We start from the raw sequence: 288,358 nt of genomic DNA on the forward strand, positions 1-288,358 counted from the left end.
TGGTACTCGACAAATGTGAGTCACAAAACGGGCAAAAGTAGGTGTAATTATTATTGCAGCAATCAAGACACCTAATTAAACCGTGTGTGTTAGAGTAAGAGCTCGTTCAATGTACATACACTCAATAAACTGCCGAGAGGTAAAAACATAACACGAAAAAAGGTAAAACCGTGGTAATGGTAAAAAAAAAACATTATGCACAGCAGTAACAGTTTTTAAAACGAAATTCCTAGAAGCTTTGCAAAAAACATATAGACGGTTTCGGTGTTTGTAAACAAACTAGCTCGCGCCGAACGTCTTACTCCGGTAGACTTCCGGTGTGGCACTTCCGGCAGTGCTTTTTCAATGGTTCCAGCGGTGTTTTTTTGGCGTGTTCGAGTTTGCGTGAGCAAACTTTATTTAACCAGCAGATTGAGGCGTAGGCCCTAAGCCGCACCAGGGGCGGTGGAGAGACCCTGTCTCTCAGCCGCCTCCCGTGCTCGCTGGATGGCCCGTATTTGATCGGCCCGATCTGAGCTGATCAGCGTGGCTCTCTACCGCGCCCCAAGCTGTTCTGGAGAGACTGCATTGGCGTCCGGTATCTGTGTGCATTCCCATAAAATATGCTATATGGTGGCGTGTCTCATGCTACATAGCTTACACGAATCATCTGGGTATAGTTCGGGTAGATGCGATTTCGGTGCTTCAGGTTGAAAAATGTTCTAGTTTCAAGTAGCCTCCAGTCAACCTCCTGAGATCTGTCTAATGTGGAGCTAGGTGGTGGAAATCTGCACCCCGACTTTTGGTAGAATTGGATAATGTCGCACAATCTAAACATTCTGTCCCTCTTCCACCACTCCTCTCCTCCCGGTACCTCATGTGAAGCTCCATCACGAGTGCGGTAAGTGAGACCTCGCGCTACGCAGTGACCTTCCTCGTTGAGGTTGGGAATAGGGGACGCACACGGGGTGTGGGCTGGGAACCATATAATATATCTTCCTTCGAACTCCTCCAATGATATGAGATTTGCCTTGCGGAGGAGTATGTTAGTTGCGTCGGGAGATATTCTTCCTCGTGCATAGTTACAGATTGCCGACTGTGAGTCGCTGATGACATACCTACACTTTGGGGAAATTATGGCCTGTGCTGCTCTGTTATTTCTGGTGCATTCCTCAGGATGTATTTGGAGCAACGTCTAGTGGCTACATAAAGTGGCTCGACGTTGCGCACGGCAGGCACAGGCGCGTCCACTGCTGCAGGTAACGCGGCGACTCGTGTGGCCGATGGGCGCCGCGCAAAATATCCGTTGTGGCGTTCTGATGGGCGTGCCCCCCTGCTGCGTTTTACCTCTGATAGTGGTCGTGCCTATACAAACAGAAAATGCATAACTGCAGAAGAAGTTTGCCAGTTGGTTCTGCGTGTCGACAATGTGGATGCGCTATGAAGATGCGGACCGGAAATTGACCATGCACACCGGTCTTTTCCCTGTCCACGTCTTCAAAGCGTACTCACATCGTCGATGTGCAGGAGAAAAGTGAAGTTCTTCAATTCAGCTATTCGACTAGAACTGAAAACCTTCCTCCTGTTGAACCCTGAATGCATTTGTATTTTCGTCTAAGCACACAACCTCTGGATAAAACGTTTATCTCTGCACCTGTGTCACATCGAGCACTTTTTAAAGAGATCAGCGGTGATTGGAATCGCTCGCAATTCGAAGTGTTAGTTTGAATGAGAAATTATAAAATTTACTAATGTGATGATGTAAACTGCGGCTGCAGTGTCACGTGAACTATTATGTTTTACTCACGAGTAAGCTATTCATGAACCAAACTTTCAAGTTGAGCCTACCTAAACCGGCAGTTCATGTTCACACCGAAAAGATAAATGAGCTTGAATAAGGTGATATTCATTAGCGACAGAAAGACAGGCGATGAGTCATTTACTCGCACAGATGAGAGCCCACACGCCGATATCGCTTTTAAAAAAATCAAATGCAACGACAACGAAAGGTGGACACCTCGACGTACATTGTGCGGTGATGTTAAGCGCAGCTACTTTGTGCCCCGTGTTGTTTCGAACAGCACGCATAATTTATATAGCTCAAACTATTAAATAAACACCTTTGCGGTGGATTTTCAGTGTTAACTTTCACGTTTTGCTGCCTATTTCAGGCGTCAGTACACTTATCTGCCACGGGTGAAAGACGACAGTGACTGATGTGTTCCCGGTAACGGGGGCCTTCGACTAGTCTAACACCTGAATATCGCCTCTGTGCCATAAGTCTGCGCTGAGCCTTACATTGCCTTTGATAAAACGGGCAGAACAAACTTACATGCTCTTGGTGGGAATCCAGTTTTCTCGGTGATCGCTGTAATGCAGGCACACTCTATATATCGTCATCGGTCAGAAAACAGAACGTTTTGACTAGCATATAAAATTAATTCAGGCATGTAGACTGCATCCTGGCTTGACAAAGCTGCGCTCGAGTTGCCTGCACTTCATCGAAATAGTTTTATCCGTATAAAACATCGGAAGACAAGCAGCCGTGGCCAGCAACAAACGCTAAAACCATGCAAAAACAAGCTAAACCGAAAGTTTCCAGGGATGGTTTCCCGGTGAACGCACATTGTTGCCTGAGACCGGCATGCTCTGGCGAAACCGTCTACATAACAATTAAAGGTGTAAAACAAACACTGATGTTAATTTGAGATAAAACTCTGAACAGCAATTTTGAAGTTTTTTGTGTTACGCTTGTGAATGTTGCATGTAAGTTATTCCAATCCCTTGTTGTTTGGGGGAACATGAATATGAAAAGTCAAAGGCGTTACTGTGTGGAATGTTTATCTTCTGCCGATGGTCTACGCGCGATGAAATGTATGGTGGTGGCTGAATGAAAATAGAATGTAAATATAGGTTGTGGTAGTAGATTGTATGAAAAAGACAGGGTCGAGACAGTTTTCTGCGGTGTGATAGCAGTGGAAAGTGTAGGACGTCTTTCATGTTCGTAACACTGGCAGCTCTTTGGTAGTCGTTGAGAATGAAACAGACGGAGCGATTTTGTACTTTTTCTAGTAGTTTTATATGGTTCTTATATCCGGTGTCCCATACTGACGATGCATATTCAAGCTTTAGTCGAATTAAAATGGTGTACACTAGTAGTTTTAGTTATTATGGAGCTTGAGAAAACTTCCGGCGAAAGTATCCTAATGTGCCAGTGGCCTTGGTAGCTGTGATGAATATGAGTTTTCCATGATAAGTTGTTAGTAATGTGAACACCTAAGTATTTGTATGATGTTACGCATTACAGTGGAATGTTATTCAGTGCGTAAGTAGGCGAGGTCATTGCAGTACGGGATATTCTTATACTTTTACATTTTTTTATGTTTAATTCCATCTGCCATAATTGACACCACTTAGTTATGTTATTAAGATCTTCCTGGATTAGTGAAATGTCTGCGGCATCAGTTATTGTTCTATACACGACGCAGTCATCTGCAAACAGACATGCATGTATTTTTGAGCATTCATGATTAGGCAAGTCATTAGTATAAATTAGAAATAGTAATGACCCAAGCACAGACCCTTGCGGGAACCGAAATCAGTAGGAACAAATGAGGAGTTAGCATCGTTAGCAGTGACAAATTGAACACGTGATGTCAGAAAGGCACGAATCCAATTAATTATAGCCGAGTCGATGTTTAGAATGCTTAGTTTATGAAGAAGCTGTGCATGGTTCACTTTGTTGAATGCTTTAGAAAAATTAAGAAATATACAATCTGTTGAAAAACCGCGATCAAGGTTTGCATGGAGGAAACTAGTGAAGGCGATGAGTTAGGTGTCACAGGAAAATTGTTTGCAAAATCCGTGCTGCATAGCCGTAAAGAAGTTGTTGTTTTCGAGAAAATTAACCAGATGTGTGTAAATTATGTGTTCCATTACTTTGCAAGGCACTGATGTAAGAGAAAGAAGTCTATAATTACGTGGGTCATAGGATGGTCCTGACTTGTGAATAGGGATTACTCTACCAGTTTTCAAGTCATATGGTAAAGTGCTATAGTTGTACGATTGTGAGTAGATGTGTTCTAGTATGAGTGAACAGTATTCGGCAGCGTTTTTCAAAAAGATAGAATTGATTTCATCTAACCCACATGATGCTTTAGATTTTAGTTTGTGAATGATGGCTTTGATACGGGTGGAGTTGAAAACTATGGGATTCATTAAATTGTAGAAAGTAGGACTTATCTTGGGCATCGGACCAAGAATGCGAGGAGATGAGAATGACAAGGCAAAAGTTTCATTTAGCAGAGTAGAACACAAATGGTCAGGTACAGGGTCCCCAGAACTTGTGAGCAATGATATCCTATTTTTATGTGTATTTCCCCGGATAGTCTCCCAAAAACGTTTTGGGTTAGCCTTTAGTAAGTTTGGAAGCGTGCGATTCAGGAAAGAGAATTTGGCTGATTTTAGGGCTCTGAGATATGAACTTGCAGCGTTTTTGTATGCTTGCCAATGTGACGGTGTTGCGTAAAGCTTTGCTGTGTGGAATACGCGTTTTTTGATTATAGGATAGTCGATTCAAATGTGTGTTATACCATGGTGATTTATTGTTAGCGTAGACAGTACGAAGGGGAACGTATTTGGTGATTAGCTCAGTGATTTTATTTTTAAAAAAGAGCCAATTGGTTTCGACGGAGCGTTCTAGATAAGTTTCTAAAAAGTGTCCAGAAACAAGAAGAGGTCATGTTTGATGGCTTCATAATTTGCTTTTTTATATTCTCGAAAGTTTGTCTGCTGTTGCTTTATCTTTTGATTAGGTGTTGTAACCGTGAAAAGCAAGATGTCGTGATCACTCAGCCCGGGCATGTTTGTTACTGTAGAAATATCAGTTGATGACGTTAGAACGAGATCCAGGAGTGAAGATGTATTTTGTGTTTCACGTGTTGGAAGTTTGACTACCTGTGATAAGCCAAAGTCTGAGCCAAGCGAAACGAACAGATCGGCTTGGGTTGTAACCTGTGTAACCCGTTGCGCTGTAAAATATTTTACAATGAACCTGCACATATGGGCTGTGTTATTTACGAAATTACCATTCCTGCGCATTAATTCAGTACTATATAGTAATCCTTTATAGTAAATGTAGTGGGGTGTAGAAATAGCAAATTAAAAACAAAATGAACATGTTTCAGAAAAGTCAATCGCACCAATTTAATCATATTTCTAATTTTTGCACCGAGTTGAACCAAACCATGAAATTTGCTGAAATTCTACCACACTGTGCCAAAATGCCCGACCAGTCTACAAAATTCCTCAGTTGTGCCAATTTCAGTGATAAATGGAGTCCATGTTGGCCACTTGCAGTTTTCGTCACCAATGAATCTAATTCACGCAATTAGGCGTGCAGACCCTGACCCTAAACCAGGGTGAAAGTTGTATACTCATTAGGTGAGGGCACCAGCATACAAGATTAAGTAGCGCTGCATGCTCGTCAGTCCGCCAACCTCAGCGGGTACCCATTTTTGGGACCCATGCCTTCAAGCCAAAAATGTGCGGCTAGAGCCACCAATCTTGTCTGGCATCTCGATGTTTTGGGGGTTGGGTGCGGGAGGCGAGCATTCTTAGAGTACATGGCTCTGGCCGGCCCGTGCCTTCTTACACCGTTGGCACGTGTCCGTCCGGGCAAACGTGTTTCGCCCGTACCGGAGTCCAAATTGCTCTTGCTTGTAACTGTCGGAAGGCGGTCGCTTCCTTGCGACGATAAGATTACCAGCGCAGACCTCGAGACTCAACGGGCCGTCGTCCAGCTCGTCCTCGAGCTCCTAGACCGGCAGAAACCCGAAACGTCGTGTCCTTCTGGTCTCTGTGTTGTGGTTTTGTTCTCGCGCTATAACTATCGTCGTCTTGCTCGCGGAACAATGGATTAGGGTGGATGCAAGGTGTAGGACGAAGATACGGAGCATCACAACGAAGGCAAGATCCCACAGAGACAAGATTCAGCACGTGCCACGTTGCCCTTGGAGCGCGAGGCGGCCAGTGCTCGCCTCGGGGCTTGTGCTACGGCCCCCGCCTCCGTAGGGCAAGCGGGCACGCAAGAGTCTCCATCCATATCCCCTCCCCTGTTTTGCCGGATCGAACCAATAAAGTTGTTCTCTCTCTCTCTACAGCCACCAACTCTTTGCGGGTAATACAAGTTTCCTATTCGGCAAGTACTGCTATACCATGCTCGGAATTAAAACTGGAAGTGTATGTCGCGTTTGCTTGCGAACTAACTTGACCATTGTTTCCTCTACCTTTTATCAAATAAAGGAGTTGATCTGCTGCGAACACAGGCCTTGCCGGCCACCACATTGGTTGCCGTAGCAACGGCAACTAAAAGTTGCCTCGTCCCGCTTATAGATATTCTGTGCTGTCTTCGAGCCAAATGGTAAAATACACCAAAAGTGACCCGAGAACTTGCGCCTTAAAACTAACCCCATCGTGAAAGAAAAAGAAAATACGGGGGGGGGGGGGTGCATTTTCAAATTTTTTGGCCTTGTTTTATTCCCTGCAGAACGCTGCTTAAACGGGCCCTGTAACACTTATAGAGCATGGTCGGGAAATGCTGCTGATCGGTAGTCCAGTCTCCCGAGAATACGCGAGCCAAATATTGTAGCGCAGCACGTGCCTGGAAGTCGCAATAAATTGTCAAAATCAGTGAAAAATTGCTTTCTCTTCTCTCGACGAATGACGCTACAAGCTCAAAAGTCACTCGTCAGTCATTGGCTGTTTTGAACATGACGTGCTCGGTCGTTTCCGGGGTCGCTGCGGGAGACTGCGATTTTTCCACGAACCTGTGTGTGATTGCACTGAAAAGCCACGTATTTGAAGACTTCAATGAATATTTTCATAGTGTATTTTCTCCTTATAGTGCTTCCCCACCAAACACAAATACTGACCATGCTGTGAATGTGAATATTATTTTTTATTCTGGTGTCGTTGCTTTGTTATTGAACTCCAAGACTAAAACTTCTTGCAAACTCGACAATATCCCCAACATATTTTTGCGTTGCTTTGCAGAGTCCTTGCAGAGACACGAAAAATGACTTAGTCATCATTTTTCAGGTCTCTTTGTTGTCAGTGGAATTGCCAGAGGACTGGAAGTCGGCACGTATCGTTCCTATATTCAAGAAAGGCGACTGTCTAGTATTACAAAATCACAGACTGATCTCCTTAACATCATCATGCTGTAAGCTTATCGAACACATAATAGCTCACAAACTAAATGAATTCTTTGAAGAAAACTCAGTTTTAACAAATCATCAACACGGGTTTGGAAAAGGATTTTCTACTACAACACAATTGGTTACTATCGTTCACACCTTTGCAGCTTGTCCTGATGCTAACAGCCAAACCAATGCTTGAGTTTGAGTTTATTTAACCATGTGACAAGTGCACGAAAATACACTGTATACATGGTTTAGTGCGAAGGGAAAAAAGCTGCATTCCACAGCTTGACTGGCCCCTTCACCCAGAAAAAAATCTGAACTACAAAATCACAAAAATATAAAAATTACAGGCAGCAGAAAGCGACAATACAAAAAGAAACACGCATGTGGCCCATGACAGCAAATAATAGAATGATAACTCTGAAATACATACAAAAATATTCATTACAAAGCAATGTATGAAAGAATAAAAACTGAATAACCATTACAGAAATCACCCAACATTCATTTACAACACAATCAGCACATCCAATTTAACATTTCAGTTTTAGACAATATACGCAGATTATCAGTTGTTAGTTTCCATTTCATCACACTTGGAAGGCAGTAACGTAGTGTTTCAAATCCATAGTTTGTGCGAATGTAATATTCTTAGGCTTAGAGTAAAGCATTTGGCACAGTTGCACGTCATAAACTAAGTATAAAGGTTCAGTTAATTGGTTTAGCAGAATTATTATCTCCTCGATCTCTGCTTATCTGCGCAACTGCAACCAATAGGTTCAGGTTGGACTATCTGGCTGACTTCCGGTGACATATGGTGTTCTCTAGGGGAGCGTTATTGGCCCCTATTGTTCTTTGTCTACGTAAATGACATTGCCAATATAATTAGCACCCCTGTAAGAATTCATCTATTTGTCGACGATTGTCTTTTGTTTAGAGAAGTAACCTGCATTAGTGACCAATGCGACCTAAATACAAACTTGGGCAAGTTGTTAAAATGATACAAACAATATGGAATGCTTCTTAATGCAAATAAATGTGTATCTCCCTCTATTGCTCAAAAAAGTCTCCTTAGACTACCCATACAATTTAGCTGAAGCTCTTTTGTGAAAAGTGGCCTGCTATAAATACTTAGGTTTAATGTTAACGGGTATTTTATCCTGGTATCGACACATAAATAACATCTGTTCTGCTGCATTCCGGAAATTATGCTTTCTTCGCCAGAAGCTCAAGACTGCCCAGCCTAGTGTTAAATTCCTCTTCTTTAATTAGGCCAGAACTTCAGTACTCCTCCATAGTTAGTGATGCTCACACAAAAATTAATTCAAAGACTCGAAAGAATTCAAAGAAAAGCAGTACAAGTTATTTATTATGAAGTTAAGTCAATCAACTCCCCCACTGCATTACTAATTGCAAATGGTATTCAATTATCAGAAGTTTGGAGGACAAAAAGTCAACTAGAGATTCTTTCCACTATAGTAAATCATACACTCTCCTTAAACAACCCAGCATACGTTTCCCTCTTGTTAAAGGGAACTCCGGTGCATTTTCGACCATACTGAGATAATGCTGCTTTCGAATAATATTGACAGTCCTGTAAAAGCTAGGGCGGTTCATTTTGCTCAGGCACTCGACAAAATTTTCAATTAGGCAATCAATGGACAGTCAAAACCAAAACCGGAATGGCGATAGTTATAGCGCGAGAACAAAACGACGACACAGAGACAAGAAGGACACGAAAGACCTTCTTGTCTCTGTGTAGTCGTTTCATTCTCACGCTATAACTATCGTCATGCCATACCAACTAGCCCAAGCTGCCACACTTCTACGAAACCGGGAGCTGCTCCGTCGTTCGTGGTGGATATCAGAAAACGTCACGAGATCCGCTACACCCCGCCACGGCTGGCCAGGGTGTAAATAGCGCGAAAAAGCAAGTTAGCGATGTCATCAAGCTGTGCCAGCTCGTCTGATTCGCCAGTGTAAGTTAAACGATGATCGCAGCAACTAAATGAGCGCGGAAGCATCGCTTTTTAATTTCGACCCGCTGCCGCGTGAAGCATATGACATGCCTAGAATAGATTTCCTCGTTGCTCAATATTGGAAGACCCGACGTCAACGACGAATAACGCGCTGTATGCAGCTGACAAAACGGAACAGTTTATTTATTTATTAGAATACCCTCAGGGCCCGTAGGGCATTACAGAGGGGGTGGGTACAACATATATAACACACAAGAAAAAAAAAAGACAAAATAAAGAAACAAGTGTCAGATGCGCAAGTCAGGAAGGCAACATAAGTCAACTAAAAATGTATAAGAATTCAAGCACATACAAGACAAAGATAGATAATGGAAACTGCGTATAGTTACAAGCATTGCTGAGAAATTGCAGTCTTGAATAACAAAGGGTCTGTTAATGTTACAACAGTTCTTGCGTTGTCGTTGTCCAGAAGAAAGCGCGCGCTGCATCCGTCTGCTGGAAAAGGCGGAATTTTTGAGAAAAAAAAAAAGTATTCCCTTACGTCACATACACAGGGTGGCACGCGTTTACAAGTGTGATTCTAAAATCAGCTACCAATTTAAATTTTTTTCCCAAGGACTCGAGGCCGTCACCTAGGCCGGGGTGCTTGTAGCCCCACCCCGCTCAATGACGCCGGACATGTTCAATAAAGTTTTTACTCACTCACTCACTCTAGAAAGCTAAATGACTTAAGGTTGTACAATTTGGCACCTGTCACCATGGTACCGACGAGAACATATGTTCAAAGTTTTATTGAAATCGGTGAATACCCAGGTAGGTAGGTAATCAACTTTATTGATTCACGAAGGAATCATTTGAGGGGGGTGGGGTGGTAGGGGAAGTGGAATCAGGAGGACGACGAGCCCTCGGGCCGCTCTAGGTGGCCGGACACTGCTGTGCTTCGGCGACCCTTCTGGCCCAGCTCGCTGTCCGAAGCTGTAAACCCGGTTGCGAGCTGGCAACTCGGCACCACTATCCTCATTCTTTAACGCTAAACGCTGTTCACACTTTTCGCTGCTCCTTTTTTCCACAAACAATAGCTGATTGAAATAAACTAACGGAAGCTTTGCCCCGATGCCCGTAATCATTTGTTCAAATAATGTTCTTTTATGACTTCCTTATAATTGCATTCTTGCCAAGTTGTTCAATTGCTCTTTTAGGGGCGAAGCTCCTTAAAGCGGCACCCGTTCGTCCCTCATAGTTGTAGTCGTAGTGTGTAACCAGTGTTACATTTTGACCTGCAAGGTGGTGCCGGTGGGAGATTTCTCCTGTGCTTTGTTGAACAATACAAAGTTCGCAGCGTGCGCGTTAACTAAAACCCGAATGCTCCTGTCCCTCATTCCCCATTAGCAGCCATTGGCATGTACATTGAGCACTATCTGACAGGAAAAGGTTGCTACGTTACACTCGCTGGCTGTAACCTCCTTAGTTTTAGAAAGGTTTAGCGAGCGTTGAGACGCAGTGCCATGAATACAATGAACTAGTATATGCCATGACATCGAGGTGGTTAAAGCTGAGAAGTAGATACGAAGCGCAAGCCGTAAGAAAGCAAAAGCTGAATTCTCCTGTCTCACATTTTCCATTAGCGTGGTATGTACATCGAGCCCTATCTGACAGGAAAATGTTGCTACGTTATACTCGCTGAGCGTAATTCCTCCTTGATTGTAGAAAGGTTTAGCGAGCGTTGGGCCGCAGTGCCATGAATACAGTGAACTAGTATATACCATGAACTCGAGGTGGTTAAAGGTGGGAAGTAGACCCGAAGCGCAAGCCGTAAGAAAGTGTGCGTGTGCCACCTCTCGTTTAGTCCTTGGAATGTCCGCTGGATGGCGGTGCTTATATATGGGGAATATATGATGAAAAGATGCGAGATGGTGGTACTTGGAGTGTTGAATAGATGGACGAACGGATACACAGACAGATGCATGGATGGACGCATGAAGGGACGCAGGGGCGGATGCATGGACGAACGCAGGGACGGACACATGAACAGACGCACGCACGGACGGGCGGATGGACGCATGGACGGTCACACAGACGGACGCATGGACGGACGGAAGCAAGAACGAATGGACGGACGAATGCTTCGCCCCACTCTCCATCATTCACTCCGTGGATATGCTGCCAATTTTTTTTAAAGTCGTAACCCTCCACAAGCAAAAACATTAGGTAAAAAAGACTTTGCAACCTAGTTTTCTGGTATTTAGTGCGTATCGTGTGTAATATATCGCTTACCCTGCTTGGAATTTTGTCCGCAGTATTTTATAAATAAATAAATAAATAAAGGTGCTCAAGGTCACGAGGCGCGCGTGACCTATTTTCTTTCCTCGTGCAATCCGTGCCTGCTTAGCTTCCAGCGCTTTCGTCGGGACAAGAGAAGAGGGAATACTTAAGGGTGGCATTCAGAACGCCGAAAATCAAAAGGCCGAACTATAGGGACGCCGAAATTTAAAACGCCTGAAAGATTGATGTTCCGTACTACGCCGAATAATTCCCATTCAGAGGCATGAAAATTCCCTATTTCGGGGATTTTCACCTGCAAGCACAGACGAAATTTCCAGCAAAATTCTCTGCTCAACAGTACTAATTTCCACCCGCATCCACTCACACACATACTCTAATTACACGTGTCTCACGTACTGGTGACTTTTGAAGGCACGAATAGCCCATCCACTGCCGCACAGTAAAAACATGACTTTATTAATTAATATACTGTTACTACACTGCACATTGTGAGCTTCAAGTCTAACACTACTAGCGAACTAGAAATCATTCCGCGTAAACATCAGAAACAAATATCAAAGGTCATGCTTGCGTGGTGCATGCATCTGAACCATTTACAGCAGATTGAGGCGTTCTGTGACCGATAACTATCGGTCATCATAGGAGCACTTAACCATTCCTGGAATTCCCTGCAATATCATGAATATTCCCTTTTTTTCGTTTGGTTCGAAATTACAGGCGAAAATTCCCCCCCCCCCCCAGAAAAAGGAAAATTCTCTGCACGGAACATCCCTGACCAGAAAATCAAAACGCCGAAAATACGAAAAGTCAAAAATTTGAAATTCCGAAGCATCAAAATGCTAAAACATCAAAATTCCGACGACACTCAGCTATAGTGGAAGGTAATGCACAATCGCAAGGTAAAGGTTCCACCGGCTTTGTTCGATATGCATATGCATTCACCCTCGTTTCCAATAGCCATGTTCTCTTCAAATATGGTTCAGCCATCTGAAACTCGCGGCCATCTATGGTTGTTCGGGACTCACCCTCTAGGGCGAGCTCCTGCATGGCTCATGAGGGCAGTCCGCTTTCATTTTACTTCTCAGAATATGGCGCAAGGCTTCATCACTTGGAAGGTGTTGCCTTGAAGGCGCTGGTACATATGCCGTGACTTGCTGCACAAACTTCACGGGCGCCTTGCCCGAGGCCACCGCCAGAGCTTTGATCCGCTTTTGAATGCGAAAAACTGTCTCTCTAGAGACATCCGAAGCATGATTAGCGTGGACCACCTTTTTTTTTTTCTGTTCGACTTTGCAAGTACCTTGTCCATCAAGGCCGGTAATCATTCTATAGCATCACACTTGCATACCTGCCAACTTTTCTGATTTTCTCTCCTTTCTTCCTCATTCCCCTCTCTCCCGTGTAGGGTAGCAAACTCGGCTTAGTCTTGTCAACCTCCCCACCTTTCTGATATATTTTCTTCTCTCTCTCTCGTAAAATGTACGAATTTCGATCGCAAGTACAATATACATGTCTTGTCTGAAATTTCCGGAAAATATTTCATTTCCGGTAAAGAAAAACGAAATTAGTAAAGTAGCGTGGTCTCCGCGATTGGCTACGGAGCATTGCCGTAGCTGGTCGTGGAGGCCACAAAAACGGCGCTGTGCTATATTCCGCAACGAGTAAAGAACTATATGTATTAGTGTTATCATCATCACATACTTGCGAAGCCTCCCGCATTGTCCGGGAGACCCACGGATTGCGACCGTTTCTTCCGTGTGTAGTGTTGCCATGGAAATCTGAAAATCGAAATGCGTGTGCGAGATCTGGCTGCATTGACGGAAACGCTAGCCAGTCCGTTCCAAGCTTTTACAGTAGCGTCTCTTACAGTAGAGTCTCAGTGATGCGAAACCGCGACAGATACGATTTCGTGAAATTCCTCAGCCAAATTTGTGTGTCCATTGGGCCAAAATTCGAATGTTCTGAATACTTCTTTCTAATCGCGGCGTGTAATATGAACTTTAGTACCGAAACCGTCGAACGAAGGCCGATCGAGAGCAGCGGGCTCGAAGCTTCGGAAGTACGCGTGCGACCAGGGCACGCAACAGTACGTGTGATTGTCGTTGCCACAACCGCTGTATACGAAACCGCGGTCGTTCGACACGATCATGTATGGCGACGACGTTACTGACAGAACTTCCGAAGTGTGCGCGCGGCCACCAGTCAAAGCAATGCTGCTTTCTGCAAACTCTGTGGAATAAAACTCCCAAGCATTTCCCCGAGGGTGAACATGGTTAAGTGCGAATACACGGGTTGATGCTATGAGGGGTATTTATCAATTCGCACTGTTATATTTATTAATCACACTGTGGTGCCTTTATGGTGTAATGGTTCCTGGGAATCGCAATTTGATCACACGGGGGAGTTTACGTTAACTCACCGGCGAATGCCAACGGATTTTAACTTTACCCCCCCTCACGACCCGCTCTCGACGGGAGACTGAGAGAGAAGGCGGGCGCGCGAGAGAGAGGGGTGCGCGCGCAGCTGCAGCGAGCGAAGGGGAAGGGGGTATAAGGCGCGTTACTGACACCGATATCAGCGTCGCGTCCGTGGCTTATTCGGTAGAGCGTCGCGCTGCGGCCCGCCAAGTCCTCTTTCTTTTAAAGATAGAGAGAAGACTGCGGACGCCGCCGACGGCGGTGGATGGTTTGGGGTCGCTTATGAAGTGTATTCACACTTTAAAAAAAAGTTTTCTCAGCTCACAATAAACCGATTAAAAAAAATAATGGCAAAATGTTCCTCATCGGACACCCAACAACTTCCTTGGTCTAACTAAAATTTGGTATGGGGCCTTGTGAGTGGCCCTTTAAGGTTTTCTATTTGATGTATACTCAACGTCTCTTTTATCCTTTTCTCACTCGCGCAACGACCGCTCCTTAGCAATCAGTCAACCTTAGCGCTCAGTCAACCCAAATGAGCATGCGCGTTTATTCCTTTTCAAGCGGAGCTTCTCCCTCCCTTCCTCCGCCGCCACTTCGGTGCGGACGGCCCAAACTCGCACAATAACAGCTCGGGATCGAAACGAAGACATCGTGTAGGTACCGGCAGTTTGTGTTTTTTTTTCTGCTCCTCGCAATGCTGTCCTTGCATACGAAGTGTCATACTAATGCTATCTTAATATGTATGTACAACATAAATTGTCTTGCGATGTGTGCGAGAATTGACCGTCGGTATAGCCCTGACATCCAGGAGACGGCTAGTGCGACAGTTAAGTTCGGAGATGCATTGGTGTCATAACCCGCATTGCACCTGATTTTTAGGCGGCTGTTGCTCTTTCGTGAAAACTTCGTTTAGTTCTGTTTATTTTGGGGGAGTTGTCTTTGGGGGAGCATCCCGTTTACAAACTCGCCGCTTTGTTGTTTGTTCAGTTTTTGTTCGTTCACTAAGTTATAGGAAGAACGGTTAATTTAACCACCTGTAGTACAAGCCTGCAAAACCGGGTTGACTGGCTGATCACGGGAGAGGTCTTTGCCCTGCAGTGGATGTAATCAGACTGCTACTGCTGCTGCTGCTGATGATGATGAGGATTATCATCTGATTACTGATGACGATTATGATGAGTACATGCCTGCATAGCAGAGAACGTGTTAGTAATAATAAATGTTGGCTAATAACTGTTCACTGAGTTATCTTCGTTTAGAACACGTCACTTACGTGCACAATAAAAAAAAGAAAAGCTTAAGGAAAGAGAGAACGAAAACCGACAAAAAAATAAACTGATCCTCGCAAACACTTGGGCAGCTCACAGATATCGTGAGCCTGTGTTTTAAAGAAGTCTATATTCTTTACTCCTTTTAATGTGCGCTGTGATGCGATTTCTTTTTCACTTAGTTTGCAAAAGTTGTGAGACAGAAAGAATTGATGCGTACTCGCCTATAGCACGACTGTAAGGCCAATCCGGTGTGGCTATTTGACCGTGCACATCATATCACACGAGCGCCGCAAAGGCAATGTGAATGCTCAGTTCGGGCTTTCAGAGTTATGAGGCATACGGGTGGACATTTGACTTTTGTTCCACATGCCGGCTTCACATGCTCACGGTCACGTTCACACTCGTTCACGTTCACACGTTCACACGGTAGCGCCTACGCGACATATATGGCTCTCAGCGGACGCCTGGCTCTTGTGACGGGCGGTGCCAGCGGGATTGGCAAAGCAGTTTGTCAGACCCTGGCAAGTGAAGGGGCCATCGTGGTCGTCGCCGACAAGCAGCTCGAGCAAGCAACCAAAGTGGCCGAGTCTTTGTCAGGTTGGCTTATTGCTGAATCAAACTTTGATGTGTAGTATTTTCTGGCATATTATGACTAATCCTGGCAGCTCGATCCTTTGATCTCGTTGGCGTCTCGCCACAGGACACCTATATACTACCATTGGTGTCGCTGAAGACGACGATAGTGGCGATAACAATGAGATTGCAGATGTCACGGAAACGGAGGGTGGGCAGAGTACTTCGAGCACACCTATATGAACTTTGCATTAGAAGCAGCCGCTTGACATAATGTGAGGTTGATCAGCCCATGCTACAAATTCAAGAGATTGTAGCGCTCCCCTTATTGCAATGCACGGGTAATTCTACATTATGAAATAAAAAAAAATATTTAGATTTCGCTTTTGAGCCTGATTGTAACGCGAACAGAAAATTGGGGGCTACTTTGAGCGGTAAAATATTTGTGTTGAAATCATGAAATGTTCGTCTGCTTTTGAAAGGTCTGCGTATCTGGATGTTGCTCAAATGTGCGGCACAGAAACGAGGTTTCTATTCACAGAAATTGTCAGAACACGTTTGACCACCTCCAGAGGAGCTGCCGGAATTATCTAACGATGCTGACTGTGGCAGCGTTTCATGGTACCGTAATTCGAACAGAAGCGGGATGGCACTGTTTCGACGAATGAGAAGTTTGACAAAAACCTCATATTTTAGCCGGGCATGTTGCTCAATGTGGTCACCTTAAGGAAAGGTGACTGCATACATTTATGCTTCAGGAGTGGTGGGGTTCGCACTGTTGATCCGCACAACTATCATGTTTCTTGTTGTTTTTGTACTTTTAATCACCACGGAATGTCAATCAAGTAAAGCGTCTATACGCACCATGTGTTAGGAAACTTTATCTGCAATGTTTTCCGCACAAAAAGACCATTTTTCTGGCATGTGGATGGAAGGGCTGTAAACTTGGAACACGGTGAGACGATCTCGGTGCCCTCGATAACATATATGCTTTGATTAAAAATAAGCAGGTGCTTTATGGCCTGCCGTTGGACAACAATTAAGCTGACAGCGACCCGTGCATGCGCAATCGCAGTAACACGACTTCTCAAAATGTCAGGAGCCTGGACATGGGCCACAGTCGATCGGCAGACATGTATGGTTGGAGCGCTATCACAAAGATGCAATCATACTTCTCGTAGTACGTGTAATTCTACAGGAAACCGTGCCACTTCCTGCACACCTGTACACAAAAGTAAAGACGGGATAAGTGTCAGTGGGAACGCAAGTACAAGAACAGTGTATCCGAAGGAAATTTTATTTTATTTCACCTGCTGTCGTCATCAACAACAACAAGAACAACGAAGGAACGAAAATATATCATGCGTAATCTCTATTTGGAGTTGTGTAAGCGTAAACTTGTTTTCTACGAAACTCCGCCACCGTCCTTAGAGCGTTGTTGTTGGACGTTGCTGGAACGACATCTTTATTCTTCTCCTTTTTTTTTCTAGCTTTAGCTGGCGTCGGGAACCACCCAATGGAAAGCAAAACCCGCGAACTCCGAAACTCTTGCTTTACTTCAAATTTTGTAATTTCGCAATTTTCCTGATGCCCACTATCCTTACGTCGGTTTAACATGTTGTCTTAAAGAGGGATTTTACTGCAGAGTCAGGTGAAGTCTCAACCAAGCCTTCATATAAAGTAGTGGCTAAGGTACTCGGCTGCTGACCCGCAGGTCGTGGATCGAATCCCGGCTGCAGCGGCTGCATTTCCGATGGAGGCGAAAATGTTGTAGGCCCGTGTGCTCAGATTTGGGTGCACGTTAAAGAACCCCAGGTGGTCGAAATTCGTGGAGCCCTCCACTACGGCGTCTCTCATAATCATATGGTGGTTTTGGGACGTTAAACCCCGCATATATCAATTCATATAAAGTGTTCTCCTCTAACATTTTTTTATAACACCGGTAAAGCGCATTCATGTGGCCCCTGTATGTTCAACAAACGCGGATGTTTAGCGCAGTGGGTATCACACTCGATGTCTGAGCATGGGCCTTAAAAGCTCAACACCGCGAAGAACGTATACTCTATACCGATTCGCCTAACGTAAAACAGTGTGTGATGGACGGGCACACACTGATGATGATATGTGGTGTTTAACGTCCCAAAACCACCGTTTCATTATAAGAGACGCCGTAGTGGAGGGCTCCGGAAATTTAGCCACCTGGAGTTCTTTAACGTGCACCCAAATCTGAGCACACGGGCCTACAGCATTTTCGCCTCCATCGAAAATGCAGCCGCCGCAGCTGAAATTCGATCCCGCGAGGCGGACACGCACTGTTCTCGTTGAATACGCTTATAGACACGCGTACGCGTTTAAGAACTGAAGCTTGGGGCGAGTTCGCAAGGATATATGGTGTTAACAGTGCATCGGCGATGATGAGGTGACGTGAGAAGAGGAAAAAAAACGCTGCAAACTCATTTGAAAGCAAAGTATGACTTGTACGAGAGAAAATAAAGTCTTGAACACATTTGGTTCGAGCAGCGAATGACTATAGGTTATGTTTCTGGCGGTGATTAGATGTTTATTGTAGAAACGGCACTTTGCATTCATTTGCGCGTTCACTTTCAGGTTAGCAGTCAGATTTGGGTGCACGTTAAGGAACTCCAGGTGGTCGAAATTTCCGGAGCCTTCCACTACGGCGTCTCTCATAATCATACGGGAGTTTTGGGACGTTAAACACCACATATCAATCATTCAATCAATTTCAGGTTAGTGTTATAAATATAACGCAACAATCGCGAACGCTGTTGTGCAGGAGGCGCCAAACACCATGCCATTTACATGGACGTGGGTGACTCCTCTTCCGTGGAGCAACTGTTCAGCAGCATGAGAAGCACGTCGGCTCTGCCTCTCTCTATCGTAGTCAACTCGGCTGGCATTTACACCCGGACATCACTGGTGGGCACCAGTGACGAAATGTTCGACGAGACTATAAGGGTGAACCTTCGGGTAAGTGGGCGTATGAAGTCGAGCCAGTGTATCTACTAGCACGGGCTCAACATGGCTAAAACAATGGGACGCGAGCGCCTTGCTAGTTTTTTTTTCTTGAAACCTTGAAAAGTTACCACCCATGGGTGGTAACGTCTAGGGTAGTTACAGTCACTAAATGCTAGAAGGAACAGCAAATGTTGTAACTGTTACCACCCTCGCCGTTACTAACTGCGCTTACCACCAGGGATGTAACATATGTGACAAACCATTACTACCCCAAAGTTAGCAAGTACTACTACCTTTTTTCTAAGAGTGTACTAGCACGGGCTCAACATGGCTAAAACAATGGGACGCGAGGGACATTGCTGATTGGCTCGACCGTCCTTGTCAGTCAGCGACACTGTAAATTAAAGAAAAAAAGTGTCGGAGTGAAAGACATGATAAGGAGCTAAGACATGAATATTTAAAGTCCAAGTTGTGTTCATAAGCGTCTTTCATAGTTATTTTTCTGCGCTGGACGAAAATTTTACAGGTTTGTAGTCTCGAACCTCTAGAAAATTTCGCACTTGATTGGTATCACGCCTGCCAAAGCGGTCGATGGTGATGGCGACTCGTGCTCCTGATATCCCGTCTAAGTACGTCTCAAAATTGTGTGAACAATTTTTTCGACCTCGTATTAGATCGACAGTTCTATACATCCTGGTACAAATCAAGAAAACGGCTCGCTCCGTGAATATAACCTTTAAGCTCAACTATGCCAATGTCTCTCAGCTGGGTGAGCACTGCAGAAAATTGTTCTCGAATTATCGCGAGATGGCGCGAAGTTTTCGTCTATAATAGAGATACTGTATATGCTACCGTTAACTCGAGTCTATGGTAGTCATAAAGCGAGATTCGATAAAGAAGAAGAACAATGAACATGCTGTGGGGGAGCCAAGGAAACGATGGAACATGTTCTGATTGAATTTGGCGATTTCCACCCAGGTGAACGTGTGGGTACAAGCCTACATGAAGCTTTGGGTTTAAGTGATAACCACGGAAAGCTGAACACGTCCGTGATAGAAGCAAGCTTTAAGAGGCGGTTAGAGTATTGGTGGCAGAAAAGTAGAGATAGAGCACAGAATTAGTGGGAAAATGGGGTCATTCTGCCTGAAGAGGCAGAGAAATGGACCATGTATTTATATTTTTTTTGTCATAATAAGACTAATTTAATCGATGTAGATAAGGTGTTAGACCAAAATAAAATGAAAGCTTTTTTTTTCTTGCGACCTTGGTGGCACACATGTCTCCGCCCCGTTATAAAGGGACGCTCATAGCATCCATCTATTCATCCATCCATGATATAGTTACTGTACATGCTACCTTTAGGCAGTATATATAGTAGCATAAACAGTAACTGGATATATTTCAAATACAGTTAGTGCACACTGTTACAGTAAGGGCCTGTACTTCATGTACAGCATGTACAGTTACTGTATATGCTAAATAAAGGTAGCGCATGCAGTAATCCTTGTAATGAGCTATCTGTTCCATCCGGTCACAGGTAGCGTAACCATGGATCAGTTTTGATAATCGATTGCGTTTACAAGATTAGATTATGCTAACACACTCAGTATAGGGCTAGTTCGTTCTGTATGGCGGCGATGTGCAGGTGTATTGCTGTGTGTCTCACCTCACTTCTGTCTGATCTGAGGTAAAAGACACAAAGTCGAGGAAGGACGCGAAGAGAGTCACGTGCAGACAGGGCGCCACTTCCAGCACGTTTATTAAAAAAAAAAAAACATGGTGCTCTATTTTATGGACACAGTGTTTTCACGTGTTATTGATGCGCAGTCGCATTCAGATATCGCAGCTCTTTCTGCGATAAAGATACGGAGGCCACACTCACGCGAAGATAACCTAATTCAATAATCTTTTTTACTCAATCATTTATTTATTCCAGTTATCTCGCCTCTTGACAATCACAGCTCGGGTGCTGAAATCCGGTGCACATATGAAATCTCGGGTGACCCTTCCCTATATACCATTACAAACATTGTTTCAGTGCTGTCAAAGTCTGTCGTGATAATTTTGTGGGCCGTGTTTCGCAGCAGAAGTTTAGCTACTAACATGGTGATCAAAACAATGTGATTTAACAAAAAAAGACAAGAAACGCCATGACATGCTGACACCCCGCGCGGCCGCAGCAGCCACGGGGGCTGTGGGGCCTGTTCACTGTCGGTGGGGGGAACGACATTTCAGATGTCGTTTTCTCGACGGTTCCCCGACGCATCGCGGTCAGTCTTCGGTTTCGAAGCGTTCGTTGCGGTAAATGGAAATGCCAAGCTACTTGTGCGCTGACGGCTGTCATTGCATGCGAGATCGCCGGTCTTGACACAGTACCGTCGCATACATTTCCCAGAGGTTGCAAGCCGTGTATAGATACGTGCTGCCCAGCCATTACGCCAATCCTAGACATATATTAAAAAAATGGTCTTCATTGGATAGCTGAGCTCAGAACACTTTGACGCTTCATTTGGCTGCGTCTGATGAAAATAAAAAAAAAGAAGATAAGCAAAAGCATGAGACGATAACGCTATCTAGCTTTAAGGCGGGCAAATCAGGCTTGCTTTCAATTATTCCGTGCTCTCCATCGTGACGAAGTCAACCTAGCTATTTCGATTAGTTAATCTTGTAAATTACTTGCGGTAGCATGGATGTGCGAGTAGCTGAAGTATGCAAAGATCAATGAAACGGCTGACAAATTACACACATGCGGTTCAACGTCGAGTGCAAAGAACGGACTGCGCAGAGGTCGAACGCCGACCGCATAGGTATACACACAAAACGACAAACCACGATATGGCTCGATTCAGCTGTATTAACTGTCTTTCTGCCTTGACAAAGCTTATAAAACGACGTACTTTGCATCCTCCGTAGCATTAATTTATCTGCTGCGGCATTTGCACATTGGACCATGCATGTTCCTGATCCGGACGGCACGTCTATGGCCTCCTGCTCCTCTTCCTCGCTGGGCACAGGAGCTCGTAGCAGTGTCAAGTTGATTGATTGATTTGATTGATATGTGGGGTTTAACGTCCCAAAACCACCATATGATTATTAGAGACGCCGTAGTGGAGGGCTCTAGAAATTTCGACCACCTGGAGTTCTTTAACGTGCACCCAAATCTGAGCACACGGGCCTACAACATTTCCGCCTCCATCGGAAATGCAGCCGCCGCAGCCGGGATTCGAGCCCGCGACCTGTAGGTCAGCAGCCGAGTACCTTAGCCACTAGACCACCGCGGCGAAGTCTAGTCAAGTTGAATTAGTTTGGGTCATAAGAGGTGAATTTATAACTATCACGACATCAGTGCATACAGTGCACATGTAGTTATGTAGAGGCGCGCACGCTTCTAAAGGCTGCGGATGGCCGGCTGTCGAAAGAAAGAGTCATGCTATCGCGGCTTTCAATTCGTGTGAGCCAAGTGACTTGGCGCACGCTCACAAAAAAAAAAAAAACATGTAGAAAATAAGATTACCCACTGAGAAGTTCGATAAGTGACGACTATTTTTCGATCGGTGTAATGGTAGACCTAAAACTCAGTTTTATAGCACTTTCGCAATATTCCCAAATTTTGGTTCACAATCCCTTTAAGCACTGCTCAGTTAGGCCCACGCACTTTTTGTTACATGTATGACAAAGGTGTGTGTGTTTGTGTGTTTGTTCCTTTGTGCGTGTGTGTGTGCTTAAAAACATGCCCAGTTGTTCACCCTAGTGTGTGCGTGTTCAAAGCACATCCACATCGTCATCATGAATTTTTTGTCGTGTACTTTCCATTCAGTAACTGTGCGTTGTGCAGCCGTCTTGGAGAGAAAGGCATTCTGGCTTAAGCTAGCTCAAAAGCGCTTCTACTTCTATACGCAGGGAACTTTCTTGGTGACCCGTGCAGCCGCCCGCGAGATGACGCGCTCAGAGAATCTCCTGCCCGAAGGTGGCGCGACCATCGTGAACATCTCCAGCATCGGAGCCAAGACTGGTTGGCCCCTGGCCGCTGCTTACTGCGCTGCCAAAGCCAGCGTGGTGGCCCTGACCAAGTCTGCGGCTCAGGAACTGGCGGTTCACGGCATCCGATGCAATGCCCTGCTTCCCGGACTCACGAGGACGCCCATGACAGATCCATTGCCAGAGGAAAGCAAGGAAGAGGCTCGGTCATTGACTCCGCTTAAGAGATTCGCGAAGCCTAGCGAAACCGCAGAAGCCGTGAAGTTTCTTTGTTCACCCACCGCCAGCTCATTCGTTACTGGAGCTGCAATGGAAGTCACCGGAGGATTCCTGATGTAATGCGCCAGCCGGGGCAAACCCAGTGGTGGATTCAAGGGGGGGGGGGGGGGGTTAGGGGCGATCGCCCCCCTCAAAGCCTGTGTGACCACCCTCCCCCTCTCACTTCAGTGCTTGTTGTCCAGCTTCTATCAGCAATTAGGACAAATGAGTGAAACCACTGTGAGCATTCATCAAGAGTATTTAAGCTATGAAGCGGTTTTTATGCTAGTAAAAACAAAAAGTCATGACCACGCCCCCCTCTCCAATGTTACTTGAGGCGACCCCCCCCCCCCCCTAAAGTGAGTGGCTGTATCCTCCCCTGGACAAACAATCCTACTGTGTTAGATGTCTACGACAAAGAAGTTTTGACTGCATTGTTGCTGTCTTCTCTGTCAGATAATAGCACGATGCCAAATGCTTGGAGCCTATATTCTTCATTCAAGAATTCCCGCGAGAAATCTGAATTCGTGGTGTCGTCAGCTAATCATAACTCGAATTCTCCTTGGTGGGATGACGATTGCTCGAGAGACTATAGACGCAGGAAGGCAGCATGGAAAAAAAAGCTTTTGTACAATCAGTGCCCTCAAAATAGGAAAGACAGGTTCGTTGCAGGTGTTTTTAAACGTACGGTTGCCAAGTCAAAAGATGATTACGAAAGGCGGAAATTAGATTATCTTTTTAAATCTAAGAATAAGAAAGCGTTGTTTAGATTCCTACGTAAAAATAAAATGATTCCGCAATCAATAAATGCAGAGTCTATCATTTTGTCGGCCGAAGAAATAAAAGCTTCATTAGAAGTTATTGGTAAGGGAGTGTAGCAACGTTTTTCCAGCCAACTATCACCACCTCTTTCACATGCACAAAGGGACGAGGACTTCACAGAAGTTTCCAGGTATAAATTGTCGCAGGTGTTAGCTAACTTGCCACCAGCGGCTCCGGGTCCTGACGGAGTTACGTCGTTCATGTTGAAAATGATGCATAAAGAGTGCCAAGAATATCTATTGGATATAATAAACTATTCTTTGAGAACGGCATGGCTCCCATTGGAGTGGAAAATAGCAAAGGTAATACCAATACTGAAAGTTCCGGGTAAAGGATACGTTTTGGATAACATTAGACCCATTGCGTTAACCTCAAACTTTGTAAAAGTATTGAAGAAGAACGGCTATTTGGGCTAGTTGGTTGGAATTCATGGTAATAAGGGCTGAAGCGCGAGCACGAAGGTGCTAAAAGAAACGTGAAACGAAAGGCGAGGCAAGTCAGCGCTCATGTTGTCCTCTTTGCTTTCCTTGCCTCGCCTTTCGTTTCACGTTTCTTTTAGCACCTTCGTGCTCGCGCTGCAGCCCTTATTACCATGAATTTGTAAAAGTAATGGAGAGAATCCTAAACGTTCGAATAACAAATTTCATCAATGAGAGAAATTCTGAATCCATCCCAAATCGGCTTCAGATCAGATGCTCCATATATATGGAAGGCCCATGTAGATTTGGAAAGCCGCATAAAATTAGCTAAGCGCGAGGGAAAATATGCTGTGCTTGTCACTCTCGATATAGCAAAAGCGTACGACAGCGTTGAGCATATAGTGTTAATCAACCAGCTGCACAACCACAACTTCCCAAACTACATACAGTCATGGATAGCAGAATTTTTACGCAATAGAACGTTTTACTGTTACAAAGGCGGCATCTCGTCTTCTGAATATGTGCAAACAAGACGTGTCACGCAAGGGGCCGTCCTTTTCCCGGTGTTGTTCAATATCTTGATGAGCTCTGTGCCACGGCACCAGGACATGTACACTTATGTGCATGCAGACGACATCGCATTTTTTTCAGCAGCAGAGTACATTCATAAGCTATTTCAAATATTACAGTCTTACCTATCTGCCGTAGAGATGTGGCTTGATATACTTACGTCTGTATTTAAATAATAAGAAATGTTCTGTTGTAACATTTCCCCTTAAAGGCCCTTATCACATTTCGCTCTCCTGTCACCTGAATCCTATCCCTCAAGTAGTGAATGTGAAATATCTGGGGGTGATCTATGACCAATCAATGTCTTGGAAGACACACATTGAGTACATTGCAGCAAAGAGAGGTCATGCGGTGATAATTGTAAGCAAAATCAGTAATAGTCACTTAGGTATGCGGAGAAATACTGTTATCTTAGTGTACTGTATGTAAATTCATTCGCCTGGTACTCGGGTTTGAGTGTGTGTTATACGCGGGGGCATCTGCCTACAAGATACATCATCTGGTAGTTATAGAGAGACAAACCTTGAGATTATGCTTAGGTCTCCCTAAGTTTGCTGCAATCAAGATCTTGTATCTGGAAACTAGGCTTCCCTCCCTTGCGACCCGTTTTAAATTGTTAGCTATACAGGCATTTCTCAGGATGTATGAATCGCCAGTAAGGCGCTTAGTAACAGTTTTTATTGACCATCCTGACTTGTTTTTTGGACAATACTAGTCGAGGCTTCGCGTACCACAAATTCTGGTTATACAGCACTTTCTAGATGATTTAGACGTTAAAATTAATGCTGTTACTTTAATCATTACCATTAACAATAGTAATAAATTACAGTTTGATGATATATTCCCGAAAAATTCAAAATATACGCCGCTCAGTCTTTTAGAAGCTATATTAAGAGATTACCTGGCACATACGTCAATACAAGCAGTCATAGCAACTGATGCGTCACAAAGGGAAGAAAAATGTGGAATTGGTATTTTTTCTCCTGCCCTAGACTGGTCCTTTTCGCTTCGCCTTCCAGATTTTGTGCCCATATTTGAAGCATACTTTTTTGCGATAATTCTAGCTCTCCGTAAAATAACTGCTTCAGTAAGGTCCGCAGTAATTTTAACAGATTCACTATCAGTATGTGTCTCCCTTACTGCAGATGAGAACTCGCATGCTCATAGTGCTTTTAAAGCAGTAGTTCCCTCGCATCTCAATCTGATGAAATTGGTCTGGGTTCCAGGACATAAGGGAACTTATGTGAATTAAATGACAGATGCTCTTGCAAAGTCATCTTTAAATGGGCCTGTTATTGAGGTATTATCGGCATTAAAATTCTCGATAGGCGCTAGATTGAGAAGAAAACTGCTGTTATAGAAATTTTTAACACCTTCACTAACAGCCACCACAATTCCCGCACTTGTTATACCATTGGAATAGTAAAATATGTCAAACGCGAGGAACAAAAGTCACAATCACTAGACTGCGCTGTCAAATTTCACAGCTAAATTTATATTTACACAGAGCTGGTACGGCAGCCTCCCCTCATTGCCCTGCTTGTGGAGTAAATGAGTCAACTGAACATTACCTCATTTATTGTAATAGTTTCTCTGCCCTACGTAAAAACACTTTAGGTGCCGTTTGCCACCTCCTTGGAATATATTTAAATGCTCAAAATGTGTTTTCTTTCGGGGCTTTCTCTCAAGGCCACAGCGACGGGAAGATTGTTGACGCATTGCAGGAGTTCGTCAAAAATTCAAAAAAGTTTAAGTGTTGAAATCATTCTTCGGTAGACTTTGACTTTTCCAAATTCACATTATATCAAATACGACGCTTTATTGCATTACTCTACAGACTATTTACAATTCAACCATCAAATTCGTCTTGTTGCATCTTTCTTTTATTTCTGGTAAATAGATTACATTCAACCTGTTATTAAGAAAGAAATGCATGAAAACTATCTGGTTCTTGGCCAATCCATCAGCGTGGGTATGCGCCACATCGTCAAGGATATTGAATTGACTTGACTTGACTTGTACAAAAGTTTTGAACGTACGCGCTATGCGTCTGCTATTGAGCTTTTGAAGCATCTATAGGTGTTTTTTTAACCTTACGTGATGCAAAGACTAGCTATATACTATACTGTGCCACTATTATTAAATAAAGCTTGGTGTTTTCAATAAACTGCCTGCAAGAGTTATTTGGCTAAGCGTCGTCGAGTCATCAACATGCCTGGACTCAATTAAATTCACATCACCTAACTAATCTACATCATTGATATACATGCGGAGTTTGTTCATGCTTTACTATGGAAAATTAAGTATATCAGCATGTGAACTAGCTGTTGCTGGTAGGATGGGCTCAAAAGTACGCACGTTACAGCTAATGACGCAGTGTCAATTCACGCATGCTGAGAAAGCTTCTGTCCATATAGATACAAATATTACTCGAAAGTGCAGCTGTGGGCGGGTTATCTGGATCTCTACTACGCAACCCCTTATTTATCATTAAATTTACCATGACATTACACTAAAACGCAAAAAAAGAGTTACAGAAAATTGTCACAGGAATGTTAGAGCTGGAAATGGTTACAGGAGTGGTAATTGATATGGGGGGTTTAACACCCCAAAACCACCATATGATTATGAGAGACGCCGTAGTGGAGGGCTCCGGAAATTTTGACCACCTGGAGTTCATTAACGTGCACCCAAATCTGAGCACACGGGCCTACAACATTTCCGCCTCCATCGGAAATGCAGCCGCCGCAGCCGGGATTTGATCTCGCGACCTGCGGGTCAGCAGCCGAGTACCTTAGCCACTAGACCACCGTGGTGGGGCGTTACAGGAGTGTTGTCGTTCTAGAACCATCACTTCACTACCAACATGTATGAGTTACTCAGAATTTGCAAGACAAGCAGAAGCATAAGCAGGTCGCCTTCGGAAGAACGAATCGTTCCTATATATAGGCGCAATGGAACGTTATCTCTATAAAGCTTGAAGTACGAACAAAAAAACAGAGAAGAATAGAGTAGAACGTTGTACAGTGGCACACACCTACGCTGGAGGATTGGCCATGAACCGGGTAGTTTTCAGAAGAAATTCTTAATTATTTGATTAAAGGCCAGTTAAAGATTAAAGACGTAGTACTGTAATAAAATTGAAAATACTACCAATAGATGAGTACAAACAAAGGCAGACACTTTGAGCTGCGTAATTCAAAAAATAATAAGCAGGAATGAAAACGCAATTTAGGAAATACGAGAGTGAGTTGGCTCTACGATCTAAATTTCTTTGAACATTTAATTAACTCCGACAAGGCATCGACAACCTTCCCGTCACTGTGGCCCAGAGACAAAGCTCCGAATGAAAATACATTGGGATATAGTGTAAGGAGTCGGCAAACGGTACTCAAAGTATTATTCCGCAACGTGGAATATCTTTTGCAGAAAATCAGAAAATGTTCAGTTTTCTCATGTACTCCGCAAAAAGAACAGAGGCCGCCAGACGAGCTCTGTGTGAAATAAAAGACAAGAGTCAGAGTAGCGGGATAACGTGTTCAGCAAACAGTTTACCTTCATTTGCTTCCAAACTTCGAGCTTTCCAGTTTGTTCGTGTAATTATCAGTGCGCTAATCTACCCCAGATTCTTGCATGCTGCCGTTTGATTTTATTTGAATCACCACTGTGGGTACGTGCCATATCTTGAACTTCATCATAATCATCATAATCATCATCATCATCATCATCATCATCAGCATCATCATCATCATCATATTCGCTCGCGGCGGTGCTCCCGACTGTCATTCTGTCCCAGCCGTACGTGAGCTTTCAAATCACAGCTTTGCCGGTGACACGCCTTGCTGGCATGCACGTCGAAATGCCCCCGGCAGTGGCGACACTGTCTCTGATCAGCCTGGTGGCCCTGAGTTTGGCCCGTGCGCCTACGCCACGGACAACCAAGACGACGCCGGCGCCGTACACAAGGCAGTTCTCCGATCTACCCGACTACGACACCTACCGCTTCGTGGAGCGCCTCAGGTCTGAGCAGGCGCGACAGCAGCGTGAGCGCGACGGCAGCACCAGCGCAACGAGCCGCGCGCGCTTTCTACCCCGAGTCCGAGTGAGCAAGCCGGTATGGTTGAGCTTTAGCGGCAGAGGTGGACGACAAGATCGTGCGGCTGGTGACCGTCGGCGAGCAGCCGATGATTCTAGTTTGGACCTTCGTAGCCAGGTGCTCCAGTTCATCCAGGACCACCAGGTATTGCAGAAGAGTCACCTTGTGCACTATAATTGGTTTTCTTGTCTTGCTTGTAGTTGGGATTTGCACAATAACCGAGTGTCTATAGGATTTGCAAAAGTGAGTTTTATTGTGATCGTGTACACCAGAAGGGAGGAGTAAGAGGGGAGAAGTTAAAGAGAGGATAAGACGCCATTTGTGCAGCCTGTTTTTACTTTCTGGACTCTACTTTCGTGATGAAGAAGACACGAAGTTACTCTTGTGGTTTACGGAGGCATAGGAAGTTAGTTACAAAGTTACGGATGACGCCTATCGTACAGTTCAGTGACCATCGTAGATAACGCGTATGTTAGGACTAGCAGACATAAGAGCGGCAAGTGTCTTGACCCAGTCCATTCATGGAAGTGCACTAATTCTTCAGTTGAACTCCGAGTTCCGCCCTTGTCCTTCCATTACAGATCATCCTTTACATAGCGTGCTCGTGCGTGCTCACGGGCGTAGTTCTGCTGGTCACGCTCATGGCCTTCCACGCTATCCGAGGAGGCTCAGGGGCCAGGAGCTCGATGCACGGCGTGTCGTACGCTTTGCTGGACCGGCGGCCGCTTCTCGGCAAGAGGCGAGACGAGGACAGCGATGACGAAGAAGAGACGGCCATCGACGGCAAAAATGCGCTACAGCAACACGAAAGACGCACGGGTTCCGTGAATGGCGAATCTTTCGAAATCAGCACGTTATCCGAGATCGGCGTCGGTGATGGGGCTACCAGCTGGTCGGAGCCGGATGGTACGGGAGCGACAAGCTATCGTCATATTCTTGTTATTCTCTACAGTATAGTGCCAGAGGAAAGGTACAATAATGACATATTGCAAGCTAGCGTTATCAGTTTAATTAATACTCAGTTTAGAGGTACTAAAAGAAGTGGATGATGCGAATTTGACACTCAGTCTAATGACTGACGAGCGAAAGTTTATAAGTGCAACATTAATACACCACTCGTCGTCGATTCAATACAGCGACCCGCTGGTCACTGAATGGAATCTTGGCTGCTACGGCTGAATTTCGATCGAGGTGATATGCTTGATGCCCGTGTAATTTAGGCGCACGTTAATGAACTCGGGGGGGGGGGGGGGTGTCCCTAATAATCATATAGTGTTTTTTGGAATGTAAAACCTCGATATTTATCGGTTAACATTGATACAAGACCGAAAGATTCGTGGCCAGATAGACTGATTCCCGCAGCGATACAGAAAGCCTCGCAACGCACGTGTCACGGGACTCGTGATTGTAGAACGCTTCGCCGATCACTATAACTGTTGGGGGTTTAACGTCCCAAAACCACCATATGATTATGAGAAACGCCGTAGTGGAGGGCTCCGGAAATTTCGACCACCTGGGGTTCTTTAACGTGCACCCTAATCTGAGCACACGGGCCCACAGCATTTCCGCCTCCATCGGAAATGCAGCCGCCGCAACCGGGATTCGCTCCCGCGACCTGCGGGTCAGCAGCCGAGTACCTTTGCCACTAGACCACCGGGGTGGGTGCCTCGCCAATATTTCGTGTAGCCATACGTTGGTGCCTCGTTAAAACTTGTTGGTGTCCGAACGCAGTAGTTTTCGCCTGCACCCACTTCTATTTAAGGAAGATGAGAAGAAGGTTTCTCTACATTTCAATGAATCTGCGTGATCATCTACTACTTCGTACTTGCTGGAAGTGTTACGTACCCCTGCATTCTCAACCAAACCTCGTCTCGATAATCATCTTTCACTGGGACGAGCTGAGATTAGCACTGTTGCACGACTCGCCCCGCCGCGGTGGTCTAGTGGCTAAGGTACTAGGCTGCTGACGCGCAGGTCGCGGGATCGAATCCCGGCTGCGGCGGCTGTATTTCCGATGGAGGCGGAAATGCTGTAGGCCCGTGTGCTCAGATTTGGCTGCAGGTTAAAGAACCCCAGGTGGTCAAAATTTCCAGACCACTCCACTACGGCGTCTCCCATAATCATATGGTAGTTTTGGGACGTTAAACATCACATATCAATCGTCAATGTTGCTCGACTCGCTATGTTTCTGAAGAATCGCCCATATTTTTTTCAGCGCACGCGGGACGAGGACGAAAAAAAGAAGCACATAACATGCGCTTGTTCTGTGCGCCCTTTCATTTTCCTCGTCTCGTATGCGCTGCTTCAACCAAATATGAGCGCCACTCAAGTTATAGCTCAAGCTTTTATTTCTATACAGTCGTTCATACTCGTTGACCACATACTGTGGCGTATAGCCACGAGGTCTCCCACATGGTGCACGCGTACCCCCTCCCCCGTTTTATCTGAAATTAATTTGGCCGTGTGCCTGAGATTTAACGTTTCGTCACTGGCTTCACACGACAATAAAAATAAGAAAAGATAGAAGTTTCTCCATTGTACAGAGTAGCACAATCTGCTGCAATGAATGGGGCTCTTGATAACGTTCGTTTCACCGTCCAGTTCACTTGTGAAGTAGAGAATGGTGACACTTAAGCGTTTCTTACGTCGAAGGGACGGCAATTCGCTGGACACCACCGCAAATCTTGCGATAGCGGCAACGTGCTGAGTTTTATTCGCACCAGACATGGAACACAAGTATGCTGTTGTGCGCACACTTCTTCGACACTGCGACACGCTGTCGTCTACACATGCCCCGAGGAAAGATGAATAAACAAACATATCTTTGTTTTGAATAAACGGAGCTACCACGATCAGCGTTTTGTCGACAATGCGCGACGCCGCATGCAGCGACCTCGCGAGAGCAGCACCAATTGGGCAACTTGAATTGTGTACTTTAACTCACACGAACACTTGCAAATGTGTTCCCGAAACCTATGGACCACAACCATTCGGTCGAACAGAGCGGTGTGGTGTATACAAGGCAGCTGCATGAATTGTTGTGCCAGTTACATCGGTGAGACGGGGTGGTGTGTGCTTTACCTTCGTGGAATCTCCCACAACTTGAAAAAAAGTTGGGGAGCGGGCCAATGTAAAGGTGGTATTTTCTGCCCCGAAAAAGCTCTCGTACTTGTGTGTGAAGGTTGTTTCCCACGAGAAACCAGAATGTTCTAAAAGGCACATAACGTTCTTTGTCACGTGCGCAGAAAATGTAATCTGTCGGATACCTCTATCATGTGGCAAGCAATACACACGACAAACTGGCCGGTGTATTAATGACCTTTGGGACGTTAAACCTCACATATCAATCAATCAAATCAATCAATATGTATTAATGACCGGCTCCGTGAACCCGCATGTAACGTAAGAAATGGTCGCGATGGTTTTTTGGCACTGCATCGCATGCAGCATGTGTGGCTGCAAACCACTTTTTCGTGGTACGGTGATTCTAGGTAAAAACAGAAATAAAGTTACAAGGGAGATTATTGAAGCAGACAGGATTGGTAAATTAGTGCTGAACTGCGTCAGCATGCATTATCTCGGTCTTTGCAAAGAAGGACTGTCCTTCCTGAGAATTGCAAGTTTTTCGCGCATGACAATTGAGGGTTTTTCGTCTGTTTTTCTGTTTTTTTTTAAATTTCGCGAGCATATATATGTACGCTCCTCGAAAATGAAATTTTGTTGGAAGTAAGCGCTCCCCTCTGTCCCTTCCCTTCTCCTGTGTTTCTCCTATTTTACGCGCTACGTCAATAATTATGTCTTACCAACACGCCGAACTTTAGAGCACGCAAGGGACGTTGCAAAAGCCACGCATGCAACACGTGCTAAGATGTCACATTAATTGAATTGAATTGAATTAATTGACCCAGCGCCTTCTCTATTTTATCAATGCCAGCCAGATGAGCCCCATCCGGCCGTTCACCACCCTCTCCTCCAGCCCTTTCTTGCTCTCTTTCATGTGCTCCACGGCCATGGGGAAGAGAGCCCCTCTTGCAGCGCCTCACGACGTGAATAATATAATTTCTTGTTCAGTTGTGTACAGATCCGTGGGGCAGCGTCTTGCATTCCTCGGGACCACAATGTCGGCGGACACGCAGTCTTTAAGTGACACGGTGTTATGAGATAGCATGTCGCCGATCGTGGCACTATGCAGAAAACCAATGGAGACGCCGCGTCACGGTGACACCGCTGCATAACTAGCGCCATGAGGTGGCGGTGACATTGCTTCAAGCCACAAAAAAGGAGCATAAAGGAACGAATCTGACAGGTGCCTGATATTAGAGGACACACGTCTATCGCGTATCCGCGAGAAAGTGCTCGGAAGCGCGAGTGACGCAAGCGGCGCTACCTAAAGCCCCCGAGTATGGTGGCCCAATTCTAGCCACCATACCCCCGAGTATGGATGGATGGATGGATGGATATGGCTGTACCCTTTAGATCGGGCGGTGGCTAGCGCCACCAAGCCGTAATACCTAATGAACCAAAAATTATGCTTATTTTTTTTCTTAAAAAAAAAGAGTTTGAGGATTCGTACTTTGCAGTGAAGAGTTTAATCTTCACTCGTGCCTTGACTTTAGCCACCAATCATATAACCTCCTTCTAGTTAAGTCTACCCGCTTAAAGTCTATTTTGCCCTCCCGGTCCCTAAACCCCAGTGCTTTGAAAAACTCTGCGCCATCATCCTGAACTATAGGGTGAAGCCCTTTACAGAACATTATCAAGTGTTCGGCAGTTTCTTTTTCCTCTTCATACGCACTGCATACTGTGTCTACCCCTTCGTATTTGGCCCGATATGTCTTGGTTCGCAGTACTCCCGTTCTGGCCTCAAACAGTAGAGAACTACCCCGATGTGCTACCCCTCATGCAGCGTCGCATCACGACCGTTTCCTGAACTAAGGTGGACCGGCGGCTCCCCTTGAATAGCGCGCGTTTGCACTGGTAGTGAATTAATTAAAGGAAGCGTTGGTTGACCACTGCCTGACGAATGGACGCGTGTCCCATTTTGATCACGTGAGGAGACTTGGACGGGAAGAATGCTGCGGCAGAAGAAAATTTGTAGAATCGTGATTTATCCATCGTAACCAAACTACGTAAACATACGGCAGGATGTTTACGGCAAAATATAAGGAAGATGTATTCTTCCATCGAATGTTATTTGTGTGCTGACAATCCCATGCGCATAGGTGTCGAAATGTCTGTCTTCTGTTATTTATATTATTGTGTGAAGCCAGTGATCAAGCAACGTTTAATATGAATTCCCTTGGCTTTTGGAACATTTTTTTTCCCACTTGTGAGTGTGAGCACAAAATGGCACTCGACCTCATTTACCTGCCCCACCCCCTCGTCGGATTAATGACGTTCCCGCTATTGACCCCCCCCCCCTTTCCCCCCAAAATTATGTCTCCGCCACTGACAACAGTACCGAGAGATTCCTCTGTCATTGACTTCGTTTCAGTGGAGCGTTACGCGCCAGATATTCTGTAGCTGCAAGCTGCAACGTTCACATCATAAGACGAAGCTTTCTTCGTAAACATGTTTTGCGCAGAATTATATTCTGTCCTATAGGGACGCTTCGCAACAATATCGCCTCATAATGTTCAACGTATGGTTTGCCCCAGTAAAACTTACTCTTCCTTTTCAGCGCCGTCAGAATCCATCTGGAATGACCAAGACACAGTGAACCGGGTAAGAACAGCTTACGTGATACAGCAATTGGACAAATACAAGGAGCCATTTTTGTTGTTTGTCATCAAAGACACAATGTGACAGATGTTGGTTTATTTCGTCACCTCGTCAAATTACTACATTTCTGCCAGGGCTGAATCGCGCTATCTATGCCACCCTATAGCAACAGCTTCGACGTAATATGTCAGCCAAGCAGCGCTATAGAGATGGACTAGGTATAACAATTAGAAACAACCATACTATTAAGAACATTCGGTAATATATCCTACCTTGTACGTTACATATGTTCATTACTGGTATCAATTTTGCTACTGTTTCGCACTAAATTTTCGAAATACTACCGACTTGAAATTCTTTGTACAGGTAACCTTCCTCAATCTTAGCCCTTCTTATAGTTTATCTATGTAGTTAAGCAAGCCATACGCTATCGGGCTTGCAAAGGGTAGCACTCGGTTGTCGTTTGGCAAATTAAATAACACACGCCTATAGCAGGGCTAACTTCTTCAGTTCCTTTGAGCACATGCTCTCTTTTTACTTCCAAGTATTACTATCATTATCATTTTGTCCACAATGTCACACTTCCCACACAGCCCGCCGACGTGTTCCCTAGCCGGCTGTTGGATCTGTGCAACCAGGACACACCCCTCACTTTCCTGACTTTCCTGCCCAAGGGGTAAGTGCAGTATATATAGGAAGGACGACACCGGCATGTAAAACTAAGGCGGAATTTAAGTATTTGCATCCAGTGGCGGCCAAAATAGAATATATTCGAATAAAACAAGCTACCGATGAAAAGGATATCGTCAAATGGGAATCTGTTGCTTTATTTTTATTGCGGTAAAGTGTAACTTTTATCATTTGGACTGATATGTTCATGCAGTGGGTAATGATTAAAAAAAAGCGTCCTGTGTGTAAGTTCTAGGTTGACTGCGTACAGCTGAGGATGCAGCACGCCCATGGGACATTATCAGCAGTTACCAGCGCTTATCGTACCATTTACACTATACTAGTTTTTGAGCAACCCTAAGGGCACAGACAAGAAGTGCTTGCTTGCATCAAGGCTGCATATGATTTTCTTCGTATCTGGTTCGGTTTCCACGTGCCATCAGAAGCAAGTCCGTCGGCAGGCCTGGAATAACGAATTGAGCGGACGTCGGAAAGCGGGCTGTGGTCGGTATATATCTCAAAGAAGGGATTAACAGCGCAAATAAGGGACGAATAAAGTAAAATAAGAGCAACAGCGCCAGTTCTTCTGATTTTTTTCTTTTTTGTTGTTCCGAGTTTTTAGTGCTGGAATTCTCTTTCTAACATACAACACCAACCACGAACAGAGTGGCACAAGTGCGTCCGTGCCTTTCCTCTACAGTTGAGTCGTGCACCAACTTGCCCCATGTCGTGCCCCTTTTGTTCTGTTAATTCATTTGAGACTTGAGTTAAATGAGCTGCCTATGAGAGGGAGTCAACTGCTTCCACTGCAGGTGCCAGGATCGATCCAAGTGGCTTGCCCACGGCCACCACAGCGAGGTCTTCCAGGTGGCGTCCCCGCTGAAGCGAACGGTCCTCAAGGTTATTCCAGTAACGGGAGTATTCACAGATCAACGTGTGGACGCCATCGCAGCAGCCATTGAGTGCAGCGTGTAAGTTGGCGCGTTGATTTCAGCAGGTTACAGTTCATGTGCCACTTAGTATACGTTTAGGCATAAAGGGTTCTATCTGAATGGAGTGAACTGGACAGTGGCGTACCTCTAACAATAGTTTTTTTTAGTTAATGAACTTCATGAGCTGAGTTTGAGGCATCCATGAGCAGTCAATCTACTGGATGTGCAACGATCGACTACTGCTCGTAAATGGTTAGTTGTTGAAAGTGAAAGGATAGGCTAGCGTCTTGTCCCCCTGAGAAAAAATTTTCTGCTTATCTTAAAAACAGAACTTTACAAAGGAAGAATAAAACTGTTATTATGATTTATTTTATACAGCACGCATAAGAATTAACTTGCCATGTGATTAACTTGCCATGTGAATAACTTGCCATGTGAATTAACTTGCCATGTGATGAATTAAGATGCCATGCGATCGTTAATTTTTTTTCTCCTTTTTTTTGCAGCAAGCTTAGCCTGCTGAGACACGGAGTGCGCTACAGAACGCCCAGTTTTGTCGAAACGCAGAGGTTAGAGACTGATTACCTTGTTTAGGTGTTTTACGCAGTTTAGCAACGGATGCGTTACCACTACGTACCCGGAGCTACCATAGAATTCAATACTTTTTATTGCACACATATATACGGTGTTATCGTTCGCTTGTTCATGGAGATTGTGATTAGAGTTTCCCGTGTGAATAAATGTTACACTCTCGACTATTCGAAAGGGGCACAACATGGCATTAATCACGAATAAAGTTGTGAGTACCCAATTTATATTTTCCATGCACGGATAACTCGTACTACAGTTTCTGCAGACAATGTCATTTAATCTAAACGTTATGCATGGTATATAACACCACATTCTTTACATCCTATGAAATTAAGATCAAGCTAGTTACCTTTTTTTGACGTACCTACATCCTTCCTTGCACCGAGAACACTGTGTATTTGATCTTCCCCGCTTAAGAATTCTCGCTCCGATTCTTAACGCTGCAAGACACATCGCAGTATGCTTATTATAATTTTCACTATACCGTTCTACCACAGGATCGCATGCGTATTCGACCTATTCCCGAAGTGGCTGCTGAGCGGTGACCGTGGTCTCGGGTCCAGGGACGTCCAGGCAGGTGCGGTCTTTGATGTCTTTTGTTCTCCGTGTGTGTACTTCCGATGGTGAAATATTCTTTGAAGCATGACGCTATTCTGCTTTTCCACAACGGTCGTACATCCCATAAAAATTGTACTCCTTAGACGACACGCAAAACTTGGTATTAGCAGCAAACATTTCTACTCGTAGATTGTATCGCCCAGATTTAGTAGAGTGGAAAGCGCCAGCTAGGCCTCTAGTGATGCCTAGATTCCCATCAAGGAGCAATAGTGTCAAGGGATGGGTCGTATACATAATACAGAAGAGAACGACGTCGGGCTAGCTGGTATTGCACAGTTTGAAGTAAATGACAGCGCGTAAAATAATGACGAAAAGAGAACGAAGGACACTATAGTGTTGGCTGACTATAAGTTTGTGTTAGTCGCACTGAGGCAATGCGTAGAAACAGTAACAGCCTGCTCCGCATGCGCGACATGACCACACCGCACAATACAATCAAATATAAACAAAGATGATCCATGGAAGCGTCTTTTTAGTCATGGTTGACTCCATTCTAATCGCAAACCTAAGGAGTGCCTTTTAGCTACAACATTTGAGGAAACATTCGCAATTCACAGAAAAGGTTCTTCACATGCCAGCATGCAGTCTATTTCACACACACAAAAAAATCACGTATAACTGGAAGGTGCTCCTCAGGTTTGCGATTACTAAGGTTTTAATCGCGACTGGACAGACACTTCCGTGATCATTGTTTACGTTGCATTATATACCGAATCTTTAGCGCGCACACACGAGGACACGGAAGGGACATGGGGACCAGCACAGATTATCAACTGGTTTTTATTGAATAAGAAAGCAATATATTATCTTGTTTAACTCCTCACGACCACTACGCACAAGCAAAAACGCCATCTAAAATTTCTTTTATTGAAATTTGAATAAAAATCAGTTGCTAATCTGCGCTGGTCCCCTTTTCATTTCGTCTGTGTCCTCGTGCGTATGCGCTAAAAATTCAGCACGCAACAAAACCAAGTAGCCCGTATTTCCGTAATATTGCATTAGTCTGGTGTCGCGCATTCAGGGCAGGCTGCTACTGTTTCTATATTTATATCCTCGGTGCTGTTAGTCAGCACTGGTGCCGTTCGTTCACTCGTTGTCCCTGTATTACGCGTGGCCGTTTACTTGAAATCTATGTATAATCTCGGATTCTATACTCTTCGGCTTAGCAAATGAAGTGCCGCGGAAGTATCGCATGCTATGTGGCGTAGTGGAAGTTGCGGCCATAGCAAGAACAGCAACGGTGATATCGACCCACACATACTTCTAAAAGATATTGTAATAATGTACAACGACATCGTACTTTGTCTGTGTTATTCGTTAAGTAAAGTATTTGGTGATACTAATGTGAGGTAGCGTAATGTGACGTTGTTCTCATTATTTCTTTGTTTATTCTTATTTAAAAGCTGCTAAAAATTACATAGATGCTAGCCACCTTTATAGAATGCAAAGTTATGTCGCCGCTACCATGCCTTTAATGTATACATCACAGATTAAATTACACACACACACACACGCGCGCGCGCGCACACGCACACGCACGCACACACACACACACACACACACACACACACACACACACACACACACACATATATATATATATATATATATATAAGAGGGAAAGATGTCTATACTTAAGGGCTCGTTTTTTTGCGTGTTTTTGACGCAATATATTAAGATCTAACAGACAACTGTGCCAGTGAATGTATAGGGGAAGTTGATAGATAGTTGATTGATATGTGGGGTTTAACGTCCCAAAACCACTATATGATTATGAGAGACGCCGTAGTGGAGGGCTCCGGAAATTTAGACCACCTGGGGTTCTTTAACGTGCACCCAAATCTGAGCACACGGGCCTACAACATTTCCGCCTCCACCGGAAATGCAGCCGCCGCAGCCGGGATTCGAACCCGCGCCCTGCGGGTCAGCAGCCGAGTACCTTAGCCACTAGACCACCGCGGCGGGGCAATATAGGGGAAGTTATTAGACCCAATTGTAATGTAAATGTGAAGAAAGAAAAGTGGGTGAAAAGATAACTTGCCGTAAGCAGGAACCGAACTTGCGACCTTCGGATAACGCGTTCGATGCTCTACCACTGAGCTACCACGGCGGCGATCCTACCAGCCACTTTATTGGGTATATATAAGAATTTAAACGTGGGAGTGTCAGTCAGCGCCACCTGTAGCCATGGTGGCGAGTGTGGCACACTCTTTATGAGCCTGTTTGGCGTCACGTAGCACGTGAACGTATTACGAGCTGGCAGCTGACCAATGGTCCCTCGTATACAACCTAAAGACACCAAGTCTGCCAGTACGAGACCCTCGTTAATGAATAAGAGAAATACATGATTTCTTTATATTGCAGGCACAAACCAATGCTTCTTAACTCGACATTTTATTGTGCTGGAACTGGGCTACGCTGGGAAACCACTATCACGGATAACGGTGAGCTTTGCGAACATGCAACGATCCTGTGTGATGACTTTTCACAGCTGATCTTCTGCGCTGCCTTGCTCATTTCTGCTGCTTTCCCGCGGTGCAACTTTGCAACTTAAGTGTTTCTCAGTCATACGAACATTTTTAACGCCTTAGCGTTAGGCATTCCCTGTCCCATAAACTCAGGTGTTGGTGTCGTCGTCTGTGAGTGAGAAATTGGCGTTGCCCGTGAATGCGAAATCATGGTGAATGCAAATCCTGCGGCGGCTGCATTTTCCGATGGAGGCTGGAAATGTCGTAGGCCCGTGTGCTCAGATTTGGGTGCACGTTAAGGAACTACAGGTGGTCAAAATTTCCGCAGCCCTCCACTACGGCATCTCTCATAATCATATGGTGGTTTTGGGCCGTTAAACCACATATCAATCATTGATGAATACAAACAATAGAAATCTTGAGTCTAAGTGTAAATCAAGCCCAGGCCTACTGCGTGGCAGACATGGGCTCTACCGCTGAGCCACGCCTTTGCTTTAAGCTGTTTATAAAAAAAAAGAAAAGAAAGAAAAACATACAGGCTTCACGCAAGCGCAAGGAGTTGCATTGACACATGCGATATTGCTGTGCAGATGCGTAGAGTCACACCACACTTCACACCATGCGAACAGTGCAACGAGTGGGCGGTTTATAGGCCCACAAGAGACTCACGCATAATTAATCACCAAGAGCAGCTAGCAACGGCATTAATAAAGTGTGCCTAGGGGCATGTCTTGCCTCACAATAACGTATAGCGCGCACTTCGCTTATTCACAAAATGATAAATTATGGCGTTTCGGGCACTTAGTGACTGTTCCTGAAGTAGGCACGCACTCTGCGAGAGTTTGAACGGTCAGTGTTGCGTGTAAAAACGCTCCTTTTCTCGCGGCTTAGTTGAGTTATCCATCGAGAAACGATGCTATTGGCCATAGTGAGTGAGAAGTCAGTGAGCATGGAGCCCGATTACGCTGTCGTGTTCCATACTCATGAAGGCAAAACGCAAGTGTCTTCCAAATATTTGGTTTCAGTGTGTATCAAAATTAATATTTACGGCCTGTCCCCCCCCCCCCCGGCCAGAGCACAGACACGACTGCGAGGTACACAGTATATTAGGAATGCCAAAATAATTTTGGACTTATTATAAAAAATTGAAGTACACGGGAGTTATTGCACTGCTCTCTTATCGATATGCGGCCGTCGCGGTCGGGAATCGAACCCGCGGCCTCGGCCCTAGCAGCTTGACGTTAGGACTGTTACGCTGCTGCGACGGGCTATCAAAGAATTCTGACTATGCCATTGAGCAATATCTGGCTGCATGAAATCCGTCCTGCTCCAAAATGTATAAAGTAAGAATGTGATCTGGGTCACCAAAAAATAGGAAATAAATAAATAAATAAATAAATAAATGAAGTGATGTTGTAGGTCAGGATGAGCAACAGCTCCAGACTTTCGAAGTACTAAACTTTTTTCTCTTTCTTGTTCAGTGCACAGAACTTCGATGTGCTAGCTTGCTTTGTCATATTGTCACGTGGTCGTGACGTTGACAAAGGTAGAAGTCGGCGTGTTCAAAATAAACCTCTATTTGCGCGAACCTGTGCTCAGGAAACGAAGACTTGATCGCCATACAACATTACGTGCTGTGCACTGGTATAGCGGCAAAGAGAGCGTCTGCCGTCGATTATCTGATCTGCGGTGAGGAGCGTCGGCATTTGTTATGCGGCAACGAACATTCGAGCCTTATCACAGATGCTCGGATAAGCTCTGGTATGAACTTGACTATTCGCGTATACTGCGCGTAATCTTGGCAGAGTGAGCTCGAGCGACTGCGAAGCTTCCCGAACATTGTAGCGCGGCTGGCGCCGAGAACTGATAACAAATTTGTTTTCTGTGGAAAAAACGAATAAATCAACATAAACGCACGTGGCGGTATTCGGCAATTCGTGTTCGATAACTGGTCCTGTTTCCACGCAGCTGCGCAGTGCAGTGCAAGGACGGAGCGTCGTGTTGCAAGCATCGTGCTGCATGGCGGTGGCGGAACGCGCTCTCGGGTTCCGCCACCTGAGCGCGAACCCCGACAAGCTGCTGGTGACGGCGACCGACGCGGCGAGCCTCGAGTACCACCTTCCCGACAGGTATCCGCTGACCATCGACAGCGCGGGCCTGAGGGTGCACGTCGCCGGTTGCTTGTCCTTCGCGCTCGGACCAGGTGAGGCAGCTGAACGTTTTGACAGGGTAGCGCAAACGGCTATGCGCAGGGCAGAGCTGAACTCGAGACTGATTGATTGATATGTGGGGTTTAACGCCCCGAAACCGCCATATGATTATGAGAGACGCCGTAGTGGAGGACTCCGGAAATTTAGACCACCTGGGGTTCTTTAACGTGCACCCAAAGCTGAGCACACGGGCCTACAACATTTCCGCATCCATGAGAAATGCAGCCGCCACAGCCGGGATTTGATCCCGCGATCTGTGGGTCAGCAGCAGAGTACCTTAGCCACTAGACCACCGCGGCGGGGCGAACTCGAGGCTGTACTATATAATAAACGAGAGAAGGGGGATATACGTCATTCGAAGGTTGTGAATTAGGGGCCCACCGATAGAAAGGACGTTTTTTTGTTTCTTTAATTCCTTCCCATTCACGCAATAATAACTTCCCTGAAGTTAAAAGACTACATGTCTTCCATGCTTTCCTTCACCTAGTTGGTTGTAGGATTCAACTGCTTTATTAGAAAGCTGATAGATACTGATCAGATGTACCCATGTGTCATCAGAGTGGCATTCGCGTTGAAGCAATCGTGCCTCAAGTTTGCTCGTTTGCATATCTGCTTGCTTGCGCGCGTCTGGGTCTGACAACACAAAATTAGAAATTAACTCGCCCCGGTGGTCGACTGGTTGTGGTACCCGACTATCAACTCGCAAGTCACGGGATCGGATCTAGGCCGCGGCGGCTGCATTTTTGATAGAGGCGAAAATGCCTGAGGCCAATGCGCTTACATTTGGGTGGACGTGAAAGGAAAAACAAGGAGCGTGGCCGAAAATTTTGGAGCCCTATATAGTGTAGGACTCCGCCACCATAAGATTATGGTGGCAGAGGTACCCGTCCCAAAGCCACCATATAGTTATGAGAGACGCCGTATGCGGCGTCTCTCATAATCATATGGCAATTTTGGGACGTTAAACCCCAAGCATTATAAATTTAGAAAGCAACACATAAGCCTGCCCACAATACCATTTTAAAATATTCTGCATCCCACCTATTCCTTATGCAGAAGCCAAGGAAGAAGGAAGCAACTCGCCATCTTCGCCATCACGTGCTAAGAGTGCGCTCGGTAACGCCCCTTCTCAACGCAGGTGAGAATTTGGCGAGCCATTACGCCGCAATTCTTTTAGTATTAACAACTAAACGAACGGCATTACGGTGGGCACTTATATATGGTCTATATACGTCAAAACGGTTGGTTTAGTGCACTTCGCATCGCCTGACCTTATCAGTTCACGTCGCGCCAATACAGCAATAACGAAACATTCGCTAAACAGTCCAATGTGGTGGTGCCCATGTGTCTTACGTGAGATAGTGTGTACGTATCGGTCTACGCGTGCGTTCAGGCACGGCCCGAGAGCTTGACGAGAGCTTGTTGTGGTTATCGCTACAGATACGGTGCGAAGTTGTGGGATACAAGAGCAATTGAAAACTCTTTGAACGCGACATATAAGCGGTATAGGTGACTTGACAGCCTTGTCGCTAACACCTGAGCTCTGTACAGAGGGCTCGAACCGGCGACACCTATAGGTAACCGTTTCAGAATACTGGTACGTAAGCAAGAAACGCCACAAATGTACGCTGCAGGGGCGTCTCGAAAATCTACAACACTGATAGTGCGTAGCAAAATGAACCAGCATCAAAAAGCGCCAAGTTGTACGCGTGGTTTTATGAAGCAGTGAGGTCATGTTGTCGCTACCGCATTCAACTCTATAGCGTGGTGAGAAGACGCTTGCTTGGAAACCACGTCAGAACTATTTCTTGTCCACAATTCAGCAAAAGAAAAAAAGAACTTGCATATCTTTCTTTGCTAAGGATAACTTCTGTTTTTGCTAGTTAGACATATTCTTGGTGTTTGTGAAGGCGGTGACCAGGAAGAATGTACAGAAGCACTACACCCTATAGCGCATGGTTGAGTTCCTTATCTTTCTTATAATCGTCTTCGGCAGTCTCTACGCTGTGCGCTAAGAACTTGATTATCTTTATAGATTCGTTTAATTCAGCGAGAACAAGAGAGAAGATAAGACTTGAATTTGAACACAACCAGCACTTGGGTAGTACCTGAATTCTTTCATCGTTGCATCTGGTCCTTTCCGCGATCAGTGGCCCCACAGCCATGGCACCCTTCTCGGTCGGACGACTTATGGCCGAACAGCGTAATATACTAGACAGTGAAGGATGCAGGACACTGTGCTGTCTGTCTATGTTATGTCCAGTGTTTCAGTGCTCTGTACATTGAGCTGTTACGCCATATTGTTCATGAACCAACTGGCCCACATCGGAACTCTTGTAACTTAGGCTTAGTCGCTGAGTCGGAGCTGTTTTCCACAATCGTGTGGTGGGGTGCGATATACGACCGAGAGCTTCGTTGCGCATTGGCGAATCTAAGTTAACAGTCATGTTTCGTGTCTGCATACAAACCAAAATGAGGAAACTAGGATTTCGTTTCTACTACTACCGCTTCCTCTCGCATCACAACGTTGTGCAGTGGTAAAGCTGTCCTGCGTGACGGGCGCCAGTGATGTAAAATTGGTGTGTATTTAAACTGTCCAAACACATCGCAGTATAAGTCGGTTAGAGTAATGCGACGCGTTCTTGTTTCGATAGTTCCCTTACGAGTCCACATTAGAAGAGATATAGTTACAACACGAAAGCCGGTAAATGCAAGTCGCTCACGCAGTTCTGTATGTTACTCACTGTTGTGCTGCAGCAGAAGCAGCGAAGCACTGCGTTTCAAAGGCAACGTGACATGGCTGGGAGCCGTGGTGGGCAGCGTGATGCGCAAGCTACGTTCCGAGTTGCCGGAGTCCCGTGCTCGTGCAGAACGTGGTCTCGTCGAGGAGCTGTCGATGCTGCAGAGGCGCCTGCAGCAGTGCGACTCTGTGGGAGAGTTCTTCGACACGCTGAGCATCTGAAGATGGTGCCTCACGATCTGTTTTCTTGCGTCATCTTAGTGACGTCCTCCGACGTCTTCTTTGTTTGTTTCCTTACGTTAAATATTGAATGCAGCATCTCATTGATTTCAACTGCAGCTTGCTTTTGAGCACGCAATAAACGAGAAATTTAAGCTCTTGCACAACGTCTTCACAAAGACATATTCACAACAGGAGGCCCCGTGAATGCGCGCTGCCCACAGTGAAACTTGTGTAGCAAACTAGGCCATGAATGTGTTCTATTTCTTCTCTAGGTATGGGATGATTGGTAACACTACGGATGGTCATCTCCACATGCACGTTATTGTTCCGGACACGGCACGATGATGCAGTGTAGGTTTTGGATGCATGTACTATACCGCTTCATGAGTAGCTTAAAAGCATGGCTCGTTGCTTCTCTCGTGATGGCACCCGAATCGAACTGCACATGCGGTATTAACCCCCCCCCCCCCTTTTTTTTTTTTTACGCCAGTAATATTGGAATTTAACTGCGAACCACAGCATGTCGCATTGGTGTTGCTCACCGATCATCACAACCCTTTTAACCCCGTTCTGCGTCACAGAGCAATGAATCACGCCGTGGAATGTTTTACAGTGAAAGCGAGATCACAACGAGGGACGCGTGCGCTGTAGTTGTCCACTGCCGGTGTCCGTAACCATTATTGAACGAAATAAGCAATGAAAAACGCAAAGGACACAGCGAGATTCGAACCCGGGTCTCGTGCGGGCCAGCACAGTATTGTATACCGCACAGCCTTGCCGGTGCTTGAAACTCCGTTGCCAACTTGCCTTGCAGGCTTGATGTCGGAAAACAAATCGCGTTAGTATGAGTACCGTTAGTATGACAATGCGAATAGCGTATCGAGTGGGTCGTCCAATGGTCCGATTCATTACAAAAGCTTGTTCTTGTTTACCCACTTCAGGTAGAATTTCTTTGTCGTCGTCAGCCGCTGCACAAAAAAAAAAGTGCACAAAATTTCTTGCAAATGTGCAGGGGATATCACGCTTCTCCGAAGACTGAAGAAAGATAGCATTGTGAATACCGGTCTACTACGCGAAAATTATTTATGGCGTAGTGTGTACCCTGCAAGTGTGCTTGTAGCAGTTCCTTGGTTAAAATATCTCGGTTAAATAAACCTCGGTTAACCTCGGAGCATACCTCGGTTAAAATAAATGAATACAATGGGAGCTGAGGGACTAAAATATTTTACCTTGCGCGCATTCACCGATGCCGATTAGAAGGTGAAAGCTGGGTCAATACTGTCACGGGGTCGTGACGTGGCCGAAGACTTCGTGTTGGGATTTAACTGTTTATTTGGGCGAACCTGTGCCCGGTAAACGGAAAGTCCAATTACAGCAGCAGTCTTGCACAGATAGCAGTCTCGGACTGATAGCGGCGAACGGAGCGTTGGCCTTCGATCAACAACTCACAAGCGGCGAAGCGCGTTGGCATTTATACTCTTGCCGTCGAATGTTCTATCGCTGGCGGTGGCGTACGTTCCAGAACAATCTGTACCGTTCGCACAGTGGGCGTGATCTTATCGAAATGATCTACTACAGTCCGGAACCTTCTCGAAAACTGCAGGCGAGGTTTGCGCTGAGAATCGTGTCGTGTTTTGGGACGATAACAAAAAACTTGGGAAATGGAACGTGGCAATACAAATCAACGTTCTCACGACAAAAAAAAAACAAAAAAAGAAACACTGTGTTCCTTATGCAACCTCCCAAGACGACTCAATATCGAATGCTATCCTTTATGACTAGTCCTCATCATCATTACCATAATTGATTACGATGGATGATTTTTGATGGCGTTCATCTCGTCGATGACTACAGCAATGACGGCGGTCACTCTTCCCGTTTGACGAAGCATGCGAGGCTTTTAAAGTACTTCAAATTAAAACAAAAAAAAGTGGCGTTCGTGTGACTCAACCAACTGACGACAATGGAGTAACGCGGAAAAGGTTCGCTCTGGAACACGCCGGGCCAGGCCCTGCAGTGTGTCGTGGGTCGGGCCGAAGAACTAAGTGACACCAGCAGTTTTGACAAGCATGACACGAGGCACGACGAGCCAAGTACCTCAATGGAATCTTGCGAGACGTCTTACTCTTTAATACTAATTATTTGTCGTATTTCTTGTCTCGGTGCGGGAGCTGTCGCACGCATTGGTTCATTGCCGAGGTAAGAAATATATATAGGGCAACGAATTTCAGGAACGGGCGTAAGAACGTAGCCCCAAGCGTAACGCGGACAAAACGGAACTGCGAAATGAATGTAGCCGACCAGATGGTCAGGCAGATGTGAAACAAATTTACCAATGAAATCGTCTCTCGTTAGTTATAGCAAACATACCGCTTACAGCACTTGGAGGCGACGGCATCACTGGAAGCGGGTCGAGGTCACGCGGCGGAGCGTCCAAGTCAAGCGTACTGACAGCAGTAAATGCACCGTTTATTGCGCCGATATCGATGTGCAAAGCCAACATGCGAGTTTTATTCTTCGCTTCTATACGGATATTTCGCCCGTGGACAATGACGGCGACGACGCCGGCACATCATTTTCAGAGACTAGCCCCCGTATTCACAAACGCTCCTCGACTCGACTTTCACCCTTCACTTGACAAGAGTTGAGCACTGCGCCACAGCTTGGCTAAAAAATGGCGTTGTGCTACTCAAGAATCGCAGCAGATTATCGCTGATACGCAGTGACTTGCCGTGCCTAGAGACGGCGCTTATATCGGCTTTCTCAAGTGAAGGTAAATCGTTGAGTGAAGGGACGTTCTAGAATACGGGGGTAGGTCTACTTCACGCCGTCGCGTCAAGCTTTCCGAAGTCTTAGGGGCGCACAGCAGCGTCTCATGCATAGGCAAGTGATATGCGAGTTTTGTGCCACACGTGACTGACGGAAAGGATTTCAGGACTTGTCTCACAAGGAGGTCACATTATTTTATGACGTGCGCATTGTGTTGGATATATATTTGCATCTTCCTACGCCAGTTTTGGCGTATACACCAAGTTTTGGAGACGACCAGGAGAGCCATGCACAGTAAGAATGTACGCGGCAAGGTCGAAGTGCCCTTGGTTCTGTAAGAAATGATGTGCATTAAAAAGCGATACAGATATATAGGCGATAACATAATAGCACTGCGTTTAATGCGGCCGATGAGGGTGAACGCGCAGTCTCGAGACGTCGTCTAGAGGCCCATAGCTTCGACCAGCTCATAAACGCAGTTGCACTGCTGCAGACGAGCTTGCCAGGATAGCAGCTCGTCGCGCTCGGCGCGCCCTCGGTTCTCGGGTAGCTCGGAGCGCAGTTTGTGCAGCACGCAGTCCATCACGGCGCCCAGCCACATCACGTTCCCGTAGAAGCGAGGGGCACCGTGGTCACTGTGTGTGGCGCGCAAACGCAAAATGCGTCTTCGGAAAAAAGAAGAAAAGAAGCAGTTGCGATTTAACCGTTAAATACGACAGTTTACCTAATGAATAGCGCGAAAAAAATCAGAGACGAACAAGTGCGTTGGACGGGCTCCGCAAAAGGTACCCCTTTGTTAGTGTATCTTTCTTTCCGTACCGGACCATTCGGCACACGCAGTGTGTGACGAATGTTGTTTAAGCATTTTGTGCATTGTATTGTGCAATAAATGTTTCAGTTGGTAGTCAGCACTCTTTCCATGTACCACGTCTTTTTGTCTGTTTTTTTTTCTCTCGTGCTGTTCATTAAGTACACAGCCGTACCAGCTAGCCAGTTTAGTACACAACCGTACCAGCTTAAGTACAGATCTTAAACAGCTGAAGCATGAAAAGGTAATAACGCGTACTAAGGAAACAACGAGCCCGTTGTTACCTTTTTGCGCTTCAGCTGTTTAAGGCATGGAATACCAATTAGCCCACTCCCACACCTTGCTTAAGTATACAACCGTACCATTAATGGCATATTCGTGCCTGCTAGCGAGCGAGCCAACCTAACTAAGTGTACGAACGTCACTGGCGAGTTGAAGCGCATAAATGTTTATCGGCGCGTGTTTACATGCACTATAAATGGCGCAGGAAATTCACACGACCTGAGCAGAAGCGTCACTTGTGACGTCCAACCACTTCCGTAAAGCTTGATTGAGAAAAAAGATACTGCCTGGCGTTGCGCAAGTATCACTATACTTTGCCCGTTTAAACGGCTGACCCGTGTGAATGGGAAAGCCAGTAATCTACGTCGTGTTACTCCCTGCTTCTCAATATTTTGCTAGCATCCCTGCCCTCACATCCTGAGTCGGCAGAAACGTGCTGTTCATACCTATGACGTCATGTGTGACGTTTCTGCTTGGGTCACGTGATACATTCGCATGTTTTCGGCTGTCTCACTGTTTAGGATATGAAAACGCACCACAGGGATGGAAGGAATGATGGGACAGACAAACGTGATGAGGTGAAGTACGTATGCCTTCCCCGCTTGTCACCTAGGCTACCTCTCTTTTCTTCTTACTAGCCAATTTTCGATATGCTGCAGAAACGAGCCAAAACAGCACTGCATCTGAATTATTTTTCAAATTCTGTAGTTACCTTACTTTTATAGCCAGCACAGAAAACAGGTAGCAAACATTACGTAATAGTACCGGGTATGATGCGAATAAATACGATATGCTCCACACGGACCATCATCCATTTTGTCACTGCTGATGCTAACGCATTAAATCAGTTCATCGGTTGGTTACTAGAATGTGCCCAGACTATTACAAATTTAAATTTGTTTTGAATGATACTGCGTACACTGTCTTTCAGAAGTCCTCCGAATCTACGTAAATTTTGCACAGGTATCAATAAATGCAGATTTGTCAAAAACGTCACAGTTTCGAAGCGATAAGCACGAACCAATGAATGCGATAGCAGTGATTTCGAATAAACGAAGTAAGACAAGCAGCCGACTCCTTTAACATCCGACCTAGCTGCAGCAAATGAGGCGCCACTAGAGATATGTGCAGCTTTAGCAGAAACTGGGTAGCGAGAATATGGCTTGCACGAAGGTATATCTATGTATGAGCCGTATGCTAATCCCTGTAAAAATAAGGAGTGTGCGACAACGGCCGGAGACTAATTCAAGTACACAGTTTCTGCCAGAGCCAAACAGCACGTCTTAAATAAATGGCATTTCTACCTGAATTCCGAACGAGGGCTGTCATTCACATTTTCTTTGGACGCCGCGTCGTGCCTGTCATCGTCCTCTGCACACAAAACATCGTGAAAAAATGTCACCATTTCACTAAATGGGAAAGCACGTGTGAAAGCTGATATAAAATAGAAATACAAACAAGAGACAGTTTCCCTATCACGCTTTCTGCGACTTGAGTTTGGGCACGGCTGGTCTGGAGGCACGCTTGTTCTTAGAAGCGCACGCTTCCAGACCGGCCGTGGTTTGGCGACAGGCTTTGTCTAATCTTCACTGCGTTTCTCCAGAAGACCCTCTGCATAAATCTAAGTAAGATATGACGTGTTTATTATACACGACCTTTAACTCAATAGTGGAAAAGACAAATGTGGGTAGAAACTGGTTAGGTTTACTCCACGCTTGTTCTCCTTCTTTCGGTTGAATCGTAATGGCGGAGTGGCAAGGGCGAAGCCAGGGGGTGGCACACCAGGACGCATAATGTTAAGAAAAAAGACAAAACGCCCTGTAAGTTGGCAAAATACTGTGGCAAACTGAAACAGTGTTTCAGGCATGAAATCATTTCTCAATTAACTTTGTCTCAAAAGAGAAATAGTTAGTCGACTGAATGGTGGTTGAGCGGACGGGGCAGTGTCACAATGAATGTAAGCAAAACGTGCCTTCAGAGTCGATGGCGAAGGACAGGCATCCGGCCAAATGCGCTTTCAGCCCGGCGCTCTCGATTGAGATGGGCGTCGTCCTATTGGGCAGCCGGTACTCGAGGCTCGCAGCGTCGGTCATGGCCACCAGCAGCTTGTCGGCGTCCACGCCCGTGTGCCGGAATCCGAGGGCGCGTTCAGCCACGGCCAAGCAGCAGGCTGCCTGCTGAACCAGGCTGCGGCCTTGCACCGCGCTGCGCAGCTGCCATAGACAAAGGCATGGTCATAATGCGCAGTTCATGAACCGTAATTATACACAAGGCGCAAATACATGAGCCGACAGCAGCGGATTTAATAGGCTTGCGCGGCTGAAATTTCGTACTTGGTTCCATAGACGTGTGGCAGGGTTCCCCTTCATAGGGGGGGGGGGGCGGTCGAAGGTTTGTTGCAGCACCCTGTTAGAATTGAAAAAGGAAACCCCTTCTTCCTCCTTGCACCCCCCCTCCCGAGTCATAGTGCCCCCTCCCTAATATATTGTTGTATGGGACAGGCTTAGCGCATCTCGCGCATAAGTGCATTAGAAAAATGCCCCCCCCCCCCCCCCGCGCACGCCTATATAGCTCGGATTCTTCAAGTAAAAGCTTCCGTGTCGAACCGAGAGTTTCACGGCTGGCCAAGTCGTTCCGATTACAAAAGGTACGTTGAATCGACCAGCTGCAACCGGTAAGCCAGGAGCAATTAAGAGACACTAAAGGCAAAATATAAAGTCGGTGCGTATTTCTAAAATGGTGTTTCGTAAACTTCGTAGTGTCTGTTTCTTGCTAACGAAATGCTTAGATGACGATGATATGATAGATTTAACGTCCCGAAATCACCATATGGTTATGTGAGACGCCGTAGTGGAGGGCCTCGGAAATTTAGAACACCTGGAGTTCTTTAGCCTGCACCCAAATCTCAGCACACAGGCCTACGGCATTTTCGCCTCCGTCGCAAATGCGGCCGCCGCAGCCGGGATTCAATACCGCGACCTGTGGGCCAGCAGACGAGTACCTTAGCCACTAGACCACCGCGGCAGGACAACGAAATGCTTAGTTTAATAAAAGAAAATTGTGCTCTATTGTTCCACATAACGTTCGCACAATTCAAGTAATTCGCTTCCGATAACAGACTTCTGACGTAACATTCATCATGCGAGCACTGCCCGACGGCTGACTTTTATAGGAATCAGATTGAAATGCAAACGTTTAATATCCGCAGGGCAATGGCATGTTTGTAGTCTAAGTTAGTTAGACTCCTCGCGATCAATCGTCTGGGGTCCTGCTACGCCGTCGGGCTTATGTAACATGGCGCGAGTCTTGTCCTGCGTTTACCTTCGTTTCTTGTTTACTAAGCCGCTGCTCTGTTTAATATCGACGTCGTTCTCAAGCGTTGATATTACACGCTTACGTAGTATCTTTGATTCCGGCGTCTCTTCAAATTGCAGTCGGGCCGGACTGGCACTGCGGGGAAGCGAGATGACAGCAACAGCGGTTACATTCGTTGTCCGGGCATATAATCACGCACTTGCCTTTTGGTAAGCAGTTCGTAAGAACTTGAAGTGCGTGTCTTATGACGAAGATATTGATATGAAAAAATGCACTGAGCTAATTGATATAGCTATAATTATGTTGGTATAGCAGCCTTGAGAAACATGCTGCCACCCCTTTTTTTTTTTCCTTTCCGCACAAAAAAAAAAAGGAAAAAAAGTGAGGCAAAGTTCACAAAGCAGTTCGATAGCGGCTTCTGTTTTCGGTAGGTCAGCCACCCTTGGTAATACGAAGACACGTGAAGATTTACTACGCCGTGGCATAATCATATTACCCGCATCCACTTTGCTTATCAAAATAACCGGATCAATATAGCTTACATAAAAATAAACTATGGGTTTGAACCAAATGTGCCGTACACTTTAATTTGACGCACTCACTGACGTCACCCCGTACTTATGACGTTTTTGCCATCACGACTGAAGCAGTTTCCTGAAGAACATTTTGATATGTTTCATTTTTCTTAATCGCGAACACTGTACAACAAGCACTTGATTCGCGCAACAGATGCATGTAAGCGAACATTAGCCACAAAATTAATTGAAAAAAGAAAACAAGGTTTACGAGAAGTTTTGCAGAAACGCGACCGAACGTTCAGCGATGCTCTCGCTTTTCAGTGATTACAATTATAAGTTAATTTTAATTTAATTATTCTGGATACTTTGATATACCACTTGCATATTACAGCAGGTCGCGGGATCAAATTCCGGCTACGGCGGCTGCATTTTCGATGGAGGCGAAAATGCTGTATGCCCATGTGGTCCCCAGGTGGTTGAAATTTCCGAAGTCCATCATAATCATATGGTGGCTTTGGTGCGTTGAACCTCACATATCAATAAATTACGTGCATATTACACAATAAACAATTATATCGGGTCAGTTGGTATGAATCCATCTTGGTAGGAAGAGCCGCAAGTTATACACGGCCTTGTGTCAATGTGTCATGTCGCTTGTGTCGTGTATTCTGTGTATAAGTTGCTGCGCTTCCTAATCAAGATGCATATTACAGCTGCGTAATAAAGTTGTCCGCATTAAATGCTTTCGACCTTGATAAGAATTCTTTAGAAGCAAAGTTATTATTTTATACCAACAACACAAGTCTACAATCAAAACAATAACCTTCTTACCCACAAAAAAAAAACACACGAGTATAATTAGATTGCGCAGTCTCAATGCCATGCCTCAAATGTGCTATTATACTTGTTTGGAGAAAAGGTGGGCGTTTCGAAAGAACCAACACCATTTTTGACGGCATAGCTTTGGTCCACGGCACTTACCGTGATGCGTGACAGCGGCTTTCCCGCGTAACTTAGCTCGAACACAATGAAGTGCCGCGTTAGGCAGCATTGATTTGTGCCTGCAACGAGAAGAATGATGACGAACACAGAGTAACCTGTCGGCATGGAAACTCGCATGGCTACAAATGCAGCATCAGTGTGGATGCTAAGCTGTAATAAAGGATCTCTGACACAAAATATCGAAGACGAGGTAATGAGCGAGATATTTATGTGGAGACATGCACAACATTTTACGAGGTATCAGGGACAAATATAGCCTAGAACATATTTGAAATCAATTTTCAAAGTGCCCGCCGCGTGAGTAAGTGAGCTGCGGAGCCCTCTCGCGACGCCAACCGACATCAACGCTGGGGCAATGTAAACAAATCTACGTCACGAGTTTCTGTTGGTTGGTTGCTGGCACGCGCCCCGCGCTACCTGCGATTTCCTCCTCCATGTTTGCGGTTTCGCGCATGCTGGCCATAGAGTTTCCTAAAATTAACTAGGGCGCTGCCATCGTTCAACGACCATGGGAACGATGGGTAGTACACACATTTGCCTAGCCTTCGTACTTGCGGGCGGCGAATCGTACTTGCGGCTTCGTTTATTGCTGTGTTTCGGTTTTGTTTTAAAAGAAAGATTCAACCCTTTTGAAATTTGGTACCCGATTTGGAAAGGTAAGTCTTAAAAAAAGGTGGTGAAGCGCAACCGCTGAACATTTGCTAATATTTGTTTCGTAAGAAAACAGCTTCAAGACACACGAACACACATGGAGCCAGAAGCAGGCCAGGAGTACGAAGATTAGACAAATGTGTGTACTACCCATCATTCCCATGCTCGCTGAAGCGCCGTGCATTGCATCTCCCGTAGACTTTAGCGCCAGAGTTCCCTCTAGTGTATATTGGGAAACTCTATAATGCTGGCTGCCAGTGCGGCGCCCGCTCACTAACTTTCGCGCGTGGATGCCACGTCACAGTTTTGCGTTGTCACGAGGCCAGCTGTGTTTACCTTGCCGCCAAAACTGCTCCTGCCTGCCACGGTGCTCTCTGAAAGCGAAACTGAATGCTGGGCGCTCTAAAAACCTCTATCAATAAATAATCGTTGCGCACTCGCGCAAACCAGTCTTCCAGCCGTGATAAGCAGGTCATAGGATACTCACAGTTAAAAAAAAAAAAGATACATTTTTTTTGTTTTGGTGGCACTGCTTGTTTAAGAGACTCATTAAAACAAACACCGCGTACGAAAGGTGGCCGAAAGATCACATCAGTACAATTACTACGTCGTCCAATTGAAAAAAAAAAAAGTAGTAACGAAGTGCTAATAGGCAATCAGCAGCACGAACTCGCATATACAAAGGAGGCTAAATAATTAATTGTCTCTACATCTAACAACAACAAAAATTGTTTAGGAGTCATACGAGTGATTTGCGCTACTCCGAGAAAAATGACACTTTGCTACTTATTTACGATAATTGTATCAACACACACAAAAAAATATGGCAGGCAGAAAAAACAGCGCCAACTGTTCACGTTACGCATTTTCATGCGTAAGGAGATCGTCATGTACTCGGGAACAGATTATTTCTGTGGGAAACCAAAGAAAGTGGCTATAGTGTGTGTACCCTTCCATCGGCGGAAGGCCGCAAGCAGATCGGAGGCGTCGGGGCTGCCACCGTCTGCGCCGGCCATCTCGGAGGCGAGGCTCTCGTTCAGGGACTCGCTCGACGAGGCGATGTCCTTGTTGCCGCTGCGCAGAAGCCACTCCGGGAACTGGTCGAAGACGCACGCAATCCTGCTTGCGCAGTGGGTTTGTGTGTGCATTAAAAAAACAAAAAAAAAAAACTTCACATTAATGCCGCACAATTTTCAAAAAAAATGTTGTAGACGGTTTAAATTAATACTGACACCCATTTTCGAAGCTGGCTTTATTCTTTCACACAGGTGTGCTCAGATTTGGGTGCACGTTAAAGAACCCCAGGTGGTCGAAATTTCCGGAGCCCTCCACTACGGCGTCTCTCATAATCATATGGTGGTTTTGGGACGTTAAACCCCACATATCAATCAATTCTTTCACACAGGTATGTACACAGAAAGGGCTCTGAACAAGTGTGAAGGTGGGAAAGTGCTGATAAGATTTCCATAATGAAGTTAACTTTCGCATGGCGCGACCACTGACATCGATAGTAGCGTGACGTTGTGCTACAATGTCGATTTGGGTGGCTTCATGCGTCAGTAGGGAGTAAGTATTGACGTCATCGCGGCTGTCATTTTGTTGTATAGAAAACACAGTGAAAGGCACACATTGTTATCTCGATCTTCTTATCACCAGAAAGTCAAGCTGCGAACTGTACGACAAGATGGCGCATGACGAAGTCATGTGAATACTCGCTATAGCTAGTCGTGATGACGCTTGGCACCAATACACATAAAATAGCCCCTTGCACGTCACCGAAAACATTTAAAACCGCTTGTGGACCATCAGCGGAAGCACGCAGCGGAGAGGCCGCGGAAACCTCACGATATCTAGCGTCAGAAAGTGATGTGAAGCTAATACAGCGGCGTGGTGTCTGGGAACAGTGGAAACAGAAACTATCTTTTAATAATATGTACTTAATTTTTCAGGTCCCTCTCACGCTTATCAGTACATTTTCCAGGCTCTTGTACTCTCATTTGACGTAAAAAAGAAAATTTTTAGGGTCAGTATGCACGTTTAATATTCCTGCATCTCTAGAGCTCAGTAACCAAATTACGACCTAGAAAAAGTAGCTTGTTTTCTAAATGTGGAGAAATTAACGGCTCAGAAACAACGCTGATTGCACTTGTTAACAATATAGCCTTGTGGTTCATAGGTGAATAGCAAAACAAAAAATAATGCAAGATGCTCTAACCGTTCAACCTCGATGAAATTTGGTGTTCGGTAGTGGGTCCCATGCTTCAACATGCTCAGCTTGCTGGAAAGAAAAACGAAGGTACATCTTAATGACAGGCAGCGAAAGATACCTCTTGAAATTGACCTGCCTATACTTTTGAACCGATCAATGTGAAAAAAAAATATCTCTTCGTTTACATGACTCATGCTGGAGAGGGGGTCTTTCGTAAGACATTACTATTGAAGAACGAAAATTATGAGTATCACCTAACGATTTTAGACCCACTAACAAAATAAAAATGCACGAGAAACAGTTCATGGCTACGTGAGAGAAAAGCGACACTTTGCAGCTGCCTAACTCCAGAACTTAGCTTCTATTAGCGCGGCACATATGAAAAGGAAAGAGGAGGAAAGAATACAGAGACGTCAAGACAGGTAGGCGCTAAACTTCCAACTGTTTATTTCATGCACTCGACACCCATCTTATACATGCGTAGAAACACGACTCATCTTGCACGTGGTGACATCCCAAGAAACGTCATTTCCTTATCTGTCAAAGCAATCGAAGGTGAACTCACACACAAGTTCCCCATTTTTTCTATTGCCTCGGCTTCTTTGATCTCACGTGTCAGCTGATTGCGAGACCGGCTGATAACGGTGCAGCTATACAGATCAGGGGAGCACCCACACCCCTTGCAGTGCGCCGCCAAGAACCCTCCCGCTGAAAGTTTATTTCTCGCGTTGTAAGCATGTTCCCGCAGTCTATCATTAAGACACCGCTTAGTCTGTCCTATGTAATATCTTCCACACGATATTACATAGGACAGACTAAGCGGTGTCTTAATGATAGACTGCGGGAACATGCTTACAACGCGAGAAATAAACTTTCAGCGGGAGGGTTCTTGGCGGCGCACTGCAAGGGGTGTGGGTGCTCCCCTGATCTGTATAGCTGCACCGTTATCAGCCGGTCTCGCAATCAGCTGACACGTGAGATCAAAGAAGCCGAGGCAATAGAAAAAATGGGGAACTTGTGTGTGAGTTCACCTTCGATTGCTTTGACAGATAAGGAAATGACGTTTCTTGGGATGTCACCACGTGCAAGATGAGTCGTGTTTCTACGCATGTATAAGATGGGTGTCGAGTGCATGAAATAAACAGTTGGAAGTTTAGCGCCTACCTGTCTTGACGTCTCTGTATTCTTTCCTCCTCTTTCCTTTTCATATGTGCCGCGCTAATAGAAGCTAAGTTCATGGATAACCAACTCGCCCGAGCCACAACACTTTCTAACTCCAGAAATTTTTCCATTATTTATTCTCTTACCCACACACACCGAGACGAGCTAGTTTCAGGGACTGATGTAGAGTCTTTTCCTCACCTCAAGAATGTGTATACATCTACACAAGTGCCTCGAAAGATTTTCGTTTTCGTGATTCTGACGCAAGCGTCAGACCTGTATTTCTAACATGCACCTTCATAGAGATTATCATACCTGCCTGGTTAGCCCAACACAGGTGGACCAGACACAGGTTAACGAGGAGTAGGTCTCCCCTGACAGTTAGCGCTCGGTGGCATCACTTTGATATTATTTGTCGCTGATGGACGTCATTGGTGTGCGTACATTCTATCTTTGAAAACTTTACTTACCTTCCTTGATCGTCATGTTGGCATCCTCCAAAATAATCTTCATGCTTACCCTGCCCCGACAAGCAAAACAACTGAGCAAGGTCATTATTGATTGCATACAGATACGTCCAGCTTTAAAAATAAATACTATGTCTTTATAACTGCTCTTAGACCATGCCAGCCTGCAATCAACGCACGTAAGATGCATCCGTTATAACACCTGTAGGTACTAACGACTCTCTTCCCACGGTCTCTGTCACTGGTGATATCCGGATTAGTTAGTGTCTCGCGTCTTCGCCTCTAAATGCGCTTGTCTTTAATCACTTATAATGCAGACATTCAGAGGAAGATGGGTGACAACTGCGCTTGTCGAAACTTCGAATCGAGTGACATCCCGCGTTCACAAATGGTTTATTGCTCCAAGTAGTAATGCAATTAAGACAAACTAAATCGCTAGTTTTCTTCAAGAAACACAGAGCAAAAGAAAAAAAAAAGAAATCCAGCTACGGTTGAAGTACATGAAGCCCAAACATTCAAAGTGTCACCACTAACTTACAGGTAGCACTTAATGGCTGAGGCGATGGTGTCGACCTGCTGCTCGGTAAGGTCTCCCGAGACGGGCACCACTTTGAGTACGGTCCGCCTGGGCACGGAGGTTACCTGGAAGACTTCGCTGTTGCGTCCGTGGGCCAGCCATTTGGAACGGTGCTGATTCCTGGGTCACCCACACGCACGAGTAAGTGAGAGCCTTACATGCCTCGAAGGACGCGAAAAGTTATCGTCGTCGTCGTCAACATGAGTTATGTCACGAATCATCGCGTGATGACGTGACCCTACGACGCCGTCATTACGTCACATGCCGCTAAAATATCTGACGCCATCGCGAAGTGCCCTGATGACGTCATTACATTATATCATCGATGAGTCAAACGTGGGGCAATCCCGGAAGCACGAGAAAACCCCTTTTGAATTACCCTTTTAAATTACACTACAAAACCTCATGAGCCGAAAAAAATTCCCAGTGACTTCGATCTCGGAGGCCATGTAAAGGCGCGATGGGGGACTAATAATGCAATGGACTGCAAAAAAAAAATGTGGCCTTTGATTTTGATTAATCTTCGGCAAGTGCATGTTAAGCAGTGTTGCTTTTTTTTTCTTTTTTAGCTGCGTTAGTAAATTATCCTGTCTCAATATGAAAGGAAAGCCATGTAAGCCACAAGAAAGATTCGAAAATTCAAGACTGCTAACGATACCACCGTGAAGCTGCCGCAACAGATCGTTAATTACTTTTGGCAGCGCCCGCTCGAAACAATGGTAACTGCATGGGTAAAAATAAATAATGCTGTACTATACACTTGAACAAATATTGAACTTGGACAAATTCAAAAGCTTTCACTGCACCGAGGCGGCCTAAATGAGAATTCATTGCGGTTCTCGCTGTCTATTTAGCCTTTAAAGTAGAAACGTGAACGCATAAAAGTGAGCATGTCAATTAATTGTCCAATAAAACAAGTAGTTACTTGAATCTCTTAAACTGCGATTGAATGAAAGAAATGTTAAATGAATGAATGGATGAATGAATGAATGAATGAATGAATGAATGAATGAATGAACACGCCATAGAAACGCCGACATCAGCAGACAGTGGCCGATAGTTAGCCAACACAATGCTACAGTAGTAGCCATAATTTACCCAACGTTTGCCCACAATGGCCCACTTTAGTCAGTGTTGATAGTATGCGAAAAAAAAAATGCGGCAGCTAGCTTTCACTTTTTAAGGCGAGTTGAATCCGGTCGAAGCTATATTCGACATGTTGGACACATCCTGTTGCAAAAAAAAAAAAAAAAAAAATCCTCGACGAATACGATGCTACTTCATGCGAATTATGAGCGCAGCTTCATGTTCGGACAAGGCCAACTGTGTTCGAAGTTTTTTGCTTTTCCGCAGTTGTCGCAATGTGTACCATTCGTTACATTTTGCCGCATAAACCGCCAATGCTCGAGTACTACGCACACCACTCTGTGTATTGCAGGCGTCCCTAACCAAGCGAAACGCCGACAGCCCCGCCATGACAAGCGAAGTAAGCCGCAATGCACAGGCCGGTCCTGTACTACAGTGCCTAGTATACGCTCCAGCTCCGACTGAGGGGCCAGCGCGCATTAATGAGCAAAATAGCAGTTAGACGTCATAGGCTCGCGGTATCGACAGACTCCGCGTTCCACCTCTTTCGAAAGTCTTCGTTTGCTCTGTCGGTTACGTTGACGACGCTAATAGAGAGTTTTAGTACTGCGTACGCTGCGTACGTGGCAGCGTTGCGTACGTAAGGACGCCACGTTCTGCGTAGTGCGCATGCGCAGACCGCGACGTGCACGTATCGCATTACGTACGCAGCCGCTACGTACGCACGCATGAGTTGTGTGCGTGCGTACGTATGAGGTGATCGCGCCACTCTCGAACAAGTTCGCGACAGCGCGAGACTTCGTTTTACAAAATGGTGGAAGGCAAGCACCGACTGGCTCTGTGGCTTAAAATATGGCCATGATCTGGCTATAACACTTGGATTGGCTCACATTGGCTGTCAACAACACGTACTTCTATTTTGATATACCAGATGGCACAACACGCTTCACGCTCGTTACGTACGTAGGTACTACGGCGTACTAAAAGCCGATTAGTGGCAAACGACGCCACGTAACGCAAGGCGCTTGCGTGATGCGTACGTAGCACCATTCCGCAGTACTAAAACTCTCTAATGCCAGCTGCGACGCCGCTCAACGCAGAAACGGGCGCCCAAGCGCTGCTCTCTGAAAAAAGGACGATGGAGAAATTGTACTCGATAACATAATTCTACATATGTGGCTTACCCGTTCGGCAGGAAAGCTAGGAAAGTGAGCGGTGCGTCCTGGTTGCACAAGTCCAGCAGTCTGCTTGGGAACACCTCGATGGGCTGCAGGGATAAGCGTGTCGCGAAAGTGCTTTTGAAGGTGCATATCAGCGAACGCTCTCCTGTCAGTGCAGGTCGCCAGACAAACTACACTTAGGAAATTGTTTTTAACGACACGGTTGTATTCCTTGAATGGGTTATTGCATTCAAGAAAAAAACAACTATTTGGGCAAGTATGTTAAAGGCATATTAAAGGTGTTAAAAAGCACAGAAGTTATAGTTTGGGACTCGTGTCATCTCTTTTTGCTTTCTGAGTGTTTCTCGCTGTTGGGCATTTCTTTCAGCACTTCCATGTTTGCGCTGCAAACCTTTTCAATACGCTTCGGTATCTCTTGAACTGTTTTTCTACGACAATGCACGAGAAGCTTGTACGTGTGATGAAATAGCCAGAATAAAAGAAAGGGATTTTTAGTTTTTTTTTTTTGCGAGTGGTCCATTTATGATGTTGTACACAACGAAGTGAATGAAATGACCGGGAAAAACGCGGAAGACGTTAATTGCTGTCTGTAGTGTACTAATTTGGACATAAATTGCAATAAATTGAATGGGTCGAAAAATCACCCTTTCGGTCAGTGGGATCTGAACCTACCTTTTCGAAGGTTGTGAGCTCAGACCTCCCTGGGAAGGGTCATATTGCTCTACACTTCAGTTCATTGAAATCTACGTCACATTTAGTACACACTACAGTTGAAGACAGCAATCAAACTCATCTATGCCTTCACTGGCATAATTGTCTGTTCTATTCATTTGCTTGAATAGGCCGCGTTCTTTCACTAGCTTTATTTTTAATCCTATGCGGCCAGATACTAAGGATTACGGAGTGGATCCACTCAGTTCACAAGACATTCCGGCTAAGAATCGATTCTCAAGAAGACATTGGTTTAAAATCTGGCAACACGAGATTATTCAACAAAATAGACGTGTTTTGCTCTTAATTCTTGAAAACATCTTGGAAAGGTGATTAGTTGAAAAAAGAAAAGTGAAGTGCACAACAACATAAGTGCATTTGACTGGTAGTTTGATGGCTTTATCCAAATATCACTGTGAGGTGGCGGAAATATATTTTTTTATTGACACCACGTTCACCGTTGTTACGGCGAAGTTTGGATTATACACATTTGAAATCATGATATCAAGTGAAAATAGGGGACTTCGTTTCTCGAATAAGCATGTCGTGTATATTTGTTGACACAAGTCTCATTGCTAAGACACTATTGTGTTCGGCTATGGAATACACTTCAGGAGTAAATAAAAATAACCATGTGGCACTTAATATTGCCATCTATGGTATTTTTTAAATAAATTATGCACAGTATGGCACCTGGTTTACGGTATACAGTCATCTCTCGTGAACTTACTTACAGCGCAACACCAGAAAAAATACAGGACAGGGAAGGAGCAAAAGAGAAAGAAAAGCGCCGTCTTTTCTTTCTCTTTTGTTCCTTTCCTGTCCTGTATTTTTTCTGGTGTTGCGCTGTAAGTAAGTTCACGATGTATCCTAACCATTTGGCCCAACTAACCGTCTTACTACAGTCATCTTTACTCACCCGCTTGACGCTTTGTTTGCTCTTTATTATGACCTCAGGAAGGTCTGAAAGGCAAGGATGTAACATTAGAGCTAACACAAAGTGGATCAAAACACATGCACGGCGTCAACTGAGGAATAAAGACTATGATGATTACGGACAATGAAGGCTCGTTCACAGCTGCGTCAAGCTCCAGCCACGTCATTAAGTTACTGACGTATGCTGGTAAATGGCTGCTTTAATCTCAACACCACTGGTCCGGCTCAGTCGATTGCTGTTCCGAGTTTTCAGTCACATGACTGCTGTCGCGAATTTCCGAACCAATCGCATGCGCAGGTACGAGACGTTATCTTATTTTACGGCGCACTGACAATGTCAGACTTGTGCTGACAGACTTGTGACCACAGGTAAAAGTCAGAGGCATATGTGTGCACCGGTCTCCTTGAGCCGCTTTTTGGCCGCCAATCGCAAACTCGCGCGCGACCAATGTAAATCGCCGGTGTATATTGACCTTAACAGTCCCAGAGTTTCAATCCCAGAGCCCAAGAGCGACAAATTTCTATCAACCACGCCCATTCAAGTGCGAAATTATCGGCAAGCTTCTGAAACGATGACCACGTACCGCCCGGAAGCGACCACCTGGCTGACCGCGGTCCCTCGCTTATTTCAGACGGTGCGTAGTTGGCTGAACGTGTTCTGTTGCCATCGAGATCCCGCTGCGACTCCACGCTGCTGGTGTGGACGTCCTCCTCGTCACTGCCGACTGCCCCTTGCTCGTCGTCGTCGTCATCGTCGGTGCTGTCTAGCAGCCTCTGAGTTAGCGAGCCATGTTCGAGCAGCAAGGGACGCTGGTCTACGAGCGGGTACGATTCGGCGAATCGCCTCCACGATGTTTCCGACGCTGAGCGCGACGCGTTTCGACCGCCGTACACGGTCGCCAACGTGAAGAGCATCACCAGAACCGTCAGCGCGCCCGAGCAGGCTATGTAGATCAGCACCTACGAGTTGTAGCAAAACAGCCATTCAGGCTGGTTGATAACGATTCATTTTAAATGCATAATAGCGGGGCGCTGTACAAAATGGACTAGTGGAAAACCTGTGTCATCATCCTCTCCACTTTACTGCGCCCCACTTTTCTCACTGCACCTTATCGTCGCGCATGAAGGTTGAATGGATCACAAATGGTTACTATAGCTGGACTAGTCGGTGCAGTGTGTAACTTACGTAAGAACGCGAAAAAAAAAAAAAGAAAAATACGACCAGAGACACAGGCAACCTCTCAACTGCTTGACAACTAGTGAAGTAAAACGATGTCGCGAAAAATTAGCTCCACTGTCACACGAAGCACGTGTAATAGAATCTTCCCATGTCAACAGGCTTAGTTCAAAGTCTGGAAAGCTAATGCGTCTCAACAGACACACGCCATTCCTGTTAGCTACCTGCCTGTTCATGTATTCGTCGGTGACATCCATGTGCTATGTTCGTATTTCTTCAGGTTGACTTCTTCAACTGTTTGGTCAAGTTTCTGAAAAGAAACAGCTCACGAAATAACGTATAAATTAGAAAGAAACACAGCACCACTGTGTGTTCTCCCTCATTTTCTTGTGGGTGTGTCTGCGCTGTTTTTCGATAAGATTGTATTACTCACCAACTAGCTCGACTTTTTCTTTTATTATATTATCAAACCTGTGTAAAGCACTAAATTGACATCTTTTTTACGTTATATGAGTAAAAAAATAAAACGCGTACGCACCTGGTTCGTGTGGAAAAACTCGCGCAAATTGTCCAAGGCATGCATCCTTCCCGTACCACCTGCATCTCTGGCAGCTACATCGGCTGTTGGATGCTGCTGTCCATCGAGCACCACCTTGCTGTACTTGGGCAGTCGATGCCTGGCGAGCGAGCTTAAAAGTCTGCTCGTGTTGACACCTTCGGCACTGCCGATTTCATGAGCCGGCTGCTCCAGTTTCTTGCCCGCATGGAAGCCATGGCTTACATTGTGCGTGAGAAGCGAGGCACGTCTCGAGGAGCTCGTTGATATCGGGACTGTCTGTAAAGCAGAAGCCGCCGTGGAGCTTAAGGCTGCTGCCAGCGACACGAGTAGCATCCACGTTGCAGGAGATGCCATCTTCTCAAGAATCAGAAGCACCAGTCACACGAGAGTCGTATTCGCTGATGACTGGGGGGCGTCGATGATGATGATGATGATAATAATAATTATGATGATGATGATGATGATGAGCCTTTAGATTTGCTCGCACTCGCCCACAAAGGGAGATTGGCCAAGAACCGGGCGGCAGGATCATCAAGTGAGTTAGTTATGAGTCAGGCATTCAGGTAGTCCCGTAGCGGGAAATAATAATAACAGTAGACTAACAAGGTAATCTTTTTGTTGCCATTATGTACGCGCGCACAGCAGGACAAACCTACCTGTGGCTATTCTTATATCAGAAATGACATGCGCACGCTGGCGCGTGAGCATGATGATACCTTATATATGGCTCATACCCACTAAGGGGGATTGGCCAAAAATGTATTACACAATTTAGACATTTTCAGTATTCAATATTTATGAGAAAAATAACGGACGGTGAAGCAAAAAGGGTGCGATAATTGTGTTTCTCCCGTTCATACCAGACAGTAATTCGTTATCTTGGCTACAAATGAACGTGATTAAAAATTTATATTGCTACTACTACTTATAATAAAGGTAACATTTTTTTTTCATGTTAAGCTATTACTGCACTAATAAAACACAGATAGCAAGTCGAAGTCTCATTCATTTCGTTTCATGAAGGTAGGAACAAACGGCATCAAAAACGTTCTTGTGGCTGAGGCGCTAAGTCGAAGCACCGAAAGTAAGTGTACTGTCACTTGACAGGTTCAATCCCAGCTTAGAAAACGGGATAACAAGAAGTCTTTTCTTAGTAATGTGTACCGGTGACATGACGAAAAATGATCTGAAGTAACGTAGCAAATTGGGCTAGTTGCAACATACTCATCATGATCAGCGCTCAATAAAGCACAGAAAATCTGAAAATAAAAAACTGAAAGTTGAACACTTTCAGTTGTTAGGCAGCTCTTGTGTCGTTCACTTTCTTGTTGTTTTCTGTGCTTTTTTGTGCGCTGATCGTAGAGAGATGGAAAAAAAAAAGCATTGTTTTGGTTTCTAAACAAACGTTGCATAGAGGAGATATTACCAGACCAGCCCTGTGTGAATGCAAATTTAACGGCGGGACACGACAACGTAATCTAGTTAATGCGAATTCCAGTTGTCTGGCAAGACACCACTGAATTTTCCGCGCGAATATGACTAAACTCTGTCTATGGCGTCAATCGCGTCTTCATCCTCGTTAAATATGAACGTGGAATAAAGCCCATTGATACGAAGATTCCGTTCAAAAACCCTGGTGAGTCACGTTGGGTATAGAATGAATTCGAATCTTTATTTATTGCTGTTGTAAAGTTCAAATATGGTTTCTCTTGTACTAGGCATGTGCGAATAAGCCGCACAGGAGATGGAGTAGCAAGCAATGCTTGGTCTTTTGAACTCCCTGGAGTACAAAATAAATTTGTCAAGGGAGCACTATAGCATGGTCAAATGCGCTATAATAGCCACTGGCCGAAGGTGAGGCAGCAAGGTTCAATAACTCAGTATCTACGTCAGTCCACGAAGCCGCCCTGAACCATCTTATGGACTTGCCTTGTGCTGCAAACGGCTCGCCGACGCCATTTACGACGTGCGAAACTTCAGCGCACCAGGCCTCCTGAACTGTGGATACACGGTCCACATATTAGGTCCATCGTAGACTTCATGAAGGAAACAAGTTTGTGCAACTATCTGCAAACAGTATAGCAATATGTCTACTTAGAACTGGTAGTAACTGTGGAGCCTAACCATGAAAGTGCCGTCGGGCAACTCACGAAAAAAAAAAGGCAGCATATCCACGGGGTGAAGGATGGAGAGTGGGGTGAGGCATCCGTCCGTCCATTCGTTCTTGCTTCCGTCTGTGTGACAGTCCATGCGTCCATCCACCCGTCCATGTGTACGTCTGTTCGTGCTGCCGCACGTCCATCCGTGCGTCTGTTCCTGCATTCGTCCATGCACCCACCCCGGCGTCCGTCCATGCGTCCACCCCTCCGTGCAGCCATCCGTGCGTCTGTCCAAGCATTTGTCTGTGTGTCCGTTCGTCCATCTAGTCAACACTCCAAGTATCACCATCTCGCACCTTTTCATATATTCCGCATATAGAAGCACCTGTACTGTCCAGCCATATACTACAAATTTCGTGAAGGGTACGACCACCGCAGTCATTCAGTGTAGTCAGACGGCAGCAGTTTCATTCTGTTATACCCAGTTGTACAACCTGGCGCAAACGAATGCTTCTGCCAAGGTGTTTTTTTATCTAACTCAGCGTTAGTTTATCCACACCAGCAAAAATACCACACGCAAGCTACTACAATCGCCAGCGCCTGTTGGCCGAACGCACGTTCAACGTTGCTGCGAAGGAAGAGGCTTCAAGAGAAAGGCGCAGTGGCGCCACCACGCCGTGCACGAAAATTTCTGTATGTTTCGCCTCGCCGCCGCTGCTTGCTTCCGCTCTCCGTTCGTCCCACTACTCCTAGTTAGAGCACTGTATTATCTGAGTGATTCAGTGAGCTGTCATCTTATTTTGATAGCAAAGTAGCCTGCATCGTATTTGTCTACGATGCGGTCTTCTCGGAGCTGTCTATGTTGCGGCTACGTGAGAATTGGAATGTGACTTGAGATGGCCGCCGTCCATTTAGCTGTCTACTTAGCCATCTACGGTGAGTATTGGAACACATTCATGGTCGCTGAACGATCACAGCGCCAGAGTCCCCTCTAGTTAATTTTAGGAAATGCCATGGAAGGTAGAGTGGGGCGCCAGCGTTCTCGGCTCTGCGTGGGCGTTTCACAGTGGCGTCTCGAGTACGGTCCCTAGAATATACTGGTAGTCTCGAGCACACATTTCCGGACGTTCTTAAGAAACGCCCAGCCAGCGAACGGTCGAGAGTGAGGTGCGAGTGGACGGGAGAGTGGGGCGCAAGGAAGAGGGAGAGCGAATGGCGAGAGAAGGAGCGGCGAAGCACTGCACCTAACTGCCCCTCCCCTTTCCTATACTTTCTCGCACCCCATGCTCCGGTTGCTAGGGGCTAGGATAAGCGCACGCACTCGCAGCTGTTGCAATAAGAGAGGGAGTGAGAGCGGAGAGATAACACCTGCCTGCGCGCGGCTGCCCCCGCCGGATGCCTGATATAGCCCTACTAAGAAATGCATTCGCATTAAAAAAATCAGAGCATATCCATGCAGTTAATGATGAGTGGGGCTAAGCGTCCGTCCATCTCTGCTTTTTTCCGTGCGCCCAGCCGTCGGTTTGTTCTTGCTTCCATCCGTGTGTTCGTCCATCCGCCCGTCCGTGTGTCCATCCGTGCGTCCGCCCATCCGTGCATGCGTCTATACGTTGATATGTTGATTGCAGCTTTTGGATAGTTTACCTACCAATTACGTAGTGTTCGGAGAGTGTTGTGTGTTTTCATGTGCTTATAAGAACTTAAACCAATAGAGAACTTGAATGAATGTAAACTATGAGCATGGGTTGCATGTATATCTTGTCTTCTTCTTTCTTCCGTCTGCGCAATACGCAATAACACCAATGCCTATGGATGTTCCGAAACCTACACGTATGGAATGCTTATTTTTATATTCAATGCTACACGCAAACTACATGTGGGGAATCATGGTGTATTCACATATCAAATCCTCCGGTGACTTCAAGCACTGCGCCTGTCACAAACGAGCTAGCAGTTGGCGAGCACAAAAACTTGATCGCCTCGGCTATCTCCCGTGGCTGAGCTGCGCGCTCAAGAGGTGTCCGAGACACAAGAAAGCTTCCGTGGCTTTCAGTTAGGCGATTTGTCATGGGCGTGTTCGTCCATCCGGGGAGAACTGCGTTGCAGCGAATGCCGTGGTTCGCCAGTTCTTGAGCAGCGGACTTCGTCAGAGCGACGACACTTGCTTTGGAAGCGGCGTACGCGCTGCACCTGGACCCACCGCTTTTGGCCGAGATACTGGCCACATTCACAATGGCGGCGCCTCCCTCGGGAAGTGGCTTCCCCAAGCATATCAGCTCTCGAGCGGCGGCTCGGTTGATTAGGAATGTACCCTGCGAAAGTATAACAAACACACGCAACGTGTTCTCTAAGCTCTAAAATTTGTCATAATATCTATCTATCTATCTATCTATCTATCTATCTATCTATCTATCTATCTATCTATCTATCTATCTATCTATCTATCTATCTATCTATCTATCTATCTATCTATCTATCTATCTATCTATCTATCTATCTATCTATCTATCTATCTATCTATCTATCTATCTATCTATCTATCTATCTATCTATCTATCTATCTATCTATCTATCTATCTATCTATCTATCTATCTATCTATCTATCTATCTATCTATCTATCTATCTATCTATCTATCTATCTATCTATCTATCTATCTATCTATCTATCTATCTATCTATCTACGTCTGGGTGATCTCGTGATCACTCTTTCTGTGGTGAACCAAAATCAGTACGAAAAGGCAGGATGGTTTGACGAATATGACCCGCTATTCTGCGTGTGTCTGCCTGCCTGCCTGCCTGCCTGCCTGCCTGCCTGCCTGCCTGCCTGCCTGCCTGCCTGCCTGCCTGCCTGTCTGTCTGTCTGTCTGTCTGTCTGTCTGTCTGTCTGTCTGTCTGTGTGCGTAACTTGGCAAAGAAACAGAAACGCACAAACCCTCTCTTTTTAACTAACTTTTTTACCGTAACCTTGGTCTGACAACAACATGAAACAGGCCATTGTGCTGGGGTTCTGCTTTCATGTTCTTCTAAATTCAAGGGTTCTTCTAAAGTCAAGGGTTTATACGTACAGTTCTGGCGTCCCACAGCAACCTAGGCTCACCTTCAGGTTGACCCTCATGACGCTGTCGAACATTTCTTCAGTAGTGTCTTTGAGAAGTGCCATGTGGTGAACGCCGGCACAGTTCACAACTATGCTCAGCGGCTGGGAGTATGAATTCCTGATGCAGTTGAAGAGCTGTTCCACTGACGACGTGTCACCGACATCCACGTGGATGGCTTGGTGCTTGGCGTCGCCTGCGCCAAGGTAGCCAACAAAGATGGTTTTGGCGCTTGCCTGTTTTGCGAAATTCTGATGTATCGGTGCGCTTCAAAAAGAACTGGTACTGTAATCCAAAAATGTTCTAATTACTATTTCTAACACTTGCATGTCTGGCCCCAGGTACTTGAATACTTTTTAACCCTTCGACGTTTTAGAGCTCCCGAATAAAAGGTCCTCACTGGGCAATCTAGAGAAATGGTACGGTATTTCTAGAAAATGTCGAATTGGCTTCAGTTTTTCGTAGTATTTACATACGGCAGCACTGGGACCCAATCGGCTGAACTCTCCTTTCGTAAGTGATATTCCCACTGGCCAACAGGCTTTGCAATGATATGTGCAGTATCTGAATCATGGTCTCAATATTCTCTTACAAACATTTTAACGTATGACGGCTTTGTAAATACGGTCCCCGATTACTAATATACTAACCTGACAACGACACGACCACCTGTTCTGCCGCCTCGAGTTGCCTGTCCGCCACCACTACAGTCACACCTTCTTCAGCCAAAGCGTGACTAACAGCAGCACCGATGACACTCGCTCCACCGGTGACGAGCGCGAGACGTCCTCTGAAAGACATTACCTTTTACTACAAATGCGTACCGCTGGAAGTCTGCCCAGTTATGCATGTGTAACCAGCTGCACTGCTGCTATTGTGCATGATTCACTACCGCAGATAAATATGGAATACGCTGTCACAGCTGCTGCCTCCGCAGCCGCCCTTGGAGAGGAGAGCAAAGGGGAGCGCGCCACAGCAGCGCAAGAATCAGATGATCATTTAAAACCTTAACTATAGCTTTGCGAAGAGCAAATACTCAGCGTCGGTTCTGTAGTACTCCCTCAATTTATCTTCGAGGGTACTGCCATCTGATATGAGTGGTATGCTAATTGCAATGCTTAAGTATTGTGCCTTTCTTTTTATTCTCACTTCCTCACTGTACTAGCTCTGAATGGAAAAATCAATCAACCAATCAATCAATCAATGAATTTATAAATGATACAACCAATTTCAGGAAAATTGGTATTCAGTACCATATTATGAATTATTTTTTTAAAGCGTGTGAAAAACATTTTAGAATTCGTACAAGTTCTGCCACAACTTACAAGTGCCACTTTGGTGTCTGACGCTGCCAGTGGACACTTTAAAACTAAGAGTATACGTCGTTGTAGCTTTGATTGAGTACAGGCAAACTGTGTGTGCAGAATTATCACAATTTCACATATCGAATTTCCAAAGACTTCAAGCGCTGCACCAGTTACAAATGAGCGATCAGTTGGCGAACACAAAATCTTGATAGCCCCGGCAATCTCTCGTGGCGGGGCTGACGTTCTGTGGATCTCTGGAGATACAGGAGTGCGCGAGGGCTTTCGATTTAGGACAGCTGTCATGGACGTGTCCGTCCATACAGAGAGAACTGCGTTGCATTGGAGGCCGTGGTTCACCAGTTATTGAGCCACGTACTTCGCCAGAGCCACGACTCCGGCTATGGAAGCCCCGTACACGCGGTGCAGTATGATAAAGTCACGTTTGGCCGCGATGCTGGCCACGTCGACGATGGCGGCGCCTCGTATACGACCATTACCTTCTCCTGGCGTAGCATCTCTCTAGCAGCCGCTCGGTTTATTAGGAGGAGGAACATACCCTTCGTAAACAGTAAAAGAAAAAAATAAAGAAAAAATAAATTAACCATTTTCGCTCCGCATGAAGGTTATATAAGTCAGCTTCACCACCTCACTCGAAAAAGTGTGCTGGCAAAAATGGCACCTTCCTGTTGCTGGATACAGCTTGACGCAACCCTTTTTGAGCATGGTCAGAAAACACTGCCGCTCGGTAGTCGGTGCTCCCGAAACATGCGAGTCTAGTTTTAAAGCGCAACGTATACGTGACCTTGAATTTACAAGATACATACTCAAAGTAAGCTAAAATTCGCTTTCTATTTTCTCGACAAATGACGATACAGACTTGAAAATCTCTACTTCACGGGCCAAGTTCCAGACATTTGCTGATTTGAGCATGGCACTCTCGGTCGTTACTGGGGCCACAGCGGGTGGCTGTGAATTGTCGGAGAGTGCGCGCGCAATCGCACTGAAAAGCCGCGCATTCAAAAAATGAAAAGAAAGCTCAAGGTCATGAGGCACGCGACACGTATTTTCTTGCCCCATCTCATCTCCTACTGCATAGCTTCGAGCGCTTTCGTCAGGACGAGAGAAGAGAGAATGCAATTGCAGCGTGCGACAAATCTTTGTATCTCCGCTCGTACTGAATGGATGCTAGAAATTTCCGCGATGGTAAATTCGTATAAGGCAATAAAGCTTTTTGGTGAATCCATTTCATGGCTACTTAGAGAGGTGTTCCAGGGCCCCTTTAAGAATGCCATAGGGACCCGACCCAGATGGAGCGCACCCAGTCGATCGCCTCCGCCGCGACTCAAGAAATATTATACCGTGTGTGTACTGCGTAATGTTCTCCGAAGGCGAGATTATCGGCTCCTCGGCTCATGACGTCAGCGCAGAGGGCACACTCATTGGTGCAGGGATGTATACACGTCCACCTTCCTGAAGAAAATGTCGCAGAATTCTAGAGTTGTAACCGAGTATAGATATATTCATGTGACGACTCGTCTTGGTTTCGTTTACCGTGTGTCGAAGATATAGTGCCGTCACGCACTTTATGGTTACGAAAAGTCGTGGCGCTTTCGCCCTCACTTTGTATCAATGTGGTCATCCGTATGTGCATGCTCATGCATGCAATCGCGGAGTGGGAAGTGTCTTCCTTAATTGAGAGAAAAAAAAAAAACGTTCGGTTTAAATATTGCCGCAGACCCACGAAGTGAACGCCGGCGATCTAGCGAAGCTCCATCGACGAAAAGATAAACGACATAAATAGTTTTTATGAAATCCATCTGTCCGTTCATCCGTTCATGGACTTACGCATGCACGGATGATTGGACAGAAGCACCGATGAATTGATGGATGGACGAATGAACAGACGGCTAGATGTACGGACGTGCAGATTCGTGGACGGAGCCCGAGGAGCCTATAGGGGCTTCGCTCGTAAGAACACATCTGCTGCCTATATGCAAACGTAGTTCACTATCGTTACGCACAGGTTCTTACTTATAGAAGACTAATTATTACCGATGTAACGTTGGACGTCGGCGCGCATTAGACCCGTAATAGTGTAAACGATGCATTAGGCAGAGGCGCTCTTGGAGCTGAAGGCCGAAAACTCAAGCCGCCATACGTTTTTAGCGGACTTGTGACGTTGTCAAAGACTCGCGGACCAGTGTCATTACCATAAATGCCGCATGTCATATATTCATCACGTTCATCAGTACTCATTATTCCCTCATGCTCTTTCGTTATGGAACAAGTTACCTCAGGAGGTCGTTAATGCGGACACGACACAATCGTTCGCCCATCTCGTCAATGACCTAACACTTGATTTTTAATATGCAATATATTATGTTCCTCATTAGTGCTGAGGTTTTTTTGTATTTCGGTATGAATGCCATTATTGCTATGTATTATTTATATTTTCCCTGATGTTGGGAATTTCCTTATTTTGGTACCAAGTATTTTATTTTCTTATATTTTTATATTCTGTTTTGTCACTGACATTTGTTAACCACTCCTGCTTGGGCCCGAACAGGGCCTGCAGTATTTGTAAATAATAATAATAATAATAATAATAATAATAATAATAATAATAATAATAATAATAATAATAATAATAATAATAATAATAATAATAATAATAATAATAATAATAATAATAATAAACGCGCATGTAGAGCTCCCACGAGCGCTAATTCATACATGAGCGTAAGCCCACTCATTGGGTTGTTAGTCCCAAACAATTATTATATTATTACGCGCACACGCACGCACACTGTATGAATGTAATGAAGGCGAGCTTACAATACTATCAGATGCCGACAACGCCGTGATAGTGATAAATATGGGTTTTAACGTCCCAAAAAAAAACACGGTATGACCTTGAAAGAAACCGGACCCCAGTAGTTTTGACCACATGGGGTTCTTTAACGCTCGCCTAAATTTAAGTACACGGGTCTCAGCCACCGTTCGGCTACATCAATGTTGTGGCCACCGCAGCCGGGATTCGATTATGTGACGTGAGGGTAACAGCGCCATGAAAGATACATGCTATGCGGAATGCAGAGAGGTTAACCGAATCGAAAGCACAAAAGTGTCCCGCAGCATTATAGTATACTTTACACCGGGTCGCCTTGCGCACTGGCGTGCCTACAAGTAAGGACGACTTCTTCAGACTGACGCGAATTGACAAATGAACTAGATTTTCCTGCGTCCGAATGAGAGCAGGCCTCATAATTGGGCATGCACCCCGAGTATGCATCGTTCCGAGAAAAGCGCTGGGAGTGGCAAGCTTCCGGAAGTGCATTCATACTCTTCAGGAACCGTTAATATCCGGAAGGAGGTTTCTGCATTTGCTGCTGACTCGGGAATTCTCCGGACGTTCTATGCGTGTGAAGGAACATTTCTTAGACTCTGGTCTTGATGACACCTCGTAATATTGCAGAAAATTATTTCTGTAGTACGCCATTTTTTTTCCTTTAAAGTGCCTGGTTGACATATTTTTCATTACATCGATAATGAAAGCCGCCCACTGTTTTGTGCGCTTACATCTGTTTTATAATTCCAACAAAGAATGAATGACCTTATTTCGGGAGCCTTGCGACACAGGCTGACACCTGATGTCGTCGAACACCTCATCAGTGGTGTCGCCGAGGAGTGTCACGTGTAGAATCCGAGCACAGTTCCCAACTATGTTAAGTGGCCGAGAGTATACAGTCTTGATGAAGTTGAAGAGATGCTCTACCGACATCTACGTGGATGGCTTGGTGCTTCGCCTTGCCTGCGTCGAAGCAGCGAATGAGGTGAGACGTATGCCGCTCATGCGTGCCTGCTTAACATAGTGTAGACAAGTGGATGAGCTCTAAAGGGGCCCTATAACGCTTCAAAACATCGGTGCTGACCGAATCAACTCATAGTGGCGCTCGCCAGAACTACTGCGAGTGGATATGACGACGGAAGGTGCAGGCCTGTGATTGGATGAATGTAACGTTAGATATAATTGATACATTGCGTCATTACAAGGATTACCATTAGCATGGTTTTTCACCGAACGCGGAAGAGAATAAAGCTGTCTAAATTTTCCAGTTTGAGAACTATACAAAGCCGGTCAAAGAATGCGCCGAATGCTGGAGGAAACATGCCGGCGGGTTGCTCTAGGCACGGTTGTTTAAGAAAATAAAAAGAAAAAAAATGTAGGAGCGTTGATATATCGATGCCATCGCAAAAAGAAAGATGAGTAAGGCTACGAAACATTACATAAGCGTTCGCGAGCTGCCTCGTTGCGTACGTGCTGTTCACTTTTCAAGTAACACATTATTTGTTACCATCGTGAAAGTGTCCTCAATACGTTGGACATAATGAGCAATATGGCATGCAACTTTTCTGTACAGTAGGGCAATCAGTTTATTTCATTGGGCGAGGTAAACAGGGTCAGGTCAGCAAAACTTTTCTAGAGAATCTTGGGTATAGTGAACTAGTATATTCTAGTTCACCACTGTGCTGGGTAAGCCCACGAAAGATCAGTTGAGGGTAGGTGTAGATTTTATTGTGCTTTGATTTTTCTACGCTCAATGAATCAGAACTGGTGTCTCTAAAGCTCCCGCTCTTTCGGCACTTACCTCTTAAGCCTTCAGTGTACGCAACCAGCTAGGAAAGCTTGTGAAACAATAAAATAGTGAGAAGTGTTAGAAGACACCTTTAATACCATGAAGACTTTTGTTTTACAAGTGGCCTTCAGAAAACTGGGAAATTCACTAATCACTGTGCATTGAAGTTTAACTGGGATGTCCTAACGCGCCACTGTTCTTCCCGGTTATTGTAAATACCAGTAATAATGCCGCAGGTATCCCCCAAAAGTTACATACAGTGCATTTTGCATCGGCCATTATCAACTGTGCTTGCGTTTACGTGCAGGTTATTGCCGTAACCATTTGTAGTAAGTGATGCTACGCATCATCAAATATCGAAAAATCGATGTCTTGCTTGATAGAAACTTCTCACAAGCTATAAAGTACAGCTTTAGCTATAAGCTACAAAGTACCGAGCGAGTTTTCGCCCAAGTAAGTTCGATGGCATGCTTCTTTTACTTGAGATTTTCTTCTTAAAACTTTGCCCACCATGTTCTTTTCGGGAAATTTTTATGAATCATAAATAATTGACCCAGTAACGAAAAGACACGTTCCTCATTTCTTATTAGATGATTTTCTTGACAAACTGTACCAGAATCGCGGTTACTTATTGAGTGGCATTTGCTGTGGAACTTTCCGCGGCTTTACATGGACTAAAGAGAATGTAAAAGCTCCATCTCACATAGCAGATCGTTGCGTTATAAACCACCATACAACTCCTTGAATGTTATGTCGTTTCCCTCCGCCATCGTCATTCGTTCTCAAACGTTATTTGTTCCTGAATAATTAATATCACAATATTGTTTCACCCAATTATTGCATGTGCACGATATGCAAGCATGGAATGAACGTCATCGTAAGGGCACTTAAATCCTCACACTTAAAGAACAAGCGTTCGATAAATTCGTGCGTGCTTGCGTTCCTGCTTGCCTGTCTACCTGCCTGCCAGCCTGTCGGCGTGTGTGTGTTACACAAACTGGCTGTGCGAAAAAGAACAGCTGCGTGCATTTGAAAAAGAGCATCACGCCTGCAATGACTGAATCACAAACCTGTGAGACACTCGTCCACTTGGCATGAAGCCTCGAGCCGTCTGTAGGCCATCGAGAGAATCGCACCTTCGGCATCCAGGAAGTGGCTAACAGGTTCACCGATGGCACTCGCACCACCTGTGACGAGCGCAAGGCGTCCGCTCAAAGACATTGTCACTGTTCGAGAAATACTTATAGCACATGCACCGCTGTCTCACTCCCCCGGTGTTGTCAGCCTCACTGAGTAGTTCTGTTTCGGTTTTTGCTCGCATTGCTTTCCTGTCTCAGCACGATGGGCTTTGTTCACAACGTGGGTTCACCGCTCCGCATGCAGCGCATATGCTTCATACTTGCACAGAGAAAGACTATAGGAGTAGTTATGGCGTAACTACTCGTAGTCTTGCGCTGCGCAAATATGTTGATTCCCAATCACCAACCAGCCCAAGCATCTGTCTTATCAACCTACAAGGCAGCGTCGATGCCTGATGCTGCATTTCACACCACATAACTGAAAATTCGTGGGCAGCTGAACATCTGTGTTGCGACTGAATGCAAACAGTGTAGTCGTAACGGCTACAGACCAACACTCATACTGTGATGTGCTGTCTTATTCCTTTATCGCTAGATATGTGATATTAAACAGTAAATCCGTTTTTTCCCCCACGAGCAGGCCTGTTCAAATATCTTCTATGAATAATATCTCACTGCCTCGCCCCGCCATGGTGGTCTAGTGGCCGAGGTACTCGGCTGCTGACCTGCAGGTCGCGGGATTGAATCCCGGCTGCGGTGGCTGCATTTTCGATGGAGGCGAAAATACTGTAGGCCTGTGTGCTCAGATTTGGGTGCCCGTTAAAGAACTCCAGGTGGTCTAAATTTCCGGAGCCCTCTACTATGGCGTCTCTCACAACCATACGGTCGTTTCGGGACGTTGCACCCCTCATATCTATCTATATCATCGCCTCCTATTGTTCTAGCGCCGTGTTCTTCTCCAGTGCTCTGTTGAATCCCCGCGCAGCTCTTCTGTGCCCCTTCTTGGGTTGAACGGCATCGCCACTGCCGTCGCCATTGGTGGTTTAGCGATGTACATGAGAAAGAAAATAAGAAAAAAATACCCAGAATCGAATGGGATTTGAACCAGGGCCACCTGCGTGGCACGCTCGTATCCTATACAGCAGAGCCATGATGGTGCTTATAACTCACCAGCAAAAAGACCTTATAAGGACGTCATGTCGTGCAATGAATCGTGGCAACCTATGTAATATTGCGTGGCAGAAGAGTAAAATAAGTTCAAATCTTGACACAATGCCAATTGTGTTACGAATGGGGGCTCTAATGCTTCCCGCCTAGTGCAGTCTGCGCAGTCATAACTCTTTGTCGCCATCAGCCTGATTCAGCATCAGCAAAGTGCACATAATACCTCACATATGTGTAGCGGGTACCTCGCTTACCCGCAGAAAACGAATAATGGCGTAGTGGGTGCTGGCGTACTCCGTGACATTTATGGTTTAGTCGATACCTTGCAAAAAGCCAAAACTTCAAACACAGTTACCCTGCCCCAAAGCAAAGCTGCTCTGAGATTTCGCATTAGGCCGCATCGGAATTGTTGATGAAAGCTTTAGGTGATATTAATTCTCCCATTTAGCGCTGCAAATTTTCTTCGTGTTGAATTCGGCAATCAGTGCATGCACCAAATCGTCCTGTAAACGTCAATCATTCGGGTGTTTGACCTAACTGCCCGACTGTGCAACACTCGCAATTCAGCTAATTTACGCTTGCCTTTTCCCGCTATCATTACGTGATTATTCAAGTTATAAACTAAGGATTAAGCAACCCAAATCTTGAACTATATTCTAACAGGCCAATTATTTATGTGGGTATCATAATAATCATCATCTTACAACCTCTGTTTTATGCATGATAGCCTCAGTTGCTTATGTTCCATTAAACTCAACAAACCACTATCATCATTTTGATCAGCGCATGCCGCAAGCTCTCGAGCTTTAAGCGCGTGATGATCCAAGAAGCCGCTTGAACGATTGGACGTTGCCTCGTTGGTCCCCTTTGCGCGCTCCTCTTTTTTTCTGTACTATTCCTTGCCTACTCCATCTTAACCACTCGTAGAGGTCGGCATGAGCGCCCAGAAGGAGAAGTGGTCGACCCAGCTGGAGTTTATCTGCTCCTGCATCGGTTACTCCGTGGGGCTGGGCAACCTGTGGCGGTTCCCGTACGTGACATACAAGAACGGGGGCTCCGCCTTCCTGATCCCCTACATCGTCATCAACCTTGTCATCGGCCGGCCCATATACTACGTAGAGCTCCTCCTGGGACAGTTTTGCGGCCAAGGACCCCTTGGTGCTTTCCGCTTGTCGCCCATGTTCCAGGTTAGTACCTCGCCAAGCGTGGGTCGGCTACGCATGGCACACGCACGGTAGAGAAACTTCTCGCTGTACTCGGCGCATTTCTGGCCCATGAAATTCTCTATGGCTACAGAGGTAGAGCTGTTCAAGGTATCGAATCTCGGCCACAGCGGCAGCATTCACTCGATGGAGGCGAGAATGCTAGAGAACTATATGTGTTTAGATGCAGGTCCCACTTAATTATATTGCCACACTCCTTTCCCCAGTTGTTATCACCCCATTACACGTGTAAGTGCGGTCTTGCGGAAACCGTGCCGAAGGTCAAAGAAACATCGAGATGATTTTAAAATCTTCCGATGCGATTACGCGCACAACGTGAACATTACAGATTCTTGAACTATACCTTGGCTGCTATGGCGATAACGCTGGAATATTCGACGGCTCTCGTATTACCATGTCACCGTGCCGAAATCTTTCGCCAGGAAATGACGTTTCAGATTTTTCACAATAAGCTTCGTATTGATATGGACCAATAACTATATCACCCAGAAACTAGGCCCTTTCGTCATGAGAACCCTAATTTCCTGAAGAATACCTGCAGGTTCAAAACTGACAGTTTGAAATTCTCGTTTTGTCCACAAGCCATGAGGTTAAGGAATAGTCTGCCTACATACACAACTACCTGTAATAACGAAGATAACTTCCTGTCACTTCTTGAAAACCGCCTATGTTTTTCTCAAACATAAACTCTCTGTATAGCCCCACCACAGTGGTCTAGTGGCTAAGACACTCGGCTGCTGACCCGCAGGTCGCGGGATTGAATCCCGACTGCGGCGGCTGCATGTCCGATGGAGGCGGAAATGTTGTACGCCCGCGTGCTCATATTTGAGTGCACGTTAAAGAACCCCAGGTGGTCGAAATTTCTGGAGCCCTCCACTACGGCGTCTCTCATAATCATATCGTGGTTTAGGGACGTTAAACCCCACAAATCAATCAATCAATCAATTAAACTCTTTGTATAGTACTAACCTTATAATTTTTGCTGTATGTAATATCAATTTCGTCAACGATTGATTCACACATTACTTATGTATACCCTCCCTTTAACACTATCATTTTTTTTATGCCACGTGCTTAGTAACCTTTGTATGAATGCTTTTTTTAACTTTCCAGGTGTGTTTGTTAAACTTTACGTGCAACTTTCTTGTTAATTCACCAAATTGTTAGGTGCGAATTGAACACTCTTGTATATTTTCGTTCTGTATATGCCCTTCCTGGGAAAATCCCCGTTGAGATTGGCAGTATGCTTGAAATAAATAAAGAAATATATATAAAAGTAAAGATATAAATGCTGACGTGCACCACCGCTTGTTAGTTTAGTGATCGCCGACGCTCTGTTTGCCGCTATCAGTGCCAGTGTGTATTGGTGTAGTCGGGCCTTCAGTTTCCCGGCCACAAGTTCGGCCGAATAAAGAGTTTCTTCTTTGACACGCCGACCGTTGCCTCCGTCGACTTCACGGCAACGGGACACTATTTTGATTCTGGCACGTTAAACACCAATAACTATTGGAAGTGTTCTCGGTTGAACATGGGCGCATATGAGTGGACTAGTCATGAGTGTCGACCGGGCCACCTTGGCTCCTTGTTTGCGCCATACCTAGACGATACACGCATGTGTAAGTATAGTGCAACTGCAAGCTAGCAGTTGCGTATGACTAGTTGGCGGATGCGCGTGAGCCACCAGTCATCATTCTCCTATTGCTTTCATTGCACAAATTATTCAATGGGCACAAACATGATGCCTCACGCAAAAACGCGTCCGGAAAGATTGAACGATTTATTGTAGTCCGAGATCTGCCACGCTTCACATGATTCGTTTACTACTTGGGATCTTCATTCTTTCACTCCTTTGCATGAATGTACATGACTTTATTGATTTTTCTCTAACTTCACAGGGCAACGCATTCTGCATGATGTGGGGCGCCTTCGTCACGACCATCTACTACCAGATGATAATCACGTACGCGGTGGTCTACTTCTTCCACTCGTTCAAGAGTCCGCTGCCCTGGACCGACTGCTTTGAGTGGTGGGGCGTGCCCCTGGACGGATGCGTCACACGTCTCAAATTGAGGCACGTGTGCAGCAACATACGCAAGAGCCTCGTCATCGCCGGCATCAACGACACCACAGCCGAGTCGCCCGTAGTTGTCAGCTACAACGGCAGCAGCGTGCTTGTGTCGCAGAACGAGTACAACAGCCGCTTCGCTGGGTGCGTGGATGCCAACGCCTCGTCGGTCGACATGTTCTACAACCGAGTGGTGCTCAACATATCCTCTTCCTTCGAGAAGGTTGGCGTCGTACAACCCAATCTGGTCATCTGCTACGCCATCTGTTGGACCATCGTATTCCTTATCATATTCAAGGGGATAAAGGTAAGTCAAGTCCATGGATGGCCTTGAACAGGTTTAAAGTTACGCTTTGTGGCTAACGGGGAAAGAGTAGACAATTTATTCTGCCTCTGCACTTACTGAATTTTTTTTCGTACGAGCAATTTCAGCTTAATAGGTTTTTCGTGAACGTGAGCAGTGCAGTTTATATATCGAAGTGCACTTCAATATATGAAGCAAGGCTCATAACATGTTCTGAGCCTTGCTTTATAGAAATTGGTGACCACTCGCGCACCTTTTTGACTAGGGAATTACATCCATGTTTCACTAGCCGTCTCGAACATGCCCAAGCATGAGCTCTTTCAAATCGCACCTGCCATGGTCTCCAAATAGGTAACAGATTGTGAACTCCCTGGGACCCGGAGTCTGCTAAATTGCTTATTTTTCGACGCTATAGCTATTGCTAGAGAAATTCATCTCTGTCGCGCTCGGACATTGATCACAGCGCGTGTATTTACACTAGAGGTTGTGATGTGTCGTCAAGCGCTTAAACAGTGCATCGCCACTCTTTACCGAACAAGCTGGCTACATAAGTGAGGTGCGCGTTTCCAGGATGAAGTCTCTCTTGTCCATTCTCGCAGGTTGTTGGCAAGGTGGTTCTCGTGACCGCCACGGCACCATACCTCATTCTGACCGTCATGCTCATTCGCGGCATCACGCTACCCGGAGCCAGCATCGGCTTGCGGTACCTACTCGTGCCGCAGTGGAACACGCTGCTGAGCCCGGAAGTGTGGCGCGCGGCCACTGAACAGACCTTCTACTCGCTCAGCATCGGCACTGGCGGTCTTTTGGTGTACGGCGGATACCAGCCGTTCCGCAGCAACATGTCTTCCAGCGTCATCTTAATCTGCCTCGTCGATTTCGTGACCAGCGCATTCGCCTCCCTGGTGGTGTTTTCGGTTCTGGGAAACTTGGCGCACACGTTGGACATCCCGATCGCGGAGGTAGTGGCCGCCGGGCCGGGTCTCGCCTTCGTTACCTACCCCGAGGCCCTGTCCCTGATTCCATTTCCCAACCTATGGGCGGTGCTGTTTTTCGCCATGCTCTTCTTTCTGGGCATCGACTCGCAGATGGGCAACTGCGAATTCCTCACCAATTCCATCCAGGAACTGTTTCCCTCGTTCGAGAGACAGCGTGCCATGACCGCCTTCATGTACTGCTCATTCTGCTTCCTCATCGGACTGGCCCTCACTACGCAGGTAGGCAAGTTATATAGAGGTATTTGTAGGAAATTATGCAGCGTAAACTGTTTCGAGCTAATTCACACTGTCAATTTTAGCGTAATGCGTCAAAAAGCCTGTTTCGCAGAAATTTCGGTGTCGAACTTGGAGAAAATTCGGCGTTGTTCCTTAGCGAAAACTTGAGATAGATTCAAAATAAATAACAAATCTTAGGTTGTGGGGTCTAGAAATGAGAGAGCGCCTGCTCCGGAAGAAAGCAAACAACACATTTAACTTGCTTCTAGTTCGACAATATCACTAGCCGAATCAATACATCACTTGTGATCAACATGCTAAAACAGCCTTACACAATATTAAAAAGCTCAACAACATAACAAACAAAAGGAGGCGTCACCAACGACCGACGATCGCCACGAGGCCCACGGCAGGCGACCCGCAGTGCCGTGCACCGCGGACTTGCCGCAAGAGAAGATCGCTCACTCTGACCGCCACACGTTTAAGATGCAGTGTACTAGAATTCTAGTACACTCTACCTAAGAGACCCACTAATCTCTCAAGACTCTCATGCGCCACCACCCAGGCTTGCCGCCAGGCATCCCTGCTGGCGCTACCGTGCTAATCATGATGATAGTGATGGTGGTGGTAAACGCTCACGAGCACAACGCCACCTACCGCTAAACAGTTGTGAACCCTAAATGCAGCCTATATGAGTGCAACACGTGAGCCCCAAGGCGCGAACGACATTACAGGAAGTGTTAGCATGCCCACAATGTTCAAGTCAGAATGAAACCCAGGCAAACATGTGTTCTACCTCGGAGACATGCCAGCACCTGAAATATTTCGGGGATTACTCCTAAAGCGCGTAAGGAATGAATGTATAATTGCACATGTCGTCAAAGCATACATGTGCATTGGACAATGAGTGGTTGGTTTAAAGGAAAAAAAGCGCTCGGGCATAACTCATCATGAGAATCAGCATCACCAAAGGTGTAGAAGCGCATGTGCGTCCGGTTAGCTAAATGAAGAATTGTAGCGTGGGCACTTCGCAACTTTAACCAAATTAGGCATTCTGTTCAGACTGAAACAGTGAATGTTGCGTGTACCTATGCTCCTTTCCTTGTGGCATGGGTGAAGTGCCCGTCGAGAAGCGTATAGGAATTAAGAAGGCGATACGAACGGCCGGGTGAGATCGCGATGTGGCGTTCTACTATTAAAAGCGAAGCTCGAGTGTCCTTCAAGATTTTTTTTTTGATAGTGGTGTCATCAGTGAAAGCTTTAGCGAGTACTCGGAAAAGTATCGTCCGTAACCTAATCTCTGCTGGCTTTCCTCGAACACATAGGGGGGCCTGTACGTCCTAACGATCCTGGATAACTACTTGGGCGCCCTGATAGTCTTGTTCACGTGCCTGGGCGAAGCCATCATCGTGGCGTGGGTATACGGCATCAACCGCTTCTTCTTCGACGTAACCTTCATGACGGGTAGCTGTCCCAGCTATTTCGTGCTCGTTGCATTCAAGTACTGCGCGCCGGTGGTCTTGGGCTGCTTCCTGTTCTACAGCCTGTACGAGTTCCCGCGGAGCAGCGTGGGTGATTACGTCCTCCCGATGTGGGCCGACCTGTTTGGCTGGACTCTGGCGCTGGTTGGACTGGCGCCGCTCATCATCATTGCCGTGGTCAAGCTGGCCCAGTGCGGATTCAGCTGGCGCCGAGCGGCTCATCCCGAGAGTGACTGGGGCCCGGCTGAGGCCAAATACCGAATCCTCTATCGCGAACGCCTTGTAGAGGTGGGCTTTGCCGAGTTCCACTTCCACGCGTTGCCGGCAGCCCCAGCACCCGAGGCCGAGCCACCGCCACAACCTTAGAGCCGGTCTAAGGACGCCTTTCTCGTCGGGATTCGATGAATAAATGTTAATGTTTCGATCATCAGTGACTGCAAGTGGTAACGATGCACTTAAGGTAGGAATAAATGCGCGCGAGTTAGATCTTAAGTATTTGTACCGATGCCGATGGACTCGATAGCGTTTAGTTGCACGGCCAAGACATGATGTGGTGTGATCTGGCAGTCAAGTTTTCAGTGATAAAGTTAGAAGCGCAAACAATGTATCTCGATATTTATTTTTCAGTGATGTGTTCTTTGTGATGTAAAGAAAATATTCGAGCGTATAACAGGCAGTTGTGTATAATAGTGCCAACAGTTTACAATTTTAGTTTTAAACTGAAGTAGTTTTTTTTTTATATCGTGTGTGCTAGCTGTGATGATATACGTTTCGCGCAGCGTACAACTTCGTGCAATATTCAGGCGCGAGGCCAGATACATATGCTAATTAACATTTAATATACTTTGCGGCACGAGGTATCATATGCTCAAATTGAAAATTAGTCTTAGGTGCATGTGTCTGTAAGCATACATGCCAAATGCCAAAACTTGCAGTTTAATCTACACTGTTGTATCCACCACGAAACTTCATATAAACAAATACATTGACATGTGTGATTGACTTGTGTTCCTTCAAGGAGAAAGCCTTGTATGTTGCTTGAGAAGGTTCACGCAGTGAAAAGATAGCATGTGTACAATAATGATAAAAAAATGTGGCTGATCCATTTATATAACAGCACAGCATTAAAGTGAAACGCGTCTTTACAGAGGTAGTTGAACGTTCATTGTGCATTGTTTCAGCAACAGCAACAAATTGCAAAGTCACGTTAAAAGTTGCAACCAGTTCGAAACTTGCGGCGCGCACCTCAAGCAGAAAGCACACACAAAATTAGCATATCCATGACGAGCACGGACTATCAACTTTTAGAGCTTGACACTTAAAGCGCACTATTTAAACAAATACGCGCAAAACGATCACAACAGTATACACAGGACAAGCGCGAACAACTGTCACAATTTTCCCTGCGTCGTTGGGAAAGACATCTGTCTGAAGCTTGCGCCACAGGACGGCATCACGTCGAAGGAGGTTTTTGTGATCTGGAGGATAGCGGAGACTGCCTAGTCTGTAGTGCTGTAGGATGTCTGGGTAAGTGACCAAAGGAGTTACTTTATAGCATGGTATACCCACACCTCGTGACACCACACTGTAAATACTGCTCACAATAGGCCACCCTCATACACATGGCATGGACGTGCCCACAGTACGCTGACGCTTCTCACACAGAAGATACATGGGAGTCCCTTCTGCATATCCCTGACTCGGCACAGCAACGCCGGGCAATCTCACGCGCATTGGAGGCCGTGGTGTCCCAAGGAATCCCCGCTGACCTCCTTTAAGCAGCGTAACCGACCTCTCGGCCGGTCCCCTCTTTTGAGAGCAATAAAGTTTTGATCATCCCTGCGTCGTGTGACAGCAGCGCGCTCCTTTCGCAAACGCGGCCGCGGTAGCATGCGAAGTGACTTTCGTCCTCTCCAGAATTACGAGACTGATAAGAGCGCGCGAAGGAGAGAACATGCTCCGTGCTTCGAGGAGGCGGTGACCTCGAAGCGCGCCCAACGTGGACCCATCGTGCCATCTCGCGACTGATAACGAAAACGCGCTAACGTTTCGAAGCTCTGAGGACTGCCGAACGGTGTACGGTGTATACAAGTGGCTTTCCGTTAGCACTACAGATAACGTACGCTTTGTGGCTTGCTCAATAAAAAAAAAAACCGCTTTGTGGCTTGGTGGTTAGCGCGGCGCGCGAGAATAGAGAGGTGGCTGGTTCGATTCCATGCGACGAATGCTTGGTTTTTTTCTTTGCAATCTCGTAATATGTACTTTTCAACGTCACTTCCATGACGGAAGTACGTCAGCGGAGCCGTGGTGGACCCCGACATGAAACACTGTCATGTTAAAACCGGCGGTGTTCGAGCGAATCACTTAGTCTTTCGAAAGCGCGGCACCGACGCCATAAAGATGAAGGATAAAAAGGGTGAACTCCAGCCCCAGTTTTATCACGGCGTCCGGCACGCCACTCTAGGTGGGGTGTGAAAGAAGACGACTGCCACGAATCATAAAAAAAGACAGATCCCACGTACGGTGCTAATCAATTATATGCGAAGCACGACACAACGTTACGACGCGAACGTAAACTACGTCGCACATGACTTCCATGTCACGATTATCATGTTTGCGCCTGGAATTTGTGTTCGTCGTCTGTTCACGTCACGTAATACCAAATTCGGTGTATACGTGAAGTGAGCGAAATGTCCACGAGCGCACTATTAGCGTAGCACGCAGCCATTTTTTACATGACACGCATGTCATAGTTACAATGTTTTCCGCAGTAATATATACCTTCGTCATCCATTCACGTCACGTAACACCAAATTTGGTATATGTTAAGCTCGCGAAACGACTACGAGCGCTCTATGAGCATAGCACGTATAGTCACGTTTTACATGACATACATGTCATTATTATCATGTTTACACCAGTAAGTGAGTGACGCGTTGCGAAATGCACGCTAAATATATGTTGAATGTTGTACGCAGAAACATATGTTGGTCAGTCTCACATTGTTTTATATAAACAGTTGTTCACACTTGCGCAACGATGCCTACGTAACATGAACATTAGCAACACGATAAGTAATATGCTGATATGTAACGCTTGTGCTCACGAGGATAGTAGCCCTGGGCACTGCTGGATAAATCAACTTAAGTGGATGGCACTTTATTACTGACGTTAACCCGACGAGACCTGTACCGTAGGAGTACACATGTAATGTTTATAACATCGGATAGTCAGCATTGCAACCACAATTGACGTTTCACCAACATTGCACCTGAATAGCGTATTTTTTCCAAAGCAGTACCGAGACGTGGAGTAGCTCTGTGGTAGAATGCTTGATTTCCATGCAGTATGCTGGGGTTAGAATCCTGCATGCCAGGTCCTTGATGTTCCTTGGGTCAACGCTGCCGGTGACAGTTTTTCTTAACCAAGAGTCCGACGGAATCCCGTCTGGTCGGGGACAAACTTGGCCAAACTGACTTTCGTAGTACTCGGTTTTTTTAAATGGGGAGGGATAAGATAGAGCGCGAGATTGTTGAGGCTTTCTTCATTCATGAAGCAGGTTACAAGTGCGTGAGCAAGCCGTACAGATCCTTGTCTGACGCTGAAATTAGTTATCTTATAGGCTTTATTTCATTTTCGGTGTCATTTGCTTTATTTTGACCTGATGCATTTCACTCATCACGCTTGCGTGAGTTCCTTTGAAGATTTTATCGTTTGCAGTGTTTATCGCTGGTTAAAACCAGCCTTCTTTTCTTGCTTCTAAACCTCCTCTCAATCACATTTTAGGCACATATATGCACAGGTGATGGCAATAAAATTTCCCAAGTTTTTGCGCTGCCCTTTCTATGTGAGCACTATAAACCAACTAGCCTAAACCAAAGTACTTTCCACGATTTCACGGGGCTCAGTGGGCCTCTTGATTGGCATGAGTGCCAGCGCCTGCGCTTTCACAGCGTCGTCCCCTCCTTGCGTCATGGGAGCATCCGTCCAGCCAGGAAGCCCGGCGTTGCTGCGGATTCCATGTCCCGCGAGCTCCCTTGCCACTGATTTGGTGAGCGCCAGGGTGCCGGCTTTCGAAGCGGAATACGCCGACGACGACCACGAGCCGTTCTTGGCCATGATGCTGGATATGTTGACGATGGCCGCTCCATCTTTGGGTAGAGGTATGCCGGATCGGAGCATGTCGCGACTAGCGGCATGATTCACCAAGAAGGTGCCATGTAATCAGAGGGGAAACAATCTATGCATTTACACTCGACGTGACAACTTTAGAAAGTGCGGAGCACTGATTCACCGGCCCTTCGGAAACACCAGCGTTCCGAACGTGTGGCCTGCTCGGCGTCTATGGCGGCCGAGGAAATTTCATTGTTTGATGCAGTTGCACTGCCTTTTTTGCCTTTCCTCATCCTCACTTCTTTTCCGCCACCTCGTAGTACTATACTATACATGGCTCGGCTATATAAGGTCATGCTATACATCGTCGAGCCGTGCGGCGCCATGCATGGCTAATATATATGCTTTACCCTCTACTCTCCTTGTTTCGTTTCACTACGCATGATCATGCTACAGATACATGGTTTCTCCACACTCTACTGACACTGCACGACAGGCATCGACAGCCCGGCCCGGCAGTGTTCAGTGCTTAACATTGTGGACCACTATGTAGTGATATTCAAAGTTGTAGTGTTCGGTGCTTAACATTGTGGACCACTGTGTAGTGATATTCATAAAGTTGTAGTGGAAAACCCAGTGAATTCCTGGGCGCCCGCTTTTATGAATGATTTTTACGGTTCGCTCTAGCTTGAAAAGCGGTGGCTTCTTGCTGTAACGTAACTGATCTTGTCTATTGCTGTTACGCAGCATTTCGCATGGTCAAATGACCCTACGTATGATGTGCTTTTATATTTTTAGATGCAAAGCGGCTCTTTGACTAGCCTGTGTATCGCGTCCGGTGCGTCCGCACAGTCCCCTCGCCGCAGGTGTTGAAGCGGTGCCAAGTAGGTCAAGTCGAGGCTGCGCGTTGACGTCACCCGCCACAACTGCCGGCTCTTTCACCATCTCAAAACACACTTCTCGCTCGCTTCACTTTCTCCACCGCCCGCAACGCTCGACTTCACGTCGAGTGGAAACACTGGACAGATTTATACCCCTGTCACACGGACACCCGTGAAGACCGTTTAACTCCCTCGTCTTTACGACAACGAAGATGCGGTTGGTGTCACACGGCCACCCTTACGCAAACGAAGGTGAACGGAGCATTTCGCAAAGGACGTTCAACGATCTCCCTTCGCAGCGAAACGAGGTACTCTCGTCCTCAGCAGTCTAGAGGTCAGAGAAACATTTCGAGCACTAAGTGGCCGCAGTGAAAGAATACTACATTTTAGCAATATTAAACGTTCTTTCGTTGCAGTACTCATTCACAACGCGTGTTTGTTTACAATATTTACGCCCGCCAGAGTTCACTTACTCTCAACACCGATGCCCTACACACCGTGCCTCGCGAGTCGGGCCGGCCGGCGCCAGCCGATCAACTTCATTACCAGCGCAATATCGCACCACTTCCTCACGTCGTCCGCTGTGTCACTCATGGCTGAAGAACACAAAATGTGCGCTCATGAGGCAAGGAAGCATAAGAACTTTCGTACCGGGCATGTACACAGGCAACAAAACAACTAAAAGCACAATGTGGCCAGCGTCACTAGCAGCATTGCTACATTTAGCAAATGCGTTTTTATTTGAAATTATTTTAATGGTTTGTTGGTCGCACACCAACTTAATAGTGCTTTTTTGTAAAAACCGCATAACGAGGATTCACAAAAAAAAATCAACAGGGATCACATTAGAATACTTTTTCGAAAATCAAACAGCGCCAGCTGAGCCCCCTCGCGGCAACTGTTACAACCTTGTCATTGCCGTGTGACACTACCACAACCCCATCTCCGTCGAACCCCCTAGGGGAGATTCACGTTGACGGTGTTCAACGGAGTTTGGTGGTGGCCGTGTGACAGGGGTATTAGTTGCGCACCCACAGACGCCATATCCTGCTAGCAGGCTGCATCTGTACGGCTGCTGCGGACGCGTGACTAAATATGTCTACTCTTTCATCTTGTTTTTCTGCGATAAAACTTAAACAAAACCCAACGCGCCTCCCGTGTGCTGTGAATGACGGGTTGTTACTGCAGTTTGGAAAACAGGATGCGATTATATCCGGCGGATACAGACAACCCCAGATAAAACGTTCGCAGATGCCACGGACGAGTGCGATGAATAGGTGCTTGAACTTAGAATTATAATAAAAAAAAGTTGAATGTGCGGATTGCCGCTAAGCAGCGGAATATGCTCAAGAGAGGCCACGAACCGTCGCCTCAATAATGCGACAAAAACTGCGCAAAGCGCAATTGTGCGTGACTCACCTGCGCGGCATTGTGAATAACAAAAAAAAAAAAAAACAGTTTTACAGGAATAGCGGGAGGCCCCTCTGCGCTAGGTTTCAGTGAATGACTTCCCGGAAATGTTAGGATTTGCACAGCTTAGTTTACAGCCTTTACATATAACAAAGTTTTCGAAGAGCTGGTACTAGTATGCTGTTCCTGGGTGCATTAAATCGGCGACAAGCCGTGAAAAATGACCAACCGATTCGCCATGATTACAGAAAAGGCGCCGAGGGGAGTTCAGTAAACCTTATACATGAAAATAAAAATTGAGGGAGGTAACGTGGCAACGAAATATTAGGATGGCAACTTCTATCATCCTTGAAAAAGACAGATTGCTATTCAAGGAAATAAAAAGTGCTGGATCTACGGAGAAGGAGTCAGTGGTGGGTCTAAGAACTTTTGCCTGATTGTATGTGTGCGAAATCATAGTGCCAGCAAGATGTGTGCTGTTAGGGGGGAAATGAAAATTACTGAAGCGGAGGGTGAATTTTTTTGCAAGAAAATCAGACATGTCATTGGGAAGTTAACCTTTGTGGTCATGTAGTGAGAACAGAAGATGAGAGGGAACTAGTAATTTAATAAGTTTGAGTATAGGTGTGTCACCAGATGTGGAAAGAGAAGAGCACGTCGACAACGACAATGAGTCAGTTAAAATTGCAGCTACCGACATCGAAGTACCTATAGCTTGCGTAAAGTTAACTAACGTAAATTCAGCAAGAAAGACAGGAAGAAAATCAAGTACTAATTGTAAGATAAATTACCAGTAATGTTCTGGACCGAATATTCCGATGCCAGACTTTTCATCCTATCGCGAGGTGCCCGTTTCAATTACAACATTCGTTGGCAGAACATTTAGATGCCCTTGCAACAACCCAGGAAGCGTATGATTGGGGACTGGTTGGTAAGACATTTGGGAAAATCATAACTGCGCTAAAAACGAGACACGAGAACGAAGTGGACAGGACGATCGCAGACTGACAACTGGTTTATCGAAAAAGTACACCACCCTTTTTGAAACAAACTAAACACATGCGTAAAGACAAACAAGATGACGAGACAAGCTCCAATACCTATCGCCACAAAGTCGGAGGTAGTTTTGGTTCACAAGTGAGTCGTCTCAGAAATGCAGGTTTCCCGCAGACGTTACTTCAGGCTGTAGCAGAATCACTTTTGAGGGTCGTATTCCATTGCACCACGAAATAATCGGAAAAGAGTGCGAAGTGGAAGGTCGAAGTAATGCCCTACCTACATAAGGTATCGCATGACATTGAAAAGATGGCAGGAAGATACGGGGTCGGTTTGGTTTTCTCGGCACCTTGCAAGTTATCGCGTTTGTGCGGCATGTCCGACGCGAACAAAGTGAACAATGGAAGATGCAATGTTAAGCACAGACGTTCATACCATTCACCAACTTTCTTGCCCAGAACATCAAATGAACGTTTTGTTCACACTGTACAGACATAAGACTATCGTCTTTAGACAAAGTTTGCGGTGTAACATGCAGATACGGGGCCAATTTTTTTGTACATCATTCCTTTAATCTCTTTCTATTGCAGTACGCCACACGCAGATCTTGCCGATAAGACGGCAAAGAACGATCCAATGACGTAATGACGCCACAAGTTGTGGCTGCAATAGCGCATGCGCGAATATAAGAGAATCGCCGTTAAGAAAATTTTTACACACGGGCTACCCATCTTCATCTTTCATTCGCAGCTGGTCGGGCTGTGCGTTGTGTAGGGGGCAGTTCGTCGGCGCCATGTGGAATGGCTTTCTTCAGACACGGGGCATGCGATAGTCGTAATACGTACGAGTCGCGTTTCAAGCCCCTGTTTTTGCGCATGTGTGTGTGGACTTGACCTGTGTGCTTTACCTGGAAATATGAAGCTGCGCACCACCAACAACGTCGCCTGATGTTTGAGGAGCACTATGAGCTTCGTTTTCGGCACCAAATTGGTGAGCCCCCTATCATGACACAGACCAGCGGGGCGTTGTTCACCAAACATCAATCTCTATAGATTCACAGTTCAACCGAAGTTTAACGTTGCGTGGAACTTTAGCGAGCGGGTTGTTTGAATAGTGCCACCACGGGTCTACCTCCGTGAATCACAGAGAGGCTCTCGCGGTTAGCTTAAGTAGCTTAGCTAGGGCTGTGTAAACAGGAAGTGGACCCGACTTGGAATGTCCGTGGCTCACCTGCAGCCATCAATTTGTGCCAGTATTGTTGCTGGGGCGTAATGTGGATTTCGCGGGTTGCAATGCAGCGTCCCGGTGCTTAAAGTTCACTCGCTCATTCTAGCTGGAATTTTTTTCCACGGTTCACGTGATTCCTTTGCAGATGCTGACCGCATGCCTTGATTATTTTGCAGCTTGAACTTGGCTGCTACATGAGTGCACATGGACCAGTCATGACTTCACTCTCAAGCCTTATTCAGGAGAACGCATTTTTTTACGCGTGCTTTTTATCTCCTAACAATTTTTTTCTTTCCTTCCAGCAGCGCTGACGTTATACGTACAGTACTCACGTATAGAAACAGAAAACTCGGAGCGTGTGGCCGACGGCACATGTGCCGCTGCTCGTGGGTGCACGTAGAAGCCACGTGTTGCATTTTCGTATAGAGCAAGGGGGACAACACCTACGGAGCAGGATTACTCCTTCCGGTCGCCAAATTTTCGGCCTGTAGTTGACCATGTGTACACTGCCAGGGTGGCGCTGCAAGGCTCACGCACATTCGCATGTCAACCGAACTGGCTCGCCACTGCGCGTCACTTTCATTGCCACGCCTCAAGACGACCCTCTCGTTCTGCGTGCTTAGGCGTTGTGGTATACGCATGCTGTGAAAGTAAAACACAGGATTCAGTTAGAGATTGTGCGTTCGCAGGTATGATAAACATGTGCACGAAATCATGAAAAGTTTACTTCTGGTCTCTGCCTCGACAAGAAAGAAAATGAGTGCTAAGCTTGCCTTCATGCAACATAGAAATTTATTTATTAGTGTCGTTAGTGCAAACTGTAGCCTATTGTTGAGTAAAAAAAGCAGAATCTCGTTCCACAAATGCTTGCCACACAGAATAGCCGCACGCAGTATTGGCTGCTCGAGGATGCTGCACGGAAACAGGCCCGTGGCTGCTGCTTTTCTTTTGTGTCGTGACAAAAAATCTCCACAAACTTTATACGCTTTTGTGCCGCCATTTATGTCTATGAGCGCGTTTCAGGCGCGACATCTTAGCCTTATTCAATTTCTTACTTTCCCAGCCTATGTGCCTCATCGTTGAAGGGCGCTGATTGAGAGCGTCGCGCGCTTGCGCCACAATATAAATGGTTCGCACCATCCACTGAATTCAAGCTGCATGCATGCAGCATGCAAAAACACGCGAGTTTTGCAGCTCCACGCTGGCAATGTGCACATGGTGAACTACTGACCGATTACTTAGCGACTTGATGGAGCAAGCCTGCTCCGTAGCTGTTCTCGCGATCACTCTATACCACAGTGTAACACCCTGAATCTGCGAGCATACACAAGCGGCGGCACATCCACCAGCGGCCACGTGCTACGAGTGCCCCGTTTCAATCCACGAGTACTGTACCTACTGACACGCCCCGGGCCACTCCTGCGTATATTCCTCATCATCTCCGACGGAGTCTTCAAGGTGCTACCGGCATTGCATCGAGTAAGCGTGACTCTTGTATATCCGTGAATAGAACAGTGCGCGAAGGCCCACGTTGCTCCAAGCCTTGTTAATCGCAGCCGTCGTTTTCTGAAATGTTATCTTGTCCAAAGGTGTCCAGGTGCTCACCATGCACCGTATAGTGACTTGACGTCTTACTCTTTGCGTTGCTAAGCTCGGAGTCGGAAACTTCGACTTTTCAATTGCCGCAGCCGTGTTGGGCACGTGCATTTTGGTTTCTGGGTGCCGCTCGTTGCCTTGCGTCCGCCACGTGGCAGATAGTTTATCCCGAAGCACTCGTAATTTTTAAAATACATTAATTTGCCTGTTTTCTTCGTGCTGGTATGTTCTGTCACGTGGGGTATGCCTAGCTACAGAGTGGGTACCTTCGCACGCGGGTATTGCGGGCAATGAAGAAGCGGATCGCCTTGCTTCGTCGTGCAACCATGATGGCTGTGACTGTCCGGGAATTCTACGCACAATGGACAACGCTCGTCTGCTTATACGCCGATACCTCCTAAAGCAGCACTCATAGCAGCGTGTGGCGAATGAATCTTTACCTCTCCATGTTCGTGGCAGTGGCTTGCCTCATCGCTCCCGAGTGCTGTTGTACAAACTATAAGAGTGGGCTCTGTGCTGGTGCGTGAACGATTACGCCGTCAAGGGCGTGTGGACAGTCCGTTGTGCGCAGCTTGTGGCTCCTGCGAAACACTTGAGCATCTCGTAGTGAACTGTCCCACATTTGCTACGCAGCGGTCTTTGCTGATTAAGGAATATAAATTCCTAGGACTAAAGTGCGCGATCTTAGACGACTACCTCTTTCCAAGCGGTTGATTTTCCCGACACGACCAGGCCCACCGAGCTGTCCTTACATTTATGAACCAAACGGACCTGATCACCCGTTTATGGATGGTCTTTTTTATTATTTTTTATGTTTTTCTACTCATACTCATCGAAGTCTTCGTCATTTTTTTTTGCAGTCCTCATCTTCTTTTTTCCCCTCTAATCTTTGTTTCCTCTGTTTCTTCCTTCCTCCCGAAAGAGTGAGCAGTAGTTGTGCCCCTCCAGGTGGCAGTTGCCAGCTTGCTCTCTCCCTCTTTCCTCTGTGTCCTTGTGTATATGTTTATGCAAATCAAAATAAATAAATAATTTTACCGTACTTCAAAAATAAGTCCTTAGCTTTCAGTCGGATTACTGACGAAGGTGCACAGCCAAGGTAACATACTGGTAGCCGTAGTCGATTATGCTATAGACGGTATATTCTTGGGCAATGTCTACATTCAACGGGTTTTTCTTACGATGGAATGAGATTTTTTAGTGTTTTGCACATAGGCTAACAGAAATCTCGGAAACTGGGTCTGAAATTTCTCTTCCTCTAAATTTACGGCTCTTACGTGTCACTGCTAGTGCGAGTCTATTTAATTAGTTCTAATTCATATTGCGCTTAACATAAAACAAGCCCATAAATTTCTACTTTCGTTCGTTTCAAGAGTCCAGTTTTGGTAGACTGGATGTATTGTGTTAGTATACGAGGGTTTATTGGGCAGCTGCAAGTTCGTAAACATCACGATTACGTCGTGATGCCAGTAGACATTAAGTTTTCCATAGCTGTGTCGTAGCTATCAGCGGCGCTGACTAACGCTCCCTGGTTTGTATGCATATATTTACTCCATAAAGGGAACAAGATGATGCTTTCCGCTTGTAGCTCACTTAGAACATCGTACGCATTATTTGAAGGCCACTGGCTCTATTCCTGCCAGCTGCAAGTTCTTTTCGTCCACGTTTTCCAGATTAACCTCACAGTTACTATAAATACCACCCCTACGCTTTCCATGTCTCATGTGAGTTATTTTTAATTTTGTGACTAAAAAAGAAGCCTTTGCGGTTCCTTTTTTTATTCTTGAGGACTTTTTGTTCCACACTGTATCAGCACAAATTGTGAACAACTGCCTGGAAATGGCAAAATTGTCTAACAATTTCCAAGGCATCCGATATTAGATTCCAGGAAAGGTTTTGTTTATTGTGGTATAGTGATTAATCCTTTTAAGTGATTATTGAATTACTGGGCAGTTCGTCATCTTCCTTTTTTACATAAATGATAAATTAAAGATTCATGTGCAATTCGTTTTCAGTTGTATGCATTTAGAGAAAGCAAGTCATATCTTTCAAATTGTACTTGGAATGTGGCTCGCTTGTGGAGCTATCGAATAAAGCCGTGCCTTCACTGTTGTGGTTGGCTGCAGTTTTACGCAGCAAATAAGGAATAGGAAGGAGGTGAATAAAAGTATTTCGTTGGGCAGCATCGCAATCGGCGTTGGTGTAAGGACTCCTCTTATGTCAGTGTTTGTGTCCATAGTCTTTCATCATTAGTACATACCAGCAAGAGCTCCGCTCGGTGTTTTGTTATCATGATCTTTCGTGGCCACTAGAACCATGAACCACCGACCGAACACCTCTTGCGACCGAGTGTGTACGTTGAGACTCGATGGATTGATAGGTTCATTGACTTCTCCCCAGGAGCTCTGTCTTCACAACACACCATGTGCCACTTCGGCAGAAGATCGCCTGGTGGGCATCCTCGTGGCAATTCCTCGAGTAAGCACTTTCTCATATCTCCACGAGTAGTTTTGAACACCAACAAAAACAAACATACAGGTTCAAGCTGATTAAATCTCTTCCATTGTTTTTTTGGAAAGGTTACCATACGCATGCCCGATTATGACCGTATACTCAACACTCACCATAGTGACTTGGCAGCAGCAAATCATTGGAAACACTTGACTTTTCGTGCAAGCGTCGCCTTGTCAGCGCAGCGTGATAAACGCTACGGTCTTGAGAATTACTCATGTATGCCTTTTATAGTAAAAGACGCACGTGCAGAATATATGCGTGTTGTTATGGTGCCTCAAATGTGCGCAAGAATTTATTTTTAATTTGCGATCGCACAAGTATGAACGCTGAAGCTTGAGCAATATTGGTGCGCGCTGCGGATGGGGTCGGCCGTTTGGGGTATCGTCTAGTGCCGTTTAGGGTACCCGATGTTGACAAGTGTACAGACAGACAGACCAAAATTTTTGCGTCGAAGTTCCCCAAGAAAGGCTATCGTATTCAAATGTCTCTCTCGTCCTTGCTCGTTTTCCACCACAAACCTTCAGGCTTGCGCGAATAATAGCATATTTGTATTTGCTTAGACTTGAGTTTAAATTGAAAATTTTGATATATTCGAGATGAACTCAATTACCTGTGTATATTAGTTTGCATGCAATCCGTTTGTAAAGATTCTTTGGAGGAGGTACCATACCGTGATTACATCTTTACAAAAAAAAAAAGCAAAGTTTTGCATGCCCCAAAGCCTGAATTCACGGTTAAATGAGCATATTACCCTCACATTCATTCCTCCTTTGCGTTTTAAAGCTAGTCATGCAGGCTTATAAGCTCCAAGTATAATAAATATTTAAATATGACATACTTGGCAGGTTATCACTTGCGTTCTGCCGAAAATCAAAATCTGCTGCCATTCATGGTTGCTTCTTCCTTCGACCCAAAAACGACATTTGCACAAGACTTGCTTCAATTTTAAAAAAAGATTTGCAGGTAAGTTCGGTCATGACAAATGAGCTCATTTTTAAAGATGTGATACATACTATTCGAATTGGCTTCAACCCTAAAATTTGCTATTCGCACAAGTCTGTATGCAAACCTTTTACTGGCCATGGCACCCAATTTTTCTTCGCAATCTATGGTATGTGGGTTCTTTATTATAAATTCGCAAACTTACAATATTTGTATTTTGTAGAGTGTGTACTTGAGTTTTATTAACGCAAATGTGGTCGGGCAACACCGATGTACTCATGAGCTATGGTGTCTTTGCGAGCGTGTGGATTTTGGCCGGTTGCGGCGAACTGTTTTACAGCGAAAGCTGCTAAGAGATCACAACAAGCGTTGCTTGCTACACTGTAGCTGTCCGCCACCGCCGGTGTCCGTAATCACTCTCTCACGCAATAAGGTAAATAAAAAAACCCCAAAACAGCTGGATTCAAACTCGGGTCCTCTGCGTGCCAACACAGTAGTCTGACGCAGAGGGACGCCTGTGCTTGAAACTTGGTCGCAAACTTGCCTTAGACAGGCTTGATGTCTAGGAAGGAGTCGTGTTAGCATGAACAATAAAGCGTTTTAGAGCAGCAAAGCAACAACCATGCAGGCATCGGCCAATGCGAATACATAACGAGCGTGTCGTCGAAAGCTCCAACCTAATACAAAAGCCTGTTCTTTATCACGTAATAACTGTGGCACATACCCACTTCAGGCATATTTCTTCGTCTTCAACCATTGCATAAAAGATTTTCACAAAACTTGTTGAGAGTGTGTAGCGGATACCACGCTTTTCGAAGAATGACGAAGGATAGGATAGTGAATACTGGCGTACTACATTAAGAAATGACTATTTATGGCGTAGTGGGTACCCATCATGTGTGCTTGTAGCAGTTACAGAGCGTTTAGAAAAGGCTCTGAAACGTCGCTTCCTCGGTGCGTTCCGCACAGACCTGGTGGTTTTTGTTCCAAAACCAGCTGCACATCCTATCGAGCAATTTCACATCTCAGCTTGGCAGTAAAAAGTAAACATTTCGCAGCTGCTGAAACTCTGCTAGAGGACGACGGCGACAGGCGCAGCACGTGACTTCACCCACGCCATGGCAAAGTGGCTGTTGCTGGCGCTCATAGAGGTTATTGGCCGGAAACTCCTGGGTTTTTTTTTTTTTTGCACCGATACATCTGTTTACAACCCGATATTCATATACGTACATGCACCATTGACCGTCTATTTTATTTTGCTGAAAGCCACGAATTTGGTGCGAGTGTCATAGCCCCTTTAAGACAATAGAAAACCTGTTTTAGAACTTCGTGCAGTCTTAGAATTGGCTATGCTGAAACGTGCTTGCTTTCACTGCATTCGCACCCAATGACGTGGTAGCTTAGGCGTTGTGCCAATCAGAGCTAGAGGACTAAAACCGCAGTAGCTGCGTTTTGGCGCAAGCAAAGAACCACCGTTCTCTACTTGACTTTCTACACGAAGAAAACCTGCATATTTTTGAATAAAAAATTATGCCGAGGGGCATACTGCCGAAATAAAAGAAAGTGCAGTAATCTGTTGAGACGTAGGCTTAGGTGCGCACTGCTAACACCACTTCATCGAATAAAGAGCTCAGTCCAACATGCGCGTCATCTTGCCTTTCTTTTGGGAAATGGAAGCTTGTATGGGTTAAATATATCCACTTGGTAATGACGAGACATGTCGATGCAGCTTTGCGAAGGGGTGACAGCACCAAGACTGCAAAGCTGGGAACCGCTGACAAGGGCAGGCACCACCAGTGATCCGGGAAGGTTCACTGAAGCAGCCGCCATTTCTGCAAGCTCCGTTGGCGGCACAAACTTTTCAGGTGAGCCCACGATATGGTGGAAAGAGCTGGACACGCTCGTTGTATTGCCATTTGCCGTGGCTTTCTAGTACTGCCTGACTTTAGTTCGCATGGCAATTTAACCTGTTATCCCGGGCTTCCAGTCTTCGTTTAGCGAAGTCGCATATATTTATGTTCGGTTTATTAATGAACAAAGTGCACCATTCAATTACCACTTGGCAAGACGCATTCTTGGGTGTTTATGAATGCATAAAATTTCATTTATAATAAGGTTTCAAAGTCGAAACCTAAGCAAAAGGACGAAACCTAAGCAAAACTCTAAATTACTCTATCCTAAAGCAATTAATTAATTGTAATTACAATGTAAATATTATAATTGTACATTTACTAAGTATATTTTTGTAGATTGAAATTAACAACCGGCCAGTGAGCATTGCCAAAAAGGTAAAAAAAAATGTATTCTTGCCGTAACACTCGTATCAAATGTTTTGTTACACAATGTCTTGTCTTGATTAAGTCATTCATATATGCAGAAAAATATCCCAAACATAACTGCTGTGAAGTAACTTTAGGCACCAGAAACGCTTACTTCATGGTCAGATGAAAGTTTTTGGTCGCTTCCTTGCGAATAGTGCACAGAAAAATAGTCCCTAAATGAGGACGATGTGCCGAAAAGGGTTAAGGGCAGCCTATAACCGCCTTGAGTATGCTGTGTATATTGGTAAAACAATTGCGTGAAGCCTTGCCAGCTTTACCTTACAGCTCTGTCTGGTGCACGCAATGGACGATCCCAGAGCTCTATGTATTTCGTCCAGCCATTGCTCCACTGAAGACGTTCCCACCATCTCTCGGGAGACGTTGTTTCTACCTGGTGGGGCCTTAACATCGGTCAACCACGACCTTTGCTCTCTACTGTGGCTTGCGTAAGTAAACCCCCATAGAGTAATATATATATATATATATATATATATATATATATATATATATATATATATATATATATATATATATATATAGTCTAGTAGATCCTCCGTGAGCGGTCACAACGTGGTTTATTTCGACGTTTCGGCCTAGAGTCTGGCCTTCATCAGGAATAAAGATACAGTTTGTCGGTGCTCAGCTTTATACAATCTCAAATCAGAGGGCAAGGTAAGAGGGAAAAAAAAGAAAAGAAAAGAAAAGGAAAGAAAAAAAAGAAAAAAGAGAAAAATAATATACGGTGACCGCCCCTCGGGTGCCCCCCTTCCACTTTTCCCTCCACTCCCCCCCATCTCTCTCCCCCCTCTCCCCTTCACCTTTCTGATGTCAGCGGTCTGTGTATGTTTCCGTTCACTAGCGCATTCCTCCCGATCAGACGGTCCCTCCTGGCACTGGCGGTTCGGTGTGGGGCAAAAAAGAGCTTTTCAGGAAGTCCTAAGCCTTTAACTGCTCGGGGTCCCGTAAACAATTCGTCGTAGAAGGACGGGGGCCGCGTATTGTGGCAGAGGCTGGTCAGCGGGCATTTTAGGAAGTTCTAAGCCTTTAACTACTCCGCGCCCTGTCAAAATTTCGTCGTAAAAATAGGGGTGCCCCGTATTGCGGTAGGCTGTGCAAGCGCGTGCAATGCGAATTCCTGGCCCGCTTCTAAATTACGCGTGTCGTGGGGGCCTCCCGGCTGTGCACATGGTTGCTGTTGGGCATATATATATATATATATATATATATATATATATATATATATATATATATATATATATATATATATATATATATATATATATATATATATATATATATATATATATATAAGAGAAGGCAAACAAGCAGATGCTCAAGTTTGTTTATTGGTGAAAAGTGCACACAGGTTAACAAAGCGCGCATGCAAGATCTTACTTAAACTCGCAAACAGTGACTAAAAAGAAGACCAATGCAATGCCTACTTTATGTTGCAGAAAGTTCAAGACCATAAACTAGCAGCTAAAAATAAAATATATGATTATTTCTTTCAGTGGCCAACTTAGTCATTTGCACGTCTGTTTATGATATGAGCTTCTGTTATTTCAAGTGTTTGTTTCTGTGAAAAACAATATATGCGTTTGTCAAAGACCACACACCAATAAACAGTTCAGTCAGCATTCGTCTCCTTCTCTCAAGACGTTGTTTGCTGTGGGCGTTCCGCCTTTCCATAATTCTTAACAAACTCAGCTTTCTATACTTTAAGAAGAGTAGTGCCCAAGAACTCAACTGTGACAATGTAGGGCCAACGCATTCTCTGTTTTATCTATGCCATCCAGTTGTGCCCTATCCAGACGTTCGCAACCCTTTCCTCTACCCCTTTCCTGCTCTCGCCTGCCAATCTTCGCGCCTGGCACACGCAAGAGACAATCCCACAGCCACGTGTACGCAATCCAGCCCTTACTAGCCATTCAAGACGACTTTCCCCAGGAGGCAGTGTTTAATCTTTCTGCAAGCGCCCTCTGCGTTCTGATGGACATTTGCTCGAAGATCCGAGATGACTGCGTAAGCCTAGGTGGACTACTCGTTGTTTCGAACAGGACATTTTAGGCTATGCTCCACACACTTTCGTATTCAGTCTTCAGTTCAGATCGTGCATCATTACGACTCCAACACTTAAGTTGGAGACAATATTATCTTTCGAGATCAGAATTTTCTCTACATGACGTGGTTATTACGAGCGATCTGGTATACCAGTCACTATGATAAAGAAGCGTCACACCAAGTTTGAATCTGTTACTAATAAGGGTGAAGTTCTCACGAAATCGAAGCAGAAATTCACGGCTAGGACAGTTGCTTTTCCGCAGTCTTCAGTTCGCGTCATTTTGGCAGACCGCTTGCGTTAGTCACCGCTCCCTTTTGAGCAGCTATATTCGAAGCGACATAGCAAGGTTATCTCAGGCACTTGTGAATACCGCAACTGCATAATTTGTTTCTATTGAAACGAGGAAAGATCTTAGAAAAGCCGTTGATTACGATACACCACATTTGCCCCTGCGAGTCTGTTAACTGCAACGCTGAAAACATTACTGGTGACCCTGTTCTTTTCAATCAAGTGAAGGAGAGATTAAAGTTGGCAGAACACTTGCACTATAGTAAGCGATTACTTCCTCTTGGCTGAGTTTTGTATGTCTACTGCACTGCCAAACACAACATTGCTTACAATTTTATAATGAATCAAGTACTGATGTTGCAATGGCATCCTCCTTTGAATTGTACTCAGTCCCCTATATACTCAATACAACGGCAGACTTCCTCTCTTTCAATGTGTAACAGGGTATACTATGGATCTCACTGTCACGTGGTCTTATAATAAATCTGGTGTCAAAACTAGATACCGGGGCCATCGCCAAACTAGCGTACATTGGTAAAACAGGTGCCTGACGATTAATGTATGGCTCCTTTGTCTTCTAGATTGTCAACTTGTGCATCTGGTGCATACAAGGGATATTTTCTTCTGCATACTTCGCCCAGCCTCTGCTTCACTTACCTCCTCAGACATGAGTATTGGATCTCGCTGCTCGGCGGTCTACATGGTCTAGCGGATCTTCTGGTGACTGCTTTCGTAGGCTGTGTTTGCATATTGCCAAGCAATGGTGATCCTTCACTTAATGAAATATTCTGCAGCATTTGGGCTGATCATCTTTTGGAATCCTGCCTTAGCAGTTCATGTTAAAGGAGAGTGGGGAAAATTATGTAGTCTGCGCAAGCCAGACACGCGCAGCATTGTGGGATGGGTGGGTTCATATGCATGCACACTGAGGCGTGGGTGACTAAGGAATGGTTGCCTCCCTGGCCATCTATAAGGTGGGGGGGGGGGCAGTCTACATCAATGCATTGACCTAATAGGTGAGGGGGTGCCACAACAAACCTTCGAAACTCTCCACCCCCCTCAAAGTGGAATCCTGTGCACGCCTATGAGTATACGTTGTTCTACCTTCAGGTGTTAAAGCGGCATCATGAATGGTTCGAAATACTTGGCGCGAAGAAGACAGACTGAATGGGAGACACAAGCGGAGTAAGAGGCACCTCGTGTGTCTCTCCCCTTTCGTTCGTTGACCTCGCGCCTACTATTTCGAGCCATTCTCGGTGAAACTTTTTGTAAGGAAAAAGGATTGGCACCAGTGTACCTTTGCCCAGTGAAACCATGTAAGAATTTTGATACGTGCCGATCTGATGAAGGAATTCATCACCAGACTAACTCGTATTATCTGAAGGACATACCTGGTAGATACACATGAGCCAGTGGGCATAGATATATATGGAAGCACATGGACATGCTTCTCCGGACACACGCACATGCTTTCGAAATTTATTACCAGTGTGAGTGAACAAATGGGCACCTCCTCCCTTCGTCCTCTGAAGGGGAGACCTACGCACGCCAACGGGTAGGTTGTTCAAACTTTACGGGGTGAAAGCGACACCGATAATGGTTCGAAATGGTAAACGCAAAGACGACGGACGAAAAGACACACGCAGGGAGCCTCCTTATTCGTGTCTGCATTGTAGTTTGTGGGCTTCATTGCGCCTACCATTTCGAACCATTCTCACTGCCGCTTCCCACCACGAAGTTTGGACAACCTACTTATCAGCGGGCAGGTCCTCTTCAGGGGGTGAAGGATGAAGGTGCCCATTTGTTCACTCTCACGCTGCTAATAAATTTCGAAAGTGAAAGCATGGGCGTGTGTCCGGAGAAGGATGTTTATGTGATTACATTTCTGTGCCCGCTGGCTCATGTGTATCTACGCGCTATGCGTTTGAGATAATGCGAGTAAGTCTGGTGAAAGATTCCTCGATCAGATCGGCACGTACCTATGTAAATTCTTAAATGGCTTCGTTAGAAAAGGGTACACTGTTGCCAGTGCATTTCCTTAGCAAAAGGTCTCCTTGAGTGAGCTGCGCTAACTGACCGCAGAGTGGTAGCCCACGAAATGAAGAGAACATTGAAACGGATCTTTCAGACTAGAGCTTCAGGAAGAAAGATGCCAGGATCTCATATTTGCTGATGAATCCCTGACGGATAAGCCGTATTCGACGACGCTCCCGCCGTTTAACATGTCGGTATGCAACACCTCGTGGCATTCACGGCACCTCACTTTTTCGGAGCACTTGCAACGTGGTAATCTATTCCCAAGAGACTAATTTGAAGAATTTCAATAAGTATTGATTACATCGAGTCAATTAATTAACAGAACTAGTTTCCTTATTTTACGGGTCATTTTAATACACTTGCACTAACTAGTATGGTACCTTGCGCTGCTTTCGCAATTATACTGCTGTGTACATGTGATTAAGTCACATGCTAATGCATGCTTTTTTTCGGTAGATTAGATTATTAAGACTGCATGTGCTCGCAATTATCATTGCAACGGATCTTTCAGACTAGAGCTTCAGAAAGAAACATGCCGTGATCACATATTTGCTGATGAATCCCTGACGGGTAGGCCATATTCAACGACGCTCCCGCCGTTTAACATGTCGGTGTGCAACACCTCGTCGCATTCACGGCACATCACTTTTTGGGAGGCCTTACAACGTGGTAATCGCTTTGACGACGACTCATCTATTCCCAGCAGACTAGTTTGAAGAATTTCAATATGTATTGATCACATCGAATCAATTCATTAACAGATGTGTCTCCCTATATATTACGGACCATTTTAATACACTTGCACTAAATCGTTTAGTACCTCGCGCTGCTCCAGCAGTCATACTGCTGTGTACATGTGATTAAGTCACATGCTGATGCATGTTTTATTTCCTGTAGATTAGATTCCAAAGACTGCATGCGCTCGCAACTATCATTGCACTTGGCGTTTCATGGGTGCAACGTCCCATGCAAAATACATTTAACTCGCTATATAACCACTGAACTATGTCGTCCAAGTTGAGCACACTGGTACACCTGGACACATGCTTGGACTCTGGCGCGTAACTGAATTTAAACTGTTACATTGTGCAAGTTGAGTTTCCTAAGGCTGGCAATTGTAACTGTTGCTAAAGGCATTTTGTTTTCAGTAGTGTCCGCTGTGAACTTTTTTTATGTGTACCTTACCAAATGAACAGACAAATAAGCCATGGAAAGCATAGGCGAAGTGATTTGCTCTACCGCAGGGTAATATTATAAATATAAGTAATTGAAGTGAATGAAAAAGCACTAATTCCATCTTTGAAGGTAGTGGAGTCGGATCCCAAAGTATACACGTCTAACGCTGTACCAATCGAACTTGGATGAGCGTCCCCGTCGACTTGGGAGTTTGTACATGTGTAATACCTATAACTGTTAGCCAGCGCCACTTGTGGGCAATGTGACGTGTGTGGAACATTTTCACCCGAGGATAGCACGCGAATTGACTCGATACGGCTGATTACCAATAAGACCTAGTGTGCTAACCTAGGCTGATAACTCTAGTTCATTCGAAGCGGAAAGCAAGCCATATGGTAAAGGGGAATTGCTTTCATAGGCTCATTTCTTTGTTAGAGGCAACCAAATAAACTGAATGATCAGCCCAAGAAAAGCACAGAAGTCGTCGAAGTATTTATCTTAATTTTAACAAAGTGAAAAGAGGTCCTTTGTTTATTTTCTATTTCAATCAGCAAAACAATGTGAATCACAGTATTCGAAATGTCCCTTTTTGTTCGTGGTATTCGCACCCCCGAATTCTGCATCTCACGTCTGATGCTCTACCACTTAGAGAAAAAGACTCTTCTTTCATCCATTTCTGTGCAGCTGGTAGACTATAGGCATGCAGAAACTCGACATTGTCTTGAATATTGGGTTCCCCGTGTTCTTGCGTTACCATGCACACATTGTGTATGTGCACAGCACTTAAACAAGAATTGTTGGCGTCCTTACAGCTTCTTGACCTTCAATATCATCCGGTGGATTATCTGTGGAAACCTGTGGCCATGCAATCCCTTCGTCCACAACGAGTCGTCTTCTGGTTCCTGCCCCTTGCTTGCCATTCTGGGGAATGCGCCATGCAGCACAGCCAATCTCGATGTGGCCTGCCCGCCTGCCTTTACTTCATTGAGGAACTCCCTTCTGTGTTCCTGCTTATCACTGCGCTGTGACCAATGGCGGACGAAGAGTGGGCGACACTGTATCTCACCTTGCTGCCGCGGAAGATGCCAGCAATCTCTGGATTCACCCCTGGGCCCGTGAAATGCTGCGAAACTTCCTCACGTCGGTGTACGTTAGTGTTACTACGGTGCTAATCCAAGGATAATCTCGAGGCTTGCAGACAATTTGGCACCTCTAAATGTTATGCTGTTGGGCTGGCATACAGAGAATCTAGTGTTTTTAGTGACTGTCATAATGTTGTACCCATATTGTTAAGTTACACAAGCGTAACATTTGCTGCATCGCTTTGCAATCCTCATAATTTCACCATCACATACGCCTGCAGTGAAATCGGTTAACCTATTTGCAGGTTTTTCTTAGCCATGATAGAGGCATCATTTAGCATTGTGCGATGTATTGGCATATTGATGCTCTTTGGTTTTGAACGGCATAGAAAGCTGGTCAACTTGGCTGAATCCATCTAATCAGTCTGTGTTACAGGGAGTGTCCCTTCGTGCGTGCATGTGTTCACACGTGTTAGTTGCGCATCTTATGCTCTTCGATGTCACTCATTCACTACCGAACTCGGTGCTCCTTTGCTTCGGTCATGAGGGTATTGTGTGGACGCACTCGGCAGTTTCTCGTTTGTCCAATGAAGAGATTCAGCTGAAGCATCTCCACGTCTGGGTGATGTACTTTAAATTTGGAATGTGTTTTTTTCTCCTATCCTGGTTAGAGAGCATCCGCAGCATTCGTATATGGTCCGTTGCTAACACTTGGTCACCTGGTTATGGTCCAGGAGCTTCACCCAGCTATCTGTTACATCCTTCAATCTGTTTCAGCTGGTATTGACTTAACAACTCGGCAGTGCGCTTTGCATGCTTTGGTCTTGCTTCGCCGTGCCGGTAAACATCTAAGAGCTTCAATATGCCCCCCAAAAAAAAGCACAATGTGACTGAAGGGTATGTGGGGCCGGGCCATAATCATCTATGCTTTTTCCTTCCTTTAGCTAAGGCATTAGGTGTATTACATATGGCTTGTTCAATTGAGATCATGTAATAGCATGCAATATGTTCATTCTAATTCAAAGTACCACCACATGCCGTCTTTGCCCAGTATAGTGAGTTCCCATCTAGCTTCCATATCAGACCTGACTACACCTGTAGGTTTCTCAACAGATTCTTTGTCCAGAAACTTCAGCTGTTGTTTTCGTTTACATTCTTTGTACTAAACTTTGCGGTTACTGCAATGCATAAAAATAAAATGCAGATTGTGCGTTACGTTTTCTTACTTAGCGTTCGCCGGTGTTCGGCCAGTCGAGTGCTTCTCTGCTGCCTTGACTGATACGCCAAGCCTCATAGTGCACGCAGCGCATCTGTGCAACTCCTTCATAAAATAGCTTGCTAGGCATTGGAACGACATATGCAAGATGCTCCCAAGTTGAAAATACAAACAAGGCGGAAGATGAAGGCTTCAAAAGATGAATTTTACAGCAAATCATTTTGGACATTTGACAAATGTTATTGCCTTCATGAAGTGGGGAGGGGGGACTTCGACAAGACTGCTTACCAAAATGTTGGTTTAAGCACATTATTTCTTGTCCTATGTACCCCCTTTGTGGAAATGTCCATTTCTTTACCTGTTTTTCAAAGTAATAATTCTACATGTTTGGTAGGCGTGCTGACAACTTAACATGTAGATGTAATCTCGTCATTTTTGACGTGTCTGCCATGATATCTGGTATCCAACAATGGATGCTCGTAAAACAGTACAAAAATCTGTTTTTGAATTGGGCGTAAATGATTACTCAGTTTTTGCAGGTCATGTTTGATGTCACGCAATTCTTTTATACCTGCTCAAATTAATGAACTGGTCACCTTGCGTTTTACAACAAAGTTGACGTTGGTTCAGATATTCGTAAGGATCTGAAGTTCGTAAAAATACCACTTTAATGGTGTTTACATTGGTTGAGAAGCAGTGAAGGTGCTGGAAGTAATGTTTCGTGGGCTGAAATGCCCAAGAATATTTCGAAGTCATTGTCATATGCCCCGGAAAAGCCCTTGCAAAGGTAAACTTTGCCTCTCGTACGTACTGGATGTTACCAATCAGCGGCGCCGCCATTGGAGGGGTAGCTGGCCCTCTTCTATTACTACCTGCCTCCCCTTACCTTCCCCAACCCCCAAAAAAGATGCTTAAAACACAGAATAAGTTCTCAAACGACCTGTCCCTCCCCTCTCCACCTGCAACGAATGGTTTCGCCAACGAAAAATATCATTTCGTTGCCCCTGTAACCAGTTTACCGTAATTGTTCCTTTACGTAACATGACATGAAAAGAATATTAGAGTAGACCTGAGAAAATATTATTTCGTATAGCCGAAACCCCCCTCTCCTCTTAATAAAGTCGGCGACGCCGCCCTCAAGGAAACCCGGAAAGGAAGTTCCGTCTGCATGGAGTTCAATGTAAACAAAAATAAATGAAATAGTGGTTCACTTTGTCGTACATATGTGCTGTGCTCTTGCAGCTCACTACTTTGTAAAGTATAAGTATTTGCACTGCAATTTTTTTACGCTACTTTCAACTATCACTGTTAGCAAGGTACAGTCTAGCACATTTGCAGTTAATCTCTTCCATTGCCTGGGAGAAGCAGGTGAATCTTTTTTTACAAACTAGTTTAACTGAGGCCCTAATCACACGTACGCGTTCCAACGCGTCCGCGTGGGTGCCGTGTGGATTTGGCGGCGCATCGTGGTCACATATGAAGACACAGGGTGCACATTGGAAGCGTGCACTGAAGTGTCGTAACGCGTACGGGTAGCCAGCCTGTGCCGTAGTAGTCGGCGCACGTCAAATATTCCAAGCAAGTGCACTGGTTGATCCATCAGTGCAGGCGAACTCGCTGTGTCCGATCGGGTGTAGGCGCGCGCACTTCAGATCCTAGTTTCCGAGGGAGCAATAGAGAGATCGAAACAGATACATCCTGCACTACCGAATACTTTAAATAATGCAACCGAGCCAGAACTGGCAGGAATGACGTGTGTGCCAAGAATCGGGAAAACTTGAGCACATGATAGGAGTATGTAACTTCGACCAAAATCACCCGCCACCGTTACTCTCTCACACCACTCCTATTTGCTCCCCCAACCTGTCCCGCCCCTTACAGAGCAACGGAAGATCTTGCTTTGAAGCCCCGTCCTAAAAAACCAGCTGCTGCTCGTTACGAGGGATCAAGTGTCGAGAAACGCATTTGGATTCCCGTGAAGAGGAGACAACTTCCTTCCGGCACACTCGCCGGAGAACTCATTAATAAAGCTTTCAATTCCTTCATTTCGATATATAGCGGTGTGTTCACATAACTTCACGATACACAGTATGGATGTCACCATGCCAAAGACGTAGTGTTGCGTGAAGCGGAGGCTGACTGCAAGCGGAGGCTTTCAAAAGTAAGTCCACGAAGCCAAGGCAACGCGGTAAGAAAGGGTTAAGGGTACTACTGAGGGCACCAAGGGTCGCTGCAAGGAATGCCGCAAGGGGATCATCACGCATGGACAGCTTGGGTGTACGGCAATTTCCATGCTCTGAATGGGCCATAGGCTTTCTCCCTCTGCATCTCTTTCTTTCGAGTCATGAGTAAAGGCGCAGTACGGTTATGCTATAGCACGCCTACTTCAATTAAAAACAGCTGCGGAAATCGCGATGCATCCTCTCCGGCCCACTCACGTCACCCGTACAGTAACACAAGACGCACAAAGACGCTGCACGAAGTATTATGATTATTATTATTACATTATTACTATTACTACTTCTATCACCCGTACGGTGCAGTTACCTGGCTTACTGGTCTTCGCACTCTGCAGATGCCGGTGCATAGCTTAACGCATAAGATGCTTGCCTTCAGACTGTTGGGGCTAGGTTCGACTCCCAACGCTGAAAGAGAGTTTATTTTTTAATAAGCAACAGTAAGTTACAAAGTTGTTTATTGTTTGTATCCGTTATAGGTGACATAAACACGAATGGACACGCAATTTTAGTCGTTGATTGCGTTGGGTGCTTGAGCTTCTACACATCATCACTGCAGAACGATAGACCATTCCACAACGTTTTCAGCGTAGCGAAAGGTTGTGACAATGCGCCCAGTTGGTTTGATCAAGCAACCATCCGACCGTACACCATTGCTTAGGGTCATCAAGGCAATCATGTTTACAAAGGGAGAAACATGAGGTGAGGGTTCCACTGATGTGCTGGCTTCCCCGCATTAGATGGTCAAAACTAGTTTAAAAAAAGTTGAGGCTCTTATTACCCTTGGTAAGGCTCAGCTTTTGTCTGACGTCACATTTTCACACGTGGGCGTACGGTACGCTTGTTCCGAGCCATTAGTACCCCGAAAAGTTGGCTTTTGCGCAAAGCATGGTCAAAAACTGTGAAAAAACTTCAGGCCATTATCACCCCTGATAAGGCTCCACTTTAGCCTGACGTCACGCCTTGTCACATGGTCGTGCTGTACGTTCGTTCGGAGCTAAAGGTTTTCCTGAGGGTTTGGCTTCCCCGCAATGAGTGGTCAAAACCAGCGAAAAAAGTTTCGGCTCTTATCACCCCTGATAAGGCTAAACTTTTGTCTGACGTCACGCCTTGTCACGTGGGCATACTGTATGTGTGTTTCGAGCTTAACGTTCCCCTGAGAGTTTGAACTTTTCCCCTGAACGTTTTTCGCTGGTTTTGACCCTTCATTGCGGGGAAGCCAAACTCTCAGGAAAACCTTTAGCTCCGAACGAACGTACAGCACGATCAGGTGACAAGGCGTGACGTCAGGCAAAAGTGGAGCCTTATCAGGGGTGATAATGGCCTAAAGTTTTTTCACTGTTTTTGACCATGCTTTGCGCAAAAGCCAACTTTTCGGGGTAACTAATGGCTCGGAACAAGCGTACCGTCCGCCCACGTGAGAAAATGTGACGTCAGACAAAAGCTGAGCCTTATCAGGGGTGATAAAGGCCGTATCTTTTTTCGCTGGTTTTGACCATTCATTGCGGGGAAGCCAAACTCTCAGGAAGACCTTTAGCTCCGAACGAACGTACAGCACGACCATGTGACAAGGCGTGACGTCAGGCAAAAGTGGAGCCTTATCAGGGGTGATAATGGCCTAAAATTTTTTCACTGTTTTTGACCATACTTTGCGCAAAAGCCAACTTTTCGGGGTAACTAATTGCTAGGAACAAGCGTACCGTACGCCCACGTGAGAAAATGTGACGTCATACAAAAGCTGAGCCTTATCAGGGGTGATAAGGGCCGAAACTTTTTTCGCTGGTTTTGACCATTCATTGCGGGGAAGCCAAACTCTCAGGAAAACCTTTAGCTCCGAACGAACGTACAGCACGACCATGTGACAAGGCGTGACGTCAGGCAAAAGGGGAGCCTTATCAGGGGTGATAATGGCCTAAAGTTTTTTCACTGTTTTTGACCATGCTTTGCGCAAAAGCCAACTTTTCGGGGTAACTAATGGCTCGGAACAAGCGTACCGTACGCCCACGTGAGAAAATGGGACGTCAGACAAAAGCTGAGCCTTATCAGGGGTGATAAGGGCCGAAACTTTTTTCGCTGGTTTTGACCATTCATTGCGGGGAAGCCAAACTCTCAGGAAAACCTTTAGCTCCGAACGAACGTACAGCACGACCATGTGACAAGGCGTGACGTCAGGCAAAAGTGGAGCCTTATCAGGGGTGATAATGGCCTAAAGTTTTTTTCAATGTTTTTGACCATGCTTTGCGCAAAAGCCAACTTTTCGGGGTAACTAATGGCTCGGAACAAGCGTACCGTACGCCCACGTGAGAAATTGTGACGTCAGGCAAAAGCTGAGCCTTATCAGGGGTGATAAGGGCCGAAACTTTTTTCGCTGGTTTTGACCATTCATTGCGGAGAAACCAAACTCTCAGGAAAACCTTTAGCTCCGAACGAACGTACAGCACGACCATGTGACAAGGCATGACGTCAGGCAAAAGTGGAGCCTTATCAGGGGTGATAATGGCCTAAAGTTTTTTCACTGTTTTTGACCATGCTTTGCGCAAAAGCCAACTTTTCGGAGTAACTAATGGCTCGGAATAAGCGTACCGTACGCCCACGTGAGAAAATGTGGCGTCAGACAAAAGCTGAGCCTTATCAGGGGTGAAAAGGGCCTATGCTTTTTTTACTGGCTTTTACCATATATTGCGGGGAAGCTAGCACATCAGGGAAGCCTTTACCTCATGTTCATTCCATAGTAAACATCATTGCCCCCATGAGCTTAAGCAATGGGGTACGGTCGGACGGCTGCTTGATCAAACGAACTGGGCGCATTGTCACAAACTTTCGCTACGATCAAAACGTTGGGGAATGGTCTATCGTTCTGCAGTGATGATGTGTAGAAGCTCAAGCACCTAACGCAATCAACGACTAAAATTGCGTGTCCATCCGTGCTTATGTCACCTATAATGGATACAAACAATAAAGAACTATGTAACTTACTGTTGCTTATTAAAAAATAAACTCTCATTCAGCGTTGGGAGTCGAACCTAGCCCCAACAGTCTGAAGGCAAGCATCTTATGCGTTAAGCTATGCAGCGGCACCTACAGAGTGCGAAGACCAGTAAGCCAGGTAACTGCACCGTACGGATGATAGGAATGGTAAATATTTTATTAATAAAAATCATAGTACTTCGTGCAGCGTCTTGTGTTACTGTACGGGCGACGTGAGTGGCCCGGGCGGGATGCACCGTGGTTTCTGCAACTGTTTTTAATTGCAATAGACGTGCTATAGCTTATCCGTGCTGCACCTTTACTTAATTAATGGAAAGAAACCGATGCAGAGGGAGAAAGTCTATGGCCCATTCACAGCATGGAAAAGGCCGTACACTGAAGCTGTCCATGCGTGATGATCCCCTTGTGGCATTCCTTGCAGTGACCCTTGGTGCCCTCAGTAGTACCATGAACTCTTTCTTACCGTGTTGTCTCGGCTTCGTGGACTTACTTTTCGAAGCCTCCGCTTGCAGTCAGCCTCCGCTTCACGCAACACTACGTCTTTGGCATGGTGACATCCATACTGTGTATCGTGAAGTTATGTGAACACACCGCTATATATCGAAATGAAGGAATTGAAAGCTTTATTAATGAGTTCTCCGGCGAGTGCGGCGGAAGGAAGTGGTCGCCTCTTCACGGGAATCCAAAGGCGTTTCTCGACACCTGGTCTCCCGTAACGAGCACCAGCTGGTTTTTCAGGGCGGGGCTTCAAAGCAAGATCTTCCGTTGCTCTGTAAGGGGCGGGACAGGGTGGGGGAGCAAATAGGAGTGGTGTGAGAGAGTAACGGTGGCGGGTGATTTTGGTTGAAGTTACATACTCCTATCATGTGCTCAAGTTTTCCTGATTCTTGGCACACGGGCCATTCCTGCCAGTTCTGGCTCGGTTTTAAAGTATTCTGTAGTGCAGGATGTATCTGTTTCGATCTCTCTATTACTCCCTCGGAAACTAGGATCTGAAGTGCGCGCGCCTACACCCGATCGGTCACAGCGAGTTCGCCTGCACTGCTGGATCAACCAGTGCACTTGCTTGGAATATTTGGCGTGCGCCGACTACTACGGCACAGGCTGGCTTCCCGTGTGCGTTACGACACTTCAGCGTATGCACGGCGTGCGCGCTTCAGTGTGCGCCCTGTGTCTCCATATGTGACCACGATGCGACGCCAAATCCACACGCCACCCACGCGGACGCGTTGGAAAGCGTACGTGTGGTTAGGGCTTGATTCCACTAAAGGCTATATAAAAAAAGGTTCACCTGTTTCTCCCATGCAATGGAAGAGATTAACTGCACATGTGCTAGACTGTACCTTGCTAACAGTGACACTTGAAAGTAGCGTAAAAAATTGCAGTGCAAATACTTATACTTTACAAAGTAGTGAGCTGCCAGAGTACAGCACTTATGAACAACAAAGTAAACCACTATTTCATTTATTTTTGTTTACATTCAACTCCATGCAGACGGAACTTCATTTTCCGGTTTCCTTGAGGGCGGCGTCACCGACTTTATTAAGGGGAGAGGGGGTTTCAGCTACATTAAATATTTTCTCAGGTCTACACTAATATTCTTTTCATGTTATGTTACGTAAAGGAACAATTATGGTTAACTGGTTACAGGGGCGACGAAATGATATTTTTCTTTGGCGAAATCATTCGTTCAGGGGGGGGGGGGGTAGACAGGTAGTTCGGGAACTTCTGTGTTTTGAGCATCTTTTTTGGGGGGGTTGGGGAAGGTAAGGGGAGGCATGTAGTAATAGAAGAGGGCAGCTACCCCTCCGATGGCGGCGCCGCTGATTGGCAACATCCAGTACGTATTAGAGGCAAAGTTTACCTTTGCAAGGGCTTTTCCAGGGCATATGACAGTAACTTCGAAATATTCTTGGGCATTTCAGCCCACGAAACATTACTTACAGCACCTTAACTGCTTCTCAACCAATGTACACTTCATTAACGTTGTATTCTTACGAACTTCAGATTCTTACGAATATCAGCTTACGAACTTCAGCTTTGTTGTCAAACGCAAGATGGCCAGTTCATTAGTTTCAGCAGGTATCAAAATTTGGCGGGCCACGTTTGATGTCATGCAGCTGAGTATTTATGTACGCCAAGTCTAAAAACAGACTTTTGTTTTGCTTTACAAGCAACCAGACCTCAACATGGCTGGCACGTCCAAAATGGCGAGATCGCATATACACGTTAAGTTGTAAGCTCGCCTACCAAACATGTACAATCATTACTTTTAACAACAGTGGGAGAAACTGACATTTCCACAAAGGGGGTACATAGGACAAAAAATATTGTGCTTAAACCGACATTTTATTCAGCAGTCTTGTCAAAGTCTCTGCCTCCCCACTTCTCCATGAAGGTAATATCATTTGTGGAAACTCCAACATGTAGTGTTGAAAATTCGTCTTTTGAAGCCTTCATCTTCTGCCTTGTTTGTATTTCCGTCTTGTGAGCATCTTGCACATGTCATTTCAATGCCTAGAAAACTATTTTATGAAGGAGTTGCAGAGACGCGCTGTGTGCGCCATCAGGCTTGAGTTAAGGCAGCAGAGAAGCACTCGACTGGCCGAACACCGGCGAACGCTAAGTAAGAAAACGTAACACACAATCTACATTTCATTCTTATGTATTGCAGTAACCGCAAAATTTAGTACAAAGAATGTAAACAAACACAACAGCTCAAATTCCTGGACAAAGAATTTGTTGAGAAACCTACAGATGTAGTCAGGTCTCATGAGGAAGCTAGATGGGAACTCACTTTGCTAGGCAAAGACTGCATGTGGTGGTACTATGAATTAGAATGAACATATTGCATACTGCTACATGCTCTCAATTGAACAAGCCACATGTAATTAACCATATGCCTTAGCTAAAGGAAGGAAAAAGCTCAAATTATGGCCCGGCCCCACATACCCTACAGTCACATTGGGCTCTTTTTTGGCATATTGATGCTCTTACATGTTTACCAGCACGGCGAAGCAAGACTAAAGCATGCAAAGCGCACTGCCGAGTAGGTAAGTTAATACCAGCAGAAACAGATTGAAGGATGTAACAGATAGCTGGGTGAAGCTCCTGGACCATAACCAGGTGACCAAGAGTTAGCAACGGGCCATATACGAATGCTAAGGATGCTTTCTAACCAGGATTGCAGAAGGAAACACATTCCAATTAAATAAAGTCTATCACCAACGCGTGGAGATGCTGTAGCTGAATCTCTTCACTGGACAAACGAGAAGTGACCGAGCGCGTCCGCACAATACCCTCAAGACCGAAGCAAAGGAGCACCGAGTTCAGTAGCGAATGGGCGACATTGAAGAGCGTAAGATGCGCAACGAACACGTGCAAACAGATGATCGCACGATGAGAGCTTTCCTGTAACATGAACTGATTAGATTGATTCAGCCAAGTTGCCCAGCTTTCTATGCCGTTCAAAACAAAAGCGCATCAATATGCCAATACATCGCACAATGCTAAATGATGCCTCTATCATGGCTAAGAAAAACATGCAAATAGGTTGGCCGCTTTCACTGCAGGCGTATGTGATGGTGAAATACGAGGATTGCAAAGCGATGCAGCAATTGTTACGCTTGTAGAACTGAACAATATTGGTTCAACAATATAACAGTCCCTAAAACACTAGATTCTCTATATGGCAGCTGAACAGCGTACCATTTAGAGGTGCGTAATGATCTTCAAGCTTTGAGATTATCCTTGGAAGAGCACTGTAGGATAACACTGACGTACACCGACGCGAGGAAGTTTCGCAGCATTTAACGGGCCCCGGGGTGGATCCAGAGATCGCTGACATCTCCCGCAGCAGCAAGGTGAGATACAGTGTCGCCCACTCTTCATCCGCCATTGGTCACAGCGCAGTGATGAGCAGAAACACAGAAGGGAGTCCCTCGACGAAGTAAAGGCAGGCGGGCAGGCCACATCGAGATTGGTTGTGCTACATGACGCATTCCCCAGAATGGCAAGCAAGGGGCAGGAACCAGAAGACGACTCGTTGTGGACGAATGGACGGCATGGCCACAGGTTTCCACAGATAATCCACTAGATGATAGTGAAGGTCGAGAAGCTGTAAGGACGCCAAGAATACTTGTTTACGCGTTGTGCACATACACAATGTGCGCATGGTAACGCAAGATCATGGGGAGCACAATATTTGAGACAATGTCGAGTTTCTGCATGGCTATGTCTTACCAGATGCCCAGGAATGAATGAAAGAAGGGCTTTGTTGTCCAAGTAGTAGAGCATCAGACGTAATATGCGGAACTTGGGGGGGGGGGGGGGGTGCGGATACCTCAGGCAGAAAGGGACATTTTGAGTATTTTGATTCGCATCTTTTTTTCTTATTGAAATAGAAACTAAAAGGACCTCTTTCCACTTGATTGTTACACATAAATATAAAGACTGCCATGTCTTCTGTGCTTCCCTTGGGCTAATTGTTCAATTTATTTGGTTGCCTCTAACAAACAAATCAGCTTATGAAAACATTCCCCTTTTGTTCTTTCAAAGCGCAAAGCACGCCATATAGTGCTATCAGTCCAGTTGAGACACGACGTTTTATTAGAAATCAGCCATCTCGAGTCAAAGACACGGGCCATCCCCAACTAAAAATGTCCCACACCTCACCTTGCCCACACGTGGCACAGGCTAACACTTCTGGGGATCACATGCACAGATACCCAAGTCGATGGTGACACTCATCCAAGTTTGATTGCTACAGCGTTGGACGTGTACTTTGAAGGTTGTGGGGTCAGATCCGAAAAATAAGATGAGTGCTTCTCCGTCCACTTTTATTCCTTTTAATTTAAACTATTACCCTGCGTTAGGGCAAATAATGTCACCTGTGTTTTCTTTGGTTTAGCTGTCTGTTCATTTGGTAAGGTACACATAAAACAAGTTCACAGCGGACACTACAGAAAGCAAAATAACTTTATCAACAATTACTATTCTCAGCTTTTGGAAACTCTCAACTTGCGCAATTTAGCAGTTTGAATTCACTTACGCGTCAGAGTCAAAGCATGTCTCCAGGGGTACCAGTGTGCTCAACTTGGACGACAGAGTTCAGTGGTTAAATTGCCAGTTAAATGTATTTTGCATGAGACGCTGCACCCATGAAACGCTAAGTTCAATGGTAGTTGCGAGCGCATGCAGTCTTTGGAATCTAATCTACAGAAAATAAAACATGCATTAGCATGTGACTTAATCACATGTACACAGCAGTATGATTGGTGGAGCAGCGCGAGGTACTAAACTATTTACTGCAAGTGTATTAAAATTGTCCGTAATATAGGGAGACATATCTGTTAATGAATTGATTCGATGTGATCAATATATAATGAAATTCTTCAAACTAGTCTGCTGGGAATAGATGAGCCATTGTCAAAGCGATTACCACGTTGCAAGGGTTCCCCAAAAGTGATGTGCCATGAATGCCACGAGGTGTCGCACACCGACATGTTAAACAGCGGGAGCGTTGTTGAATATGGCCTACCCGTCAAAGATTCATCAGGAAATACGTGATCCCGGCATGTTTCTTCCTGAAGCTCTAGTCTGAAAGATCCGTTTCTATGTTCTCTACATTTCGTGGGCTGCCACTCTGCGGTCAGTTAGGGCAGCCGGCTCAAGGAGCCTTTTTTTGCTAAGGAATTGCACTGGCAACAGTGTACCCTTGCCAAAGAAGCCATTTAAGAATTTATACGGATGAGTGCCGATATGAACAAGAAATCTTTCACCAGACTCACTCGCATTATCTCAAAGGCATACCGTGTAGCTGCACATGAGCCAGCGGGCACAGATTCTGGAAGCACGTGGACATCCTTCTCCGGACACACGCACATGCTTTAGAAATTTATTACCAGTGTGAAAGCGGCACGGAGAATGGTTCGAAATACGGCCGAAGATTGAATATGCCTCTTCTGTATGGGATCCACATTCTGCCAATCTTGTCTCTACACTTGAAGCTATCCAAAATCGGGCCGCTCGTTTCATTCTCTGATTATTCCCGGTCATCCAGTGTCACTAACATGAAACAAGTAGTACAACTACCTGATCTTGCAACCCGTCGTATGATATCCCGCCTATGTGTTTTCCACAAAATATTTTACACCAATCAGACCTTAAAACAATCCCTTTTTTCAGTTTCATCATACGTGTCATCCCGCATTGATCACCCGTTAAAAGTTGGTGTGCCAAACTCCCGAACAAACCTCTACCTGAACTCGTTTGTCCCAACGACCAGTGTGCAGCGGAATCACCTTCCAGCCTCCATCGTCTCCATCAGCGACGCTGCGCACTTCAGGTCCACTGTCAGCAATCACTTTTTGTAATCACCCCGCTGTTGTCTTTTCCCTTGACTGTTTAATATTGTACCCCTCCTCTCTGTAACGCCTTACGGCATTGAGAGTAAATAAATGAAATGAAATGAAATAGTAGGCGCAATGAAGACCACAAACTAAAATGCAGACACGAATAGGGAGGAGCCCTGCGCGTGTCTGTTCGTCCGTCGTCTTTGCGTGTACTATTTAGAACCATTCTCGGTGCCACTTTCACACTGGTAATAAATTTCGAAAGCATGTGCGTGTGTCCGGAGAAAGATGTCCATGTGCTTCCATATATCAGCCCGCTGGATCACGTATATCTACATGGTAGGCCTTTGAGATAATGCGAGTGAGTCTGGTGAAAGATTCCTCTATCATATCGGCACTTATCAAAATTCTGATATGGTTTCGTTGGTCAAGGGTACACTGGTTCCAATCCTTTCTTTTTCTTGGAAAAAGTCACCTAGAACGGCTCCAAATAGCAGGCGCAAGGTCAACGAACGAAAAGAGAAAGACACACCAGGCGCCTCTCTCTCTCCGCGTGTGTCTCCCATTTAGTCCGTCTTCTTCGCGCCTACTATTTCGAACCATCCTTGATGCCACTTCAACACCATGAAGGTAGAACGTATACTCATATGCGTGCACAGGGTTCCATTTTGAGGGTGGTGGAAAGTTTCGAAGGTTTGTTGTGGCGCCCCCTCACCCATTAGGTCAATGCATGGAGGTAGACTGCCGCTCCCCCTCCTCATAGATGGCCAGGGAGGCAACCACCCCTTTGCCACGCACCCCTCGGTGTGCATGCCTATGAACCCACCCATACCACAGTGCTGCACAGTCTTAAGTATTCGCAATGTATTATCGCAAACACTACGCCAGGGAAGATAAGAGCATGTGGCGGAAAGCCTCGAACTTCACATACTTTTATAGCGCTGTCAAAAATAGTGGAAATGGCGATGCTTTCTCGTGAATCGTCAACCACATGTTCATTTTTGGGGTGTGTGTGAAACGAGACGAGAACTTGATAGTGCACCGCCTACTCAGGCGTAGTAAAGTGCCACTTTTTAAAGTTTATTTTCTTGCATCCCAATTTTTTGTGTCTTGTCTATGAATGCACGCCCGCGCACGAACGCAAAAGAATTTAAATGCGACATTTTTATAGAGCTAAAGATAGCACACTGCAATGTTTTGCTTATGCTAGCGAGTGGCCAACGATATAGAAACAGTTTTTTCATCTCTGCGAAAACGAGGTGGGTGTGCCAACATTTTGCAGAACCGCAGCACCTTCAGCGAGTTTCCGACAGCAGCCGCCCCGAATCCTTAAGCATCGGGTTTGGGGATTTCCACAAGCCCATGTGTTCCCACTTGTGCTGCTCACGATAACACTTCGCTTGACAGGTTTATAGCACAAACTCACAAGAGGTTTCCAAGCAGCCAGTGAAGTTGAACACGCATCTCCTGATGGCATGCGAACTTCCTCGACAGCACTCAAACACCAGCTCCGTGACTTGTATGGACCCACGCATGGCAGTCAACTCGAGTTCAGCATACGAGTGTGGCCACCAGGAACTGAAAGGCAGATAAGTACTCGTGAAAGCGGAAAACGGTCTATGCACACACAACACGCCCCAATCCTAATCACAAGGCCCATGGATGATATATGCACAATATTCTACAATGTCTGTATAATTGAAGGCCAGGCTTGAAGGTCGCAATCGGAGGCTAAGCTTGACTGTAGGAATGGAACGCAAACAGTCAAGTCACAGGAACTGCGATAACAGGGAGTGTTAAGGGTATACCCGATAGTTGAAGGATATAAAAAAAAAACACGCGTGTACATCCATTGTGGAATGGACACTACTCACTGGCGCTGCTTATACAACTCTAGGTGGTGGTGGTGTTGCAAAGGCGGGGTTGGCCTGGCCTAAAAGGCCGGCACTTGTTCAGCAAGTGTTTACTTCGATACAACACTATACAAGAACGCACTTAAGATAACCACTTTCATCCGCAAAAACCGCGTTTCGTACCAGAAGTAACCGGCACGAAACAGTGAATGGGAGCGCAACGGCATATGAAGGGGGACATCTTCCGTACGAGAACGCAAGAAAGATTATCAACAGCTAAAGAGTGTCCGCTAAAGATTTCCTTTGCCACACGGCTCATGTGGGGACAGTGGACAATGCGGGACTTAATATAGGTGGACCTTTGGGAAGAAAGGCACCGGAGAAGTATTAGCCACCGAACAACAAGCAGTGGCAGAACAATTTCTACCTACGTTGGCCTTTGCAGTCTGGCGTGTGCCTCCCTGGAACGTCCTGTTCACTACTCTTAGGGTAAAGCTATATTTTCTGTACGTGTTGTGCTGCTCGTCCTTTTGCTGCGGTCATGACTTGTCGCTAAACACGCGTATAACTTCATGCGTCTGAAGTTCGAATCTATAAGTGCCATCTCTCCAGCCAGTCCCCTTTCGGTTTCTTCACGAAAAACACCCTAAGTGGCAGTTGCGCCAGTTTGTCTACATGTGCCTTGCACAATTAAGCTTATAATTATACGGCACGGGAAAACTGGCTTGTGAAAACAGTAAAATGCACACCACCCTCGCCAAACCTAGTTTCTTTTACCAATTCTATTTAGCTTCTTGCCAGAACCCCAATCAAGGCAAGTATTCTTCATAACTGCCAGAAAAGCAGCTAGATCCTTGTCCATGGTCCCCGCTTAGCGTAAGTGGGCCCTGGCACAGCATAGTTTGTAGAACTGCAATGACACTCGCATCAATGCTTACTTCCATCATTTTCAGGAGTCACCCATAAAATAGTCACGATGGAATTACAAAGAACACTGTGTAGGGCAGAGAACTGCGGAAGAGATACTTTCGACCGCCTGGAGCCCCGTTAATGCACTCTGAAATCAAGGTTCAAAAAAAAAAAATATGTTAAGAGGCACTTTCGTGTACAAGGTTTACAGTTGTCAATAATTTTTACGCACACACTCTTGCAAAATTTCTGAAGTTAGCTTGAGCAGCTATATTTGCTTATATTTAGCGAGCGCATTATTCGTAGAATTCGTTATACTAAAGGTATGTCCCATTGACAATTGTGATATCCGTATATTAGTGGCACTGCTGTTTACCTGAATGACAATGTGCCCCCCCCCCCCCCACCCCGGTCAGAAGTGGAACCAATGCCCTCAAATTTAGTAGCGCAATGCAACACCTTAGCTTCTCAGTTACTGTGATTGGTACACGATACATTACGTACAGCACTCTCAGATTGGCAACAAAAGTGCGTCTTATACTTAGCCCTAAGTTTTTCCGTTTCGCAGTCGTCAGTGCGGGTAACAACGTAATTCGGACTAATGCATACATCAGAGCCAACACGATCTTAAAAAAAAACAGATTTGTCATGAACTGTGTGACGTGATTATTTCAAGCAATTGTGCACACTAGCCGTATAAAAAACTTCTCATTAGAATCCGTGAGTATTGTACAGACGCGACCACTATTAAAGGGAACACTAGCACGCAGAGCATGTCCATATTTCATTTTCCTGCATGAAAACAAGGGTTTAGATTTGCGTAAGGCTACTGGTGGTTGACAGCTCAAACTCTTTCCAATAAACTAGTGAAGCACACGTTCGATGTTTCCCCATTCCACTTGCAGTTAGGGGGCCAGCCACAAGAAAGGCGATTATACGAGTGTTTTAGCAGTGACCAGGTCCGTACATGCATTGCGCAGAGTGTACGACTTGTAATTACGAGAGGTACCATGCAGGAGGATACACAGTCGAACCCGAAAGGATGCCGAATCAACTTTCACCAGGAGTGAAAGTTGACAAGCTGAAACGACACAGGAAAAGCTCGTTACTTCCGTTAAAGAGTACTGGACACGTATGTCCAGTTTCTCTATTCTTACAGCGTCATTCAGAGCAAAGAACCAAGTAGCCCAAAAATCTGAAAGTGTAATATGGACTTACAGTGCTGCAGAGATCTGGATAAGGTCAGAGAATTTTACCAAGGTAGAAACCACGTGCGCCCGGGAGAGAAAAACAAGAAAGAGTTGAAACTGCGTTGGCACGCAAACTGAAAAGGCGCGGACTATAATAAAACCTTCCGTAAACAACTACAACATTGAGGACTGTTATTTCCCATCCTTGCAAGAGTCAGCCGAAGGCACAAAACTAAAAGCGAGGAATCGTCGACGACTGCCTTGTGCCTCTTACCCGTTGGCAGCAGCAGCAGCAGGGAGTGCTACATATTCAATTGTAATGGTAAGGAGAGGGGAATACAACTAGGTTTAATGAGATAATTCTTTGAGGATTTACACCCTAATAACAAACGTAGCGAACACGAAATGCCTTTGCGGAGGGATTGAGAAATTCCAACCTTTAACATGCTGTAAGAGATTGACTTGACCTCTAGATCTTGGAATAAGATTGATCATTAACAAATTGACGCAAACGAAAAGAAACATTACAGACGAGCACACAAGAAAATAAGAGTGAGATATAGAAACCATATCGGAATCATTGATAGAGGCACGCCTATGAGGTGCCAGGTGAAGTCGATTCAAACTCTGAAATGTTAACAGGCTGACTCCGGTGCCACGGTGCAATCAATACAACCACATTTCGCTCTAGGAAATAAGTTATCCCGAAATGGTGGTCGGGAGTGAGACAGTATTCCTGGCTAGTGTTCTCCAATAATGGTGTAGCGAAGACCCTCGACCCCTGCAAAGTCTCATTAGTGGGTTCACCTGCTGTTTTGTTTGATGCTGCTGTTGAAGCTCAGTAACGGTGATCCTTGTGGTGGTCCCCAACAAACTACTGGTGATGAAACTCCTCCAACATGGGCTCCAAGTTACTAGTCCTAGCAGCGGCAAAAGTTTTTAGAGCTGAAACATGAAAGTGGTCAGTGAAGGCTTAGAAAAATGAAAAACAATATCTTCACAACGCGCCATAAAGCGAGCCTAAATGTTTGGGGGGGGGGGGAGGGGGGCAAAAAATACTTAGCTACTGCGCAAGTCGACAAAAGCAGTAGCCAAGTACTAAAGGGATAATCGTGAAAGGGTGGGTGTGCAGACACTGAGACCGGGTAACACAAATGCCCTTCGTATTGCCTAGCCTTCTTGTGTTGGTGATAGCAGGCTCCCCATAAAGACTAAGTTCTTACCAATTTAAATTGTGAAAGATTCTTTAACACATAACTGGAGAGTACAACGCAAATGAACGCAGTAAAAGTATGGGCAATCAAATTCGCGACCAGCTATAGAGTCCGTCAGCACTACCAACTCAGTGTCTTGGTATAAAGCTGCCCCGCCGCGGTTGTCTAGTGGCTAAGGTACTCGGCTGCTGACCTGCAGGTCGTGGGTTCGAATCCCGGCTGCGGCGGCTGCATTTCCGATGGAGGCGGAAATGTTGTAGACCCATGTGCTCAGATTTGGGTGCACGTTAAAGAACCCCAGGTGGTCGAAATTTCCGGAGCCCTCCATTACGGCGTCTCTCAATCATATGATGGTTTTGGGATGTTAAACCCCACATACCAAACAAATCATTAGTATAAAGCTCTTTGGATGTAGTAACTATAACAGCATATATACCGGTGAACTCACTAAGGAGTCAACTCACTCCAACTTACTTAGATCGAGCCGTGAGTGTGAGTGAGTCCGGGTGTGTAATATTTTGGTGAGCGAGTCCGAGCGTGTTCAACTGAAGAGAGTTTTAGTGAGTGCGAGTGAGTCTGAAGCACTGGATGTGCTTCTTGAAATTGAGCGAGTTCCCCTTTCGTTCGCCCCCCCCCCCCCCGACCTATTTATGACTGTAAACTGTTCTCCAAAATTTTCACTAACAATAAACGATAGCGAACGAATTTCAAACTAGATAGCAAGGGTGTTGAAGATTGGGCGAGTTGGTTCGTCGTACTTGAACTGGTATAGCGCATTACGGGGAAGAAGCGCTCTGTCCTCTTGTGTCGGTCAGCTCGGCCGTTTCTTCCCCGTAATGCGCTATACCAGTTCAAGTAGATAGCAAGCTTGTCCCTAAAAAAGCTTGATACAACAGCATGTTGCAGTTGGTACTTCATTACCCAAAGTTAACCTACTGCTTTGTTCGTATATTTGTTAGCATTAGTGAACCAATTACCCATAGATACTTCAATGACCATTGGTTCTTACACAATGTTTCCCCTGCCGTAACAATTGTCTCCTAGCAAAACTGCAGGTTGAGCCTTTTGGGATTCATGTTTAACGGGCTCACAACGCAACACTAGACGAGGCTAAAAAGAAAGAAATCAACAATGCTGCGATGAACGTGCAGTGTTCATTTCTTTTGTTCTCACGTAGTGTTGCGCTGTAAGAAAGTTGAAGATCAAGTCTATTCTATCGCAAAAACACCGAGCAAAATTTTAAGTGAAACAGTACTTAAGTCAGACTAACGTGAACTAAATATGACATTGAGCATAAAAACGTTCATTGCTATATTTGGTGCCTCGTTATGGTGGTTAATTAGTGAACTGATTGAATTAAGCAAATCGGTGCTAAAAGGTCATAAGTAAGAGGGGCAGCAAGATGGAAGAAATAAAAAAAACAGGCCTGCAAAAATTGTACAAACTGAACGATATATGCGTATGCACAAGCATAATGCTTAAGTACCAATTATTCAAAAGTAAATTCACAAGATGTTGCTTGAATTGGTAACACGCATATTCTAAATTTTCCGGCTACTTTGGATTAAGTTCCCATTCAAGCCCCCCTTTCATGCCCAAGCCCTCCTCCAATGTAGGTTGGGGCGCTACATTGTCTTTCCTTGGCGTTTTTTTTTATTTACCGAGTTTTTATCTTTCGCTAGTGATTAAGGATATCAGCGGTGGCGAACTACAGCACCGCGCGTGACCCAGGTTGTGATCTCATAAGAGCTTTCGCTGAGAAATGTGAAGATCAGTACCTTCGAAGCATTTCAGCAGTATATGCCTGCTCGTGCAAAAGAACGTAACAGAGGATGGGCTGCTAAGCACATGGAAGGCTCTGTCAAGCCATCACCAGCATAGTACCATTGCCGCTAACTCTGGAAGTGTAAATAAATTCTTTGCAATATGCCATGTCTAACATATGGGGCAAAAAGCGAGAGAATAACGAGCAACTAGTTCCGTTATATGCCACAGAGAATGCGATACAACAGAACGACAGATGCATTCAAGCCAGAATGCGTGTGAATTTTAACGGGGACAATAGAAATCAAAGCAAACACTAAAGGTCGTGTTCACAAACCACTTTACTTAATGAATAGTCTTCGAGTTTCTGTATACTATTCTACTTTTGTTACAAGGACACTAAATGGTAACAAGGTGAAAGATAACCAGAAGATTGGTTAGTGAATACCGGCCTACATTGTTTTTTCAATTGCACTGATAACGAAACTGATAAGAAAACCGAAAGATAATGATAAGGTTGACTTGTGTATACGAGCTTAGCAGAAAGAATTAGACTTACGTAGGTGATGCCATCATGCGGAGCGATGACGATAAATTTTGAAGCAAGAAACTGCTTGCTGGCACAGGAAAGAGTGAACTTGAAGTCGCTCAGCGAGCCCTCAGTCTTGATGATGACATAAGCTGATGATACATTTAACAAGTAGGCTTAGCGCAGTATATTCGGAAGTTCCGAAACCTACTGCTGTCTGTAGGAAGAAAAATGTCCACTGTAAGCCGTTGTAATCAAAGGCCACCTCCACAGCACCTAACAACTTCGAAGTGGTTTGGCAGTTTGGAGGTGAAAATTACAAACAATACTGCGTTATGTAATATTTTAACGAAGCTTCACGCACAATTTGATTTCACGAGTTCCTTCAATAAGAGTGGCAATGAACCTTGGCATCTACGTTGTCGACAGTTTTGATGGCCAAAGTGAAAATGCTAGCGCTCATTGTAGCCTAGTGCAGCACTTCATATTCTCGCCGTTTCACCATCCTGCCTTCGTCCAATATTGTGTGCACCGCGTTCATTGCGTTGATCTCGACAGACTAATAATGCCGGCACTCGATGCGAGAACTTGGAGCTGTACTCCAACTTCAACATTTCATAGACCATGGAACGGAGATGAACAACGAGGAGACGCGTAGGCTACTGAAGTTAGAACTGGCTTTTTTTTAGTACGCACACTTCGCAGGAGAAAGGAAAAAACAACAACAACAGACGAGCTATTAAAAAAAGCAGTCAACGAAAACAGCAACCGATCATCGATATCGCATGTTTTGAGATAAAACTTTGCTTTCCTCGCTCGAAATATCAAGCAAAGTTACAAAGATGTACATTTTATAACGTTTCAAGATTTCTTGGGCTATGATTCCGCAACTGTCCTATTCTTGTTTTTTGCGAGCACACGTGTGCGATTGAAAAAAAAAAAAAAAAGACCGGCACCCTGAACCGTGACAATTCCTAAATACCTACCGATAACTTTACGTACATTGTACCCGTGTTCCAAAAGGCGGTTATTAGTGAACCTAATAATATTCGCTATACTTTTATTCGTATAATTGTCAGTCCTCATCAATAGTGTCCAACAAAGAGCGCGTTCTTAAATTTACCCTTCTTTCATTCATTCATAGCAGGGGTCTCCGTTCTGGCATTAATGTTTTCAGGTGGCACGCGAGGGACGATTGGTCAGGAGTCAGCCCATTATGATCACGTGCTACGTGACGCCAACAGGCAAATAATGAGTGTTCCCCCATTCACCTCAATGACAACAGGTGGTACTGACAAGCCCCCACGTTTAAATGCACATACCCTATAGGCGAGGGAGATAGCTGCCTGGTTTTTCAGATAATCGGACGAATTATCGAAGCTCGCAGGTTCGGTCCTTGTTAACGGCAAGTTTATCTTTCCGCCCACCTTTCTTCAGAACTAGATTACAATTACTTCTTATAACATGCGTTATACTTTCATCGGCAAAATTTGTGTCAACGCTCATTGGTATTCTGTCTAAAAAAGTTAACAAAGAATTAACGCAGATAATTTTTTTTTCTCAAAACATGCGGTACCGATGATTAGTTCCTGTTTCCTTGACTATAAGTTTATGTATCCCGTCTTCTCTTGTAGTACGCGTCTTCTCTTGTAATATTGCTGTGGCAAAAAAAAAAATAGAGAGTTTCAAGTTGAGAGCTCTCCATGTCAACTCTATTTTTGCCCTCGTTCCATGCACTGCGAAACGTTGAAATTATGCTACACCAATTAGGCCTAGGCTCGAGCCTTAGTGCACTATAAACCTATGGAAGACTTCCTGGACTGCACTATTTATTCGTGTAATAGCCTCTAGCCAGGAAAGAGCACCAACGCCATACTTGGCCGTGATTAGGCCAAGTGTATTTACCGAGAACAGAAGCAAGTTGCGCTAGACACAAGACAAAACTACAAACAGTCAGTGCCGTGTCTGTCGATCTATCAATGTCACTTCAATACTGTCTGTTCCCGCATGGATTAACAACAGCCCAGTTAGAAGCGCTCAGACATTTACCGAGTACCTAACGTTTTGAAAGAGCTAGGCTTCCTTAACGTGCGGTCTATATCAAAGCACATGAGTTAGCCCATAACAAAATAAGTTCACCTGTCATTGCTGCAATTATAACCGCAACACCCGCGCCTTAGCTCGTATCAGCGCAACGCCGCAGCTGCCAAGTCACTATATGGTGAGTGTTGAGTATACGGTCATAATCTGGCATGCGTATGGTAACCTTTCCAGAAAAATATGGCAGAGATTAAATCAGCTGGAAGCAGTATATAAGGAAGCAGTATATACATTTTTTTGTTGGTGTTCAAACCTACTCGTGGAAATATGAGAAAGTGCTTACTCGAGGAATTGCCACGAGGATGCCCACCAGGCGATCTTCTGCCGAAGTGACACATGATGTGTTGTGAAGACAGAGCTCCTGGGGAGAAGTCAATGAACTTATTAATCCCTCGAGTCTCAACGTACACACTCGGACGCAAGTGGTGTTTTGCCGGTTCATGGGTCTAGTGGCCACGAAAGATCATGATACAAAAAAAAAACATCGAGCGGAGCTCTTGCTGGTATGTATTAATGATGAAAGTCTACGGACACAAACACTGACATAAGAGGAGTCCAAACACCAACGCCGATTGCGTCGCTGCCTAACGAAAAACTTTTATTCACCTCCTTATTTCTTATTTGCTGCGTAAGAATGCAGCCAACCACAACAGTGAAGGCACGGCTTTATTCGATAGCTCCACAAGCGAGCCACATTCCAAGTACAGTTTCAAAAGTATGCCTTGTTTGCTCTAAATGCATACAACTGAAAACAAATCGCACATGAATCTTTACTATATCATTTATGTAAAAAGTAACGATGACGAGCTGCCCAGTAATTCAATATTTACTCATTAGGATTAATCACTATACCCCTATAAACAAAGCCAATGTTTTTCCTGGAATGTAATATCGAATGCCTTGGAAATTGTTAAACAATTTTGCCATTTCTAGGCTGTTCACAATTCGTCGAGGAATAGTGTTGAATAAAAACTCAAAAATAAAAAGAAAACTGTAAAGGCTCTTTTTTTTAGTCACAATAATAAAACTAACTCACATGAGATTTGAAAAGCATAGGGGATGTTATTTATAATAATTATGAAGTAAATCAGGAAAACGTAGATGAAAAGAACTTGCAGCTGGCAGGGATAGAGCCAGTGGCCTCTAAATAATGCGTCCGATGTTCTACCAAATGAGATAGAGCGGAAAGTATCATCTCGCCTATTTTATGGAATAGATATATACAAACCTGGGAGCATTAGTCAGCGCCGCCGCTGATAGCTACGACTCAGCTATGAAAAATTTACTGCCTGCTGGCATCATGAAGCACGCGTGATGTTTCCGCACTGGCAGCTGACCAACGATCCCTTCTATATTAGCATAACACATCCAGTCTGCCAAAACGAGACTCTTGCTATACGAACGGAAGTATAAATTCATGGGTTCGTTTTTCTGGGTTAGGCACAAGATGAATTAGAATGAATTAGAGTCGCACTAACAGCTGCACGTAGGAGCCGTAAATTTAGCGGAAGAGACATTTGAGACCAAGGTTCCGAGATTGCTGCTAGCGTATGTGCACAAAACAAGAACTTGTTATTCCAACATAAGATTGATTGATGTGTGGGGTTTAACGTCCCAAAACCACCATTTGATTATGAGAGACGCCGTAGTGGAGGGCTCCGGAAATTTTGACCACCTGGGGTTCTTTAACGTGCACCCAAATCTGAGTACACGGGCCTACAACATTTCCGCCTCCATCGGAAATGCAGCCGCCGCAGCCGGGAATCGAACCCGCGACCTGCGGGTCAGCAGCCGAGTACCTTAGCCACTAGACCACCGCGGCGGGGTGGTCTAGTGGCTAAGGTAGAGAAATACCCGTTGAATGCAGAGATTGCACAGGAATATACCGTTTACAGCATAATCGCCTACGGCAACCAGTATGTTACCTCGGCTGTGCACCTGCGTGAGTAAGCTGACTGAATGTTAAGGACTAATTTTTGAAGTATGGCAAGAGACCAGCACGAAGAAACAGGCAAATTAACGTATTTCAAAAAGTACCACGCGCTTCAGTGATAAACTAGCTTTCACGTGGCACATGCGGATGCAAGGCAACGAGCGGCACCCGGAAACCATAATGATCGCGCCCAACACGGCCGCGGCAACCGAAAGGGCCAAGTTTCCGACTACGAGCTTATCACCGCAACGAGCAAGACGCCAAGTCACTATACGGTGCATGGTGAGCACATCGACACTTTTGGACAGGATGCCCCGCCGTGGTGGTCTAGTGGCTAAGGTACACGGCTGCTGACCCGCAGGTTGCGAGATCGAATCCCGGCTGCGGCAGCTGCATTTCCGATGGAGGCGGAAATGTAGGCCCGTGTGCTCAGATTTGGGCGCACTTTAAAGAACCGCAGGGGGTCGAAATTTCCGGAGCCCTCCACTACGGCGTCTCTCATAATATGGTGGTTTTGGGACGCTAAACCCCACATATCAATCAATCATCAACCTTTGGACAAGATAACATTTCAGAGAACGACGGCTGCGATTAACAAGGCTTGAAGCAAGGCGGGCCTTCGCACACTGTTCCACTCGCGGAAATACAGTGTTCCACTCGCGGAAATACAGGAGTCATGCTTACTCGATGCAATGCCGGTAGCACGTCTACGTCAGTCGGTGATAATGCGGAATATACGCAGGAGTTGGACGGGGCGTTTTGGTACGTATACGTACTACGTCAGCGCTCCTGGAACGAAAGAAAAATTCGTTAGGAGATAAAAAGCATGCGTAAAAAAGAAATGCGCTCTGACGAACAATTCTTACGCGCGAAGCAACGGCTGGCCCATGTGCACTTATCTAACAGCAAAGTTCAAGCTGCAAAATAAAGAGGCCAAGGGGTCAGCATCTTCAAAGGAATCACGTAAACCGTGGAAAAAAATACCATATAGAATGAGCGAGTGAACTTTGAGCACCAGGAAGCTGCGTTGCAACCCGCGAAATCCACATTACGCCCCAGCAACAATACTGGCACGAAATGATGGCTGCAGGTGAGCCACGGGCACTCCAAGTCGAGTCCACTTCCTGTTAACACAGCCCTAACTAAGCTACTTGAGCTGAGACCTGCTCTGTGATTCATGGAGGTAGACCCGTGCTGGCACTGTTCAAAGAACCCGCTCGCTAAAGTTCCACACAACCTTCAAGTGATGTTCCAAGTGATGTTCGGTGAACAACGCCCCAACACCCCGCCGGCCTGTCATGATAGGGGGCTCACCAGTTTGATGCCGAAGACGAAGCTCACAGTGGTCCTCAAACATCAAGAGGCGTTGTTTGTGGTGTGCAGCTCTTATGACCGTAATTCCAGGTTCATCTTTCCAGGTAAAGTCCACAAATAAAGTCCGCACACACATGCACAAAAAAGGGGGGGTTTAAACGCGACTCTTACGCATTACGACTATCGCGCACGCCCCGCGCCTGAAGAGAGCCATTCTACATGGCGCCGACGAACTGCCGTGGCTGAATACGCAGATCGACGAGCAGCGAATGAAAAATGACATTCTTAACGGCGATTCTCTGATATTCACGCATGCGCTGTTGCAGCCACACCTTGTGGCGCCATTACGTCATAGGATCGTTCTTGGCCGTCTTATCGGCGGGATCGGCGCGCGGAGTATTGCGGAGGAAAAAAATCAAAAGAAAAATGTACAGAAAATTTGACTCCGTATCTGCATGTTACACAGCAAATGTCGTCGTAATACGATAGTCTTGCATCTCGAGAGAGTGAACAAAACGTTTATTTGATGTTCTGTGCAAGAAAATCGGTGAATGGTGTTCTAGAGGCGCTGCGTTAGAGTGCCTCGAGCATACAGCGGACGCGAACGAGCGCATCAAGTCACGTCATACGTGAGACATGAGCGCTATCTGGCAGTTGACTTGGAAAACGAAGCGCGTGGCGTGCGCGCCCGTCTCGGCGGGGATAAGGTGTAGAACGCAAGCCGACGGGTAGGTGCCACCACCGTGTCGTCTTAGCAAAGCGTTGGAAGCACTCGCATCTTCTTGCAAGCGTTGCATGGTAATGGCAGCGTGATAAACGTTACGGTCCTAAGAATTTCTCATGTATACCTTTTCTAGTAAAAGACGCACATACACAATATATATGTGACGTATGAAGCGATGGTTGGTAGAGCGCGAGAAGGAAGAAGTGAGAATGGAATAAACATGGGGTATGAGCCAGGCCACGTCTCCCATTCATCATAGCGTCACACGAGTCGACAGGATGAAGACCTGGCTCCCTCTCATCAGCCTCACATGATTCACGAAGCCACCGGCAATACGCCTCAACTGAATATTGAGCACAGAAGAGGTGATTTCAGGCGCCTGCAGTTACCAGCATCATGACAGAACCATCGACTGACCTTCTCATCCCCAAGTACACCGGAAGAGCGGATGATGGACCTGTACAGGACTGGTTCGACCTGTTCGAGCTCCACGTTGCCGCTGCATCATGGCTGGAACGGGAGATGGTTACGAACTTCAGCGAACACGTCACCGGTGTGGCATTTAAATTTTGCCTCAGCCACATATTCGAGAAGGACGAGTCTCGGCGAAAGATAAAAGAAGAAATGATGATCTGGTTTCAAGACTATAATGAAGATTCGATCAGAACACACACTCTCAGTGCAGTCGAACTCAGTCATCGTAGTCATAAGCAACCTTCACGCATTTGAGCACAGAACATGAATTTACAACTCCCGTCAGGAGAAGTTAGCCACATGCTCACGGAAAGACCACGCGGTCGTTTTCCCAACCTTTCACCTGGTAAATCGTCTGCGCAAATATCACCAATGCTTGACTCTTCGCTGCGTAAAAGAATTGAATCCACTATTGATGACCCAGATGCATTCAATACTTCGTGTCACATACGTACTTTGCAAACTGACTTGACATCACCTATCAATAACGTTGCTGGTAAACCTGATGAAGCACCTAATAAGATCGTCGCATTTACGCATGACGAGTTAGCAAATCCGCACGTAACCAGCCCTGACAACGAATGTCCACAGAAATCTCATTCGTTCAAAGTATTTAGCTCAGCAGTTCGACAAATACAGAAGCATTCACAATCAGTATCTTGTGAAGAAAAGTCTTCTGCAGAAGCGTCTAGTGTTCATCAATCACAATATCGAAGTAAAGCAGAAGGCTCAAACACATCTAACATTGTACGCTGCGAAGCACAAGAGCCCTTCGTAGTGTGGAGTGCAGAAAAAGTCTCAAAAAACACCTTTTTCTCGATTCTAGTGCACCACCTTCATTTTCTTTCGAGAATCACTACAACCCAACGACTACCAACTATTTACTGGTCACATCAACTATCAAAGAAAAGCAGTCTCGTGTTACTAAAGGAGTACCACCTCGTCAGATTCCGCAACATCAGCAGTATCATCAACAACTAAAAAACTCCGAAAGCTACGGCAGTTACATCAAGCACAACGACGAACTAAAATGAGATCACAAGCATATTTGCAGCTTAAGGATGGTCGTCAAGAACGACACCAACTAAATGAAAGACCAAGTCAACATCTTAGCCATATTCGTAGAAGAAAACATCAAGAAAGCCTTCTGTAGCAGATATCAAGACATCATGTACAATGCTACTGACGGAGATACCACCACAAAAAACCACGAAACAGACTGCACGCTACCATTTGCAAAATGCAGGAACACAGACATCATATCATCAACTTCGGTTCTCGCAAACGCAAGCTGGAAGCAATGCTTCTGTCTCAGCCACGACATAATACAGCGCCCATGAGTGAGTGAGTGAAACAACTTTATTCGGTCCACAATAGACGCGAGTAAACTCAGCGTCACCTGGCTAGGCCCACTCGGGGACCATCAGGTTAAACCTGACGGCCCTCGCGCGGGCCCTCTGGACGGCCAGGATTTGAGAGGTCTGGTCCTGGGCCTTAATGAGTCGCTTCATTTCCTCTTGGGTGAAAGGGGGACCGGCAGAGGCGCAGCCCCACAGTACATGCTCGAAGTCCGCATAACCACCACACAGGGGGCAGTCCGGGCTTGGAAACCGTTCAGGGTACATTGTGTGCAGTGCCGCAGGGCTCGGGTAAGTGTTTGTTTGTAGCAGTCGGAGAGTAACAGCTTGGGCCCTGCATAGCGTGGAGTGTGGTAGAGGCAGCAGTCTTCTTGACAGATAGTGGTGCTTGCATATCTCGTTGTACGAGCAGGGAGGCTCAGGTCGCCCAGGAGATGACGCGTTACCCGGCACACGGTCAGTCAAACCTCGTGCAGCCGAGTGCGCCTCCTCGTTGGGATTGAGCGAGGCACCCTCAATGGTTCCAAGGTGCGCAGGAAACCAGACCAATGAGTGATTTTTGAGGTCTTTGACTTTTTGAATAATCTGTAGGACCTGGGGAGCCACCATGCCCATCTGGAAGGCCTTGATAGCGGCCTTGGAGTCTGAATAAATTGTGTCATGTACACCGTCCGTCAATGCAAGAGCAATGGCAACCTGCTCTGCAACGCTGGAACTAGAAGTGCGGATGGTAGTGCAGCTGATGACTCTGCAATCACAGTCGACGACCACTGAGGAGAAGGCTTCTTCTTGAATGTACGAAGCAGCATCGACGAAGCAGGCTCGATCCTTGTCCAAGCGGGCACTGGCGAGCAGAGATTTAACCCTGGCTCGTCTTCGTGCTTCGTTGTAGGTTGGATGCATATTGCGCGGCATCCGCGCAATCTGGATCTTGGATCTTACGTCGTTGGGCAGCTTCACAGCGTCAGGACCGACAACCGTGGGGTTTCGTCCCAGCATGCCGAGTATGGCTCTACCCGCTGGGGTGCCAGACAGTCTGACAAACTGTGCAAACTCTTGGGCTTCGACAATTTCTTCGAACGTGTTGTGGATTCCCAACTTCAGGATGTCTTCCGTGTGCGTTCGAACAGGAATGCCAAGGGCCAGCTTGAAGACTCTTCTGATTAGGGCATTGATTTTGTTGCGCTCCTACACGAGCCAGTTGTGCATAGCCGCCGAATAAGCGAGGTGGCATAGCACGAATGCGTGGATAATCCAGATCAGATTGTCCTCCCTGATTCCGCGGTGCCTGTTAGCGATTCTTCGAATCAGTCCGAGGGCGCTTTCGGTCTTGGAACAAATGCGTTTGACGGCGGCTCCATTGGCTCCATTAGACTCGATAAACATTCCAAGGACCCTGATAGTGTCCACCCGCGGAACTGGGGAGCCGTTACCGGTAAATAACGTAATGTGGCTTTCCATTGCTGGCTTCCAGGACCGGTGAGAACCGCCTCTGGGCCTCTTCTTATACAGTAAGAGCTCGGACTTAGCGGGCGAGCACCTTAGCCCGGTGGAGATGAGATAGCGCTCCGTCACATCGATGGCCTCTTGCAAAGCACTCTCGACCTGACCCTCACATCCGCTGAGGCACCAGATGGTGATACAGCGCCCATGACAAAAAAATTCGGCACCTATGACGTCCGACCTTCAAATGCTACAAGGACGTCCTACCTCGTTCGTTCTTCGCAGCTGCTGAAGCCGTGTCATGGCCCGTGCAGTTGTGCAGGACGTGGTTGTCTTCTCCAGAACGCCACAGTCAGCCTCGCCCACCAGAACCCCTGCGTTAATTGGACTGCTGCACTCTCCCCTGAAGTCTTTGAAAGTTTACGGAACTCCCCTGGAGCACAGAACCGATTGTGAATTTTGACATTTGTATCTTTTAAACTTCTCCTTGTTTACTTTTTTCATGTTCGTATTTCATGCCTTCTTTTGGGTGAAGGGAGAATTCTGTGACGTATGAAGCGATGGTTGGTAGAGGCCGAGAAGGAAGAAGTGAGAATGGAATAAACATGGCGTATAAACCAGGTCACGTCTCCCATTCATCATAACGTCCTATATACATGTAGTTATGGTGCCTCAGACATGCGCAATAATTGCTTTTTAATTGACAATCACACAAGTATGAACGCTGAATCTTGAGTAATATCGGTGGGCGCTGCGGATAAGGTTGGCCGTTCAGGGTAGCGTTTAGTTTCTTTATCGAAGGTCACCAAGAAAGACTCTCGTCTTTAAAATATCGCAGGATATGGCCCATGCGGTCGCCTATTCGCGAACACCCTGCGCTCTCAAAATTCAACCCAATAACTGGCATGGCTGGCAATCATGTCAAGAGCGTGAACAAATAATGAAGCTAGTAATACTTGTACTCATTGCTTTACCTTTTGTCGAGCCACCGTTTGTTCTTTTTTTGCGTTCAGTTTCGTTTACTCATATATATTACCACAGTTCAACTATCGCAGAAGACGCGTGCAAGAATTTGCGTTCGTAAAAGCCGCCACGCAAGTAACAAGAAAGCCGCGTCATGGAACGCCGTCGTGCACGCGCCACGACGCTACGCCACGGGACCGGCACGAGACTCAAGGGGCAGAGAAAGAGACCGACGAAGTTGGAGTCAGCGAGCAAGGGACATTTTTCGCTGACCACTTTTAGTTTTGAGTTTACGGGCACAGGTTCGCCCTAAATAAATAGTTTATATAGAACCAGGTGCTATATTTATTGGTAACATTCTGGTAGAGGTGCTGGGTATGATTCCAAGCCCACCACAGGGAAGAGAGAGAAGCCCATATTCCAGAAGATTGGAGCCAGCAGAATTAACACCTGTGCACCAATGCACGAGTCACCGACTACGTGGTGAGCAACCCGAGTTTGGCCCCCTAATTGACCCATCAAGACCTGTCGAGACCTCAAGCACAAGCGTCACTGCGATGACCACCTAGTAGATGCCGTCTCCTCACATCATCGTGGACTCACCACGTACACCAGAGGTATTCCACGGTGACACCTTTGAAGACGCCGAAGACTGGCTTGAAGCATTCGAGCACGTTGCACGTTTGAATGGTTGGGACGAAGCCCGGAAACTTCGTTACATTTACGTCGCCCTGCAAGATTCAGCACGTACGTGGTTTGAGAACCACGAAGCGCCCTTGCTGTCGTGGGACGACTTCCGAGGAGAGCTAATCGCAACCTATCCGAACACGGACCGCAAAGAGGAGGCAGAGGCTGCTCTTCAGATGAGGAACCAACGGAATAACGAGAGCGTAGCCATGTACTTAGAAGACATGTCGCGGCTCTTCCGCCGAGCCGACCAAAACATGGCTGAGGAGAAGAAGTTGCGGCACCTAATGCGCGGAGTAAAAGAAGAAATTTTCGCAGGCCTGGTGCGTAATCCACCGCGAACTGTGGCGGAGTTCCGGTCCGAGGCAATGACCATGGAAAGGACACTACAACAACGTGCGCGACTGTACAACAGACTTTGGCGTCTCTTCAGTCAGGGCGGAGTCAACAACCCTCCCCACCAACGTTGACGTCCTCCGGGAAATGGTGAGGGCTATCGTTAAGGAGGAGCTCCAGAAACTGCAACTCACCCAAAGTCATCCAGCGATGCCCTCAATCGCGGACGTTGTGCGTAAAAAAGTGCGGCCAGCAATTCTTCAACCACAGCCTCAGGTGCCCCACCACGCGCAACCGGAACCTCAGCCACAGCGGTCGTACGTGCAAGTTGTACGGCAAGACATCAGACGCCCGAACTTTGCACAAGCCCCCGTTATTCCACTGACATGCCGCCGACGTTTCCCTGCAGTACGCCACCGCCGATGCCAGAAGCGAGACCCCGAAAAAGTGATGTATGGCGCACTACAGACCGGCGGCCTCTCTGCTACCACTGTGGGGAGGCAGGTCATCTTTATCGGAGATGCCACTACCGTCGGGTCGGGCGACGTGGCTTTCCAGTGAATGCACCCTGCCCTCATAACGGTGAGCGACCTTACAAAATTGAAGAATTCTTATCTTCGCGCTATGCCTCCCCAAACATTCAGCGGCTGAATGACATCATCCTGCAACATCTCCTGCACCTGGTTCTTTATAACCTCTCGTTTTTTCGGCGAAACATTGTAAGGGTGTTGATACACTGGCCTGGTTGTTTGCTTTGTCATAATCCTGTGCTTCACGATCTGCATGCGACGTACTTTTGATGAGGTGGAAAAACATTCTGCGAATTCATCTATGAGGTCTTCCAGGATTTTCCTCTCGGCTGGCGATAGACTTCGGCTGATTGAAACTGATGTTCCAAGGTCATGCGTAGTTTCCGAAGTAGGTGGCTCTGACGCAATGACACATAAGTCGGTAACTTCAGTAAAGCTGTGTAGAAAAGCGATGGCAGTGTCTTTTGCGACATGCTGAATTTCATTTCCGAAATTAGTGAGCAGTACGTTGGCAAGCCCACCACGTAAGCGAATAATGCCTCGAGCTACACAAATACCTTTCTTTAGCAGCAGCTCGACATTGCCATCCGCTATTCCTTCAGAGTCGACGAATGCGTAATTCCTTATGCCAACCTGGACGCTGCATCGTGGTGGCATGGTTACGTCGCCGTCGATAACACGCAACGCAGAACTTCCCGTCACCTCGTCTATGGCCAGCTTTGTCGAAAAAGAAATACTAGAATTCTGCAGGTTTATTATGGCGCCGTTGTCTAGCGGGAAATCCTTTTCGATTATTACGTCTCTCGGGCATTCTGGCAGAACTAGAAAATCAGCGACATAAGTGGCACCCTGAATGCCGATCCTGGCGGTGCATCTTCCCAGAGGTGTTATCAGATGGCCCCCAGCCGTGCGCATTTTTGGTCCACTCCAAGGCATCAAAACTTTCTTCAAATCTTTTGCGATTGCATAGCTTACGACTGAATAATCGGCACCAGTATCAACTAATACGTTAAATTCCCGCCCGTCCATAGTAACACGCAAGTCTGAAGATATTTTTTCTTTACTTATATTCGTTGTCATTTTCTGCTCGTCGCTGCTTCGCTGGGGCCTTGATGGAGGATCTTTGCTCTGTCGGACATCAGCGGCCTTGCCTCCCCAGGTCGCTGGCTTCAGTTTTCCTGACGCGGGCTCGTTGACCGATGGTTTCGTGAATTTGGTGGTGAACTTGAATGTCGCGGATTTGGCGATCGATAATGATTTGGTGCTGGTGACCTTGGCTGGTGCTGGAAGCTAGCGGCTGGAGATCCGTGCCTTGAAAGGTACTCTTCTATTTCTATAGGACTTTCACCATTACGCGGGCATGGAGCATACACATAAAACCCACGCCGACCGACTCTTCGGTATGGACCGTGTCGGTAAAGATGTCCAGCTTCTCCGCAGTGAAAACAGAGCGGTGTCCTGTCAGGTGTGTGCCAAGCATCGCTTTTCCGTGGTCTCTGCTCTCCAAGAAAAGGTGGGCTGGTCGAAGCTGAGTAGCGGGCACCGGGTGTCGCGAACTAGGCATTGTGGACGGCAGGTTGGCGTAAAGCGTCTGCGTACGTTGATACATGGCGTTCCTGCAGGGGTTGTTGAAGTCGAAGAGAGTGCACTTCTGGTTCCAGCTGAAGAATGGCGTGCCGAACTTCATCACGGATGATGGATGTGAGGGATGAAACTGTCGGCATGGCTTGCGGTTGGAGAATGTTACGAAGCTCGTCTTTGACGATGGAACGCACCAGCTCCCTCAGCGTGTCGTTGCTGCTGTCTCGCTTTGCCAAAAGTACGCCCGCGGGCTCACTACCGGCATCCCGATTGTAGTGACGCGCACGCTGCTGCAGTGCTCTTTCTATGGTCGTGGCTTCTGTGCGGAACTCAGCAACGGTACGAGGCGGATTGCGAACCAGGCCTGCAAATAAGTCCTGTTTGACTCCACGCATCAGATGGCACACTTTCTTTTCTTCGGTCATGTTCGGATCAGCTCGTTTGAAGAGGCGGGACATGTTCTCAATATACATGCTGACACTCTCGTTTGTGCGTTGGTTTCTTGATTGAATGGAATTTTCTGCCCTTTACCAGCAATCCATGCTAGCATACGCAGCAAGCAACTGCTCTTCCCACGTCGCTATTGCCCCTTCGTGGTTCTCAAATCATATTCTCGCTCCATCCTCCAACGCAAAGTAGACGTGGCCCAATTTCCTCGCCTCATCCCAGGCATTGATCCTTGCGACCCACTCGAAATGCTCCAGCCAGTCTTCCACATCTTCGTGCGCGTCACCGTGGAAGGGTTCCGGTAAGCACGGGGGAGACACGATGAGTTCAGATGTTGAAGCTGGATTTGCCATTTCTCTGAGATTGGCGGTTACCGCTGCCAGTGTTGCTGGAGTAGGGAGGAGTGGTCCGAATTCAGGTGATTCACCTCGGTGGCGGCGACTTGAACGCTGGTGTACTGGAGTAAGTTCGCCAGGCTCCAATCGCTGGTGGTCAGGGCTTCTTTCTCTTGCGCCAAGGAGACTTCCAATCATACCCCGCACCTCCACCAGAATGTTACGTAATACAAGAAGGGGAACACACACAATGATTTATTGAGGGCGAACTTGTGCCCAGAAAAGTAGCTATGTCACAAAGAAGAGTCTGCTAAAAGCGTTCCGCCTTCGTGTCCCTTTCTGAACAACAACTCCGTCAGTCTTCCCGGCTCATGCTCGTACACCCGAGGCATGCGCTGCTCTGCCCAAGATGCGTGAGCAGGCGCGAGGCACTGTAGACGCTCACATAGCGTCCCGTTGGTCTTCTTTGTAAAATAACTAGTAGGAGCAATCTCTGTGGCAATATTTGGTGGCCTATTCAACACTCTAAGTACCACCATCTCGCATCTTTTCATCATATATTCCTCATATAGAAGCACTGCCATCCAGCGGACATTCCAAGGACTGAACAAGAGGAGGCACACGCACACTTTCTTGCAGCTTGCGCTTCGAGACTACTTCCCACCTTTAACCACCTCGAGTTCATGGTGTATACTACAGGTTTTCCCGCTCAATTTAATCCAAGCGCCAGCCAAATTGATCTAGGCGCCAGTCAATTTAATCCAGCCGCCACTCAAATTAATCCAGGTGCCATTCATTTTAATCCAAGTGCCACTGAAATTAACCCGACCGCCAGCCGATTTAATACGGATGCCAGCGAATTGAATCCTGATGACATTGTGACTTTAAAATGACCCAGAATTTTCACGCATGCGCGGAGTGAATAGCTTTCGAGTGAATGTAACACGGAAAAACCATAAATGAGTCACTAGTGACACAATGTGACTCGCGCGACTTTATCACGTCTATCCCCCTTGTGAGCACTATTCACACCTTCGATATGCATATCACAGGAAACGCCGTCCACACAGTAATAACTTGATACTTATTAACGAGGCCAATGATCTCATCACGAGTGACTTAGGTGACGTCCTCACGCATATCACCCACGCACGCACTGTCTTAACCTTCCGTCATGCATATCAAATGAAACGTCTTTGAAATTGGGCAGGAGCTTGATACCTAAAACTCGGCCAAGCCACCGGATCACCAGTGACTTAGGGGACGTCATCACAAATATCACTCGCGCACGTAATTTACTCGCCTGCCGACATGCATGCCAAACGAAACGTCTCTTGAGAGAGCAATAACGTGGTACCTATGACTCGGCCAATTGACTTGATCACTTCTGATTTAGGTGACGTCATCACGCCTATCACCCACGCACGCAATGTCTAACCTGCCATCATGTGTACCAAACGAAACGTCTTTGAAAGGGTAATAAATTGAACGCTGTGAATCGGCCTAGTGACGTGATCACTAGTGACTCGTGTGACGTCATCGCACCAGACACCCACGCACGCAGTGTCTAACCTGAGTTCATATATATCAAACTAAACGTCTTCGAAAGGGTAATAACTTGAGCGCTGGCACTAGACCTAGTGACGTGATCACTAGTGACTGGTGTGACGTCATCATGCCTATCACACACACACGCAGTGTCCAAACCTGTCTTCATACATATCAAACGAAACCTCTTTGAGAGAGTAATAACTTCGTTAATACTCGTTAGAGAGAGGACACATCGTTCAAGCTATTACCCTTTCAAAGACGTTTTGTTTGATATGCATAAAGGCACATTAAAGAGTGCTTGCGTGAGTCTTAGGCGAGATGACGTCACGCGAGTCACTAGTAATCACGTCACTAGGCCGAGTGACAGCTTTCAAGTTATTACTCTTTCAAAGACGCTTCGTCTGATATGCATGATGACAGGTTAGGACACCGCGTGCGTGTGTGATAGGCGTGATGACGTCACGTGAGTCACTAGTGATGACGTCACTAGGCCTAGTGACAGCATTCGAGTTATTGCACTCCCAAAGACGTTTCGTTTGATATGCATGAAGACAGGTTAGGACATCGTGTGCGCGTGTATGATTGGCGTGACGACGTCACGTGAGTCACTAGTGATGACGTCAGTAGGCCTAATGACAGCGTTCAAGTTATTACTCTCTCAAAGACGTTTCGTTTGATATGCATGAAGACATGTTAGGACAACATGTGCGTGTGTGATATACGTAATGACGTCACGTGAGTCACTAGTGATGACGTCACTAGGCCTATTAACATCGTTCAAGTTATTACCTTTTCAAAGACATTTAGTTTGATATGCATGAAGGCACATTATAGAGTGCTTGCATGATTTTTTGCTGAGATGACGTCACGCAAGTCACTAGTGATGACGTCACTGGGCCTAGTGAGAGAGTTCAAGATATTGAACTTGCGTGCGTGGGTGATATGCGTGAGGATGTCACCTAAGTCACTCGTGATGAGATCATTGGCCTGGTTAATAAGTATCAAGTTATTACTGTGTGGACGGCATTTCCTGTGATATGCAGGTCGAAGGTGTGAATAGTGCTAAAGTCGCGCGAGTCACGTTGTGTCACTAGTGACTCATTCATGGTTTTTCCCTGCTACATTCACTCCAAAGCTATTCACTCAACGCATTCCCTAAAATTCTGGGTCGTTTTGAAGCCACAATGTCATCAGGATTAAATTCGCTGGCGTCCGGATTAAATCGGCTGGCGGTTGGATTAATTTCAGTGGCACTTCGATTAAAATGAATGGCACCTGAATTAATTTGAGTGGCGGCTTGATTGAATTGACTGGCGCCTAGATTAATTTGGCTGGCGCTTGGATTAAATATAGCGGGAAAACCTGTAGTTCATTGTATTCATGGCACTGCGGCTCAACGCTCGCTAAACCTTTCTAAAACTAAGGAGGTTACACCCAGCGAGTATAACGTAGCAACCCTTTCTTGTCAGATAGTGCTCAATGTACATGCCAATGGCTGCTAATGGGGATCGCAGCGTGCACGTTAACTAAAATCCGAATGCTCCTGCCTCTCATTCCCCATTAACAATCATTGGCATGCACATTGAGCACGATTTTTTATTGTTGAACAACGCACAAAGAAATCTCTAACCGGCACCACGTTGGAGGTCAAAATGCTAGACTTGTTAGACACAACTACTGGATCCTGGTCTAGAGTCTGGCGTTCATCAGGATCCTGATGATCGCCAGACTTTAGCCGTAAACGTAACCGGAAGTCATCAAGGGTCTCGACTACCTTGGTCCAAGGGACGGCTGTCAGCTCTCCCATAGTAGAATACCGAGTACTCTAAATCGTTAACCACGTTCTTTTTACACACAGACTTTAGGCCGAAACGTCGAAATAAACCACATTGTGACCGCTCACGGAGGATCTACTTGAATATATCTATATATATATATATATATATATATATATATATATATATATATATATATATATATATATATATATATATATATATATATATATATATATATATATATGTATATATATTCAATGTATTCGGTGGAAAGTACGGTAGAAAAAAAGGTCGACAAACGCGCGACAACACAAGTTTTACTAACGTTTCGGCAGGTGGGCTGCCTTCGTCAGAGTGAATGGATACAGATGCCACACAGGGCACATATATAAGCCGCTTTTTTGCGTATCACACCGCTAAGTCATTATCAGTAGTTTAAGAAACAAGAGTATATATCACCAAAGGCACGTGGCTAAAGTGCATATACAGCTGAAAACGCGTATCATTGTACAATAGTGAATTGGCACGTATTAGATACCCTACAACTTGTGTGCAATGAAACAGGTCTACAAACAAACAAACTGCGCACGCAGTCGCTCACTTGGCCATAAGTTCTGCGGGATAATCACAGCCTAAGGACATTCAGTAAGCCTTTAAAAAGGAAAAAGAAGTTTAGGGAGATAAAAACAAAATCAAAAAGCAAGCAGAGCAAAATGAATGCGAGTAAAATGATGAAGCAACAAAGGCCACCTTCATTATGTACGCAATAATAGACAATAGGTCAACATCGTGCATAGAATATACTCTAGCAAGTAAGACAAAACGGCGATTTACTAAGACAATATGCAAGTAAGCGTACCCGGGCTCTTGTTCATGCCGTCAGATAGTGTTTTGAATTTATGAATTAGAAACGACTATTTTACTTTGCGTTCATGGTGCGATTTAAAACCCGATTCCAGTATTATAGCTATCATGTTACTGAAAGAATGACCTGCCTCGGTGACATGCCTTGAAATCGGTAAGTTAGGATGGGCATGCACATGCGCTTTATGATTATTGAAACGGTATCGAAAAGCAGTTTCAGTTTGACCTATGTATTGTACATGACAGATAGAGCATTCTAGCAAATATACGACATTTGCAGTATCACAAGTGAAATTGCCCTTAATTTTGAACTTGAAGTTCGTCGCAGTACAGGCTGCCAGTGTTGTCGTGGTCATGTGCGCACACACTTTTGCAGCGGGGCTTTTTACAAGGATGGCAACCAAGAATCTGGACATTAATGCTCTGTTTGGTTCTAGAGGAAGTTAATACATTCCGCAAATTTTTCCTCCTATGTACACAACACGTAGTGGTTCTGTAAACGCTTTTGTAAGGCGTTCGCTCTGCATAAGTATGTTGTGGTGTTTACGGAGAATAGATGTGGCGTTAGGTGCCGATGCGTTATGGGTTAAAACCAAGTTAACCTGTGAATGACTTTTAGGATTTTCCTTGGGGATGCAGAGTGCTGTATGGTCTTGTGCGTCGGCGCGCGTCAGTGCATCATCGACTAACTTGGGCGGATATTTCTGTTTAAGCAGTGCAGTGCGTAGCTGGTTACAGTTATTATCAAAGTCAAATTGCTCAAAGCAAATTCGCTTAAAGCGTAAGGCCTGGCTGTAACATATGCTGGATTCGCAATGCCTTTTGTGGCTGCTTTGAAAGTGTAAATACCTCTGTCTGTCAGTCGGCTTGCGGTACAGTTTAGTGCTTAATTTTGCATTATCGAGACATACTGTGACATCGAGAAAGTTAATGGTGTCTGGTGAATATGTGTGCAAAAAAGGATATGTAAGCTTGGGTGAGCCTTATTAAAGTCAGAAATAAAAGACAAAAGTTCCTCCTTTCCATGTGACCAAATCATGAATATGTCATCAATAAATCTTTTATAATAAAACGTTTTTAGCGAAAGACCCGACAAGAATTTGTTCTCAAGGGATCCCATAAACATATTCGCGTTGCTTGGCCCGATCTTAGTACCCATAGACGTACCACTTACTTGAACGTAATGCACTCCATTGAATTCAATGTTGTTTTACTGAAGAATCATTTCAAGCAGTATAGCTATAGTCGAGCTATCAATGGACTTGTCGAGAGCAGAATGATCGTAAACCTCAACCACGGACCTTATACCATCCAAGTGCGGTATGCTTGTGTAAAGAGACGCAACATCGAGAGTGACAAGGAGAGCGTTGTATAGGTATAATAAGGTTGGTAATATCGGAAAGGAATTAAGTTGTTAGTATCTCACAGAAATGACTGGAACATAGGGTGTATCTGGTTTAACAGGCTATCTACGTAACGCGACAAGTTTTTCTGTCACGCTACCTATGCCAGAAACAATTGGGCGACCAGGATTATTGTGTTTATGGATTTTTGGCAGCAAATAGAAACTACCAGCTGCCGGATTAAGAGAGATCAGAGAAGCTGCCCTATCATTTAGTTTTTTCTCCTTTATTAGTTTTCTTATTGTGCCGTCTAACGTCGCTTTATAATCCTCAGTCGGATCGGCCTCGAGTCGTTTGTAAAACGACCTATCATCAAACTGACGGTTCGCTTCAGCGATATATTTGGTCGTGTCCATGACAACGATGGCACCCCATTTGTCCGCAGGTTTTATTGTGATGTCAGTGCGTTCACCAAGGTTTGCTATAGCTTTTATTTCTAAGGTCGATAGGTTTCGACGAAAAGACTGGGGTTCATTATAAGCTTGAATGATATCTCGCTGTACCGCTTTAATAAACATGTCCAAGTGTTTGTCACGTTGTGACCCCGATGTCCAACGTTTAGCCGAGGATAAAACGGTAGGATCGTCGGTGGGAGCCGGCTGATCGAAGAAATATTCGCGTAGTCTCATATTTCGTGCGAAGTTGTCTAAATCCTTGTATAACTGAAATTCATTATAGTTACCACTTGCTGGACAGAAGTTTAAACCGCGGGATAAAAGGCTGAGTTCTTCTTTAAATAAGATAGTGGTTGAAATAATAATAATGTTGTCGGGTGCAGGTTTACGTGTTCTTTCCTTGGCCGAAGATGGAGGCGTTGAGTTTCGAAGTTTTACACCATCTCTGAGCAACTTTTTGCATTTCTGCGCGTCAACCTCGGAACGTTTCTTTTTCTCATATGCTCTTAGGGACGATGATTCTTCAGGAGAAAGGCTAAGTTGATTGAGTAGTTGGCGCTCCCTGTTTATCAGGGATTTCAGGGAAGATTGATAATGGCTTAATACAATGTGTACCAGCTCAAGTGAGGCGTTCTTTAAGGTGTCAAGCCACTTCCTCGCGTTGCAATTCGATAGCTTTGATGTTGCTGGCTGTAGACAAAGACTTAAACCTCTAGGCGGAATGAAATCCGCTGAATATGCTTCTAGAGTAGACACATATAGCTCGTAACGGACACATTTTCTCGACAGACTTCCTAATTATTTGAAACTGCTTAGAACACCTTGAACTCACGATACTATTCGACAATGAGTGCTGATGTCAATTATTTCGTTTTCTTTTTTGCAAAGTCTGAATATTTGCGTCGAAGTGGGTACCTGGAACCCGTAAGGGAAACTGCTGTCTTTCGTGGGTCTTGTGGAGCCGAGCTGGCTGATGTCCCTGGTACGGAATTCCCCTGGGCAGAGCAGGAGTAGCTTTTCTCCTTCCGGGGCACACAAGGATGACCCGATGACCGCTGGTTGGCGGACGCTGTAGACGTTGATTCGGGGAGCATGGCGTTGCTGCGTGGCTCCTTCAAGGTGGGTCCGGTGCCAGAAGAACTGGCGTTACCTGGGATACTTTTGGTCAGCCGGCTAGCACCAGGTTGCGTTTTGCGGGTCTTGGCGGTTTCTGGCATAGTCCAGTGGCATCTTTGTGGGGTAAGCCCCCGAAGGTACTGGGGCGAAGATACAGCGTCGCCCCAACTATTTGAAGTAGCTTCACTTGGGGAGTCGAAGCAAAGCTGGCGTATGTGACTTTCCATCAGTGCGACGCCCTCAAAGCTCACGTGTAGTCCATCGGCTGCCAGTACTCGTCCAGGTGGCAGCCATTCGAACTTGTGATCCAAAAAAGACACATCCCTAGAACGTTCACAGAAACTTCGTAATAGGCTGTTGAAATGGCTTGCTTCGCGGTTGAAACGATGGAGAAACACTTGGTTATTATTTCTGCGACGTTGATTCGTGGCACTTGGCAAGACGAACGTGGCGTACAAACGGCTTATTTCGGGTCGCTCTTCACGGATTAGGTTTAGAAGGTTGCGATAACACCGAAAGGTTGCTTGAGCACTTCTTTTTGCCAAGTCGTTGCTCCCGACGTGAGGAACCAGAGTTCTTGTCGATGAAGGAACTAGGTCAAGCAGTGAAGGAACATCCCTGAACAAAGCGCCCGACTGCATTACGAACGCCGGTGTTCTTTATAACGCCGGTGTTCCTTCCATATCCTTTTGACACACATATTGAACAGAGACCATTGACTTTCTCGATGTAACAGTATGTCTCGATAATGCAAAATTAAGCACTAAACTGTACCGCAAGCTGACTGACAGTCAGAGGTATTTACACTTTCAAAGCAGCCACAAAAGGCAATGCAAATCCAGCATACCTTACAGCCAGGCCTTACGCTGTAAGCGAATTTGCTCTGAGCAATTTCACTTTGATAATAACTGTAACCAGCAACGCACTGCACTGCTTAAACAGAAATATCCGCCCAAGTTAGTCGATGACGCACTGAGGCGCGCCGACGCACAAGACCATACAGCACTCTGCATCCCCAAGGAAAATCCTAAAAGTAATTCACAGGTTAACTTGGTTTTAACCCATAACGCATCGGCACCTAACGTCACATCTATTCTCCGTAAACACCGCAACATACTTATGCAGAGCGAACGCCTTACAAAAGCGTTTTCAGAACCACTACGTGTTGGGTATATAGGAGGAAAAATTTGCGGGATGTATTAACTTCCTCTAGAACCAAACAGAGCATTAATGTCCAGATTCTTGGTTGCCATCCTTGTAGAAAGCCCCGCTGCAAAAGTGTGTGCGCACATGACCACGACAACACTGGCAGCCTGTACTGCCACGAACTTCAAGTTCAAAATCAAGGGCAATTTTACTTGTGATACTGATAATGTCGCATATTTGCTATGAATGCTCAATCTGTCACGTACAATACATAGGTCAAACTGAAACTGCTTTTCGATACCGTTTCAATAATCATAAAGCGCATGTGCATGCCCTTCCTAACTTACCGATTTCAAGGCATGTCACCGAGGCAGGTCATTCTTTCAGTAATATGATAGCTACAATACTGGAATCGGGTTTTAAATCACACCATCAACGCGAAGTAAAAGAGACATTTCTAATTCATAAATTCAAAACACTATCTGACGGCATGAACGATAGCCTGGGTATGCTTACTTGCATATTGCCTTAGTAAATCGCCGTTTTATCTTACCGGCTAGTGTATATTCTTTGCACGATGTTGACCTATTGTCTATTATGACGCACATTATGTAGGTGGCCTTTGTCGCTTCACCATTTTACTCGTATTTATTTGCTCTGCCTGCTTTTTCATTTTGTTTTTAACTCTGTAAACTTCATTTTTTAAAGGCTTACTGAATGTCCATAGGCTGTAATTATCCCGCAGAACTTATGGCCAAGTGAGCGACTGCGTGCGCAGTTTGTTATTTTGTAGACCTGCTTCATTGCACACAAGTTGTAGGGTATCTAATACGTGCCAATTCACTATTGTACAATGATACGCGTTTTCAGTTGTATACGCACTATAGCCACGTGCCTTTGGTGATATATAATCTTGTTTCTTAAACTAGTGATAATGACTAAGCGGTGTGATACGCAAAGAAGCGGCTTATATATGTGCCCTGTGTGGCATATGTATCCATTCACTCTGACGAAGGCAGGCCCACCTGCCGAAACGTTAGTAGAGCTTGCGTTTTCGCGCACGTTTGTCAACCGCTTTTTCTACTATATATATATATCTATATATATATATATATATATATATATATATATATATATATATATATATATATATATATATATATATATATATATATATATATATATATATATATATATATATATATATATATATATATATATATATAGTGCTTAGTGCGTCCAAAGCATCTCGCAAGGAATCTAAAGTGGCACAGGTACAGAGCACCCTGACGCTCCTGTTTATTGTCCCATGTCTTTTATCTTAGATGCACGGCTACGAAAGAATCAGTGGTGCTCTGAAGAACGTGACCATCCACTCTCATGATCTATCTAACAGTGAGTCATGACGTCACGGTATTGAAATCCTATTATCGCTTTACACGGGAGTAACGATGGTTTGATGCGCTTCTAAATAAAAGGAGCTTGGTTGCATTTACGAGCTGAAGCGTGATCAATGAGGTAGTAAAGCACGTGACAAAATTTCAAGCACGCGTGGAAGCTGATTGCATCACGATATATTGATTTCGAATGGAACATTAATCTCACAGGTGAAGTACAAAAAAATCGGCCGATAGGCTGCTTCACTAATCACTGTCAGTCACCCCCAATAATAGCTGACGTGTGTGCACAGCAATAAAAACAAACTAATAAGCAAGCGAAAATATGTGATGAGTTTGAAGTCCAACAGTCTACAAAAAAAAGGGGTTGATGAAAAACATATTCGGTGAGAAGTGCTTCTTCACCTGTACTCACACGCCTGTGCACGGGAGGGGCAGACGAGGGGGCACCCCCTACCAACCTAAGAATGTATCCAACATAGAGTGATATAATAAAAGTGGTGGGCACTTCGACGAGCCTTCGCCCCCATTTCAAGAACTCTGCGCGCGCTATATGCTTCCACTTAAATGCCAAACGAGTGCAAACTTTTCCTTTGTCTTTCCCTCTCTTGTTTCTGCTCGTGCAAAGCAGGAAACCTCGCCTTTGACTGCACGGCGTGCGCAGAGCGGCCAGCGATTTTCGTGATTCTTCTAGAAACTTGTATCTCAAAGGGAGCAAACAATAATGCTGAAGTTCATTGCAGACTTCGGTAGTTCACTACCAAATTCAGAATAACCGTAGCAAAAATTACCAGCAGCAAATATAAAGCACAGGTGAACCACTAAGCTGAGTGCGACTGAACGCTGGCATGGGCTGTCTGCGCAGGCATCCCCCAAACGACAGTTAAGATGGCTGCCACCATCTTTGAAAGTTTCGATGTTCCACTACCATCGGCAGTTTAATTCGCTGGTCCAAAGACTTGAGCCCGTGGGAAGAGCGCAGGGCGTCGTGTGTAGGATCACGTGCGCCGGCTAAACAGAGAACTTCCATGAAAAAAAAAATAGCAGCATTGTAATGACTTCCATCAAATGAACAGTGAACGGAGCGCAGAGGCAGAACACTGCAAGCGGGTTGGCCACCATAACAGTCCCGACCTTCTAAGCTACAGAGTACTGTACTTTAAACAGAAAAAAAAAAACCTTCGCCGGCGGCTCTCCTTTGAATCCTGGAATACTCGGCAGACAGTGGGAGACAACAACCACACCACGGGGAGAGTATCTTTCCTTTACTTTCAGGGCTTGCGACGGGTAGGCGGAATCGCGGGCAAACATCTCGGGCAAACATCTCGGGCCTTCTCACTCCTAAAGAAAAATGCCGATCAGGCTTCAAAACATCGGCTTTATTAATATAAATATTGGCTGAAGTTTTCCGTTCTTTCCATTCTTCCGTTATCCCAACCAAGCAGACTTCTGCCGAATGTTAACCTTTGAAAAAATACAGATATCTGTGTTTCACGCACTAAAACCGGAGTGTAGAGCTCATTGCTGCGTCTTGTAGCCTGTCTGCATTTCTTGGAACGTACAAAGAGGGCAAAGGTTCAGGTATGAGTAACTTAAGCATGGGAAATGCCCGTATCGTCAAGCTGTTCGCAGAGTGGGCGGGGCGAACACCGTTGCAAAATGCGAAATGACGGTTGAGGGACCGTCCAAAGTGCTTCCGCGTGTCAAAGCTAACTATGAATGGATAAGAGTTTGAATAAGAAAAAAAAAGGAAAAGAAATTGGCCCTGCTATGTTGTGATTGTATGTGGTCCTGAACTGCACGCGTGCTGGAAAAAGTTTAGAAGCTCCTCAAGTTCTCAGGGGGTAACAAAATTCTTTGACAGCATTGCAGATTCAAGGAGGTTCTTTTGAAGGAATAGCAGGAGCGGTGTGTTCCTGCCCCCTTCCTCCACAGAAGCCACTCAAAAAGCTTTCAACGTATCAGATGGCAGGAAATGATTTTAGAAAAGCTGATAACTTATGTTGTCACCACATTTAAAACTTGGAATTCGTGGAGATGATACATTGCTTTTGCAAACTTTTTTTAGAGCAAGCAACGTAAGCGGTGCCGTCTTTTACGAATCACAAGGTCCGTTCGATTCACCCTCCACTTCCAGAACTAGTTCACGGTGATGCAGTCCGAGTGTTGTGTTCGTGCAGGTGATGTTTCAGCAAGTGCAGCAGTGACGAGACGCGCAAACAAATACGAGAGTGTAGATGTTGCGCGAGCCCTGTGCTATACTCGCCGGCTGTCTCGAGGTTTGTGGAAGCTGTGATTCATAAGAGACGGTGCCGCTTACGTTGCTTGTAATGTGTCTACCGGAAAATGTTTACTGTCGTACTTGTTGCACGTCGCTGAAACAGACACTGATGCAATCGGCTACGTCGTCTGGTACAGCTGCAGCCATCTTGTGCTGGCACGGACTCGGCCCTACCTCTCGAGCAGATCCAGGGAATTCGTGAACTATAGCCTTGCGCGACAGCTGCACTTTTTTGAAACGAACACTGTGGTGCCGCTATCGTCTTGTTGGAATCGTGAAACGAATGCCGAAGTGCAACGCCTCCGACAACCGGTTCACGAAATGCAGGTGAAACGAATGGGCCTTCAGCCATTGGCTAATATAAGCATGGCGTGCTCTTCGTTACTGCGGTTGCCACGGAAGATCCTGCCTTGTCCACGCGTGCGCGTGTGATCGCCCTGAAAAGCCGCGTACTTGAAGAAAAAAAAAAAGGAGAGAGAAAAAAAGCCGAAGTTCTTGTGACGCGCGTGACGCATTTTCTTTCCCCGTGCTATCCCTCCCTGCTTCGCTTCAGGCACTTTCGTCGGGGCAAGAGAAGAGACAAGACAAATGAAGCGTGCAACAAATCTTTAACTCCGTCCGTAGTGGAAAGATTCTAAAGATTTTCGCGGTGGTGAATTCGTGTGGCAGTAAGCTCTTTTAGTGAATCCATTCCGTGGCTGCTTGAAAAAGGCATAGCAGGGCCCCTTTGATGCCCTGAAACCATAGATAAATATACTATGTAAAGAGTGGCCAGTCGCGCCTTTTCGTGGCCGAGCAAGAAAGGGACTGACCAATTGCTACATGGCGTAGCCATGCTGGCTTCTACTCTTTTGTCGAGACATGCAATAGCCCCCTCAGGAGGTAATTAAAAACCCAAGTTTAGCATCAAATTGCTGCAAAAAATAAACTCGTTGATTTGTGCAATTTTCCATATCCGCTCTACAACGTGTCCCACTGATGACGTTTAATGCTTTATCATAAAAATCAGTAAAGGCTGACAAGAAAGTGTTGTCCTTCTGCATTTGTTTTGAATAAAGGGTGCATATTTATGTGGTTTAGATGTACTGTACACGTATTCTCTTCGTGGAAGCGTGGGTGTGTAGCCTAGTGGTAAAGACACTCCTTCTTCGGAGCGTCAGGTTACGGGTTTAGATTCCAGCATCGGAAAGGAGAGCTTTTTGTTATTTTATTCATGCTGAAGACATTAACGGGTGTGACCAGCCTCTTGTGGCGCTGAAAGTAGCGCAGTAGCTCGACCACAGGGCCCTACGGGAGTGTCCACTCTTTATACGTTTCTCTTTGCTGAAACTAGAAAGTTAGCGCTAAAGCTCCTCTTAAGGGTTTTTTGTTTTCCTCTCCTTTCAGCGCTGCTCGCATAGCTCTCTCTCAGGGCGCTCGATAGTGCCGCGCCGCGTCAGCACACGTCATAAGTATAGCCTGGCTGGATCTAGCAGGCGTAAGACATGTGCTGTGAGGGCTCAGTAAAAGTGGATGGTGGTCAATGGTCAGGTCCTATCAGATTATTCGCGTTCGCAAAATTTCTAAGTTTGATTAAATTTTCCTCAATGCTTACTGAAACCGTACATTCCACACAAGTTGCTATCCGATGAAGTTAAAACTGCTAGCGCCGTTATGTCAATTAAGTAACAAAAAATAAATCCAAACTTACTTTCCCGTATGGCTATGATAGCATCATCCTTAAAACAGTCACTCAGTACAAGTACTTGGGCGTCGTCATATCGTCAGATCTCGGATGGTCGGCGCATGTAGATCACGTGACTGGCAAAGTGATGCGGAAGCTAATGTTTTTAAAGCGGGCCTTGCGATACTCGACAAGAGAAGCTAAGCTCTTGGCCTATGCGACGATTATACGCCTTATCTTAGAATATGCGAGCGTTGCATGGTTCCCGTCTACCCAAAAACACATAGGCCATCCAGCGCAAAGCCACGCGTTTTATCTGTAACAGATAAAGGCGCACCGACTCGCCTACGCAAATGCTGACAGATATTGGCCTTCACACGCTAGCCAGTCGTGCGATGCTATCCCGACTCAAATTTATGTACCTAATCCTACACAACAAACTTAAAAGAGATTCGAACACCTACATTTTTTTTTCAACACTTCTAGAGAAACCCGTCACAAGCATCACCTTACACTGCAAGAATATTTATGCACCAACGATACTTTTAGTTCTTCGTTTTTCCCGCGGGCAGTGCGAGAGTGGAATGCTTTACCCGAGACGGTGGTCGTGGAGCCCACTGCCGACAAATTTTACGAACTTGCTGGCCAAGCCGTCTTATCAGCTACATGATAGCGACGCTATCAGGATTGTACTGATCATTGTCCTCCCTGCCAGTACATTTGTGGTTTAAAAAGGTGGAAGTCGGTACCAACTTTGTATGTTGCGTGCTTACCTTTTTCTTTCTTTTTCGTGTTTTTTTTCAGTGTGTGCACATGTGACTGAGACATGTGCCTCGTTAATAATGTAGGTCCATAATTGTTATCATTTTATACCATGACTTTTTTGTACCCATACAATTGTATAAGTATGTGAATATAGAATGTTTGTTGACACTTTCCAACCCACTCCTGTAAAAATCCCTGACGGGATTGACAGTATTGTTAAATAAATAAATAAAATAAGTATAGTTAAAAACATCTTGTCTTGATTTTTCGGACATTGTCTAAGTTCTATCGACTGATTCGGACAAGCAGCTGTTCGCATCGGTAATTACGACCCAATGTGTATGTTCCGCGTAGTGTGACGAGGACATGACATCTAGCACGTACATTTTTGCACCGCATTCGTGGTTATGCACGTCTCCTATTCAAAACACTTCAACAAAAATAGGTGGGCGTGATTATCACACTTCTTCTGTACATTTAACGTACCGAAGGTCATGGGTTATGTATTCTGCTATTGCAGCATGTTCGCATTGCGAAGGACCACACTTCGTTCAAACCTACTGTGTCCACCTACTTAATAAAGAGTGTTATACAAGAAAGGTAGGAAGGTTAGCTATAGACTAGGCCCATTTTACAACCCTACACGCGGGGAAGCGGAATAAGAGAGTAAAAGAGAGAAAGAGAGAAGGAGATACACATCGCACTCCACCCACAGTGCAGGGTTTCACAGGTGAATGCTCAGTGATGTTGCCCTCAAGAACTGTAGAAGGGCTCGTGTTGCTTTCTCGGCTAATTTACTGTGAGCTGGATGATATTCCCTTTACTCGGGAAAGATCTTTACTGCACGGACGACCTGCTTTACAGACGTGTTTCAGTCATAGGCTAGTGCTTCTGAGGAGTTTCGCTCATCACGTTTCTGTGTTTTTTCAAATGATTTATTTTTAAAATCTGTATGCGTCTCAATTATAACGTATTTCTTACAGATGTGCTCGTCAGCCTTTGCAAATCATAGCATTCACTAACGTTTTCCGCTACAGAACTAATTATCCATAGTCTGCCGCTCACACACAACACTGATCCAACACTCATCCAAACAATAGCTTCATAGAACACTGGAAATTTGGCACACACCAGGCCAAATTATATGTTACTGGTATTTCATGGTCAGTGCGAATATCTTTAGGTTCAGAAAACGATCCCGGTGACTGAAACCGCGAGATAAACGCAGAAGCAACAAATGGACGATCACATGCGCCAGCCTCCTGTGACTTCGAGCGCGGCACCCGTGACGAAAGAGCTCGCGTTTGGCAAGCACAGGAATTTGATGGCTTCCGCGACCTCTAGTGGCTGAGCTGTCCTCTTGAGGGGCGTCGAAGCAATCGCCTCGGCTCTCATGTCTCCAGGTGCAGTGACAGTCATGGGCGTCTCAGTCCAGCCCGGAAGCACGGCGTTGCAGCGAATGCCGTGGGGAGCCAGCTCCTGCGCTGCCGACTTGGTCAGCGCCACGACGCCGCCCTTGGAAGCGCAGTACGCCGCCGCGTTTTCTTGGCCACTCTTGCCGAAGATGCTCGCGACGTTTACGATGGCTGCACCTCCTTCGGGCATCGGCTGACCCGAACGAAGAATGTAGCGGCTAGCCTCCCGAATCACCACGAAAGTGCCCTGCATAGACACATGCATCTACAACGTATAAGAAAAGCACGCAAGTGGTATATATATCAAGCCGTGGAGACAGACTTGCAGATGTCTAATACAACATGATGTTACCGTTACGCGCGTAGCTGACAAATAAGAAAACTGAATATTTAAGGTACAAATAAAAAAGTGCTATGTTTCCTGATTGCTATTAAATAGTTGTCATACGACTACTAAAACTAAGAATATTAGCAATAGTTATTTTCTAGGGGGTGTGCGAACAGTGAAGCTTAGGACCAAATCAAATACCGATAAAACTGTGATCATACCAAATCGAATAATTATCGAATAGTTTTCGAATGGTAGGACAACCACTTTAGAGACAGGCCTAGAATTTACATTTTATACCATACACTTGTTTATAGACAGTAACACTGTCATAGACGGCAGTACTATAACATTTCGTCGACCAAAGATACCACATGCAGTTACGCAAACTGATGTGAACTCGTATACAGTATCAAGTAGAGTATTCGAGTATTTTTTTATTAACTGTAGGAGAAAAACAGCAGCTAATTCAGTATTCGAGGTGGTACTTCGTCGCATGCTTTTAAATAGTACTAGGACCTGTAATTTAAGAACGGTTTCATATCTTTGGTGACACTTAATTTTAAACCGGAAATTACTTCATTTAATGATGATGAAAGCTTCAGTAGTACGGTAAACTCTAAAACCGGAAGCATCAGGGATATTCACTAAATAAAACAGGTAAAACTGCGCTTTGCTATTCCAACGTCTTGTCCCTTTGGAGTACCCTGGTCGGTGTGGCTTGCTTGAAAAATATTCCACATATGAAACATGCAATATTAAATTCGAGATCCGATGCGTTGTTTGAAATCTTCAAGCATTCGCCCACCCCATTATTTTCATAATGGGGCACTAAAGCAAAACAGTACATTACACTTCACTGACAAATATTATGAAAACTATAGTTAATTTAACCCACCACAGGTTTATGATTAATTGAGAAAATTGGTCGAAAGTCTTAATTTTAAATTTCGCGCCGAAATATCCGATAGCGTCGTCATTGAGTTCAACGAGTTTTTATTTATTTCTTTATCAGCTCAACAAACGTTTCTGGAATCTGCTATCTGAAGTCTCTGGCTCCTTCAATAGTCAATTAATGGTTAGGAACTTCGTAAGTCCTACTAGACACCGTCAAAATCTATGCCGTCACTGCAACCGGTGCAGAAACTTCAATATGGCGTCGCCACCATAATGTTTTCTCGCTTACCAAGCGTCTTCTAGCAGCAAGCGAGATATTTTCGATATGTCGATAGAGTAATTTACCAACACGAGTAAAATCGCTTTTCTGTTTGGTGTCCGTTTAAATAACGCACATGCCTTCAAAGCTACGGAAGCCTTGGTGGATAGTGCCTTTCATAGTAATGCGGGGATGACATAGTTATCAAAGTAGACATAAGGTTGGCTTATTGGCTATTTAACGTCACCTGTTATCTAATGCATATTTGAGCACTACGTAAGAAAAAAAATAAAATGAACGTGCTAACTATGCTCTCGGTATAGGGAAGAAAAAAAAAGGATATTTTGATGAAAGGAATTTTCCAGAATTCGCCTTTCGATAAAGCTAAAATAACGAAAAGAGAAGTGCAAGAGGATGATTTGGAGTGCAGCAACTGCTTCTGTAAACGAAACTAAACGCTGAGTCCCAGCCTACGAATGTATAATTTTTTCCCTTTTTGTGATAAATTCGCCCTTAAAGTCTCTTATTAAAACACAGAGTGATCGTCTCTCGCCTTGAGGTTGACCCTGATGATGTCGTCGAACACTTCATCGCTGCAGTCTGTGATTGGCGCGAAACCAGTAATCCCGGCGCAGTTGACGACGGCGCTTAGGGACAGTTCTTCGTTTGTGCATTTGATGATGGTAAACAGCGCCTTCACAGCAGACGAATCGCCGACATCCACGTACACGGACAGATGCTTTTCGTCCCCTGGTCACGGTACCACATATAAATTAGCACACTCTATTCTCTAGGAAACGTATTAGAACAACAACACAAACGCAATGCGCCGGTGGGGCTGGTGGCGTAGTCCTATGCTAGAGCTCTGCGCCGTTTTGTTTCCGCGCGCCTCTTGCGCCGCCGCCGAAATCGAAGTATTTAAGGTGGGACGCCGCCGCCGTGCCACAATTTGTCCTTTATATATATATATATATATATATATATATATATATATATATATATATATATATATATATATATATATATATATATATATATATATATATATATATATATATATATATATATATATACATACGGCGAATGCGCCCGCACGCACAACGCAGTATAATACTGAGGGCTCTAACCCACACCGGTCTTCGTCCCTGCTTTTACGAAAACGACAAACAATTAGCGAGTGTTTTCCTCTTCGGTGATCGGCAAGCGTACTGCTGATGGCGATTGAGAAGGCCACAGTTTCAGCGTAAAATTTCATACCCAAAAACCTAGAGTGGAATCTAGGTTTTTATGAAACATGCACACACACACACACACACACACACACACACACACACACACACACACACACACACACACACACACACACACACACACACACACACACACACACACACACACACACACACACACACACACGCACGCACGCACACACACACACGCACACACACACACACACACACACAGAGAGAGAGAGAGAGAGAGCGCTTGTTTGATACCTGTGTGCGTGTGTGTGCGTGTGTTAATTAATTAATTAAATTAATTTTTTGAAATGTCTACGCGGGGCACGTGAAGCTGAATGAGCAGCGCTTCGACCACCATGGCTTGGAGTACAGAAACCCAGCCTCGAAAAAACGCATGACGACCACAAGCCCCAGCGTGTGGGCTTGTCTTATTTGTCTTCTTGTGTATGTGTCTTATGAACGGTGGGTTCCTAGATTACAAACTATATGCCAACAGGCTAAACACCAGAATCTCAAACCAAAATGAGAGTAAGTGAAAGTAGAAGCATCGTACCTCGGGTGGATCTCGTTTGGAACTCGCAATATGCATAATCAATTTATAGAAATAAAAACACTATATAGAACAGTAAATAATAAACAATTTGTTTATACCCATGGCGGACAAGTGTGCTCATGCGCCGAAAGATCGCGAAAGAATTGGTCCGTATTCAACGTATCTCTATACTCCGCTGCAAAGACCATTCAGTGCAGAGCAGATGAAATCTATGGACGCCGGGATGTTCAGCAGATCATTGAGGGGCGTTCACGCAGCTTCCTCGTCATTTTGCAGCCACGTTCAGTGCGCCTAGGGAAGACGTAGTTACACAGACAATAAAGTGAAATCCATGCACTTCCCTAGGTAAACTTCGGATTATGTAATAATGGGGATCGATATACGTGAACGACACTTTGCCTAAACTATCAAATACCAACCGTAAATATGCAACATTGCCTAAACCAGGAAAGCTAGCATGCTCCCGCCGCTTAAAAGAAGGTACCGTTTTTTGCGCCGCTCCCCGACACACACATACACGCCCGCTTGTGAACACTGTAGGCCGGGTGAAGCTGCTGCGTCCAGAACCGAATCGAAACCGAGAACAACCATATAGGCAGTTCGCTAACTAACACGATTCGATCCTAACTGTGAACTTCCCATCATTCCCACCATAGGTGAACGACCGCACCACCTGAGTTTCCTCAAGGTTGTAGTAAGAATCTGTATGAGCTTCAGCAAGCGACAAGAGCAAGAAAAAATCATCGGCCAAGCACTCCGTACAAATGTTTAACCGGCGAGAGCTGAAACGTGTGGTCCTGGTGTTAAGAAATGGGTCGAATCCGACTCTGCATTGAAGTCTTTCGCAAATATTTGTTACATGTTCGTGCTTCTTAATGAGGTTAGATACACGTTTCGCTTGGTATACTACAGTGTTTATTTCACATGCTTCACATTGTGCCGCACATGATCACGGTCATGGAAGGCGTAATTGGTGGTTAAGTGCTTTCGGATTGCGTTAATCGCATTGGTTGTTCTCAAACCACAGGCGGTGTGCAGGTGTGGAGAGCTTTATATTTATTCATCGTAGTAAGAGCTATATTTCACATATCATGGTATCCTTCAAACGACATTAATTTCTCTACTGCTTCTGTATGAGTCTTTCATCACTTGCTTAGGCAGATAAATATATCTGCGGGTTTGTTCGCTTTATTTCCTTGGCATTTACTCGTGCAAATAAATAAGTTAATAATTAAAGAAAACGAACCAAGTGTCATTGTGCCCGATTCTTTGAGCAAACTTAATCGCCATATAGGTGTTGCGATGCAGCTCTCTGCCCCCACCACTCCGTCCCCCCCCCAAAATGATGCCTTCCTGAAGTCAATTGAACAGTTTATGCAGATTGTTCATTGCACATTGAAACACACACACACACACACACACACACACACACACACACACACACACACACACACACATATATATATATATATATATATATATATATATATATATATATATATATATATATATATATATATATATATATATATATATATAGTTACGGTGCATCATCGACAGGAGCAAGCGTGGCACTTAGCGAAGATGAAGAAGACGCCTGTGCGTTAGGCGCTTGCGCGAGAGGCAACTCAGACATCTTGTTCAGCTGCCGATTCTCGGTGGACGCTGTCCTGTAAGCCAAGACCTCGCCCCGTCCCATTTGGTGGAAGAACTGGGCAACCGCCTCGCAACGGAACTTCGCAGTGGCCGACGTTTGAAGGGTCATTCCACAACGATGACGGAGAGTACGGCGTCTGCATCTGCTCCTGGTGTTCCTGCGGCCAGAGATGATGCGGTAACTACATCTCCTTCTGCGACCACAACCTTCGTGCTCGAACCCCCGCGGGATCCTGGCACGTTCAGCGGTTCCGGCGATCCAGATGAAGTTGACGTTGAAGATTGGCTGGCAGAGTACGAACGTGTGAGTACTCGATACCAATGGGGCCCGACTTTTATGCTGGCAAACCTGTTATTCTATCTTAGGGGAACCGCCAAATCGTGGTATGAAAACCATGAAACAGAACTTGGGAGTTGGGCATTGTGCAGGTAAAAAATGCTGTACCTGTTGGGAAAGCCGATTGGAAGAAAAAATTGCCCACAGCTTCCCACGGGGGAACACTGAGGAGGATGCGGAGCATATAATTGGTTAACGGGGTGTTAAAGTGCGACTTACTTGGGTCGATGGCTAAATTGGTTAACGTGGTTGTGAAATGGGGTGTTAAATTGCGACTTACTTGGGTCGATGGCTAAATTGGTTAACGTGGTTGTAGGAGGGGGTGTTAAATGAGTGAACACGTACACACGTATGCGAAAGGGCGGCGCTGGTCGAAGGGACGTCGATCATTGTGTTTGTGGATTCGTTGGAATTTATTTCACCGCGACCTTGGACGTCGACGCGCCGTACAAACCAACCGACGAGCGGCAACTGAGAGAGCGAGCGCCGACCTTGAGTATATATACAGCACGACGGCGCATGCACTGTCAGCTGTTGAATGTTCTCGAAGCGCGACGCCACATGCGCGTCCACTGGAGAATCAGGAGAATCGTAGATGTCGAACGCGGTGTGTAGAGGAGGAAGGGTGCACAGATGGTGGAGGAGTGAAGCGCGCGCGGTGTGTAGAGGAGGAAGGGATGCACAGATGGTGGAAGAGTGGGCGACGGCGCGACGGCGCATGCGCGCGCGTCAGCTGTCGAATGTTCGAGAAGCGGTGCGGACGGCGCGGACGGCGCACTACAAGGCGCGAGTATAAGATGCTTCCGCATCTAAAATGGCCGCGAACGAAATGCTCACGTCTCGGGCGCAGACCTCGACCGAGTCTTACGTCTCCTATATCTAAACATATATGTATTTTCTACTTTCGTTTTTTCGCACTGTGCTTTTTTTTTTTCTTACTGAAGATACCGTAACAACTGAATGTTGTATTTTTTGTTTCTTCTCCCGTTAACATCATGTATGGGAGCCCCCCTGACAGTTTCCAACTTTGGGGCTCCTTGTGTGTATTACCAATCCTGTACGCACTTTTCTGTAAACTGACATCGTTGTTGAATAAACTTGAACTTGAACTTGAAAAAAAAAAAAAGATGTGTTGTCGTTGTGTCGCAAAGCCAATGCCGATATGCCGGGGGCTGACAAGGTCGGGCATATTCTTAAGGGGATTGCGGATGACGCATTCAACCTCCTCATCTGCAAAAATTTTTCTACAGTGGACGCCATTATAAAAGAATGTCGGCGCTTTGAGCAAGCGAAGAGCCGGCGGATTAACAGCGTGTTTACCCGCCTTCCGAATACGGCTGCAACATCATCTTGCGAAGACCGTGCAATAACACAGCCACCACCTCTAGATTCATCGGATCAGGTGACCCGAATTGTACGGCGCGAACTTGAAGCCATTGCCTCTGCTCCGGCTCACACCACTGTAAGTGACACCACCCCATTCACTGCTAACATGGTTCAAGCCATCGTCCGCCAAGAACTCGCCAGCATAGGTATCCCCTCGGTGTGCGCTTTGCCCAGCCCGCAGCGAGCTTCATGGCGTCCACCCTCGTCCTATCACGAGCAGCAGTTTACGGCCCGATCTCGCGACACTGCGTGGAGAACCGTCGACAATCGACCAATTTGTTTTCATTGCCACCGTATCGGTCATGTCATCCGTTACTGCGATTACCGCTGGTCCTCGCCACCTCGGACTTCATCTCAACCTCACTACCGACAGGACAGCACCCGCTTCGCATCTGCCGCGCAGCCTTCTCCGCAAAACAACTACAGAAGGTTCAACAGCCGATCTCCGTCACCGCATGGTCATCAGTCGCGTTCGCCTCCAGGACGTCGCCAGTCGTCTCGCTCACCGCAGACTCGCAGGCCGTCGTCACCATTCAACCCCGCTCCTGCCTACCCGGAAAACTAAACGGTGCAGCGCCCGGAGGTGACGCTGCATCTTCGACTCCCTCCACAAATCCTCTCTTGACACTTCCGACGAGACAAAATTTGTTAGACGTTGCCGTTGACGGTGTGGCTATTTCTGCCCTTATAGATACTGGAGCGCACATTTCTGTAATGAGCGCGAACCTTCGCCGACGCCTACATAAAGTGCTCACGCCTGCCGCTTCCCACAAACTTCGTGTCGCTGATGGGAGGACCCCTGATGTTCAAGGGATGTGCACGGCCCGTGTCCATTGCCGGTCATCCCACATTAGTTCAGTTTGCCGTCATTGAAATGTGTCCTCATGACCTAATACTTGGTTTGGACTTCCTGTCACGTCATTCTGCGCTCATTGATTGTGCCACTGGTGCTCATCAGCTTGAACTGCCGCAGTTTGCCGATTTTCCAGCAGACTATTCTCCCGGTTTATGCTCTCGTCACCACGTTCGTTTGCTTCCGCAAGCTGCTACATATGTCACTTTGTCGTGCTCACGTCATGTGCCCGACGGTGACTACCTCGTCACTCCTATAGTCGACGTACTGATGACCCGAGACGTCGCCCTTGCTCACACTGTTGTCGCCGTCGCTAATAAAGCAGTGGTTATACCACTACTCAACGTGAGTCTCTTGACTCAAGTTATTCCGCAAGACATGTCTTTGGCCACCCTATCTCCACTTTACAGCTGCAACGTTACTGGTTTGGACACCGATACTACATCCCCCTGTCTTGGCCGCAATTACACTCTGCCTGCAGATGACATTAACAAGATGATTGCTCCCGACCTCACTGCAGTGCAAGCTGCCAGCCTCCGTAGTCTGCTAACATCATATAGAGACGTTTTCGACTTTGACCACCGCCCTCTCAGCCAAACAACTGCAGTGACTCACCGGATCAACACTGGTGATGCCAGTCCTATACGGCGGCGTCCATATCGCGTATCTCACAAGGAACGCCAAGTAATTCAAAATGAAGTGGATAAAATTATTACTAAAGACGTAATAGAACCCTCATCCAGCCCCTGGGCCTCCCCAGTCGTGCTCGTTGAGAAGAAAGATGGCAGCTGGCGCTTTTGCGTGGACTATCGCCATTTAAAAAAAGTGACCCACAAAGATGTCTAACCTCTGCCTCGGATTGATGACGCCCTCGATTGCCTCCATGGTGCCCAATACTTTTCGTCTATCGACCTTCGATCCGGCTATTGGCAAATTTCCGTCGACCCCATGGATCGTGAAAAAACCGCTTTCGTTACGTCCGACGGCCTCTACCAGTTCAAAGTCATGCCGTTTGGACTGTGTGATGCGCCGGCAACTTTCGAGCGCATGATGGACTCCCTTCTCCGAGGATATAAGTGGTCCATCTGCTTATGTTACTTAGACGATGTCATCGTCTTTTCACCTACCTTTGACAGCCATATAACACATCTGTCAGCCGTTCTGGATGTTTTTCGAAGAGCTGCTCTCCAGCTCAATTCTGCAAAATGCCACTGGTTTCGGACGTCGCCAAATCACCATACTCGGCCACCTTGTCAGAGCCGATGGTGTTCAACCAGATCCCGAAAAGGTGCGAGCAGTACAACAATTTACTGAACCACGCTCAACCAAGGACGTCCAAAGTTTTGTAGGGCTATGTTCCTATTTTCGTCGATTTGTCCGCAACTTCGCCGACATCGCTCGACCGCTTACTGATCTCTTAAAGAAGGACGTTCCCTTCGCATGGGGTATAGAGCAAGCGGACGCCTTTTCGGCTCTTATCCATCTGCTGACTACGCCACCAATACTGGCCCATTTCGACCCAGCATCACCTACAGAGCTTCGGACCGATGCCAGTGGTCATGGAATTGGAGCGATCCTTGGCCAACGACAGCACGGGAAGGACCACGTGATTGCTTACGCCAGTCGTCTTCTTTCACCTGCCGAACGGAAGTTCTCCATCACTGAGCGTGAATGCCTAGCTTTAGTGTGGGCCGTGGCGAAATTCAGGCCTTACCTGTATGGCCGAACTTTTTCCGTTGTTACGGACCATCACGCTCTTTGCTGGCTGTCATCGCTAAAGGACCCATCTGGACGTCTTGGTCGCTGGGCGCTCCGTCTGCAAGAATACTCATTCGTGGTCCACTACAAGTCGGGACGCCTCCACACAGACGCAGACTGTTTGTCACGTTATTCGGTTGAAACGCCCGACTTGACAGACCTTGATTCAGACCCCTGCGTTCTCTCCATCCACGCTTTGGGTGATATCTCCATCGAACAACGACGTGACCCGTCGTTACTCTCCATTATCGAGCGTCTGACCTCTGCTCCAGCAGACCCTTCCGTTCGCCTGTTGGAACTGCACGACAACATTCTGTACCGTCGCAGCTTCAACGCTGATGGCCCGGAATTACTACTCGTGCTTCCCCATCACCTGCGTACCAGCGTTCTCGAACAACTACATGACGTACCTACAGCCGGTCACCACACTACACGACTACGCCACACGCTTTGCCATCACTAAAGCACTGCTGATAAGCTGTTCCACTGACGTCGCTGACTTTCTCTTGTATGAAGTCATTCTTCATCACGGCGCTCCGTGGCAGCTGCTTACTGATCGAGGAAGGTACTTTCACGTGTTGTGGATGACATTCTCCGCGCCTGCTCCACGGAGCACAAGCTTACCACCGCTTATTATCCACAGACAAATGGATTGACCGAGCGTCTGAACCGAACGCTGACGCAGATGCTGTCAATGTACGTTTCGCCAGATCACCGTGACTGGGACAAAGCACTCCCTTTGTCACGTTCGCGTACAATTCTTCACGGCACGACACAGCTAGTTATTCGCCGTTTTATTTGCTATTTGGCCGACATCCAGCATTACCATTTGACACGCTCCTTCTTTCGGCTGCCCCCTTGTCTACTGAGTATGCCAGCGATGTCTTTTCTCGAGCCCATGCAGCCATTCAACTTGCCTGTGATCGGCTGCACTTGTCGCAAGCACAGCAAAATGACCGCTATGACAGTTGCCACCAAAGCGCGCACTTTTCGCCGGGGTCTCTGGTACTTTTCTGGACACCGAACCACCAAGTCGGCTTATCAGAGAAGCTACTATCACACTACCATGGCCCCTACAAAGTGTTGCGACAACTTAGTGACGTGAGCTACGAGATCGCACCCCTAAACAATGCCTTTTCGACCACCTCACTCCAGACAGACGTTGTACACGTTTCTAGACTGAAACCGTATCACCCTCCTCGTTCGTCGCCGCCGTACTAAGCGCCGTGACGGCGCTTCCGCCGCAGGGGAGTGATGTTAGAGTGCATCATCGACAGGAGCAAGCGTGGCACTTAGCGAAGATGAAGAAGACGCCTGTGCGTTAGGCGCTTGCGCGAGAGGCAACTCAGACATCTTGTTCGGCTGCCGATTCTCGGTGGACGCTGTCCCGTAAGCCAAGACCTCGCCCCGTCACAATATATATATATATATATATATATATATATATATATATATATATATATATATATATATATATATATATATATATATATATATATATATAGAGCGGTATACTTCTATTCCCGTCATTTGTCACCCTCTGTTTGTCCGACTGTATGTGCAATGATCCCCTTTGTAAATGTTTCCGTCGCAGCAAAGTGAGCAGCAACACCAACATAGCTCACTTTTAAGAGGTATACTTCGAAATATATTTCCGCAAGCACATCGAGGGGACTGTGTGACTCACCTGGCAAAGAGGCGGCTACACTCATCGCAGCGTCGACTTGCTTGTCAGCGACTATCACGGCGGCATCTTCTTCGGCCAGCAAACGGCAGACGGCCTTGCCGATGCCGCTGCCGCCTCCAATCACCAGGGCGAGACGACCGCTAAGAGACATCGCCCTGACGAGTGTGACCGATCACCGTCGCGGTTGTTCACACTCTGGCGTCTCGACCAAGGTACATGTAAACCGGTAGCGTAACTTCCGTTGAAGCCCATGGATCGAGTAGTCGGTGACTCGTTGCCACCGTCGCCATCTACGTGAGGAGGGGACAACTAACAACAAAAATATAAAAAGTAAAGTATGACGTCACAACCGGAAGCTGTAGCAACGTCACCCATTTGCCCTATATCGCGCGAACTTGTTTTTTTTTCTTAATTGCTGACCTGCCACGTACCATTATTATTACGCACTGTTATTGCGGCATTATAATATCTCGCCAATTACATGCGAAAGAGAAAAGAAACAAAAATAAAGATTGGGGAAGCAAAGTTGTTTTATTAGCCAAATGACGTCCTTGCAGTATGCACGAAAAACTTCGCAGAGTCAATTGTGAGACAACCGTTCACGAGCACAATAGCATAATAGTTCCAAGACTCACGTTGCCCAATCGTTGAAAACCACTGCAGCGGGACAGCAGTTTTGAAAATATAGCTTTGGCAGCCGTAGAGTACAACGTCTTAGCCTGCCGCGTTCGCAGTCACCAAAGGCGAGGGCACGTCGGCCGTGTGCCAGCGAAGGCAGTTGGCAGTCACAAGAGCGCCATCTACACAATGTGTGAGCTAGTTCACATCTGAAATGCACATAAACAAGTAAATTTCTGAATGCATGCACGAGAACACCACGGAAGAGTGAGCGATGGCTCGTTGGCCTGTTAATGCGCCAAACCAAAGATCACACCGAACTAAACACAAGCTCTGATAGCATATCGCCTGGATACGCCCCCACATCCGTTGGCCCACGTTACCAGACTGCCTCTGTGTGCCCACTGTTTCTGAAACCAAACGAAAAAAAAAATGCGCGCTCAACAACATACCAAAAACCAAAGCTTCATTAAAGTAATCTACAAATTTTTTGCAACAAATAAAATTGAAGCTATTGAAAATAAACGTTTAAATGTTTCTGGTTGTTTTCGCTACTTGTCCCCTCTCACCTAGTCGTGCCTAAATTGTCACGCGGTTGTTGGTGCCTGTCACAATAGGTTTCAGACCACTTTTCGTTCCGACTTTCACGCCATATTACAGAATAACCTTGGTGTCGACCCCTATTACGCCCGTGTGCGCGCTTATCAGCAGGATAAGATTACTTGTGCCTCTCAGTTACAGAGAAATGCCACAAATAAAACGGTATACTGCCACTTATTGGCTCATGCATTATGTCCATGCTATATCTCGGCAGCGGAAACTGGACGATAAGGAGCAGGAGGGCGTCGTTGACTGCATGCACGTCCATCGGCTTATTCTTGACCGTGTACCCGACAATCGCTGCTGAAATAGTGTCTTCTCATTCAACACTATCAAAAGAAAAGGTTGTAGTACTTGCGAACTTCAGTTTGTTAATGACTTGTCACATATGTTACTGACCAGTTAGTAAGTGATGCTAGTATGAGGAGGTTACTAACACTTACTTTCCACCTTTACTAAAGCAGTTAGTAACGGCATAAAGAAATTAAAAAAATCTAGTTAAGAGTGTACACTCCCACACACACACACTCACACACACACACACACACATATATATATATATATATATATATATATATATATATATATATATATATATATATATATATATATATATAGAAAACAGTTATGCTTAAAAATGTTGATTAATAATGTTTTCCATTTACTCTGTATACCTATTGTACCGTTCTTTTACAAATATATTTGTCTTTTTCTGCGCTTACTTCGAAATTTTTATCTAATAAAGATCTACAGAGGGTTCCCGTACCGTTTTCTAAGAACCATGGCACCATCTTCTGTATATCCTTAACGATGCAACCATATACTGTGCAAAATCAAGGTTTAATCAGATTTGATTCGATTGCAGCATGCCCATATTTTGAAAGACCGCTCTTTACTTCCGGGTGGACGTCCTTACCAGAAGTGTTTTGATCATTGGCTGGTCCTTCCTGTGTGCGATTACGTGTTTAACAAGACAGTCAATTATGCACTCGTGTCCTTGCCTTTGTCGATAGTATCATTCACTATCGTTTTTGTATGGCTTATAAATTATGCTTGGCCTGCTATAGTGTCCTTCAATTATCCAATTTTTATCAAAAGCTTTCTAGAAACTGAACATTCATCACAATAGGGACACTAAAAGCAGACCCATAGAAAATTCGACATTCGGTAGACACCAGGTAACATGTATACTGATATGATATATTTTATGATCATAGCGAATCTTTTCAGGCTCGGACATTGGTCCCGGTGACTATAGAACCACGAGATTAACACAGACGCACTTGACGGAAAATAACATGCGCCAGCCTCCTGTTACTTCGAGTGCGGCGCCCGTGACGAAAGAGCTCGCTTTTGGCAAGCACAGGAATTTGATGGCTTCCGCGATCTCTCGCGGCTGAGCCATTCTCTTAAGTGGCGTCGAAGCAATCGCTTCAGCTCTCATGTCTCCAGGTGCAGTGGCATTCATCGGTGTCTCAGTACAGCCCGGAAGCACGGCGTTGCAGCGAATGTTGTGTGGTGCCAGCTCCTGCGCTGCTGACTTGGTTAGCGCCACGATGCCGCCCTTGGAAGCGCAGTACGCCGCCGCGTTTTCTTGGCCACTCTTGCCGAAGATGCTCGCGACGTTTACGATGGCTGCACCTCCTTCGGGCATCGGCTGACCCGACCGAAGAATGTAGCGGCTAGCCTCCTGAATCACCAGGAAAGTGCCCTGCACAGACACATGCGCCTACAACGTATAAGGAAGGCACGCAAGTGGTATATATATCGTGCCACGGAGACAGACTTGCAGATGTCTAATACAACATGATGTTACCATTACGCGCGTACTGACAAATAAGAACGGAATATTTCAGATACAAAGAGAAAACTGCTAAGTTTACTGATTGCTAATAAATAGTTGCCATACCACTACTAAAACTAAGAATATTAGCAACAGTTATTTTCTAGGGGGTGTGTGAACAGTGCAACTCAGCACCAAATCAAATACCGATAAAAATGTGATCGTACCGAATCGAATGTAAATCGAATAGTTTTCGAATGGTAAGACAAGCAATTTAGAGACAGGCCTAGAATTTACATTATATACCATACAGATGTTTATATACAGTAACACTGTCATAGACGGCTTACTGTTACATTTCGTACACCAAAGATACCACAGTTGCATATACACTGATGTGAGCTCGTATACAGTATCAAAGAGAATATCCAAGTTGTTGTTGTTGTTGTTGTTGTTGTTAACTGTAAGATAAAAACAGCAGTTAATGCAGTATACGGTATGGTACAATCGTCGCAAGCTTTTAAGTAATACTAGGCCCTTTAATTTAAAAATATTTTTATCGCCTTGGTGAAACTGAATTTTAAAGCGCAAATTCCTTCATTGGCTGATGAAGAAAGCTTCGGTAGCATCGTAAACGCTTAAACCGGAAGCATCAGGGCAAATCACTAAATAAAACAGGAAAAACTGCCCTTCGCTATTCTAACGTGTTGTTCCTTTGAACTATCCTTGTCGGGGCTGCTTGTTCGAAAGACATTCGATATATGAGACAAACATTTTTTAATTTCGAGATCCAATGTGCTGTTCGAAATTTAAAGCATATGCTCTTCTTCTTGCTTTCTTAAAGGAACACTAAAGGAAAAAAAGTGTATATATTATATTTCACAGGTAAGCGACGTCACGAATTTCAATTTTTCTTAACTCCTCAACAAACATTTCTGGAATCTGCTATTTTAAGTCTCCGGCTTCTTCAGCAGTCAAAAATAGCTTAGAACTTCCTAAGTTCTACTAGACACCATCATAATCTATGATGTCACTGCAATTGGTGCAAAATCTTCAATCTGGCATCGCCACCATGACGTTTTCTCACTTCGCAGGAGTCTTCTCGCACCAAGCGAGGTGCTTTCGGTATCTCGACAGAGTGAATTACCAATACGAGAAAAAATCGCTCTTCTGTTTAGAGTGACCGTTTAAATGACACACAGGCCTTCAAAGCTACTGAAGCCTTGGTAGATAGTGCCTTCTATAGTAATGCGCTGATTACATAGTTATGAAAGTAGACATAAGGTTGGCTTATTGGCTCTGAAACGTTACCTGTTGTCTAATGGATGTTTCAGCACAATGTAAGAAAAAAAGTGAAGGGAACATGGTGGTTATGCTCTTGGTAGTGAAGAAAAGACAATGGGATATCTTGATGAAAGGAATTTTCCGCAATTCGCACTTCGATAATCCTATAAGATAACAAAAGAAGAAGTGTGAATATATACAGATAATGTGGAGTGCCGCTACTGCTGCTCTAAAGGAAAGTAAACACCGAGTTCCAGTCTATCAATGTACTAATTTTTATCTCCCATGAATTCGCCCTCAAGATCTCTTCTGAGAACACAGAGCGATCGCCTCTCACCTTGAGGTTGACCCTGATGATGTCGTCGAACACGTCCTCGCTGCAGTCCATGATGGGCGCGAAAGCAATAATTCCGGCGCAGTTGACGACGGCGCTCAGGGGCAGTGCTGCGTTTGCATCGTTGATGTTGCCAAACAGCCGCTGCACAGAAGCCGAATCACCGACATCCACGTACACGGCCCGATGCTTTTCGTCACCTGGCCGTGGTACCAGATATAAATTAGCACAACTTATTCTTTAGGCAACGCGTATGAACAGCAACACAAGTTCAATGCGCTACTGAGGCTAGTGGCGTATATATGCGCAGAAAACAAGCAGCATTATCACCTGATCCCTTTTATGTCACGCCTATATGCATGCCCCTGCGTGCTTTTGCATGTGTATATATTCTCAATGCCCTTGGTGCCCGACGTACTGCTTTTCTTTCTTCCTTCCTTCGTTCTGTCACATTGGCATACTCCTCTCAAGACTGCTTCTTTGGCTCTCGTACTTTACTGTGTCGCATGAGGTTGGGCGTGGCATTTACGAATGCGTACTCTGGTCTCCTTGGAATGGCGAGCACTTCGGCATGCAACATCTGCGTCTGCGACGAAACGCTCAAGCACATTCTATGCCATTGCCCAGCATATCAGTCTGAACGACGTATTATGGAAGCCAAGCTCCGTCAGCTGGATTCACGGCCGCTTACAGAAGAGGGGATCCTGGGACCTTGGTCCACGGCTTCCCATACGGGCAAAACCACGAAAGCCCTCTTGTACATATTTAGGGACCACCAGACTTCACGACTGCTTGTGAAAGAACAGTCTGAGATCGTGCTGTGTAGTCTCGAGCTGACTATTCATCCTTCTTGTTCTTACTCCTCTTCTTTTCTATATATTTCTATTATTCTCCCTTTCCCCCACCCCAAGTGTAGGGCAGCCAACCCGGCCAAGCTTGGTTAACCTCCCTGCCTTTCTTCTCTATTTATCTCTCTCTCTCTCTCTCTCTCTCTCTCTCTCTCTCTCTCTTTCTCTTGGTTCACGTGAAAAATGAAAACTTCGATCGTATACTGTAGCAGGGCAACCTTTCTGTCACAAAAGGCAACAAAGACAGTGATGCGTTCATCTTCGCGTCCCTTTTTCTGTGACTTATATTATTTGCTTCTTGTATTTTTGTGTTATTTTGTGTACTGCAGAAGTGTTTTTTTTTTAGTGCTCCCGCCCTACCATTTTTACAGTGATTAACTAAGCCACATTCCTTTACTTGTTCAATGCTTTTTGTTTACGCTCTTTGTAGGTTTCACACTAACTTTCATCATTATCAAGTCTTCATATTGTCATTTTCAGTATATTATTTCCCATGTTATAACGCACAGGAAGCAGTTTGTATCTACATGGCTTCCTCCTGTAGATTCCTATGATGTATATGCTCCTTTATTTTACCCCAAATAAATGATTTTTGACATCCAGGCAACAATGTCATGTGTTAACGCAAAATCACGAATGACCTCGATAAAACATCAGGTTCTTATACAAGAAGCGGCCGATCACCCACAACATTATGATCGAGAGAACATCAATTATTGGAAAAACGGTACGCATAAATACGCGCCCGACAAGAGCACGTATACGATGAGGGCCGCATTTATGCACGCTCAACGGCGCCTGGATATCTTACGTGCTATGCCACCACTTAAAATCGTAAGTAGTAAAAGCCTCGCTCTAACGCCCCACTTATTCGGGAATCGTCCAATAAAGATTGTGGTTCGAAAAGCGTTAGTGCAGTATGAAAATTTTGCTTGTTTAGCGCAACAAAAAATATGGAAAAGACGATGCAGACAGGACAGTGCTTGCTCGCGATATAGTTGAATCTTACCACATCCAGAAGACGAGGACGTCACTGTGTTAGTCAAGCCACAAACGGTGCTGCATGCACGATAAGGAGTGCGTGTAATTATATAGACAGGTACTGCTTTTATTATCTTCTGATAATCCCATTACGAATGCTTTTTGTTGCGCCCTGCTCTATTACGCATGCGCGAAGAATCGTGTGTCTGTGTTTATATACCTTTTCTGTATAATGAAATAGCAATCGCTAGTGTAAGTGTTGTCCTGTCTAGTTCATCTTGTCTATGTTTTTCTCGGTGCGCTTAACAAGACAAAATTTTCAAAATGAACGTCAACCAACTGGCCCAAATCGCTGTCCTGCTGTGGAAGTAGTCTACAGCAGCCGTGCAGTAACAACCATGCGATACAGCGGGCGTGTAAGCTTAAGAGTCGACCGTAATATTGATGATTTTAAAGCGACAAAAAAATTAAGCAAGAATGAAGAGGAGCAGTGCCAAAGAGGCATTGAAGTCCAGGTTTCGACGGAAACACGTCTGGTCAAAAAATTCATGGCGGAAAATAGCAAGCACCGACCTATTGTTGAAACAAAAACTAAAAATGCTGTTTTAGTCTTTTCCCGCCACGGTGGCCTTGTGGCTAAGGTTTTCGGCTGTTTACCCGCAGGTCGCGGGATAGAATGCCGGCAGCGGCATTTTCAATGAAGGCGTAAATGTTGTAGGCCCGTGTACTCAGGCTCTGGTGCACGTTAGAGAAGCCCAGGTGGTCGAAATTTCCGGAGTCCTCCACTATGGCGTCTCTCGTAATAACATGGTGGTTTTTGTGGCGTTAAACACCACATATCAATCAATCAATCTGTTTCGTTCCAGCTAAGAGGACAAAGAATGAAAGGCTTTCAGAGGCGTGGGTTACATGGATTTGATTATGTGACGTAAGCATCGAGTGTAAATCTGGGCCAGATTACCAAAGTTGTATATTAGTCTGTTATTGGTTGTCCAAATGTGGATGGGTTCTACATAAAGGTTTGGTCTTTTGTTTTTCTTTTCGAGTTATCTTCATGCTATCATAGTCGTGTTCATTACTCGCGGACACTGCGTGACAACTAGCGCATATCTTACCGAGTGCTTGGTTCTTACATCATAGTTTTTTTATATATATAGAATAATTGCTGAGTAATGGGAGCAGGTGTGAAAAGAAATGTGCTTAAGTAGGTCTATTGCATTATTCTGTAACTTATCTTAAATAAGCGTGACAAAGCCTACACAAATAATAACATTAATAATAATAATATTAATAATAATAATAATAAGAACATGTCGGGCTTCACGATATAATTATCAAGGACGAAGCATTGGAGGGCTTTAGAAATATTGGCCACGGGCCTCTATCATAATATTGAAACCCGCAATATCTGGGGTCAGCAGCCCAGCGCCATCATCACTGGTTCACCTAGGCTGACACTGGCGCATTCGTGCATGTCTATTTAGAGAACCGTAGCTGGTACAGTTGGACAAACGCAGTAAAATTCGAAGAGTGCAGACAGAGCGCTCCTATTCCCGTCATTTTTCCCCCTTCTGTTTGTCCGACTGTACATATATGTGTGCAACGATCCTCCTTATAAATGATTCCGTCACAGCAAAGGCAACGACACCAACTAGCTCACCATTAATAAATGTATACATTTCGAAATATATTTCCGCAAGCACATTGAGAGGGCTGTGTGACTCACCTGGCAGAGAGGCGGCTACTTGCCTCGCAGCCTCGATGTGCTTGTCGGCGACTACCACGGCGGCACCTTCTTCGGCCAGCGCACGGCACACGGCCTCGCCGATGCCGCTGGCGCCTCCAGTCACCAGTGCTAGACGACCGTCGAGAGACATGGCCTCGACGAGCTTGCCCGACCACCGTCGCGGTTGTTCGCGCACTGGCGTGTCGACTTTTATGACACCTGTGTGCGCTCTTATAAGCACAATAAGATTACTCGTGCCTCTCAGTTACGTAGAAGTGGCACAGATAAAACTATATACGGCTACTTATTGGCTCATGTGTTGAGCACTATATTTCTGGAGCCCTCCACTACGGCGTCTCTCATAACCATGTGGTGGTTTTGGGACGTTAAACCCCACACATCAATCATTGAGTACTATCACGAGCAAGATGAGTTCGAACACGCTTGGCGAATAGCTTCGCACCCTATACATCGACTGATTTGCAGCGGCTGTTGTCAAAAGCGAAATGGAAAGGGCGGTGCGCTTATGGTATCTGTTGACACTCTCGATTCAATATCGTTGCTGCAAAACGGTGGCTCATGGCATGTTATAATGGCTGCCAGCGGCGATACCAACTCACATAACGTGCACAGTCACAATTGATGACCCATCAGGCTATCTTCTGAGATATCGGCTGTGTCGCAGGCTGCCGTGATGCGATGCGTGTTTTACTATGTACATTGTGTTGGCTTCGCATTTAGATACAACTCTTTCACTTACTTTGTTTATCGTGGATTTTTCTCCGCGTTATCATCGCGAACGACAGATTGCGCGCAATCATCTGGCGTTTGCCCGCAATGCACGCGATATGGCTGTGCCAACAGACAGTGGTAGAGCAGCCCTACTTTCAGCTACGGTTTCTTCAGAGCCATCCACGTGTCATGCTATCTCGGTTTCGAGGCCATTTGCAACGTGCTCGCTTGCTCGAGCCCATATTGCTCTCGATAGTACTTACACGCCCAGACGATAACGAGCAGGAGGGCGTCATTGACTGCGTGCATGTTCATCGGTTTATCATTGATCGTGTACTCAACAAGGGCTGCAGAAATGGTGTCTTTCTCATTCAACTTGACCTTTTTCGCCTCTGTTTCGCCTTGATAGCACTTGTTCTGTACGAGCATACATGTTTGGTGAAGGTGAAAACAAACATTCATTACGTTGTCATAATGAGTAGCCGAATATGTTTAGCGGGCTCGTTTTACGATTTGACGTGCTTTTACGACATGCTCCAGCGAATGAGACGAGGAGAACTGTTTGTACCGTACATGTCACCACTGAAAAATATCACTAATTTATTGCTCTCTCCCGTTTCTTTCTTGTAACCACCATGCTGATGCGGGACGCTCGCACAGCGTCGCACTTGTTCGAAAACCCTGACGAAAACCGGTCCATCGGTCGAAACCGTTGGAAGTACAATTAAGACAACCGCTAATTTGCGTCTCTTCTCTTCCTATGAATGAATGAATAAACTTTATTTCCGTATCCGGCATGTTTGTGGTCTGGGCTAGACCACAACAGGAGGTACCGGGAGGCCTCGTCTCTGTACAGCCTCCCTGGCCTGCTGGATAGCCCGTTTTTGGTCTTGAACCTCCGAGCTGAGCAGCACAAGCCGCCACTGCTCCCGGAGGTCCTCAGGAGAACTTGTTGATACGTTTGGGCATTGCCATAATATATGTTTATAAGACCCCTTTTATGTTACACATAGCTTACATTTATTGTCCGGACATAAGTGTGGGTAGCTCCTGTGGAGGTGCACAGGGTTCGGGTAGCAGTTCCTCTGTAGCTGTCGGTATTCTGAAGCTACTTGTCTGTTTAGACTCGAGTGAAGTGCGGAAAGACGCGCCTTGCTTCTCTGTAGTGTTGCATGTATTCTGTGTAGCTTGTAATTCGGTCTTTGTGTGGTAAGTCGGTGGCGTCAGGGATGATCACCGAGCGCTGTGGTCGTGTTGCGCGGCGGGTCAATTCTCGCGACAACTCATGAGCCAGCTCGTTCGGATTGGATGTATAAGTCTCTGTGTGCGCCGGGAACCATACGAGGTATTTGGGTTCACCTACTTTGTGTAATTCTTGATTATTAACGAGAATTCTGAGGGCTTGTTGTGAAATCCGTCCTTGCGTAAAATTTCTGATGGCTACTTGCGAATCACTCAGTATAAATGAGTGTTTGTTGGAGATGATAGTCATGATAATGGCTACCTCCTCAGCCTCCTATATATTGTTTGTTATGACAGAGCACGCATTAATACATATGCCGGACGTGTCGATCACGACAGCAGTGTGAGCCTTCCGTTCAGGTTATGGGCTATAGCATCTACAAAAAGAGATTTACTGTTCGTGCCGTGTGCTTAGAGCAGTGCTTTTGCTCGGTGTTTTCTGCGGTCCGTGTTGATAATGGGATCCATGTTTTTAGGTATCGGGTTAGAGACGATCTTAGCTCTGATTGTATTGGGGATGTCATGTGTGACACCAAGTAGTGCATGGTACATGATTCCTAATTTGCTCATTAAAAATATTCCTGTTTTAGTTTTAGTGAGCCTTTGAAGCTGTGATATGCGCTGACCTTCTTAAATTTCTTCAAGTATATTTTTACGTAAGGTGAGGTAACTTAAGGGGGTTTTTAATGGGCGCTGAGACCGCGATCACAGTAGATGCAACGTCCGTCTTCCTTTTCTACCCGCGCTTCCCTTGTTTTTCCTGCAAGTGACAGTTCGTATCCTTCCTCCTGTCTAAGACGAAGCCCTCTGGGCGAGTCATTCTTGTACCCTTCTTGCAAACGGCTTCAGGCCGAACCTCCGTCGCACTTATTCACGCACTTGCGTGGTAATCCCTATAGCTTCGAGCTCGGTGAAAATATTACGTACACAAACTGATTACACGTGCGTTAGCGCTTATCAGCGAGCACGGATACGCAACGTTTCTCAGCTGCGGACAAGCGGCAGCGATAAGACCATATTTCGACACCCAATTGCCACTGGTCTGTAGCAACTGAAGGAGAATGATGACGACTTCATTGAATAAACTCACCTGTTTAGCCTCGACGGTGCACCAAACTGGCGTCAGGTATACCATATTTCCCTTCTACCCCACTTGCTCCGCCCTTGTTTAGCCTTGAAAGACGGGACAGCAACGACTCCGTAAAATGGCATAAATATTTAGGAAAGCTTAAAAAAAATAAAGATAGGCCGCTAGGCATGCAGTTCAAAAGCAATGCCCTGGCTCCGATTACCTGTACCGGCAAGATACAGCTGTTATATACTTTCCTCTTGAGGGATAGCGGCAATCTACCTGTCATGATTTGAGAGTGCTTAGCAAACGTGCTCCACCTCATTCTTGTTCTTATAGTTGCTTCAATCTCGTGGTTCGGCTCCGTGGTTATTACCTTCCCCGTTGTGAATAAGGCAATATTTTTTTGTCCGAATAAACAATGAATGAAATGAAAATTTCACCTACCCTGCTTTGCCATGCAGTCTCGTGCATGCCCGTTCGTCGTTGTCTCGCCTCTATATCAAGCCCGATAAACTGACTTCACTTTGTTTTCTACATTTGCGACTGCGCAAGGGGAGATAGCAGCGTGTAGTTCGAAAGCGGGAAATTCTGACTCTCTAAAAGCTTATTGCTGGCGTTTTACGTGTTTTATGAAGAATTAAGCGGCGAGGAAGAGCTAGAAAGAAGTGAAGGAGAAAGATACTATACTGTCTCGCCTTTGACCTTAGTGTGGTTTAGAGGCCTCCTCGATTTAGATGCGCGTTAAATAGTGAAAGCGTGTTTCAATTACTATTCTTATTCACATTGGCGTGCGCAGTGTTCGTATTGAAAAGAGCAGAGCAATACGACGAAGAAGAAAGAAACAACGGGAAGTACACCGACTCGCAGGGCAGACAGAGGGCACTGCAATAAGACTCGCGATAAAAAACATAAAAGAACCAGCAGGACTGATAAACTGAGAGGTTGAGAACCGAGCTTCGGGTATCGCACTATCATTCACCGTCAGAAGAATCAACTCTTAAAACAAAAGAAAAAAAACCATCAAAACGTATACATTCTGTCGAAACCATCTTAACATTCGTAAACCATCAGAACATCGAGAAAAAAAACTATCGAAAAATTCGTACAGAAGAAGATCTGTGCATTACCCACCCTTCAGTGTCACAGACCAAGCCGGCTTATTCTCGGGCTTCTTCAATTAATACTATTTTCCTGTGCACATGGCGGTGACACACATGTGGCGTATTTATGGGCACGTTCTTTCAACCCCCGTTGATGTTTAACGGCATCGCTGCGCACGTGACATCTTCATGCAGGAAATTATGTATTCTTTCCTCTAAACTTCTCAGTTTCTTTTTTTTATTCCTCCTCGCCTTGCAGCGCTGTTCTCAAGATGAATGCCAACCAACTTACCCAAATCTCTGTTCTCGTGTGCAGGTGTCTGCAATAAGGAGAGGGGGAGATGAAGTCTCAACGCAGCGCCAAGGAAGCGCCAAACTTTCGCACCTCTCACCCTTGTGGAGTACGATAGAAAACAAGTTCCGCAATGAATGCGAATACGAAAATGAAGCTATGACGTGCTCCTCACAGCGGTCTGCTGTGGGCCCCTGCCTTTCGGGGAGTAAAAAGGGGGGGGTAAACAGTTCTCTGCGTGGAACACCACGGGTCCTCGGCCGCCATTATTGTCTAAATATGTGCATGGCCATAACCACGTCCATTGGAATACGGAAAAGGTCCTACTGAGTGAAAGTATGCGGCAGAATTGACGCCCCCTTTAGGTGATTAGTGAGTGTGGGAAACTAACCCTATGCCCCCGCCAACCACCCCTCTTCGTACGAATGAATATATGCTTCTTCTGATAGGCGTCCATTCCCTAGCGAGTCCAAAGGGCCACTAGTATCAGCGCTATAGCGCCACCTAACGTCACGAAACGAAAGGCACAGTGATTCGTGGCAAGCACCACCGCCCATTATTGTAACGCTTGTGAAAGAAGCATCGAAGGTGGCCAGAGGCAGATGTGCAATGGCACTATCCTTTAAGGCACTTTTCACCTAAACCTATGTACACTTGCCACCGAAAATTGTTGTTCTACGTGTAGTTTCGCGCGCGGACGCGACCCGCCAGAACCTAGACAGCAAGTGAATGCGCATATACATCGTCCACCATGTCTCTTCGGCATCACAAGAGCAGCAGCGCAGTTGGGGCTTAGAAGAAGGGTGAGACGCCTTTACCGGTACTACGTTGATGCACCTGCCAAGTATATGCATCGTTTACGAACGAGAGGGTGGAGTCGCGCTCGCTACTACACAGAATCGGACTCAATTCAGCTGATTTTGACCGCTCGTTGCAGGTTATTGCGCTGCTGTTGCATTTCGAAAGCTCACTTGCACGGTGCCTATACGCGGTCGCGTGGGCCCAGGCATTCTTTCCACATCGTTATGAATCTAACTATAGGCCTTCACATCCTTAGAGTGTTCTAAACTACCCCCGTAGTTTTGATGATGATGAATACACGATCACTTACGATTTATTACAGCAATACCAACGTGTTTATTCCCGTCGAAGTTAGCGTTCCAACGAGACATTTCTCGTTTAACCAAGAAGCGCTGGCATTCAAGCTTGTTTTATGGCGATGCTGATCGAACAACTCATTTCCTGACCCGTACGGAGTTAAAAGTCATGACCTCTAAGCGACGGTTCGGGCAGGGCACATAAAAGAAACAATTTTAGCGTTAAGGTATGTAAATCAGATGTGCGCTCTTCTATAAAATAGGATCAATACTTAACTCTGCTTGATAATAACAAAACGTTCTCGTCTCTACAGACAAAGAGCTCGGTAACCATTGGGAAAGCCCAGATTGGCCGTGCACTGGCCCCACGCACACGAGCTTCAAAGCAGAACATACAAAAACAAAGGCGGCGGAAGAAGGGGATCCGAGACCTTGTCAGGTTACACGCATGCTTTGACGTCCAACATTTAATGTCGCGTCAATCTAGCAAGATCACTGGAAAGACAGCTGATAAAGTGATAGTCTAGCCAGAAGAACGGTAGGCCCCATTTGCTGTTGCGTGATGGAGATGTGCCTTGGGGGCTCAAACGTGACATGCAGAAAGACACTCATGGTAGAATCGTTCTCACGGGGCGTGGCGCGTATAGTCGTCAATCGTCAAGATCAGATGGTCATTTGACAAGCGGGCAGGCATCGATCGCTGCAAGCGTTCACTCTGAAGTCCACCGAAGTTCGAGGCAAGGTGTGCGAGCACTCACGAACACGCAGCGCTTAAAAGCCACTGCTATTGACTTGCAGCGTCACTGTCATTCCCAGATGTATGCACAGACATCGCATAGACAACGGCTTCGTTCGAACGATGTTGTGGCAGGTGTGGTTCAGTCGGGGCTGACACTGACTGCGGACGCAGCTGAAATGACCGACAGCGAGCGCACCCTACCGGCGGACGGCGACGAGGTTTCCTGCTGTTTTCTCAGCGGTGCGCAGCTGCAGCACGTGTTCTGGCCGTACACGAACGCCTCGCCGTCTTCGAGTGTCTCGGGAAGCCGCTGGTTGAGCGTCTCGGGCATCGGGAACGTCAGCAGTGCCAGTACGAAGGACATGGCGCCCATCAGCAGCAGCGGGATCGGACGTCCGTACATGGCCTGCAGGGAACGTCGAAGGTGGAATGTGTACAGAGCCATGGGCGCCATTTTCGAATTGAGTGAAGTGGTCACGTAACGAAAAACATGATGGCCCCAATGATAGCAAAACGCCCTGACGTTTTGCTATCTTGTTTTTGTTCCATTCTCGACGATGTTTGATTTTGGTGAAATGTGGCAACACACGGTTATTCGTCACAATAACGTCAAAGACTTGATACTGATCTCGATTTCCGTTATAGTACGAAGACGAATCTCCTTTGAATCACCAAAGACTTGTAAAACATGTATAAAGGTCTAGCTCCATAGGCCTTGCGACAGCTTTGAGGCCTGCTGATCGCCGGACCCTCCTGTGTGTCTTAAGAAGACTGGATGATCGACCCTTTACTCTAGAGAAGATCTTAAGTGCGTGGCCTTTTAGTAAATCAGCCTAGAAGGCCACACGAGCCCTTCTACAATTCCTGGGGGCAACATCCGTGCGCGACCGCCAGTGAAACCTGCACTTTGTGAGCGGTGTGTGTGTTATGTGCAATGGGTAGTTCCTCCTCTCTCATTTACTCCCTCATTCCCCTCTCCCTTCATTGTAGGGTAGCAAATTGCACTTAGTATAATTGACATCTCGGATATTCTTTCTCACTCTCTCTCTCTCTCTCTCTCTCTTGAGGCCTGCTCACGCACCATTTAACCCAGCCTGCTGACAATGCACTGGCTTATCTCCACGTCTTTACTTCAGTTCCTTGTACGCTATCGGTCACGCGAGCGGCATAGTGTCGATATCTTGGCAATTGTTAGTTACGCGCCCTCATATTTGGACTTCCCGACGGAATTACAGATTTCCCCCTCTTCACCCCCTAAAAAACAAAAAAATTGTTTTTTAGGGGGTGAAAAAATTCACTCCTAGATACGCAACATTTAGGACAGCAAAGAACTGCGTTTAGTATTGTTTTCTTTCATGAGCAAAGAAGTAGTGGTAGCGCTACACAGGGCCATTACGTTGTCTATACAGTACTTACCAGCTGCGTGACCTGAGAGCTGAGAAATTTTCCCACGGAGCCAAAGGCCTGGCGCAGGGACAGTGCCTGCGACCGGGCTGCCGTCGGGTAAACCTCAGCCGCGTAGAGGTAGCCCACGTTGTAGGCCATGGTCAAGGCAACCCGTGCCAGCATGAACACCGCGGTGCCTAACGCCAGGCTTTCTGCGATGGAACGTGCATTGCGAAAACAAACGTGAACGATGATTCATTATATCACCTGATAGAGAACACGTCAAAAATTCGCAAAAGAAAAAAAATTTTGGAACCTTCGCCCTATAGGCAGAATTGGAGCAAGTGAAGCCAGGCGTGTGCTTGCCTGACGTACTTTTTTTCCTTTGCATTTTGTTCGCATTGCAAAATGCTCACTGCCAATCATTTCATTTCTCCATGCCGGGAATGGGATCTATACGTACGTCCATGTGCTTTGCAGGGTTGACACTTCAGTAATTGTTACAAGTTACCCTCAACCATCATGCATTCATATTCAGGCAACCACGAAATACGACCACTTCGATAAAAGGTCGCATTGAAATATCAGCAACGGATGATCGCCGATAAGCTAACGATCGAGAGGGCAAATGCGCACGTGACCAGCGTACCTGCGATGGCCTCGTCACCGAAATTGGCGAGTTGTGAAAGGTTCGCTTAAATATAGCTTATTCTTGGAAAAGCTTTACGAAAGGCCCATACCGTCGGCTTTCTTTTTTTTTTACTCACGTGATCATGCAATTTACGCTACTTTGAGCTGATTGCTTGATACACTTAATACGACTTCTTTCTGCTTTTCGTAACGAAGCATTCTTACGTCCCGCTAATTTCAAGTTAATTCACTTTATTTACCTTTTAATGACAGTATTAGTGATGTTAGCAATTGGTTATGACGTTTCTTATATGCTCCACCTTACCATCGTACTCTACAGGTACTTGTGTAATCCACTGCGACAACACCAGACACTGGCTAGCAGCTTTGCATATAAACGAATAAAAATTAAATGAGCCTTCCCCGTCATTTGCATGTTAGCTAACCCTATACATGTTGATAAACATTATGAGATCACCCTACAAAGATATAAAAGTATATTGAAACTACAAAGAAAAAGCCCTTCGACACTTTTTGTGACGATTTAGCTAATTTTCAGTTCTTATCACCATTACTCATTGTTTTGCAGGTCGCCATTATCATTAGGGTCGTTCACTCGGCGAGACGTTCAGATGATAAGAAAAGAATAGGTAAATTCCATAGACCTTCACAAATATACTACGCCCCCCCAACATCCACGGTCAGTATACGCCCGAAATGCGGAAATGTTTCCGTACTATACCTTTCGGCACTCCGACGGAACAGATGTAGGCCACGGCCGCTGCCGCATAGGCGGTCATCATAGTTGGCCTCCGCCCCCAGCGGTCAGCCAGAGGAAGCGCCGTGCCCGTGGCCACGATGTCCACCAAGTTTACAGCCGTGGTCATCACGAAGGGACTGTGACTCGCGTTCGCAGCGTACAGTTGTCCAGCCGTGTACACCAGACAGGCGAGGGTCCTGCGCACGGATGCAAACGACGTGTTTTAATTACACATGAATAAGCTTCAAGAGAGAATCACATCGAGGTTTTGAGACAAGGCAACCCCCACCTTCGCACAAACACAGACACTTACTTTTATTAATCATTTTTATCCCTGAAAATGCCTACTGTACAGATTGAGAGGAAATAAAAGAAGCAAGAGACCCGATAGCGAGATCCTCGCTGATCTTGTACGTTGAATAAAATACAGTACAACTTACTGTTTTTCTAAACAAGCATTGCCCCGCCGCAGTGGTCTAGTGGCTAAGGTACTCGGCTGCTGACCCGCAGGTCACAGGATCAATTCCCGGCTGTGGCGGCTGCATTTCCGATGGAGGCGGAAATGTTGTAGGCCCGTGTACTCAGATTTGGGTGCACGTTAAAGAACCCCAGGTAGTCGAAATTTCCGGAGCCCTCCACTACGGCGTCTCTCATAATCATATGGTGGTTTTGGAACGTTAAACCCCACAAATCAATCAATCAAATCAATCTAAACAAGCATTAATTATCTGCGAAGTGCATCAACATGAACATTTTACTCTTTATTTAATGTCTGGCACACACTAAACTATAAGTTAACAACTTGATTCCTGGTATTCTTTGCATATATCTGCGTTTTAAAACGTACAAAATCTACACAAGTGTTAAGTGAATTTGCTAAACGGGGGACCACTGTAATGTCGCTACGGAAGTACAAGCAGCGGAACGCGTGGCTTTTCGCACTGTCAGTGCAACCTATCATCGGTCCACTGGTCCGAGAGTTGGTCTCCAACTCCGACATGCAGAGGCTGCCAGTGGGCGAACTTGTGTTTTCTGTCGACTTCACCACCGGCTCCAGAACCAAGTGTCCGACAAGACTGGCAGATAAGTTTATTTTTTGTTAATATGTCCCGCAAGCCGAACATGGCAAGCTTTTACACCGTGCGCAGGATTGGTGCGAGCTTGATGAGCATTGACACAGGTACGCACGGCAAAAAAATAAAGAATTTATGAAAGAAAACCCTGTCTTCACAGCACACGCTTTGCTGTTTATAAAGGTTATTTCACAGGCGTCCGGGCGATCCGCGCAGGGGAAGGTTCTCTGTGCTATCCATCGTCTGCACTACGCGGCGCGTGCGCGCGGCTATAGGTGAGCAACCACGCCACAATAAAGGAAGGCTTATCGCGAGCAAGTCATGACTCACATAAGAACGCACACGCGGTGTGATAGCGCCAGCCGAAAAAAAAATTCCTTCGCTACGGTTGCATAAACTGAGAGCAAGATTCAGGCACCGACAGCCGCAGCATATGGCAGTTGGACATGCACTGTTGGACTAACGGACATTTGCTAGGCTGCGCCGACTATGCGGAAAGCCTATAGGGAGCCTTCGCCCGTGCGGCACGCAAAGGTTTTTTTCGAAAGCCACGCGTTCCGTTCACATTCGTTTCCATGGCGACAGTACATGTACTTTAAGGAAGAACAAGAATTTGCCCATGAGATGACAGAAGCTGGAGCCCGCCAAGAACCGCATTTGAGGAAGCAGAAAGACAGCTTTCTTACCACACGATGAGTGACAGCACAAAGTTTTTCCGAAGGTTTGGAGTCTTGAGCATGTCTATGGGCGATGCTTTTGTCTTGTGAAACTCGTTTGGAGGAGGAAACTGCAAGGAGTGAGATGTGATGAACATGTGATGATGAGACAGTGAACATTCCTAAAGAACTGACAATAAATTGCCTCAACAGCGCTGTTTACAACTATACCACTTCTCGCGTATACCGGGTTTCGAAAATTACTGACACACCAACCGGTGACAAGCCAGAGTCACAATTAATAACACAGTGTACGATACTGCGTCGATTGTGCAAAATAAATCCACGAAAAAAATATATTTTAATTATTGATCACTAATTCATCATTTCGAAAATCATTGTCAGAGTACTGGAACTCTCATAAGAATGTCTTACAGAATAATTGTACTTTTACGATCACGTGCCTTCTGTTTTCAACAAGCGAGCGAAAAGCGGATGGCAGAGCAGACTATTGTAACGAGAATAGCGCCCCCCCCCCTTCAAAAAATAAATAAGGAAAGTCACATAACGCTTTTCTGCAAGGGCATATCAAGGAATGCGTCAGCGATAAATTGGAATGTTATAGGAAATAAGCCTAGCGAACCCTTCCATCATCTGGCCAAGCAAAACTCAACACAATGCAAGCATATAGCGAAATGCGGCAGCAGGCGAACAGCCGCGGTAAAGCCGCAAGTACATGGTGGTTTTGGGACGTTAAACCCCACATATCAATCAAAGCCGCAAGTACACAGGTATAAGCCATCTGCTAATCCCTGCTGAGACAGGGCGCGTGCGACCACACGCGGCCAAACAAAGTTCGCAGTTCCTGCTGGAGCAAAGCATCTACCCCACCCTCACCCTCCGCCTCTTGGGATGCGCCCACATGTGCCTTTCGCGCAACGAAGACCGGCCGGCGCGTTTGTGTACTCTGCCTGAGTCGTGATTGTCGCTGCCACTCGCAAGTAAAACATATATGCCTAGAGTGTCCACGTAACCGCGCTAGCGCAATAACAATAACAAAGATAAACAGCGTTTCACGCGTGACGTGATCCTACTCCGGTGAAACGGGCAACCAGTGCTTATTCGACTGCCGGTTCAACAATAAAATGTCAATCATATTTCTTGACCTTTATTCCTGATGTTTTGCTCTCCCTACCTGCCGAATACGGACAAGACCACGTTTGGCTTTTAGCGTATACCTGGCATCTCTGCATGAAGTCATCGGACAGTTTCTTGTCATTGATCTTCGCAATGGTGACCAGGATCTTCTTAGAACGCTGTTCCTTGCCCCTAGACACCAGCCACCGTAGAGACTCCGGCACAAACCTGCGAATGTTGAGGCAAACAAGGCACGTTTCAAGGGCAGACCACCCGAGCCATTTCAAAATATGCCTTTTTTTTTTTTTTTTTAACGGCGGAGCTGCCTAAGCTATCGGTAACTTGCGCTCCGTCGTGCAAAACGCCACAGGTGGATATGGCCCACTGAAGTGGAGCAAACTCTGCTACAAAGTACAGCGGGTGCAAGCGTTAAACAGAAACTCTGTTCAGTGAGACGTGTGGAAGAAAGAAAGAAATAACGAGAAAGAGAAAAAAAGAAAGAAAAAAAGAGAGAAAAATAAAAAGAAATAATGTGCATAATTCATGCTATTCAAACATTCATACTATCAATCAGGCAATGGAGAAATGCTCAGAATATAGCCGACCACTATACATAGCCTTCATAGATTACGAGAAGGCGTTTGGTTCAGTAGGAATATCAGCAGTCATCAGTAGACACTGCAGTATCAGTAGACACTGCGGAATCAAAGCGTCGACGAAGCATATATGAACATCCTGGAAAAATCCACAAGGGATCAACTGCTACCACCGTGCTTCATAAAGAAAGCAACAGAATATACCAATCAAGAAGGGTGTAAGGCAGGGGGATACAATCACCCCAATGCTATTTACCGCGTGCTTACAAGATGTTTTCAGAGGCCTAGAATGGGAACAGTTAGGCATAAGAGTTAATGGAGAGCACCTTAGTAACCTGCGCTTCACCGAGGACATTGCATTGCTGAGTAACTCAGGAGACGAATTGCAAGTCATGATCATGGAGTTAGACAAGGAGAGCAGAAAAGTAGGTCTTAAAATTAATCTGCAGAAAACGAAAGTGATGTACAACAACCTCGGAAGAGAACAGCGCTTCGAGAAAGGTAATAGTGAACTTGAAGCTGTAAAACACCATGTCTACTTAGGGCAGGTAATAACCTCGGAGCCGAACCACGAGACTGAAGTAACTAGAAGAATAAGAATGGGGTGGAGTACACTTGGCAAGCACTCTCAAATCATGACAAATAGATTGCCACTATCCCTCAAGAGGAAGGTATATAACAGCTACATCTTGCCGGTATTAGCTACGGAGCAGAAACCTGGAGACTTACAAAGAAGGTTCTGCTTAAATTGAAGACGATGCAGAGAGCAATGGAAAGAAAAATGGTAGGTGTAACCTTAAGAGACAAGAAGAGAGCAGAGTGGATTGGGGAACAAACCGGGGTTAAGGATATCACAGTTGAAATCAAGAAAAGGAAATGGACATGGGCCGGGCATGTAGCACGTAGACAGGATAACCACTGGTCATTAAGGGTACCTAACTAGATTCCTAGAGAAGGCAAGTGGGTTAGGAGGAAGCAGAAGGTTAGGTGGTCATAGGGGATTAAGAAGTTTGCGGGTATAAATTGGCAGCAGCAAGCACAGGACCAAGTTGATTGGCGGAACATGGTAGAGGCCTTTGTCCTGCAGTGGACGTAGTCAGGCTGCTGCTGCTGCTGCTGCTGCCGCTGCTGCTGATGATGATGATGATGCTGATGATGATGATTGGACATAATGACAAAGATTGAAAGAGAGAGAAAAAAAGATAGCAATAGGTAGGGAGAAAGAAATCAAAAGACACAAAGAGAGCGAAAGCAATGGGAAGAAAGAGGGAGAGTGAAAGAAACGAAAAAATATTGAAAATCGAGAAAGAAAAAAACAAGGCCAGTTTTCCTCGAGGTTAAACATGTAAATTTTAACTTTGAATATTATAGCATGAAATTACCATGTTTTACTGTCTTAACATGTTTACCGAGAATCATAACTCTGCACTTACCGATAGGTTTGCTTGCCTACTTTTGTGCGCTTGTCCAATTTAAAAATGTATAATGGTTATACCCGTTCACATTTCTGTATCTTCCTCTTGTACATGGAAATCTTATTTATTTCTCATTGGACCCGCTAATAGTTTGGCTATGGGTCCAATCAGCTTGAGTATTTTTGCATCTGATGCCTGCAAATGAAGGATTATTTGGTTGATTGATTGATTGACTGATTGATTGGAGACGGGAATATAAAAGAAGAAAACATATACAAAGAAAATAGATACAAAAACAGATGAAAAAGAAAGGGATGGTAAAGAAAAACAAATTCTCAAAAAACAAAGAATTCTACCCCACTGCGCTATTATTTCAGGGTTGGTAGTGCGAAGCTGCCGTAATTCTTCTTTTACAGCTTTTTAGTAAGTTTAGAAATTGTTGTATTGCATGAATAAAAGGCTGCCGACTCGTCTCAAGAGTGACTGATTGTTGGGAGACAATAGATAAACGTGCTTTTTACAGCGAAAGCTGTTATGAGATCAACACTGGGGTCACGTGCGTGCTACCACTACCGCTGTCCGCAACCACCATCGAAAGAAAACCCAGTAAATGAAAAATAAAACATCAAAGACACAATGGGATTTGAACGCGGGTATACTGGGTTGCAGCCCAGTATTCTACCATTAAGTCACGCTGGCGCTTGAAACTCCTTTGCCAATCGGCCTTAGGCAGGCTTGATGTCAGGAAAGTAATCGCGTTAATATGAGTAATAAAGCGTTCGATATAGAACAGCAAAAGAACAACCAGACTTCACACGATGCAACTTGCGCACCGAGTGTGTCTTCGAATGCTCCAACCTTTCACAAAAGCTTGACCTTGTTTACCAATTAACTGTGGCGCATATATCCACTGAGCATGATTGTGGAGATTATAAAAGCTTCTGGCATAATTCTTCATTGTCGTCAGCCACAGCACAAACATATTACACAAAGTTCCTCGCAAGTACGCGTCCAGCGGGTACCACGCTTCTCCGAAGAATGACGGGGGATGGCGTGATGAATGTCTGCCTGCTAGACAATGGTTTATGGCGTAGTGGGTACCCTGCAAGTTTGCTTGCAGCAGCTACCCAAAGAGTGTTTAAAAAAAAGGGCTTTGAAAGGCCACTCGTGCAGCTTTCGCTTTGACAGCGTTGCGCGTTCTGCGCAGGCCTGGCGGTGTTTATTTTTTTTTCCTTTATCTAAGTATATTCGGCCCTACACGCACTTTATCTAAGCAGAATGCGGACGAAAAAACGTTACGGGGCCCCTTTAAAAGACCCGTAATAATAATTTATAATATTTGGGGTTTCACGTTCCAAAACCAAGGTATGATTATGAGAGACAATGTAGTGAAGGTTCCGGAAATTTCGATCATCTGGTGTTCTTTAACGTGCAATTACATCGCATAGTACACGGGCCTCTAACAGTTCACCTCCATCGAAATGAGACCACTGGGATCGAACCAGCGACCTTCGGGTAAGCAACCGAGCAACCGCTATATAGCAGCGCGGCGGACAGCAAAATGCATGGGTCAGAGAACTAACCGTTGTTACGGACATATTAGTCGAAATCGATAAGAAATGGGCATGGACATGGCGTGCAGAGCGTATAGGCGAGATAACCGCCTGCCATTAAGAGTTTCATAAGAGACTGGATTCCAAGAGAAGGCAAGCACGCGAAGTGCAGACGAGATTAATACGTTCGCGGGGATAATGTAGCTGCAGAAAACACGGAACCAGGCCGATCGGCAAAACTTTGCCCTTCAGCGGCAAATTTTTGGCCTTTGCCCTTCAGCGGACGCAGTCAGGTGGATGACGATGATGATTGTACTGTACTTGGGGTCAAGTCATACACTCACCAGGAGAAGAACGGGGCCGCCAAAGGTGGTACAGCGCAGACCAAGGTGAGGGTCCTCCAGTCGGCCAACGCGTAAGCCATCCAGGGAAAGGCGGCACCCACAAGAGGATACGAGAACTGGAACGCGCTTAGCACCATCATGCGACGCTCTGGGGCGACGTACTCGACCACTGGAAGGTTGGAATCGAGTGGCCTTGTTATGCAATCGTCAGTGCCGGTGTGGAATACAGAGTACTGACTACGGGGTGTTCAAACGGCCCGTTTTGATCGAAGTGTTTTTGAATACAAACGTTAAAAAGAAATAAAATATGTGCATCCACGAAATATTGCTCGTACAAGTGTCGTTCTACACTGGCAATCTCGGCTGATGTACTCCCTTTATCATTCCAGTTACTATCATGAGTGGTGGACGCGTAAAAGCTGCACCACCAAAAATAAAACTTCATTTCGTGAGAGAGACTTAGTAAATGGAGGACCTTGTTTTAAATGTCACTGTAAATGGTAGATTTTTCCCTGTTTAGTCAGTGTACTAGCGAGAGAGAGACGAGAGCAGAAGTAGTAGTACAGAAACTCTCTGGCAAATTGCCACGCACGGGAAACGTACGTGTCATTTCTGTATAGGAACACACAAAAAAACTACTTTATCTGACCTTGTCTTCACACTTCTCTTGAGTGTTCATAAAGCATACAGCAAAACTTTGACATAGCACTTCATTTCGGTCACTACACCCAACCATTGTCATCAAATCTAGAGTTGACTTATCCGCCAAAACAAACTAGTCTACCACCCCCAAACAAACCAAAACGAAAAGGTTAGCAACCTCTGAGAATCATCCCGTGCCTTGCTCTCTCTCTCTCTCTCTCTCTCTCTCTCTCTCTGTCACACACACTCACTCACTCACTCTCTCTACATTTCCCTCTCTCTCTTCCTCTCTTTCTCTCTCTCGTTACCTCTCTCTCCCTATCTCTCTCTGTCGCTTGCTCTTTTTTTTTTTGCAACCATTAACCATTTCACAGCACAAAGGAATTCAGAGCAAAGAAAGTTTACCGCATTCAACCAGCTAGCTCATTAGTAGGTTCCTCTAATGCAGCAGGACCAAGACGTGCAACACTATACTCACCGAGCACGAAAGGCATGATGCTCACGGCGAGTACGAACAGACCGACCAACACGCGGCTCACCACGAAGTGCAGGAATCCTGTCGTGAAGTACGTGTACAGGCCCGCAGCACCGCACATCACGTTCACGCCGATCATCACGGGGACCCGGCCGATCCTGCAGTCATCACGAACGGAGCATGCGCAATGCTCACAACACAGCTGTACGCATTACTTGTGTGCATACAGTATCACTTCGTGTACCGCACTTATCGTGCGATTCCCTGGAATATAGCAAGCCAGGTGATAAAGCGGCAATCTCTGGCAATTGATTGATTGATATGTGGGGTTTAACGTCCCAAAACCACTATATCATTATGAGAGACGCCGTAGTGGAGGGCTCCGGAAATTTCGACCACCTGGGGTTCTTTAACGTCCACCCAAATCTGAGCAGCACACGGGCCTACAACATTTCCGCCTCCATCGGAAATGCAGCCGCCGCAGCCGGGATTTGAACCCGCGACCTGCGGGTCAGCAACCGAGTACCTTAGCCACTAGACCACCACGGCGGGGAATCTCTGGCAATGTCATTTAAAACTGCCGCATGTCATCCACCCATTTTTCTTCATTCCTTTAAGGCATATGGCTTTAATCTGTGGAGTTAATTTATATATATATATATATATATATATATATATATATATATATATATATATATATATATATATATATATATATATATATATATATATATATATATATATATATATATATATATATATATATATATATATATATATAGTGGGAGTAATAGTTCAATGGGCCAGTTAGTCTTCGTGAAGGTATGGGATATGGCACAACGGGAGCGTTGTCAACAAGGATAAATATATTTATTTCCCGACAGTTTCGGGAGGGGTCCTCCCTTCATCATCAGGGGATGAGTTATACTGACATGAACTTCCAAACTTCGTTGCTGCCGCGTATATATATATATATATATATATATATATATATATATATATATATATATATATATATATATATATATATATATATATATATATATATATATAACTATATATATATATATATATATATATATATATATATACGAGGAATATGGAAATTACAGTGACATTCCGAGCTGGGAATTTCTTCCTTCTCGGGAAATTTTCAGCCGTAATATTGCGCGGAAGTGAGAATGGCGATCTTTGCGATGTTGAAGCGAGTTCCAGGTGTCGTAAGGTTTCTCGATAATTATCAAAACACGGCTTCCTTAATGAGATTTCATCTTCTACAGGCGGTTTATTTATTTGTTTATTTATTTATCCCTGAGACCCGAGCGCATTAAAGAGGGGTGTAACATTGGTAACATAATACAGCTTCGGGATTACGAAACTAAAGAACTCGTTACATTGATCGAGTGAAGTAAAATAAGAAGAGCACACAGTACGAAGACAGCGGAGGAAAAAAAATTGAACATACAAAGCCTACGATCTTTTACAACAAAGAAACGAAATAGAAATAAGTCTGAAAACAATACATCATATATCTGAAAACTAAATAAAAAACATATATTTACTACATGCCACTAAAGTAATGGCGTGATTAAAAGAAAGCTGTGGCGCTTGCAGCATGCAAAGGCTTTTGGAGTGATTTTTCATTAACTCCGCGTGCTACGCTCTACGCCCACATATTTACAACGCATGCACACTTACTTTCATGTCTTCGATCACTTACCTGTCGCTGACGTCACCGCAGATGAGAACGCCGATGGCTGTCGCAACCCAGAATGCTGTGTTAGACACGTATGCCTTCCATGCATTATCGCATACCCAGTTCATCTGCGCCGGCGTTTCATGATAAATGGTGAATTAAGGGGAGGGGGAAGTCACGTGAGCTGTATACCTCAGAATTTTTCCATAAAGTCTTGCATATATTCATTCATGCGTCACATAACATGTTGCTATACAGTTAGTTGGCCTTCAATGTTCACTTGCTTCACACGTTTCAACACCAATATGAAGACACATAAGCCATGGCATAAATTGGCACAGAATTCTATCATTGCATTGACCGTTATGCGAGCACAACAACGGATTGTGTACATTGCCGACACTAGATATCATATAACCTATCTACTGCTTGAAGTGACCTCTGTATACCCGAGAAAAGTAAGAAACTATCGCACATCATCGTCTCATGCTTTTCATAACCCATCAACGAAAGTTAAATGAATAGGCCCATGGTAGCATTGTTTTCAAAAACTCACAGGACGCACGCACATGCGTCCCCTGGAATCACACAGCTCGAACTCCAAATGTTCTTAATAGTTAACTTTATAGCCCAATTCAAGGTCTACGAAAGAGAGAGAGAGAGACTAAGCATAACGAGGAAAGGCAGAGATGTTGCCCATAATATAACTATTACCGGTTTGTTACCCCAAACTGGGGAAAGGGTAAAGAAAGACAGAAAAGAAACAAAGAGTATAATGCCTAAGAGAAAGCGGTAAGTTGAAACACACAACACAGCCGCCACACAAAAAAAACTATGTAGAGGTCGCACATCACGGCTTCTATATAAAACGGCCATGCAGAGACGTTTGAGAAGGTCACAATTCGCAAAGCCGTGAGGCGGTATTCATAATTGAAAAAGAAAACGAGAGAAAGATAAGAAAAAGGTAAGAAGATTTAGCTGTAGCCGAGTCTAGTTGGCTACCGCACGCTGGGACATGGAAAGAGGGCTAAGAGGCAATGGGTTTTGCAAGTTGTACGACAGGGTATACCACCAGGGCAGTGTCCTCACCTCTGAAACCACGCTCGGGTAGAAGTAGGAAAAGTCGTACTCCCATCCAAACTGACACGGCACGACGGCGCGGATGGTGAGGGCCGACGCATTTCTCGTCGACCCCCCGGCGACGTCGAACCACAGGGCCAACGTGGAGTTGGCGTCGTACATGTGACACTGGCTGAACGAGCCGTCGGGCTCCCGCGGCAGCGCCAGGTCCAGCAACAGGTCGGCATCGTCTGCAGTCGCATTGCGCAAACCACCGAGGGCCTCCTGAAGCCAGGGGTCCAGCCGACACCGGTGCGGAGGCACGAGTAGACTGAAGATGTGCCCGAACAGCGGCAACACTCGCAGTGGAGCCACGAAGACGCACAGGTACACGATGAGCAGCCACTGGAAACGGCCGAAGTCGCCTACTTCTCGGAGAGCCTCCTCGAGCAACATGCCTCTCTACATTAGCATTCCTCCCCACGAACCTCTCCACCGTTTCTGCCGACTTCTGGTGGAAGGATGGGCGTCGCGTCTTTGTCGCAGCTTCTGGGAGAAGTGAGAGAGACTCCGCTAAGGTTAATGGCTCACGGAAACGAAACAGAGTTTTTCACAGATTAAGACACTCGTTCATTAGGAAAGGCGCGATACCGGGACCACGAGGTCGCCAACAGGAAGCTCAGACAGTTAACCCGCCCAAGGTTGAGACCCTCGAACCTCAAGCTGAGAGAGCTGAAAGCTGTAACAACTCAATGTTGCATGAGAATCCAAGTATTTCGTTTTTGTCAGCGAGTTACAATCGTTCCTTTAATTCACCTGTTGTCACAATTGGTCATCATCTATAGACCTTTATGGGCAACATGACATTACACGCCCAAGAGGGCGTGTAGTGCCAACCAGGGCTAGACAGTAGAGCTATACAAAGGTATCACGCATCTTTGAGAAACTTTTGAGTATGTGTATTTTTGTATGGAGACACACTTGAAAATTTGATTTGTCTCTCAACACCGAAATACCTTTACGATGTATGTATTCTATGGTGATAATTTGCAGGACGGGAGTATCTTTGTTTTTGGAAATCAGCTGGCGTGTTTCCGAATTGCGAGATCAATACTGGTTTCTGGTAAGACCTATGGTCGACACAGGGAGGACGGCAAAGGGTTCCCAAAATGCGCAAAATGGCTCTCAAGATAGTGGAATGATATCACCCGAGAAAAGGTATCCCCACGATGCAGAGCTTTCCGACCACGAATTCGTTGCTTATCCGCTTTAAGTCGCACTTGCGCTCCGCATCGGTAGAAAGACTTTTCTCGTTCGTGAGCCTTGTATTGAAGAGAAATCAGCGCGAGATTAGAAAAAGGTGACGATTGTCAAGCGCAATTAATCCATCACTCTTCTTAACCAAAAATATATCCTGTGAAAGTATGCGGGTGTCAGATTCAAACACAAGTAGAAATAAGCACGAACATCATGAACATATATCAAGGGTATTAAGACCCCGCCTCATCCCACCCGAAAAACGTACTGATGTGGGCCTATGATTTATAACCTGGCCTACAAGGCACCGATCGTCTGATGCCCATTTGTGCAATGCAAGGTCGCAACGAAAAGACAGTACAACAAAAAGGCACCGTGCCTGCAATCTCACCTCGCGTCTCGTCTTGCGCACTGTATACCTATAGGTTCTTTCAATAGAAAACGAGTGCTCCAGCTTTTCGGATGTCCGTCAGTTAATACAGGGTATGGGTCTCAGTGAAATGATATCAGAAGGTAGCGTTCCTTCGAGACTACCTTGCCTCCCTTTCCAATGCCACTGAACTTTGCTGATTAAACCTGCTGTCATGTTGATGACACCCCTCCCCCCCTCTCTACACCATGTCGTTCTCTCTCTTAATGCATTTATCGCACGAGGTTTTGCACAGTAGTACAACAGGACAATGGTACAGTATCGTAGCAGTGACTGCGACTTTTCGTTATCAAGGCCTACGTCAGCGCGAATTTCTCAGGTATATATGTGCCGGGCACTCCGAAGGCTAAGTTGCGCATTCTAAGGGCGAAGGTATTACCGCGACCTTAATTGCAGTTTTGAGTTTTAGATGTATTCATAATGGTCGGAGAACACTGGAGAGTCAGAAGAGATAACTAAAAAAACACATTAGTAGTCGCTACAGCGCGTGAATGGGCATTGAAGTGATGACGCATCGCGAGAAAAAAGTAAAAACCACCGTTTTTTCAGGCGTTCAACAAGGAAATATATGATGCCCAGGCTCTTTGGAAAAATACGAACCGTTATTGTCCGATACAGCACTAGCGATCAAGCTGCCTCCCCTCCCACCCCCCCTTTTTTATTTAAACGTAATTGGCTGCACATTCCATCCAACTCGCTTCACTTGTGAAGTATTGATCACCTCGAGAATTCAGCCCAGACCATCCCCGAAGAGCTTAGCTTGAATGGAAAAATAACTGTTTCTTGTTGCATACTCCTGAAGGGCAACCAGCTTTCAGTTTGAATTTTAAAAAAGAAAAAAATAATAGCGAGTGTTATTTTCATATACAATAACGCTCGGTTTGTGCGCAGTTTCTTTTTCTCCCTTCCCTCATTCTGCATTTCTGATGGAGGCGGAAATGTCGCATGCCCGTGTACTCAGATTTGGGTGCACGTTAAAGAACCCCATGTGGTCAAAATTTCCGGAGCCCTCCACTACGGCGTCTCTCATTATCAAATAGTGGTTTTGGGACGTTAAACCCCATAAATCAATCAATCAATCCCTTCCCTCATTTTGCGCTCTTCACTTACGCATTTGTTTATCCCCCCTCCCCAGGGCCAGGATCGAAGCATTATAATGGGGGACTGAAGTGGGGAAGTAAGGGGCTACAATGAGTTTGAATACCACAGTCCATTAACAAACTCTAACCTTACACAAACTATACCTATAACTAGCCCAACAGCAAGCCTTCTAAAACTATCAAAGTGCAAGATGCTTAGGCAAGTAAGTGATCGTTTGTGTTGTGTCCATGGGTACAAAAAAGAAAACCTGTTTTGCTCGCAAAATACGCTACCTATGTGAAACAATGAAAAAAAAACAACAACAACAAGAAAAACAAATCTAAGTTGCATTTTCTGCACCTAAGGAGACGACATAATGCATATGTTACCTGCAAAGTATATACTCACATTATGCCGATTCCAGTAAGTTCTGGGCCAGTGTCACCGCCACACTTGTACGTCCGAGGCCTTTCTCGAGAAGAAACGCCCGTCACACAATTCGCTTATCGCGGTCTCTTTATTAGGTTTACAGCTCCTTCTGGGCAATTTCGCCATTAGCCGGATGCTATGTCATGGAAGGTTCTATGCCTTTTGTTTCTTGCAGGCCCGCGACACGTGAGTGATTGCAATTACAGCCGCAACAATAAAACACGCAAAGTGTTTCGCGTGCCGAAAACTCGAGCAAAGCTCGGGAGGCAGTGTCACTCATCTGGTTGTATAGGACAAACGATACCCGCATGCTACGCTATTTGATAAATCCACATAGTATAGTCTATGCAGGTAAACATAGACGTAAATTATAGGGGGGGGGGTGGATCAGGGAGGTCTGGACCCCCATTAATTGTATTCAGACTGAGGGGGACACGCTTTGCAAGTCCCCTGGCGATAATAGCTTTAGAACGTCCTATAGTTTAGGTAGCGCATTCGACTTTTTTTTTATTAAAGTAAGGCTGACAATATTTTAATGTGTATCTGTGTTCGATACCCCTCAGCTGTGTGAGACTATGAAAATCGTAACAGCCACTTGACAGGTTTTGAATAGAACAACCCTCGATTTACTCGACCATGGACATCGTGCTCCTTTTTAACGCTTTATTTCGAAGCATGATTAAATTGCCGTTAAAATTAAATACGACACGCATCGCAGAAATTAAATGGCCGCCATGGTCTCGATTGTGTCCCCTCTTCTGATCTTTTATAGATTTACGCCACCTCAACTCTACAACATACACTATTAGCTGCAAGAGTTGGTGGCACGCTAAAGCTACTATAAAGCAGCCTTCTGCGACGCTTACGAAAAAAAGATAAAATAAAAAAAACTGGTGTAAGGTCTTCTTTTCTATCTTTTTATGACTCTCGAATGACTGGAAACAGCTTGCGGGTACGCGAACTTGCAATGTGGTGTGTGTGTGCGTGTAAAACGAAAGGAAAAAAACTGGGCAGATCCCACGTACAGTGAGAATCGATGATATGCGAAGCATGAATGAGGAAGGTTGATAGGTCACTTTAAAATCAGCACAACGTTACGGCTCGGGCGGACGTAAACATGCCGTACATGACTTCCTCGTCATGATTATCATGTATGCACGTGTCCTTTACCTTCATCGTCTAATAACGTCACCTGATACTAACTTAGGTATATATGAAGCTAGCGAAACGGCCGCGAGCGTTCTATGAGCGTAGCATGTTCTCATGTTTTACATGGCATCTCTATCTTGATTATCATGTTTGGACATGTCATTTACATTCGTCGTCCATTGACGTCACGTAATACCGAATTTAGTGTATCTGGAACTAGTGAAACGGCTGCGAGAATGCTATGAGCGTATACCATGTAGTCAAGTTCTAACATGACACGCATCTCATGACTATCATGTTTGCACCAGTCATCCATTGCACCTTCGTCATCCATTGACGTCACGCAACACCAAATTTGGTATATACATGAAGCTAGCGAAACAACCACGAGTGCACTATGAGCGAGTCATGTTACATGACACGCTTGTCATGATTATCTTATTCGGACGTGTCATTTACCTTTGTCGTCCGTTGTTGGGAATTCGGGTTTGTTGGCATCTCACCACTGCCACCATTGTTATGAATTCGGGTTCGATGACATCCCACCGCTGCCACCACTGTTAGGAATTCGGGTTGTGTCGCGATGGTAGCGGTAGCCAAGAGCGGCGAGACGCCGAACGGACGTCGCTGAAGCCTTCGCCCAGTGGTGGAATAGGGAGGCAATCGTTTTGAAAACAGCAACAGCTAGGTATATAGGCACGGCCAGCACGACGACGTCAGCTGGAGCGAAAATCCCCCAAACTTTAAGGCTGGCGCGGCCTTAAATAAGGTTTTGGTCTCTTTTACGAGACCAGTTCCCGGTGCTTGGCGGAGAAGGCGACGCTTTGCCTGGAACTGCACGTTGGCTCGGCAGAGGAGGCGACGCTTTGCCCGGAACTGCACGTTGGCTCGCCGCCGTCTGCGTGGAAGGTGGCGCTGGGAGGGGGGGGGGGGGAGAGTTCGCCAGAACTGCGCTCGTTCTAGTGGAAAGAAGCGTTTCCGAACGAGGATCATGCCTGTGGCATAACACCGTTCGCGTCACGTAATACCAAATTTGGAATATGCGAAGCCAGGGAAACGGTCATGAATGCATCATGAGCGTGGCATGTAGTCATGTTGTATCATGACACGCATCTCCTGATTATCATTATTCCACTTGTCGCATACCTTTGTCGTCCATTTACGTCCCGTAATAACAAGCTTGGTATATGTGAAGACAGTGAAACGACCGCGAGCGCACCATGAGCGTTGCGTGTAGTCATGACTCATGATTTACATTACATGCATGTCATGATTTCCACGTTACTGTTTGTTACTTGTGTTCGCCATGAAGTCAGGTCAAACCATGCCAGTTTTTTAACATGCCATGTGAACGAAACGACCGCAAGAGCAGCAAGACCATGAAGTGTAAATCATCACAGTTATGACATGCATGCCATGATAATCATGTTATGACTGGTCGATGATTCCCGCCATAGTCATGTTATGCCATACCAAGTCTGGTATCGATACCATTAATGAAACGACCAGGAGAGCTAAAATCGTAGGCGGATAGATAGATAGATAGATAGATAGATAGATAGATAGATAGATAGATAGATAGATAGATAGATAGATAGATAGATAGATAGATAGATAGATAGATAGATAGATAGATAGATAGATAGATAGATAGATAGATAGATAGATAGATACGCTCAAAGTCGCCGAAGTTCGCTAACAAATGTTTCGAACTTTTTATCATATATAATTACACTGCAACTGCACACCACATCAATGGCAGAGCCAGAAATTTTTTACCATAGGGGAGGGAAGGGAGGACTCACGACAAGTTAGTTGTGCAGTACATTTGATGGCGCGAATGAAACACGGACACGGACACTCAGCGTCTGTGTTTTTTCGCCCGTGTCTGAGTATTCGCGTCATCAAATCTACTTCAGCCATGTAACAACTATAGATGGCGCCCGACAGCAGCCTTCCTAAGTGGGTTCCTTCATGGGGGAACGGAACTGCTGTGTTTTGAATATGTTTGTACATGGACCGTGCCCAACCCTGGCGGCGCCACCTCGGCTGGGCTGGTTGGTCATGCATTTGAAACAATTTGATGCAGAGCGAAGCGAAACACGGACACGAGAAGGCACATGTGGACACCGCACAGCACTCACAGCGGCAGGCAGTTGTCTCCACTTTTACCTGGTTCCACCTGTGTGCGCGCTGTGCACACTGGTATGTGTATGTGTTGCTTATTCCCTGTTTCCTTCTTTCTTTCTCTATTCTTTTCATATTCCTCCTTCCCCCGTGTAGGGTAGCAAACCGCGGGTGCAACCTGGTTAACCTCCCTGCCTTTTCTTTGCCATCCTATCTCTCTCACCTTTCAAGAAATGCTCCTTCCCTCGATGATAAGAAAAAAAAGAAAGAAATAAAGAAAGAAAGAAAGAAAGAAAGAAAGAAAGAAAGAAAAAAGAATGAAAGAAAGAAAGAGAGAGAGAGAAAGAAAGAACACGTTCCCCTCACTACAGACTTCTCTCGCAACCACGGTGTAAGAATAAGTGCTCGCAACGCATCACGAACATTACATTTTAACAGACTCGCGAACGTACTATATATACATCTTAGTGCGTCCGTCGCGGTGGTGTATATAGCTGTCACTGTGCTCGGCTGCAGCTCGCGGTTCCAATCCCGACCGTGGCGGTGGCGTTATCAGCTAAGGGCAGTGCACTGCCCGATGTCACTGTTGGTCAAATTTTACAGAGCCCTCTACTACGACAAGTCACATAACGATATCGTGGTTTTGGGACGCAACACCTTAAATATTAATACCAACTTTCGCGTATTCTATTAATACTAGGACGCGAGAACTTATTTCGCGACACGTTAAAGGGACACTAAAGCGAAACAACAAATTTGATTAGACAGATAGATTATACTGTGAAACATCAGTGCTGTTAATTTCACCACCGTATAGGTTCATTATTAAGTCGGAGAAGCAGTGTCAGAAGTTTAACTTTTAAATTTACCGTCGAAATTCCTGATGGTGACGTCATGGAAGTGTGGCAGCTTGGGCCAGTTGGTATAGCATGACGATAGTTACAGCGCGAGAACAAAACGACGACACAGAGATAAGAAGGACACGAGCGCTCGTGTCCTTCGCGTCCTTATTGTCTCTGTGTCGTCGTTTTGTTCTCGCGCTATAACTATCGTCGTGACGTCATGGGTTTTTACGTGCTTGTTTTTTTAGTTTGACCGCGTTGGCTAAACGAAATTTCCCGAAACATAGCAAGTCTCTGGCTTCCTAAGACAATCTGCTTCATCTTTACTGATTAGAAGCTACGAACATAGCGAGCACCATGATGTGACTTTTTACGTTTTGAAACTTTCGGAGCAGATTTTGAAGCCGGAAAAGTACGGTACCTCGTGGACACTTACAAAGGGAAGAAATGAAGTGACAACCTCTTTAGAGCGGTGTTCACAGAGCAGAAACAATGAGAGTTTGGGGCAGCTATGGGTGTTTTAGGGTCAGATAGCCAATATATGTCTCAAAAATGTGATGGTTAAGCGGACTTGTTGCTAAATGCAAATTTTTCCAACAGCGCAAAAACGTGACACGAAAGATAGACCACACAACGCAGACACACCACACCACCCATCTGCAAGATTAACACTCCATCAAAAAGCCTGTATAGTCATTCACTTTGTCACGCTTATCTCGCACCTTCATTTTCCTGCTCCGATTATTTCGTATTCGCGCAATAAACGTGAGGCTGTGCCCGGGCGGCGCTGCGAAAAACGACGCCACCAGCGCTCTCATCACCGTGCTGGCCGTAACTGGGTAGTGCAAAGAGAGCTGTCTGCAAGTGAATGTGCATAGGCCCTCCTCTTTTGTCGGTGTTAAGGCGCGGTTTCTTGAAAATCAAGGACCTGGCAAACCTCTAACATCAATCCAACTTCGCCTCAGTAAAGTAGAAAGCTCATCAAAACGTACTACGGGTACAGTGCAAAATATGTTTCAGTTATTTCGGCGTGCTGCAACTCGCAATTTAAGTGCAAGCGAGCACTCCCACGTGCGTTTTGCGAAGACGTTAAATTTGGGTGTACACATGAGACGCAAGCGATGAAGTACGGATGCGAGTAACGTATATCACACGATCAGTTTTTCGAAATTCGCCTCATCAGATGGCCCCGGTGATTATCGCCTTTGCAGTTGCATTCTCTATACATCTTTCACTGCCTCGGCGTTGAACTGTTTTATTACACATGCTAGAATGTTTTGTTGACGTTGTCTTCCGTTTGGGGATACATGCTTGCCCACTTTCTTGGTGTGCAACTATAGGTGAAACCGGGGCCTCCTAGGTAGCCTCGGCTATCGCGGAGACCAACGTCAAGAGAAAAAAAAAAAAAACCTTTATTATGGCCCCGACGAACATTTTGCGATTTCCCTCTATGACGTAGCATTTCATAGTTAAAGCCAGTTAGAGCTTTTAATGCCTACGCGCGCAATGCTGTGTGGTAGCGACCACTGATCAGATTATCGGTGATCGCGGCGTGTTCGATGTTTATCGTGCGCATCAGCAGTGTGTATTTATCACAGTGCGTACCACGGTCGGAGACTCTGTTGAGCTTTATAATCAAAGTTACCACGGTTCTTTGTCAAGGCCACTCAAAACCCAATAAAAGGAGACCTACTATGTCATCACACTTTCTCATGCGCCCAGCTGTAAAAAACGTGAGTAATTCGCTTACCCAACACGTTCGCAACGGCCCCTATGCAGCGCTCTCGCCATTCTGCTTCGGCACAGCTGTAAGAATCGGTAAAACCGAAGTCCTTTGAGCCCGTGGCAACGCGCAACGCAACAGAAGTGCCGACTGAGGTCTTCCTCGGTAGAACATGGAGCTGTTGCGTCTGCTCTTGTTCTCGCCGTCGTTCTGTCGAATGAACCAGCAAGCACCTCATGGCGGTTCGGTGACGCGTCCGACCAGCGGAGAGAATTTCGTAGCTCATTTTTTTTTTGTTTTCAGTGCGCGTACACGCGTATAGTATTTATTTAGCTGAGTCGCTGTTTCGCACGCGCTGTAGTTGCACCCGGTTGCGCAGCAAACTGCGAGAGAGTCGGGCTTTGCACTACCCAAAACTGCGCTGACAGGTGGCGCTACGTGTCTGCGAAGCTCCAGACTCTGGTTTCCCCCATTTCCCATTCCCTTTATGAATAATGAAGTTTATTCCTCCTCCTCTGATGTCTACAAAACTACCTGTTGGAAGACAGCATCTACTCTCGGTGTCCCCTTTCTGCGCTGTTCGCAAAACCATTCAACTTCTAGAATTCAAAGCGTCACCGAAGCATCTGAGAAATACGTTCCACAGACAATTAACGTAAAGTGCAAAAAATTAATGATTCGAATTGAACTAGTTATTGAATGATTCAATGGTCGGTTGCTTACGGATTGCGCTGTGAAATTGGTCAAGCTGCTATAACTTGTCGCAGACATGAGATAAATCTGGTAAAGCTTAGCACCACGCGATAGAGGTAGCCACAGTCATAAATAACCATTGCCGAAGCACCAGTTGATAATTGCGCGGTGTACGTGAGATCAAAGCAATCTGGGTCATTATTACATTTTACCTATATAGCCCGCATGGAACGTCGCAAGATAAACAGGTAACTGTAAGGTATATATACGTCAGTTCCTGTGGCATAAACTAGGTCAGAGCCAACACTAATAGTATACGCATACAAATTGTTTTCGACTTCCTTAGGACTTGCGCAAGTAGACCACTTGCGTAATCATTTTTTCTATGCCCTTTTGGATCAGCATGAATCATCATATTTGTCTCATCATCATCATCATATTCTGGACATTGTCGAATCCCGCCATGTTGTGAGATTCCGCCATTGATCAATGCTAATTGGCCAAGTGAGCCGCTACGACCTCTCTGATTGGCTTAAAATGCCCCCATTACGAAATCTGGCAATATGGCGGAAATATACAGTGTCCAGAATAGCACCCCTGCCAGCTTTTTGTTTTCAAGCGCTTGTATAACCTGGTTATTGAGAACGACAATGCAGGACGGCTCTATATAACGTCTTTGTCACGATTGCCGCTGTAGTAAAGACACAATTAAAAAAAGACTGAACTGCAGAGCTCAGAGGTGCTGCAGTTTTATGTTAAAATACATGACAGGCGGGCGTACAGAAGAACCACATGCACAGAACTATTCCTATAGATGCGCGGTCTTCAATCTGAAGTCCGTTCTATACCAATATCAACACGGCTGCGCGCATATTTGCGCCTTTGGAGCCGCATTTCGATTCGCTGTCGTATGTGATCAGGATGAGAACTGATACTGAAAAAGAAACCACAAAAGAGTTTCAGTTATTACCGCCGCCCTTCACTGTTCAAATGGTGACGAGTAATAAATTGCAGTGAATGCGCACTTGACCTTGCTCATTTTTACCACGTGAACGAAATATTACCTGTGGTTAACAAAAGACGGGAAAACAAAAAAAAATCATGAGACGAAAAGTTGCCTGATTACTATTATGCAGGAAAAAAAACTTAGCCGAGAAAGGGTAACATTCATACATCAGTGATGTGTAAGCATTTTATTTAAGAATTCCCAACAGTTCTGATCACACTGAAATTCACGACTCCTCACTTGTGAAATTCATGGTGCAGCGAAATGGAACCCCTTCATTATAATTTTTACTCTGTTGAGGGCGAAAAACGACACGAGGTGTGCCCTCCGCCTTTTACTTTTGCTTTCTTTCTTTTATAAACGTAATGCCGCTTTACCCATCCAACGCCCCCTAAAAAAATTATGCCTGGAACGTAAGCCGCGAACGCGCTGCCATACTCTCGATTTTACCCTCGTCCTTCAGTACGAAGGCGAGCATCTCCGACGGCCGTCCCCTTCGAACACAGCAATGCTCTCACAGTTGCCTCCGAGCAGCCGTGATGTCACGTGACAGAGCGGTACGGTTATGTCACGTGACTGAGCGGTACGGAGGCGAGCGGTCTCACGCGGCGGCCGGTCGCAACGCAAGGCAGGAAGCATGGCCTCCGACTGGCAGGAGGCTCCCAATTGAAAAGAGAGCGACGTTACAGGCATAGTTTTTCTAGGAGGCGTTGACCCATCCAATATATATGCGGCACGTGCTAGCTTATCTCAATGTCATCCACCTCCTTCCTTTTCGGCCCATGCCTTGATATTCTCCACTTTTGTTGTCGGGGGGGGGGGGGGGGAGCGCACGAAACACGTAAACATGCACGTGCCGAAGCAGGCAGTTGCTACTTAAAAAAAAAAACATGAACGGTTGTCAAAACGTTGGATGCAACGGCACAGTGAGCGAAAAGTAGCCTGTGCGTCTGTGAGTGAAAAATCAAGTTACCAAGATTGCCGCAGTAGGCCGCTACTTGTCCACGCGCGCGCGCACGATCACACTGAAAAAGCCACAAATTCAAAGAAAAAATAAGTGCTCAAGGTCACGAGGTGCGGTAGTTTCTCTGGCCCTGCCACCTCTCCCTGCTTAGCATCGAGCGCTTTCGTCCGGACGAGAGAGGAGATAATGCAATTGCAGCATGCGACAATCCTTTGTAACTCCACTTGCACTGGACGAATTCTTAAAATTTTTTGCGGCGTTGAATTCGTGAGTCAATAAGCACTTCTAGTAAATTCATTCCATGGTTACTTGAAAAAGTGTTTCGGGGCCCCTTTAACGCATTTTGTTCGACAGGTGTCACGACGAAAATAAGCCCATTCGGCGATAATAGCGCGCGCAGGTCCAATCTATTGTATGCGTGTTTGTGTGCGTGCGTGTGTATGTAACAAAACATATGAATAAGTATGCACTTAGCGGTTGAAGGGTGAACAAGGGGCCGGATTTTGCCATCGCGTTCAACTCTTAAAGGCGAAGCTTAAGGGTCCTCCAATTTTTTTTTGTCTTCTAATAAAAGCGTCAGTTCCGCCACAAAGGCGGCGTAATGAATCCGACAGCGAGAAACTGAAATGCCACACGAACGACAAGCAGTTAGAATCTTGCAGGCGCATAAAGGCCACTCGAAAAGAGCGCACATAAAGGCCACTCGAGGACAAGCGTGAATAACAAATGTCAAAACACCCTAATCAATGAATTTTTTTTTTCCTTTAACGGAAGGGGGGTGGGGGGCTAGCACACCCCCTCCACATGACTTCGAGCCTGACGCATAGATGTACGCGGGCTACTAAAACAGCGAACTCAATTACCAGACAGATTGGTGCAATGAGCAAGCGCTCAAAAACAACCAACCCTTGGCCCCATGTATAACACCTCCATCCTCACTTTTCACATTGCACCACAATTTTTTACATATAGCTATTAGGAACAGCTTACAAGCATAATGAACAGCTTTTTCTCTGTGACTGCCTTGACATGCATTGACTTTGTTGCTCGGAAATTTGTAAATTTGTATAAGCGGCTACAGGATAGATTTTGTTTTAATTATGCAAGAGCCTATACCCAGAAGAAAGGATAGGTAGTACTTCTGTACTTGTGGTTCAAACATCTTGCAAAGGCTTCATGCAAATTGCAAAAAAAAAAAAAGCCATGAAAAGTGTGAGGCCCAGGTTATAGTGATATGGCAACCACATGGTCAACAATGCAGGATTGCAGCTACATAAATCTACGACATGTATCATAAAGGTGGTAGACAAACCTGTTTTCAAAATGCAAGGGCACTTTTGGCTGAAAAAATTAGGGATCTTCACACCCTTTAACAGTTGAACGAGAGAGATATCCAGTCCCTAGTGTGTACTTCAACTACTTAGTGCATAGTTTTTATTGTACAAATGATGTTACTCGAGAAGTTTGAATTGTGGCTTACTACAATGTAATCAAAGTTGAAAGTGGCTTGTGCCAGAGAAGTTTTTGCATATGGCTGCATTGTGTGTAATGGGCAGCGTACTATTGACCACGCGCAATGATGCGGGTGAAATTCTTTCGAACTTGCTATGATCATAAAAAAAGAAAATTGCCACAATGTGTAAACGTTGTGTTCTGCTGAACTTTCATAGGAAAACAAGAGGCATTCCTCCTCACCCTTTCATTTTTCACTCCACTCATCGCTTGGTTACAGCAAGGCACGTCAGCACAGAAATGGGCGTTCAAGAACTCTGCTCTAAACTGTTTGAAATCTGCCTCTTACATGTTACCAAAGAACATCTATATCAGTGTGCCTCGATTAGGGTAGCCATTCTTAAAAAAGAATGATGCTGCCACAATACTATTTTTTTTTCTGCCCCGCGTCTCTCAGCAGAGCTATAGCAGATCCACCTTAGAGCGGTGAGACGCCAGCAAGGCGCTGCGCAAAGGCATTGCGCTGTGGGATCAAATATGGCAGCTGCGTCACAGTTAACACTGTAGATGTCCTCACCCTAAAGTGGAAAAAACGTGCATCAAAGCACCCTAATCTATATGTTACTGTGCTGCCCTCTGCCGGTCGGGTAGGGCTCTGGTATGGTGGCGGACAACCGGCCAAAGCAAAAGCCCCCCCCCCCCCCACCTTCTAAATCAGGAGGGGCTTCGCAACTTTTTTGCTAGGACTTGGGCGCATGCACCGTCGCTTTTTGAAAAGGGAAGATTGCCACTATGCACAGTGCAAGCTTACACGAGCTGATATTGGCAACAAAGGTCCCATATCAAGGCTCTTGTAGTAATTGTAGCATGTTAAGTGTTTGCTTTCATATATGGCAGCTTGCTGCACACTATAGTTACAGATGCCAATGACATGGCTAAAGTGTTTAATGCAGACTTTGTTCAAAAAATAAGCCAGTCCATTGCCCATGAAGACACAAATATTTGCTTTCCATCTCTTTTTATTGTACTGTGTAAAACAAAAATAGCATCTCACTTCCAACATTCCTGCCAGAGAAAGAACAGAAAAGAAAAGACACAAAAAAGGCTAACCTCTTTTAAAACGTGCGCACAGTGTGCGCGCACACAGCGGCATGTGCAGAGCTGGGAAGCCCTATTGTGCAGTTCAGTTGCAGTCCTTGCGTGGCAACCGTATACAAAAAAAAAAAAGGTATTACAGATGGCTACAAACACAAAATAACATGCCAGAAGGCTCAACAACCAAGTTCCAGCCAACCCATCCCTCGGTTAAAAGGAAGTCACAGAAAAATGAAACACACGACTACTTGCACAGCATCTTCCATCTACATGCATGATATCTCACAGGTTCTGCATCAGTTCGGATGTCAAGTTTTATGAGTCAGTGACAAAAGCAGCACAAAGTGTGGCCACCAGCTTTGGTGAAGGATAGACTGACTAAAAACGCAGCACTGTCAGGACTCAATTACGATAGCAAATCATGGCACTCAGGACAGCACTGGTAAAGCACACATGAGGAAAAAAAAATTATGACAAAAATAGTGCAAAACGACAGCAACTTTTCGCATTTCTGACTCTCGCAGCTCCTATGATCATCACTCGATAGAACCTGGTTAACAAATACTGAAGACATGCACCTCCCAAAAAAGAAAATCAGCTTATCACCTTCGAGCTGCCACTCAGCCTTTATGAAAACTTGTATAGTAGAGTCGCTGAGATACTAGTACACTTCATGGATTGTTTTCACAACTTCATTCCTAATGTTGAAGAATCTCAGCTGGCCCAACCGAAGAGACTCTTGATTAGGTAGCAATCATATCATCCTTTTAAGGTAAAAAAAAACAAAACAACACGACCTAGCATGTCTCTTCATGGAGTTGAGCTGGTAAACAGTGTAGTCTGCTCTTAACATATTATGTCCTCACACCACAAAAAAAAAAAAAGAACTACAGGTGTTGCTCCGTGTCACCTGAATCTATGTCAACATCTTAGGAATCAAAGCATTTGAGGCCCACCACTGTATATGGTATCTGCTGCTCTGCATAATAATGGTTACTTAAATAAAAAAAGATATGACATGAAAATGTTCAATCACTAATATATTAAAAGCACTGCAAAGTAATTTTCGACAAAGCTTGAGTGATACAAAAGCTTTGTGACAATGAGATTCAAGTTCTTTAGTGGCAACCACAAAGAAAGCATTTCCAGTGCTGCTTGTGTAGCATAATACGAGCATTGATTGATTAATATGTGAGTTTTAACGCTCCGAAACCACCATATGACTTAGAGAGACGCTGTAGTGGAGGGCTCCGGAAATTTCGACCACCTGGGGTTCTTTAACGTGCACTCAAATCTGAGCACATGGGCCTACAGCATTTCCGCCTCCATCGCGATACAAGCATTGGTACGTCCATTTTATGGTGTGAAAAAAGTGCTGCTTTCGAACCGTAACATGTGCTATGGAGCATTTGTTTTTTTCACCGGTAACAGCACGTAACACATTTTAGCAGAAATTACAGCATGTTGACTCTACTACATAAAATGGAAGCACCAAGTCTGGGCAACACAACGATGAAAAAATGTTGGAAACAGGTTCAGTGCAACTGCTACTCACATTTACCAACAATAAATGTAAGCAAAGCATGTGTGCTCCATGAAGTGGATCCAAGTAACAAAGTAAACGCTGACAACAAAGTCACTTTAGTATTTCATGCAGCTGCTAGAACTGCAAGACTTTTAGCTTTCCCTTGCAGTGGTGTCATGCTAGGCTTAATCCTTGTGCAGCATACAATAAAACCATTCATTGAAAACTGAATTGTACCACTGGTGTATATTAAGATGACTACCACTGGCACAATTAGTAATTCACAATTGAGGGTAATTTTCAAGTAAACTTAAAGAAAAAAAGACGATTTCTTCTTTCTTTGAAAAACTTGAAAAAATTAAAAGCTTTTTCAGCATTGTTGCCTCAGAGCCAGGCTTCCCACAAACAATAGATGACTGGAATAAACTAACCGAAGCATTTCCTCAACGCCCTTGACCATTTGTGTAAATACTATTTCTCCATGACTTCCTTAGAATTGTATTATCAGCTTGTTGTTCAATTGTTACTTTTTTTTAAAAGTCATAACCCCTCGGTCTTATATGGAAAGAAATTGTGTAAAAAACGCTTTGCAACTTTGTTTCATTCTGTTATTTAGTGTGTTTCATGTATGCTCACCCTGCTTGGACTTTTTGTCCGCAGTATTCTACAAATACAAATAAATAACAAATAAAATTATTGGGTGTACATTTGCAATGCAATTTAAACAAGGCTTAGGAATGAAATTCTGAAACTCTCCAAACATGATGGCATGTGCGAAAGCAGCTACTGTCTTTACTGTGAGAGAGGATGCTGTAGGCTCATCTACACCCTCACATTTTTCTTTTCTGCAACACTCCAGCGGGTCGCGGTGTTTGGCTCGGCAGACAAGCAACGTAAAAAGATTAGATGGCGTCGTCGCCATACAACTATGGTGAGGGAGGCTGCTGCGCAAGCCTTCCCACATGTGCAGTGGCGATTCAGTGTACTACCTACCAAGCTGACATTCTCGTAACACACTGAATTTTGTTACAGCGTGATAGTTAGATGGTGCTCTGGTATCACTCTATTTGCAGCATGAAGCTGAACTCTTTAGCTCCTAATAATAATTAGCATTACATATTTCTATCTCTTGTACGAATATTGCCAGAAATGGGGAATAGTACTCATCAATGAAACACATAGTGACTTTGCTAGGCTAGTTTAAAACAAATGGCATCTGTAAGCTCTTTCTAGGCCTTGCAGTTTCGCCTTCATTAATTCGTTGCCTTAGAGAGGTAAAATTACTTCAGTCTTTTATGGTAACAGAAAAGCAGCACATGAAACTAGATGTAGTGAATTGCCAAATAACGTGCAAAGGTTTCAAACAACATAGCGGAGGAGAATTCCATGCAATTTGTGGAGTGCAAAGTTTAACTGGATCTGAAAATGCACTTAACCTGCTGAACACTTAGCAATGAAGATTGATGACGTGCATTTCCAGCAAACAATGGTGCTCTTAGACACTCTAGCTTCTTCCATAAAGTACTGCAATCCTTTTACTTTAGGCACAGGACCTAATGGATAATATATCTTGTCAGAAATGGCTCAATTTTAATTTGAAAGGTCATCTGGATTTAAGATCTATTTCACAGGTACAAATGTTCTATTACGTAAAATGTAAAAAAAAAGCTATTCTGCTACATCAGGTTCAAATAACCATAGTTTAAGTGTTTACTGGCTGCGCACAATTTTACTGCCCTCTCCCACATCAGTTACGGCTGTTATTATTTAACGAGTCCAAATTATGAGCTTGTTGGCTCTCAGCAGCTACATTTCTTTTAAAAAGCAAATAAAAAACTTGAGTGGCCAGCAGCCAATGGGGTCTTTGTTGCAGATTTATGCTATGATTCAGAACATACGCAAAGAGCAACTCAGATATGCTGCAGAAAATACATTTTGATAATCTGCATTATGTCCAAGCTGTATTACAACTTCTGGCTGCCTTCCTCTGCTACTCTCTTCAGCACGCCTCAGAAACAACAAAACAAGGTGAGGGGGCTAGTCAAGCACCTAAAGATTAATACTTCTACGCAAAAGAAATCTGAATCCCCAAACACGCGAAATTCAAAACTCAGCATCATTCTGACCACCTTCGACACATCATTCGATCTCACAACAGGAAAAAAAATGTGAAATGTAAAAAACAACTTTCTAGGACCAACTGTCCTCAACAAGCAGGAAGTTACGCGAGGGAAGGGGCAATCGAAACAGGGGAATCGGGTATCCTGCAAGTAAAAAAAAGCATAAAGAAAAAAAAAACGACCGAACAAACGACGAACAGCAAACGTCAACAGCAACGCTGTCATATATAATATATATATATAGTATTTATAATATTTATATATTTATATGTATACATATATATATATTTGTATAGCATCTGTATAAAAAGATCTCCACTCTTCATAGCTTTTTTTTTTTCCTCGTAATCCTTTGTTATATTCAACCACTTCTCCGCAAATCTCTACTGTACACATGTGAAGCAAGCTCAAACTCTTTTTTACACTCTACGTGTTGAAAGCAATTGGGAATGAGACAAGGAGGAAGGGGGGGGGGGGGGGGGTTGCGAAGTCTTCACTAATGTCTTGGGAAGCGGCAATCTATAGTTTTTTTTTTCTACAACAAAATTTAACAAAAGCTGAAGTGGAGTAGCTTGCTACCATGACTAAGATGAAAGAAAACAAAAGCATCAATAGATGGAATAAATTAAAACAATACCAAGCAATGCTAGCACTTTACGACACTTTATCTCTCTACTACTCCACAGCCTTCCTTAACAAAAAATAAATAGAAAAACAATGAAGTGTTCCTCGCAGAACAGTCAGAAAAATTCCTGTTCAGCCAGAGTACTGCAATAATGTGTGATGGCCTGTTATATGTGCTCATAAGCCATCATAAAAAGTTACTGTACATTATTCCAACTTCAAAAAGATATCCTACTTGTTCTTGAATATACGTACTGGTTTGTAGAAAAGAAAGATCTTCAATCCATCCATTATTAGCAAAAAGATACAACAGAGATGAAACATCTACATGCTTACAGTTAGTCCTTGCTCTGTGCCACTAATGCACCGAATTGCAATTTCTGTCACTGACTGATAAGAAAATAAAAGGTCGTTACTTGCATTTACACATTGCAGAGCATCGAGAAAAATGCTTTAAACACTTTTCTGCACAGTTGATCTCATAAAAGTACGATTTTTGCTTCCAAGATATTATTTTCTCACACATTCGTTAAAATAACTTTGCAATCACCATAATGTAAAATAATCACATTTATCACACATATTCTGCGATAGAACTTTGTGACACAGTACCTTAATTCATTTTGCCCTATCTTGCTGTCACAGTGAGCCTCTGCCTACGCTTAATTAAAGCTGCGCAACTCTGCGCACGTGGCAACTACAAAGGGTTGGCAATAAATCAATCAGCACCCACGCATTCTAATGCAGCTTCACCAGCCTCAAAGCACCGTAGTTCCTCTCCCAAGACATTAACGAATACTCCTCAAGGCAAACAGTACAGCCGCCAAGGGTTACACCGGTAGGAGAAAAACAATGAATGGCTCGGAGCTAAACATGTAAAAATGAAAAGCAGTGAAATGTGCAGGAAATTAAACTGCACCGGTATTGTGCGTGAACCATCACACTTGGCATGAGCTCCAAAATGCCACAAGCAGAGGCTAGAGAGCATGCATTCCAAGGGGACAGTGGCACCAATCCTGACATCGCACGCAAATGCTGCAGCGAGAACAGCAAGAGTTTCAACTTTCGGTTATCACGTCTTAATTTCAATTTTCTTGCTGCCCTTATCGAGCTTCATGTCTTTACTCTTGATACTACTACTACTACTACTACTACTATATTTCTGTTGAGTCGGTGCTGTTGAACACACTTCCACGTACTGGCCTCCTTGGCAATGCAGCTACAATATGAGGTTATTCAAGCTACAGGCAGCATGAGGAAGTTACGGAACTTTTTGCAGTTCTAGCATGACAGCTTTTTGTAGCTAACATGACAGCCAGAGGAGATAGGCCTTCCCTCGAATCACAACCGTTCTTATGACATTGGTCAGTCTGTTGCAAGCATTAAGTATGTCAAGGGTGAAGTTGGTAGACTAAGTACGAACGTGGCTCTTAAGCCTCACTCGAGCAATGAAAGAGTTTGCAGAACTAGTCCAAAACGTGCCAAAATCGGTGCCACCGTACAACTCCAGACATGCCTTAGCTTGTGCTTGGGCATTCTAGCTCACATTGAGTGGACAAAAGTTGATGATAGTAGCAACAAGAAGTGGTGGTGCGATGGTCAAGGTAGAACGGTGCCAGTCTGTCGGTCCAGTTCCATCATAGCTTCCTGAATGGCATTTTCCAGGTTGCCATTCAGCTTGCGACCCCTGGGCAGAAGGTGGCGAAAATGCTGTTTTTATTGTAAATCGAGAATCATGAGAAAAGAAGAAAGACCAGAAGGTTAGTGAGTGAGTACTACAACCCTAATGGCAAAATGCGATTGGAGAGGATATTTAAATTTTTTTGTGTGCGTGTCTTTTCATAATTAAAAGAAGGCAAGACGTAATCATAATCTACTTTTGAGCCACTCGTTCAGTTTCTATAAAGCCTCTTTGTAGCAACAATATATAAAGTGATCTTTAGAGCATTTTTGGAGAAACAAAATGTTGCCTTTAGAAGACAAAAAAGCAGCAGGCTACGACAAATAGAAACACCATTTTTTATTATGAAATCACAAGTTAAAAGCAGCATAACGAAAAAAAGGCTTGCTTTCAGAAAATAAAAGAAGAATAAATTGTGTATATAAGCTAACCCATGCATAGTGCAAGTGGGTGCTGCTGTTTCATTAAAAGCAATGTGTTAACAGAGCAAACAATGACGAACACCATATTAGCATTTGGTGCGCCTGTCACAAATATAATTTGAAAGGCACTGCAGACGCTATCGTGAACCTGCGAACCTGGCATCCTTGAAAATGAGAAGATTCGTAAAACGGAAGATAGTTGAGGTGGTGAAAAAATAAAACTGGCATACATTCTTGTTTGTCATTTCTCAGGGCCACAAAAACGTCATGCACTGTTCTGAATGATTGGCAGCAATTTTTAGACGTCAGCACTCCTAGCAGTACTTGTAATATTATGACACAAGCGTGCATGAGTAATTGAGAAGCAAAATATGCTGCATTCTTTTTTCACAAAAAACCGGTGCACTGAGGCAATAGTGGCTTCAAGAAGCATTCTACATACAATAAAACAAAACCAGAAAAATTTTATTGTGGTCCCTTTTTTTCTTTTGCAATGCAGTTAGTGTTAGGGTCTGCACATTTAGATTGAATTGGATGATGATGCCTGAACTGCACATGGTCAACATGGTTGGCATTTCTTGCTAAAATTACTACAAGTGAGAAAATTCTGAGGCTATTAGGTTATTTTGGCACAGCTACGTGCAAAAATAAGAAATTGTATCAAATTGGTGCAACCGGTGCTGCTGTTGCACCCTTGCATGTTTTATAGCCTTATGAAGGACAAGGTTAAGCAAATTTATATATATATTTTTGCATACATGACTTGATTAACAAAAATGTTGCATGTGTATAATTGCTAAATTTTTACTTGCAACTTGAATTATGATTTTTAAGCTCTCAGTACAAAAAAAGCAAATATTACAAATACTGTAACAAGTGAAGTGAACATCTTATTCACAGAAAACCCAAGTTATCGCATTCCAACATACTTGTGTAAGTCGGCTAGCATTAAATCCATATAGGCAGCCTGTTAAGCTTTCTGGCTATAGACAATCTTCTACATGAAGAAAAGCCTGTCCTCCAAAAGCATTTTCACGTCGGGACAGCCTTAAAGAAAGTGAAAAGTTTCTGCAACAAGCACCGTGAAATAACATTTTTTTTTCGTCTACACTTTGATCTTCTTGTGAAAGCTAGAGAATAATTCAAAAAGTGTTCATTGGCCTCTCTCTCTATGATAAATGCATTTTAAGCCATTTTACGCTTTTCGACTTCTTAAGGTAAATGCACGTTTCTCAAACTGCTGCAGAAATTTAAAGGGACACTAAAGGCAAATAGTAAGTCCATTCGGTTTGTTTAAATAGTGGTCCAGAAACTTTGTGGTGCTAGTTTTGTGTCAAGAAAGTGCTTATTTTGAATTAGTCACATTTTAATGGTCTGCATCCCGTTAGCGCCCTTCAATTTCCCCGTGTGGCAGAGGACTCTTGGATGTCACTGTTTTCGTTCCCAAGCTTACCCGCCTTTACTACGTGGCTGCCAACACCATAGCAGCAAAGCAAAACTAGCAGAAGCCACAGCAGCAACAATGACTATTGAACAATTCCCTGCAATCTCATCGGCATGATTCCGATTTCTTGGTTAAACTGGACCCTGCTTAACAGCACCATCTATCTAGCCTTAGCAGCCAAAAACTGAACTTTTGAACCACTTGCCCCACTCCTAATAGTAATGCTAGGCGGTTCTTTTTTCTATAAGTCAAATAAAAATGGACAAGCAGCATTTTATTACATCTCTTGATCCATGGAAAGTTCTTTTTTTATTGCAGTGGGTCTGATTACCAATACTAGTGATTAATTGTAGGCGGACGAGGACATCGCATGATGCTCCGCGGACGACGATTCCTATAGGCCTAGCCCGGGCCAGTGATTCTTCGTTGGATTGTAATAAAGTTTAGTACATCCCTACCACTCTCACATAATCATGATCATTTCGCCAATGTCTCCCTCGTGGCGCACGTCGCATGATGCATCTAGCTCAACTTTTTTGCAAGTAAGGCACTGCTATTGATAATATTGCCATTTCGAATGTTGTCATACATTCAGCTTTCACTCTGACATAAATTGTTATTTGCTTTTACGTTTCCTTTCTTTAATCAGTATGAATAACCTCCATGTGCTCATGTCTGAAGTTTAGTGTGTATATAACATGGACATATGTGCAAGCAGTTAATACTGTTTAGGAAACCACATTATTTGGTGATCAGTGGCTGACTGAAGAAGTTTGGATTAAGAAAACATAGTAGGGTATACCACGTACACACACCTGCGGTGCTTCTTGCGAGCTCTGTGGTGTGCCTCAAGACCCTCAGACAAGGTCTTCAGTTGGTCTGGCTCCACTTGGGTGAAACTGTGATCACCAAACCACTGCACCCAGAGCTGTCCACATGTACATGTTAGAGAGAGAGATAACATATTGCAGGTTGAGGATTACTGACCAGATGATAGTATGCTGCAGCATATTTAAGACTGCTTTGGTTGGCTTTATTTAAAACAAGAAAAGCACAAACAAATAAAAAAAAATGTTGCTTCCTTTCTTCCTGAAATCTATGCATAATGTTATGCCAGCTTAACCAGTTAGTGTGCACAAACAAGCTTAGCAACAAACTACGCGAGACACAACTTAAAAGCACTTCACAACAAAGAAAATCAAGGTAGTATGCTGAAGACATTCTTTAACAGCAACTGAAAAACTGTCCATTTCACCCTTATTGTGAACAAAGCTCTCATGTATTTGAGCTGAAATGTCCTTTCATTTCCAAATTTCTACAGCTGCTGCACAATTTTAAGCTACATGCTTTCATTGTTCCCTCCTGATCGGCACATTTCCAACAAACCTTCTATCCGATTTCAAGCAGTGAAACTAAGCAGCCCTTTGAACAATAGATACAGACAGCCTAAATTCAACTTAAATGGTTCTCTGAGGAGCTTTGCACGCAAGTATTCATATTTTTGCAAACCTCTGTGTCGTTAGAAGTCCTTAATGTAAATGTTTATTGTATATTACATTCAAATGATATAAATGAAAGTATGATGCAGAGAAGTACAGAAGGCAGCAATTTTTCTATTATTGCTTCAAAGCCTTTCCAGAGCTCTTCAAAAGAAAGAGACAGACAACACAGAAAATCAAAATGTAAGGTTCCAACCTTGCCGTCCTCAGAGATGATATGGTGGCCCCGCACTTGGTCTGGTCGCACCAACTTGCCTGGCCATGAGGGAAAGCCTTTGCTCTGACCCCACACCAGGTCCCCAATGTCAAACGTGCGTGGTTGTGGAGGCAGTGGGGGAGATTCTCGCTCATCCTCTGCTTTCAATGAGAAACCACGCAGAACTTCAAGTGACAAGCATCAAGCGAAGGTGCAGTAAAGATGCATGCAAGAATCCACGACATTTTCTTAACAGTCTGGAAAAATTCTAAAAAAGTACACATTGTTTCTTTTTTGCAATTTATCACTGTAGACATTTGGTGGAAGACCCCTATTCCAACCTCTTTGACTTTCCACATTTTTGCACTATTTATACATCTGACGGTACATCTGGCGGTGTGGATTGCGACCATGAAGAATTATAATTCTTCATGGTCCACGCTGTTTACAGAGATGGAAAGACTTGACCACATTACTACTACAACAAAAGAAAAATCTTCAGCAACCTCTAGGCAAAACGCTTTGAAAAAAGGCAAAACTGGCAAATACATCTCCTGTCAAGCCAGACAAGAGGAATTTTTTTTTCCTTAAAATAGGCATAACAAAAGTGCACATATTGGCATCACCATTTGTAAACTTACCAGCCGAGTCATCTCTGAACTCATCCTGGGTAAGGTAAAGCAGTTCCCGCCTTCTACGCTTGGGGTCCTTCTTGGCCTTCTGCTTCATAACACTACTGATATCATCACCCTCTAACGATTCTTCACAGGTCACGTTTGTCCGTTGTAACTCATGACTCGAATCTACACCTGAATCCCCACTACTGCTTGTCCCTCCCAGGGAAGGCTGTCCTTCTTCTACCAGAGTCTCCTCACCGGCACACTCATTCTGCCGCGGCTGCACATGGCTCGAGTCCACCGAAGAGGCACAGCCAGGGTCATCACTTGTTCCTGTGCTGGACGATATGTGGCCTTCTTGTTCAGTTCCACAAGCTGTCCACTCAAAGCGTACCCGACTCACTTCGTGCATCGATCCTGTGTGGATGGGAACGGTGGATGAAACTGACGGGCTGCCTTCACCTGCTTCGACGGGGATGCTTTGCACCCCGACACTGTGCACATGTGTAAAGTCATTTTCAGAAGACACCGGAACATCCTCACACTCGTACACCGGAACAGCATTCATGTGCGCTGGAAAGTCTTCAGTGCCGGGCCTTGGCAAATGCTCATCGGTCTCTTCTTCGCTGGTTGATTGGTTGGACTCGGTTTCTGTTGTTGCTGTTGTAAAAGCCAATTCGTCATTGAGGAACCCTGTCTTGCACTCCTCGACCGGCAGCTCTCTTTCATCCTCGAAACACATTGCTGGAGCACAAAGCTCTACACCTGAGCTGTCATCCGGATTTGCTGTCCCACCATGCTGCATAACTACTGATTCTAGCAAAGGTTCTATAGGTGCCACAGGTGTAACAAGCTTGTGCTGGTCGGAAACCATTTGTTGTGGCGACGGTAGCGGAGGAGATGGCTGCGGTGTTAACTGTGAATCAACTTGTGGATGCAACTGGGGTTGCAACTTTCGCTGTGTCTGTGGCCGTGGCTGCAAAGGGCGCTGAAGCTGAAGTTGAGGCTGTGGGTGAGGCTGAAGCTGAGGTTGTGGCTGCAGTTGAGGCTTTGGTTGTAGTTGAGGCTGTGGCTGCAATTGAGGCTGTGGCTGTAGTTGAGGCTGTGGCTGCAGTTGAGGCTGTGGCTGCAGCTGAGGCTGTGGCTGCAGCTGAGGCTGTGGCTGCAATTGAGGCTGTGGATGCAGCTGCTGCTGCGTTTGTTGTATGGTTGGGCAGGGCTCCTGCAGCACAGTGATGGATTGCGGCTGTGCAGTGACAACATTGTGCATAGGCATGCCCAGCAGACCCAGGGATGGCATCATGCCCATGACCAGCTGTGGGTGGTTCACAGAAGGCAGGGTTCCATAGTTGAGCAGGGGACCCGACTGGACCATGGGAGTTTGCCCAGCTGGGAATACTGTCACTGTAGGCAGACCTGCCTGTTGCAGACTTGAAACCGTCAAGCTCAGCATATTCACTGGCCCCCGGCCCACCTCTGCCACTCCACACTTGGCCTTGGAAGTACAATCATCCTGAAAAAAAATACACATGCGATCGCTAGTCAGCGTGTGAGTTAGTCGCAATTTCAGCATCAATGGAAGCAAGGTAACACGCAAACAGCAATTGTCCTAAATTTTCAAGAAAAAGGAAAGCACTAAATATAAACAATCATGGTAATACATACACAAGTATCTGGATGTCACTTTAGGTAACATAAAATAAGAATACTGCTATTTAATACATCCTCTTCAAGAACAACAAGGGCACTTACACATCTATAAATAGGTGCTATGTCCTCACAAGATCAAAAATGAATCACATAGACTGTGTTGCAGCAGTGTAAAATGTTCCTATAAAACTCAGACTCAAAGTTGCTTGTAGGTTTGTGAATTTTCACAGCATTTCCCTAAATGTAACTTAAACTTTCTCTGGCATGTACAAACTAGAATACTGTTCCTGATCATGTTAGTTAAACCACATATATTTGTAGCCAGTGCTTCACTGATGCAGGGTATCACATCCACTGATGCAGGCTATCACAATGTGCTATTCCAGCTATACAAAAAAGCTCACTAAGTATGCTTTATTGAAAAACTATTTTCATAATGTGCTATTCCAGCTATACAAAAAAGCTCACTAAGTATGCTTTATTGAAAAACTATTTTCATATTTCAAACTATTATAAAACAAGGGCCAAACACCACAACATGTCTGGATTAGGGTGCACAAAATATAAAAGCATGTGTATTTGGCCAATTTCTGCCGATGAAACTAATAATTTGTTTCATGAATTAGGTGCTCCTGTACTTCTTAATAACAATGAATAGTGAGAAAAATTGGAGATATACACAGGTTAAGGCACATCCAAACTGCTCACACACATGATGAAATTAGTCAGGACGAAGCACACAATAGATGTTTACATACTAATCACTCAGTTTGCACCACATGAACTAACCTTTACTTCAAAAATGTCTTAACATCTTTATGAAAAACCAAGAGCATAGTGCCAGTTGTTATTTTTTCAAAGAACATTCCTACAGATAAAGTGCAAAGGTTATATAAAGGGCCAGTGCTGAGCCTAACTCCATGACCAAATTTCTTGCAACAAAACAGTTACTCTGGCAGTAAAAACTACAGTCCCTTAGAAATGTAGCTGCATTGCCATCTTTGTGATGAATAACTCATTGTGACAAGATAAATTTTTCTCATAAGACTGAATAGCCTGGTGTACAAAAATTTACTGAAGTTAGATCTCAGCTATTCTGGCACTTTGAAACATGAACACAAAGTATCCTTCTGCAATAACTAGGTAGACGTAAAAAAAGCCTCCCTCATCTTCCCACGTGGAAAACTCGAGTAAATGTGGCGCAGAGTGATGTGGGTATTGGGTCAATGTTGCCTTATTGGGTATGGTTTGAGAAAGCTTAACTGTTATTTCGTCTTTATTATTATTATTTATTAAATGAAGGAGAAGCATTGCCTTCAACGAGTGGTGGGACGCTGATGTTGGGTTGTGCCCCGCTACTGGTTGAAGGTAATGTTGCTTCCATTGCATCTACTCGAGTCAAGCAAAGCGCCAAGTCAAGCAAAAGCCAAGTAAAGTGTCCTTGACTGAATCCCAAATGCGTAATCCAGTGCCTACATATATGGAGTGGCCAGTGAACAGTTGTGAAGCGCGACCACTCGATTTATAACTAACAGACGCTGTCTGCGTTAGCCTTGCGACGCGAGAGAGAGAGGGGGGGGGCGAGCGACAGTTGGCATAAGACACGAACATGTGGCACAAGACGGGAGACGCGAGAATGCACAGCCGGGAATCGACGGCACCGCCGCCGCTGGATTTGCGACTTCGTGAGACAACAAAATGCTCTGCATTTAAAAAACTGAAACCATGCATAACGTTATAACTAAAAATACATGTAATCATAAGTAGTGTAAGCCCATTTTCCTGTTATCCAACTCTGTCAAATAAATTCTCATGATAATTATTGTAGCAACCTTGGAGTAATGAATGCATGGTTGTAGTTTTCAAATTTATTAGCATCAGTAGAAACCCAGACGCTTTAAACTCTGATTCTCTGCCACCAATAGGTGCCACTTCTAAATTTAAAAGCCCTTATTCTAATTAGCAAGCAATTCATGGTGCTGTGTTATGTGCCAGCCTATCACAGAGCTCTGTGTTTGGGACACTGCAAGCTTGATTCTCTGCAAAATTAACAATTACCACCTCTCAGATTCCTCAAAGTTACATAATTATATACCACACTCAAACCTCATTATAAGAAAGTTGCATCTTACACAAAAGTAGGTTCGTTATATCCCATAATTTTTTATAAAGATATATATCTATTGTAAAGCTATTTTTCATTGACTTTGTTATAACCGACTATTCATTATATTCGTGCTCGTTATGCAGAGGTTTGAGTGCATATTGCACTCAAAGGCGTAGCTAGGGGGTGACACACCAAGCCTGTGCCCCCCCATTTCCCCATTTTTCATCATGGCATGAAGAGCAGAAAATGGTCTTTTTAAGAATGTGCCCTCCCGAAAAATAAAGCCCCCCCCCTCCCCCCCAATTTTTTGATACGGCCCCCTAATAGCATTTACTTGTTTTCCCTACCTTTTTACTATACCAACCACATTACATTCACTATAGCAACTGACTACGTGGTAAATGAAATATTACATGCAGACAACATGCAATGTATGAACTAAATGTTTTTGCAGGTAGCTGCTCTCTTTCGGAGTTCAACTATGTGCTACCAGATGGTACTACATAAATGCACAAGGCAAGCAACGATGTCTTTATATGTAGCACAGGCTACGCGTGACAACCAGAGCCAGATGAAAGCGATGAAGATGCCTTGTCAACAATAACGGTTTAATGGCACCGGAAATGACGATGTTATAATGTGACAGCATGATGACAATGACGGCAGCATTATAACAATGCCATGAAGCATATAACAATGCCATTATAACAATGCCATGAATGCCATCTATGGCACTTTGATAAAAACATTGTACCATTGACTTATCAGACAGGTGCAGTGTTGGGCCGAGCCACGTAGCTAATGTTACATTGCGTCTTTATGTACTAACCGTTAAGCACAAAGGATAGAGGAGACTGGCACACATTTTACACTCAGATAGTTGCTATGACACATGACCAATGCATTGAACATGTTAAAGCATAAGCTGCCTGGAGGAGGGCAGAGTGGTAAGGTTGCTATCTTGAGTCATGTCATATTTTATGGTGTAATGGTACAGCATCAATCTGTTGCACTGATAGAATCTATTTTGAATTGGGGAACATGCCTTCGTTGAAGGCCTGAAATTCGGACATGCCTAGACCTACTACAGTGAGCATGGTAAGAAGCAAGGAATGTATTACGTTCAAATAGGAACATAAAGAGACAACTTGAAGCACCACGATTGTGTTCTACCAGCAAATAGGAGGGCATATATTAGCATATAGGTGAAAAGCCTGCCATGCCAAATGAAGTGAATGTGACACAATGAAAAACAAGAATTTTCTAATGTAGTGTTGCAACACACGACGGCTCGAAAACAAAGGTTTTACATTTGCAACACAGTTTTTAGCCTCCTATGCATAGATAACAGAGCTTTCTACCATGCCCATGCTGTAAATGGTGCCAGAAAACTTTTTGCTATCGAGAATGCACAGCAATAACCGTCTTGCTTGCACCGACACCCTTTCTGCTTAGTTCTGTGTTGCCTGGGTGAATGAAGGAGCTATACTAAAGCCCAGCAGCAAACATGAAGATTTAGCATCAAGACTGTCTGCTCAGACCATAAAAAATTGTTGGTGCTCCTACGTGTGAATGCAATTTTTAGTATTTAAAACTACACAGTACTACACACTAGAGTGCCTGTTGAAACAGGAGCCATCGGCCTTGGGTCTATTGAATCATCAGCCTGTTATGCACATCCATTTACCACTAATGCTCGCATTCGCTGTAGATTTGAGTCACGATTAGCCATGTTTTCCCTGGTAAAACAAGGTTATACGAAGTCATATAAATTTGTACTTGTCAGTATTAGCACTTTAAACATCAAGATGACACCATATATATATGCATGAAAGTTCGTTTTCCTGCCACACAAAAATTATTAGTCTGTGCCAGGCAGTGCACCTTGGCTTAGTGTTAGCATTGAGGCACACACACACACACACTGACGTGAGTGTTCTGCACTATACTAATAGCCTTTATCAATGAAGTTTCGGCTGATGCTCACATCACCACTTCTCCAAGAGCAGGGTCTCTCCCTAACCATATCACTAGTAATGATTCATCACTAGTAGTGCAACAACACACAAAGCAGATTTTAAGGCATGAAAAAAAAAAAAGCTATGCAAAAGGGTTCATCACCCAGAGCGATGTTATTCAGGTGTGCCTTGAATTAGTCTGCAACCTAGAGCAATGCATTGGGCGTTGATAAGGAGTTACCGAGGCCATCGCATATGCTTCAGAGCCTACCATCAGCTTGTGAATTTGGTCAGCTGAAATGCAGGAGAATGTGTTCAAACGATGGCTGCTATGGTTACTGAAGCAGGGAAACTGAATGTAGTTGCTAGAATAACTAGCAATAAGTATGTATTCTTGCAATTAAAGGGCCCAGCAACACTTTTTTAGCCTGGGCAGAAAACACTGCCGATTGGTAGCTGAGGCTCTTGAGAACATGCGAACCAAATATTATAGCGCAGCACACGGCCTGGATTTCACAAAAAATTCTGAAAGTCAGCGAGAAACTGCTTTCTATTCTTTCAACAAACGAGTATACACGCTCGAAAATAACTGGTCCCAGCCACTGTATCGGCCATTGGCTGATTTGATCATAGTGCGAGGTTGTTACTGCGACTGCCCGCGACGTTGTTCCCACAACTTGTACACGCGTGCGTGCGCGATCACCGCTGAACACCTGCGTACTTGGGAAAAAAAGAAGTGCTCAAATTCAAAAGACGCATGTGACATATTTTTTTTCTCCATGCCATCCCTCCCTGTCTAGCTTCCAGTGCTTTTGTTGGGACGAGAGAAGAGAAAATACAATTGCAGCGTGCGACAAACCTCGGTGACTCCGCTTGGATTCTAAAAATTTTTGTGCCGGTGGATTTACGAGTGAGCAAGCTGCTTTGTAAATCCATTCCATGGCTACTTGAAAAAGAGTTGCAAGGCCCATTTAATGTATTGTGTTTCCACTGCTTTTGTCACTTAAAAGTGTCAGAACATTGAAAGGGGACAGCAGCTTTCGATCATTTCGGCTTATCAGTAGCAGGCTTGCTTCAGGAGGAGCCTTCTCATAAATTGTGTTAATCACCAAAGTAGCTTTGAAACTGCTGCAGAACTGCGCAACAAAAATATTTGGGCCCAGATCTAATTCTGCAGTAGAGATGCACCTTTTTATGTGCTATTCTGCTATGATTTGGCATCACATTTGCCTTGGAGTGTGCATTTCTCTCAGACACACCATAACCCTCTGTTTTCCCTGATTTCTTTGATAATTGCCCTCTTACAGACTGAAAAATAAATTTGAGTGCTGAGTACGTTAAAAACTTGAACACTGACCAGCACTGAATATAGGGACCTAAAGAGGAGTCTGAAGAGTGACAACGTTGGCTTAGCAAAATGTTGGCAAAATTTCTGATGTCACCTGCATTGACGGCAGCTACGCAATATTTGTGCAAAAGAAATCAATAAAGCGTAGCCTTCTTAAAAGGTCATGTATCAAATTATCACAGAAATGGGGCACTCTAATATGTTCTGCAGGGGCAAATCTGCAAACACGCTTAGCCTTGCTTTTCTTGCATATGCATGCATTGCATGTGATCACTGTAAAGTAGTTTGAAACAAGCACTCAGCAGTACAAACATACTCAAGGCCACGAGCTGCCACGCGAACAAGTGTTGCGGCTTCATGTGCATGCTTCTGCTGTATAGCAGAGTGCGATTTCTTTCATCCAGCTAGACAAACACAGCCAGGTAGCAAAACATGAATTTCTAACATAACGTGACTTTGCTACAGTTGACATTTGGCACTGCTGTTTCAAAATACTTGTAATCATTATACAGCGCGTACAATTCTTAGATTACTTAAAGGGCTCCACTAAAGGAGTTTATTGCCTCACAAATCAAATGCCAGAAAAAGTTTTAAAATCAAGTATGGTAAAGTTACACAGACATGTCACATGTTGCAATTGCTTGCTCTCTTCTCTCGTCCCAGCAAACACGCTAGCAGCTAAGCAAGGAGGGATGATATGGAGGACAGAAGTTATGTCATGCGTATGTCAAGATGACTTCAGGCACTCTTTGATTGATTGATATGTGGGGTTTAACGTCCCAAAACCACTATATGATTATGAGAGACGCCGTAGTGGAGGGCTCCGGAAATTTAGACCACCTGGGGTTCTTTAACGTGCACCCAAATCTGAGCACACGGGCCTACAACATTTCCGCCTCCATCGGAAATGCAGCCGCCGCAGCCGGGATCCGAACCCGCGCCCTGCGGGTCAGCAGCCGAGTACCTTAGCCACTAGACCACCGCGGCGGGGCTTCAGGCACTTTTTTCCTTGAAAGCACAGTTGAATTTCAGTGAGATCTCAAGCACACGCGTGTGGCGGCCTCCTGCTGTGGGCACAGTAACTAGGCAGCCTGCAATGCTCAAACTAGTGAATAGCCGCATGTGTTGGGTATATGACACAGTCATTCGAGTGCACTCAAAACTCAATATAACAAAACCAGATGTACTGAAATATCGGTTATAACAAAGCAAATTAAAAGTAGTCACGCAATAAATATAGTGTAAGGAATCAACCTTAACAATGAAGTTTTGGATTTAACAAACTTATTTTCGCGTAATATGCAACCTTGTTATGAGGTTTTGAGTGTTATAGAATAAGGAATCAACCTCAACAACGAGGTTTTAGATCTAACAAACTTATTTTCACGTAATATGCAACCTTGTTATGAGGTTTTGAGTGTTGGTAATTGATTGATATGTGGGGTTTAACGCCCCGAAACCACCATTTGATTATGAGGGAGGTCGTAGTGGAGGGCACCAAAAATTTCGACCACCTGGGGTTCTTTAACGTGCACCCAAATCTGAGCACACGGGCCTACAGCATTTTCGCCTCCATCGCAAATGCAGCCGCCGCAGCCGGGAGTCGATCCGACGACCACGGGATCCCATGGGGTCAACAGCCGAGTAACTTAGCCACTGGACCATCCCGGCAGGGCGGTTTTGAGTGGAAATGACATCATTAGTAGAGTGAAGAGCAAACGATTTTCAGCAGGCTCAGAGAATTAATTGTAAGTTCCAGGCTGTGTGCAGCGCTACAATGTTTGGCTCGCATGCTCTCACGAGCCTCAACTACCAATCAGCCGAGTTTTCTGGTCATGCTGAAAAAGTGGTTCAGAGCTCCTTAAAGATGGCGGGCGAGAACCAATGTGGTAATCCTTGTTACTCAACATTCCTAAACACTGAAAGAGTTAAAGAGATGTATAAAAATTGCAGAACTTCCAGTGCATAACAGAGCTAACTACAAATTTTGAAAGAAAATAAGGCCAAACAATTTTGTTGTCATACTCTTTCTTTAAAATAATTCAAGCAATTCCACTAAGCCACCAGCTGTTTTACTAGAGTAGTGAAAATTTTAGCTTATGCTATATATAAGGGCATTAATCTATATGTTGTGTAAACTTGAACAAGGCATTTTTGATGGACATCAAGATGTGTACATGTTTCTAGTTTTTGTGGATAAAATCCTGTTCAACAAGGTACCTTTGAAAACAGCTAGGGCATCAAGACATTACTGATGGCAGGAATTGGGAAACTTCGTTGAAGAATAAGCAGGGAGCTACTTTCTGCGTTTGAGGGGATCCAATGCTGAAGAGATACATATTGAGCCAGTGCAGATGTTACCGACACCACAAAACAGACCGCTGCTCGTGCCTCAACCAGATTTCCTGGGGTGAAATGTCACCTTTGCTTCTATGTCCAAGTGGTGTTCCGTTGTAGTGTACAAAACACTTATTTAATGTTGCACCAAAACTGAAGATAAATGTGCTTGCTGTGTTACCTTTCATTAACTAAAAAGTTCGTTAATGCCTCTATAAATGTGGTGACATGATGATGATCATGTGCTTTTTTTACACAACTGTGCATGCTAATGCATGCTACAGGGTAAGACACGTCATGCAAACACATTGTCCACCATGTCTTGAGCATGCATTGGGACAGAGGGAAAAAATACAAAATGCTGTGGTGACAATTTTATTTTAGCTTGGGACAACATGAGCAGCAAAAAAGCAGCAACTTCTAAATGTTCTCTTGCATGAATGACATGGTTTGTTTGATTCAGGCAGCAGGACATCATGAATACCCTGCATAACTTGCGTTTCTATAGCACTACTTTCAAACAAAGAGCTGCATGCTAACATTACTAGAAGAAAACCTGGTGCTGTAATCATTCAACCTGGACAGTTCAATCATGGTGAGAAATTTTTTATAAATAAAAATGAGTTTGCTGAGGAAGCACATTGATTGATTTATTTGTTCCTTGATTTTTAAGTCCACTATGCAATCGCCCCTAAATTTTTCAAAACAAAGCTATGAACTACATTTTTTTCGAATTGGTACACTTGCCATGCAATTACAGTAAGTAAATAAACCCAAGCACAAGCTTAATAATAACACTCTTCCAGACACACGAACTAGCCACTTGCAGGCTAGCCTTGCACACTAGCGCTTCATGGAGATACTAGCACCAGATTTCTATCTAGCAACTGCACTGTGAAACTACAAAACTAACAGATCTAAAATATAGTGCTCACAATAAGGCCGTGCAAGTGATAAATGGTGGTACTTTGGAAATGAAGGATGTTTAGCCGTTCACGAAGCCAACAACATGCATTTGTACAGCTATGGTAACTACAGCGTAGCAGAAAAAAATCTTTTTGCAAAAGACAAATGTTTATCAGACTTCCGATTTGTTTTGTTTAAAAGAATCTCAGACATTTACTGCACCACAAAGCATCACAATATAAATCGTAATAAAAATGCTACACTTGGAACTGTGTTCTGTGTAGTCCTAATCCCCTTGAGAACATTTTAGTCCAAGGTGTTTTAGTGGAGTGGCATATGTAGAGTGGGAAATGTAAGAGAGCCTATTCAGTTTAATATATACCATGACCCTTTTCTTTTATTTGTGTCAAGTTGGTGAGCCTAAGATTTCTGCGTGATCCCCTATGGTGTTTCAGCGTTGATGACGGGGTCATCACGGATATCAGAAAACATTATGCCATGTTACCCCTACTGAGAATGACTGGTTCAATATTATATTTGTGAGATCCTGCACTGTTCCCATGCACATCCAATGTTATTGTGACATTATCGGGGCCTTTTCGAAAATTTAGCTAAGTAAGATGCCAACTTACTACCCTTGATAATAAGTGCTTACTCAGCTAAGGGCTACACTTCAACCAACATACCTTACACCTCCATGTAACATAAAGCATTTGATAAAAATTGCCACTTCAGCTTTAATGACATAATGAAAGTAGCATGAGAGCATGAAGAATAACAATAAAAGGTGAGAATTATGTGTTCCCTTTTTGAAGTTCAAGATATATACTAACTATTAAAGTAAATGTCCATGACGATGTGATGATGCAGGAAAGCAAGCTTTGATGTGATAACCAAGCATACCAACAAGTAGAGTATACCTTGTAAACAAAAAAGCTTCATAGTAAAGCGACACTTCTATGAGTCTTGGGGCACTGCAACATATCACAGAGACATGCCTCAAAACTTGTGCGTGTGCTTGTGCTCACAGGTAGAGAGGAGTATTATTTACAACCTTCAGCCATTGAAATCAGCACCCTGTGTCTGTACAGAGATGACAGAGTCCTGAAGAATGTGCTCAGTGCATTGCCTTGTTTTTGCCTCACCTGAAGAGCGCGTGTTACTTTTACCAGTCTGCAAACATAAAAGATCAACCACTGCACTAAATGTGACCGATTTAATAAAGGGATTTCGGAGTCCATTAAAAATATGAAGCATTGGCACAACAGTCAAGCATAGCAATGTGCCAATAGTTTTGTTCCGAATGCCATTGCAGGCATTCTCAAGCAACTCTACATTAACTATGTGTGTTCAACTTCCACAAATGCCAGTTTGTGGTAGAACACTCTGCCCATACATACCAATACAAGTTTGATTTAATGCCAAGTTTAAGTGGTATAGCAGAGTGAACTGGCAAAATCTGCCAAATTAGTGGTGTAATCAATATGAGTACAAACTCCCAACATATAAATTGTTCATGCAACGTGACTCCTTCCTGAAAACAGCAATAAAAGCAAGAGCTAAGTAATAATGAGCTATTATTACAGCATTCTTGCAGTGCCGTGATCAGCTTAAAAGGGCCCTCGAACATTTTTTCAGCATGGTTAGAAAACGATGGCGATCAGAAGTCGAGGCTTCTGTGAACGCGCGAGCAAATTTTATAGCGCAACATTCAGCTGGGAATTCACAACTGATTCTCAAAAATCGGCTAGGACTCGTTCCACCTTCTCTCTACAAATGATGCCATACACCCAATGTCACAGCCGTTGGCTGATTTGAGCATGACTAGCTAGCTGCAAAGTTACCGATGCTGCCGTGAGAGGCCACCACGTGCCTGTAGTCACACTGAGAGTGAATCGCACGTTCGAAAAAAAGAGAAAAGTGCTCAAAATCATGACGCTCACGAAGCATAGCTTCCTTCTCCTGTGATTTAGCATCCAGCGTGCTCATCAGGGGGCAAGAAAAGAGGGAAAACAATTACTTTGCGAGAAATCTTTAACTGCACTCGTACTTGACGAATTATAAAACTTTTTGCAACGATCGCTCTCCGAGGAAATAAGCTCCTTTAGCGAAGCTATTCAATAGTTTCTTGGAAAAATGTTGCAGGGCCCCTTCCAAGGTTTTTCATCAAGGGGTTTTTGAAATGTACAACAAAGAGTCAACTATGACATCAGCGATGAACTCTAAGAAGTATACATTAATGAAACTCAGATGAGTCATCGGTAATTTAATGCCAACACGAGTGACATTAAGTTATATAATGAGAAGTTTAGGTCGAACACTCAACTATTTAGAATACTGCGAAAATGGAGGTGAAATCAACTCTTTCTCAGAACTTTACTATTTCCTCATACTGCAAAGTTGTGAAGTGCTTCTATTCCGCACAAATATCCTTATTTTAATTATTCAGTATGCAACACGGGACACATTCCCCCTGCTTTGCGAAAGCTGTGCATGTATCACACTGAGAGTACGATCACTATGAACTGTATGATCGCTAGGCATAAACAAAAAACTAGGTAGACAACTGTGCTTCCTGTATGTGCACCAAGCTTTCTGAGAAAAAAAAAAAAAAAAAAAAAACTTCGTACGTAAATGAGAGCAAGAATCAGATGCGACACCGCCGAAATTGACTTTGAAATATACCTCGAAAGGGGTATCTCATAAGTAAAAAATTTTGACGTCTCTTTGCTAGTTTGTGTAGAAATGCACAAAACTAGCACGTGTTAACAAGTATAGATATTGTTGTGGGACATTGTCTCATGATTGAGAGGACAAGAACACTATAAAAAGCATGAAACTCCTTCCTGACTACTGTGAACAAAACTTTTAGGGCCAGAGTAGTTATGCTTGTCACCATGCTATGAAGCAGCTGGCTGTGATCGAAACGCCCCCTGCTGGTAATAAAAGTAACTGGACCAGCTGAAAATTTTTATTTTAAAGCGTAACTTCCTTGCATTTCTGCAATATTCACATCTTTTTCCAGACTCTATTTCCAGGATGAATAAATGTTTCTTTTGTTACTTGTGATGAACAGTGTATATGTGGATAACACTACAAGGCTGCAATGCTGTACCATTCCTTTTTAATCCCAAAAAATATGCACATGAGCAGCATTCTTCAAGATGCTTATTTGGAATAATCAAAAACAATAATTTCGAGCAATGGCTGCTAAAAATGAAGCATGGGCGGAAATGACTGCACTACTGTGCAGCCGAAATTTCAATCTAAGGAACCAAAAAGCAAGAGAACGTCAAGGGGCCCAAGGGTGATGCATGCTTAAAACATGGGGGACAAATGCTTTACACAGTGCACAAGAGCCACGCACATCACTTGCAAATTTGTGCCAGGTTTCTGAACTTGGGTTTCTTAAGGAAAGTAAACAAGTTTGGAAATTGGGCAGAGCATTACCTAGCAGGCATTCATCTGATATTGTAATAAGCCTCTTTCATTAGTAAAGAAAAAAATAAAACAGAGATATGACTGGTAGGCAACATACAACACTAATAATAACAAACACAGATTCATAAGGGTATTAAAATATACATGATCAAAAACGTGCCATAGGTGCATAATTATTACTGTATATATATTAATGTACACATACATGCCAGTGCTTAATTAAACTGAAAAATAAATGGCCTTGAGCTTCACAAAAAGACACTGCATAATAAAACAATGACCAAACCTTTAGAAAAAACTTCTTGCAGAGTAAGTTGGTACAGGTTCATATTTTCTTCAAGGCACAAAAAAAAAAACATGAGACAGGACAGGGGGAAAATGATGAGAAAGGACACGGGTCTTTCCTTCAGATTGTGAAATCTTGCGCCTTCAACCAAATATGAAGAAGACGTTTACTCGTTGAAGTGAATTCAACGCAAACATACCACAACATATTGCTACAGTTGATTCCATTGAATCCTCAACCTGGGGGCTTTCGGAGGTATTCTTTCGCAAGTTTTCATGCTACCTTACTGCACCCGAAATATTGATACTCTTTCTTTAAACTGCTCATGTATACACATACTGACACGCTATGGGCAAGCTGTTCATAAAACTGCTATTGTAACAGCCTATTAAAGGTCCCCTCACCAGGCAACAATGATTATTTTGATAGATCTAGGGTGCTGTGTATAGAGGACATGCTCAAGCTAACACTAACTCTCTGTAGTTATCGCCGGCAAGTGGAATTCCTTCTCTGAAATCTACCATTGTGTATATGAGAGACTGCATCAAGTTCCCGTCACAAATGACAGGAACTTGATGCCCCTCATACACAATGGGGGCATCACAAAGGGAACAAATGGGCCCCTCAATTTTTCTTTTTCATGACCATTACAGTACCATCATGGGAAAAGCACAGTGCATTTCCAGTGATGGTACATGATGGTACCGTACATTCTGCATTAGATAACTGACCAATGTCGTACGCTGCAACTGGCACTACAGCAAGAAACGAGTCTTAAAAAGTATGAGCACGTGCAGACTTGGCTTTCTGGCTGACCATGTAGCTCTCTCACTTAAGAAGACTGTATGCGTACAAATTGGATAGCTAAACACTAAGCAAGCACAGACTGTCACTGTGTGATAGAACAAAAACTCCCGTCTGATGTGCTTGGTGATGCTTGGTGAGGAGCCCTTCATCTACCCTCCCTGCATCCTTTCCTCTTTTTCTGTTATACTTCATTATGCACAAAAAGTGAAGAATGTTAATTAAATGAAGATAAGCTAGGCTGAACACTGGATGGCCTGCAAGGATTTCTACAATGAAACTCTGCACTGATAAAACATCAAAGCCTACTGCTCACTGTTGTAAAATCACTTAGTTCCAAAGCCCTTTTTCTGTTCGAAGAAAACAAGTGACGTGACATAAAACTGCCAGAAACATTCAGTCAGCCAGCAAAGAGCAATTTATGACGCACTGTGTATGCAATAACTTTGGCCCAGCTCGAAAATTCTTCCTGAGGCCGTTCTTGCTGCTACGTGAATGTGGCAGTAAGAAATTACTACAATCCAGTCGAAAAAGATTAAAAGAGAAATCACACGAGTGGCTAACATCGTGTACTACCATGCAATGCTGCCATGTCGTTTCGAATGTGATGATAGAGTAAATAACTAGCTCTTACTATTTCTTCACAACACAAACACACTTGGCCTGTTTTGAGCAATCTTGACTAAATCAAAAGGAAATAATAATCATAATGTAAAATGCATACATATACTCTCTTGATTAACATATGTGTTTGTGTATGTGAACTGTACAAGCAATTTTCAGTACTGTGAACACAGGGTAAGGACAGTACCTTGTATAATAACTAACACAAAGGAAACAAAAGCATTCCAACGCCGATTTTTCTGGTGAATATGTACCAGTAAAAGAAGTAAATAAATGAACAGTGTGCAGTGATGTAATTAAATACACCACAAAACCCACCCTAGCCATAAATACTTTTTTCCTTTAGCTTGCTAGCATAAAATCTATCGCCTTCTTTAAACAGCATAACTGGCCTAGTTTGAAGTAGCAGGCATTGCTTTTCGTAACTGAAGATCAAACAAGCTCACCGGTGAATTAAAGGCACCTGTTTGCAGCAGAGAGGTATCATATGGACAAAGAAAAGTTAATTTTAAAACACGAACTTTCTTGCAGTAAAAGTTGATGCGAGTTTAAGTTAGGTTAGGCCAAAGAGCATATGGATGGATGGATGAAAAACTTTATTGGGGTCCTGATGGATACCGCCCTCGTTTTATAGGGGTGGGATCGCGGGCCGCTCCCACATTGGGACGCGGTGGCCTAGCCTAACCGCCGCATTGTGGGCCTTCTGAACAGTCTTGAGTTGTATCAGAACCGAACTCATTGTCTTATTTATAATCACAGTAAATAAAGTCGCATGAAGGCATACTAAGAAAAAAACGTATGCTAATTCCGTGTTTGACACATGCAAGAGTTATAGCAAATGAAGTAAGCAGCTTGTAAAGCAGTGGTCACAATTGAGAGATGGTCTTATTTGGTGCACCATGACAACAGCAACAACATGCATGAAAAGCACCAAATGATGCGGAGCATTGTTTCTGTTGAAGGGGGTTAGGCATATGCTAAGTCTTTCATGCCAGCTTAAAGGAGTCCTGAAACACTTCAACTGCTTGGTTGAAAAACACATTTTAACATTGCCATGAGCAGCTCACTCAAATTTCGTTGCCATGCATAACAGTGTTTACAAGTAGAGTGCAATGTTGCCATTTTCTCAAGTGCCCTCTCTTCACACAGATGCCTGCCCTTGCATTCTTTGAAGCTACTAGCGAAAACTCCATTTTGTCACCTGGCAAATGCCAAAATAATAAATCAAGAGTGGTGCTTGCATAAGATGTGCTTCTTGCCACTGGGTGCTGCCACACGCTAACGCTGCGTTCTATAGTGTGCTAAAATTACACAGTAGTTTAGCGTGCACCGGAACTGCACCCCGAGTCGGTGAATGCCGCACCGCGAGTCGGTGAATGCAAATGATGATGAATGCTCATGCAGTGATGTTCCGTACTAAGCCGAAGAATTTCTATTTAGAGACATGAAAATTCCCTATTTCGGAGATTTCTCCCTGCAAACGTTGACGAAATTCACAGCATATTTCCCTGCACAACAGTAGTAATTTCTGCCCCGATCCACGCACACACATACGATAATTACACATGATGCATGTACTGGCAGCTTTTGAAACCATGAATTGCCCCTCCACTGCCGCTCACAGAAAAAAAAGAATGACTTAATTATTTAATTATTATTAATTCATATACTGTTGGTACACCGCACATTGTGGTCTTCAAGTCTAACACCAAGAGTGAACTAATAATCGCTCCACGTAAATATCAGAAACAAATCTCAAAGGCTATGTTTGCGTGGTCCATGTGTCAAAACCGATTACAGCAGATGGAGGTGCACACTGACTGCTAATTATCGGTCGTCATAGGGGAATTTGACCATTCCTGAAATTCCCTGTTATATCACAAAGATTCCCTTTTTCTCTTTAGCTCAAAATGGCAGGCGAAAATTCTCTGAAAAAGGGAAAATTCCCTGCACGGAACATCACTGTGCTCCTGCAGTATGCTCATGCCCCGTTTTTATAACCTGTTTATATAGCTCGCAGCACATTTATCAGGATGATGAGAGAGAGAAAGATCGCTCAAAGCGTGCGGGGACAAATCCCTGCAACTACTTTCGTTATTGGCAGCTTTTTTACAGCAATGAACTTCGACACTGAGATCATTCGATGATCACTTAGAGAAGTGAATCAGGACCCCTTTATGGAGATGTGGCAAAAAACAAAAAAACTCTCGCAAGGTAAAAGATCTTTGCCAGTGGCTGTTGACATGCAGGATTCAGCACATGGTGGCTTTTCTTAAATTGCTATAGCAAACATGCAGGCTCCCCAAAGACACAGCATCCCTACTGAACGGCTAACAAATGCTGTGCGTAGCCATCATAGCTTTTCTGTAGAACGTCCAGTGAAATATGTCACAGCATGCATTGGTATTTTTCCTTGTAGACTTCAATAAAAATTGCTAATCCATGTAATTATCCATGTATTAAGAAACAAGTTCTACCTTAAAATTATAGCAGCAAACACTTGAATTGATAAAATTAAATCTATGTACAATCCATATTTGAAGCTGCCAGCGTTTACAAATGCCCTACTTTCACGCTTAAATTGCCGACAACTAAAATTATGCCACTGATACAAATGTTCAAAACAAGATGCGGTAGATTAAAAAAATAACAAGAACACTTGCTGAGCCTATAAAAAAAGGCGTGGCTTGCAGCTTCTATTTATGCAGCCATATTTGTGTTTCTGCTGCACTCAGTACTATTCAGTGCTCAGTATGTTATTGCTATGCTTCATTTTGTATAAATATATATTATATTTATTGCATCACATCTGAACATGCAAACTATGCAAACCGCAAGACTACCTCTGAGAGTGGCCTGAAGTTCCCAAGTCATATTTCATGGGTAAAAAGCACAATCAATAATGAGAAAATGGCCATGAACGAATGTCTAAAAGTAAATATATATTGATGTAGTATTTCTTCATATAGCCCAAGAGGGGAAGATTTTAGCAGAAGCTATGCAACACTTTTTGTATGTTTTTCTCACACAATGCTAGAGTCAGTCAACCTAGAATAAATAAATGAATTAATAAATAAAATCAATTAAAGGAATGCCAGGCAACTCTCAGAGCCTGAGCTATATGTTGTACCTGTCGAAAAGTCATGGGACTGAAGATTATTTCGAACGAAGTCTGTAGTCATGCTTGATAAGTGCCGCAAATCACTTGACCACAGAATGATGACAGCTTACGTTGCCACACTACAAACCTATGTGAGCTCTTACAATGGCTGCAATGGTGCTCATTGCTTTCCTTAAAAAAAGAAAAAAAAGTTGACAGCTAGGGCACTGGATATCTATGATTACCTTTATGTGGTGAGGTGCAGCCGTGCACAACTTGGCGCTCATGCACACGTGTGCTTCTTTCATTCCACTTTGATAAGCACTAAGTGCTATCAGGACTCTGGCGCTACTTCTACAAGATCAGCCTTTATAACAGAATACAGCTATAACAGATACCAGTGGCTTATTCAACAACAATGAAAACATGCCAAGCATTCTGCTTGAAAATCTAAAGTAGGAAATTGTGCAGAAGGAAGAACCCTAACGAAAGCACACGAAAATACTGGCAAAGGATATGAGTGTCCATACAAGCTCTCAAAGGTGTGCTCTCATCCCATCCACACACACACGTGCACACCCGCACGCTCGCACACTCACATTACAAGCACTCAAAATCCAATTTCCCGGCACCACCACAACCAGAAAAAAAGTCAGCTCGTGCGGTTAGCAGCAGCAGCAGCAACCACTCCCCGCTCTCCTTCCTCAGCAAGCAGGTCCCCAGAGGGCCATGGCACTCACCCCATTGGCCAGGCCTAGACGACAGGAGGCACTGTCGCACACAGACTCAGTCACTGGAGCCGGTCCACAGGACATGCATGGAGCACCGGCCAGAGCAGCAGCACCACTGTGATGTACTGGGCCGGTCTGCACCATGCCACCAACTGCATCTGTGGTGTAGAAGGACTGCTGCTGCGGTGGCTGTGGGGTGGCTGCCAGGGCGTGTACGGTGCCGGGTGCGAAACTGGCTGTCATTAACGTCCGAGGTGCAGCCACTGTAGTTTCACGTGACCGCACCTGTCCCGCCGAATCGACATATGTGGACGGCTGCAGGGTGGCATGACCCAGCAGGGACGAACCGGGGGATGTGTCTGAACCCACTGGCGAGCCAAGAACCGGGATTGGCGAAGGTGAGAGGAACGTACTACCGGGACTGAAGAGCCCAGCGGGAGCACCGAATGTGGGTAAGGTGTCAAGCCGCAAAGTTGGAAGCTGCGGGAAGAGCAGTGCGTTCTGCACCTGGTTCAGGGGTAGCGGGTTGATGAGCTGCACCACTGTGGGCATCATCTGTGCCACGGATGTTGTCACTGTCGACACACTGGGAACAGAAAGGGGAGGGTTTGAAGGTGGAAGCACGATGCTGGAGCTTGGGTTGCCACTCAGCAGAACCTGAGGAGCTGACAGCGAGGATGTGCACAGGGTTGTGGAAGTCACCGGGCATTCTGTGCAACTGCGAGGCACTTCAGTAAACCTCTGCTGCTGAGGTGAAAAGTGACTGGGAGTAGGATGTGTTTGGCCCAAAATCCCTTGGCCCAGCTGAGAGATGAAAGGCCCGCTGGAGACTATAGTTGGCGACGATTCCACGATCATGGGTTGTGCAGAGAGGCCACCGGCACCGGGAGGGAGAACTACACTGCTCATGTGCTGAAGCATTTGGCTGCCCTTAGCAGCTTCATTTGGAGAGTAGCTGGCAACTTTCTGGCTGTAGACCTGCTGCACCATGATGGTGCTCCTTCCCTGATTCATCATGCCACCACTGGGTGCACTCGTGAAGATGAAAGGCGCACTTGTCATGGCAGTGCTGCACTGAGAAGGAATGGACAGGGCTCCATTAAGGACCGACAGCCCCCCCACCTGTGGCACCTGCATGGAGATTTCTTTCGATGCAGTCCTACAGGTGGTGAGCTGGCCAGTACTATCCACGTGCACAGTGTTACACTGGCCAATCCTGGGCCCCGCCATAGCATTTGGCGTGGAAGCAGGGGAAGAAGCATCATGCGTGGAACAGTTTGGTTGACGAACCCCGCGACAAGCGTTCGCTGTAGAGTGGCCAGCAGCTGCCACCATCTGGCCAACGTCTACATTTGGACACACTGCACGGCTGGATATGATGGCGCTCAGCTTCGGCATTCTCGTACGGGGCAATTTCTTCTGTCCCCTCGAACGACCCGAAGAGGAGGGGGTAGCAGTGGACTTGGTCGGGCAGCAGGAGTAGTTTGCACACTGGTAGTTTGTACCGGTACTTGTTTGCAGTGGCAAAGGAGCAGGTGAACAGATGGCCTGGGCCACTACTGGCCTCATCCCACTAGACACTGGAGGGAAGCTGTTGTTTCCCTGTACATTTGTATTGCTGCACTGGATGGTCACAGTGTCCTGAGGAGGCTGGTAGTATCCAGTAGCCTGCCAGGGCACAGAACCAGTGATGGAGTTAGTGTAATGCACCGGGGCATTCGTGTTTGTAGAGGTGCAACTGCTGACAGCCTGCTTCCGCAGAGCATTCTGGTCGCGTTGTGCCAACAACTGAGACACCAGGATACCGTCAAAAGGGCCACGTTGTTTCGCGCGAGAGCTCCGCTTGCGGACAGGTTCTGTGAAAGGCAGACGCACAGATTTAATAAAGAAAAAATGCCGTCAGGCCAACAAGCTACTTCAGGCTACCTCTCAATTGGTTACCACACCCATAGGCTTTTTTTATGCAGTTAAATTTGAACTCCTGCCTCATGCCAATTCACTTTCTAAGTGCGAGACAAAAGTTACTCTATTGTTTATATTGTAGTAGGTTCAATACAGTCACTTATTGGCCCATTTGCTGCCATTCACAGCGTGTGCGAGTGGGCCATACATTATTCATGTCTTTATATCGAAAGTGCGTACACATGCCTTATGCTCAGTTTTTTTTTTTTTTTATGCCGCCTAGTAAGCGCACTTACTGGAAATACAGCAAGCACTCCTTAGTTTTAGTTTCAAGGGAACGGAAAAAAGGTCTGAATATACCGAATCCCAAATTATTGAAAGTTTCAAGAAAACAATAAACAGACCTCTGTTACTTGGAACCACTGCTTCTCGTATTATTGGTTTCATCCTTCTATTCCAAAGCCCCGCTGATCTTTCAGTAAATGGAGCTACTATGAAATAGACCATGTCTTCCTGGTACCTTTAATTTCTGTTAACAAGTACGTGCTGTATTTCCGCACCTAATTTTTAGTTAGTTTGAATTAATAAGAAATCGGTGTCAGTGAGATGTAAGCCAATGAGCTATAGCATCTGTGTTAAATACCTTTCAAGTAAGTGCACAGCTTGAACAGTTGCGGTATTTACAAAAATCCATGACACATGAGAAAATATACAATTATTTTTTTGTATTACAGCATGTAGTCTTTAAAACATCATGCATTTGCTGTTTTTTAAGATAAGAATTTTTTCTAAACTGAGAGTAACAAAGCAAACGTGCATATCTTAACACAGCAGGCCTTTGGAAATCCAAATTTAAGAGGACTTCAAGATTTCATCCCAGTTAGTTTCATCCGAGCTACAACGGTACTGGTGGAACGTGGAAAAAATTTCGTTGCAGTGAAATCAAATAAAATATAGCGAACTTTAGCTTGCAAAACAAAGAAACTTTCATTTCCGAAATTCAAAAAGAGTCGGCTGCTTCCTTTTTGTCCAGCAGTGGCTAGGCGCAATTCTCACACATGCATCGACACTAGGTTCAAAAGCACCCAGAAACAACAGCTTTCATGAACGAACCTAACAGTTGCTCTAACACGCTAACACCAGCAGCTGTCCGCCAGGTGTATCATGTGAAGCAATGGCTTCTGCCTTATTCTATGCTATTCTTATCATCCAATAGTGGGGGCTGGCTTATCTTGTTGATTATGCATAGGAACAGTTGCTCTGACCCGTCTCTCCACTGGCCCAGCGTGAAAATAACCAAGAGAACTAGCACTGAAAAAGGCATCATTTCGGAATTGCGCCCAGTAGCAGCGTGTAAGAATCCAAAGTTTTAGCTTCAAATTGTCAGTTGCTCAGGAGCAAGTCAGTGTCAAAAGCAGGGCAGCCTGACTGGCATCGCTATCAAGCAATGGCAGCCTCCATGCTTAGTAAACAACGGCTGTTTCTGGTGGTGCAAACGTGCGTTTTTAGCCTTTGTAAGCGTATTTTTATGTTTTGAAAATGCATCAACATCAAAGTGTTCAGACTGTGTTTACTGCATGGCAATAAATATATGAACCTTGAATTGAATTGTAAACTTCATTGAGGTGGAACAGCAGAAGAAGTGTTCGTTGTGGCGAGAATATTTATGCATTGACTTCTACGTAATGATGACAGGAAACGAAGAATTTTTTGTTGTAGCAAAAATTTGATTGTAGCGGCATTTGTTATAGCGGGGTTCAACTGTATGAGAAGCTCACACGAACATGACTGAAGGCAACATGCCAATATGCCTGAAAATGAAATTTTTCATGTACATAACTGCAAGCCTGCCGACCTTGAAATATGGGAGACCCACAAAAAGTAGAGAGAAAAAGGATGTGACACACCTTACATGCTACCATATAAACCGGACTATAGGTCGAGTGGGAATATAGGTCGACCCCTCAAGTCCAAGTTGCCGAAAAAGAAAAGAAAAGGTAAACAACCCAAAACTGCCGAACCACATTTATTTGCGAATTGGGCGCACCGCACCCCGATTGTCGGAGCTCCCCTCAACCACCATCGCAACTGTTCCAATTCGTCCGACGAAGCACCAGTGTCTTCTGAAGACGAGAGTTTGTCGCTGGCCGCCTCCCACAGTGGGTCGTCTTCAGTGCCATCCAGCGAGTTGCTGATGCAACATTTCTTGAAAGCATTTTCCACCATGGAATCCGGCAAGGAGCACCAGGCGGAAAGCACCCAGCCACAAACAGTCGCAAGCGGAGGCCTCTGTAGGCGGCCCGTCGGTGTCTTGGGGTTGTCGCCGGACATCCACTCTTGGTATTCCAGCCGCACTCGGTCCTTGAATGGCTTGTTGAGCACAATGTCGAGCGGCTGGAGGGTGGACGTCATACCACCTGGTATCACGGCGAGGTCCGCTTTCCCGTCGCTGAGTGCGCGTTTCTCTGCGTCGGTTAAGTGGCCACGAAATGCATCCAACACCAGCATGCTGCGAAGATGCAGCAGTGCACCTGGCCGACAGTTTCACACCACTCATATCCATTCGAGCATCATGGCCTCGTTCATGTATCCCTTTTTGACGCGAGCGACAACACCGGGCGGGAATACTTCTTTCGGCATTGTCTTGCGTTTGGAAATGACGAAGGGTGGAAGCTTTCTACCATCTGCCGTGCATGCCAGCATGACGGTGAAGTGCGAGTGCTCGTTGCCAGTAGACAACAGCTTCACATCCTTGGCGCTGCGCTGCGTGATCGACGAAGGCATGTCAAACCACACGGGGGTCTCATCGGCATTGCCAATCTGCCCCATCATGTAGTCTTTCTGCTCTCGAAGCCGATTCACGAAGCGCTGAAAGTTTATGAGCTTGTCCTCGAACTCCTCCGGCAACTTTTGACAGATGGATGTGCGCCGCGGGAGAGAAAATCCTTTGCGTCGCATAAATCCACCCACCCAGTTCGGTGCACGAAACTCTCCTCTCGTAAGCCCAGCTTCTCCAGCGAGTTGCACGGCTTTCTTGCAAATGGTATCGACGGTCACTGGCAGTGAGCGCGCACGAACTTCCCGCACAAAGTCCGCTAGCTTATCCTTCAACTGCGGATGAATGGCACTTCGTCCACTAAACGACATTTTTCGAGGATTGCACATCTGCAGTTTCCCTTTCTGCGCCCTCCAATAGTGCACGCTTTTTTCCGATACACCAAAGCGGCGCTGAGCAGCCATATTCCCATTCGTTTCTGCGAACTCAACAACATCTACTTTAAACGCAGCTGAGTACTGCCTCCTCGCACCGCTAGACATATTCAGTGAACAAAAAAAAAGGCCACAAAAAATGCAGGGCAATGTCAAGCAGAGCGAAAACTCAGAACAGATCGGAAGCACATCACGAACACAAAGAAAACAGACGGAGAAAAAAAGAATGCACAAAAAAAATATGCTGAAATACCATATTTACTCGAATCTAGGCCGACGCCGATTTTAAGCCTGCCCCCAAAAGTGTGAAGCCTAGAGAGGAAAGAAAAATCGAATGTATGCCGAACGAAACAGCAAAGATGGGCTTCTAAAAGAGAAAACAATCATTGAACTTGGAGATAAAACAAAGCAGTTGGTTCATGATGCAAATAATACAGCCACTGGTCCTGTTGTGTGTGTTTCTGCGTCGTTTTTTCACACTGTTTGTAGTTATTTGCGTCATAAAGAGGCCACGCTTGCCGATGGCGCACTCATTCCGAGTCGTCGTTGCTGTCGTGTTGACTTCTTTGTAGCTGTCTTTAAACATTGCACAATCCTTGGTGTCATCAAGCGCATTGGATATGCTACACTTCTTAAAAATCTATAAAAAGCGCACCATCCAAGTTCCTGGGATGCCGTTTAACGCTGCAGCCCCCACAGCGACGCACCATTATTTTGTCCACTCCAAAGTCCCGCCCTGCTTGAACGTTGGATGACGACTCTGCAGCTAGGACAACTTTCTTTTTATAAGCGGCGCTGTAATGACATCGCCTGTTTGGGGCCATTGAGCTACATCTCATATAGATCACCAGTAGCGTGACTTGAAATGACAAATGGCTCGTCTCAACACCACAATGATGAAAATGAAGGCCTCACGTACCGTATTTACTCGATTCTACCGCCCCCGATTGTAATGCGCACCCGGTTCCCACGACGAAAAAAAAAAACAAAACAGAAAGTAAGACATCGATTGCAACGCGCACCCATTTTTCTCGTTGACCCGCACGATCACACCGCTCGGGAAAACGACTCTTTTCGGGAGCGTCTTCCATTTAAATATGAGGTATGGGGGAAGCTTGTGCCTGTCTGACGTGCAAGGGAGCATTGCCGTCACTCTAGTTTTACCATGGCCCGATGTCAGCACGCGAACTTGCTTCGCCCCCTTCTTCTGGACAGTTGTGGTGCCAGGCATGTCAAAGTAAAGAGGTGTTTGATCAGCATTCCCGATTTGCCCAAGCAGGTAGCCGTTGTTGTGCCGCAAGTTTAGGACGAACCTCAGAAAACTGTGAAGCTTTTTATCGTACTCCTCCGGAAACGTTTGGCATACGCCTGTTCGCCTTCGGAGGGAAAAGCCTTTCTTCTTCATAAAGTTAGTTATGCAGCACCTGCCCGCTTTAAACTGGCTCCGCATTAGCCCTTTTTCTAAGGCTAACAGCATAGCCTGCACTTGGAGCAGTTCTGTCGCCACAGGCCGCTGTGCTGCTCACTGCTCAATCCCATACTCGCCGAGCAGCTCTTCAATTTGCGGAAACCGATCCTGCTGTGGTCCACTGAAGCCTTTGCGTCGACATCTTCTGCTTTTGTTTCCGCCAGTTCCGCACGCACATTTCGGGAACTCCGAACGACTGCGATGCGGCCCGATTTCCGTCCGTTTCAGCACACGCGATGACTTTTCTTTTAAAAGCGGCATCGTGGTGCACTTGTCGAGTTTTTGGACTCGATCCTTCCATGCCGTTGATGCTAATGCACTACAAGATGATGAACTCCTCAGCACACGTACGAAGTGCCGCACATAGAAAACACATAGGCAGAAATGGCGGACGCGCCATGCCGACGCACGTAGTGGGCGGCCATTTTGGAAATGCGGATGGCAATAGAATGACCGTATTAATTTTTTTTTTCGTATTCGATTCTAACGTGCATGCGATTTATGAACTCGCTTAACCGGAAAAAAGGTTCCCGTTAGATTTGAGTAATTACGGTACTCAAGTTACTTAAACCAGGTGTTGGCTCGGCTATTAACAGCTATAATATCATCTAGGTGGCACCACTTTTCTATATGAAAAATGGCCCATTTTCCTATATTCTCCCATCTAAGCTGACCCTGAGGTTGAATACAAAGGAATTCGAAAAAAAAATCTATTGGTCTATGTTCGAATAAATATGATATCAAGAAAACAATAAACAAGGTTTTGTTGCATCAATGCATTTTTATTTTCTTGATGAATATGTAAATGTAGTAGTTGTTTTACATAAAAGAAGTGTGAAGGCTGCAATTTTCATCATTTTCAATTTCGTCCATAATGTGATCAAGGCCAATTACCCTCATTTTAAACGAAAACGTGCTCTGAAACCATTCCTTACGACATACTACCACTACTAACACCACGCCAAGCACGTGATGACTTTTTTTGCGAGCAATATGACCAGCAAATGATTATTCTTCTATCCCAATGTAGCAAGGAAGCTTTATGTCAGCATAAAGACTGCGACGGAAGCTCTTCATTTTTAAAAGCTTCTATTTTTGAGTTTTATCAGATTGCAAAAGTATTGCCCAAATTAAAAACAAAGCTACAAAGTGCGCATCCTCTGAGGGTGAAACAGTGGTCACTCAAGGCATGATAATAGCCTACATGCAGTTTTGAAGGCACACGCATGGCCTGTGTCCAGTGTCGAAATGAATCTGCTAAGCAACACATCTGCTGCTAAATAAACCTGCCGTGCCAATGCACAATCATGAATGGCAATTACACAGCTCTGAAAGAATGGGAGACGAAAACAAAACTACCATTTGAGGCAGCTTCGACCCCAGTTACTATCGTTGCGATCACCGATAGTGCCTATGCAGCTCGTGTGTGTCAAAGTTGGCTACAGCTGCTAAAGGTTGTCAATAATGTGATAGCATTAATATTATAAATGGCAACCACACTTTTTAAATGCCATGCCTGCCAAGCTTAAAAATTTTGAATCCGGGAGATTTCTGCAACAGGGGTGGGGGGTGGGGTAGACGCACTGAAGTATTCTAATTTTTTTTCGCTCCCAAAGAAAAGAAAAATGGCAGCATATCCACGGAGTGAATGATGGAGAGTGGGGCGAAGCATCCGTCCGTCCATGCGTCCGTCTGTGTGACCGTCCATGCGTCTGTTTGTGCGCCCGCCCCTGCGTTCTTTCGTGCATCCGCCCCTGCGTCCGTTCATGCATCCATCCATGCATCTGTTTGTGTGTCCGTTCGTTCATCTATTCAACACTCCAAGTCCCACCATCTCGCATCTTTTTATCATATATTCCCCATATAGAAGCACCGCCATCCAGCGGACATTCCAAGGACTAAACGAGAGGTGGCACACGCACACTTTCTTACGGCCTGCGCTTTGGGTCCACTTCCCACCTTTAACCACCTCGAGTTCATGGTATATTCTAGTTCACTGTAATCATGGCACTGCGACCAAACGCTCGCTAAACCTTTCGAAAACCAAGGAGGTTACGCCCAGCGAGTATAACGTAGCAACCTTTCCCTGTCAGATAGGGCTCAATTTACATGCCAATGGCTGCTAATGAGAAATGAGAGACAGGAGAATTCGGCTTTTACTTTCTTACGGCTTGCGCTTCGTATCTACTTCTCATTTTTAACCACCTTGAGTTCATTCATGGTATATACAAGTTCATTGTATTCATGGCACTGCGGCTCAACGCTCGCTAAACCTTTCTAAAGCTAAGGAGGTTACACCCAGCGAGTATAATGTAGCATCCCTTTCTTGTCCGATAGTGCTCAATGTACATGCCAATGGCTGCTAATGGGGATCGCAGCGTGCGCGTTGACTAAAAGCTGAATGCTCATGTCTCTCATTCCCCATTAGCAGCCATTGGCATGTACATTGAGCACTATTTTTTATTGTTAAACAACGCACAGAAGAAATCTCTCACTGGCACCACCTTGGAGGTCAAGTGTTATACCTATTTCGGGTATGTGCCACTGGTGGTTACATAGGAGGGACGCCCAAGCCACGCCATAAGGAGCTTCGCTCCTAAAAAAAAACATCCCGCAAAAACAAGAAGGAAAGGGGGGTCCCAGTCACAGGCGCCAACAGCGGTGTTGCGGCGTTAAAATGAATGGCTTGGGGTGGCCGAACACACGAGGTAGGTTTCCCACCAAGGTGAGAGTTTCAACAAACAGCGCAAATACTCCCAAAATTTTCGCGTCATCAAATCAACAAGCAATAAATTTTATTTCCGTCAAAACAACTTGTGTGTCTTCCTGGGACACACGTGAACGGATGGGACAGCACAGCTGGCTGCCATGAAAGTGCGAGTCAGAGCTTTGGCTTTGCTCGCTACTAAATTCTTTGGACAAGAAAACCAAAAGGCTCCTAGCCTTTTTTTTTTATTTTCATGTCTTTACTGCCTTTAATTTACCGCTGCATTAGCCACGTGTCCTTGGAGCTCGTAGATCACTATTGTGTCGCGAGACCGTGGTTTTGTGCGCGGCGGTTCCAGCAAACTGTATCCATTTTCAATCCGCGTGCAGTGGCTGTGCACGGGCGTTCAAAACAAAGTCGTTTTATGCTTTCTATATTCGCATTTGCCACGGTCTTGTCCACAGTTTGTGGAGAGCAGCGCTGCTTTAACTGGTCGAGCATTGAACGAGCACAAACTTTCAGAGTACTGTTAGTGTCATCGCCATACATGATTGTGTCAAGTACGACCGTGGTTTCGTCCACAGCGGCTATCAAAACAACCACATGCACTGTAAAACACGCTGGGCGCACGCATGCTTCTTAAGCTTCGAGCACGTTGCTCTCGATCCGCCTTCGTTCACTGGTTTCGGTACTAAAGTTCATATTACACGCCGTGGTTTGTAAAAGTGTTCGAAACATTTAAATTATGGCCCAATAGACACAGTGGAATTTGGCTGAGGAATTTCACAAATTTGCATCGGCCGCAGTTTCGCATCACTAAGACTAGTGTATGTTTAGATGAACGCCTCCTAAATTCGTTTATAATAAAATGCGGTGGGGTCGCAAAATGCCTGGAGTGGACTGACCTGCATTTTTGTCAATTAGGCCAAATCACACACAAAAACATTGATTTCCAGGAGAATTTCATGACAAGCGCACAAACTGAAGAACTGGTCAAAATATGGGAGTCTCCTCCTGGACAATCCGGGAGACCTGGCAGGTAAGGAATGGGCACAGTAATTCCAGTATGCCATTTCAACTCTGTTACGTCACACATTTGCGACCCTTCATGCTTGGTGCATTCAGCAGATCACCTGAATAAACCAAGTTGTGGTCAATTAAGGCCTAATAAAGGAGCATTTCATGCAATTAACCAATGCATAAGCCTTCTGGGACCAAAGAACACGTCCAAACTGTCCGTTTTTACATATTAACAAAAGTCAAAATAATCAATTTTTACTGTACATACTATAATTTAGTCTGTAGTTATGTCACATTTCATTTGAAACGCGTCAATAGGTCTCAAAGGGACACTAAAGCCAACTATCAAGTTGATGTTAACTGTTGAAATGGTGGTCCAGAAACCTCGTAGTGTTACTTTCGTGCCAAGGAAGGGCCTATTTTGAAATAAAATCACGCTTTAGTGCTCCGCATCGGGTTAGCACACTTCAATTTACACGCCTGAAGAAGCGGGCCGACCCGACCGTCTCACGTCACTGTTGCCGTGCACAACGTTGCCCGGCTTTACTGCACTAGTAGCAGCAGCCCGAAAGAAGCGGGAGCCACAGCAGCAACAATGGCCATTGATCAATTTCCCTTTATTGGCTTAGAGACTGTAGACGCTTCTGTTTCAACTGTGCCCCGCCAGATGGCACCACCTGTCCTGTGTAACCACGCGAAAATTGATCTACTTGCACCATTCCTCATAGTAACGTCCGGCAGTTCTTTCTTCCATGAATCAAACAGAAACGAACGAGCAGCATTTTATTGCGTCTTTTGATGCAGAAAAGATTCTTTATTTAGTGCAGTTAGATCGATTACTACTGATTGATTATAGGCGATTCGCCTGATGTCATCGAGATCATTTTGAAAATGTTCTACTGCGGCGCTTGTGTTCTTGTGCATTTACCTTAATTTCTCGGTAAGTAGGGCACTGTTGTTGAAATATTGTTGTTTTAGATGTTAACATACATTGAGCTTTCACTCTGACGTAAATTGTTATTTGACTTTAGTGTCCCTTTAAAGGCAAACTCCAGCGAATTTTGAAGGTCAATGGATCTCAATGAAATTCTCTGGGCACATTCATTTGCACGTTTACGCCATTCATGCTAAATTGCAAGCTTTGGAGTTTTGCACATTCTTATCAAATGAATATTATAGCTTGCCACGAAACGCTCACGTCACTTGCCAGAATTAATGGCAACATCGTGCATGTGACGTTGAGTTTTGCCTGGCAGAAGTGACGAAACTGATGAGCCACTGCAGTGTCTGCTTGTCTGTTATGGATTGTGTTGGTTTGGCCGGCACTTCCTTGGTTGAAGGTGTGATATTTTTTTGCGTGTTGGTGGGCGTGTGATAGGTGGCAAGTGGTGTGCATCGTGAGCCACATACGATTCACCATATGTTCACCATAACAGCGTAACCGTTTTAGCCGATTGCGGCGGACAGCGTGGACAGGTGGTGTCATCTGGCGGGTATTATGAGCAATCAGGCAGGTTCGGGCAAATGATTATGTCAAACGTAGCACAGTCGGTTTCACGTTTTTTCGGTAATTGAGAGGTATTTTCATTTCAGCTATCGGGAGCGTGACAAGAGTATATCAAGAACACAAAAGCACCGTAATCCTGACACGGTCGAAAAATCGCTGGAGTCGGCCTTTAAGTGAAGGATTGGAAACACTGTGAAGTAGACGAACGCACCTTTTCTCGCAGGCCTGGCCAGTGGAGATGCCACCGTGGCTGCTGCCGTTGGCAAGGGGGGCTTGGAGCTGGGCAAACTTGGGCAGGCAGTGCTGCTGCTGGTAATGGTGGTGGTGGTGGTTGTGGCTGTGGTTGTGAGTGCAGCAACTGCGGGTGCAGCGCCACCATTTTGAGGCACCCTGCACCTGCTGCTGCTGGCAGTGGGTGACCAGGGCTGAGAGACAGCTGCCGCATCGAAGTTAAACGTCTTCTCAAGGCTGAGAGGGCAGTCCAGGCCACACTTGCAGACACCGTCGGTCTGCAGGTACCTAGCCACCTCGTCCAGAGTCCGCAGCTGGTGGTTGCTTGGGCTGTCCGAGGCAAGAAATCGCCATAGATGACACAAAAGCACTGTTATTTACCATCCTCAAAGAAAGAAAGATATGGCGAGCATATTGACTATGATAGAGAAACAGCCGGCTAACCCATCAAGAGCTGAGGCATCACACAGAACTGCAATTCAGACCATAACCACTGACAGAGTAGGAACTGGTTACAATGCATTTTTTTCAGACTCCCAATTACACTTCACAGAACTCCTTGTATATGCTTATTGTACAGTCCCTGAAAGTGAAGGACTTGTTCTATTGCAGCTGACGGAAAATTTTCGTAGATACAAGGCAGTGTGGACGCCTCTCAGTATCTATGGAACCCAGCAGAGGAAAGAGCAACCACGGTGTTACGAGGAGCAGGGGACGCGAAGTGAACAAACAGAAAAAGTGGGAAGAAAAGAAGAACAAGTGTGGGGGAGCGCAGTAGGACAGCGTGGGCACGAAGTGTCAGGAGGTGTTAGCAACTGCCAGGGTAATACAGCCGCCTTTGCTCCCTTTGCTCCAGAGGCTTGTTATTCATTTAGTGCGCTGTGACAGTGCCTTCGTCTGCAAGTGCAAGTTACTGCTGTTTGGGTCTTCGATTTTCAGTGCTGAGAGTACAGTCAAATGACGATTTTCCAGACTCCCTAAGTGTAGAGGGTGCTACAATTATGCCCTTTTATTAGGCTGCCACCAGAGTGTGCTAAAGCTGATACTTTGTTTCACACTTGCTGCTCACGCTATTTAGGTCACCAGTGTGACATTTTTTTACACCTGATCTCCATATTGCCTTGAGCAAGCTTTTCGCGACGGCACGATAGGTTGCAATCTGCACGCTAGGCATAATGCACCTTAGCTGCCTGGTCAGTAGTTGCTGTGTGCCATCATAGTAGGTTGGTGCCGAGTCAAAGAAACATTCTGCTGATGCTGGATACAGGAGGGCCGACTTAAATTTTGAACAAGAACGAGGGCATGCATCTGCAACAATAGGGTGGTGGTCCCTGGTTGCCACTCTTTTTGCCACTGCGCACATCCCTGAAAAATTGACAACATATGGAACTTTAACGACCGTTCAATGTATAATTCCTTAGCAGTGTGGTACTGTGACAAAGTATGAATAAATGAGGAGGTCCGAGAAATTATCAGGAGGCTTTCGGCTACGACACTTACAGCCACATACAGCCTTTCAAAAACGCTGCTTTGGTTTGAGCGTGGCAAGTTGTTCAGCTCTGCTCCTAAGGAAAAGTCCATTAACAGGAATTCCACGAGCACGAGTGTCCTCTAGCCATATCAGAAAAACAGACTCGACATTCGGGTTTGCTGCTTAGTGCATTCGAAAGCGCTTTTCTTGCAATTAGCTGAACTCGCATTTTTTGGCGACACCCGCTTGTTTTTCACTATTATTGGCACAATAATTAGCCTGAATTTTTCTTACAGTGAAATCTACTTCCTCTTGCGCTCAGTCATTTCACGAAAGTGCGCAGCCGAGCTGCCAAGCACAGCCGCTGGTCGCACAAACACGAGCCGCTTATAAATGTCACTAGATTGGCTTGGCTCAACCATACCATGAACTAGTTCGTTACCGACAATGTTGCACAATACTTGCACTTTTTCTCGCGGAAAACCTACAAAAAGTTAGGGGTGCGAGAATTATGTGGGGAAATTTTCCAGAAAACATACAGAGTTAAAAATAAAACAGAGTGGCCGGAAATCGGGATTCTCATGCCAGCAACTTACTGCGAGCCTTGAGAAGCACTAATTAAGACTTGCGCAAATAAAACCTCATGTTCAACAGAAGGCAAGATTTATTCGAGACACGGAAGTGGCAAGCAAATAGTAGAGAATTAGAATAACATACGCAAAGCTTGTGGGCGTTGCGGGCGTAGCGTTAACCTTGGGCTTATGGCTATTTAATATGGAATCATCTGCAGCTGCCTTTTGAAGAAATAAAGTTCACCATCCATCTAAGTTTTAGGCACATGGAAGGCCCAGCACGTCTTGGTGGCGTTCAGCTGCTGTCGCCAATAACTAACACAAAACTCGACTCCGAAGGCCCTACCGGCAGCAATGATGCCATTCTTTAGTACATGATCAATCACTTTCAACTCGAAAGCAGCCATGTAGCTTTCATATCACCCCATAGCGTAATAACATAAGGGACATAACATACAAAACACGTCGCAAGAAGCACTTGCCCCTTTGGCTTGTCTTGGATTAGATTGAGGCTCCGTGCGATAATAGTACGCTTCATGCTTATGAGATGGTGTTAGATGGTGTGCGCCATCATCATCAATGGCTGGAACGAGCAGACGACATTACTGCTGCATTTATTGGGCGTGCAATAATTACTGTGGAAAAAAAAAAGTACCGTATCTTTGTTGGGTGATGTGGAGGGTGCAAGAAGTATGCGAGCGTGAGGACTACGCGAGTAAATACGGCAGTTGTGTCTCGGCTAAGTGAAAAAACATATATTGGGCATCGGCCCCGCATAATTCCGCTTTTACAAAAGCCCAGTCTAAAAAATTCTCATCCTAAATTTAGTCTGTTCTATAGCAGATAGTCAGCTATAGCGGGGTCCATTGTGAGTGGAGTGGATGTTATTTAAAATACATGGTGACCAAACAAATCTACGCATGTGGTCCGTTTTAACCGGATCCATTGTAATGGGCATAGACTGTAATACGTTCTCGTGATCCACGCAGGTGAGCTACACTGTCGAATTAAAATGTTAATGTAATGTGAGAGGGGCCTTGGTGCTGCTAAGTTCAGAACTCTCAGACCAACTTTGAACTGTCCAGTGAGCCGTTGATGCTGCTTGAGAGCAACAGCTACCACCAGCCAATTGGAGGCCCAATTTAAGCAAATACCGTAATTACTCGAATCTAACGCGCACCTTTTTTTCCGGTTAAGCGAGTTTATAAATCGCATGCGCGTTAGAATCGAATACCAAAAAAAAATGAATACGGTCATTCTTTTGCCATCGGCATTTCCAAAATGGCCGCCCCCTACGTGCGTCGGCATGACGCGTCGGCAATGTCCGCCTATGTGTTTCCCATGAGCGGCATTTCGTACGTGCACTGCGGAGTTCGTCATCTTGTAGTGCATTAGCATCGACGTTATGGAAGGGCCGACTTTAAAAACTCGACGAGTGCACCACGATGCCGCTTTTAAGAGAGAAGTCATCGCGTGTGCCGAAACAGACGGAAATCGGGCCGCATCGCGGTCGTTCGGAGTTCCCGAAACGTGCATGCGGAACTGGCGGAAACAAAAGCAGAAGATTGTCGACAGCAAAGATTCACGCAAAGGCTTCAGTGGATCACAGCAGGGTCGGTTTCCGCAAATTGAAGAGCTGCTCGGCGAGTATGTGATTGAGCAGTGAGCGGCACAGTGGCCCGTGACGACAGAACTGCTCCAAGTGCAGGCTATGCAGTTAGCCTTAGAAAAAGGGCTAATGCGGAGCCAGTTTAAAGCGAGCAGGTGCTGGCTAACTAACTTTATGAAGAGGAAAGGCTTTTCCCTCCGAAGGCGAACGGGCTTCACAGTTTTCAGAGGTTCGTCCTAAACTTGCGGCACAACAACGGCTACCTGCTTGGGCAAATCGAGAATGCCGATCAGACGCCTCTTTACTTCGACATGCCTGTCACCACAACCGTCGAGAAGAAGGGGGCGAAGCAAGTTCACGTGCTGACATTGGGCCATGGTAAAATTAGAGTGACGGCAATGCTCTGTTGCACATCAGATAGGCACAAGCTTCCCCCGTACCTCATATTTAAACGGAAGACGCTCCCGAAAGGAGTCGTTTTTCTGAGTGGTGTGATCGTGCGGGCTAACGAGAAAAATAGATGGCCGTTGCAATTCATGTCTTACTTTTTTTTTTTTTCGTCATGGAAACCGGGTGTGCGTTACAATCGAGGGTGCTGTAGAATAGAGTAAATACGGTATGCATTCCTGTCTGCACAAATAAGAAAGCATTTATTCCAAGCTGATCAAAATAAGTGGCTGAGAAAGCCTGCCAGAAACTCCTTATTGTCGGGATAGGCTTTGCTGATGTGATGGCACTCGCTCCCTGCTTAGAACATGCGCTGCAACTTTTTTAACAATCGTAGCTGGTGATTGAAGCTTTTGTAACTATGCTGCTGAATAAATTAAGCATTAATGCGCACAACTAGCCTGCTCCATACTGCTGAGTGAAATTGAAACGATGGTCATACGACAAAGCAGGCAGCAATGATAGTCTTTACTGCGGCTGGCCACCACGCTTACCTGTAGTAGACAATCCTCTCTTCGACAAGAGACCGTCGCCAGCCAGGGGGCACATGTACAGCACTGGGCATATAACCAGGTTTCCCACTGCCTGGGGTGACTTCTTCCATCGTAGCAGTACTGCTGCGAGAGCTTGCATGTGTTTCATCCTTGGAGCCCTGCAGCAGCTCAGGTGCTGGATCATGTGTTGGGCCTGCATTAAGTGACAAACATGTTTCAGTGAATCAGGAATGCAAAACCATTAAATGTAGCACATACTGATCTAAACCAACCGCAAAGCACTGCTTCTGTGTAGGAGTGAAAATGCCAGTAGTTTGCCTGTAGAGCTATGCACATCTGTTGCTGACTACAGTAGGTCTTCAGTAGCTCAAATGCAAGAAAAACCCAGAATGTCGAATGAAATATCCGGGGTATGAATGCCTCATAATACTAGTAGTCCTCATAAATATGACTTGAGGCAACATGCAAACTTGTGCAGTAATGTTTATAATTTCTTAAGGCTGCAGCAGTGTCATAGACAGCTCTGAATGAATGCCAATAGTTTTTAAACAACAGCTATCATAATCTTAAAAGGCGTGTACGTATGTGTGCAACTAAGGGATAAAATGTGCAGTGTCCCGTGACAGCTGGTGGCTCCTTCACAATCTTGCAATGCCTTTCTGCATAACAGAAGTGAACTGTGGCAAAAGTGATTTGAAGTCATTTGACAGGAGACAGACCCCTGCCAGACCATCTCATTTCTTTTTGCCTTTACTTTATCAGTCAAGATACTATTGTTACTGTAGACAGTTTGGCTACTTTCTCTACTTTATAGGCACGCAATCCACTTTGTGACAGTGACGTAAATATGCAGATTTTCTGCTAGAAGTGGAAAGGCCGCTGATACTTTGTCACAGACAGGCAAATAGTATAAAATAACCTAATTTATACAACCGAGCAGTTTGAATTAAGTGATTTTATAACCGATTGAATATATAAAGTGCCAAGCAAGAATTTTAAAATTATTAGAATCATTGAAAGTTTGAACTATAGTTTCAATTGTCGATGGTGTACAGATTTAAGAGTGAAAGAAGAGTAATATTTTTCCAAGGGGCTCATTTATATGTCAGACCCACATTTGTTCCCAAGATCTCAAGGTATTGAAATAATCTACCTGCATCATTAGTAACCATCACTGAGCAAACTATATTTAATAATGCACTAATCACAGGGGTATAACCGGGTACATGGGTTCGGGAGCAGTCCTGGAAGCAGGCAAAAGTGCCCCTTGTAGCAAGATTGGAGCAACCAGAAAGGCCTTTTCAAGCAAGTTTCAAGCAGTCAAATGGAACTCCAGAGCAGATGTCACCCTGTTACACAGCACATGTGAAGCAACATTTGCCCGATGCTGCACTTTTTGAAACAAGAACGAGTTTTTGCTGTCTCTGTTGCCGTCATATGCCTTGTACACTCCAAATTGCGTCCAGCCACAACTGCACAAAAGGCGAGGCTGTTAAACCACTCTAATCAAGACGACATAATGAACTGTACCAACAGGTATAATCACATGCTTAATGATCACATTGACTAATTAATAATAAACTTCATCAATGGGTATAATTACATGCTTAATGATATTCATTGAATAATAAGTGAACTGATGGTATATTCAATTTTCATTGCCTGTGCGATTAAAAAAAAAAAAGGTCATTTATACTGAAGCCAATGAAATTATTGCTGTTTACGTAGGATTTTAGGCTTATTTGAAATACATAATCTGTTTTATAGTAAGTCGAATATAGTACTATGAAAATATAGCTCTTTTTAAACAGACTTTTTCTACCGCAAAGCTTTTACATTTATGAGTAAATAATGCCTTATATTGCTCCACATTGACTATGCAATGCAAGTAACTATAGAAGAGGTCTGTATATTACACTTAAATCAACAAGAAAAATTGTAATGTGACAAGTTCTAATTGCTCAGCACATACACATTGCTTACTTTAGATTCATAACAACAATATTAACGATACCATGCTTTAAAGGAGAAAATTGCACTCTTCACATGTTAAGAAATATGCGGCAAAATTTGGCTATCAGAAGTACTTTTAAAAACATGATGTCCAAACTCCAGAAATTGCCTAAAATTGCATATCGATAAAAACGCATTTTAAACGTAGAAATGAAAGCTTATCTATGTGGCAATGATAAGTCTTTTTTTTTTATTCTGATTCCTTGTATCGTGAGATCATGGTAATAAGTTATTTTGAGCATGTTGCCTTGGTGGACTCCTCATACTAAATGCAATGACAAGTACCCAAGGGACAATTTGCAGGGGAATCTAGACAATGAGCTTTTTTAAGTGTATAGCCACATTGTGCTTTTAAAAGGCAATCTTGGTCCACTTCAACTACAACCTTGGTTTTCTTTTCTTTTTGTCATAAATGTAGAGAAACTAAACTTAGAAAGCAATTTATAAAAAAAAAGGAGATAATTTTTCCTTCATGAAATGTACTCCGTGTGTGTAATATTTACTATTATGCTGCTTCCTTCTATGCACTGTAGCTTGTGTCATGACAAAGAACGACACAGAGATTCGGGCACGCAGCCAGGAAGAACGAGGCAGAGGAAGACCAGAATAGAACAGCTGGCCCAGGATCGGGTGTCTCTGTGTCTCTTATTCCTTATGCTTGCTACAAATAATACTGTATTAATTTGGCTCTTACACTGCATTTCTGCCCCTCCCTCTACAATGAACAAAATGTACCCCGAGAGCCCCATAAATAAATAAATAAATAAATAAATAAATAAATAAATAAACAGAACTAGACAGACAATGAGGTCAAGAATATCCCAGAGGTAAAATCACCCACAAGGGAAAAGGCGATTTTTCACCAACTTCAGCTCATTTCGATTGACACCCCAATTATACCCTACAGTTAAAGGCAACAATCAATGTCCTCTATAGTTTTTGCTGACCTAATTGTCAGTTCAATTGATTTGGTTGTGTCTGCTAAATGCATGAAACACTGAGAGAGCCCTTTGCAGGAGTCATGCCCGTGTGAACACACACCTGCAGTGATGGTGGTGTGGCTAGCTGCTGCTGCATGACTGCTGCTGTGCTGCTGCTGTGGCCAGGCGGCAGCGTCCTCCTCCGTGGCGCTGGGGGTTCCCTCCTCGAGGGGGCAGGGGGGCAGGGATGCCGCTCTCAACTGGTGGGGGCCGTCTGCCGCCATCGAGGGGGCCACTGGGCCATGCTGCCAGCTCGGGGCCCCTTTAGCCCCCACGAGCTCCTGTGCCCCGCAGGGGCATCACTCCCGCCCGACACTCCAGTGCCTGCGTGCCAGAAACACCAGGTGAGCTTGACCCCTCAACAGAAAGCACACTCCATATTATGCTTAGGGCTCACTCAATCTTCCGACAATTTTCCTGAGCCCAACTCCCCCCAACTCTCACAATTTTTTTTTTTTGCAACCGGACTCACTCTGACTCATACTAACAAAAAAATTACTCACCTGGACTCTCTCAGACTCGATCCGAGTCTGAGTGGGTTGACTCACAATTCCATTAGCCTAGAATTAGCTTTTTCCACCATTGTGTCAATGCTCTTGAATACCAATTACGTAATGGGTGCTCTTTTTGGTGCCTTTTAATATAGCACCTTCAAATATGAGTTACGTGCGATTGCAAACTAGTAAGGACATTTTTCTTGAAAGAGATATTTATCAAGAATTTCTCTGAAAGAGTTGGGTGGGAGAAGTCAAGGCACCCTCCTACGTAATTATCAACTATGATAAATATTGAATTGGTGAATGAACGATACTTTTGTGAAATATGTAAGGGTAGATGCAAGTACAAACGTGATTCTATTATTGATTGATTGATTTGTGGGGTTTAAAGTCGCAAAATTACCAGATGATTACGAGAGACGCCATAGTGGAGGGCTCCGGAAATCTCGACCACCTGGTGCTCTCTAACGTGCACCCAAACTTGATTCTAGGTAAGGTTGATAGTAACGCTAAAGATGTGTAAGTAGCACTACAAGTCTGCAGAAAACAAAAAGTGAAACTCACTAAGACTCACCTCACTTAAAAAATATATCTCGTGCTTTGTACTCGCCTGGACAGACTCACCAAACTTTTGGTGAGGTAAACTCACGCTCACGAAAATTTTCTTCAACCAGACTTACTCGGAGTCAAGACTCGCCAACATATTGCTCAACCAGACTCACTGAAACTCAGACTCCCAGCTTGTTCTGAGTCTGAGTGGGTCCCAGTAAGTAGACTCATGAGTTTGCCAACCTATGCTCTAGAGTGCCGAATACACAGCATACAAAAAGCTTACTTTTACATGACAAATGCTAAGTCAGACATTGTATGTTCATGCATCAATGCCCCCCCATCACTAAGAATGTACAATTTCACAGACTAGGCCGCTACAGACTTCAGACTAAGGAACTTTAGTCTGTAAAATGCCTCCACTTTATGTACCATCACCTTGCAAACAATAAATTTCAAACATGCAACAGACTTTAAAACAACAATCTTATGAGGTGAATTTCATGGTCGTAAGGCAATAGGACTGCTAATGCCTACGAACATTTAAAAAAAAAGGAAATGTTAGAGAACACCAGAGATACGCAGCATTGTTGAGTGGTAACACCGACACAAGCACCTGATAAGCTTCTCATTGACATAGTTCCTGTACTGGCATTGGAGGTGTGCAAAAACTCTTTAACAGTTTCGAACTGCATTTCAAATTCCCAATATCGCTTTCTAATTTCAAAAAGGCACTGGGCACATAACTGATACAGTGCATATTCAAGAGTTTGACGAATGCTCAGTTTGCCGCAACCCCCGCCCAATCTCAAGATCATGACCACTTGTTATACCAATCATAAATATCTTCGGCTCTGCAACATTTCAAGCAAAGCAAACAGTAATCTGTTTAAACACGCAAGTGTTTTATGTTGGGGTCCACCAAAACTCCCCTGACATCCCTTCTGTCATCGAAGTGACGTGGTTAAAAAGCACACAAACAGATGTCAAAGAAAAACCACAAGAAAAAGTTTCACTGAGTTGACGAATAACCTGGAAATCAAATCCATAATTTCTCAATCTACAAGCCAGGCAGGCACTTTGCACCAGCGCACTAACAACATGCCCTCCCGACTTTTCAAACACACCTTACATTTCTTAAGCGCCCTTTTTGTGGTGGTCTTTGTTGGGGGGGCGGTGTCCCCGTCTCAAAGCAGCGAGAACTACATCAGGAAGAGTGCCGACAAGGAGTGCATTGGTAGTTTCAGTGCAACAGACCTGTCAATGCAATGCACCATATGTGAGGATGCAGTAAGCTCTTTGACTTTCACGTCATGTTGCCTGAAGACTAATCACCAGAAAGGAGCAGCTTGCGCATGCACCAATGGTATTGCTCCACCGCACCAACTAATAAAACTGCTGCAATAAGCATCAGAGAAAGGCAATGACATCGACTGCCAATTTTCATGCAGAGAATGCTTCAATATACGGAGAGACAGGGAACATGTTCCCCCGTTCACAGCTTAATCTATAAGCTCTGCACACCTGAACTCCTGTATATGCATGAGCACAAGCATAGGTAATCCTATTATGCGAGCACATATCATAGCGTTTGTCTTGTCGGATGATGCGTTGATCAGTGCTTATTGAGTACCAGTGTCCATTATGTGCTTGTTGTATTTTTGTGGGATTCACCGCAAGCTGTGACTGAGTGCATGTTGGCTACTTAAGCTATCACAAGGGTTAAGTCGAGGTCTTCAATATTATTTGGAATAAAGATGTGCCACTAGGCATGAACGTGGGTGTGTCCACATCTAATAGTGTTATAGCTACCAAATACAAACAGACATTTTGCATGCTCTCGTACATCAATTTACACTAAACAATCAACTACTCCTGTGAAGACATGGTCCCCTTTCGTAATTCCTATATTGGAGAGATCAACCAAGTTTTGCAAGCTTCCATAAACAAAACATTTCACATGCAAAGTATTCTACATCCATGATAGTCGACACCACACTTTGCAGCAACTTAACAAAAGTAAGCCTATCAATCACTTTGACGTGTGTCCTAATATATTCCATTTCCCTGGTTTCCAAAATGTGTTGTAAATTAGCCCCACAATGTGTTTAGATGTTTTTTGTCCTCACCCGATTGTGCGCTTAGAATTTATTGGTCAAGTCATACCAACATGTCTAAACCACCACAATTGTGAAAATTTTTCATTGCTTACATTCCTTCAAAATTTGTGTTACACTGCAAAGTCCATGAGCTAGCACTATAGATTTATCTCCCCAAAGTGATCAATACAATCCAGTAATCACAAGTGCCTGTGTGCATGCCTCTATTTATTATTAGCGCATCCTACACCATCAAAATGGGTATTATGGCAGGGGAGTCTGAATGATTTCACACACTTGTAGATTAACACAATGAACTACATTCACATAGCTGTCACTGCACATTCATCCAAAACTGTACTATGTATATAGCTTGCAGCGGACTGTGCTGGCTAAAAACAAATGGACATGACATCTGTAATGCCTACTGCACCATACTCGATACAATGAATGCAAGGCTGCTTTATGTAAAACAGGTTATTACATATTTAACATATTACACAAAGTTACACATTATTCAATGTAATTAATTATTTGAGTTAATAATAGTTAAGTCATGCCCTAAGTAAAATGTCTAAAATGAAATCTACAAGAGAATAGGAACTATGTTGAATGTTTTCTCAATTTTACTTAATAAATAACTGCTTGTGGGCATCACAGGGTTCTCATTAAAATTGTGTCAAACAAAGGAAAAACGAGAGATTATTTTATTTTTATTTTATTTACAAATACTGCTGTCTCACAGTTCGAGACATTGCAGGAGTGGGTCCATAACAGTGAATACACACTAAACTAACAAAACACATGGTTTGGTTGTTCATTCAAAAAACTATTGGTAGGCAACTTTCGGAGAGAAACATCCAGATTATTCCACAATTCCACTGTGAAAGGAAAAAATGAAAACTTAAAACAATCTAGAAATGGCATGAAGGGTGTGATGTTAATGGGGTTTGACCTGCGAGTGTTTGCAACGGAGTTGGCAAAGGAAAAGGGCATGTCAATGGTGATTATCTTGTTCACGATTTTATGTAAAGTGCCGATACGCTCGCAAGTACGTCTGTGTTCAAGTGATTTGAGTGATAGACGTACAGCGTGTGACGAAGGCGAAAAATTGTGATCATAACGGTGATATATGAATCTTATTGCTTTTTTTTGAACACCTTCCAAGTGTGCTATGTCGCATGCGCAGTGAGGTGACCAGACAACGGAGGCGTATTCAAGGACAGGCCGTATCAGGGATTTGTATGCTGTTAGTTTGCATTCGTGAGTTGCATCTTTTAACGTTCGCTTCAAGAAGCCCAATTTTTGGAGCGCTTTTGAGCAGATTAGGTTTATATGTTTATGCCATTTTAAGTTCGGTGAGAATGTTACGCCAAGATACTTGTATTCGTTGACATGCCTCATGTTCTGGCCATAGGAAAAATGTAGGGGTTCCTTCTTGTTTGTGAATGTCATGCTTACCGTTTTGTTAAGGTTTAGTGCCATTTGCCACGTTGAGCTCCAGGTACGGAAAGAAGAAAAAACATTATTTAACTGTATTTGGTCACGGGAGGTAATAATACAAGAATAGAGGACACAGTCGTCGGCGTATAGACGGAGTTTGACCTTTGTATTTTTTGTTATTTCGACAACATCGTTGAGATAAATTAGGAAAAGAAGAGGCCCAAGGACCGAGCCCTGCGGCACACCTGATGTGACAGGGAGGGATGACGAATGCGAATTGTTAAACGCGACAAACTGCTGCCTTAAATGTAGGTAATCTGAAAGCCAAGATAACAAGCGAATGCCGTGAGTGCCGCGCAGAAAGGCTTTTAATTTGAGGAGGAGTTTATTGTGGCAAACAGTGTCAAACGCTTTCGAGAAGTCAATAAAAATGGCGTCCACTTGACCGCGATCGTTTAAAGTCGAAGCGATGTCATGCGTAAACCCCAGCAACTGCGTGACTGTTGAAAATCCTGCACGAAAGCCATGTTGATTTTGGGAGAGGAGGTTGTTTTCAGTTAAATATGTGACTACATGTTTGTGAATAATGTGTTCAAGAATTTTACAGCAGTTGCAGATTAATGAAATAGGTCGATAGTTTGGAATTACTTGTTTGTCGCCAGATTTGAACACCGGAACAACTTTTGCATTTTTCCAGATCTGCGGTACAATTCCTGTTTCAAGGGATCTCTGAAAAATGACAGTTAAATACCTCGCATTCCATTCAGCGTAACGTTTTAAAAATGTGTTAGGGATGTTATCAGCGCCGGCACTCTTATTTGTGTCGATGTTCAGTAGGAGATTGACAACTCCAGCGTAACTAATCTGTAGTTCTGGGAAGGCAGGCAATGTACTGTCAAGACCGAAAGCGGGACTGGTGCCATCATCTGTACTAAACACTGATTTGAAATAACCATTGAACGCTTCCGAGATAGTTAAAGAATCCGAAGAGGGCTGCTCGTTCACAATAAGTAAGGAAGATGTCGGGCCTGCAGGATTAAGAGTTTTCCAGAATTTAGATGGGTCGTTTTTCATAAAGGTTGTTAACGAACTTTCATAGTAGAATTTGCGGGCAGCATGCATTTTTTCTCTTAGCTCTGTTTTCAGAGAGTTCAATAAGTGCTGGTTATTTAGGAGAGTGTGACGATGCCTTCGAAATCGCTTTATTCGCCGAGTAAGCTGAATAATTTCCCTGTTTAGCCAAGGATGCCGAGGGTTTCGTTTTAGGCACTTCTGTGGGACATGTGTGTGTATGCAGTGTTCAACAATCTTATAAAACTGATCAACTAACAAGTCCACATGACATTGGTTGCTATTGAACAAGAAATCATCAAAAGACGCTGCTAAAACTGCAAGAATTGAATTGTCGTCCGCGTGGGTAAAATCCAGAACCGTTTTGTACGTCGGAAGTTTGGGTTCACAGGCAACATTCAAGCTAAGAAGGACTGCCTTGTGGTCAGATACCCCATTCACTGATTCACATTCAAATCCATTCTGCTGTACAGCCTCATTCAAGAATACAAGGTCTAAAATTGCATTTTCCCGCGTAGGAACATCGACTACTTCTTGTTTTCTTGCGACCAGGCTGAAGGGACCAACTACTATTTTTATGGTTCCCATTTTTTTTTAACGCAAAGGAAATCTTACCCATCAGCGAGTCTGACCCCGGAATAGTAAAGTGGAAAATGCTGCAAAACATTCATAATCAGTTTTTCCTATCTGCAGCGAATATGAAGTGGTATGACCACACGCTGCAAACAGTGAGCATGCGCACAGTTCATGTTTGAGTGCGGTGATTTACTGCTCATGCTTGCACTCTGCGCTACGGCTCGACTTGGTTTGCTGGTGGCCGTGACGGTGCAGCCGCTTTTCACCAAGCTACTCTTGGATAATAACAGAAATACTCTAATTTCGGCGACTGGCACACACCACAGCATCAGACTAGGCGACCACCTTCACTAAAATGGTAGACTCCATATTCAATAATCCAGCTTCAAGGCATTCCCACAAAGCTCAGCAACAAAACGATTTTTGATAATTTTAAGCATCATTTCAAAACATAAATCCTCGTCACAACATGAAATAAAATGCTGAAATATGTCATTATATTTTATGCTCTTTTCATTTATACTATGATCTAATCACACGTTCCGTCCAGTTGTCAATCCCTTTAAGTACTGCCGACCCTAACTTTCTCTCCTGCGATCCTGTCCTGCTTATCAATTATCACCGGCTCGCTCCTCCACTCATAACTTACACCATTTGAATGAAATGAAGCCCAGTGTTGCATAAGATATGTAGGTAAACACAGTACTCCATCCTTCATGAAAAACCACATTTAATCCCTGCTGAGCTCAAGCTACAATGGCAGAGATCAAGCTGTCCTGCTGATGATGTATACAGGCAGATATGTAAGAACAATGACGGTCTCCAGAGATTAAAAAAAAATGGGTCTATCATGCATAACACACACTATTTAAAGGGACACTAAAGCAGAACGCTGAATCGGTTTAGATTCATAAATTGAACACCGAGAACTAATGTCGTTATTTCACCATCACAGAAAAAAGTCAATGTTTCATTTTCAAACTCTGACCGGATATTGCCACATGTGACAGGACAGGTTTCAAAGCTAATTTTTTCTTTTTTAAGAAAAATTGGCACAACAAAATTACCCAAACTTGATATGTCAAATCAATTATTCTTCAAAGGTCAATGTACTTCATTTTTACAGATTGGACACTATGTAGGACTTAGCAGATGCCGTCAAAATATACGCCACGGCATTTGGCGCAAGAATTTCAAGGTAGAATCACCAACTTTACGCGTTTCCTCGCTTATCCAAAGTCTTCTTCTGGCAAGCATTATGATTTTAAAATTGTGAAAGAGTAGTTTACTGATATGAGAAACATCGTTTTTATCTTTATTTTCCTTTCAACATTATCAGACATGGTTCTCTATTCCTGGTCAATGTAGCATCAATGATTCACCATGTTTAGACTACTTCAACTCACCACAGCAACATGCCAATGTCATGCTATTTAACCATATGTGTTAACAAAGTAACCATAATACAGGATAACATTAACAGCACCAACCAATACATCTTCTGCGTAAATGATGTGTATTATGCACATAAAATATTGTCTTTGACAATACATGGAAACTGTGCAATTCCTTCTTAGTTTCTCACTAGGAAAAATGCGCTGCTATGAGGTACCTGGAGTTATACCATTTTCGAGCATAAATGTGTGGGATGACTAGTAATGAAAAAGAACAAATACTAGAAGCAGTGGCAACAAAATGTACTAATTCAGATCGTAATGACTACTCTAATTCAGCACAAGGAAAGCGATCTGCCTAACACTAATTGATGTATTTGTTAGATATAATAAATGTTGTGTCTAACAAAAAAAAAAACGAACCCTTGCAAGTTACCTTCCATAAGTTAATGCAATAAAATGCACAGCTTTCAGCCATTACTATGTAGACTGACACTCGAAAGTTTCATAGACGATACCGCAGCCGATATCGTCTTGTTAACCGAAACGTGGTTAAACAAGGACGTCAGTGACTGCGAAGTTTTTCCATCCAACCCCAATCTAATAGTATATTGACGTGATCGACATGACAGGCGAGGTGGAGGAGTACTGATTGCCGTTAGGGACATGTTATCATCCTCACTATTCACTCACGACGACAACGTTGAACTAACATGGGTATGCGTGCACAGTACAATTGGCAAAATAGTGTTTGGAATATGTTACCGTCCACCAGACAGTGGTCCCTCCTTTTGCGAGAAGTTATGTTTTTCTCTAGAAAAAAATAAAAAATATATACCCGAGGCACCAATCTTCCTTTTTGGAGACTTTAATCATCCCAGCATTAATTGGTCGTTACTTTCAGTAGCCAACCAATCACCATATAGTGAGCCCAAACAATTTCTTGAATCTACTCTGGACTTTAATCTGCACCGAACAGTTACATGCCCTACAAGGGGCGACAACACCCTAGATTTCTTATTAACATCTAGCCCTGAAAACATAAAAAATGTGACTTTGCTTCCTGCCCTCAGCGACCATAGCCTCCTTCATATCAGCATTTCTCTGCCTATAAAAAAGAACGCCCCACCGCAAAAATTAATCACTTACAAGAAAGCTAACTTCGACGCATTTAACCGCAAACTTTCACTCTTCTGCGATGACTTCCGAAAGTCATACACTGCCCGCTCGGTCAACACCAATTGAGAATTATATAAAAACACGATGCTAAACTTGAAAACAGACATATTCCCACTAGCCTTGTAAATACAGACACAAATTACCAGTGGTTTACGCAACGCCTCAAGCGCCTACTCAACAAGAAAAAACGCCTTTATCGGAAAGCAAAACTTCTTAATAACGCCATAGTTTGGGATCAGTACAAATTGGCTGCTAATGAATACATTACGGAACTAAAAGCCTCTAAAGACAAATTCTTCTCAACTGACCTTTTACCAATCCTACAGTCTAACCCTCGTAAATTCTTTCAAATTATCTCCCTGCCAAATCGTCAAACGCAACTCCAGCTGCCAAACGTAGACAACGAATTAATCGAAACTGATAAATGTGCTACAGTCCTTAACGACTTCTTTACGTCAGTATTTTCACCTGCTCAAAGCCTTAATTTTACCCAGTTACCACTCCACTCGTCGACCAGAATGCCTGATATCCAGATCAACGTTGATGGAATATTTAAGTTAATAAACTCTCTCAAATTATCCTCCTCGGCCGGTTGCGATCAAATCAGCAGCAAACTACTTAAAAACACAATTTACCTGTCAAGTGCAATACTAACCGTACTGTTCCAACAATCACTAAGCGCTAGTGAGGTTCCCCACGATTGGAAGAAGGCACAAATCATTCCCATCCATAAGTCTGGCGATCGATCAAAAGCACTTAATTACCGCCCGATTTCGCTAACCAGCATACCATCCAAACTGCTAGAACACATTATAGCAACGAATTTAATGAACTACCTTGAATCAATTACCTTTTATGCGTACCAGCATGGTTTCAAAAAACTATTATCGTGCGAAACACAGCTCTCGGAATTCATCGATGATATCTTGCAACATATGGACGATCATCTACAAATTGACGCCATCTTCCTCGACTTCTCGAAGGTCTTCGACCGTGTCCCACACAATCACTTGCTTGCAAAACTATCTACTCTTCGTATCCCCCCGAAACTGATTACTTGGATAGAACATTTCTTAAAAGGACGCGTACAATACAAAACTGCCAACTCTCATGGCTCGCAAATTTCTAGTGTTACATCCGGTGTCCCCCAGGGAGCAGGCTTATCCCCCCTATTATTTTTAATATACGTCAATGACCTGCCATCTAACACAAAAACCAGACTTCGACTTTTTGCCGATGACTGCGTCATCTAGAATGCCATTCACAAGCCTAGCGACTTCACTAATTTTCAGGAAGACATGGACACTATCGCTGCATGGTGTGGAAAATGGCTCATGCCTCTTAACCTTAATAAGTGCCAATCCATGTCCTTTTCTTGTAAACGCAGCACCACTATTTACGAATATCATATCAATTCAAATGAAATAACTCAAACAGACTGCTATAAGTATCTAGGCGTTCAGTTGATATCGTCATTATCATTCGCTCACATTGAAACAATATGCGCACATGCTTCGCGCACACTTGGATTTTTGCACCGAAATCTCAGATGTGCGTCACCCACTATTAAAAAACTTGCATATCAGACATACGTTCAGCCTAAATTGGAATACGCTTCATCTATCTGGCACCCCTCACAAGCATATCTCATCTACGAATTAAAATCCATCCAGAATCGTGCTGCTCGCTTCATAACGTCAAACTGCTCGCGTAAATTTAGCATCACTGAACTCAAACGCACACTTGACCTTCCATGTCTCCAATCACGTCGAATCATCTCGCGTCTCTGCTTGCTTCACTCTTTCTATTATCACCCACTTGCCAGGCACCCTCGACTTCGACCCCCGCCCCGAATCTCGCCGCGCGCTCAACCACAGCAAACCAATCGCACACATTCAGTGCCGCACATCATCAATGAAAGATTCTTTTTCCCCCATGCAATAACCCTGTGGAATACCTTCCCCGACAGTATTGTTTCGTTCACCGACCGCCCGACTTTTCGCGAAAAAATAACAATGCATCTGACCTCAATTGAAACGAATTCCTAGTTGAGCCATGTTAGTAACCAACTTTTAGTGACTCATGCATTATGATGCTGATCACTTATGTATAATGTTGTTTTATTTCTAGTCTACGACAGTTTTTTTTTTTCCGCTTGCTTGATTCCTTTCTTAGAGATGTTTTTTCTCCCTTTCTCCGTCTTTTCTTCCTTTTTTTGGCGTTTGTGTGATTGAGAGTCCGTCATATATTGCTTGCCCCCGCCTTATGTAATGCCTCGGGGCCCTTAAGGCTTCAATAAATGAAATGTAATGCATGTACTTTGATGCCTGCTTACAACCATGGGCACCAGCTAAAGAGAAAAGGCCATGCGTTTGTCTATTTGTCTTATGAGAAATTATTTCCCTTGTGTAGGGTAGCATACCAGTTCCAAAAACATTTTCGAGCTGCAACTCTTGCACCACAAGCTTAAGACAGGCACAGAGTTTGTCAAGCGCTGGCAAGGCAAACGGTAATGCAGCTTAGATGAACAAATATGTACGAAAAAAAAAAGATGAGTAACTTAGGGCATTCACAACAACAAACGGCAAGGAATAGCGGTTGAGTCAACAACCAACAAGATCTATGGCTTACCAAGAAGGTTAGCAATTAGCCAAAGAGTATAATAAACAACGTTGACGCCAGCCCAGCGAATAGGTGAGCCCCCCCCCCCCCCCCCCCCTTATCCTCCCTCTACGTTTGTACTTGCATCGCCGCAGCTCACAAGCCGAACTTAAAATGCGATGTGCCAATAACGCAGCTGTGCTACGCGGCGGAAAAAGAAGGCGCTTCCGCTGCTGACAGTACTCGCAACACGATCAGGCGAACGAGGAAAAAAAATATGAAAACGCCAGAGGCGTAAATCTTGAAACGAAGGGAAATAAAACATTCGCTAAATGTTAAAAGCGGACAGTACACGTTGTCCGCTGGCGCAAACCGAGGTAAAGCTAACAAAAAAACGAAAGGACGCACGCGTGTGCCATGGCGCCACGAAACCAAAACTGCAGAAGCGAAAATGCGCTCTTACGTAACAGAGGCATCGTTCCCATCCGTATTAGCGGAGCTCACTGCTATACGGGACGGGTTAACAGTTATGATATCCAAAATGGATTCTTTGTCACACGATAAATTGCTTGTATATACGGACTCCACGCAGGCAGTTCGAGAGCTGCGAAAAGTGACCAGCTCCATCGATATAGCCTCCGATATACACCGACTGATCCACTCATGTGCCTGTCCTGTCCGCGTTCTGTGGACCCGCCGGTCTGCACCGGCTCAAGTGGAAGCAGATGCCGCTTGCCATCCAGCGACTGTTCAACACCCGCTGCCTCTACTTCGTTTGTCCCCGAAGGACAGCTTGCTTGTGCACAAAGAAACCCTCCGGCGCTCCACGCGTGCTCTCATTCCTCCGCGTGGATCTGACCTTCCCGGCGGCTTAACTCGCCGAGAGGAGGTTGCGCTCAGGAGGATTCGTGTGGGCGCCGCCTTGACTCCTGCAATCCGGGCTACATGGACATCTGGTGCACAGCCTCCCCCAACGACGTGCCCATTCTGCGTTGCCCCAGCCACAGAGGCAACGCTTGATCACCTATTGGGAACCTGCCCGGGCCTTCACCAGGCTCGCACTCGCCACCTACGCGGCCTTCACCACCACCCCGGCCGACCACCTGACTTGACGCGCTGGACGCACGGTCCACTGCATCGACAACTCCTGGCTTTCATACAGGAAACAAAACTTTTCCTTTTTATTTAACTGATGCCGTAGGGCATACTAGCGCCAATAAAAAAAAAAAAAAAAAAAGAAAATGCGCTCGGCTCGGACAGCGTCGCGCGAACACCACATGTCGGCATCAGTGTGCGCGTCCAAGCGGGAAACCAGCTTCAGGCTGGCCGCGAATGAGTCAGGCGACGAACTGGTAATGTCAAACGGTCGCAGTTGGCAGCCGCCAAACAAGCGCGCACCCCCCTCCCTTCTCGATAAGGTTACTATGTGCTACTGTCGTGCGCGTCGCGCGCTCTACCAGCCCCAGCGCACACGGTCTCTAACCTCGGGCTTTATTGCCCCCCACTACCGCAATCAATAAACGGACCAAGACCCAGCACGGCGCCGACACGCCTGTCGGCGCTGTTACACTCGTTGCACTTAAGCGATTACTACGCCTTGGCGCTCTTACATTAAACGGCAAAATCACTGTTTACGTTTCAGCGGGCCTCCCAAACACATCGCAGTCACCCTACGCAACGCGCTGACAACGATGCCTCAGCGCTGTCAGTGCTACTCCACTCGACGAAATTTGAGTAGCGAGCCGCCGAGGTAATCTCCATTAATGCGTAATATAGGCCTACTTATAAATGCTTCGCTTAAACAGCTTAAGCCTATTCATACGTAGACGTAAAACGAAGCAAAGTGTAGTAGTCTCGTACCTCGGACATCGTTGGGCTTCAGGCCTCATGGGATTCACGTCGGAGTTGAAACACGGGCGTCCGGACGAGCACCGGGTCGCGCACTTCACATGAAGGTGAAATTAATCGGTGTCAAATTAACACACAACACCTGGGCCTAAAGTGATACTACTATGAGGTCAAAATCTGCGGATCAAAAGCAAAAATGCCACCGCCGAGCACAGCACATAGCGGGCTAAACATGGCGAAGAAAATTCCTCTCGCTGGTGTCTGCACGACGTATTCGATGCTCGTCACCGATTCCACCAAGCTGTCTTCACACGAAAAACCAAATGGATTAATCGGAATCTTGTTTGCTACTCTTTCGTGTACTACATCACATTCAACCACAAAAACATGGCTCGTTTACCCACAATGCACTTCGGCTTTACTCGCGAACGAAGACTTCCCGAAAGACTCCCAGAATGCATTGCAATGACGTCACGCAGCGTGACGCTGGGTGCGAGAGTAGGTAACTCGTGGTGCCAACGCAACAAATTGTGTACGTCCTCAAGCAAGTTTTGCGAGTTCTTTCCAGCGCAGTAGTTCGAGGGGACGGCGCAGTTGACGTTGCTTGTCGTGTGGTTCAGGTCTATCTGACGCCTGCGGAGCGCACACATCCACAGGTAGGAGACTGCCAACTGGCTGGAGGCTTTAGTTGTTAAATATCTGCAATTTACTTAGTTGGTGGAGGTTTCGGGGACAATTTTAGTCGAGATCGCGATTCACGGAAAAAAATGAAAAAGGTCACCTACATTCGTTGGCTGATGGTGGCTTAACGGCAACGATTACTTGCGTTGTACTTGCGCCCAACGGTTACTTTCTAAACTTTCTTGCACTTACAGATTACTGGTTGATTTCTCTCGCAGGAAGCCATGGACCAGGTTATGGCATTCATCGACCCGTTCAAGCAACTGTCGAAGGACTCCATCCGGCTTATCAAGCGTTGCACGAAGCCGGACCGCAAAGGTTCGTCATGCCGTTTGCGATCTTTGAAATTACTAACTGAAACCTATTTCGCTCAGGTGAACATGCTGAATAGCCCGCAGTGGCACGACGTAGCCGTTGAAGTGTATAACGATTACCCCCATGTAGGTCGTGAAAAAAATCCAGTAGAGTTGTCGACCACTATGGCACTTCCTTCGCAGTCGTGGCTACATGATCTCGATAAGTCGCACACGTTGATCTGAGATCCTGTGAACGGGTCGCATTCAGAACGCCGCAAATCGAAATGCTGAATTATCGGAATGCCGAAATTCGAAACACCGAGATTTCAAAAAGCTGAATTGACGAAAAACCGAAAACTTGAAATACTGCAACGTTAAAATTCCTGCACCACCATGAAGTCTTGCCAAGGTAAATGTTCTGCCGGCCCTGTACGATGAGTAGATGCTTCCGTCCTCTTTTACAACATCCGTGTTCCCTTCGCCTGTGTTTCAAGCCTTAAAAAAATAATAATATATATTACTGCCTATGTCGTCGCATAGCAGAGCAATTCCTTGTATATTGTAACGTGGTCACGAAGGTGACAAAGGCAGCAGTAGGCTTATACAAGGTGAAACTCTTTATTTGGCCCAACTTGTGGCTGCATAAGGGACAGTCACATTACACCAAGCAATGTTTGCTGTACTCTGATGTTGGCGCACAGTGTGTCTGTCGGAGATAAAGTCATCATTGTTGGGACGCGTCGTCTTTTATACATCACGTGTGGAACTTTCCAGCTTTATCACTGGTGGTCGCTTAAGCTCTGGAATAATCTTGAGTGTTCGCGTACTGTGCGTAATATTGACCAAATTATCTGCCACAAATGTGAAGCTTCTCTAACACTGAGGTGTGACCTGCGCCTAGTATTGCTCACAGTCTTTGTGGGCTTAAGCCGAGCGCATGAAAATACCAAGTGCGGCAATATTGCAATTGAGACAAGCAAGTTGTGTCCCATTTCTTGTCGAAGACTTGAAACGTTGACATTGTACCGGTTTCTCAGAGAAGCTGCCAAAGGATATCAGCGTAACCCTTGGCTCTTGATCTGTGAGCAGGGGTGTTGGTCTCTAACCGCACCCTCTTTGTCTTCGAGCCAAGTTTGCCCCTTTTTCAAGGAGGTGATGATCTGAAAAAGCATGGATTGCGTGGATCACTGTCTTCGAGATTACTGTAGCAGTATTCTACAGGAAAGTCAGTAATCACTCTGGTGTTGCATTCTCCTTGTTTCTCACGCTTTCAATAGTGTCTAGAACCTACTTTCTTGTCAAACACGTAAACATAAGTCTCTGAAGATAAGGTCAGTTTTTCTCTTCGGAAAGCTCACCACACCATTTCATCAATTACCCACTGAATAGACGAAATTTCGCGTGGTTTTCGGCTTTATTTATATTCGGCATTTCGTCTTTTAGGCGTTTCAGTTCTTCGGCATTCTCACGTTTGGCCTCGGTAAACACGTGTAGGAAGTGAAACCATGGTCAACCATTTCAAGAAAAGGCAGAATATGAAAACTCGCATACCGCACGCTAGGACAACCCCACATGAATCTTTAGCACTTCACTGCGCACCTTTCATGATATCATGTCTTCCTGGCATTAAAGGGACACTGTAGAGAAATAATGAGTTGTTTTATATTGATAAACTGCACTCCAAGAACTCTGATATATGTTTCACTGCGATAAGTTCATTATTAGTGGAGAGAATGAAGGCTGAAGTTTCACTTTTAAATTTGGCTCTGTAATATCCACGCGTGGCCTAAGAATTTCCACAGTGTACTTCTCGTATTTTCACGACATTGACTCGATGAAGTGTTCAAAAACTTCGCATGCTAAGTCTATGTCACCCCTCGCTGACAATTTACTTTAATTTTATTGATTAGAAGCTATGTTGGACCCAGTAGACTCCTTAAAAAATTGCTGACGCCACTGTGTTCTGTGTGGGAATCACAGTGTGGAATCTCCACCCGCAGTTTTTTTTTTTTTTTTCGCGCGTTTTCTTGTTTACAAAGTGCAGTGTCATGGTAGGCGTGATGTTTTTTAGCGTCTTTCTCTTCAGTGTTCCTTTAAGCTGAAATGCTGTCTAATTAAATATATATATATTGATGATTTATTTTGTCTTATGTTGTACCTCATGGTGTTTTCGCATGGCTTGGCTGATATTCTTTCTTTTTTTTCACTCACGCAGAGTTCCAAAAGATCGCCATGGCCACTGCTATTGGCTTTGCCATCATGGGATTCATTGGCTTTTTCGTCAAGCTCATACACATCCCCATCAACAACATCATTGTGTAAGCCACCTTGTTTAAAAGGCACAGTTTATGCGCAAGGCTGGGCTCCCAAAACCTTCACTGGTGCTTTCTTCACAACAGTTTTCTTTGACCAATCTGATCAGATAAGTCTACAGTGGAGATGGGTAACATATGGCAAGTGCTGGGCGCTCTGCTTCACTCAGACGACCAATAGAGGGAAGATCCTCAGTTGACAAAATTACTGGTCAAGTGGTGCACCATGATTAATAGTTCAGGCATAGAACCGCAAACTTATGTACAAGTAGTAAAAGGGGACCTTGTGATGTTTCTATTTCACTATGCTTGAAGATGTGCTATTAACTACTGCCACTTTGAAAATCGTCGGGTAACATCATTTCACTTGAATCAGATAGTGTTGTTTACAATAGGCTGGCTGTGCTACCTGTAGTTATCCCTGTAATGCCTGAATTACTAAACTGCCAAACAAAATAAGATTGTTTTAATTTTCCAGCTTTAAATAGCAACCTTCAAATGATTCTGCAGTTAAATGGTCTAAAATGCAAGTTTAATGCGTACTTTAATATATGTTGTGAATTCTCCATATGTCATAGAAGTGAGGACCTTGCAACAAGAAACGTACATAACTACATACCGTAATTACTCCAATCTAACGCGCACCTTTTTTTCCGGTTAAGCGAGTTCATAAATCGCATGCGGGTTAGAATCGAGTACGAAAAAAAACTGAATACGGTCATTCTATTGCCATCAGCATTCCAAAATGGCCGCCCCCTACGTGCGAGGGCATGGCGCGTCGGCCATTTCTGCCCATGTGTTTCCCATGTGTGGCACTTCATACGTGTGCTGAGAAGTTTGTCATCTTGGCGTGCATCAGCATCGACGGCATGGAAGGGCCGACTCCAAAAACTCGACGAGTGCACCACGATGCCGCTTTTAAAATAAAAGTCATCGCGTGTGCCGAAACAGACGTAAATCGGGCTGCATCGCGGTCGTTCGGCATGCGGGTCTGGCGGAAACAAAAGCAGAATATCGTCGACAGTAAAGATTCACGCAAAGGCTTCAGTGGACCACAGCAGGGTCGGTTTCCGCAAATTGAAGAGCTGCTCGGCGAGTATGTGATTGAGCAGTGAGCGGCACAGCGGCCCGTGACGACAGAACTGCTCCAAGTGCAGGCTATGCAGTTAGCCTAAGAAAAAGGGCTAATGTGGAGCCAGTTTGAAGCGAACAGGTGCTGGCTAACTAACTTTATGAAGAGAAAAGGCTTTTCCTTCTGAAGGCGAACGGGCATATGCCAAAAGTTGCCAGAAGAGTACGAAGAAAAGCTTCAGTTTTCAGAGGTTTGTCTTAAACTTGCGGCACAACGGCTCCCTGCTTGGGCAAATCGGGAATGCCGATCAGACGACTCTTTACTTCGACATGCCTGGCACCACAACCGTCGACAAGAAGGGGGCGAAGCAAGTTCGCGTGCTGACATCGGGCCATGGTAAAACTAGAGTGACGGCAATGCTCCGTTGCACGTCAGATAGGCACAAGCTTCCCCCGTACCTCATATTTAAACGGAAGACGCTCCCGAAGGAGTCTTATTCCCGAGTGGTGGGATTGTGTGGGCCAACGAGAAAATTGGGTGCGTGTTGCAATTGATGTCTTACTTTTTTTCTTTTTTTTTCGTCGTGGAAACCGGGTGCGCGGTAGAATCGAGTAAATACGGTAACATGTCTTATGCCACTTCTTGAGTGTGTACACATCAAATTTTTAAAAAATATTTAAGATAGAACTTACATTGTTCAGGCTAGAAAGAAAAATAAAGTGAGAGCTATTGCACGCGCTTTCAGCCATCAGCTACAAAACAATTGGTTCTAGCACAAAATACCTTAGACGAGACAGTACTGGATTTTTCATGCTGAACGATATGTTTATCGTGAGTGCTTGATGGCCAATATTAACGGCAGCATGCATTGCGTGACTGGCTTGCTCAAAGTTTTTCGGCATGTCTCACGAATTCACGACACTTGGCAGTGAAGGGTTTAATAGGCTTTGAGGGCCATTAGCGTTGTTCTTTTTTGCACTTCAAGTTCGTTTGACTGAAAAATCCAGAGGCATAATGAAATGTAGCTTTTACTTTGTAGCAATGTAAATTTGGCAAGGTGATAAGCGACATTTGATATTGGATCAAGGCGACTGAAGTCGCAAGTTAAGCCACTTGTGGGTACACAAAAAAAAAAAAGCGAAAAGTTGTTGGTGGTTAGACACATTCTTAGGAAGCTCATGCATTCTTAATTGATCCCCACAGTAGTATCTATGGTAGCCTATGTGTTAACTTTGGTCCCATAATTCTCTCATAAACTGCTTTTTTCTGGTGATAAAAATCATAGTAGCAGATGCTAACCAACTGGAACAATGAAAACTGCGTGTTTAGTCAAAGAACAGCTTTAGATTATTGTTAAATTTAGTAGCGAAGGGTACAACTTAAATGTGTGTTGTTCTAATATAATAATTGCTGGGGTTTAACGTCTCAAAAACACTATATGACTATGAGAGATGCCATAGTGGAGGGCTCCGGAAATTTCAACCGTCTGGGGTTCTTTTACGTAAATTTCAGCACACGGACCTGAAGCATTTTCGCCTCCATCAAAAGTGCGGCCGCTGCTGCCGGGATTTGATCACGTGACCTGTGGGTCAGCAGCCAAGTGCCTTAGCCACTAAAACACTATGGCGGGTTGTTGTTCTGGTGGCCCTTTCTCCAAAATACACTATATTGTTGATTAGCCAGTTTAATGGTTTACCCTTTAACTGGCAAATTAACAATATTGTGAGTGCTGACTATGTACTTCATCTTCATCTGCATGACCAAATCATTGTAGTGATCATCATCGTATCTCACGCGGGCTGGCTCTCTGGCTCGTGCGCCTGGATTAAAGAAGGATAACCTGGTTGCTGCCGTACCGGACGTGGTCTCATAAGTGGTGGAGGTGCTTATGAGACCACGTCCGGTACGGCAGCAACCAGGTTATCCTTCTTTAATCCAGGCGCACGAGCCAGAGAGCCAGCCCGCGTGACATACGATGATGATCACTACAATGATTTGGTCATGCAGATGAAGATGAAGTACATAGTCAGCGCTCACAATATATTGGATGTCAAAGTGCAGGTGATTTTCAAACAGTCTAAGGGAAAACAGTAAAAGTTTGTTCCTATATTCTTCAGTTCTCCTCTATAGACTTAGAACCAACTTTTGTAGTGCCTCTTCATACTTAAATTAAAACTTGTCGCCCCACCGCGGTGATCTAGTGGCTAAGGTACTCGGCTGCTGACTCGCAGGTCTCGGTATCGAATCCCGGCTGCATTTTCGATGAAGGCGAAAATGTTGTAGGCCCGCATGCTCAGATTTGAGTGCACGGTAAAGAACCCCAGGTGGTCGAAATTTCCGGAGCTCTCCACTACGGCGTCTCTCATAATCATATGGTGGCTTTGGGACGTTAAACCCCACATATCGTCATCGACCGAATTAAAACTTGTCTCTCTGCTGTCAAAACCATGTTCGGTAGCAAAGCTGAGTATCTTATTAAATGTCTTGAGCACTAATACAGATTTTAGGGGGAGCTTCCCGAATTGAAGTTTGCAGCATAAAATCATTTCACTTGAATATTTCATGTTAGTAAATTATGTTTGCATAGAAAGGTGCGATTTGCTAATGATTGTCTCATAATAATGTTCATGAAATGCACATATTTAATGTGAAAATGGTCGATGGAGCTGTCATGGGCTAACATGTGTTTCGGCTTTTTTTTTTCAGGGGTTCCTAAGAAGTTGGAAAATCCACAGCTAACTTCTCCCCTTGTAAATTATTTTCCCATGGTGCTGTTCTAATAAATGCGAGTGGTTTCTTTTTTTCAATTTGTTGTGGAAAGTAATGCATTGACTTCTGGCCATGGTGATTGCATTTATTTACTGAACCAGGTTGCATGGACATACCAATATGAAAGTTTAGGCAAGAAAGGTCATTCTAAGTGTGGTTCACTACAGTGTGAAATGAAGGTGTACACTTGATGAAGACATTTACATGTTTAGGTTTTCTCTATGAGCATATTTTATGAGGCAAATTACTCTTTTGTGCTGTGAGCCAATAACAAGGCCACTTGCCTTTTTAGTATGGCACCTCACAGCTAAGCCCTACGTTACAGCTTTGATTCCCCTCCTCTATTTTGGTGGCAGTGAAATGACAGCATCTGGGTTAATATGCCCGGTAGTTTTCGTGCATTTAGGTTGACTTTTGTGTAATACCATATTAGCAGTTGATGGTAGCGACATCTTCAGATGCTTATTCTAACCATGTTTCCATATAGAGCAGTTTCCATGTTCCTGCCAGAGAAACATTTAAGAGTAATGCATTGCAGTAATTCACATTAGTACTAATGTACATTTTTTCTCATTTTACTATGAAATAGAACACCCTTAATTAAAGTATTTCTGTGTTATCGTGAATGTCGATGCACTGCCAGATGGTGCCTATGGCTTGGCCACTCTCTTTATGACTCCAGTAATCCACAAATGTTATGAAGTGTGTGGAATAACTAAAGGTTGCATATGTTTTCACGCACTTGGTATAGTTTCCAAAGTTTGCAGCAATAAAGGGGCAATGTAAGACTTCTGATCAGTCACAAAATGCTGCCAATTTGTATTAGAGCTTCCAGTGAAGACTCAAGCCAAAATTTATTGCACTGTAAGCAGCAGGGCATTTACAATTCTCTGCTGCCCAAAAAAGTATGTTTCGCCTCAAGGGCAAATCAGTGAATGTGACGACAAAAAATTACTATGTCACACTTTGCAGGACAATCGGCTCGATACTTGCAGCACATAAAACGCTTGAAAATAGCGCATAGGTATACACACGCCAAACATGAACTAACAACTCTCGTAGTTATTAAGGGAACAAGGTAAGCCCTATACTTATCTATTTTAGGCAAAGTTTATGTACCTTTTTCTCCACAACCATAATATTTACAGCAGTCATTTTACTATCATTGTGATCATATGCCATTTCTTTTTTTACTGAAGCAGATTTACTGCTGAAAATGGTAATGCTAATTTTTTACATCAGGTACCTAATTATCACTCTGTAATAGCTATGAGATGTGTTGAAGAAGAGCTCTTCATCACAACAATAATTCTGCTTCAGCATAATGCCTACTATGTTATATAAATACTGGCCAAAATATATTCTACATTCTGTGGTTGCTGAGATAAAAGAACATAAGTACCAAAAAAGCATGTTTTGAGGTATAATTGCATTTCAAGTTGAAAATGTGCATTATTTCAAAAGTACAGCGAGATAACAGCAAATTGACAGGCTTGTTTAATAAGCACCAGCCAGATACTCATCATCAATATCATTTTTGTGGGTGTGTGTGTTGAAACGTCTTGCCTGGCGAGCCTCCTTTGTGGCCTGGTGCGCAGCCCCGCCAGCAGTGTACTGTCGACACAGGTCAAAGGTGCGTAAGCACTGCACTGTGCAGTGCCCGGGCTATATGGCTATCGTTAAAAGTGAGCACAACATCAAGAAGGCATATTTTCAGTGTTTGGTGTCACAGGAAAACCTTTTTTTGGAGTGTGCTTCCACATGACAATTCAATGACTCGTTAAGTTTTCTCATAGAGACCTTTAGCAAGTTATTCTGAATGAGGCAGTTCCAGATGATTTGGCTTAACAGCCTCAATAACAGATACTTGAAGGTGTTCTCTATGAACTCTGGTTACCCATTAAAGTGTCTTTTGTTGAATTTACACCAAGTTTCAGTGTCCTTCGGGCAAAGACTTTGTGATGGTTTGGTATAGTTTGATGCCATGTGAAAATATGTGGCCCAGACAACTTTTCGCATGTCCTACAATATGGTTATATTTTTTTTAATGGCCAAATGACAGTTTTGTTGCGAGTCAATGATGGCACCACTAAGACGTCACCTGCCAGATACGATTCCCCTACAGAAATTTTGATGCCTCTGCTTCCTTTAGTTTTCGCAGTTCTGGGCCCATTATTTTCGGAACGTTCCAAATGCAGTCCAGCTTGCACACTGTAACCTCTTTATTTGGCTGTGATGTTTGAACTGAAAGAAGTCTCTTGCTATGTAAGAATGGGGGCATGACAGGCCAATGCAAAAGTTTTGAAATAGGTCATTTTCAGAATAAAAACACAACTAACTAATGACAAAAGGTGGCCTGACGCTCTAACCTATCTGACAAAGCCGCATGCCTGAACTGTCAAAGTAGGACATTTAATACATTTTTTATTCGTACAGCTTCAACTGTGGTTATGCAACTGTGATTAACTGCAGTTAATGGAAATTCAGTTTCCCTTCGTTACATGGGCTCAGTTGAGCAAGCCGACGAAATCACTTGCCGATCATGTGGTCCACAAAGTTTGGGCACACCCTTGCCAAGCTTCGTGGTATGAGACGCCACTTCTACATGTCCGCTAGAACTTTGCGACAACGTATTTAATCATTCCGCCTTCGACTATATATTCAGTGTGTGCAGCTCTACGAGTCGCTGAGACACGAACAATGAAAACAGCTATTCCTTTCGAAAAATGTGTACTGATGGCTTTCTACCCTCTCCAACGTCGTTTTCCACGAGTTTTACTTGACTGTGATTCGCCGACTGGAGTTGCATTCCATCAAGATCATCAAACAACCCTTATGTGCAAGCTGTGTAGCAGGATGCACCAAGAAAGAATGCTGGGTGTGATAAGAGTGGTTTCTTATAAACTAATCAGGGTGGTAAAGTGAGCTGCTGTATTTACTCTAATGAAACAATTTTTTCCCAAATTTTCGCCACCTGAAGTCAACTATCGCATTACGATTGACTACCAAAACTACAGTTTTTTTTCTTGCGTGGTTGAGGCTGTCTGTGTCAAAGGTGTAAAAATATCCTGCATGCAGATCCATGCACCCAGTTGCCTAGCATGCTTTGTGTAGTGCTGATAGTTTATTAATAATTGTCATCATGACAGCTAGCATACTGGGCTCTTGGTACATTTTCCCAAGACTGATATATGATTTTATGAAGTGCTGTTAAGTGAAGTGTCGGTGGATATGAGTACATTATAGGGATACTGAACAAAAAAACAGCTATAAAATTGACGAAAACATTGCAATTCAACTCTGGAAGCATGGCTGTTCTGATAATAGATGAACAAAGTTTATCACACACATTTTTTAGCAGTTGGCTGTTTTTTTTATATCATATGCATGTAGTGCCGCACGCCAGCACGGGCCATGTTGTCGCAGCCCACGCACGGTGCACGTGTACCTGTCCTCCTCCTCCCCTTTAGATTTCACTCCCCCTTTGCATTGTTTCTGCCGTTGTAGTCTGTAGGGGCTTTGGGAACGGAGCAGATTGGGGGACGCTGGCGACAGCTGGCATTGATAGCATGCCCTTTTTAGGTGCATGAACAATCACCTCCTCTAGTTCACTGCGCAGCAGCTAGATGTGGCAGTTCGTGAAATGGATTAAATTCATTCTTTTTCTCTAGTTTCTGCCTGAAATAAACATAGTTTTTATAGACTTTGGCACCCAATCTTTCAATTCGGCTGAAAATCTTGGCAGAAACAAATTTGTTCTGTATCCCTTTAAAAACACTTGATTGATGTCAATGCTGTATGCCTTGACTGAACAAACAGTGATAGGCATTTCACTGCTATAACTGCTTTTTATGGACTTTGCAAATTGGACATTGATAAACGCTGTGCAAGTTTGGCAGGTCAGACAGAAAGACTACATGAAACAAGACCTTAAATTTAATATTAGTATATGTACCAAATTACGCTGGAAAATTGCAAACCCGCTTTCTGCTCCGGAAAATGAGCGTTGCCTGGAGAAGAGGAAATGAGACAAACTCGGCCATATCTGTTCTAAATAATATGCAGCCATTTTTTTAATACACTAACCATGTACACCAAGATATGTACGGACGTACGTATACACAGTGCAGTATGTGTTCGTAAAGATGTGCGTGATTCTTGTAGTTTTTCATCTTGCCTCTTCCTTCACATGCAAAGACAACGTTGCAGTTATGGAAACTATATATTACAGCAACAGTCGCTAAACATGGCACAGGAACCGACTAAGAACTACTCAACAAGTTTGCATCACGAACCAGGACAACCAGAAGAGACCAGACAGACGCAGAATAATGACACCATGTGGTTACCTGTCTTGCGTTTTCGTTCTAGTAATTAATCACATTAGAACTTGCACAATGTGGCCATAAATGTATAGTAGTGATGGGAATGATGTCAGACGTGGAATGATGTCATTCGGCTGTGCCGAATGCTTCGTCTCCGTGCATCAACAGCTCAAACAACAGGCGCAGTTAACGCATGAAAATATATGTGTCTTATGTACACGCAGGAGACAAAGCATTTGCACACAGGACCGATCTGTGAAAGCAAACGGGTCTATCCTGTAGAATTGAAATAGCATTGCACACTACGTAGAATGAGCAGTCCTTTGGCGAGATTCTGCGCAATACCCCAAAGCAGGAACAGAAGTACAAGTAATATGTTTAAGACATCCTTCAATATGTATTATCTTCTTCAAAGCAGTAGAAGTTATGCTGGACAGTTACTAAAAGAATATCATATGAATGCAGAAAAATAGCTCAATAATGTGTTTTGCTGACCTTATTTTCTACTTTCATTCTGGGTGCGCTATGTTTTACCTATATGCGATGTTAACTGTCATTTGCGGTGAGGTTAATTCATGGTGATACTCTTCACATGGAGATGCTCTCTAAAATGAAGATTTTTTGTCATGTTTGTCGCCTATGTAACTCGTTCGCAGAAATGTAGTGTAGCCTTCCGAGTGCTTGATTAGGAATATCAAAGCATTAAGCACACGCGGACTCAAATATGAAATGTGAGCCAGAGCCATTTTTGTTGCTTCTTGCTTCTTTTAATCCAATAATATGGCGTGCGGGGTTCGAAAAGTGAAACACCGTTTGTGTAGCTTGTGGATCGTGCTCTCCCAAGTTTCATAGCCCAACTGTCAAATCTGATAATCATTCTGTCAGCACCATTAAAATATTAATGTTAAAACTGCATATGCTTAAATTTTACTTGTGCTGCATAACTCTGCATGAGCGACTTGATTGGAGCAGATATTATATTTGATGACGGTATTGTCGTGGCTATCTCAACATGTGCTTGCGTTAAAGTACACTGTAGTTCCTATTTTCAACAGCAGTACGATAAAGCAGAAACTTGGTACTGCACATCCTTATTAACAAGTACACATGCCTTATCACTTGACGAAAAGATCTCTAGAAATCAGTATCCCTGCAGCAGTCCTTGTGGGCCATCAATTTGGGTTTGTTTTTCCTGATCGCCTTCTGCGTAGTTGCCTATTACCAACAGCCAATCTTTTGACAAGAAATGTGACTATGCTCGTTAGTGAGCAGGGACAGACAGAGTAAGAAGGATGAAGGGTCACACGGCTGTAAAGCAAACATTTGAACCACATGTATCCGCACATTTAAATCTGTGAAAGATGACAGCGTTTCAACAACTTTCATATTCAACAGTAGTGTTTACGATGACATTACAGCTGATATTGCCATACACAGATTTATTGCTGTCCTAAACATTGATGACAGCTTCTACTGAGGGGAGAATTGTTGTGGTTGGGAGGACACCTGTAAGAGAAATTCCATTGAGTGGCAAGTCCAATGGGGTGTAGTATTCGGCAGAAATGATTTGAAAGCGTTAATTCTGGAAGGCTGTCAAGTTTTTGGGTATTCAGTCCTTATTTTCCACCAGACTTGGCAAAACGTCGCCTTCTGTTAGCAATTCAAGCTGTGCCAAAGATTTGTAAAAACTGTCATTGCGATGTAAGAAGATCAACAAAGCAGAATAGTGTGCTTTCACATAAACATGCACATGAGTGGCTGGTTCTAGCTGTTCCTTTCACTTTAATGTGACCTAACTGTTAACAAGGTATATAGACAACTGAAATGAGGTTCTCGGGGCAAATTAAGATCAGTAGCCTGCTAACCGGGCCTCAGACGGGCAGTACATGGTTCATATGGCATCACATATATGTCACTTTGATATGTAACTTCCTTCGAGGATATGTGGTCTTATTTTACATCAACGCAGCATTTTCCATTAGGTACTGTGGCTACACGCTTGGCTTTTTGTTTGCCTAGCCATGCTCTTAATTCTTTTTGCAAATAGTTTAATTCAGCACTTTGTGACTAGTGGTAGCCCAATAGCATTGGAGATATTAACGTACCACATTTGCTTTTCATTTTGTATCTACAAACAGTGCGAGTTTGTACAGTAGTGTCCCTCAGATCTGTTGCAAAGGCAATGTAGTGCGCAGTCATCTCTGAGCAACATACACAACACCCTTTTTCCACTGACTTGCATTGTATCCCCATCACAAACGCTTCTCAAAGACATGCCCCAACATGGATTGTGTTGCTGGTGCATGTATTTTACAGAAGTCATGCCACTTGTATCACTTGTTTACGTAGGGTGCGTATCAAGACGTGCCTGTAGAAACTTATCTTTAGCAGGCTTGTATTAGCAAGCAAATATTGCACTCATTGAGTCATTCATTCTTAAGTTCACTTGCTGTTGAGTTGCTCAAAGACATCGTGGCAGGTGTGTCATAGTTCAGCTGCCACCAACATTAATACAGTGCAGCTGAGCGTACATTACACTATATGGGGAATGGGCTGATCTCAGCGCAGTCATCATCCCATATAGCGACCACAGATCCACCCTTCATGAGTGATACAGCCCTGTAACCAGCTGAGCTTCCCTGTCATTTAAGTGCACGCGACCTTAACAAGAGCGACATTACAAGGTCATCAGCGTACTTTCATGAAAAATAAGGTGATTGATAATATGAGCGTGCTCAGTGGCATCACGTAAGGGTGAGTGAGAAAGTGAACATGCTACACGGACTCCTTTCGCTGCATGTGATGGTACAATGGTTCCATGGCTGATTTTATTGTTCAGGGAATAAGCAGCTAGTGCATCCCTGAAGCAGAAAGGCCTAAATTTTAAAAAAAAGAGGAGTGCTTTTTTTTTGTGCCTTGCAATTTCCGCCACAATGGTCTCTTTAAAAAAAAAAAGGAGGGGGGCAATGTGTTATGTGGCAAATTACATAAAGCAGTGTCATTCCTAAATGCTCCTCCTTGCAAGAGAATAAGTCTATTTGTTGTGGTTTGTTTTTACTGTTGGCATATATATCCACGGGGTGGATGGAGTTGGGGTGGAGCAGTTGGAGCCATTACACCCTATTCCCTCTCTTCAAGATATAAGTTCTCTTATGCCCACAGTAGTGGCATGCATATATCAGTAAGCATGGCACACCTAATGGTTTATTCTGGTGATCATGCAAATTTGGTGCATCTTGGTGCTGCCACTTGGTGCATTGCCAGGTTCTGGAATTGTATACAAGCTAGTGTGGCTTGCTGATCACTCGGTACCGCTCGTGTCTGCAACTTATGAAACGCCTTGTCACTCGCTTGCAGTGATTATCCAAACTTGGCCATTGGGCCTCTCGAGGGGCACTTCAAATTTGCTTGGTATGCTCGACCAATCCCCGAAAGAGAGCACGTACCCCCTCTGGGAGATCGGTCGAGCATACGAAGTTGAAAATTTAAAAATGTTACTTGAAGAATGTTAGGTGACTTAAAAATAAATAAATGAAATGGCAATAATATATAATACATTACAGGGGTACAACCACAAGCATTTTGGCCTCGCGTTTCTTTTTTTTTTTTTTTGCTGCAATATGTTTTTGGGGGCCTGTTCTCTGCAGTGTGTGACAGATAATTACATGCTGGTTATTACAGACCAGTTTCGGTTACAAAAACGACAAGCCACAGTAGCTCTGGCCACCAGTAGAGTTACTGTATATGCTACCTAAAGGTAGCATATACAGTAACTCTAGCCACCGGGTACAACTACCACTACCTGGAGGGTGCAACGCTCGACCATGTCAGCACAAGAACTGTACGTGACGCATTTCCGCGCGGTTCGCATCAATATTAGTTTTTTTTTAACAGGAACCTAGACAGCAATGTCATTAAACACTAATCGTTCTCAACTCTTGCGCCTAAGACGGCGTCATAACTTGCTGCAGCAAAGTGATGCAAAATTCAAATTTTAAGATGCCTTCCAAACTGTATTCGCTGTTTATATTTTGCAGATGAAATATTCATGTTCACGGGAATTGATCCCGCAGGTTATCTCGGCCACGAAATTTTGAGTCAGTACCCCTTTAAATTGCCGGGTGCACTTCATTTTCGTTCAGGTCGACTGCATTTTTTTTCAGGGTGCTTGAATTGTTTGGGCGATCGTTCGATTAGAAGAGTTTTTCTTTAGCATAGTCAGCAAACACTGCTGATCTGTATTCGAGGCTCTTGAGAACACGCCAGCCAAACATTATAGCGCAGCACGCGACCTGGAATTTACACTTAGTTCTCAAAGCCAGCTAGAAATCGCTTGCTTTTCTCTAGATAAGTGATGCCATAAATACAAGGTGACCAGAGACTGATTTGAGCGTGGTGAATTGCATAGTTACCGCGGCCTCCACGGGATGCCGCCACGTATCCGCGTGCTTGCCGAGGCCCTCGTGAAACGTGCGAGGACAGCGGCCCGCACCGATGGGATTCCGGACTAAGGATCCCACTCACCGATCAACTCTAATAAACGTTTTATGCT

At 44.9% G+C, this 288,358-nt stretch overlaps 13 protein-coding genes and 1 long non-coding RNA gene across 31 annotated transcripts; 5 read left to right on the forward strand and 9 right to left on the reverse strand.

Moving 5' to 3' along the window:
• Window positions 1–15,574: 15,574 nt before the first annotated feature.
• On the forward strand, window positions 15,575–24,011 carry LOC119171361 ((3R)-3-hydroxyacyl-CoA dehydrogenase-like). The gene is made up of 3 exons (XM_075892068.1): window positions 15,575–15,731; window positions 18,502–18,695; window positions 22,584–24,011. Exons 1-3 carry the CDS (start codon window positions 15,581–15,583, stop codon window positions 22,998–23,000), a joined length of 762 nt encoding a protein of 253 aa, XP_075748183.1. The 5' UTR covers window positions 15,575–15,580; the 3' UTR covers window positions 23,001–24,011.
• A 5,410-nt stretch (window positions 24,012–29,421) lies between these two features.
• LOC119171362 (serine/threonine-protein kinase haspin-like) lies at window positions 29,422–45,161 on the forward strand. 2 transcript variants are annotated; one of them, XM_075892296.1, is made up of 10 exons: window positions 29,422–29,732; window positions 34,507–34,550; window positions 35,141–35,223; window positions 36,029–36,187; window positions 36,655–36,717; window positions 37,237–37,316; window positions 39,722–39,801; window positions 41,794–42,028; window positions 43,092–43,173; window positions 44,796–45,161. In XM_075892296.1, the coding sequence occupies exons 1-10, from the start codon at window positions 29,468–29,470 to the stop codon at window positions 44,995–44,997; spliced, it is 1,293 nt and encodes a 430-aa protein (XP_075748411.1). In that variant the 5' UTR covers window positions 29,422–29,467; the 3' UTR covers window positions 44,998–45,161. The 2 variants fall into 2 exon arrangements, with proteins under 2 accessions (XP_075748411.1, XP_075748410.1); XM_075892295.1 differs by having other exon boundaries at window positions 29,429–29,732; window positions 44,793–45,161.
• A 2,975-nt stretch (window positions 45,162–48,136) lies between these two features.
• LOC142814188 (uncharacterized) lies at window positions 48,137–50,232 on the reverse strand. Its single transcript, XR_012894840.1, has 2 exons — window positions 50,161–50,232; window positions 48,137–48,431 (listed from the first exon to the last, which is right to left on the reverse strand). It is a non-coding gene; the product is annotated as an uncharacterized LOC142814188 (long non-coding RNA).
• A 497-nt stretch (window positions 50,233–50,729) lies between these two features.
• Window positions 50,730–63,738, reverse strand: LOC119171554 (serine/threonine-protein kinase haspin-like). The gene is made up of 8 exons (XM_075892297.1): window positions 63,255–63,738; window positions 62,654–62,697; window positions 61,027–61,109; window positions 58,718–58,876; window positions 56,558–56,620; window positions 55,292–55,461; window positions 53,671–53,750; window positions 50,730–51,069 (listed from the first exon to the last, which is right to left on the reverse strand). Exons 1-8 carry the CDS (start codon window positions 63,583–63,585, stop codon window positions 50,803–50,805), a joined length of 1,197 nt encoding a protein of 398 aa, XP_075748412.1. The 5' UTR covers window positions 63,586–63,738; the 3' UTR covers window positions 50,730–50,802.
• On the forward strand, window positions 58,766–85,075 carry LOC119171556 (sodium-dependent proline transporter-like). Of its 2 annotated transcripts, XM_075892293.1 has the most exons (5): window positions 58,767–58,897; window positions 78,718–78,977; window positions 80,909–81,385; window positions 81,982–82,599; window positions 83,922–85,075. In XM_075892293.1, the coding sequence occupies exons 2-5, from the start codon at window positions 78,726–78,728 to the stop codon at window positions 84,441–84,443; spliced, it is 1,869 nt and encodes a 622-aa protein (XP_075748408.1). In that variant the 5' UTR covers window positions 58,767–58,897; window positions 78,718–78,725; the 3' UTR covers window positions 84,444–85,075. The 2 variants fall into 2 exon arrangements, with proteins under 2 accessions (XP_075748409.1, XP_075748408.1); XM_075892294.1 differs by lacking the exon at window positions 78,718–78,977 and having other exon boundaries at window positions 58,766–58,897.
• On the reverse strand, window positions 68,381–70,511 carry LOC119171720 ((3R)-3-hydroxyacyl-CoA dehydrogenase-like). The gene is made up of 3 exons (XM_037422535.2): window positions 70,254–70,511; window positions 69,606–69,799; window positions 68,381–68,817 (listed from the first exon to the last, which is right to left on the reverse strand). The coding sequence occupies exons 1-3, from the start codon at window positions 70,402–70,404 to the stop codon at window positions 68,401–68,403; spliced, it is 762 nt and encodes a 253-aa protein (XP_037278432.2). The 5' UTR covers window positions 70,405–70,511; the 3' UTR covers window positions 68,381–68,400.
• A 2,872-nt stretch (window positions 85,076–87,947) lies between the features above and the next one.
• Window positions 87,948–88,259, reverse strand: LOC119171557 ((3R)-3-hydroxyacyl-CoA dehydrogenase). The gene has a single exon (XM_075892069.1). It carries the CDS (start codon window positions 88,257–88,259, stop codon window positions 87,948–87,950), a length of 312 nt encoding a protein of 103 aa, XP_075748184.1.
• A 3,950-nt stretch (window positions 88,260–92,209) lies between these two features.
• LOC142813867 (uncharacterized) lies at window positions 92,210–107,934 on the forward strand. Of its 4 annotated transcripts, none has more exons than XR_012894706.1 (5): window positions 92,210–92,467; window positions 99,483–99,618; window positions 100,413–100,520; window positions 103,006–103,144; window positions 106,450–107,934. XR_012894706.1 is itself a non-coding variant. In XM_075891825.1 (4 exons), the coding sequence occupies exons 1-3, from the start codon at window positions 92,441–92,443 to the stop codon at window positions 100,478–100,480; spliced, it is 231 nt and encodes a 76-aa protein (XP_075747940.1). In that variant the 5' UTR covers window positions 92,210–92,440; the 3' UTR covers window positions 100,481–100,520; window positions 106,450–107,934. The 4 variants fall into 4 exon arrangements, 2 of the variants coding, with proteins under 2 accessions (XP_075747940.1, XP_075747939.1); XR_012894707.1 differs by lacking the exon at window positions 92,210–92,467 and adding an exon at window positions 96,662–96,775; XM_075891825.1 differs by lacking the exon at window positions 103,006–103,144.
• Window positions 107,935–115,488: 7,554 nt separating this feature from the next.
• Window positions 115,489–136,419, reverse strand: LOC142814189 (uncharacterized). 7 transcript variants are annotated; one of them, XM_075892298.1, is made up of 7 exons: window positions 132,320–136,419; window positions 131,690–131,794; window positions 129,356–129,433; window positions 127,003–127,189; window positions 124,273–124,410; window positions 120,940–121,091; window positions 115,489–117,277 (listed from the first exon to the last, which is right to left on the reverse strand). In XM_075892298.1, the coding sequence occupies exon 1, from the start codon at window positions 135,872–135,874 to the stop codon at window positions 134,921–134,923; it is 954 nt and encodes a 317-aa protein (XP_075748413.1). In that variant the 5' UTR covers window positions 135,875–136,419; the 3' UTR covers window positions 115,489–117,277; window positions 120,940–121,091; window positions 124,273–124,410; window positions 127,003–127,189; window positions 129,356–129,433; window positions 131,690–131,794; window positions 132,320–134,920. The 7 variants fall into 7 exon arrangements, with proteins under 7 accessions (XP_075748413.1, XP_075748415.1, XP_075748418.1 ...); XM_075892300.1 differs by having other exon boundaries at window positions 131,872–136,419; XM_075892303.1 differs by lacking the exon at window positions 131,690–131,794.
• Window positions 136,420–156,469: 20,050 nt separating this feature from the next.
• Window positions 156,470–169,648, reverse strand: LOC119171721 ((3R)-3-hydroxyacyl-CoA dehydrogenase). Of its 2 annotated transcripts, none has more exons than XM_037422536.2 (4): window positions 168,562–169,648; window positions 167,927–168,216; window positions 159,009–159,205; window positions 156,470–157,218 (listed from the first exon to the last, which is right to left on the reverse strand). In XM_037422536.2, the coding sequence occupies exons 2-4, from the start codon at window positions 168,075–168,077 to the stop codon at window positions 156,802–156,804; spliced, it is 765 nt and encodes a 254-aa protein (XP_037278433.2). In that variant the 5' UTR covers window positions 168,078–168,216; window positions 168,562–169,648; the 3' UTR covers window positions 156,470–156,801. The 2 variants fall into 2 exon arrangements, with proteins under 2 accessions (XP_037278433.2, XP_075748421.1); XM_075892306.1 differs by having other exon boundaries at window positions 167,927–168,235.
• Window positions 169,649–169,965: 317 nt separating this feature from the next.
• Window positions 169,966–176,819, reverse strand: LOC119171558 (estradiol 17-beta-dehydrogenase 8). 2 transcript variants are annotated; one of them, XM_075892307.1, is made up of 3 exons: window positions 176,101–176,819; window positions 172,549–172,655; window positions 169,966–170,855 (listed from the first exon to the last, which is right to left on the reverse strand). In XM_075892307.1, the coding sequence occupies exons 1-3, from the start codon at window positions 176,249–176,251 to the stop codon at window positions 170,397–170,399; spliced, it is 717 nt and encodes a 238-aa protein (XP_075748422.1). In that variant the 5' UTR covers window positions 176,252–176,819; the 3' UTR covers window positions 169,966–170,396. The 2 variants fall into 2 exon arrangements, with proteins under 2 accessions (XP_075748422.1, XP_037278233.2); XM_037422336.2 differs by having other exon boundaries at window positions 172,549–172,745; window positions 176,101–176,815.
• Window positions 176,820–182,067: 5,248 nt separating this feature from the next.
• LOC119171722 (solute carrier family 22 member 13) lies at window positions 182,068–199,067 on the reverse strand. Of its 2 annotated transcripts, none has more exons than XM_075892310.1 (10): window positions 198,972–199,067; window positions 195,827–196,345; window positions 194,762–194,865; window positions 193,045–193,199; window positions 191,925–192,093; window positions 188,118–188,244; window positions 186,910–187,010; window positions 185,133–185,347; window positions 183,791–183,972; window positions 182,068–182,780 (listed from the first exon to the last, which is right to left on the reverse strand). In XM_075892310.1, the coding sequence occupies exons 2-10, from the start codon at window positions 196,250–196,252 to the stop codon at window positions 182,514–182,516; spliced, it is 1,746 nt and encodes a 581-aa protein (XP_075748425.1). In that variant the 5' UTR covers window positions 196,253–196,345; window positions 198,972–199,067; the 3' UTR covers window positions 182,068–182,513. The 2 variants fall into 2 exon arrangements, with proteins under 2 accessions (XP_075748425.1, XP_037278434.2); XM_037422537.2 differs by lacking the exon at window positions 198,972–199,067 and adding an exon at window positions 197,445–197,600.
• Window positions 199,068–215,444: 16,377 nt separating this feature from the next.
• LOC119171723 (uncharacterized) lies at window positions 215,445–272,517 on the reverse strand. Of its 4 annotated transcripts, none has more exons than XM_037422538.2 (9): window positions 272,364–272,517; window positions 259,156–259,418; window positions 256,102–256,294; window positions 251,489–251,838; window positions 239,473–241,319; window positions 220,196–221,684; window positions 219,555–219,712; window positions 218,675–218,787; window positions 215,445–215,999 (listed from the first exon to the last, which is right to left on the reverse strand). In XM_037422538.2, exons 2-9 carry the CDS (start codon window positions 259,316–259,318, stop codon window positions 215,912–215,914), a joined length of 4,401 nt encoding a protein of 1,466 aa, XP_037278435.2. In that variant the 5' UTR covers window positions 259,319–259,418; window positions 272,364–272,517; the 3' UTR covers window positions 215,445–215,911. The 4 variants fall into 4 exon arrangements, with proteins under 4 accessions (XP_037278435.2, XP_075748430.1, XP_075748432.1 ...); XM_075892315.1 differs by having other exon boundaries at window positions 218,669–218,787; XM_075892317.1 differs by having other exon boundaries at window positions 219,555–219,715.
• Window positions 272,518–272,859: 342 nt separating this feature from the next.
• On the forward strand, window positions 272,860–279,515 carry LOC142814192 (protein transport protein Sec61 subunit gamma). Its single transcript, XM_075892321.1, has 4 exons — window positions 272,860–273,007; window positions 273,251–273,350; window positions 275,544–275,646; window positions 279,419–279,515. The coding sequence occupies exons 2-4, from the start codon at window positions 273,257–273,259 to the stop codon at window positions 279,426–279,428; spliced, it is 207 nt and encodes a 68-aa protein (XP_075748436.1). The 5' UTR covers window positions 272,860–273,007; window positions 273,251–273,256; the 3' UTR covers window positions 279,429–279,515.
• The last annotated feature ends 8,843 nt before the right edge of the window (window positions 279,516–288,358 follow it).

This window comes from Rhipicephalus microplus, chromosome 4 (assembly GCF_043290135.1).
Source record: "Rhipicephalus microplus isolate Deutch F79 chromosome 4, USDA_Rmic, whole genome shotgun sequence".
Classification (NCBI taxonomy): domain Eukaryota; kingdom Metazoa; phylum Arthropoda; class Arachnida; order Ixodida; family Ixodidae; genus Rhipicephalus; species Rhipicephalus microplus.

What these genes read in the sequence shown, in the direction of transcription:
- LOC119171361 (XM_075892068.1), top strand. Translation starts at nt 15,581, where the DNA reads ATGGCTCTCAGCGGACGCCTGGCTCTTGTGACGGGCGGTGCCAGCGGG. An exon ending in AGTGGCCGAGTCTTTGTCAG is followed by an intron (nt 15,732 to 18,501) that starts GTTGGCTTATTG and finishes GCTGTTGTGCAG; the next exon opens with GAGGCGCCAAACACCATGCC. An exon ending in CTATAAGGGTGAACCTTCGG is followed by an intron (nt 18,696 to 22,583) that starts GTAAGTGGGCGT and finishes TTCTATACGCAG; the next exon opens with GGAACTTTCTTGGTGACCCG.
- LOC119171362 (XM_075892295.1), top strand. Translation starts at nt 29,468, where the DNA reads ATGGCCTTCCACGCTATCCGAGGAGGCTCAGGGGCCAGGAGCTCGATG. An exon ending in ACCAAGACACAGTGAACCGG is followed by an intron (nt 34,551 to 35,140) that starts GTAAGAACAGCT and finishes CTTCCCACACAG; the next exon opens with CCCGCCGACGTGTTCCCTAG. An exon ending in CTGACTTTCCTGCCCAAGGG is followed by an intron (nt 35,224 to 36,028) that starts GTAAGTGCAGTA and finishes CTTCCACTGCAG; the next exon opens with GTGCCAGGATCGATCCAAGT.
- LOC119171554 (XM_075892297.1), bottom strand. Translation starts at nt 63,585, where the DNA reads ATGCTCTTCACGTTGGCGACCGTGTACGGCGGTCGAAACGCGTCGCGC. An exon ending in AATTTCATCGAGGTTGAACG is followed by an intron (nt 55,462 to 56,557) that starts GTTAGAGCATCT and finishes CTGCGCAAGCAG; the next exon opens with GATTGCGTGCGTCTTCGACC. An exon ending in AGCCGCTGTCACGCATCACG is followed by an intron (nt 51,070 to 53,670) that starts GTAAGTGCCGTG and finishes TGTCTATGGCAG; the next exon opens with CTGCGCAGCGCGGTGCAAGG.
- LOC119171720 (XM_037422535.2), bottom strand. Translation starts at nt 70,404, where the DNA reads ATGTCTTTCAGAGGACGTCTCGCGCTCGTCACCGGTGGAGCGAGTGTC. An exon ending in GGTGGTCGTGTCGTTGTCAG is followed by an intron (nt 69,800 to 70,253) that starts GTTAGTATATTA and finishes ACCTTGGCGCAG; the next exon opens with GCGACGCCAAGCACCAAGCC. An exon ending in TCATGAGGGTCAACCTGAAG is followed by an intron (nt 68,818 to 69,605) that starts GTGAGCCTAGGT and finishes ATACTTTCGCAG; the next exon opens with GGTACATTCCTAATCAACCG.
- LOC119171556 (XM_075892293.1), top strand. Translation starts at nt 78,726, where the DNA reads ATGAGCGCCCAGAAGGAGAAGTGGTCGACCCAGCTGGAGTTTATCTGC. An exon ending in TCATATTCAAGGGGATAAAG is followed by an intron (nt 81,386 to 81,981) that starts GTAAGTCAAGTC and finishes CCATTCTCGCAG; the next exon opens with GTTGTTGGCAAGGTGGTTCT. An exon ending in GACTGGCCCTCACTACGCAG is followed by an intron (nt 82,600 to 83,921) that starts GTAGGCAAGTTA and finishes TCGAACACATAG; the next exon opens with GGGGGCCTGTACGTCCTAAC.
- LOC119171557 (XM_075892069.1), bottom strand. Translation starts at nt 88,259, where the DNA reads ATGCTCCGATCCGGCATACCTCTACCCAAAGATGGAGCGGCCATCGTC.
- LOC142813867 (XM_075891824.1), top strand. Translation starts at nt 100,378, where the DNA reads ATGGACGATCCCAGAGCTCTATGTATTTCGTCCAGCCATTGCTCCACT. An exon ending in TGCTCTCTACTGTGGCTTGC is followed by an intron (nt 100,521 to 103,005) that starts GTAAGTAAACCC and finishes TTTGTCTTCTAG; the next exon opens with ATTGTCAACTTGTGCATCTG. An exon ending in ATGGTCTAGCGGATCTTCTG is followed by an intron (nt 103,145 to 106,449) that starts GTGACTGCTTTC and finishes GCGTCCTTACAG; the next exon opens with CTTCTTGACCTTCAATATCA.
- LOC142814189 (XM_075892305.1), bottom strand. Translation starts at nt 135,874, where the DNA reads ATGCTGGGACGAAACCCCACGGTTGTCGGTCCTGACGCTGTGAAGCTG.
- LOC119171721 (XM_037422536.2), bottom strand. Translation starts at nt 168,077, where the DNA reads ATGTCTCTTAGCGGTCGTCTCGCCCTGGTGATTGGAGGCGGCAGCGGC. An exon ending in TGTAGCCGCCTCTTTGCCAG is followed by an intron (nt 159,206 to 167,926) that starts GTGAGTCACACA and finishes TACCGTGACCAG; the next exon opens with GGGACGAAAAGCATCTGTCC. An exon ending in TCATCAGGGTCAACCTCAAG is followed by an intron (nt 157,219 to 159,008) that starts GCGAGAGACGAT and finishes GTGTCTATGCAG; the next exon opens with GGCACTTTCGTGGTGATTCG.
- LOC119171558 (XM_037422336.2), bottom strand. Translation starts at nt 176,251, where the DNA reads ATGTCTCTCGACGGTCGTCTAGCACTGGTGACTGGAGGCGCCAGCGGC. An exon ending in AGTAGCCGCCTCTCTGCCAG is followed by an intron (nt 172,746 to 176,100) that starts GTGAGTCACACA and finishes TACCACGGCCAG; the next exon opens with GTGACGAAAAGCATCGGGCC. An exon ending in TCATCAGGGTCAACCTCAAG is followed by an intron (nt 170,856 to 172,548) that starts GTGAGAGGCGAT and finishes GTGTCTGTGCAG; the next exon opens with GGCACTTTCCTGGTGATTCA.
- LOC119171722 (XM_075892310.1), bottom strand. Translation starts at nt 196,252, where the DNA reads ATGTTGCTCGAGGAGGCTCTCCGAGAAGTAGGCGACTTCGGCCGTTTC. An exon ending in ACCCGAGCGTGGTTTCAGAG is followed by an intron (nt 194,866 to 195,826) that starts GTGAGGACACTG and finishes ACGCCGGCGCAG; the next exon opens with ATGAACTGGGTATGCGATAA. An exon ending in GCGGCCCCGTTCTTCTCCTG is followed by an intron (nt 188,245 to 191,924) that starts GTGAGTGTATGA and finishes CAACATTCGCAG; the next exon opens with GTTTGTGCCGGAGTCTCTAC.
- LOC119171723 (XM_075892314.1), bottom strand. Translation starts at nt 259,318, where the DNA reads ATGGCGGCAGACGGCCCCCACCAGTTGAGAGCGGCATCCCTGCCCCCC. An exon ending in GAGAGGATTGTCTACTACAG is followed by an intron (nt 251,839 to 256,101) that starts GTAAGCGTGGTG and finishes TGCCTCGGACAG; the next exon opens with CCCAAGCAACCACCAGCTGC. An exon ending in GGCCAGGCCTGCGAGAAAAG is followed by an intron (nt 241,320 to 251,488) that starts GTGCGTTCGTCT and finishes TGCCTTTCACAG; the next exon opens with AACCTGTCCGCAAGCGGAGC.
- LOC142814192 (XM_075892321.1), top strand. Translation starts at nt 273,257, where the DNA reads ATGGACCAGGTTATGGCATTCATCGACCCGTTCAAGCAACTGTCGAAG. An exon ending in CACGAAGCCGGACCGCAAAG is followed by an intron (nt 273,351 to 275,543) that starts GTTCGTCATGCC and finishes TCACTCACGCAG; the next exon opens with AGTTCCAAAAGATCGCCATG.